The sequence below is a fragment of the Taudactylus pleione genome, unplaced genomic scaffold, assembly GCF_031769625.1.
Source record: "Taudactylus pleione unplaced genomic scaffold, aTauple2 ptg000828l, whole genome shotgun sequence".
NCBI classification, from domain to species: Eukaryota; Metazoa; Chordata; class Amphibia; order Anura; family Myobatrachidae; genus Taudactylus; species Taudactylus pleione.
The window spans coordinates 3,460,138-3,748,495 of NW_028285230.1; the positions used below are offsets into that span (position 1 = coordinate 3,460,138).

The 288,358-nt window shown below is 45.5% G+C and overlaps 2 protein-coding genes across 3 annotated transcripts; one reads left to right on the forward strand and one right to left on the reverse strand.

The window, feature by feature from the left end:
• Window positions 1-214: 214 nt before the first annotated feature.
• Window positions 215-44,111, forward strand: SLC38A8 (solute carrier family 38 member 8). 2 transcript variants are annotated; one of them, XM_088458360.1, is made up of 11 exons: window positions 215-678; window positions 6,164-6,362; window positions 6,452-6,608; window positions 20,814-20,912; window positions 27,737-27,797; window positions 28,157-28,258; window positions 31,317-31,431; window positions 32,516-32,663; window positions 40,035-40,225; window positions 42,016-42,067; window positions 43,927-44,111. In XM_088458360.1, the coding sequence occupies exons 1-11, from the start codon at window positions 496-498 to the stop codon at window positions 44,027-44,029; spliced, it is 1,410 nt and encodes a 469-aa protein (XP_088314486.1). In that variant the 5' UTR covers window positions 215-495; the 3' UTR covers window positions 44,030-44,111. The 2 variants fall into 2 exon arrangements, with proteins under 2 accessions (XP_088314486.1, XP_088314487.1); XM_088458361.1 differs by lacking the exon at window positions 28,157-28,258 and having other exon boundaries at window positions 218-678.
• Window positions 44,112-60,307: 16,196 nt separating this feature from the next.
• NECAB2 (N-terminal EF-hand calcium binding protein 2) lies at window positions 60,308-220,099 on the reverse strand. The gene is made up of 13 exons (XM_088458331.1): window positions 219,884-220,099; window positions 198,118-198,142; window positions 166,047-166,155; window positions 146,764-146,789; window positions 146,085-146,182; window positions 106,586-106,722; window positions 96,891-97,003; window positions 83,391-83,470; window positions 73,016-73,072; window positions 71,342-71,454; window positions 69,943-70,020; window positions 67,013-67,104; window positions 60,308-61,203 (listed from the first exon to the last, which is right to left on the reverse strand). The coding sequence occupies exons 1-13, from the start codon at window positions 220,097-220,099 to the stop codon at window positions 61,160-61,162; spliced, it is 1,188 nt and encodes a 395-aa protein (XP_088314457.1). The 3' UTR covers window positions 60,308-61,159.
• Window positions 220,100-288,358: the final 68,259 nt, after the last annotated feature.

The following is a 288,358-nucleotide window of genomic DNA, read 5'->3' on the forward strand; positions in this document are numbered from 1 at the left end:
CTAAAACTTATTACAGATCGCAACTGATGATTTCGCATGTTAAACCTTTAGGAGCATTTCATTTGCATTTTGCACGCACAAAAGCTAATATCTCTGTTTGCTGAGAGGTCAGGAGCTGCACCTGCTAATCACACACACTCCCTGTCAGTATCTGGCACAGTCCTGTGAAGTCACTCAGCTAAGGCTGGAATCTTGCTGAGTAATAAAATAAAACCAGCAGCATTGGGAAGTGTTGGTCAGACACCATCCTGATAGCGTGTGCTGACCAGTGATTGGAGGAAGGGCAGCCCCCCTGCCTCTTACCTCCTGGTTCTCTGGGTATTTAGGGAACGCTTTTGGAGGGCTTGTTGGTTTGTCCTGGGAGATCAGGGGTTAAATTTAACAGCCCTAAGAACACAAAGGCCCAGCTATTAAAGATTAAGGGAGGGTCCTCATGGTTGGGACTACACTTACATTTTTATTTTGTGTGAACATTTCTAGGTTAGGGCATTGAGCATGGAGGAACTGGCTAGAGAGAGCATCAGCTTGCTGGCCAAGCCTGGTGGGGAAAGTCCAAGTTTATCCTCCTTAGGAGCCATTTTTATCATGTTAAAGTCTGCGCTGGGAGCTGGCCTCCTGAACTTCCCCTGGGCATTCAACAAAGCAGGTGGGACCAATGCAGCTGTCATGGTGGAATTGGTAAGTACTATAGGTTATCCTGCACACCTGTCTATGGGTTTAGCGCAGGTTTTACCTTTTATGTGCTGGGCACCTGCACCATATGGGGTTATAGTATTGTCATAAAGGGACCGTGGAAACTTACAGTGTGACAGTCATCTTGTATTATCCACAATAACGTACAGAAAAGTTTCCATACCTTGAATGAATTAAACACATCTATATGATAGAATTGTGACCATCACTATATTCATTAAAAAATCCTTTCAATATTTGTTTTCCTCTAAACCAGTGGTTCTCAAACTCTGTCCTCAGGACCTCACGCAGGTCACTTTTTCCAGATCACCCAGCAGGTGCACAGGTGTACTCATTACTCACTGACACATTTTGAAAGATCCATACTTGAAACTAATTATTTCACTTGTGATTGTGAGGAGACCTGGAAAGCATGCACTGTGTTCAGTCCTGAGGACCGAGTTTGAGAACCTGTGCTCTAAACATTAGACGTCTGATAATTTTGGGGAGTCTGATGGTTTTGGAATTGGGAGAATCAAACTATTGATTAAGTGCAATTCGGATCAATGGTCAGCACTTTTTATGGAATGTAGATAGGAAGAGGTTGAGTTCAAATAACAAAATATTCAAAATCCATTAAATTCTTGCCTTTTTCACATGCAAAAACATATCGTTCAGACTGTCATAGGCAATCTTTATTTTCTATCCGGTCCTTCTGATCTTGGTGAACAACTAAAATAGATTTTCTGCAACCGTCCCAAGTTCTAAAGATTCATAATTTTCCACTATATCCGACAAAGTATCTGACTTTTAATATTACGGGAGAGCTGTATCAAGCTGTGGAGAGACAGAGAAACTGGAGAAGTTGCCAATAGTAACTTCTATAGCTGCATACACGAGTAAACATTTTCTGTCCAACTAGTTGGTTGGAATGAAAATCTGGTAAAGTATGGGAGTAAATGATGATCAGCAATTTGCTCCTAAATGCCAGAAAACAGATGAAAATGGTCATCAGACAAGTTTGATCTAAACAATTTGTTCAAACAGTTTTTGTCCATTTTCCGGTGTTTGGGAGCAAATTGCTGATTGTCATTTGCTTTCATACCTTACCAGATTTTCAGTCCAACCAATCAACTAGTTGGATGGTTGGATAGAAACTCTTTACGTGTGTAAGCAGCTTTACTTGTTTAGACTGTGCTAGATAAATTATAGATCGAAGGTTGATACCTCTCCCGCTATATGTTCATTAGCAATTCAGTTTCGGTCCTGAAATGTGGGTCTTTACTGTGTTCCAATAAAACGGTTCTATGATGCTGTCCAGCGCACAGTGTAGTGTTGCGTAGTTGCAAAAATGTCCGTGTTTTCCAGGGACAGGCCCAGGCCCAGGTTTTAAATATATTTATACCCAGGTAGGTGATTATCTCTCACAACTGACACTTTTTAGTCCAGTTTTCATTATTATATAAGCAAGATGCAGTTTCTCATCCATTCTTCTTGGTTTAGAATTTGCTCTTAAATATGCATTAACCGCTTGGATGCTTAGGCCAGTGGTTCCCAAACTGTGTGCCGCGTCACCCTGGGGTGCCTCGGGACACTTGCAGGGGTGCCTCAGGTTGGTGGCCCAGCACCAAACAAATTATTTATGGTCAATGTAATGTAAATATGTGGACAAACAGAAGCGCAAACCTGTCCACCACTGTATAAATGAACCTAAGGATGACAAGTAAGCACAATTTACTTCCCTTTACTACTTCATTAAAAAAAAAAATCTGAATTTCTCAGTAAAACTTGGCATAGGGGTGCTGTGAAAACAATTCTGTTGCACTAGGGCGCTGCGATTCAAAAAAGTTTGGGAACCACTGGCTTGGGCATTTTTTTTTTTTTAGCCATGAGCTGAGTCTATTTGTCACATTTGGGTTCCTTACATAAATGTTTCTGTGCAGTAACCACAGAACCCATGGTTTGGTACTTATGACATAAGTTTCTTCAGAAATTTCCATTGGCGACTTCATAACCCCGGCTAGGGCGCACTGTAGTCTTTTCAATGTAGTCCCTATAACATAAATTCACATTATTTTATCTATTTACTAAACGTGGCTGAGCAGTTGAAAAGAGGGATTGTCACAGCTGTCGGAATAGCTGCAGGTATCTCGATAAGAAAGATGCCACATTTGCGTGGGAATCGTATTACTGTGTATATACTGTATATATTACTTGCACCCCTTACATTAATATTTTTTGTCACTTCTTTGGTGTCTTTCACCCATACATGTATGTGATAAAGTAGCGGCTGGTCTGCTGACAGGACTGGGGTTGCATTGTATCTGTTAGCCAAGCATGAAGGGGTGTCAGGAGCACAAATCTGCAGCTAATACTTTTCTTTCCATGAACGTGTGGTTGCTGACCAGACTGTAAATAAGAATTGGCACCCTGGGGTTGGGAGAGCTGACGCCTCCTCATAAAATCGGGAGTTCCCTGCATACTTCAGGAATGGGGTATGAAGTTTTCATCACTTAAGCTGGGTACATACTTGTCAATATATTGTTTGTTTGGACGATGAACGATATATCGCTATGGCACTGGCAGCTGTGTACACCCAATATGTCTGGGAACGATGTTACTCACAGACCTATCAGGTCGTCCCTGCAGCACAGCTGATGCCGATATATCTGTAAGGGCGACCGCCTGCCCACAGGAAACGTCCAGTTGTGATGACATATCGAGTGGCCATTTGGTAAGTGTGTATATCTTACTAAGTCGGCTGCTTGTTCGGCACGACGGCCGGTCAGACGCTGAGCCGTCTAAGTGTGCACCCAGCTTTACACTTCTCCGTATTTATTTCTGATGAAATTCATTTATTTTATTTGTTTTCTATAATTCAGCTTGTTGATGTTGGGAGCTGATACAGTTCAACCCATATGTATTTCAATCTTCTTCATGCGCTTGCATATTTTTAATTTATTATATTAGATGATCACGGTTCTCAAACTCGGTCCTCGGGACCCCAAACAGTGCATGTTTTCCAGGTCTCCTAACAGAATCACAAGTGAAATAATTAGGTCCATCTGTGGATATTTTAAAATGTGTCAGTGAGTAATGACTACACCTGTGCTCTTGCTGGGTGACCTGGAAAACGTGACATGTGTGGGGTCATGAGGACCGAGTTTGACAACCATTGTGTATATGTGGAGTAGCAGATTTTCTACTTTTGAGAAAAATTGTTACACCTATGCTTTTCCAATTACATTTTGGGCAGCATGGTTGGTGTAGTGGTTAGCATTACTGCTTTACAGCCTAGAGGCTATGAGTTAAAAAGCTGACCAAGGCACTATCTGAGTTTAATTTGTATGTTTTGACAAAAAAGAAATATTAAACCTAGTATGTATGTGTGTCCATGTAATATGGAATTTAGGGGTCTATTTACTAAAGGACCCCATATATCAGCAATTTGCAATCGATTGTGGCAATTCTGCAATCGATTGAAAAAGGGAAAGATTATTATACACAATCGATTGCAAATTGCATGATTGCTGCAATCAATTACTGATGTATAGGGGCCTTTAGCAGTGTTAGGAGACAGAGTGATAAGGTGCCAGCCAATCAGCTCCCAACTGTCATTTTTCAAACACAGCTTGTGAGATGGCAGTTGGGAGCTGATTGGCTGGTACCTTATCACTTTTCACTCTGCCTCCTAACACTGCTTAGTGATACCCCTTTTCCACCTAAATTCCGGGTTTGACCCGGAGTTGGAACAAAGTTCCTATCCGGATCAGACCCGGAATTTTGCCGGCGCCGACTCTGGATATTCCCGAGTCAGCGCCGCTCACACCGCAGTCGGGTCTGCATAGACCCGGCTTTTGCGGAGTGAAAGTGGTCGCTTGGAGATGACGTCATCTCCAAGCGCCACTGAAGCCGGACCAATCGGCCTGCTAGCAGCGCACTCCAGGTCATCGTGACCCGGAGTGCGCTGTTCTCACAGAAGGGTTTCACAGGCTATGCCCGTGTTAAACCCTGCTATTTACCTGGGTTGGATTGCTGGGTCACTCGACCCAGCGATTCAACCTTCTCCCCTTTTACACCAGGAAGCTGCCCGGGTTAACCCTTCAAAAACCCAGGTTTTAGCTCCGGTGTAAAAGGGGTATTACTAGACCCCATAGATTGCAATCTCCACTAGGGCAAGGACTGATGTGAATGACTGACACATATTAAGAGTGACGTAATGTGTGTACTATAAATAGCGTTCCCGCTAGGCTGTTTTAGCGGGTGCGGCACCCTGCCCTCCTTCGGGAGGGCAAAAAGCACCCTGCCCTCCAAAAGGAGGGCAAAAAGTGCCCTGCCCTCACAGCCTGCGGGTGCCGTCTTCACCCGTGGGTTGCATCCCGCTAATCATCGCGTGCATAGCGGAGTTTAGTAACGCCATATGCATGTACATTTAAGCAAATGAGCGATGAGAGCTGTCCTTTGCGGTGTGGGGACTTCTGGGTTTGTGATCCGGGAGTCCTTCTGCGCATCCTCGAGTAGCTGGGGCGGATCCTCTTGGATCCCTTTCGGGGGAAAGCTATAGATGTCATTGCCTATCTGGTTCAAGCTCCAGAAAGTTTTGCTCTCCGGAGCTTGGCGCTTATGGAAAATGCGGTCAATCCTCTGAGAACAGCATTTTTGGAGGTTTGGCCGCATTGTTTTTTAATCGTTGATGCATCCCGCCCTTAGTCACACACACATTCTATATATACATCTTTACCTCATCACAAAGATGAGGAGTATACTTTGATCTACACGGCTGGACCACAGCAAAGTGACTTAAGACTAGAGTCAAGCTTCCACATACACTGCTACAGGTTGAGTCTCCCATATACAAAATGCTTTGGACCAAGGGTATTTTGGATATCGGAATATTCCGTATTTTGGAATAATTGCATACCATTTTGAAATGTCTTAGGAATAGGGCCCAAATCTAAACACAGAATGCATTTATGGTTCATATACACCTTATATACACATCCTGAAGGTTATTTTATACAATATTTTCAATAATTTTGTGGCTCAAACAAAGTTTGTGTAGATACATGAAATTCATTTATAGGTCATATACACCTTATACACACAGCCTATAGGTAATTTTTTACTTTATTTTTAATAATTTTGTGTCTTAAACAAAGTTTGTGTACATTGAACCATCAAAAGGTTCCACTATTTCAGTCATGCTAAAAATATTCCGTATTCCGGAATATTCCGTATTTCGGAATATTTGGATATGGGAGACTCAACCTGTATTACCTTGTTCCACTGGTCTGAGCAGACTCCAGAATTCATACATGAATCACAGAGGCCTGAAGCAGCCCAGGGCCAATATACCATACAGCCCTACTGCCGCCTCCTACAATGTTCTAGTCCATATAGCAATGGTAATGTACATATACTGTAGCTCCTTTTTATAGGTTCAAGCTCTCTGATCTTTTATTTTATTCTTCTCCTGTCTCCATGTGTCAAGGGTTCCTTAATCTTTCTCATCAGTGGACTGGTAATCCTGGGTTATGCCGCCTCCCTCAGTAACCATTGCACATACCAGGGTGTGGTTAAAGACATCTGTGGCCCAGCTATAGGCAAACTCTGTGGCATCTGCTTCATATTCAACCTTTTCATGATTTCCGTGGCCTTTCTCCGTGTGGTGGAGGACCAGTTAGAAAAATGTGAGTTGATGGCCATGGCATCTTCTATAAAGATAAAGGGTTTATCTTTTTGTCTTTCTCTGTGTAATGGGCATTCTGTTTTTATGCAGTGTGGGACTCGGTGAGCACAAACCTCACCATGGACGGCGTGGGTGAAAGCTACCAGCCATGGTATGTGGACCCCAGATTTATCATGAGTCTCCTGTGTCTGGCAGTCATCCTTCCCCTCTCCATACCCAAGGAAATCAGTTTTCAGAAATACACCAGGTAAAGTTCTGCCATGAATAAACTCTGTTGTTGACAAGCTGAACAGACACCTGTCTCTTGGGTATACCCGCCCTTCTCATGTATAGACTGCCACATTAGCGACTCATTAATATGTTGAGGTTGATATCAATGTACCATGTGTGTATGTGCGAGTCAGAGAAAATTGGGAACGATCAAATATTGAAATAACTTTAAGTGTGGCATGGAAGTAATCACCAGACCTGGGCATAAGTACAACACCTCTGCTATCGTGCATTCCGGTGCTACTGGTGTATAGAGGATGCGCCACCACTCCAATAATAACGTGCAGCAAATGGTGGTCTTGTGGTATAATTAAATTATTGACGAAGGGCTGGACAGCCGATACCATGACGTGTTAAGCAAAACAGCTCTCCTACAAGTGACTTCCTTTATCGGGGACAGGGACCCCACAGAGATCCACTTTACTGTAGGGCAAGATGTATTGGACTAAGGACGGCTGGAGGAAGATTATCGCCTGATCTGAAACCTAGTCCTTATTTTTAGTCTGATCAAATGACAAGGGTATGATGGAAACGAGATAGCTACATGAATCCGTTGTCCTTTTTCCTTGTGGTCCCGAAACCTTAGATGCCCCTTTTTCTGTCATTGACCTTTGTGTGCCTCTCTGATTTGTATAGGCACCATTCTAGATGCACCTCAAAATGGCACATGCCGGCTGTCATCCCATGCATTGCCTATTTAAACCACTTGACTCCTACAAGAGTGGGTGAGCAATAACTTGAGTCCTTTGGTTACACTTGTAGGTGGGAACCTTCTTTGGTATTGATAGCTGCCTGCCCTAACTTTTGAACTGTGCCTGACTATATCTTGGCGTCTCTACCTGTACTTTGTCCTCAGCCTCGTAGAGAGCTAGCCTTGCGGTTGTATCTTGTGGACAAACTGTGCAAAGTCCAATACTCCTTTAATTGCAGACAAGTTTGGGAACATATGCCTTTTCCTATAACATTTTTATGAAGAAAGAGACCCCCTTCTTTTATTCACTGTTGAGAGTGAGGTTCTATGTAACACATAAGAGCTGACTCTTGGGTATGTGTTTTGTGGCTGCATATTGATGTGTGTTTTAGGGCTCTATTTATTAACATTATTTTGACTAAAATAAAGTGAAAAAGGGTGTTTTCACACCCTTTTAGTTTCACCCATAGTTATTACAGGGCAATTGGAGTAGAATTCGTAAAATTCTACTCCAACCCCTAAGTATCACTTATTTTTAGTAATCAGATCGCATTTCCCATAATTGTAATGGGAAATGTGATCCGACCAGAGTTACTAAAAATAAAATGTGAAAAAATATCGGGGAAAACCCTGTGATGATAACGCCAGCTGGAGGTGGCGTTATCCAGGGTCTCCCCAAGTTACCGGCCTCCTGCCCTGCTCTAACGGGGAGAGCAGAGCCAGGAGCCGGTCCCAGTAATCAGCTGTGTGGTCTAAACAGACCGCAAGCTGATTACTGGAAAAAAAAAATAGTAAAAAAAAAAAATTTACTTACCTGACTCCAGGGACTGGTGATCGGGCCTTCGGTGATGACTCCCCTCCAGTCAGCTGGTCTCCCATAGTGCACTGCTGCCAGGTCATCAGGTGATCGGGCCCCAGTGCAGTATGGGAGATCACCTGACCGGAGGAATGGAGAAAATCACCCAAGGCCCGAAACATGCAGGTAAGTGTAATTAAGGGAGAGGGGGGTCGCGGGGGGGGGGTCCATGATCACGGGGGTGGGGCTTAACGCTGGAGGGCGGGGCTTAGCACCCGGGGGGTAGCAGCGGTCGGTCGGCGCATGCGCGGGCACTTAATCACGGTATTTTTTGCGAAAATACCGTGATAAGGCTCCGAAGGGGATTTGCAGGGACAGAGCTTTATCACAAGCACTGTCCCTGTAAGGGATTTGTAGTAAATCTCTGTGAAATTGCCTGAATTCGCAATGCGAATTCACTCGGTAATATCACACTACAATCTGCATTCAATATGTGGATTGTAGTAAATAGAGCCCTTAGTCTACTAATGTGACGTTGGTGCTGAAAATTTAAATGAATGACGGAAGGTAGCCTTAATTAAAAGGTCCAAAAACAGACACAGCGGGGAATTGGGTTCCTTCCTTCCTGCATATATCACAGTCCTCCCTAAGATATCAATATTTTGAGACAAGATTGCGGACCTGATTTGTAAAGTAGTAAACATCCCTTTTTGTTTCCTTTTGGCGCTACCACTTGATGCCCGGCCTCTGGATAACACCGCAGATACACTTGCGGTTCAGATTCTCAATGTTGCTAGAGGTCTTATTTCCTCCCATTGGAAGTATATGTAGTTACCTTGCCGAGGGACGGGATGCCAGCTGTTGAAATCCCGGCATCGGAATTCCGACATGGGACTAAACATAGGCTCCTAAATCCCAACGCCAGTCTAGATACCGACGCCGAACGTAAGTATAGCAGGGTCGGGTTAGGTGTTAGCCGCGGTGGGGGGGGGGATTTAGGTACCATGGGGGGGGTTAGGGTTAGGCACTAAAGGGGGAGGGAGTCAAGCAGGGCTCGTGCCCTGGGTGCCATCGGACTAGGGGCGCGGGGGTGTGTGTGCTGCCGGCCACGGTCCGGGACACTGGTCAGTGTAGTGCAGACTGTGCGGTCCTCACTACGAAGTAACAAACACCGTCGCAGGCTAGTGCCCTCGTACTACCCGGTGGCAGTGTGTTTGTTTTGGCAGCCAATGAGAGTCAGACAGACTCTCATTGGCTGTTGCGCCCACTGCAGGGCCGGTCCTAGCCCAAACTTTTTGGTAAGCGAGTATATTTTTTGGCACCCCCCTATGCAGTGCCCCTGGTAGTGGTGCCCCCAGTATTAAGCCCCTTTATATAGTGCCCCCAGTAGTGGTCCCCTTAAGCATTTCCCCCAGTAATGGTGCCCCCAGTAGTAGTCTCCTCCCCATGCAGTGCCCCCCAATAGTGGTACCCTTTAAACAGTGGCCCCAGTTGTAGTCCCCCCCCCCCCCCACGCAGTACCCCCAGTATTGCCCTTTATATAGTGCCCCAGTAGTAGTGCCCCTAGTAGTAGTCCCCCCAGTGGAGGTTCCCCCCCCCCTCCCCCCCTTGCAGTAGAGACACGCGTAATGAAATGTAAAAAAAACCAGTTACCTGAAACCCCGCTCCTGGTCCCGCTGCCGCTATCAGCTTCTCCGTCCGTCCTCCCAGGCCGATTTGCATTATGGGAGAGATGTCATGACGTCTCTCCCATTACCCACTGCGGGAGCCAGAAGTTTCCCGGCTCTGGCAGTGGGAGCAGCAGCCGATGAGTCTGTCTGAGTCTCATCAGCTGCTAAAGCAAACACACAGCTGCCGGCGCTGGCGGCTGTGTGTTTGTGCTGACCGAACTCTGTCCGGTCAGCGCTACACACGTGGTGCAGCTGTGTCACAGAGACACAGTCGGCCTGCATGGTACGCAGCTGAGGCGCCCTCCACTATGTGGTGCCCTACGCAGCTGCGTACCATGAGTAATGGAAGAACCGGCCCTGCTCATGAGCTCCATCTTCTGGCTCCTGCAGTGGGTGATGGGAGAGATGCACTGATGGAGGAGCGGACAGCGGCGGGCACAGGAGCGGGGATTCAGTTAAGTGTGTTTGGTTTTTTTTTTTTTTTTTTCATGTGTCTTTGTCTGGCACTGCTGGGGAGGGTGGACTACTACTGGGGGAACTATATAAGGGGCACTTTATCAGAGGAACCACTACTGGGGGCACTGTATAGGGGGAATTACTACTGGGGGCACTATATAGGGGGGACTGATACTGGGGCACTGCATCGGGGGGACCACTACTGGGGACACTGCATAGGGAGGACCAGTACTGGGGGCACTGCATGGGAGGGGACTACTTCTGGGTGCACTGCGTAGGTTTGACTACTACTAGCGGCACTGTATAAGGGTGTATTACTAGGGGCACTGTATAGGGGTACTATAGGGGGCACTGTAAAAGGGACACGGCTACTGGGGACATTGCGTAAGGGGCAATTACCGGCATTACAAACAGGGGGAGGGACTACGATGACAAGGTTTCACGTGTGGTTGCGGGAGGCCGGTGGACGATGCGGGAGACTTGCCTCCTCTTGCGGGGTGCCGGGAGCTGCACCCGATTTTTGTGAGGCTCCCGGGAGAGTAGGCAAGTATGACACACGGGTAAAATGCTCTAAATAGCATTACACCTGTGTGGTATGAAGTCTACATTCAGTATATCAACACCATAATCGGGACAGGTTCGGAAAGTCGACATTCTCAAATGTTGACATGTTTATAATATTGACATTAACATGTTGACACCAGAATGTCGACATACAGGCTTTTTTTTCTCCTCCATATTTTCGCCTAACCTTAAAAATAACACACACCGTTTACTATCGACTTTCTGGTCTATACTATCGACATTTTAACCATGCCGACATTTGTTAATGTTGACATTTTACTTGTCGGCCTCATGTCCATGTTGACGTTCTGTCGGCATTCTGACTGGACCCATCCCAATCAATGGGGCTACATTTCCACTAAGACTTTAATGTTAGAAATGCTATTTACTAAGACAGACTTGTTTTGTATGTATTCATCCGCCATAGATTATCCAACATGTATGATCTAACTATATATAACAAAAGATATTCCTATACTTGCCTTTGTAATAGTGTTTCTGATTAAAGGAGGCAAAAGCAATTCCTATTGGCAATAGTCTTAATATAAAGGCTAAATTTAGTAGATGAAATCTAGGTCACTTTGACCTTCTGCTTCTCCGAGCAACAAAATAGCCTGTTGGCAATGAAACGTGGGCAGCAGATACCTGCATGTAGGTTTATAGTCTGTTCCTCCTGTCATCTGCTTCACTAGATTTTAAATGGCAAAGTATATTGTGATCGTGGGATATTTTCTTTGTGTTTTATCTCTTCCTGTACAGCAAAGAAAAAAATAAATACAATTGAAAAAAATATGTATATATTCATTCATTTCTTTTTTTTTTTTTTTTCTTTAAGCCTAACCCCCCGCCCTAGGGGTGCCTAGCCCTAAGCAGCCCCCCCCCCCCAAAACCTGCCGCTAACCCTGCTGTGGTACCTAAACCTACCCCCCCCCCTCCCCCTTCCCAGCTAACGGCTGTTTTGGCTGGTGCCTGTCTGTGTTCCGGCATCGGAATTAAGATAGGTGCTGGTATTTCGACGCCTATCTTAAGTCCCGTGTCAGACTTCCAGCGTCGGGATTCAAACCGGCGGACGGCAACTACATCCCGTGTGGGGCTATTGCTGGGAATAGCATTGAACTGGGCTAGTTGTTGGGGCCACCATAACACATAAGTACCCCAGAAACTGTTAATACTATTTTTTTATTTTTTTTTTGTCTTGTTTGGAAAAGAACATGTGCAAAAATAGTAAGCACCATAAATAAAACCAGTGAAATTTGAAATCTAGATTTTGGTACTGGAGACAATATGATTTATCCAACTTGACAAGGTCTGAAAGAAGCAAGTGCCTGCATTACTGTACAGCTGAATTCCCCCTGCTGCCGATCTCCCCAATTTTCATACATTAAACTTTTTTTTTTTTTTTTTTACATTTTATTAAGGCTTTAAAAAAGCTAGCTGGGACCTCATAACTAAAGGGTCACCTGTTACCATATAGCAGAGCCGTAACTACACTTTTTGGTGCCGAGGCGAGAGAGAGCATTGTGGCGCACCCTCCCCCCAATTTTATATACAGACATAAGATAGGGCTTCTGAAAAAGGGCCAAGGGGAAGGGCCAGGGAGGAGACAGGGGAGGCCAGGAGATGCTGGGACTAAAAGAAGAGGAAGCTACAATTAAGAATGATAATAAAAAAGAAAAGTGACAGGCCCAAACCCCCTGCCCTACGGTGCCCTGTGCCACGGCACTGGTCGCACTACTCTAGTTATGGATCTGCCATATAGGTGTGATCTGCCACCAAATGGTGAAGTTACCAGGGCTATAGAGCTTTGCTTCCATAAAACCTGCCCTGTAAAACCCCTTACATCAAGCTGTCACGCCTACGGGGCTCTGGGAAGTAAAGCACTGCTTGGACCTTCCTAAGGATGCTCATGGCATCTCTGCAGTAGCGCTACTGACTGCAGGGTGCTGTTCCAGGCAATGGACCAGGCTCTGCACGGTACCTGGCAGAGGCTTGAACTTGGAGACGCGGAGCTCCACCCAGAACAGCCGGAGAACGGAATAGCAATTCTGTCGGTTGCAGGATTGAGATGCAATTGTAGTCAGGCAAGTTGTTTATTGCTCAAAATCTTGAAAAAGACTCTTCCTTCCGATTGAAGGGGTACATCAGCATACAAGTTACAGCAGTTCTTCTCCACAAAGGATATACAGGGTTGTACAATTTTTACCAGGCACGAAGCCTTCTTTTATGCCATTCCAATACACATTACCACAGGGGATAAGTCCGCCCTGTGGTTTGAAACCAATCGTCTTAAGTGCATGACCTGTGCATGTGCTGGCCACATGCACATTTAACATTGTCCCTTATGGACAGTGGGGAGTGGTCACTGCCCTGTGCCTCAGCCCACCTGGTGTTTTAGTTGCCACCTGGGAGTCGGCTCGTCTAGGGCCGGGGGAGTTTTCCCTCCAAAACAGTCTTCCAGGAATCTGCTAAGGGACCAAGCCTACCATCTCTGCCTGAATCTGAGCTCCAGAGATGGGCAAGCAGAGTCCCAAGGCAGGCTTTCCTGACCAAGGAAGGGAAGCTATGTTGGAGCTCCCTGAACCCAATTAGCTGGCTGCATTAGCCAGCTTCCTATGCACCTCCTTATACCACTTCCAGGCATGGGGCTGCATAGGAGGACATTTTATCTCTCTGAAAGGGGCTGGGGGATCCAGCAGGCCACTGAGGACTCTGGATCCCCTGGCCACCCAGAGTAATCAAGGTAAGTGCACTTTTCCTTAAATTATACATTTAAAATCATACATTGAATATATACATTTAAAATATATATTTTTTTGTTATATTTTATTTTAATGGGCCCAGCGCTCCACGTTGGGCTCCCTTATCCCTGCAGTCCTGGACTGCTGGGGCTTCTTCTGTGGTCTGCTCACATCGCTGGGCATCTAGGGAGCTGGCTCTCCCTGTCCCCCAGCGTACAGCCACTCTGCCATGCTGCTGGGGCATCAGAAGCTAGGCTCCCGGTCCCCAGTGCCAGTGCACCCTCTAGTGCTGCACAGGGAGCCGGCTAGCCCGGTCCCCCTGTGTACCAGCTACCCTTGTCAGCCCCGCTGCACTGGGAGCTGGTTTCTCCAGTCTCCCAGTGTGTGGCCTCTCCTCCGTCCTGGGGTATCGGGAGCTAGTGCTCCTGACCCTCAGCTTTGCTTTCGGCTCCAGGCAGTCAATGCACAGCACCACCTGGGGAGCTGGCCTGCCCGGTCCACCTGTACATCACTTAACCAGGGATGCTCCCGGTTTCCATCGATCGGCAGCCTGGGACACAGTCCCAGCTGCTATGGTGCTCTCCTCTTACTCCAGGTCCCCAGTAGCCGGAACACAGCCCCCATCTACCACGCTGCCGGAGTTCCCCTTGAGCAGCCGTGGCTTTTCAGCACAGCCCCCCGGTGCAGCGTACCAGGGGTTAAACCCCAGTGCTGCTGTGGCCACAGAGAGGTCTGGGCCGCGGCAGCTAACACACTTCCCCACACACTGCGCCTAGCACCGGTAATACATTTGAATATGGCGCCCATTGATCATTTAAAAATGGCGAGGCAGCACGGGAGGTTAACCCCTTCACCATCTAACACGTGGGACCAGACTCCGGCCACACATTCTTTAAACATTTATGAAGTAAGGCTATTTAATTAATCACCACTTCTGAGGTGGCGTGGAACTTTCTCTATTTGGAATAAAGAATATCTAAAAAGACAAGAAAACCACTTTTTTTTTCTTAAACACTAAAATTGGAAAAGATTCCTTGGGCAGAATTTACGAAGCAGCGGCTTCTGTAATCTGTTGCTTCCAGGGGGGTTGCAGGTACATATTTAAAATGGCACCCGGAGTCAGTGTAAAGCCCGGCGTGCTTTACACTGACTCCGAGCACTGCTTAAAATATTCCCCTGCAACCCGCCGGGAAGCAGCAGCTTACAGAAGCCGCTGCTTTGTAAATTCTCCCCTTGAATGTTTCCCAGAAAAATGGATCAAGTTTATAACTGTACAATGCCATATTTTTGTCAACATCCATCCCACATCACCAGTTAGTGACTATGCGGTATATGTGTGCGCTATATAAATAACTGGTAATAAATAAATACTATGACAGCCTGTAACCTCTCTGCACATGTCTGGTAATACAAATGCCATATCAAAGCTCCGTATATAGAGTACAAGTCCTAGAACTGATGTTGGCGTAAAATAGCCATTTATCACTGACGCACGAATGCATGGATTCTTCTTTACATAGTTATTTAAATTACATTTTTAAGGTTTAGTTCAACTTTAATAAATCACAGAGCAATTGATCTCCATTCGTCATTAACTATTTTTTTACAGGTTTTCTTAGAACAAGTTAATTTAAAATAAATAGATCAAAATAGACAAGGCGATCTCCTGAGCTGTCATGTTTAATTGCAAGCCGGTGCTCATCAACCTAGATTACTTGCCGTTCTCCTCAAGGCATGCAGCTGTTGTATTATTGTATCTGTATTTTGGTTTGTGAGCTATTAATCGGAGACTACAGTATGTGAATGAAACGTATTGTGTGTATGTATATGATAAGAGGATTTTTGGTACCTACCGTTGAATCCTTTTCTCTGAGTCAGGCTGGGGGACACTGGACCATGGGTATAGGTGGGAAGGTGTGGATTTGGCACTAAACACTGAAATCTATAACTCCTCCCCTCTGCAACCCCTGACTTCAGTACAACTTCAGAAGTGCCTGGTATGGAGAAGCAATACTCTGTGACACTGTCACACCGAAAAATAATGAAACTGACTGTCAATTAGGACCTAAAACATAACTCCTACTCAATACGACTGATAATGAGGGAGCGAACGCAGTGTCCCCCAGCCTGACACAGAGAAAAGGATTCAACGGTAAGTACCAAAAATCCTCTTTTGTCTTTCCTCAAGGCTGGGGGACATTGGACCATGGGACGTTCAAAAGCTGGGGAGGGAACACTCAGGTTGCCTGACCGGAGAACTGTACGTCCAAAGTGGACATCACCGGAGGCAAAAATATGAAACCTGTAGAACTGCGCAAAAGTGTGGACAGAGGACCAGGTAGCTGCGCGACAGACTTGTTCTGCTGAGGCCCCGTGACGTGCCGCCCAGGAGGCCGCCACAGTCCGAGTAGAATGAGCCGACACCTTAGCTGGTGCTGGGCGCCCCGCATCAGAATAAGCCTTTGATATCACGGAATGGAGCCATCTTACAATGGTCTGCTTCGTGGCTGGCCAGCCACGTTTGTGGGCGTCGTAGAGGACCAAATGAGAATCCGTCTGACGTAAGTCTGAAGTTCTGTCTAAGTAAATTTGCAGGGTCTGGACGACATCCAACAGTGACAGATCGTCCTGGTCCCCTGAAGACTGTGAAGGTGAAAAAAACAGGAAAAACAATTTCCTGGTTCAAGGGGAAAGATGAAACCACTTTCTGTTGAAAAGAAGGAACCGTTCTGAGAACAGCCCTGTCGTCATGGAAAACAAGAAAAGGTGGTTTGCAAGACAAAGCCCCCAACTCAGAGACCCTGGTTCTACCCCCTGACCGCAGGTCGTACCATTGGCTGGTGCCTCTGGCTAGTGCCTTCATGGTCAAGGGGTAGATATGGCCCTGATCCCTATAGGCCAATGCTGTGAGCCAGCAATGCTAGCCACTGTGCCACCTAATATACTGCATGTGTCTATAATTTGGTATCTAGATGCACAAGAAACTGTTACCTGCACTGCTTCTGTGAGTGTGTGTTTAAAATGAAGGGGGGTTACCATTAGGGCTAAAAGATCAAGGATTCCCTGATGCTTTATATTTGGTATATTTTTCTATTTGTATGTCCCCATCTTTGTTGATGCTGGGCATACACAGCCAGATAAAATGTCTGTCAGACCGACAGACATTTTATCTGGCCGGCTGCCAGCTGCAGATGTCGCCGGCATACACTGTGAGAGAAATCTCAGTGTATAGCCCGACATCCGCGCTCCGGCCCCGGGGGAGGAGACATTTCCCTGTTCCTTCCGTAGGAAGGAACACCGGAAATGTCTGTCTGTCGGCTGCGCTGGGCATACACTGCCCGATGCGGCCGACAGTTTACCGGGTAATATCGCATCGGACGGGCATGCTGGACAATCCAGCATGCCCGACCGAGCAATATTTAACCCTCGGTCGCCCCCCCCCCCACACGCTACAATTATCGCGGCGATCCGCCGATATCAGGCGGATCGTCCCGATAATTGTAGCGTGTATGGCCAGCATTCGTATGTGCCTAAATAAACTGGTAACAATTGCCAAAGCGATGCATAAATCATTAACCATTTATTTTATAAAAATCGTTCATAAGACATTCATTCTATTCTAAAATATGAAGCATTCTTTACATAAAAATGAAAGCATAAAAAGCTGTGCACAGCATGTAATGATACAAACACCAATCAAATTATTGTAACAAATGCAATATTTAATAAATGGCAGACTGTACAAGGACCATAGAACATACATCGCCTATAGTGTTTTAATAAGGAAATATATTGTTTTTATTTTATTTTGAAAATATACCATCCATGACAACTGTGTGACACTGCACGCTTCTAAGTGATTCAAGTCTGTAGCGAATATTAAAGAAGTGGCAGGTTACCAGGGTTACACAGTCTGCTATAAAAAAGCAAACAGAAGACACCATGACCCTGAAGAAGGCCCCGATAGGGTGAAACATGTAGGACGCCCACTTTACACCATTCCCGGCAAGCAGTTGATTACAGCTTGAAAAACCCGGTAGCATGCCCACCTCCCTTGTGAACAGACAGCTGCCAGCACCCGGCATCCGCAGCGCTGGGAGGAAGACCAGAGGCACAGCCAAGAGGATGATGGGACTTGCATAGCTGAAGCAGAAGGCGCAGGGGCTCATTTATCAAGAATCAAATACTCCATGGGATCTGGGTGTGATATTAGCGTTCATTATAGGCATCAGATCAGGGGGGGGGGGGGCAAGGGGGTGGTTCGTCCCCCCAAAACCTTTGAGTCACCAGTGGAGCAGCAGCCACGGACATTATTGCAATAGACTGCACAACCCCTGCACTGCATGGAGGAGGGGGTGGTGTAATGTGCAGTCTTTAAGTTAAGTCTGCACATTATACCTCATCCTTCGAGTAGTGCAGAGGCTGTGCAGCCTATTGCTATAACGCACAGCCCCTGCCTCCTGCTCCCTGGTGGTCCTTTCCTGCACACTGACTGTCCCCCTGCTGTATAAAGAACCCAGCATCTGCTGTGTGCGCTGTATCACTTATATCACTACTGAGCTCACCTCCCTCCCTACTGCGCTGTATCACTTATATCACTACTGAGCTCACCTCCCTCCCTACTGCACTGTATCACTTATATCACTACTGAGCTGTATCACTTATATCACTACTGAGCTCACCTCCCTCCCTGCTGTGCTGTATCACTACTGAGGGTATCAGTATGCCTTACCGCCAGACCCATGCCCAGCGGTTGGAATCCCGACAGAGGCATCCCGGCAGAGGAGGAAATCCCGATCGTCCAAGGTATTTATTGTCTAACCTAATTCTACACCCTAACCCTCCTTAGGGGTACATAACTTTAACCTCCCCTTCCCCGCCACCTAAACCTAAACTCCCAGCGGAGTGCCTAACCCTAAATCCCCCCGGGAACCCTAAACGTAACACCCCCCCCCCCTCGGCGGCTACCCGTGCTCTGCGCCCGGCGTCCCTACGATCGGGATGCCGGTCTCCCGGTGTCGGTAAAATGACAGGCGTCTAGACGCCTCTCATTTAATCCTCGCCGGGATTAAGTAGTCGGGAAGCCGGCTGTCGGGATTAGGTCCGCCGGCTTCCTGACTGCATACCCTACTGAGCTCACCTCCCTGCTGCACTATACACTGTGGTCATACAAATCAAGATTGGCAGCAAAGTGAGGGAACCCTTCTAGATTTTATTTTTACGAGTCTTGAACAACGGGTCCTTGCAGAAGTGTGCACACTTTTCTGCCATTCATTGTATATTGCATTTGCTACAATGTATTTCATTGGTTTTTGTATCATTACTTGCTGCGCGCAGCTTTTTATATACTAGACTGGGACAAAAGGTCAACGTGGTCAAAAGATTGACACATTTTTTTTTTTCTTTCCCCAATCTTCACCCTAACCCTCTCTCCTACTGTTTAACTCTGTCGGGGGTAAGTACCTAACCGTCCCGCCTAGTGCTTAACTCTAACTGACTGGGTAACTACCTAACCCTAACCGTCCCACCTAGTCCTAACTCTCTGGTATGTGCCTAACCCCAACCAACCCTCCTAGTTCCTAACCATTCCTCCTAGAGCTTAATCCTTAAAAAAAAACACATGGCAACTAATTTTATGTCGACCATTTCAATGTCGACCTTTTGACCCTGTCAACCTTTTGTACCTGTCTATCTCCATCCATGTCGACCTTTTGTCCCTGTTCACCTATTGACTGTTTACCATGTGGTGTCTATCTAGTTACAGTCAATCTTTTTAATGTAGATCTGTTGACTGGAACCCAATACATACAGGAGGTGGGCACTTTTGTGGCCCCACAAACGTCGCCCTTGGTCACTGAAGTCTGAAATTGTACTTTTATTCTTATTATCCAGTTAGCAGGTATTGACACATTAATTTTGGGCAGTTACAGTATACGTGCCCTAGGCCTGCCCCCAATGGGAATGGTATTATCTAAGTTAGAGAACTAGCACAACATGAAACAATAGGCTGTGAATGAAGGCACACGTTAAGATTGTGGACTCCTGTCTTCATTTGGTGCAATGTATATATGAATGGAAGCTCTAAGCTGACTCTCTGCAGTCGGAAACCTTTTCCAAACGGAATTTGCCATGTCAGCTGTTTAATCTCATAATATCGACAGAAGATAATTCAGTTTAATGTGAGTAAGCCTCTGAATGGATTCCTGTCCTCATGAAATGGATGTTTGTTCTAATTTAAAATTATTTTAACTGTCTCTTTGTGGGGCACTGAAAATGTGTAATTGGTTGGGAACCATTAGTCACAAAATTACAATATATGTTTTGGTCTATTAACTAGAAAGTCTGTATTAACTCCTAAATGACCAGTGCTGCATTGCACCTTTATAGCCAGACTTTTCATGGTTTTAAAGCTGGGTACACACTGGGCCGTCCCTACACTCTACACAATGTGTGTGTACTCAGCCGACGAGATGACACCATGTAACGGTACAGTACATTGCACCATTCCTACACTCTACACAATGTGTGTCTACTCAGCCGATTATATGTTCTAATGATACTGTACTGTACATTGCACCATCCCTATACACTACACAATGTGTGTACCCAGCCGATGAGATGACACCATGTAACGGTACTGTACATTGCGCCATCCCTATACACTAGACAATGTGTGTGTACCCAGCCGATTATACGTTCTAATGATACTGTACCGTACATTGCGCCATCCCTATATACTACAGGATGTGTGTACCCAGCTGACTAGATGACTCAATGTAATGATTGTGTACATTGCACCGTGGGTGCCAAAAGTTAAACCCTTTTGCTTCTGTGTTTATGGCTGAAATATAAAATGTAGGGATGTGCAGGCTCGGTTAGGTTCGAATTTTGCACACCGAGTTTGGATTTTTCCCTCCAGAAATCGGGTCTCAGACTGAGGCAAAACGTCATCTTTCATGGACAAACATCATCATTCCTGGACAAAAGTCCATGGAAGATGACGTTTTGCCTCTTTCTGGGACCAGATTTTTGGAGGGAAAAATCCGAACTCTGCATGCAAATTCGAACCTAACCGAGCCTACACATCCCTAATAAAATGGCAATACTATTACTAGCCGTGTTTTCCTAGTAATATCATTGCCCTTTTGAATTTCGGGCATAACTCGGATCGGACGCAATGGGTCTTAGAGCCCTACTCTTACATAAATCCTTATTAGTCTATGATGACCAGCAATGTATTTAATGTGTGTTTTTGTCTGCCCTTCAGTATACTTGGAACCTTGGCTGCCTGTTACCTGACAGTGATGATCATGGTGAAGTATTACCTGATGGAGAATAGAGTATTCCATAAGCGACAATATTCTAAGTGAGTATGTGGGACCTGCTGCTCCTGACGGGCCTCTATTCTGGCTGTATGAATGGTGGTTCATGTAACTGGTACACCAGAATACGTTATATTATCAACAACGCCAATACAGGATTCACGTCCAAACAGTCGTAGATGTTAGGTCATGGGAGATGTTTTAAAGCATTTATTTATCTTTCTTTGTTCTGACATGGTTGATATTGGTACATGAGGGTGTGTGTGTGTGTGTGTGTGTCTTGGTGCCCCCCCCCCCCCATAATAAATCACCTAGGGGGAGATTTATCATATGGAGAGAGAGAGAACGTGGAGAAGTTGTTCATAGAAACCAATCTACTTGTCACTGTCATTTTGGTGCACAAACCCCCCCCCACCCCCTTCTTCCCTTGTCTATGTTGTCTTGTTTGTCATTTATTCATGGTTTGTTGCACTTTATTTTCGTTCCATGTTTTTATTCTTTGATGTGTTTCAAATGTCCTCTTACACATCTTATGTATGTATGCCAAATCCTTATTTAAACTCGAAGTCTTCACTAATACAAAAACAGTTCACCCATCACTTACAAGAATGGTAGAAGTATGACTCCTTGTTTTTGTGATTATTACTGATGTATGGGCATTCCTGTTTGTTTATGGGGGGAATCAATTAGCCCCGATAACTTAGTGTGTGAAAAAGGGTAGTAGCCTCGGGCTGTAACACACAGGGCAATTCTGTTAGAGACCCTTTTTCTCACCTGGTTAATTTCCGGACCTATGTGTTAACATGGTTGCTGCACCCAAAAATGGGCTATTTATCTGGGATTTCTTTTCGAGCCATCTCGGACTCGAAAACAAAAATTCCTGTTAAGTGCAGCCTGCGGGCTGCCTATGGGGCTAATTGAATTCCTCCCTAAATGTTTTGTATGTCTCATTTGTCTGAGCGGCCATTGCTGTGGTGGGATCCCTGGTAATTTGTGTCATCTGCAGCCCTATGGCTATTGGAGCAACTCCAGAGCTTGGTAAATCTCGCAATATAGCAGCCCCCATAGAAACCTTAGGGGACTGCTTTGTAATCAAGGATATGTACATTTCCCCCATTTTCTGGTGATCACCCGACAATAACTACTAAAGGGGCACATTGTTTAAAAGAGAAGTCTCTCTTTCAATACAGGGTGCCCCAGTGTGTGTGGGCCAGTATGGGGGAGATGAGGCACAATGCTCCCTTCCCCCATCTATGGAAAACTTTTTTTTTTTTTTTGTCTGATTACCAGACAATAGCTGCTAAGGGGGCCACATTGTTTGAAAGAGGGGACTGCTAGGGTAGGAGCAGCTGTGGGGAAGGTAATGTTTTATTTTTTGGGCTGTCAGAGGAAACCCTAGATGCGGATGGCAAGTGGGACTCATCATGCGCAGTTTGTGTATACGCAGATGACTAGTTCCATTTGTCGTCTGCAGCAAAGGGGTTAACTATGTCGACACCAATATAATGTCAACGTTGTTGAGATGTCAACATTTACTGTTAGTCTAACGTTGACTGTAGTAGAAATGACATTATGACAATGTTGACATTCCCGATGTTGGCGTTTTGCAGGTGTCCGTGTTAATGATATCAACATTTCAGGGCTGGCTCCAGGGGGAGCTGCACGCGGCCAAAATGGCGGCATGGCCTTATTTTCATAGGACACACCCCCTAAATCCCGTTATTTGGGATGTGCCCGTATGGCACGCTTCCAGTTAACGTCAGGCTGGGGGCAAGGCCAGTACTACGTCAGTAGCTGGGCTGCCCCCAGCCCTTTTCCTGCACTGAATGGATGCCGCGCGCATCCATTCTCTTCTCCGGGGCCGTCACCGCCGCGGCGGTGGAGGTGCCCACGGGTTAAACAGCGGGACAGTGTCTGGAAAAAACGGGACAGTCCCACTGAAATCGGGACTGGTTGGGGGGGCGCCCTCTGTGCGGTGGTCGAATGTGCCTCGAGCCGGCCCTGCAACATTTTAACCACATTTTTATGATGCCGACATTGTTGACACCAAAATCTGAGACATTCTGACTGCATACCGTGATCAGAAAAAAGGGAACCCTTATACACCCTGGGCAAGATTAACTATTATAAAAGTACTTTCTGCAAGAAGCAGAGGAAAAGGACAAAAATGCCTTTGTAGGGGTACTCTTATGATAGATAATTGTTTTATATATGAATGATGATGGAATGATTAGTGTGAATAAAACTTAACGTTTAATATACACCTTTAAAAGGAAGTTCTCCCCAGAGAGTGATGTGTAGATATAACATAGAAATCTACTAAGGACAAAAAAGAACAATCTAAACGTTCTGTGAAGTGTAAATGAGTATTATTATTTATTATTGATAAAAATTCAATGAGTAATCAGCTCCTGTTAAGGGTAATGAATATTCTAATTAACCCTAATTCAATCTACAGGGAGGCACATATGATTACTTCATAGTCATACAGTACATATCTGGCGAACTATAGTCGTTTTTTATTAGGTCTCTGCTGTGATCGACATATACATAAATGATAGTCGGTCAGACACAATTATATATTGTAAGAAACCACACTATGATAACTAAGAAAGATGACTTATTAGGATAATCCAGCAGCTTTGAAATCTGTGTCCCCTGTAGATGAGTGAGGGATATATATTGTAATTAAATATCCGTACACATATATAGACATTGCTGATAGTGATAAAGTCTGTGTCCCCATATAACTAAGGATTGTGTTTGGGAGGATTTTTATCCCAAGTATGTTAACTCATATTGGTTTTAGCAGATATGCTGGGTAAAGAATAGTACACCTTGGAGTAGTGATAAATGTATATATTAAATTGCCATATAATAAGTGATATCTGAAAACAGAAAATATATATGAAAAAGAAAAGAATCCAAACAATAATGGTAAGTACACAATGCCAGTGTTACATGTACTGAATAATGACACTGTCTTCAGTGCAATAAAAAAAAAAATAGAAAAAAATTATACTTGTACTGAATATCAACCTAAACCATGGACATATGTAATAAGGATGTGTCCAGAAAGAAACAGGGTTATGTGTCACAACACAAGGGTAAGTCAATGCATAAGGTGAATTACAATATATAAAGAAGAAAACATTGATAATAATTCAAAAAATGTTCATGAACAAAGAGAAGCAATAGTATACATACTGAGTAGTGACACTCTCAATAGTATAAAAAAATAAAAAAATTTTGCACATATACTAAATGAAAACAGAATTTGACATTTATATAGCATAAATAGATATATATATATAAAAAGGTTTAAGCTGGAGTAAAGTAACGTGGAGTCACTTCTACTTTCCCCTGTCTACATCAAACAGGGGATGAGAGAGTGACTACAGCGTTTATTCCAGGTGAAACAACAGACAGCGCTTCTGCTGTCTGAGAATAGAACTAAGTCTCACCCCTGTTGCTCTCAGGCATTGCAGGGGGAGTCACAGACTAGGACTCAGATGAGAGAGCGCGGGAGCGCAATAGAAAGATACCTCACAGGGAAAGTCCCTGGGTCAGAGCTGCTGGTGTGGTTATTCAGAGATCAGCATGCTAAATGAGCATAGACTGAGACAGGACACGTGTTTCGCCGGGAGGCTTGTTCACCTGATAACTATTGAAGGTATCCCCAAAAACTTCAGCTTTCGGAGGGATTTCCCTCAAAATGAGTTTAATAAATATTCTCCTTTAGGAGAGGAATGACCCTTCCCATGATGACCCTGATGGAGGATTTACCTTGCTGTGTACTACTTCTGGGGGCTCGATTTACTGACTTTTGCAAGCCACCGACTGTACAGTCAAAACGGCAATAATATTAGATGCAGAATACGCCTGGTTTTGCATTCAATATTATTTGCGCTTTAAATTACATCATCAAAACTGCAGAGAGTCTTTTAGTTTGCAAAAGCTACTGCTTAGTAACCCCAGGTTTCTTTGAAATAATTGAATGGTATTTTATACCTATGGGGCAGTACCAGCAAAAAAGGACCACTTCTAAATACTTCATTAGATGTAAGAACTCCCTTGTGTAATGGGTACAATCTGTAATGTATCACGCTTTCTTTAACAATTGTCAGCAGTAGTGCAGACTGAACAGTTTGTACATACAGCCATTTACTCCAACAAGCATCCGTATGAGTTAACAAATGTCATTGCATAATACAGATTTAATACATATGATACATTTATGTAATAATGGATTATCTAAATCTTAAAACAACTGATTATCCAGATACATATGTCAACCAAAGTTATAAAGCACGAGATTTAAAATCCAAATACTTGATTTGTGTTTACAATCTACATGGATCTTAATGGCCTCTATTCTAATATGCTCTAGTATTAATATTGTACCAGGAGCACTTGTGGTAGACGAGCTGCAGGGAACTGTAATATATTAAAGCTACATGATATACGAATATTTGCATAGTGAAATAAGAATATCGCTGCTTATAACAGATTGCAGATCAAGCAACACAACATTGATATTTTTTACTTTTTTATTTTTTTATTTATTTACACCAAGATGTATCAAAGCTTCTAAAGAAAGCAAGTCTCATCGCAACCAATCAGCTTCTATGGGGGCCATATTACTTAGCCATTTAACTGACCTATTTTTTTTTACTAAAACCTGCTCCAAAATTTTCGTGTTTTTTTTTATTTATTTTTTTTATGAGTGAATTAGGTGAGGAACATCCATTTTAACTTTTTTTTTTTTTTTTGATTTGTAAAAAAAAAAAAAAATCGGGGTTTGAAACATCGGAACATCGAAAACATCATGACATTCAATTTGAGAGTGGATCTGGGCACCAGGTATGTGAGGGGGGAGGTTAATTTACTTTTTACCAGCGGCTACTAATCTTTGCAGCCGCTGGGTGGGGGGAGTCCTGCTTTGCTGACCGATCAGCAGTGATCGTCAGCATGGCAGACACAGGGGGAGAGGGTGCTGGCAAGCAGAGGGACCAGAAGGTTCCTCTGAGAGCAGTAGCTGCGGGAAGATTCTCTTCCTGCAGCCGCCCTCATGTTTATCTGACTGATAAAAATTTTACGACCAGAGCAGATCAAGAACTGCCCGGTGTGGTCAGAAAATTACCACCATGTCAGGCAAGTGGTTAATAATGGAAGCACCAATTATATTGCACACTTGTGACACAAGCTAGCAAACACGTGCAACAGTCATTAATTGCTTCAAATAACTTAAATAAATAATTAAATAAATATAAAACAAATATACAGTATATATATATTGGCCCCTTAATATCAAATACTGCGCCTGATTCAGACCCGCTCGCAAGCGGGTCGATGGTGCCCAAGTGTGCATGCGCACGACTGAGGCGGCTCCGACGTGCACATGCACGAGACCCGAATAACGACGGCCAAGCCGTCGTTAAGGGTCTCGCAACAAAGGGGGCGTGCTGTCGATGGTAATTGACAGCACGCCCCCTTTGGTGGGCGTGCCGGGGCGTGGCTGCCCAGACAGAGGCGTTCCCATGGGAACGCCTACCGTCTGGGTCCGGCCCCACTGACATCAATATGATGTCAGTGGGAGTGCTTTTGGCTCTGATGGAGCCAAAAGCACTCCTGGGCTTGCGGCAGCAAGACCCTACCGCAGGTGACCATCGCGACCATCATCATGGCCGCTCGCTATAGCTGTGGGTGGTCACCCACAGCTATGCGAGCGGCCAGGAGGCCGCTCCAAAATGAAGGAGGGACGGCCCTGATTCAGAGCGAGCGCTCTGTTAGAGCGTCCGGCTCTGAATCAGGGCCACTGTTCTTATACGTGCACTAAAAACCCACCTGTTCATCAAAGCATACCCTTCCACCACATAACCGAGTCACCAGGTCACTCTCCCTCCTGCCTCAGCCATCTCTACCTCACCTACTTCCTGCACTCAGGTCCCCCTCTACACACTCACGCCTCATGTCTTCTGTCTGTCTCCCCTATATTGTAAGCTCCTAGGAGCAGGGTCCTCCTCCCCACTGTCTCACAGCTTTCTTCTCTAGCACTTCTATGACAGCCTTCACCTTCCCAGCTGTATTGTGTATGGAGAATTGTGCTGCTAATTGTTACTTGTGTTCTGTTTATATTTTGGTTACTGTATTGTAATGTTCTGTGCACCCTGTACTGTATGCACGGTGCTGCGGACCACTTGTGGCAATCCGGTAGGTATAAAGGATGGATTCAGATGTGTCCTCTCATACACTGTTGCTCAAGTCGCGCCAAACAGCTTCATTCGGAGTGCCAGGTCCTGGGTGACTTGGCCACGCCCAGCGTCTCTCTCGCTGAACATTCGCAGCTTATTCGAATAAATTACACAACTGGGAGCGACAAACCTACTTTGCTAGATCATACTGATCAATTTCATGGGAGACCTTTGTATGAGTCTGAATCTGTATACGAAATGCTACGATGCAACAGGTGCGCCTTTCTCTCATGTCTGCTTCCATTGTGCTGCTTCTGTGACTTTGTACGTGTTCAAAACACCTGTGCAGTCAAAGAAGCGGCCCAGCGTCTCTAGTGCACTGTGAGTGGTGTTTTTGCTGCATCTGTGATGCGATTTAGATGCAAAACTCCAGCACGTTACACCTCTGGGAGTGTTTCAGTCGTGCCGGGCGTCTCGCGCTGTATGGCGTACATGCACTAGGTGTATGAGGACACATCTATATACATAATTGTAAACCCTGCCACGGTAAATGAACGTCTGCATTTTTATGTCTCTTGTTTCCTGTGATAGTCTGCCATCTTGTGGTGCTTGTCGCTCTGTAATGTAGGCCGCAGTACATGGCCGCCAGTTTCTCATGTTTCTCTCTCTTGCAGCGCTGCCTCTTCAGTGGCCTCAATGTTCAGCGTGATCCCCACAATCTGCTTCGGCTTTCAGGTAACTCGCACTGGTAGGGGATGACTGAGGGGCTGACGTGTACTAATTGGGTTTTAAAATGTTGGGTAAGGAGTGCTCAGAGCTGCCCAGGGGCTCCGAGAGAGGAAATGGGTACTAATTACCCGGCCGCGGGCTTGCTGGAGGGGCCTGGGCCCGGCGCTGCCGCCCCTTCCTCTTACGTCACAGCAGCCCAGCACACCCTGCACTAGGAGACTGCTCGAGGCTGTATTGCATCATCCGTAGCAGTCTCCTATGCCTGTGGGGGGAGCGATCACACTGACTGCGCCCCCCACTGTCTATGCATCGGGCTGAGGGGCTCACAGCGCCCCGCAAATTTTTTTCTCTTTTTTTTCCTTAAGGGGGCAAGGCAACGCATCCTGCGATTTGACCACACACCCCTTTACCCGGGCCCGACGCGGCTGTTGGCACGCCTGGGGCTGCCTGCTTCCATACACCGCAAGGTAACATGAGCCAACTATCTCTAGGACTCGCGTAGCGCAGCCGGAGGCTTGAACTCTGACATTGTCTACTGCACATGTGCTCCATGTTAGCGCATATTTCCACCCCGGAGTTCCCGCTATATGGATGTGCCCTCCAAGTCTCCCTCAGACAGAGTACCACCACTGTTTACATAAGTGGATATAGTGCCACTAAGATCCAGAGTGTATTTCATCTTACTGCCTGGCGTACTACAATGCCCGCACTCTCCAGGCTGCACCATATAGCTATTATACCTGGATATCCCTGAGGTCTTTCTGCTTCTTTTTCTACCTGGCTAATTAAAGACCTGATTAAGCTATACCACATGTGGCCAACCTCCTCCAGCACCAACATACTGCACAACGCGCTTAACGCCTTACACACACTGGCCAAGTGTATTGTCTTCCGCCTGGTTAAATACATCTTCACAGGCACATTCGTCTGTAAGTAGGTTGCGCGCCCCAACGTCCTACCCTGCGCAATACTCTGCTAATATAAAAGACGCAATGGGGGGTAAGTCTGTACCGTTCTAGCATTTGGAGTGTTCTTCATGCAGTAACACTGGGGATCTAATGCAGGGGATTACCTATTTATCTATACCATGCTTTTGCCACTAGCCAACAAGAAAGAGGACAGTTTTAGAAGGCCTTCATGAATCCGATATAATGACTTGGCCATCACATTTACTTAGTAATGTTGGAAAAAGACCCTGATCCTTACAGTTCTAATCCTCTTGATCCAGAGGAAGGCAGTTCCAGTTTACCCTCAGGAGGTGGAGGGTGACTCACCACCATACTTGCCTACTTTTGAAAAATACTTTCAGGGAGATTGCAGCAGAATGCGCCGCGCAAAGCGCGACGCGCCATTCAGGGGTGTGGCCTGCCGCAAAGGGCGTGTCTAGCTCAACCTATGGGTGTATATAGTCCCATAAACTGAGACCCTAGCTCCCCCACAGACATTAATATAGCTCTGCCCTACCACATTCATATTACTTGATGCCCTACACATATTCACATACACACATTCACACACATACATTCACACACACACACAGATACATTCACACAGATACATTCCAAACACACACACACACATACATTCACACACACACACATACATTCACACACATTCCAAACACACACACACACACACATACATTCACACACATACATTCCAAACACACAAACATTCACACACACACACACACATTCACACAAACACACTCACACACAGGTTAGTGTACTCACCTTGGGACCGGGCACTTCTCCAGCCTCTCCACCGAACAGCACAGCGATGTCTCCGCCAGACCAGAGCTCCTCTCTGCAGCTCCAACAGGACTCCTCCACCATGTCTCAGTCGCCGCGGCTCCCATGTGCAGGTAGGAGAGGGGGGAGGGATCCGCTGCTACTGCCGCTGGAGCCAGACACTGGTGTCTCCATGCGGCTACTCACAGAAGCCCGACACCTGCGCTGCTACCAGGCTCCGCCTGCCACCGCTGTCGCACCCAAGCACACTCTGTGTGCTCACTAGCGCCGGCCACCGCTACCCACAACCCCGCGGTGGCCGGCTTTTAAGTAAAATGACATGCCGTCATGATGTCCCCTCGCAGGCCCCGCCCACAAACCGGGAGTTGAAGTACACTTTGCGGGGGAGCGGGAGGCTTCATTAAAAACCAGGAGCCTCCCGCTAAAATCGGGAGGGTAGGCAACTATGCTCACCACACATCCCCGTTATAGGAGGGTGCAGTTCGCCTACAGAGCTACATGTGCAAGGGCGCCGAGAGGGATGTAGTTGTTGAAAGCTAGAGAGCACTACTGCACAGTCTCCATGATGCTCCTTTAGGGAAGCAGAATACAATTTACCAAGATGGCCGCCATTTGGTCTATTGCGCATGCATGGCACGATTGTGTCACTGTGAAGGAGTGCAACAGTGGGACACGGATGTGTTCCAATTAGCTTAGTGAGACCCTGCGATATCAATTTACTGCTGTCTGTTATGTGCGTAACAGTGACCACAGAACTTATTACCCTGCACTATGAAAAAATTATGTCTTGCATAGATGGCGTGCTCTAAATGTGCCCTATTTCCCCTATCCTGGTCATGCAGAGAGGGTGTGGTTAGCAATCTCAGTAAATGAGGACACCTGTATGCCGGCAAAAGGGGCATGGCCTCGCGGTAGGGGTGGGGGGTGTCCTGGAGGTGCGGACTGCCCCCGGGGACCAGTCTGTGTGCAGTATCTGCTCCCTCACTGTGTTAGGAGCTGAGTGCTGCTGGGGGCGGGATGATGACCTGCTGAGCCCCTGAAGTACATTATGATTGGTGCTCCAGGCGAGGGGCGGGTAGCGTGGCGCTCGCGCACTCTCCGCTCTCCCTGTCTGGAGGGACCAATCTGTCAGTGTGCTTCAGCAGGTGATCCCCCTCTGACGACACTGAGGAGGGGACATCTGTGTGGAGGGGCAGGAGATCTGTGTGGGGGGAGTGAGCTATGTGAGAGGGGAGGGAGTTCATCTAATGCGACCATGCCAGATAATGTCCAGATCTCTCTCTCCCCCCATCTTGTATCAAATAAAAAAAGGGGTACCCTCATTTAATGTGCGAAGTTTTTTACTTTTAAAAGCTCTGCCATATTCTTCCTATATATTGTAAGCTTTAAAATTAACGCGGCGAAAACTAAATAATTAAATAAATTTAAGTTATTTTCAAATGTTGTTTTGGAAAGGTGGCATAATACCAAAGCAAGTACTGGAGAGGTTGTCACGTCGTTTTTGCCCATTTTTGTGTGGGTATTGTATAAGCAATAACGACTATTGATAATGTAGTATGACCAATGCAACTATGGGAAAATATGCTCAGCACGGGGCGAGAAAACCCCTCAGCAGTGAAAGGGTTAAAATGGAGCTGCAGAAATGGGTCTATTGAGACTGTAAAAGCATTGCTCGAATATATAAATCTTATTTGTTGCTGCGTATTTAGGTCCATCCACGTCCTTAGGCAATGACATGCCAATCAGCCTGACCTGTACGCTTTCTGTCTCACAGTGCCATGAAGCTTGTATCACCATTTACAACAGCATGAAGAACAAGAGTCTCTCAAACTGGATTGCAGTGTCTGTGGTGTCCATGATTATCTGCCTGGTCATCTACTCCCTAACAGGTAGAGAAGAGTCGCTATGTCTTTTTTTTTTTTTTTCTTTTTTTTTTTAATCTTTATTGGTTTTTCAGAAAAAAACATGGGGGTACAGAAAAAAACAAAAGGGAAAAGGAAAACATAAGAGGGGGAGGTGGTACGAGTTGCTTTGTCTTTAATCATATTGGAATGATTTGTTGGCATTCCTTTATAATAATGCTTAAAAGGTCGTATTCCAATGTTTAATTTTCTCACGATCCAACTATATTTAATGGAATTTCTAGTTGCAGGATTAGTATTAAAATAGTGCGATTAATTTATTTAACGCCCATGCATCGCTTATTATTATTATTATTATTATTATTATTATTATTATTATTATTATTTTATCCTCTTGTTATTTATCCTCTATTTGAGGTACTGTTTTGCATTTGTTTGTTATGATTGTTATGTTGCATAGCTTTATTGAGACTGCTTCAGGCAGCACAGGGACGGGGCCTTGTTTGTCCTGACCGACAGGTTTGGGCTCTCAACTGAGCTCCATCCTGTAAACAACAATATCATTGGGCAGACTGGGGGAAGCCGGGGGTTGCCTGAGACGTGAAAAGTTTGTTTTCAAATTGGAAAACTGCACATGGCGAGGCAAAGCAAAAAATTGACAACAAAAAAACACCAAACAAAAAACATTGATTAGAGGCTTTCAGCGTATTAATGTTTCATAGGGGTCAATTTACTAAGCCTTGGATGGAGATAAAGTGGAAAGAGAGAGTCTAGGAAGTCTGCAAAATATGCTAGGAATTGCCTGGGGCAGAATTTAGGGGTCTAGTTACTAAGCAGTGTTATGAGACAGAGTGAAAAGTGATACGTCTGTGATAAGTGACAGCCAATCAGCTCCCAACTGTCATCTCACAGGCTGTGTTTGAAAAATGACAGTTGGGAGCTGATTGGCTGGCACCTTATCACAGACTTATCACTTTTAACTCTGTCTCCTAGCACTGCTTAGTAACTAGACCCCTTAGAGAGAGCAAGTGAAGCATTGCCATTGTCCCTTAGGGGCTCCATGTTTGATTGTGTGTTTGTTACAAATACTTGCTCTGTTCTCCCCTCCCAGGTGTCTATGGGTACCTCACATTTGGAGATAGTGTAGCTGCTGATATTCTAATGTCCTACCCAGGGAATGACGTGGTTGTGATAATAGCCAGGCTGCTGTTTGCCATTTCCATTGTCACCATCTATCCAATTATACTGCTGCTGGGGAGGTAAGACGTTTGCCTGCGGGATAGTCCTTACACAATGACTTGATTTTTCTGTATCATCCAAATTAGGGGTGTGCACCGGCCACTCTTCATGTTTTGGATCAGGATCTTTCTTCAGGTTTTGGGTCTGGATTGGTTTTGCCAAAATCACCCTTCCGTGTTTTTGTATTTTTTTTTTTGGGGGGGGGGGGGGGGAGCATAAAAACAGCTAAAATCACAGAATTTTTTTATTTTGTTTTGTTCCTACGCTACTATTAACCTCAATAACATTAATTTCCAGTCTATTCTGAACACCTCACAATATTGTTTTTAGGCCAAAAGGTTGCACCGAGGTAGCTGGATGACTATGCCAAGAGATACGAGTGGGCAGCACAAACACGTGGCCCATCTAGGAGTGATACTGCAGTGGCAGACAGGATGGCAGTTTGAAAAACTAGGCCCCAAACAGTACATAATGCAAAGAAAAAAAAGAGGTGCAAGATGGAATGGTCCTTGGGCCCTCCCATCCACCCTTGTGTTGAATAAACAGGACATGCACACTTAAACAAACCAATCATTTCAGCACCAGGGTCTGCCACACGACTGTGGCTGAAATGATTGGTTCGTTTGGGCCCCCACAAAACAAGCTGGCAATTAATGTGTCCCTGCACAAACTGGCTCTACGGAGGCAAGGTGTCATCCTCCTCCTTTGTTGATGCACGTGCGGCTAACGCGCACACAAGCACAGAAACACTTTTTAAATGTTTTAATTTTTGGGGGGCACTTTGGGGGTTATACCGCCCTTCAACAGACCAGCCGGCCCTTGACTTTTTGACACAGGCGCATGCTTGGCGCTGCTACTTTGTTGATACACGTGCAGCTAACGCGCACTAAAACACAGAAAAAAAATATTTTTTTGCACTTGGGGGGAGCACCCCTGATGGACAGAGCACCCCCTGGACAACACTACAGCACCCCTTTAGGACTACAATGACACAGGAGCCACTGAAGCCCACCCTCTTCTGTCTGCACACAGCTCCCATGGACAACACAGCCTTTATGGGACAACAGCACTGCACAACACAGCCCAGCCAGCCCCTATGGACTTTGGACACAGCCCCTATGGACAACAGCAGCACCAGCACAGCAACCCCCACCCTCCCTCTTCACTGTCCACAGCCAGAGTGAAAAATGGCACCGACGCAGGGAACCATTTATATAATCCAAAATCCGCGAGAATCAGACAGCGCGAGGATGACGTTTTGCCTCGTTCCGGGAACAGAGTCTGGTGGGAAAACCAGAGCTCTGATCGGGGGGGCTCGGGGGCGGATTTCTAAAATCTGAACCCGCTCATGCCTAATCCAAATAAGAGGACCCTTCCTACATGTACTAACAGAAGAGCGATCACCATAAACTAACAAGTCACCTATATATTACACCTACAGACCGTAATTGTTTGCGGTTTCTATCCCAAATCCCTTATTCATAATTGACCTAGTAGACAATATGTAGTGCAATTGTACAGTGCTACAGAATATGCTGGCACTATATAAGTAACCGTTAATAATAATATAATAGTGCTGTGCAGCACTGAACATAATGGTGATGTGTTGAACACACAGGAGGAGGTGTAGTATCAAGCCTTGGAGAGAGAAGTTGTCCATAGCAACCGATCTGCTTCCAGCTGTCATTTATCTAGCAGTCTATAAAATACCAGAAGCTGGTTGGTTGTTATGAGCATCTTCTCCACTTTATCTCCCTCTGAGGTTTGATACATCTCCCCACAACCTGTCATTCTCCCTCCAAAGTAAGGGGAGCTGATAAAGCCTACGACACATGAGTGCACCTGAGTTCCGCTGTTGCGCACGGAGGTGCTGGCATTAAAGGCAAAAACGTCAGTGTTCCTGGGGAATACTGGGAGGTGGCCTGAATGCGAAAAAAAAAATCCCGTCATATGAGCGTGTTATGGGAATACGGCCTCATTCCCAAACACAGAGCTGCAGCCACAGAGGTAATGATTAGAGCAGTTTCACAAGCAGACACTGTGCCAGCCATCCGCAGGGTTAGGGGGTAGTACCTGTCCTGTGCCTGGCAAGGTCCAGGGAAACGGTCTGCCATGCTAGGGAAGAGATGGAGGAGAAGAAGAGCGCTGCAGAAGGTGAGTAATTAAACTAATTAGAGACTTCCAACTGCTCAATTAGTCATTGGGGTGGGGGGCGAACATTCAAAGAGTTCCAGGGCTAATGGCAACAATTTTTCCATTTAAAATAAGGATTTTAGGAAAAATTGCACCTGCTCTGAAGGCGTTCAAAAAAAAAAAAAAAAAAAGTTTAAAAATCCACGCACCCTATTGAATACCAAAAATCTCACACCTGCAGGAAAACCCCCAGCAGGTGCAACATTTTTGGTAAATTCGCACCAAACTGGATATGCACCATTGTCTCTAAGCTGGGTGGCAGTTTTAAACATGTCAGTGCTCCAGTGGTAAACGTGTTAGATTTATAAATTGGATAAAAATTTCAGCTTTTATTTATTATTATTATTATTATTATTATTAATAATTAATTTTATTTTATGTAATTTGTACATCCAATTAATTATAAATGGGTTTTGTTTCTCTTGTTTTTAGATTCTTTATACATAAGAGATCAATGCTTAAAATCCTTAACACTTTTTTTATTTATGATTTTAGCTATAAAACACTATTGAATGGATCTGGGTAATTATATACATTACCTATGGACTAATAATAGTAATATATAGTGTACCATGTATATATACACTATACTGCAATACGATTATGACTTTGCAAGTGCTGGGCTTTTATTATGGCCCTCAAACACGGAGCGATATAGCGACCGATATGACTGATTGGAACGATATCGCCGCTATAGCGTTCCGTGTGTGGGTATGATATCGGCCAGTGCACGCTCCCGCACTCCTCCAGATCTTTCTGCTTGTTTAATTGATCAGGGGGATCGACGAACGATCCCATGCACCGCTATGCGGGGGGGAGGGGGGAGCCGGCATATCGGGCGGTCAGGCACCAGATTGCTCCATAATGTCGGCCGTCGCATCGCTAGGTGCATATCGCACCGCGTATGAGGGCCGCTACTGATCTTATTGCTTTGAAAACCATCAAAATAGATTTATTATTAAAAATACAAGAAACAACATTTAATACAATATTTTTAATGATGAGATTTTACATTTACTCTTAATATTAATTGCATGTACATTAAATTTTGATTTTTTGAAGTTTATATTTAAAAATTTATTTTATTATGAATGTAATTTTTCTATGTGTCTGCATAATATCGTTAACCTAATGCAGCAATTCACTATATTAAACGTAATTAGAGTGTATTCACTTTTAATCATAGAAAGGACATTTATTACTACTTTTTATTCATCTAATTTTTCATTCCAACTTATTTTCTGACAACATGCAATTACATTTTCAGCGCTACTCAGCATATTAATGTTGTAATTGATCCATTGAGAGTTTTATACCATATAAAACTTGAATAGGGTTCTAATATATTAAATTTTTTTTTTTTTTTGTGGGGACATAAGTGAACACTCAGGAAGCAGGTAATTCCATAACTGTTCACTATATGAGCTGTGATGTTTTTGATTAAATAATTCTGCCTCTAAAATTTATATAGCATTAACCATAAAAAGAAACCATACTATCTTATTTTAATATCCTTTAGGAAGTTATTTATAATAAATGATGCAGATATTTACATTGCTAGATTTTTAGCTTCATAAGTTTTATTACCTGTTTGATTCTCTCACCTGCAACACTCTTCTTGCGAAGTATTGTAAGTAATACAATTGTATTGTTATATGACAATTATAAACACCAAAGTAAAGGGGTTTTAGATATTTAATTGTCTAGAAAGGGACATATTTGGTGTCACTCCAAATGCATATATATATTTATATTCTCTATAGGAATAAAAACTACTTCAAATAAATACTTTCTATAATCCATGTTTGGGGAGACATCTGCATAATATGTAACCACCATAATATAAACAAAACTAGTTTCAATGACCTATAAAGCCTCTTTATGAACTTCTAGAATAAATATAATGTTTTTGTTTCATGTGCATATATGTAGAAAATTATACCATGTTTAGTGCTCTTACGGGCTGACTGTGAACTGCATGGATCTTCCTTAAAGGATGTAAATAGCAAGATCTCGCATGCGCGTATGTGAATTTACACCGAAGTGTCTTTGTCCTATTCTAAGTTGGACGCATTTTGCCCGGATCTGTCTTTCCGTGAAATAGGGCGTTTCAGGGGAGAAACTGGGTGGTGGCAAAGTGATCACACATAACCACCTGAACTTGGAGTGCCATAGGAGTATTGTGAGCATGTATGTAAAGCTCTGTGTGTTTTTTATGCGCGTCCCTGAAGAAGGCTGACAAGCCGTTACGCGTTGGACAGCCACATATACTTTCTTCCCCTATTAGCTCACCATCGTGCCTAGCATTCCAAAGCTAATCCAGGACAGCGTCCAAACTGTGCACAGCCCGAACTGCCAACTGACTACATCCCTCAAGTCTCCCCACTGGCCGGTGGGTCGAAACGGCCGGCCGCGTCATCTGTCAGCCAGGACCACGTGACCGCAAGGGAGCGTCAGCTCCGGCAGACAACTTCTCGGCTGGTGAACGAGGTGGACCATTAGTGAGTGTGTAACGAGGCACACACTCCAACAGGAGGCAGCGGGACTTAACATCAAGAGCAGAGGACCTCGGCACCTGCAAGACACCGGTAAGTTGATGGACCGGAGGGTACGGGACGCCGACCCTCCAGAGCGCAACTACCAAAGACTCTGGACAGCACCTTGTTTTCGAATTGTCAGTTTTTTTCTCTTTTTTTTTTTTTTTCTCCGAGATTATTGTTGCTTTTGCATGTACATAATTTTTAATATCCTGCTTTTTTTTATTCTATTCTATACTTCCTCCATAGTAACTTTATCAAGGCTATTATCAGTCTCTCCCCTCCCTTTTTTTGCCCTGCCCCACCCCAGCATTTTCCTTTAAAAACTGTTATTTATTGATTGCAGAGAGAAGTATTGTGACTCCACTTAATTCTCTAACACAGCAATAAATGAATGCTATAAAGAACATACAGTACTTCATCATCATTTACAATAAGATTCATTTATACATTTACTCATTTTCAAGCGCAGGCACATATTTTCTTGTCAATTATAATCTAGGGTTGTTGGCAGTGAGTGCTGCGGCAAGGAAATCCATTTTACAGAGCTGGATTAAACCGGAACCACCTTCTATGGGTCTTTTCAAAGCCAAACTTTTCTACCTCTTTAGAATGGAATGGGTGGGAGCTACTCTGGAAAGGGAGACACAGGTTTAACGTTTCTTCGCAGTTTGGGAGTTACATTGCGACCCTTACAACAGCTGTTAAAAAAACACAGATATGTAACTCATTCTCAAATACTATATGGTTCATGCAGCGTATGGTAGATAATGATCCTCCAATTGTTTTGTGAAGCTGGATTATAGATATTAGTTCATAGACAAAATTTTTGAGGGTATTGCTCGAGGAGGTAAAATGGGGACGGAAGTAGGCGAGCTAACAAGGACATCTTTTGTTATATTTCTTTTTTTGAAGTGTTTTTTTTTTTTTTTTTTTTTTTGTATCGCTGTATTGTCTTTTCAATATGTTTCCCTTTTCATGAAGGTAATCTGTAGAAAACAGTGTTAGTCATACAATATTTGATTTATTTAATGCATCCTTGAAAAGACACAATTTGCACTAACATTTATTGTCATTTTTCTTGACTATTTTGTATAATGTTTGACAATATGCATTGCTTTAATAAATAAATTGTTTAAAATTATAATCTAGGGGTCTGGATTACCCCCAGGTGCCCGCTGCTGATTTACTACTTAGAGAATATAGGAAAGATTCCTGGACTGCACACCCTGAATATATATATATTGGGAGGTGCTACCTGATCAGACTAATTGCAGGCACAGAAACAGACAGATCTCAGGTGCACAACTCCAAATTACTGATATTATATAAATGCAATAACATTTTGCAATCATTAGAGGTTTTTAGCATAATCATGGCCAAGGTTATGGGCCTACCCACCATATCCAGGTAACCTCTTTAGGGTCCAGGAATCTTTCCTATATACTCAATTTAATATGCTTTATTGCACACCTGAAGGAAAGGAGATGCCTTCAGTCTGGATGAGCACCCCTCTTATTGGTTTTAAAGCATGGAGTCCTTGTAGGTAAGTCCTACAAGGATCAACCAAAGCAATCCAGGGGACCCATGCCCCAAAAATCAACCCAAAATTGCACCACAGTACTGCTCGATGAGGTGACCTGGACTCTGGGCCGTATCATTGGCTACTCATATGCCAACAACCTCTGAAATTATATTTTAATTACAAAATATATTTAAATTGGATAAGTAATGATCGCATAGTGCATCAGCAATTTCCTTTTCTTTGTATAGTATTTCATAATCTTAGCTGATAGCACCTTTCTTTATTAGGGTGTGCAGTCTAGAGCCACTCCTCATAATTATAAAACCCATTACTAGACCTTTTTTTTTTTTTTAGATGAAAGTGTGATGCCGTAGTTGAACAGGATAGTGTAGCAGATCACCCCTTGCTGTGATGTCAGAGTGAGATTTGGGCTATGAAGAGCGTATTTAAAAGCAATAATATTAATGGTTTTTGGAACTGAGTTTTCATCTGATGAACTGTCCATGCCTTCCACCCAGGTTGCAGATTATGCGAAAGAATGAGCTATGAAAATGTTTTCTTTTTAGAAAAATGGTTTTACTGTTCATATTTCTGTGTCATTTTGTTTCAGCATTTGTGTTCCATAATAATTGTGACTTTGTTCGTACTACTTCTAATAATAATCTGTCTTTGTGTACTTTGAAGTATAATATGTCATGTTTTGGTTTTTAGATTATTGAATTTATGTAAAGAATTGTTTGGTTTACAGCTTCTGATTAACTTAGGTTGGGATTGTTTTCGAAGTGAGTAATTCAGATCTCAACTGAAGACCTCTTAAGAGTTTTTCCGCTTTGGAACAAAAATCTTGGTGTATAATTGCGAGTGGCCGATATATTTGTGGGGAATTCTCATCCTTTTTTAGATAAACTGAGTGGTTTTGATGAAAACTTGAACATCCACATGTCTTACAAGAGAGTCTGGTTGTGACATTGATTTATTAGCGTTCTTTTCAGCTGGATTTTACCCCACCCCCTCCCTTCTCCCCTCCTGTTTAATGATGATGATGATTTTATTGGTCTTTGTTGACTTTATTTGTTCTAATCCTGAATCTTTATTTCATTTATTTATTTTGTTTTTGTTTGCCAAATGCTTACCAGATCGGTCCTTCAGGAGCTGTGGTTGAATCACAAGCCGTATGTGAGTGCCTCCTATGAACTGTTTGTGAGGGTCCTACTGACTGTACTTTGGATCCTGGTCACGCTCATCATTGCCCTGTTTGTCCCAGACATCAGTGAGGTCATCTCCATTATAGGTGGAATCAGCGCTTTCTTCATCTTTATCTTCCCAGGTAACCTTCCTCATCCTACCACTTTTGTTTGAATGGCAACTAAACGCTGAAACAGAAGCTTTCATATTCTGAAGCCTGATGTTAAGTATACTATAAAATGAAATATATTTATACATACTCTAAGATCTGGCAATCTTACATTTTACTGCTGCTATGTTGGAAAATAAAGTATGATAGAATATTAGTTTCCCCCAGCCCTATTCAAAAACAGTTTAAAAAATAAAAATGCAGTTAGTGTCATTAAAATGTCTTTGTCTGAATGGAATCTGCTATAGATCAAAAAGTTGAGGCTGCAGTCGGTTGAGCTGCTGTGACATCCCTGCCCCTTCGTTTTGAATCAACGAGGGTGGTTCAGTAAATAAGGTAACAAGACCTCTTATTGCTTACATTTATTTAACTCGTACATACTGTATACGTATAATCAGTAGTATGGCCTTGGTACAGATAATTTTTCTACATAATCACCATACTTGTCTAAGCATTTATTCCAACGTAACACTAAGGCATCTATCCCAGCATAGAAGAAATCAGTGCCCAGTGCCTGAAGCTAGGACATGACGGCTTGCTTATCTTCACCGTTGGTTGCAAATCGCCTTCCACATAGGTGTTTTTTCAATGGCCCAAAGACATGGAAATCACTACAGCCCAGGTCGTTATTTTATTAATTGCCCTCTGTAACCGGCCAACAATGTGTCACAACAGCAGACAGCAGTATCTCCCTTGGTAAGGAAATCAACAAGCAGCACGTCCTTGTGGTTCCAAAACACTGTCGCCATGATCACCTTTTGCTGATGGAGTGGTTTTGAACTTTTTTGAAGATGGGGACAATGCGTGTTTCCATGGATGCTTGCTCCATCTCTGGTGTCACATGATGCACCCATGTTTCATTGCCTGTAATAATGCGCTGCAGGAACTGCGCTCCGTCCTCATGGTACTGCGTCAAGTGCACGAGACAATCCCATTCTGTTGGTTTCGTGAACTTCTGTGCGTTGCTTTGGTACCCAGTGTGAACACTTTTTCCTGTACCCCAGTTCAAAGTCAGTGCACCAAACCGGTTTCCACAACATGACGTTATCACCGTACACCTCCACAGGTTGGCAATGGATTTCAGCTGCTTATGTGCCCTTTTAGATACAGAAATCTGATCACATTACATACCTCAATGTTTGACCATGTTTCCGCCAGCCCTGCCGTCTTACATCTGATGTTGGAACAATATGACTGATATGAGGCCCAGTCTAATGGCCGTGAGGGGAAGCAATGGTCTACCTGCTCCTGCCTGGCAGGAAATTAGAATGGAATCGAGAACATTACACACGTGAATGTCTTGTTACCTTATTTATCAAACCCCCCCTTGTATTAATACACACGTTTGTTCAGATAGAGAAGCCTCTCCCCTATAATGATATTATACGTCAGAAAGATAAAAGAATAATGGACAAAGCTATTTAAAGTGTAATCAGTTCAGTAATAATACTTTAATCTTATTAAATTTAACTTGCTGGTAAAACCAAAGTTTGTCGACATGCTGGCTCGCTTGTGTTTATTAGGATTGTAGTTACTATTACAGTGGTATTATTACTTTTTCAAAATCTGCAATGTAGAACCTGAAGGGAATAGGCTTCTGCTCACCCTATTGTTCATGCAAACCATAGGGAGATCTCCATTTATCTCTCAATGTGTCTCTTGATTTAATTGTGCATGGTAACACTCTCTCTCTCTCTAATCTATCTATCTATCTATCTAATTTTTTTTTTTTTTTCTTTTTATTATCTTATCTTTTTTCTTAGGAATGTGTCTGATTTGTGCTATGCAGACTGAACCAGTGGAAAGGCGGAAAAAGTTAGTGATCTATTTTTATACATAACCTGAAAATAATACATAGCTGAGAAAGGTGACACTTGCGCTAGATGGACGCTTAAGGCCGATGTATCATAGATTGGTGGGAAGGGTTCGGAGGCAGTCGGACAATTAGAAGCAGCTGCGGATGGTAGTGATCATTGGTGCATATTTTGCACCAGGGCCTGAGCACATGTAACTGATGCTCCTCCTGACACACACATCTGTCGCATTTACGTGAACACTATATTACTGTACTCAGCCTATGGGGGGAATTCAGTTAGCCGAGATAACGTTAACTTTTCGCGTGTGTAAACTGTGTGCACTATTCGCCTGAATTTGTCACTTTTCGGTTCTATTGCTTATTTTGTGTCAAATGACTGTTTTATGCATTTTTCTCTAACCGTGAAAAAATTATGGGAAGCTATATTTTTGGTGAAAAATAAATAATGTAGTTAAATTGGGGGTGTATTTAAATGGGTAGAACTGTGTTTTTGTGTCCTAAAAGTGCATTGCACCTGCAATCATAAAAACACCTGTCCCATCTATACAACCCCTCCCCTAAAACAACAAATACCTACCCCACTACTTTAAACCCACTTTCCAACACTTTTTTCACCTTAAAAAATTACATGTTATTATTGGCCAAATGAAGCTAATTAAATATTATTTATTTATGCCTATTTGGTCATTAAGGGGGGTGGGGGGGTCCGAGGGGTCCTGAACCAAATCCCGACACTTTTAGACAAATAGGTTTGCACAACTTCTCACCTGCTCTGAGTTGGGGAAAACTTTTTGCGGCTTTTGCCTATGGAGATTTGACACCTTCGAAAACCTGCGGCCAATAGGATTACCCAATTCGCACGATAAGCCACATTTGTGCAAAAAGTTTTCACTTGTGCGTATTTTTCGCACAAACGCGGCTAATTGAATCCAGCTCTATGTATTTTATACAAAAAGATGCACACATTCAAATCTACATCCAAGTGTTCTGATTTATTTCACTTGTGATTCTATGAGGAGACCTGAAAATAAGCACCGCTAGTGTGTCCCAAGGACTGGATTAGAGCAGCACTGCTCTATATAATAGGGACTCTGGGCCTGATTAATTACGGATTGCAATAGCGATTACGCACGCAGTCACACTGTGATAGTATGCTAATGCACTGCGATCGCAGACTGCAAAACCATCGATAACATCGAATACCATCGCAGCCTCACGCACACTTGCACAAGTTCTGACCATACTAAGGAATTGCTAACCTCATCACATTCTATGAGTACTCGGGCTACGTATGGCAACACAGTGACTAATTTCTGCACACCCCTGCAACGGCATTCAAACGCACTGGCACACCTGCGTTTCGCCAACCCCCCCCCCCCCCAATCTTGTCACCCCCCACAAATGACACTTCCTGTCAATCTCTCTGCGATGGGTCTGCGTAGGCCCGATCGCAGTGCTCGTACGCACAAATGCACTGCAATGCATGCGCAGAACGCAACAATCGGTCGATTGTGTGCGTAATCGCAGATGCAATCGGTAATGAATCAGGCCCTCTGTCTCTCTCTTAGTGGGACATCTTCAGAGCACTTTGGTGCTCTTTGGTTTTCTCCATAGCAGGAAAGATGTAAATCTTTATATAAGAGCTGCTGCTAGCCTCATCTATTTTGCTACGGAGGGAGCCCAGCTGTGTTGACTCAGGTCGGCAGATATCTCCGTTGCTTCTTATATGGGGAGTGAGATTTCATATTTCAATGCTGGTCATGGTACAGGTTTATGATAGAATACAAAACTCCACTCAAGCAATGTCAGAACCAACCTAGATGTGGAGTAACGTATGTATCTCCTCATGTCTCCACAGATCATGCCTAGTTGCCTGGGGGATCATCTCTGTACTGTGCGGGGCCTTTATTTTTGGTCAGAGCACGACCATTGCTGTTATGGAACTTGTGCAGAAATTCTGAGACGTCACAACTCTTCCCTGGAGATGAGGAGCTGTGCAACTTATCATATATATATTTTTTTTTTTAACTGGATTTTTTAAAATATTTTATTTAAGTCTGTTTTTATCTTTGTAAAGATTAAATTGTTCGGAATCCTTACTGTGTTTGCTGCCCTCGTTGTGTAAATATACACTATACTTGCCCACCTTGAAACTTTGCACTCTGGGAGAAAGAAAAGAGGGAGGCATCCAGGTTGGAGGTATCTGGGGGTATGGTGTAATGATTGTTTTATATTGTGCCCCCCCCCCCCCAGCCCACAGTACATGTCGGGATTACCAGAATTGTACAGCCGGGGCCACAATGACTAGATTCAAACTGAATCGCATCTAACACCAAGGAGCCTGGACTCGGGGCCAGATTAGCAATGGGGCAGATGAAGCTGTGACTCCAGGCCTCACATAACAATTGTCTTCTCACAAAATGATGCATTGGTTCTAGTTTTATGTATTTAAGGAGACATTGGGCCAAATTCCTCTCAATGCGATGATGAACAGCCGCTGGAGGGAGATCCCGGAGCTATTAATACACTGCGCTGTTTGACTTGTCGGGAATAGGGTAAGTCAGAGAATGCCGGTTCCCGCGACTTAACCTGGGTGTTTAGTCGCGAGAACCGGCATTCTCTACTAAAGTTTCGGCCGTGCGGCTGTTAGCGCCGTCCTAAGCTGGCAAACAGCTGCGCGCCCGGCACCTTTGCGAGCCGGAGCCTGCGGTTGAGTTTCTCAACCGCAAGGCCCGGAGTGATTTTGGCTCTATCAGAGCCAAAATCACTCCCACTGACATCACTAGTGATGTCAGTGGGCCGGCTTCTGATGGTAGGCGTTTCCTTGGGAACGCCCCCGTCTGGGAGGCACGCCCACAAAAGGGGGCGTGCTGTCAATCAACATCGACAGCACGCCCCCTTTGATCAGACACAACGAGCGAAGGAAAGTCCTTCGCTCGTCGCGTCTGGCGCATGCACACGACGGAGCTCCCGCCGTCGTGCGCATGCGCAGTGCACACCATCGACCCACTTGCGAGCGGACAGCCGCTTGCGAGTGGGTCTGAATCAGGCCCTAAGACACTAGCTTGTACTGTCGGTAAGAATGGGATTTATGTCAGAAGTTGCTGGCTATCTGAGCTGTCCATATTCTTCAGAACCAGACAACGTCGTAGAGGAGATTCAATGTGCTGATGTGATCATTATAGTTTGTCATAGAGCTAGCACAAAACTGTCCATCACATTTGGAAGTATGCTAAACCGAATGGGGATTATATTAACCACTTAACTGGCTAATATTTTTCCCAAAAACTGCTTAGAAATTGTCAGGGTTTTTTATGATTGAATTAGGTCAAGACATCTATTTATAACTCATGCCACACAATTTTTTATTTTTACATTTTTTATTTTATTTTTAAATTCTAGATCAAAGAAATATCAGACCATCGATGATTGGAACATCACGACATGACTTTGCAGTTCCTCTCCGTCTGCTCCTCTCTGCAGCCACCGGGTGGGGTGTGCTGCTTGGCTGCTAAATCAGCAGTGATCGGTGGCATGGCAGACGCTGGGGGAGGTGCCTCTGTCATTGGCGGCTGCTGGAAGATTATCTTCTGGAAGCCACCCAGTGGTTGTTTCTGGTTTGGTTTCATTGTTCACGACAATGTTGGGTAACGCATAGCATGGTGTAGTTCTAAACATTGCGACCGCGCCAGGCAAGTGGTTTAAAAGAGGGCTCTGCTGTGCCATCCATTTTGTGGTCTGCGCAAAATATTTAGCCTATGAATTATTATGTAAGATTAGAGGGGCTTCGGCGATGTATAGAAACAAACTCTAAAAACATTATATGGGATAATGTGTCCCCTGTAAATTCTAAGGACATTTGGAGAGTGATTCAACGATCAGTGCCTCCAGAACAGCCATGAGGGCACTCCATATAGGGGCACAGGAAAATGAATGGAGATTTCTTGTTGTAATAAGTAGTAATGTGCGCAGCCAGATATCACATGATGTCTGGCAGCATCAGGGTCTGATAATCCAGAAGGCAACCTAAGCGACTATCTAAGGCACTGTGGGTCCTAGGAGGACAGCCAGCTGCCCAAATGACCACATTTTTGTCCCTTTTTAAGAAAAAGGCCCTGAGAGCTTGGAGTCAGGGGCTGGGGTACAGGGACCAATTAGAGAGTTTTGCCGGGGACCGCACCTCTCTGGTACTACTGGCAGGCTGCATACCGAATGACCTTACTCAAAATTGCAGTAGTAGGGGTGGAGCTTCTTGCGCACCACTATGTAATCTCAACCAATCACAGGGGTCATGGGAGCATGTCTCAACTCCTCCAATTAGAGCTTGGCGTGTTCTCCTCTGACTAGAGATGGCCATCGGTGAGTTAACTATCAATGGTACCATTGGTCCTTAACCTCGATGGTATGAAATTATTGACGGGGGTACCATCGATGGTTTCACCCACCGACAGTCACCCCTGCTTTTACCGGGCAGTGGGCCAATAAGAGGTGAGGGGGTGGGCTTTGTGGGTCATGTTGGGGTGGAGCTAGGCTTAGTGTTCTAGCTCCAAGTAGAAGGAAAAGAGAACCCATTGGGGAGCTCTGGCACCATCAATTGCAGTGAACCTCTGGATCGCCACTATCGATGGCCAAACAATCTACCATCGGTGGTTACCTTCGATGGTTGTTAACAATCAATGACCATCCCTACCTCTGACACCTCCTGCTCGGCAGCATGGGACTGAGGCAGAGCGATACTGAAAGAGAGCGGTTCAGGACGCCTCCGATTCCACAAGAACCTATTTCCTCAAGGAATGGAAAATGTAGTCCAAAAAGTCCACAATATGGATAGAGGTTGGCAGAGTTCAAAGGTCCCAATGAGTTTCATCCACAATGGGATTTCTTCAGGGGTGCATTGTGGATATACACTGTTGGCCTTTAAATATCTGACTCAATAAGGGATCTGAAATGACCGGCAAGTGTGTTCAGTGTCCAAACCGGAATCGGATGTTTCTAATAAATATGTCTGCATTTCTGGATACAGATAAGATATTTCCCGTATGTGTTTGTTTATTTTGTGTAGTATTCAATAATTAATAGGGGCTAATGGTCTGAGATTTGAATTTTAATATATTACACAAATAGGTGCTTGTTTTTATCCTTATCGTTTATAGATTTCCATACTGACCTACCGATCGGTTATCTGATGAACAAGCAGCCACCCATAAACAAGAGTTTTGAGTAGTGTGTTTTATTTTACTTGGGAACATTATTTATTGTCTTTGTCACCTGATTGTGCTTTAGTGTACTGTTACACTAAAAAAGTGATCTGTGTAGCGCTAATATATATATATATATAGATTTATATGTGTGTGTGTGTAAAATATATATGTGATACAGTACAAAACAACTTCACAAAATCGGGTTAAATGCATGGAACTACTTTAAACTAAACGCAATTAAATTTAAAAATCACATTGTATTTTTTAGGAGAAAATAATAATGTGTGTGAATAATTCTCCGTCATAGAAGTTTGCTATTCATTAGTCCTGACTATTTGCAGCCTTGTATGGTATAGGTGGGAATCAAACTGCCCCTTGAAGTGAACTGATAGAGTGGAAACCCTTTGGTGCAGATGTACCGGGATAAAGAAGACCGTTATATGGGGGCTGGTTCAGATTTGGGAGCAAAGCAAAAAGCACAGGGAACCATTTTGACCCTCTACAAACCATGGTGTTATGCAAGGGGTGCATATACATTTTATTTATTGTTGCACACAGGGTAAACAGTGGTGACACCTGATGCGGGTAGGCTTGTGGGTGCGTGGCCTTGCAGGTAGGGGGCGTGGCCTCACAGCCCAAACCCTGTATTTAGTCAATCTGGTGGTCCCCGGAGTTGCGGACTGTTCCCGGGGACCAGTGTTTGCAGTGCTAGTTCCCTCACTGTGCCAGGAGCGTAATGCTACAATGCAGCACCTGGCTCCTGTCACTGACACCCAGGTGCGGCCAGCAAACCCCTTGTGACGCCACTGAGGATAAATATTGGCTGCTTTTGTATGTCGGCCATAAATACATTGCAGTGTAAAAATAAGGCTGTCCAGTAAAGTTCTGCTGGGACACATACCCTCCCAACTCTAAACCTCTGCACATCTACTCTAACATGGTTATAACAAATTTGCAAATTTTTTTTTTTTTTTATTCTTTTTGTGCTTTGTACACTGCAGTGCTGAAGCAAAGTTTGATGCAATGTATAAAGCTTGCACTCTTTCTAAATAGGTAATTACTCACTTTATAGGTGCAGCCATGGCCAAAAGTTATGAGCATGACACAAGTATTGGTTTTCACAAAGTCTGCCGCTTCAGTGTTTTTAGACCTTTTTGTCAGATGTTACTATGGTATAGTGAAGTAACAGTACAAGCATTTCATAAGTGTCAGAGGCTTTTATTGACAATTACATTAAGTTTATGCAAAGAGTCAATATTTGCAGTGTTGACCCTTCTTTCAAGACCTCTGCAATTCGCCCTGGCGTGTAGTCAATCAACTTCTGGGCCACATAATGACTTATGGCCGCACATTCTTGCCTAATCAATGCATGGAGTTTGTCAGGATTTGTGGGTTTTTGTTTGTCCACCCGCCTCTTGAGGATTGAGCACAAATTCTAAATGGGATTAAGGTCTGGGTAGTTTCCTGGCCATGGACCCAAAAATTCGATATTTTGTTCCCCAAGCCACTTAGTTATCACTTTTGCCTTATGGCAAGGTGCTCCATCTTGCTGGAAAAGGCATTGTTCATCACCAAACTGTTCTTGGATGGTTGGGAGAAGTTGCTCTTGGAGGATATTTTGGTACCATTCTTTATTCATGGCTATGTTCTTAGGCATAATTGTGAGTGAGCCCACTCCCTTGGCTGAAACGCAACCCCACACATGAATGGTCTCAGGATGATTACTGTTGGCATGACACAGGACTGATGGTAGCACTCACCTTTCCTTCTCCGGACAAGTGTTTTTACAGATGCCCCAAACAGTCAGAAAATACTGTTACCCCAGTCCTCAGCAGTCCAATCCCTGTACCTTTTGCAGAATATCAGTCTGTCCCTGATGTTTTTCCTGGAAAAAAGTGGCTTCTTTGCTGTCCTTCTTGACAATAGGCAATCCTCCAAAAGTCTTCACCTCACTGTGCGTGAAGATGTACTGACACCTGCCTGCTGCCATTCCTGAGCAAGCTCTGCACTGGTGGTGCCCTGATCTGCAGCTGAATCAACTTTAGGAGATGGTCCTAGTGCTTGCTGGATGTTCTTGGGTGCCCTGAAACCTTCTTCACTACTATTGAACATCTCTCCTTGAAGTTCTTGATGATCTGATAAATGGTTGATTTTAGATGCACTTTTACTAGCAGCAATATCCTTGCCTTGGAAGCCCTTTTTGTGCAAACGTGTTTCCTTGCAGGTAACCATGGTTAGCAGAGGAAGAACAATGATTTCAAGCTCCACCCTCCTTTTAAACCTTCCAGTCTGCTGTTCTAATTCAACCAGAATGACAGAGTGATCTCCAGCCTTGTCCTCATCAACACTCACCTATGTTAACGAGAGAATCACAGAAATGATGTCAGCTGGTCCTTTTGTGGCAGGGCTGAAATGCAGTGGAAATGTTTTTGGGATTAAGTTCATTGTCATGGCAAAGAGAGACTTCACAATTAATTGCAATTCTTATGATCACTCTTCATGACGATCTGGAGTATATGCAAATTGCCATCATAAACACTGAAGCAGCAGACTTTGTGAAAACCAATACTTGTGTCATTCTCAAAACTTTTGACCATGGCTGTATACTAGCTTTGTGTGGGAGCAATTTTGAATTTACGGCGATAGTCTATTATCTGAGGTCTTATAAGGTTGCCTTGTAGATGGCCTCAACACGATAAGATTTTGTTTCGACGTGACACTCATAAGGTCCATGTAAAGTTGCCCATTAGCAAAACAGTCTCCACTTCGGTCAGCTCCAGCCATGTAAAGTGTCTGTCCCGGGGCTTTATTTATTGTCATGCCAAAGCAGACTCTCACCAGAATTGGTCTCGTGTGAGATTAAAGAATTGTTTTCCACATAAATGAAATAGGAACGGTAAAAAAAGTGAAAATCTTAAATTTTATATCAGTAATCAGGGCTTACATCAATTATTCTGGAGAAACTGGATAATACCTATCAATCTGTACATGGAATAAAATAAAGTCCATCGTTGTGATATATATCTTTAACAAGTTTAGGCAGCATAAGCCAAAGCACTCGGACGTCCCTTTTTTCATTGACTTGCGTCACTGCTCGATTCTTTTTTGTCATATATTAATGTGTCATACACATAAACCTTCCTTGGCAAATGCTCTATAGAATAGTGACAACTGCATCAACATCTGTCCAGTGGTGCTCGAGATTAGCTCGAACACCACTACCAGTGACTTTATTTTATACTATATATAGATTATTCACTTTATTGGTATATTACTATAGGTATAAGTATAATACTCACTTTATAGGTATATTACTTACTTTATAGGTATATTAATAGAGGTTGAGTCTCCCATATCCAAAATAATCTTGGTCCTAAGCATTTTGGATATCTGAATATTCCGTAGTTTGGAATATTTACATACCATGCGATATCTTGGGAATGGGACCCAAATCTAAAACACAGAATGCTTTTATGTTTTATATATACTTTATACACAGAGCCTGAAGGTAATTTTATACAATATTTTTAATAATTTGTGCTTTAAACAAAGTTTGTGTACACTAAACCATCAAAAAGCAAAGGTTTCACTATCACTCATGCTCAAAAAATTCCGTATTTTGGAATATTTGGATATGGGAGGCTCAACCTGGTAAGGTATATTACTCACTTAATAGGTATATTACTATAGGTATATTAAAGTGAGTAATATACCTATAGTAATATACATATACTCTATATGTATATTACTCACTTTACAGTAATATACCTATAAAGTGAGTATTATACCTATAGTAACATACATACACCTATAAGTATAGGTATAATACTCACTTTATATGTATATTACTCACTATAGGTAGATTATTTTATAGGTGTAGGTATATTACTATAAATCTCAGCACAGATCTTTTTGCCTCTCAATTTATGGCCCGTATTCAATTAGTTTCGCACCCACGATACTTTTTTGCATGCCGGACTTTTCACCTACATCGCGTATCACAATTGCCACCAATTTGCGTATTTGCACAAGTGAAAGAATAGCATAAAGTAGTATTTTTTGGAGAAAATAAGTAGTCCTGGAAATTTGGGGTATCTGAAAATGGGTGCAAGCATGTTTTAATGTCTATTTAAAAGTTCATTTTACAAAGTGAGTTTGTACCCCAAAAATGCACCTGCAATCTCCAAAACACTTGGCCCCTTCTCAGTGCACCCCCATGAACCTTATTTCACTAGTTTGCGAACTTGTCCCCCCACTTTGCACTTTCGCCCCCAAATTCAAAGTACTTTTATGGGGCGTTAAGGTTTTTTTTTTTTTTAAATTAGTTTTTTATGCTGTTGTCCTTTGGGGGGCTGTCCCAAGGGTTCTGAGAGGTTTCCCCTCCATTGCACCCCAAACAAAAAATATTGCCCTTTTCTCCTGCTATTCAGAGGCATATCTTTTTCGCCTATTACATTGCATTGCGTTTTCGCGTACGTTAAAGTGGATGCAATTGAACACGGCGATACTTTTCCGATAGGCGAAAAGTCGCAATTGGCGATACTTTAATTGCGGATTCTGACTTTTCGCTGCTAATTGAATACGGGCCTATGACTAAAAGAAAGCGAACTTAACAGTGTAATACTGGTGATGATGCATCATTTTCATACAAAGAATTGCAGCACATTGTCCCAGAGAAAACAGGTGTCTCATAGAAAAGTGTACATCCACCCAAATAGTCCCTGGTGCATTCTTTCTGGATTGAAAAAGAAGTCCCGGTAGAAAAGACACGTGTCACTGGCACGCTGCCCGCTTCTTTAGAAGAATAAATGTGATGTCACTTTATTCTTCTGTTATGCTGGTTTATCAGTGAAAGAAGGGTAGCATGATTCTATTGGAGAAATAATATCAGATTGGTAACCTGCACTTACTCTTTCTAAGCCCTTTGTTGTGCCAGCTTCCAGCCTCAGTGAATGTACCTGGCAATATCTACAAAGTAAAGCCTCATACACACTAGGCGATGTGTGTATGCGGCGATATCGTCATCAGCGGGGGGCAGCATCGGCAAGTGTATACACAGGTGGGGTGGGAGCCGGGCCAAGCTGCATTCAGCAGCATGGCATCTCTCACGATATCCCCAGATTGGGCTGCATGTACAGCCAACTGGGGATATCGACCAGCGGGCGAGCGCATCGTTGATCGTTTTTTGCATGCACACTGGCCGATATTGTGAACGATATAGTTATTCAATCGTTCAAAATATCCTAAAGTGTGTACGCGGCATAAGACTATCTGTCCAACCATCCAGCTAGTTGGAACGAAAATCTGGTAATTTATGGGAGCAAATGACAATCGACCGTTTGTTCCCAAATGTTAGAAAACTGACAAAAACGGTAATTCTGACACATTTAATCCATTTGATTTAACGAATTTGTCTGAAAGTCCGTTTTCTGGGATTTGGGGGCAAATGGCTGATTGTCATTTTGCTCCATACATATACCAGGTATTAGTTCCAACCAGCCAACTAGTTGTACAGTGTAGGCCGGGCTACACATGTTGTAGAATTTCTTATACATGGAATAGCATCTGGGGATAGATCTTCTATGCTGCGGTATTACTGCAAAACACGCCTGGTTCTTACATTGTGTTGCCATTTTACATTTTGCGGTCAAACCCCCAATCCCCCCCCCAAAAAAAAATAAAAAAAGCTGCCACTTATATATTCAGCAATGGCCTCAGACCAGGGGCTAGTATTAATAAGTCACTGGCTTTAGTCCGAACTGTTTTATATACCTGAAAATCTCACCTTTTAAGGTGTAATATCTCTATTTAGATTCTTTTTATAGTATACAGTTACATCTAGGTGAAGGGTTTTCTCTCTTTTGAAGCAATATTGTATGTAGTTTTTTTTCCTATTGTATTCATTGGTGCCCAGGACCACTCTTTTTTTTTTTTTTTCCTGGAAACAAGAAATTCTTTTACCACCGTTGCTGAAATTTACATTACCAGACTCCTCCGTCCCAGTTACTTTATAGGTCAGGGAGAAACATCTCATTACATGATCTTCAACACGCCAGAGAGGAGGTTAGGTGAGTGCCAGTACCTAATTTAGTAGGGATATACAGTAATTAGATACTCCAAAAGGTCGACACCAACTGGTAGACCGGTACAAAAGGTCGACCGGTACATAAAAATTGGCACACAAAAAGTCAACATGGATAAAGATAGACAGGTACGAATAGTCAACATGGTCAAAAGGTCGACATTGGAATGGTTGACATTTTTTTTTTCTGTTTTCTAATCGTAATCTTCACCCTAACCCTCCCCTTGGTACCTAACCCTAACCGTCCTTACTATGTGTTGACCATTCCAATGTCAACCTTTTCACCATGTCCACCTTTTGTACCTGTCGATCTGCTTCCCTGTCGACCTATTGCCTTTCTACCTAGACCCTGTCGACCTTTTATTGTAGATCTATTAATTGGAAGCCATTTTTTTTTTCTTAGGAAGAGAAACTGAATGATTGACATGAGCGTGAGATGGTTTTAAACCGGCAGACTGGGCGCTGGCTTGAAGGAACATCACATGTTGTCAGTGGTCCAGTTAGGTTTAGGGGTGTGGTTTTTTTTTTTATGCTGGTATTTAAGGCTGTGGCTTGTTGGACCAAAGTCTATTTTGGTTCTCTCCCTCCCTCCTGTTTTGCTTTGCTGGTTATCATTCGCTATCTCACGGTGGGAAAGAACTTTAGGACACCAGTCCTGGTGCAATTTGTTTAATGTTTGGGTGTGCTCACCCTTCTTGACTGGTCAGCTGGCTGTACCACACTGATGGGGGCCGACGTTACCACACTTCCGGGAGGATAGTCACGAAAGAAGGAGGAGCGGATGCATCGGTTTGTGTTTGTGATTGCATTTACACACCTTGGCATCTGTCTGCAGTACATACTGCTGGTAGTTATTTGTGCATTGTGCTGATGCTGGCTGTCCTGTCTTTGTCACCATACATTTTCCTTTAAATTAATATATTTATATAGCTTACATATTTTTCTGCCAAATCTATGTCTATATACACTGACTGTATATCTTCTTGCTGTGTCCTGGTTCTTGAAGGAACACTCCAACTTGCCTAACGCACAAGCTGTCTCTTTTTTTTGTTTTTTCTAATATTGGATACATACCATTCTATTCATAATGTTACACATAAAGACAGAATTTATTTCCAGCATCTTGGCATAGCAGCGGGGACAGCTGTGGGACCGGGGACAGCTGAGGGACTGAGTCTAGTCAATTTGTTAATGGGTTATTGGGAATACAATTTTATCTGGTCTAATAACCCTTGTATGCTTTGAAAAGCTGGCATCGCTATATAGAGGACCAGCTTTCTATACGGATGGGTGAGTTTGGGCAGTTAGAGGCGTTCATAATAATTTTTTTTTTTAAAAAGCTGTTCCAATGCTTAATGAAGTTGTTTATGTAGCGTATACCTATTACTCAGCGCTTTACAGAGACTATTTCAGTCAGTGCCCCATCTAAACACAGGGAGAACATACAAAGTCCAGAAGATGCCTTGGTCTGGAATTTATTTTTACATGTGCTCTACATGTAATGTTATCCACTATGTAATCTGTACAGCCCTGTGTTTTTATCATACACACAGTTCCAGCAGAATAATTTTTTTTGGACCTTAGGGGTAAATGTACTGTACTAAGTCTTGGAGACTGGAGAGAGATCAAGCACCAACCAATCAACTGTCATTTTTCAAACACAAGGCCCCATTTATCAACTATCCATAACCCCTTTAGCACTCACTAAAGGGGTTATGTCACCCTTTCAATATTTAATAAGATTACTGCTGTTTGTCATTGTATCGCTTTCGCCATGTTTTAGAAGCCCGGTGCTGGCAGCGTTAGACTGCCAGCAGCTGAGCAGACGATGCCGCCGGCTAGAGGGACGTCACTGGACCCCGCCAGCGAGGTCAGTAATGATGAATACCAGTGGTGTATTCATTTGTATCACTGCGATACTAAACCAAAGATGGCCCTGGTTTGTTGCTAAATGGGCCCATAGCCTGTAAAACATACTTGGCTACTTTTAAAAAAAGCATTTCAGGGAGATTGTGAAAGCAGCACCTATGAGCGCGTGTTACAGTGGGCGTGTACTGATAAATCTGAGAGGCGTGTCATATCTGTGATGGGCGTGTACTGATAAATCTGAGAGGCGTGTCCTAAACCTGACTTACATCCAAATGTAACCAGCCCAAAAGCAGTTAGTGTGTTTTCATCATCAAACAGATCTTACTGATACTTTTCAGAAATACATAGGGATCATTGTGCCTTATAATAACCAATGCAAGGAAATGACACTAATGATCCCATTTGAATGTATATATCTCTGTTTTTTAATATAACAGCTTCATAATGGGGGCAAGGGTGAAATGAGGGAGATTGCTGCTATTTCAGGGAGTCTCCCTGACAATGAGGGAGAGTTGGCAAGTATGCTGTAAAATGACAGTTCGACCCCAAAATACCAACCAATTAGCTCCTATGTACTGAGCCTTGGCGGAAGATAAAGCACCAACCAATCGGCTCCTGTCACTTTGCAGGCTGGCTTTGTAAAATGACAGTTAGGAGCTGATTGGTTGGTATTTTATGGACGTCCACTTTATCTCTCTCCAAAGATAAATAAATAGTAATAATAAATAAATAGTACATAGGGCCCTTATTGTTAAAGCTGACCCTGATTTCCTTCTTTCTTGATACATTGATTCAAACACGTAATTTGCTATTATGAGTCACAAGAAAAGTTGGATATATGGCATACTAATCCATATAAAGAGAGTAGTACATCTAAGGTATACCTTCGTAATGTTGATTATGATTTGACTTTAAAAAAAAATAATTTTAGGGCTAGACTGTGATTAGTGTTAAATTTAGGGTTAGGCATACTCACGTTGGCACCTTAAATCCACATCGCCGGCAATGACGACATTTAAAATTTTTTTTTTTTAACATAAGTACAGTAATGTGTATGAATGGAAATGTAACAGATGAATAATCTGACCTTGGTTTCCAAGAGAAACGTATGTTTATATCATTGAAAAAAAAATTAAAAAAAATTATAAATATATAATTTTCATAGTAGTCTCTACTATATAAAAATGAAAATGTGTCCCTCTGTCTTTCTATACAAATCCACAGTTTACAACAAGCCAAGATCGTGAAATTTTACATACGAGCGTATTAAAACGCGGCAGAGGAAACTAAACAAATTTGAAATCGAAATGAATTACTGTTAAATTTTAAATAATTAAAAAACACAATTTTTGCATAGCATTCGCCCTCTACAGGTCAGGTCTGGAATTACAAAAGGATTTAGCCCACAGTTTACAAGCCAAGATCTCTCATGGTTCTACACCTAAAACACCAAAGAAGAATAAAAGCATTGTCCTGTTTGGTTTATTGTTACATGCATATTTGGACACCATTCTTCTTGGGCCATCTGCAAGGTCAATAATAAAAATATTAAAATTTAATTTTTGTTTCATTTCATAATTTGATTTTATAACATGCATTTTGCTACATACTAAGGAATTATGGAATTTTATTCTGTAGCATATAATCTAATTCTCAGAACATCACACGCACTACCGACATTTCCGGCACCCTGCATTGAGAACACCCCTGCACTGCCGACACAGTCAGCAAACCTGCACTGAGGAACCACTATTGATATTAAGCCAGGCTTATTATGAGTCTGAATATGGTAAAAAATTGATATCTGCATCCATGAGGAGAGATCCATCTGATTTACAGTCAGGCCCATATAGACGGCAACTATACTGGGATGCAAAAAACGCAGCTCTGCAGCACAAATTTTTATTTATACTTGCTCATGCATCAGCTTACACAACTAGATGGTGTCGACCAAACTTTTTTGTCTACCACCTTATTTGCTGGACAGCACTACGGAACGCACAGAGGCTACTTCTGGTTCATTCCTTTGTCAGCCTCTGAAGGGTAAAACCGATTGCAGGAATCTCATACACCGTGGATACCCTGAATGCCGGAAACAGCTGCACAAGGAACTGGAAGTCGTTGCTGTGCATTTCATAGTGCGATCCAACAACCAGGAAGTACACAGTCATCCTGGTATCAGAGCAACAGAAGCTCTTGGCCGTGTTTACACTGTACATCCGACATATTTTGAATGCTTCTATCTCCGAAGTTTGATTTACACCGTTACAGGTCCTAATTCCTTCAAAAGCCTTAGGACTGTGGATTGGGAAGTTTGTCACACTTTTCGTGAGGCCTGTCTAAGGAGAGGTTTGTTGGAGGATGATGTGTAAACAACATTCTTAAAATCCCGGGCAACACCGGGTACTCCAGCTAGTTACTTATAAAGTGAGTATTATACTTATAGTAATATACCTACACCTATAAAAGTATAGGTATATTACTATAGGTATAATACTCACTTTATAGGTATAGGTAGATTACTTTAGGTATATTTCTTTATAGGTGTAGGTATAGTACTATAGGTATATTACTCACCTTATATGTATATTACTCACTTTATACGTATCGGTATAGGTATATTACTCACTTCATAGGTAAGATTTCCAAGCGTATCATTCTCTCTAATTCCAGTGATTGATGTATTCTACAATGGTAAATTACCTCAGACCAGATGTTCCATGTAGAAGAAAATCTTGAACATGTGTAGCCCTGTAAGGCTTTGATATGACACCTCACATAGAATCAGGTCCACCTCTTTTCAGCAATAAATCAACATGATAAAAATAAATCTCAGCACAGATTCTTTTTGCCTCTCAATTTTTGGCCCGTATTCAATTAGTTTCGCACCCACGATACTTTTTTGCATGACTGTCTTTTCGCCTACATTGCGTATTTTAGTTGCGGAAACTTATCGCGCGCACCCCCTCTATTCACAGTATTCAATTCCAAAAGACGCGAAAGCGGAGATACGCAAATTTAGAACAGGCAAAAAGTGGTGTCAGAATCAGGGAAATCAGCCTGTACTCCCCCCAAAAGATGAAGAAACTTTGCGGATCAATGTAGTAGTGCCCGATATCTGCATCCATGAGACCCATCTGATTTACAGTCAGGCCCATAAAGATGGCAACTATACTGGGAAAAACGCAGCTCTGCAGCACAAATTTTTATTTATACTTGCTCATGCATCAGCTTACACAACTAGATGGTGTCAACCAAACTTTTTTGTCTACCTCCTTGGTTGCTGGACTGCACTACGGAACGCACAGAGGCTACTTCCGGTTCCTTTGTCAGCCCCTGAAGGGTAAAACCGATTGGATAAATCTTATATACCGTGGAGACCCTGAATGCCAGAAACGGCTGCACAAGGAACTGGAAGTAGTTGCTGTGCATTTCATAGTGCAATCCAGTAACCAGGAAGTACACAGTCATCCTGGTATCAGAGCAACAGAAGTTCTTGGCCGTGTTTACACTGTACATCCGACACATTTTGAATCATTCTATCTCCGAAGTTTGCCTTACACCGTTACAGGTCCTACTTCCTTCAAAGACCTTATTACTGTGGATGGGGAAGTTTGTCACACTTTTCGTTAGGCCTGCCTAAGGAGAGGTTTGTTGGAGGATGATGTGTAAACAAACATTCTTAAAATCCTGGGCAACGCCGAGTACTCCAGCTAGTGTATGTGTGTGTGTGTGTGTGTGTGTGTGTATGTATATATGTGTATGTATGTATAAATATATATATAAATTTGTGTTCACCCTCAAGGAGGTTGGAGCACAGCACAGCACTACAGGGCTTGAATGAAGTAAACTTTATTTCCACGACTTTCGAGGTGCATAACCTCGTCCTCAGGTGAAATATACATACAGGCTTCCGTTCTTTTCATGCAAACGTATTGCTTTCTATTTAATAATACATTATTGCTATACTTGAATCATGTATTGAGTATGACATATTTGTATCCGGTCAACTTTCAGAAGGTCGACACATTCTGAATGGCAACAAAAAGTCGACCACCAATATGTAGACATGTATTTATGTCAACAGGGTTAAATGGTTGACACATCAAAAGGTCGACATTTAATGCGTCAACATGTTTTTATGATGGTTAGGTTTATGGTGTCAATGTTAAATGTTGACACATCGAGCCAACGATTTGGTAAGTGTGCATGCACTTACCCTATCGTCAGATAGGAAGGTGGCCCGGCCGTATGAAGATTTTGAAAAGTAACCATAGGCCACAATATGGTGCGGTGCCAATGGGGCAAGTAATCCCGCACTGCAGGGGAATGAGAACCCTTCAGTTATGACCGCTGTGGGGAAAAGGCTGGTGACTCATAATGTACTTATCAGGTGGCAGTAAGCGCTAAAATATGTGAATACTTTTTTTTTTTTTTTTTTTAATTAATCTCTCTAAATGTATAGGAAGATGATTTGCAAACACGTATGGCCATGTTTCTGCTGAACTGTGGTTGAAAAACAACCTGTATTTATCATCGCCTCTGCTACACTAAAGCCTGGGTGGCTACACTACAGAGAATACCGATGATTACGCAGCACTATCGCTAGCTAGTTTTGTTGGCTCTCTATAACTGATGGTTCTCTATTGCTATCGCTTGCGAATGTCAGACAAAGATGTACGATATTGGGATACTCCTTTGTTTAGCAGCTGCAAGGCAGATAGAGCTGGTCCCGCTGGAAGCCGCCAGCTGCAGAACGGGAAGATGAGCAGCCAACAATTGTGTTCTGCACAATATGAAAAATAAAGCAGGAGGGACTGTGAAAGCGCGGTCTGCTATCTACTGAAATAGAACTTCAAAACATGCAAGTGTATTAGTAACAAAACAACGTTAATGGATGTTTATTTGTCCTCTAGAAGGCTGAAAAAAAAAAAAAAGCCAGCACCAATAAATGAATGCGACTGTGTTGTTTATTTTTTATTCGCCGGGAGTTTCATGTCTAAGACATTTTAGCAGCAAGCGCAAACATTTTCCACTCAATGTGACGAACTATCCGATGTGTGGGTGAAATAACCAAGACTACAAAATCACTTTTATTTTATTTTATTAGGTATGAACTCGCCTGTACATATCCTATAATAAATAATTCCTTTGGAATGACATTTTCTAGCAATCTGCATTGCACTATTAAAACTCCTACGAATAGAGATCAATTAACATAGAGTTATAGAATATCAAACATTATATTGGGAAGAAAAAAAATAAAAATAATAATAATAATCAACATTCATAGAGGTTTCTGCATAATTTTTAATTCCCAGGATCAAAATAAAGACTATTAATAGAAGACGTGTCAGCTGGTAGGAGGGCTCTGCGAGGCTATCCATGCACTAAGGTGAGCGCGCAGAAAGCCTTGCCGCCCAACAGACGGTAAAAATCTGACCCGAAACTAGAAGCGAGAACAGATCTGACACAGTTTAGGATATAGAGGTCAATTATAGCAACAGAGCAAGTGCCTTAATATTGTTTTTATGCAGTACAAAATGTAAAACGGTAGAATAAGATTCCGTCTGACAAGCAGTACTGATATTACCATCTGGGACCATGTCAATGTACAATTTGCAAGATGTGGGTGTGATGATACATGCACAATACTGGTTTATTATTATTAATGGTCAGGTTTTACACAGGTCCCTTGTTATTGTCCAGAAGGTCTTTTATTTGTGTTAAATATAGGTTTTGAGGCATTTCATAAGTGGGAAATAGGACTGTTTCCCTGTTTTGTTTACAAGCAAATACATTCCCCCACTAAGTGGATTTAAAAGACAGCACTTGGAACAAAGTCATCAGAAGAAAACGGATCTCAGCCAAAAGGTTTCAAGACTCCCGGTGGGATGAAAACAGGGGGCTCGGGGGAGCCACGGACACTACGGCCAGCTTCAGATGGCGTGCGCTGTATCCCGGCTCAGGGTGCACCAAGCAGCTGAAAATTAGTGGGGCAAGAAAAAAAAAAAAAAGAAAAAAGTTATTTAACATTGTAATACAGTTCTATGCTATTTGTCACCCTTCCCAACAAGAAGCAGAGTTTGGCACTATTTAAGGTTCAAAGGTCTGAATGAGATTTTTCTTGAGCGTTTGGAGAAAAAGAAAAGACTTTTGTGTTTGTATAGCGCCATAATATTATGTAGCTCTGCACAGAGAATATTATACAATTCACAACAATCCCTGCCCCATTGGAGTTTAGGGGCCGTTTCGATTCTGCGCGATGGCGGTGGTGGGCCGTTACATTGCATCCGTCAACATCGTGTTTTCTCGCACCCCATAGATGCTCAGGAAACCTTGTGATGTATTGCCTCATGTAATAGGAGAATATATATATGCGCTGCAGAGCATTGCGTGATGCACGGTAGGGACCTCACGTGGAATTGAATCCATTTTTTTTACATCAGCCAGTTCTCCTATCTTTCAGTACTTTTTTTGAAACGTTGGATGAAACCTGAGCACCCAGATGAAACCCACCCAAACAGAGGGAAACATACAAACTCTACACAGATAGGGCCCTGGTTTGGTTCATGCAAATGGCAATGCAAACTATTGTGCCACTGTGCTTGATTTTGTTGCTGTAAATAATTGTGTGTGCTGGGATTAAAAACAATACAAAAAAACATCCAAACCATTCAAAAATAAATACAGTTTTCATGAGGCCATGGAGTAAATCTGTTCTCCGGTGAGCAGTCACCGGCTGACCGGCTCCAGCAGCAGCAACATGTTCTTCATTCCGCGGTTAGTGCCACAAAGAGCAATGAATTGTGCTGCTACAATGCACGGAATGAAAGGGTCTCTCCTTGAAAGTACTGAACCTTTCACCCTCGCTCAGCTATTATCTGACTCAGAAAACAAATGGAAACCCAGCACTGTCCTTAGCTGTACTTGTCTGCCTGTGTGCTCCATTTGCCTTCTGTGCCTAATTAAAGACACAGCATCCCAGAGACAGTGGCAGATTGCACCTACTTCCGAGTGGTTAAATATCTTTATGGTCCATAGAAAAATGCAGCACTGTCATACAAACAGTTAAAAGAGCTTAGGGTGCTCTCCACCATTTACAGCTCATCACGTGTAATGAAATCCGGTCTCGGCAAGTAAGGTACAGAACTCCGGGTGCACAAATGCGATTACACGGCTATTAGAAAGGAATATCCTAATTCACCAATCAGCTGCGGCGTAACAATGTGCCTTGGGAAAACACTCAAAGCCAGATCTGTCCATTTAGCCAACCTGCACATGTGACTATTGTGGCCACGGAACTTTTATTCAGTGGTCACGCCATGAGCTGTATTCAATTAGAGCGGATCCGCGATGCTCTTCCGCCTCCCAGACTTTTCGCCTACATCGCGTCTTTTGTAGGCGGAAAAGTATCGCAGCCGTGTCGGCTTTACCCCGTATTCAATATGGCAGTAGGCGAAAACGGGACCCGGTGAAACTGAACAGGTGGAAAGTACTGTCAGATTTGGTGTTTTTAAACGGGCTCAATAGCTGCTAAATAGCGTTTTTCTATACGTGTTGCAGAATAGTATTCAGGAGTATATTTTCCAGAAAATAAGTTATCCCAGCAAATTTGGGGTACTTGAAAATGGGGGCCAGCATATTTAAAAGTTAAGTTGAAAAAATTGTGAAAAATCCACCTGCCAAAAGCACCTGCAATCAAAAAAAAACACCTGGGGCATACTTGGGGACTCCCCCAGAGCCAAGTTCGCTAGTTTTTAACTTTGTCCCCCAACACTTTTTTTTTTTGCCCCCAAATTCAAAGACATTTTTTTTGGGGTGTCCTTAAGTGTTTTTTTTTTTATTTTTTGACACAGTTTACCTTTGGGGGGACTGTCTGAAGGCTGCAGGGGGTTCCCGCAATGTTGCACCCCAAAATCCCAATTCTGCACTTTTTTCCGCCTCCCATTAATAGGCGAAACTTTTCCACCTATTACATTGACCCTCCGCCTAGGTGGAAAGTCTTTCTAATTGAATACGGAGTAAAATCAAAACAGGCGAAAATTACGTCATCGGCGAAAAGTTTTCACCAAAAATGGATTTTCACTTCAGATTTAGGCCCTCATTCAGAACCACTCGCGAGCAGCTGTCCGCTCGCAAGTGGGTCGATGGTCCCCACTGCGCATGCGCACGACGGAGGGAGCTCCGTCGTGCGCATGCACGAGACCCGACGAGCGAAGGACTTTCCTTCGCTCGGAGTGTCTCATCAAAGGGGGCGTGCTGTCGATGGTGACTGACCCCTTTGGTGGGCGTGCCTGCCAGACGTAGGCGTTCCCAAGGGAACGCCTACCGTCTGAAGCCGGCCCCACTGACATCACTAGTGATGTCAGTGGGAGTGATTTTGGCTCTGATAAGAGCCAAAATCACTCCTGGCCTTGCGGTTGAAAAACCCAACCGCAGGCATTTGCTCGCAGTTTCGATGGTCAAGACCATCGCGACCATCATCCTGCACGCTCGTATATGCTGTAGGTGGTGACCCACAGCTATACGAGCGTCCAGGAGGACGCTCAATATTAATGGAGGTGGGCCCTGATTCAGAGCGAGCGCTCTGGTCAGAGCGTCCGGCTCTGAATCAGGGCCTTAATACGGCCCATATCACAATGTTGCAGGGAATCTACACAGAGAAAACTAATGGGAGAGACGTCTTCAAAGCCAAAACAGCCAGAGAAAATAAGAAGTGAATAGAATTTTAAAGGAATTGGGGCTGATTTAGATTTGGGAGCAAGGCAAAAAAAATAAATAAATAACTTTACACCTGCACAAACCATGTTGCACTGCAGGGGGTGTTTTTGCATGCAGGGTACATACTGGCTGTTTGTTTGCATGTTGCCCACAAATACTCAATAGCTTTTTTACACTGCAATTTAGAGTTCACCTAGGACACGCCCCTCTCATATCTACAGCTGGGTACAGTGTGTACCCAGCGATGCGACGGACGACTGCACCGGCGGCGATATCGGGCGGTCGGTACACATTACACGATCCGGTGCCCGACCGGCCGATGTGTGGGTACCAGCTGCATCCCGCTGCATGGGGTCGTCAGCTGGTATGACAGACTAAGCAGGATGTAGGGCTGATCTGACGATGCGACTGACAGCCAAACGGGAGCACGCTTGGTCGTTAGTAATACGTACACACTGGCTGGTCGACGATGTGTCAGCCCGATCCGCCATAACTTCTACAGATCGGCTAATGTATACCCGGCTTAAATCTCTGCACATTTAAATCTTCCCCATCTGCAGTGCAGCATGGTTTTTGCTCCTAAGGCCCTTATTCAATTTGAGGCGAAAAGTCCGGATCCGCGATACTTTTTCGCCGATGACGTCATTTTCGCCTGTCTTGGTTTTACTCCGTATTCAATTTGAAAGACTTTCTGCCTAGGCGGAAAGTCAATGCAATGTACTAGGCAAAAAAGTTTCGCCTATGAATAGCAAGCGGAAAAAATTGGGGTCTTGGGGTGCAACGTTGCGGGAACCCCTGTGCAGCCTTCAGACAGTCCCCCAAAGGTAATCTGTGTCAATTTAAAAAAAAAAATACTTAAGGACACCCCAAAAAATTACTTTGTACCCCAAGATTTATTTATTTTTTGCCCCCTTTTTCAAAGTTAAAAACTAGCGAACTTGACTCTGGGGGGTCCCCAAGTATGCCCCAACTGTTTTTTGGATTGCAGGGGCTTGCGGCAGGTGGATTTTTCACAATTTTTTCAACTTCACTTTAGCAACTTTTAAATATGCTGACCCCCATTTTCAAGTACCCCAAATTTATTGGGATAAGTTATTTTCACGAAAAAATACTATTCTGCACCACATATAGAAAAACGCTATTTAGCAGCTATTGAGCCCGTTTAAAAACACCAAATACCTTCAGCAAGCCAAATCGGGGGGTACCATAGTGAACTCCCATGTCAGAGCATCTTTTGGGGGGGGGGGGGTGTCAGGCTGATTTCCCCAAATCTGACATGACTTTCTGCCTTTTCAAGTTTCGCCGGGTCCCGTTTTTTGCGTACTTTCAAATTAAATACGGGGTAAAGCAGGGACACACGCGATAATTTTCCGCCTGTAAATCAGGCAAAAAGTCTGGGCCGCGAAAAAGTATCGCGGCTCGGCTCAAATTGAATACAGCACTAAATCTGAATCAGCAACCCCTCCTCCCCAAATACAAAGAAAAATGATCTTGGGCACAGTAGAAGGATACATCCGATATTTTATGATGTGAAATCCTATATCACTATGGGCCTGATTCAGAGCCGGACGCAATAAGCGCTCGCTCGTCCAGAAAATAGGGGTGGCTATTCAAATGAACCGTTCGCTCTTTGCGGTCTGTTCACGCCTCTAGGTCTGAATGAGCGAACAAAACTTGCGGTCGTTTTTTGAAAAAATACGCCCCCTGGCCGCTCGCATCATGTCCGCTATTTATTAGATTAATCGAGTACATCGACCAGGGTATGAACTGCTCGCTATTCTTGGGGTTGGTTTTTCCTACCACAATTTTGCGAGCAGTTCTGGCTATTAAATAACCCAGTGACGTGGTCAATGACGCTGCTGTTTTAATTATGCACACCCATAAAGCGCCCGTTTTGACCTTTAAGCACACCTGCGTTCGGATCTCCACTCCCCGTTTTCAAGCACCTTCCCCCGTTACCACCCACATACGCCTACTCCTGTCACTCAAATTATCAGGCATTCGCTATTTTGCGAGCACATGAATTTCGACCGCACTGACTGGTTCGCGCATGCGTATAACGATCCGTACGCATGCGCAGTTGGGAAAACATCGCTCGGAGCGAACGAGCGGCCGCTTACGAGCGGCTCTGAATCAGGCCCTATGAGCAGTGTCTAGCTCTTTCAGAAATCTATAAGTTGTGAACAGTGAAACGCGTCAGTGTCCTTCATCGACAGCAATTGGACCTAATTGAGAACTTTTTACTGTTCACTGAACACACCTCTCCTCTACCATCTACCCAGCAAGTATCTCCCTGCCAAAGGCACCTGACTGCAGTGCCAAGCAATTCATCGCAACTCCACGCTATAACCACGGGACTGGCAATATCCAGCATTTGCTGGACTAATTGTGACTTTTCTGGCCTAATACATTTTTTACCATCCTATTGAAAATAATACACACATATGGGGGGCAGATGCACTAAGCCTTGGAGAGTAATAAAGTGGAGAGTGATTAAGTACCAACCAATCAGCTCCTAACTGACATTTTTCAAAAACAGCCTGTAAACTGAGTTAGGAGCTGATTAGTTGGTACTTTATCACTCTTCAAGGCTTAGTGAATCTCCCCCATGGGGTGTACTGAGGAGAAGGGACAAATGTGATCTGTGCAGAATATATTCCTGCTGTCAATCGTTTATTCTTATGGTCCTTGGACCAAAGTTTTTAAAAATTATTATGAAATATTTTTAAATTTTATATAGGTGCTTAATAAATGTTTATCCTATAGCTCTAGCCGCACGGATTATAGATTATCTAATGAACAGATAGAACATACGTTTGCAATATTGTGCGCTGATTATATATCTAGCTCTCAGCTGAACCTTTCCTGGGTGGAGCTCCAGGAAGCTGAGGCCATTCCAGCACCTGAAGTATGACCATTACACTTGCATGCATACGGTTACTATCGATTTGTTTAACACCGTGACACACCTTTATACAACATAACAGAGGAATCCTCACTGCACATATCAAGACTACCGCAGTCCTGCTGCCATCTAATGTAACCCACACAGGTGTCTCAGGCCTTACCTGGCACAAACATAGTGGAGATAGATTCTGGTAGAGTTAGGGTATCCACTTTTACATGCTGGAACTGTTTACAGGGTCCACTCTGCAGGTGCCTGTGTGAATAGTCAGAAATTTGTACTACGCACCTTACAGGGAGAACATTTATCAACAAAACCACAAAAATATAACTACAACAACAAAACGTGCACAGTTTCTGCAATCTAACAGTACCATGTACAGTATACAGAACGCCATTATTTTTATATTGTAATGCTCCATGAATGTCTTGTCTATAAATCTGTTTATTGTAAGTCATTCAGTAGCTTTGCTGCCTTTTGTCTTGAGTTGTGCGTGCAGCAGTTCAGGTTCATGTAAAAGTTGCTGCCCCTAAAAGTGCCAGCTCCGCAAATGAATCAACTTGGTAGAACCATTTTATGAATTTGTCTGATGACCACGATGACGGAAGCTGAGCCTATCCTTGGCAGGATGCAGTTTACCCACTGGCTGGGAGCAAGACAGATCACTGAGATACATTGGCAAATTTATCCATAGGACCCTGATCGTAGCGATAGGTCTGATTTATGAAAAGATCTGTTATCGCTGCAATTTAACAAAAAGCTATATTACTATACAGTGACACTCAGCGGGTACCGTCATACTAGCCCAGCGTGGTAAGAGTTAAATTAATGCTTTGCCAGGCCAGTCTGCTTCAATTATTGCTGAACTAATTGCCGGTGACATCTCTGGAACTAACGAGACATCAGACGGGCCCGGTGTTAGAGAAGGGCATGACTAAACCTGCTATGCACACAGTGCCCTGTGAAGATTGGCACACACCATAGGGGGGGCTGTTTCTCTGCCTCCAAAGTTGACCGAGGCCCGTGCTGAGCCCCCCAAACAGTCCTCAGACCTGGGTAATCTATACCCGCACCACCCCCCTCTCGGCACTCCTCATTGCTGGTGCTATTCCTTTTTATGTAAAAATAAGCACTAATGCAAATGAGAACACCCATCTATAGGTAGCCAGTGTGAGGCTAAAATAGGTATATGAGAATTCTGCCTATTTACTAAAAGGTGAGATCCCTGATGGGTATGCTGCATTCATTCTCCCAGTGCATGCAGATGACAGGTCACTTGCATGGGAATATATGCTGTATTTATAGAGAAGGTTTATTTCTCACAGATGTTCAGCAAAGCATAGGGGACATGATTTGCACCCAGCATGTCGTTGCTCTGCATATTTACATTTAATAATAGGAATGGGAGCTGACAAACATTGCTCAGTAGCAATGATATAAGAAGCATTAGGCAGAGTCCCCTAGAGGTTAATTTCTTCTTCTTCTTTTATATATATTTCTGGCTGTAATGTTGCGTGTTTGGAATGGAGCATATTTCTATAGAACCGTTCAGCATGTATGTACTAAAGCTTTGCCGGCTTGCGCTGGTCACAGATTTTGTGGGAGCAGCATATTAGGAAGCCTCGGAGTCCTTTTGTACAATACAAATGTAAGCTTGGTTTAATCACATTTCCTCTGTCTCACTTGTTGAACTTATGAGTTATGAGAAAATAGGATTTTGTTTATTCTTTTGCATCATCACTCAAGACAAGACGTGGAATACAGGTGAAGGGACGATTTATCAAAATTGCGAAAAGCCCTTTTACTGCTGAAAACGGGATCCATTGCCACCATGGCGGATTATGAGAGAAGCCTATGCAACAAGTATTTGAAGATATCCAATTCATAGAAATATAGGAAAATATCCATACAGACCGTCATTCATTAGATTATCCTTACCAAATAAAATAATATGATCTTGATATTGTTAATAATACCTCTTCTATATTCACTAATTGGGGGGAGGTGCTCCCAGGAATAAAATCGGTCACAACAAAAAAGTGTAGAGAAGCAAAGTATTCCCTCTAGCGGGGCACTCACTGATTAATCATATACAGAACCATCTAGTGGCCCTACAGTGTTAAAACATACCTTTTATTCAATCCTTTAATATAAATTAAGCGAAATATATTAGAAATAATATGAAAATCAAAAAAAGAGAGAAAAAACTCAAATATATAATTATTATAATAAGTGATCTTCACAATAGACTATTAATCGTGGTGTAATGGTCCTTATATAGCTCTCTCCTACACAGAAAAGAAGTATGCCCGCGCTCGGTTTTACCCATATCATACATGGTACCAGCAGCATGGCAATATTAATGCCATATATGTATACAAAACAGAAAAACTTTTGCTATCGGCGCTAACAATAATATACTGCAAATTTATGTGTGTGCAGCAAATAAAACAATAAAACATCTAACAGCCAGCCCTGTATAGATGTGTCCCTCTGTATCTAGGAGGTGAGTACATTTAACTGCAATGTAATGATGTGCTAGGCATATATGCAGAAAAATGGGGTCCCTTGATGCTGGGCTGCAGGCTTAAATGCTTTGATCAAATCATGACAAAATCCCCTTTGTTTGATTTGCTGCACACATAAATTTGCAGTATATTATTGTTAGCGCCGATAGCAAAAGTTTTTCTCTCCTACACAGGATGGGTTTAGGCACTAGGGGGGAGATTATGGTTAGGCACCACTAAGGGAGCGTTAGAGATGGGGTTAATACTTGCCCTGTCAGGATCTCCATCTCCCGGCTTCGGTATTTCATCCGCCGGACTTAGGTCTGGCAGTATAACAAACCGATTCCGTACCAGTCAGGGTGAATTGGCTCTGGCTTAGTTGGGGGCCTGACATAACCCAAAAAGTTTAACAGGGACATATGTAAAGTGTCACACAACACTCATAAGTGAGAGTTAAGAAAATTCATATGACAGCAGGATGGCCGTCCTGCTCAGATTATCACACTGTGTTCTATTAACACCGTACCGCGCTTCTATGTTTTACAGCCAGGCAGAGACAATCCCATGAATGAAATGAGATACTCACCGCTTCCAGTCCTCCTCTGCGTCCCAAAATTCATAGACAATAAAAGTAACGGTGTCTTGTAGCCGCACAGCGGTTACACTAAAGAAAACACATAACACAGGTGAGAAACTGCTGTCAAATAGTATAAAAAAATATATTGAAATATTGTATTGATTTGCAGATATTCAAGTACCCTGACCAAATGTTCAATTGATTTGTGTGGGTATAATCAGGAGGTACTGCTCTGGGTATGGCCCTAAATCAGATTTGTAGCTGCTCATGGGTACACAATTTACCGGTGGCACTAATACAACAGGAATTTTCTGTTCAGTAAAGCCATAACCATAGATGACGTGCCTATTCTGTGACTCCACTACGCTGTGAATCGTGTTATCAGTCCCGCAATCTCCGCAATACGCGGTGGGAGGCAGGGCCAGGTTGGTGTGATTTACGGCAAAATGCGTCATCATGGTACCTGCCCACTTCACTGCAGAAGTGGACGGGATGTGGAAGGGTTTGGCTACTCTCACGGGATCCTGGGAGCGCTCTCCGTATTTCAGGAATCTCTAGGATATTCTGGGAGAGTACTGTAGACAAGTATGCATACAATATAACAAAGGGAAGCTATCCAATAATGGAGCATACACACGGTCAGATTTGTCAGATGAACGATTTGAATGGTTTTAACAAAGATTTGAACGATTTGAAAGAGTGAATGATTTTTGACTACATTAAAATTAATGGAATCGTCCAAGTCTGACTGCAAACACATCAGATGTCAGATATCGTTATCTGACCATCGGGAACGCGCATTGTTCATCGTTCAGGCATGTCAAATATGTTAGATATGTCAGATTTTCCTTCAGATATGAACGATTGAACGATTTTTTAAATCGTTATCGTTCAGATCTGAAGAAAAATCTGACCGTGTGTATGCACCATAAGTTGCCATAAATCAAACATACATAATAAAAATAAGATAAACATAAATAAAAATAAATAAATAAAAAAAAAGTAAAAACAGATTTTGGGCATTGTGCTTGAGAGAAATGGTTCCGGGTACCAGTTTAATTAATGCTCATTGTACAAGGAAACAAAGCAAATGATTCTGTTGGGTTTATGCAGTAACACGATATTATAGCAAATGTATTGGAATCAGTGAAATGGTTTTCCTTTGATACATAAATAAAAACATATGCTCATTAAATTTTTCAATACTCTTATTGATGCAATGAACAGATTAGTCATACTGTGAAATTTCATTACTAACAGGATAATGACATAGTAGCATAGACTGTATACAGTGCGAAGATACAAACTAACCCCGAAAAATCATTTCAATTATCAAACACATGCCCCAAACACCAATTTGTTCTCATTAGTACATAAGCTCAGTGGCAGCAATGTCTGTTATACTCACTGGAAGCATTCATCTCGTCCAGATACATTCTTTAAATACTGCTTCAGAGAGCTGCAAAAGTCACCCACAGACTTCTGGGAAACTTTCATTTCTTGCCGCACTAAGAAAAGGTACTGAGAACAGAAAGAGAGGGTTGTAAGCAATGGAGATATATACTGTATATATATATATATATATATATATATATATATACACACACACACAATTTATGTTGCATGTAGCTGCCCTGATGGTAGTTAATATATCACTTGGCTTATGTATGTGTGTGATACTAACAGTCACCATTATACACTTATTTTATTTATATATTTATACATGTGAAAGTTTCCAAACATTTAATATATCTGAAATGTAATGGAAGGGGATTTAGGGACACAAAATATAAAGCACCATTGTTTTTGCTTCCTTTTTTCAGACTGATTATTGTCTCCGATTTGTCCTAATGTAATGGTGCGTACACATGGTACGATATCTATGAACGATAATGATATCGTTCAACGATATATCGTTCAGCTTTATGCAGTGAACGACCAACGATGAGCGTTCCCGCATGAACGATAACGAGATCTATGATCGTCCGTACATGCAGGCCGACTTGCACAATATCGTAAACTTTGCCTGTTCAGAGATGTGGCCGGATGACTTCACTGAAAGATATCTATCAAGTTGTTGGTGGTACAGATCGAACAGTGTGTATGCAGCTTAACATTATCAAGTGAAGCATGGACATCTTTATGTCCAGCTGTGAGCATACCAGGAACTCATGTCTCCTGAGCAAAATTACCAACGCACTATGGGCCTTTGGCCGCAGCCACTGGGCGAAAATATGTAAAAGCAGCAGAAGGCACCTGTGGTAGAAAGGCGACCACTGACGGCTTTTGTGAGGCGCAGGTTACTTAGGACAGACGTGTATTTCACGCTTCCCAGGGCCAGTAATGCTGCACATCTAGAAAACTCCCCCTTTTATGTAAAATCTGGACTTCACCACCCCTTTCCCACCCCAAAAGGGCCACAGAATGTCAATCATGGAGCACTGCGATGGACGCCTCAGACACAGATCAGCGTAGTACAGAACCTGCGAATCGGGTTTGCATACAGCGCTGAATCAGGCCCTATGTCCTATTAACGGTTACTCTGCATTCTAGAGAAGACTGGTTCCCTTCTACAAACAAAATGGCTGCCTCCGTTGTGAGAAGGCTATTTGTGCACTTTAGGAGGATACAGACTCTAGAGACAAATGGGGTATAATTATAATGTAAAAAGGGACAATGTGGAGTGAAATGATGACTGTAATCCACTCTCTTCATGAATCATACACTTTGTAAACAGTTTAGTATATAACACAAATATCTGAATATCCGTGATGGAGCGAGCGAGATAGGAAGTTGGTAAAACGTCTCATATAATCCCTTGGCGGTGACAGATAATTGGACGCGTGCAGCAGGCAGAATATTTCTTCAGAAATAAATAGTGACACATACTAAACTGCTTGTGAGTGACATCTTCATCTCGCTAAAATGTCAGAGCAGGGCTGGCGCATTTGCAGACTAGGAGCCAGATACTACAAATTACAGCAGGGTGATTGCAATAAAATGTAGGCTGAGGTATAATTACACAAAGGAAATAGGATTAGCGATACATCAGAGGCTTTCTCCTGCCATAGCTCATACTCACCACAGAAGAGGTATTCTCATTGTCAGAAAGTCTCTGGTGCAAATCAAAGGACAGTGTCTGAAAGGAAAATACAATACAAAGTCTTCCTCTGCTACACAGCATATTACTAGCAGTAATTGTAGCTGGCTTACCTTTGGGGCTGGGTGCAAACTGTCATCAGACATAAGGAAAGTGTTTTCTTCTGTACAATACTCCGGGCCTGATTCATTAAGGGTCGCTATTGCTAAAGCGATTGTTGCGCCTTGTGCATTTGTATGCATCGCAATGCGCGTGTGCGAAGGCACCACTGCGAGCACGGAGAGCCATCGCAGAGTGATTGATAGGCAGTGAGCGTTTGGTGGTGGTCAGCGAAACGCAGGCGCGTCTGTTTGTACGCCGTTGCATGGGCGTGCATAAATTAGCCAGTGCGATTGCATATGCAGCCTGAGTACTTCCTGCGTGCAATGAGGTTAGCAGTTTCTAAGTAAGGTCAGGGCTGCTGTAATTCTGTGGTACTCGATGTTACCGATGTTTATGGAGGTTTGTGAAGGTATTATGGATGTGAGATAGCGGTAGTGGGAGGCAGTGGGCGTCTCTATGCTGGCGGTGTGACGGCATTGCGATAGCATTCATTAGCATATTTGCGTGCGATTGCAAAACTGCGATCGTAATAGCCATCCTTAATGACCCTCAGTACGTAAATGCAGGTTTAAACAGGTGGAGATGTTACGCATAGTAACCAATCAGATGCTAGCTATTATCTTCTAGATTAGGTGCTAGATAAATGTGATGTAGAATCTGATTGGCCGCTATGGGCAGCATCTCCACTTCTATATACCCGCACTTTAGTAAATATACCCCATTAATAGAGAGGTAACAAATGACAACCGTCAAAATAAATGGTATAAAAAAATATATGGAACATTACATAAGAAAAATAAAGGAAAGGCAACAAAAATGTGTAGCTAGGGCACAGAGGCAATGGCTGGGCTCCTTCCATTAGCTGTGACTCCATACGATTTCCATTCTGGGAGATAAACTGGTCCCACAGACAAAAGGTCATCGTTTAAAAGGCTTTTGTTCTCCAAAGCAAATTTCATGTTACAAAGGAGAAGTCTGGCTCATCTTATCAATGAGGGTATGTTCTACCAAGGACACATGGTAACAGTAATTATTATTTATTATTAATACTCATAATAATACTCATAATAATAATGCATTTTCTGGTTCTGCTGCTTATTTGCAACCTATATACGTAAAACATGAGAATGTCATCATATACTGTATAGTTAACAGAGGCAAGAAGACTTAGGTGAGCCATCCGCCAATTAATACATTGTTGTGGTTAAGTACCTGGTTCATAGCCATCGGACGTAGAGTGGGAGCACTGCGCTCATTTCAATAAAGATGTATCAGAGGAAATGGAGTGGGGATACATTTAGAGGTATATTTACTAAAGTGAGTGTTTTTAGAAGTGGAGATGTTGCCCATAGCAACCAATCAGATTCTAGCTATTATTTTCTAGAAAGGGGTTGGGGAACGGCCAGGCCCAAGGACTGTATAAGGTCCGCAAAATCATTTGGTCTGGCCCTGCCAAGGCAACCGCAGGCGGGACTTGAAATTCAATAAATCTAGGAGCTTTTTTAATAGCATCCATAACTGGCGGCTGGGTTGTGGCTCTTTCATCATAGCACAGAGACACTACTCCAGCGGTGGGATTGTCCCGCTCAGCAGGCTGTGGCTGTTACTATGGAAGCGCAGCGAGCATACAGGGCTGTCATCAGCGGGGCCAGGCTGGTTACATCAGTGCTGGTGAGAGGACCCCAGGGCTGCTCCCCCACCTTGCCTGTCACATGACCAGGAACCATCAGGACTGCCCCTCTACTCTGCCTGGCGACATACAGACACACAGCCTCCCCCTCCTCTTGACTGCCGAAGCCCAGCAAAGGAATAAGTGACCAAATAGATCAGGCTAATTTTTAAGTTGATAATTTTGTATGGCCCGCGAATGGAGTCATAAATATCCAAATGGCCCATGGCTAGAAAAAGGTTCCCCACCCCTGTTCTAGAACCGCTAGATAAATGTTAAGTAGAATCTGATTGGTTGCTATGGGCAACATCTCCACTTCTAAAAAATCCACATTTTAGTAAATATACCCCTTAGTCAGTTAGGGGGGATGCTCAGAACGAGATGCATCAAGGGTAAAAAATGCGGTCAAACCCCGAAAATGCAAGTTTGACGACATATTTCAAATGCTCCAAGCCCTGGAGTGCCATGCACTCCGGGACTTGGCTGCGGGGGGTAACCATATAAGCCTATGGGCTTCCTTTCGAGTGCTGATAGAGGGATCCAATCGGATCCCTCCCAGCACCCCCTGCGGCATGCGCAGAAGGACGCCGCAGGGGCTTCTGGGTCATAGAAGTCCCTCCACTGCAAAGGGACGCTCTTACCTACAGAGAGGTCCTTTGCGGGCATCATCATGCATCCCGCCCTCAGTCATTTTTTACTTTGTCAAAAGCTTATGTATAACTCTGAAACATTGCTCCAGATTCAGAGGTGGACGCAGTGGTTATACTGGACGAAAGCGTACAATGTTTTCAATGTTCTAAGTCGCACTGACGTTGATGCGGATCCAAGCAATTTTGTTGGGTGTTTCAGGGAGGTTTGTGGCGGTCAGTGATTGCGTCTATAGACGCCATTGGACTGACCCCGGCGTCCATGTTCAGACGGAGAAATTGCACAGTGGCGGATTAGCGCTGCAGCTGGTGGGCGTCTCAGTATGAAGTCCATCGGCTGCGGCATTAGCGTACAGAATCCATAGCGTTCACCTCGGTATTTGGCCAATTTACTCTTGTACGCTATCTTATCTATAATAAATATATATTGCTCTTGCTACACATTTCATGCATATGTGATTATTTGCATTAGTGGAAGTGGGATGCTGCGCGGCGGTGCGCCATACCGGCTCTTCTCCATATCCTCCAACCACCAAGCAAAGCCTCAGCTCACATACCGGGCTGTTTCTATCTACCCCACAAAGCACTAATGGGAGTTGCATACAGGTCCATCTTTTTCATAGTAGTTACTGCTATAAGTCTGGACCAAGCATCAGTCTTTGCTCCCAGTGACAGGATCTGTGTCCCTACAGGGAGAATACGGAGCACTGTCAGTCAGGCTCATTACTGATCTCGCTGGCACAGCTGCCCGGTGGCACGGCACAGGTCGTTCCTGTATTGGAAACGGACAGCCCAGTGTTGAAGCACGCTGCCACACAGGATAATGAGGGAAGTTAACCCTCACACTCACAAAGCGGGGATATAATTTTAGCCGATGAGAGTCTGGTTGCTGCTATTTCCAAGTTGGAGAAAGGACCTCTGTGACGTAGACACCACGTGACCGCTGCAGGAGGCTTGACCGCTCCTGCGTTACCATCCACTAGGGCATAGAGGGGGAATAAATATCTGTGGCGAGCGTAGCGAGCCCGCGAGGGGACAGTTTTGGTCCCCCGTTAGCATCCCCGCCCCTCCCCCTTTCAGGCCAAGTCACGTGGGTGTGACGTCACAGGACCATCAGCCCTGTATAGTATAGACCTAACCATGAGAGTCTGTCTGACTCTCATCAGCTGCTAAAGCAAACACACAGCTGCCGGCTCCGGTGGCTGTGTGTTCTGTGTAGCGCTGACCGAACTCCGTCCGGTCAGCGCTACACACGCGGTGCAGTCTGTGTCACAGTGACACAGACTGCCCGCGGCCCACATGACGCTGCGGCCCGGGGGGCACATGGCACCCTGCCCCCCGGCCCAGCCCGCCACTCACATCAGTCCCTGCCCCAGAGGAGCTTACAATCTAAGGGCCTGATATACAGTTGTACGCTATGCCGATATTTCTGCAGTTGGCCAATGGTTTCATTACAGCGCGTGCGTCCCGCTGCCACTGCGATGTTGCTGCAGACACAGAGTGATTTACATTTTTGGGCCGTTTGTGGGTGGTAACGGAGGGGTGGTTTGAAAAATGCGGGCGTGTCGCAACCGTTTTATAGGAGTGTCGGAGCCAGCGACTGCGTCATTGTTCTCGGCTTCACTGGTGCCGTTGTCCATTCTGCAGACAGATGATCTGATCTGCAACCAATGCCGCGGCGTTTTACGCAAATGTTGGGATTTGCAGAGCTGCAGGTGGGCGGCTCAACACGTCTCCCAGCGACATTTGCATATGTTCGTATAGCGGCTGCGTAAAATGTTGCAGGATAAGTGTACACCTCTGAGGGCCTTGTTTATCAACGAGTTCCATCACTCACGAGTGATAAAACTTTGCTGCGCATGATTATGGTGCTCCAGCCTATCAACTCCCAACTATCATCTGTTTGAAAAATGACAGCTGGGAGCTGATTGGCTGGAGCACCAGTTATCATACGCAACGAGTTTTATCACTCGTTGTGAATGATAAAACTCATTGATAAATGAGGCCCTGAATCAGGTCCATCCACACGGGGAGAACATAAGAATTCCACACAATTAGGGCCTTGCCGGAAACCACACCCTCACTGCTGTGAGTCAGTAATGCTAACCACTATGCCAACTGTGCTGCTCACAAATAAAAGTCTTTCATCGAACTCCGCTCAGCTGGTACCTGCACAGACTATCCTGCAATTGTGGGAGAATAACACTGTGCTGCGGGTCATGCTATAACGGCTTAGATAGCCCAGCAGTATTTGCCCAGAACATTCATTATATACACTGCGAGACTAACACTGTGCTGTGGGTCATGCTATAACGGATTAGATAGCCCAGCAGTGTTTGCCCAGAACATTCATTCTATACACTGGGAGAATAACACTGTGCTGCGGGTCATGCTATAACGGATTAGATAGCCCAGCAGTGTTTGCCCAGAACATTCATTCTATACACTGGGAGAATAACACTGTGCTGTGGGTCATGCTATAACGGATTAGATAGCCCAGCAGTGTTTGTCTGGAGAGCTCATTCTGCATACATTGGGAGAATAACACTGTGCTGTGGGTCATGCCATAAGGGATTAGATAGCCCAGCAGTGTTCGTCCAGAACATTCATTATATACACTGGGAGAATAACACTGTGCTGCGGGTCATGCTATAACGGATTAGATAGCCCAGCAGTGTTCGTCCAGAACATTCATTCTATACACTGGGAGAATAACACTGTGCTGCGGGTCATGCTATAACGGATTAGATAGCCCAGCAGTGTTTGCCCAGAACATTCATTCTATACACTGGGAGAATAACACTGTGCTGCGGGTCATGCTATAACGGATTAGATAGCCCAGCAGTGTTTGCCCAGAACATTCATTCTATACACTGGGAGAATAACACTGTGCTGCGGGTCATGCTATAACGGATTAGATAGCCCAGCAGTGTTTGCCCAGAACATTCATTCTATACACTGGGAGAATAACACTGTGCTGCGGGTCATGCTATAACGGATTAGATAGCCCAGCAGTGTTTGCCCAGAACATTCATTCTATACACTGGGAGACTTACACTGTGCTGTGGGTCATGCTATAATGGATTAGATAGCCCAGCAGTGTTCGTCCAGAACATTCATTCTATACACTGGGAGAATAACACTGTGCTGTGGGTCATGCCATAACGGATTAGATAGCCCAGCAGTGTTTGCCCAGAACATTCATTCTATACACTGGGAGAATAACACTGTGCTGCGGGTCATGCTATAACGGATTAGATAGCCCAGCAGTGTTCGTCCAGAACATTCATTCTATACACTGGGAGAATAACAGTGTGCTGCGGGTCATGCTATAACGGATTAGATAGCCCAGCAGTGTTTGTCTGGAGAGCTCATTCTGCATACATTGGGAGAATAACACTGTGCTGTGGGTCATGCCATAAGGGATTAGATAGCCCAGCAGTGTTCGTCCAGAACATTCATTCTATACACTGGGAGAATAACACTGTGCTGCGGGTCATGCTATAACGGATTAGATAGCCCAGCAGTGTTTGCCCAGAACATTCATTCTATACACTGGGAGAATAACACTGTGCTGCGGGTCATGCTATAACGGATTAGATAGCCCAGCAGTGTTTGCCCAGAACATTCATTCTATACACTGGGAGAATAACACTGTGCTGCGGGTCATGCTATAACGGATTAGATAGCCCAGCAGTGTTTGCCCAGAACATTCATTCTATACACTGGGAGAATAACACTGTGCTGCGGGTCATGCTATAACGGATTAGATAGCCCAGCAGTGTTTGCCCAGAACATTCATTCTATACACTGGGAGAATAACACTGTGCTGCGGGTCATGCTATAATGGATTAGATACCCCAGCAGTGTTTGTCTGGAGAGCTCATTCTGCATACAGGGAGCTTTAACATTATTTTAAGATAGCTAGAAAAATAAGGACTCTGGCCTCAGATTGCCGGTATGCAGGTGCTCTTCTTGATGTATCCTCAAAGTTTCTGTATGCAGTGAATGATGTAAGACATTAGAAGTGCTTTAAACAACAGCATTTACACTGATCAGCCCTATCATTACAGCCACTGACAGGTGGAGTGAATAACATTGATTATCCCATTACAATGGCACTTGTCAAGGGATGGGATACAATAATTTAATGTTTAACTTTATATATTGTTACTATTTTTGCGAAACGTGGTTAGGGGACTTTGTAGGACTGGATAATATCGGCGTAGAAGGTTCCAAAAGTTGTTGCAAAAACAAATGTTATCCGGTGGAGCACAGTATTGTGTTTCTTCTCCTCCTCCCCCACGCTATCTGACTTTTTCATTTTACAATGTAGGGCCTGATTCAGCGATGGACGCTAATGTGATATTTACGCAGATGGAGCGACTGTTTGCCATTGTGCATGCGCATAAGCCGCACTGAGCACGCGCTGTGATTGTCTCGCGATTCCGCACATACAGAGGATCCATTCGCAAAGTGGGTGAGACAGTCAGCGTTTGGGGAAGGTAATGGGGGGTGGTCAGAAGGGCGCTGGCGTAGCTGGCCGTTTAAACACCGTTACATGGGCGTGCAGAAATTAGCCCATGTGATCTCCTACGCAGCACGAGAGCTCCCTCTGCACATCAGCAGAGCTGCAGAGTCTTTGGCTGGTCAGACCTGGCGCAAGGGCAAGATGGCCGCTCGATGTGCGTCGATGTTACCGATATTTACACAGGTAGGTGACATTGTACGTACACGAGAAGGTGGCAGTGTGCGTCCTTATTCTCGGGTAAGCTTTGGAACTATTAACATATTTTCACAGCTGTGATCCGTCGGGAATCGTAGCTACGATCGCATTATGGTCCATCTCTGAATCAGGCCTTACGTTACAAAGTAAATAAGAATAACGGAGAGAAGAACAGGAAATAAATATAAGGGAGAAATGAAGCCAAAAAAGTTAAAAATATAACAGAGAGAATGCTGGAGTGTAACGGCCCCTTATAAAATGCACTCATTGCCACACACTTGTACCCCTTTTACACTGGTGCAAAAACCCAGGTAATTGCTGGTTCTACCCGGGTCGCAGCTCAGTGTAAAAGGGTCCCTGAAAAATAACCAGGGTCAAGTGATTTGGAAATCCAACCCAGGTAGCTACCAGAGTTGGACCCAGGATGGACCCGGGTAATGGTGCAGTGTAAACGGTACAACCCGGGTTATCCGACCTGGGTCATGCCTAAAATGAGCCGATTGGTGGTTGTGGAGCAGTCACCTCCCACTTTTTATGACCTCACAGGTTTAGCAGGGCAGGCCCGGGTTCAGTATGAACAGGGCTGACCTGGGAGTAACCCAGATCGAAGGTGCAGTGTAAATGGGGTCTGACCTGGGTTGGAACCATGTCCAAAAACCCAGGTCGGACCCGGGTTTTTGGTGGAAAAGAGGTATTACATAGGTCTCCACTCATGAATGGCCTGGACATGCACAAGCTTTGTCTTATTGTTTTGCTTTTTTAGTCACTTTTGCGCTTTTTCCTCTTTTTGTTTCTAAGTTTTGCCTTTTCCCCTTTAGATTCAAGTGAAAATAAATAGCAAAGGGGGAAAAAAAAAAATCACAAAACCCAGAAGTGAGGCATCATTTATGCAGAGTCACAGAAAGCTGCAGATTGATTCAGAGATGAGCAATGCCAAATGCTGTCATGCTGTCATGCTATATATAGCTATACTATAACTAAGCCTGTGAAATCTGCCCATGCTATAGTGGTATAACATATCATATATGAGACACAAATCAGTTAACCCATAGCAGAGGCAGCCTGAGAAAGCAGTGCATTCATTCACTAGAGGTAGCCATGGCATTAATACCTACATCCCTGGCTGCATTTTCTCCTGTATTTGTGCAGCAGAGGGCGTATTTGGAAATTTCGGGGCATCATAGCTAATTTTATTTTGCCACCAACTGTGTGCGTGTGATTTTCTGTTCTTGCTTCAAATCAGACAGATTACAAAGCCACGTCTCTCAATACGGATCTTGTAACGCCTACGATGCCTCTGCAGGAACTCAGTACCAAGTGGTGGGGAAAGAACTAGTATAGGGGTCTTCAACCTTGGACCTCCAGCTGCTGTGGTACTACACATCCCAGCATGCACTGCCATAGTTTTAGAATGCGGTTATATCAAAAAGGTGGCAGTGCATGCTGGGATGTGTAGTTCCACAGCAGCTGGAGGGCCAAGGTTGAAGACCCCTGAACTAGGGGACCCTGGCTAGCCTTGGAGACCCATGCACTGAAAAACATATTAGTGCCTAAATAAATCACATTATGATCGATTAAGTGACCCAAATGTGTGTCTGCATGTTATTAAGAAGTATAATGTGTAAATGCTCCCAGCACATGTGTTAAACACACTATAGTGCCCCAGTTCACATTATACCACAGACACCCCAGTTCACCTTATGTTACAGTGCCCCCCACACTGGTGGTAGTTATGTGTGGGGGCACCTGGGTGACCGCTCAGGCTGCCCTGTTAATCCGGCACTGTTCATCCATTTTTTTCTTTGCTTTAAGGAATCAGAATGAGGGCCTGATTCATTACCGATCGCCACTGTGAACACGCACGCAATCGTCCGATTGTTGCGTTCTGTGCAAACATCTCAGTGCGCGTGTGCGAACCAGTCACTGTGATCGCCGTGACTACGCAGACCCATCGCAGAGTGATTGACAGGTGGTCGGCGAAACGCAGGCGTTCCAGTGCGTTTCAACGCTGTTGCAGGGGCGTGCGTAAATTAGCCACTGCGATGCCGTACGCAGCCTGAGCTCTCATAGCGTGCGATGAAGTGAGCAATTCCTGAGTAAGGGTTGACCTTGTGCAAGTGTGTGTGAGGCTGCGATGGTACTAGATTGTACCGATGGTTTCACAGCCTTGCTAAACATTATGGATGTGTGTAACGTAAAGTGGGCGTCCTTATGTTATGCTGCGATGGCATAGCGATCGCAATGGATTAGCATACTATCGAAGTTGAACTGCGTGTGTAATCGCTATTGCATTCGGAGTTGTGATCCGTAATGCATCAGGCCCTGAGACTGAAGGGTAACAGGGAGGAAGTTGCAGACCCAGCTACACATTATCAGCTAGGGATAGATTTAGGCTCTATTATAATTCCAAACAGCGAGATTAAGGGGGCAGGGAGTGTTTTTAGTGCACATATGGGCAGCCAGATCAGACCTCCTGCCAAATCAGAGCACACAACGTGGGATGGACAGAACAGATGTGAGGGTGCAGAGTTTCAGAAATAAAATTGATTCATTTCTGTAGAAAAGGTTTAAAGGCAATATAATCCCAAAATTGCACTCTACATAGAGGGGAACTGACACAGCTCTTCTAACTTTTTTTATTACATCCACAGACCAGCTCCTGTACCCCCCTTTAATAATATAGATGGTGCACGGAGAGGGTGGAAAAAAAGCTTCATTTCAATTCACAAAAGTGGTTAAGAGTTAAACTGATCTGAACGATCAGCTGGAGAACCCAACAGCGATCACTGCCAGCGACCTGCTGCGGGCAGCTTAAGGCATGGATGTAAAGTGTCAGATTCAGGGCTACACGTAAGTGACCGTGGAAGGAAGAGACACACTTTATTCGCATACCTAATCATATGAACTACAGAATACTCTTAACATTAGCACGGGTAAGGAAATTTAATATATATTATTCCAGTATCATCTCCAATGGATAAAATAATTTTCATGGGCACTTTCTGCTGTACTAGTAGTGTAAATTGCCATCCGCGCTCCAGATCTGTTCTCCTAGCGTACGAGACAGGCAGATCACTACTACGGTGTCACGTCACGTCAGAGTTGTGCCGCAAAGGCTTACAGCTCCTGTGTGACCCCACGACACGCCTTAGCCCGCAGGACACAGCTCAGTCACTGCCGGGACCCCTCACATTCACATGCAGAATGAATCACCTTGTTTTCCAGTCTCCCGATCAGCTCGGCCAGTCGGTTAATCTGCGCCTCCAGACCTTCCTCCTTCACATCTGAGCAACCTGTCAGCATAAAAACACAATACACACAAAACGGAAGTTGTGGAAGACACCTACAGTACAGTAGTAGTGGTTGACTAAATTCAGCTCTCTGGGCATATAAAGCAGGATTATAAATACTGGTGTCAACTGGAACACCACAATGTATTATACAGATTAATTACAAATAATATCAACCATTATAATAACTTTATTTAATACACAGTTACCACATATCACTGGCATACAGTATCTTTCATGGGTGCAGGGAGGGCAGTGTACACGGACCCATGACATGCTCCTGGATTGATGACCCTCTCTTCCCTTGAAGCCAGACCGACACAGTTAGGTGGGTATTATACTGATGCTTTATAAAGATTCTCTCTCCGAGGGGGAGATGTACTAAGCCTTGAAAAGTGATAAAGTGGAGAGTGATAAACTAACAAACAATCAGCTCCTGTTATTTTTCAAACACAGCCTGTAAAGTGTCAGGAGCTGATTGGTTGGTACTTTATCACTCTCCACCTTATCACTTTTCAAGGCTTAGTACATCTCCCCGCGAGTGTCAGGTTCCAGGGGTCCCAGAATCTCTTTAGCAGATTGGTGTAGCTCAGCCGGGCCCTGCCCTTTAAAATAGAAAGCCACCCGGACCATTTGGGGGGGGGGAATGGGTGGTGCCCAAGCAAGACTGTTCCAACCAGACCCCCTGCCTTCATAAAACATGGCAATAGTAAATGAAATACTGTGCCCAATAGATGGGAACTTGCCTCTAATGCCAGTAGAATCAATAGACACGCCTACTCTTCCATTTGGCCGGGAGCGCCAACAGATTTTCGGAGTGCCCCGGCCGGTCCAAGAGGGTGGGTAAGGATACCTTTTATGGCCATATTCAATTGCTAGAGAAAAACCGAGATCAACGAAAAGTTCTCGCCAGTGACGTCATTTCGCCAGGCGAGAACTTTTCTCCGTATTCAATTGCAAAGACTTTCCGCTGGTGCGAAACATTTGCGCCTTGTAACCAGCATAAAAGATTCGCTTGTGAATGGAGGCAGAAAAAAGTGCAGAATTGGGGGCTTGGGGTGCAAAGTTGCGGGAACACCCCTGCTGCCTTGGGACAGTCCCCCAAAGGTAAACGGTGTAAAAAAAAAAGTTAATAAAATACTTTAGAACACCCCAAAAAAGTACTTTCGTTTTGGGGGCGAAAAAAACAAAGTTGGGGGACAAACTTAAAAAGTAGCGAAATCGACTCCAGAGGGTTCCCCAAGTATGCCCCAGGTGTTTTTTTGCTTGCAGGTGTTTGCTGAAGGTGCGTTTTTTAGGATTTTTTAAAACGCACTTTAGCGATTTTTAACCATGCTTACACCCATTTTCATGTACCTCAAATCTGTTGGGACCACTTATTTTGCAAAAAAAAAATGCTAAATGCTATTCTTCACCACTTGTGCAAACACGCTAAATACCAGCTATTGAAAGCATTAAAGCACCCCAAATACATTCAGCAGGGCTACTTAGTGGTATCCATAGTGATCCCCCATGTCAGTGCGTCTTTAGGGGTGTCAGGGTGATTTTCCCAAATCTTACAGTACTTTTCGCTGATCTCAGTTTCGCCAGGACGCGTTCTCGCCTCCTTTGCAATTGAATAGGGCGAATCGCGCTGACGAGCACGATACTTTTCCGGAGGCAAAACTGACGATGACTGATAAACACAAATGATCCACAAAAATGCACTGATCCTATAAGGAATTCTAACTTTCTATTATTGCACCTTTGTATTTGTCTGATGTAAATAGTAAGTGATACATGAATATAACTATTATTATTATTACAATTCTCAGTCAGTATAGATACAATTGTATCTCTTCTCTACCATAATATACTGTATTTTATCCTCTTCTGTCTATCCTTCCAATAGAGTAACTTGGGGGTATAGCGCACCGTGTTTTTCTTTACATTGTGTATCTTATTTGCATTAGAGACGCAGCAAAACACCACTCTCAGTATACAGTATACCCAGCAAAGCCTGACCACTCTCAGTATACAGTATACCCAGCAAAGCCTGGCCACTCTCAGTATACAGTATACCCAGCAGAGCCTGACCACTCACAGTATACCCAGCAGAGCCTGGCCACTCTCAGTATACAGTATACCCAGCAAAGCCTGGCCACTCTTAGTATACAGTATACCCAGCAAAGCCTGGCCACTCTCAGTATACAGTATACCCAGCAAAGCCTGGCCACTCTCAGTATACAGTATACCCAGCAAAGCCTGGCCACTCTCAGTATACAGTATACCCAGCAGAGCCTGACCACTCTCAGTATACAGTATAACCAGCAAAGCCTGACCACTCTCAGTATACAGTATAACCAGCAAAGCCTGACCACTCTCAGTATACAGTATACCCAGCAAAGCCTGGCCACTCTCAGTATACAGTATACCCAGCAGAGCCTGACCACTCTCAGTATACAGTATACCCAGCAGAGCCTGACCACTCTCAGTATACAGTATACCCAGCAGAGCCTGACCACTCTCAGTATACAGTATAACCAGCAAAGCCTGGCCACTCTCAGTATACAGTATACCCAGCAAAGCCTGGCCACTCTCAGTATACAGTATACCCAGCAGAGCCTGACCAGTCTCAGTATACAGTATACCCAGCAGAACCTGGCCACTCTCAGTATACCCAACAAAGCCTGACCACTCTCAGTATACAGTATACCCAGCAGAGCCTGACCACTCTCAGTATACAGTATACCCAGCAGAGCCTGACCACTCTCAGTATACAGTATACCCAGCAGAGCCTGACCACTCTCAGTATACAGTATACCCAGCAGAGCCTGACCACTCTCAGTATACAGTATACCCAGCAGAGCCTGACCACTCTCAGTATACAGTATAGCCAGCAAAGCCTGGCCACTCTCAGTATACACTATACAGTATACCCAGCAGAGCCTGACCACTCTCAGTATACAGTATACCCAGCAAAGCCTGGCCACTCTCAGTATACAGTATACCCAGCAGAGCCTGACCACTCACAGTATACCCAGCAAAGCCTGGCCACTCTCAGTATACAGTATACCCAGCAAAGCCTGGCCACTCTCAGTATACAGTATACCCAGCAAAGCCTGGCCACTCTCAGTATACAGTATACCCAGCAAAGCCTGGCCACTCTCAGTATACAGTATAACCAGCAAAGCCTGGCCACTCTCAGTATACAGTATACCCAGCAAAGCCTGGCCACTCTCAGTATACAGTATACCCAGCAAAGACTGACCACTCTCAGTATACAGTATACCCAGCAAAGCCTGGCCGCTCTCAGTATACAGTATACCCAGCAAAGCCTGGCCACTCTCAGTATACAGTATACCCAGCAGAGCCTGGCCACTCTCAGTATACAGTATACCCAGCAGAGCCTGGCCACTCAGTATACAGTATACCCAGCAGAGCCTGACCACTCTCAGTATACAGTATACCCAGCAAAGCCTGACCACTCTCAGTATACAGTATACCCAGCAAAGCCTGGCCACTCTCAGTATACAGTATACCCAGCAGAGCCTGACCACTCACAGTATACCCAGCAGAGCCTGGCCACTCTCAGTATACAGTATACCCAGCAAAGCCTGGCCACTCTTAGTATACAGTATACCCAGCAAAGCCTGGCCACTCTCAGTATACAGTATACCCAGCAAAGCCTGGCCACTCTCAGTATACAGTATACCCAGCAAAGCCTGGCCACTCTCAGTATACAGTATACCCAGCAGAGCCTGACCACTCTCAGTATACAGTATAACCAGCAAAGCCTGACCACTCTCAGTATACAGTATAACCAGCAAAGCCTGACCACTCTCAGTATACAGTATACCCAGCAAAGCCTGGCCACTCTCAGTATACAGTATACCCAGCAGAGCCTGACCACTCTCAGTATACAGTATACCCAGCAGAGCCTGACCACTCTCAGTATACAGTATACCCAGCAGAGCCTGACCACTCTCAGTATACAGTATAACCAGCAAAGCCTGGCCACTCTCAGTATACAGTATACCCAGCAAAGCGTGGCCACTCTCAGTATACAGTATACCCAGCAGAGCCTGACCAGTCTCAGTATACAGTATACCCAGCAGAACCTGGCCACTCTCAGTATACCCAACAAAGCCTGACCACTCTCAGTATACAGTATACCCAGCAGAGCCTGACCACTCTCAGTATACAGTATACCCAGCAGAGCCTGACCACTCTCAGTATACAGTATACCCAGCAGAGCCTGACCACTCTCAGTATACAGTATACCCAGCAGAGCCTGACCACTCTCAGTATACAGTATACCCAGCAGAGCCTGACCACTCTCAGTATACAGTATAGCCAGCAAAGCCTGGCCACTCTCAGTATACACTATACAGTATACCCAGCAGAGCCTGACCACTCTCAGTATACAGTATACCCAGCAAAGCCTGGCCACTCTCAGTATACAGTATACCCAGCAGAGCCTGACCACTCACAGTATACCCAGCAAAGCCTGGCCACTCTCAGTATACAGTATACCCAGCAAAGCCTGGCCACTCTCAGTATACAGTATACCCAGCAAAGCCTGGCCACTCTCAGTATACAGTATACCCAGCAAAGCCTGGCCACTCTCAGTATACAGTATAACCAGCAAAGCCTGACCACTCTCAGTATACAGTATACCCAGCAAAGCCTGGCCACTCTCAGTATACAGTATACCCAGCAAAGCCTGACCACTCTCAGTATACAGTATACCCAGCAAAGCCTGGCCGCTCTCAGTATACAGTATACCCAGCAAAGCCTGGCCACTCTCAGTATACAGTATACCCAGCAGAGCCTGGCCACTCTCAGTATACAGTATACCCAGCAGAGCCTGGCCACTCAGTATACAGTATACCCAGCAGAGCCTGACCACTCTCAGTATACAGTATACCCAGCAAAGCCTGACCACTCTCAGTATACAGTATAACCAGCAGAGCCTGACCACTCTCAGTATACAGTATACCCAGCAAAGCCTGACCACTCTCAGTATACAGTATACCCAGCAGAGCCTGGCCACTCTCAGTATACAGTATACCCAGCAGAGCCTGACCACTCTCAGTATACAGTATACCCAGCAAAGCCTGACCACTCTCAGTATACAGTATACCCAGCAGAGCCTGACCACTCTCAGTATACAGTATACCCAGCAGAGCCTGACCACTCTCAGTATACAGTATACCCAGCAGAGCCTGACCACTCTCAGTATACAGTATACCCAGCAGAGCCTGGCCACTCTCAGTATACAGTATACCCAGCAGAGCCTGACCACTCTCAGTATACAGTATACCCAGCAAAGCCTGACCACTCTCAGTATACAGTATACCCAGCAGAGCCTGGCCACTCTCAGTATACAGTATACCCAGCAAAGCCTGACCACTCTCAGTATACAGTATACCCAGCAGAGCCTGGCCACTCTCAGTATACAGTATACCCAGCAGAGCCTGGCCACTCTCAGTATACAGTATACCCAGCAAAGCCTGGCCACTCTCAGTATACAGTATACCCAGCAAAGCCTGACCACTCTCAGTATACAGTATACCCAGCAAAGCCTGACCACTCTCAGTATACAGTATACCCAGCAGAGCCTGACCACTCTCAGTATACAGTATACCCAGCAGAGCCTGACCACTCTCAGTATACAGTATACCCAGCAAAGCCTGACCACTCTCAGTATACAGTATACCCAGCAAAGCCTGACCACTCTCAGTATACAGTATACCCAGCAGAGCCTGACCACTCTCAGTATACAGTATACCCAGCAGAGCCTGGCCACTCTCAGTATACAGTATACCCAAAGCAAAGCCTGACCACTCTCAGTATACAGTATACCCAGCAAAGCCTGACCACTCTCAGTATACAGTATACCCAGCAGAGCCTGACCACTCTCAGTATACAGTATACCCAGCAGAGCCTGACCACTCTCAGTATACAGTATACCCAGCAGAGCCTGGCCACTCTCAGTATACAGTATACCCAGCAAAGCCTGACCACTCTCAGTATACAGTATGCCCAGCAGAGCCTGACCACTCTCAGTATACAGTATACCCAGCAGAGCCTGGCCACTCTCAGTATACAGTATACCCAGCAGAGCCTGGCCACTCTCAGTATACAGTATAGCCAGCAAAGCCTGACCACTCTCAGTATACAGTATACCCAGCAGAGCCTGGCCACTCTCAGTATACAGTATACCCAGCAGAGCCTGACCACTCTCAGTATACAGTATACCCAGCAGAGCCTGGCCACTCTCAGTATACAGTATACCCAGCAGAGCCTGACCACTCTCAGTATACAGTATACCCAGCAGAGCCTGACCACTCTCAGTATACAGTATACCCAGCAAAGCCTGGCCACTCTCAGTATACAGTATACCCAGCAGAGCCTGACCACTCTCAGTATACAGTATACCCAGCAGAGCCTGGCCACTCTCAGTATACAGTATAGCCAGCAAAGCCTGGCCACTCTCAGTATACAGTATACCCAGCAGAGCCTGACCACTCTCAGTATACAGTATACCCAGCAGAGCCTGACCACTCTCAGTATACAGTATACCCAGCAGAGCCTGACCACTCTCAGTATACAGTATACCCAGCAGAGCCTGACCACTCTCAGTATACAGTATACCCAGCAGAGCCTGGCCACTCTCAGTATACAGTATACCCAGCAGAGCCTGACCACTCTCAGTATACAGTATACCCAGCAGAGCCTGACCACTCTCAATATACAGTATACCCAGCAAAGCCTGACTACTCTCAGTATACAGTATACCCAAAGCAAAGCCTGACCACTCTCAGTATACAGTATACCCAGCAAAGCCTGACCACTCTCAGTATACAGTATACCCAGCAAAGCCTGACCACTCTCAGTATACAGTATACCCAGCAGAGCCTGACCACTCTCAGTATACAGTATACCCAGCAAAGCCTGACCACTCTCAGTATACAGTATGCCCAGCAGAGCCTGACCACTCTCAGTATACAGTATGCCCAGCAGAGCCTGACCACTCTCAGTATACAGTATACCCAGCAGAGCCTGACCACTCTCAGTATACAGTATACCCAGCAGAGCCTGACCACTCTCAGTATACAGTATACCCAGCAAAGCCTGGCCACTCTCAGTATACAGTATACCCAGCAGAGCCTGACCACTCTCAGTATACAGTATACCCAGCAGAGCCTGGCCACTCTCAGTATACAGTATACCCAGCAGAGCCTGACCACTCTCAGTATACAGTATACCCAGCAGAGCCTGACCACTCTCAGTATACAGTATACCCAGCAGAGCCTGACCACTCTCAGTATACAGTATACCCAGCAAAGCCTGACCACTCTCAGTATACAGTATACCCAGCAGAGCCTGACCACTCTCAGTATACAGTATACCCAGCAGAGCCTGACCACTCTCAGTATACAGTATACCCAGCAGAGCCTGACCACTCTCAGTATACAGTATACCCAGCAAAGCCTGACCACTCTCAGTATACAGTATACCCAGCAGAGCCTGGCCACTCTCAGTATACAGTATACCCAGCAGAGCCTGGCCACTCTCAGTATACAGTATACCCAGCAAAGCCTGACCACTCTCAGTATACAGTATACCCAGCAGAGCCTGGCCACTCTCAGTATACAGTATACCCAGCAGAGCCTGGCCACTCTCAGTATACAGTATACCCAGCAAAGCCTGGCCACTCTCAGTATACAGTATACCCAGCAAAGCCTGACCACTCTCAGTATACAGTATACCCAGCAAAGCCTGACCACTCTCAGTATACAGTATACCCAGCAGAGCCTGACCACTCTCAGTATACAGTATACCCAGCAGAGCCTGACCACTCTCAGTATACAGTATACCCAGCAAAGCCTGACCACTCTCAGTATACAGTATACCCAGCAAAGCCTGACCACTCTCAGTATACAGTATACCCAGCAGAGCCTGGCCACTCTCAGTATACAGTATACCCAGCAGAGCCTGACCACTCTCAGTATACAGTATACCCAGCAGAGCCTGACCACTCTCAGTATACAGTATACCCAGCAGAGCCTGACCACTCTCAGTATACAGTATACCCAGCAGAGCCTGGCCACTCTCAGTATACAGTATACCCAGCAAAGCCTGACCACTCTCAGTATACAGTATACCCAGCAGAGCCTGACCACTCTCAATATACAGTATACCCAGCAAAGCCTGACTACTCTCAGTATACAGTATACCCAAAGCAAAGCCTGACCACTCTCAGTATACAGTATACCCAGCAAAGCCTGACCACTCTCAGTATACAGTATACCCAGCAAAGCCTGACCACTCTCAGTATACAGTATACCCAGCAGAGCCTGACCACTCTCAGTATACAGTATACCCAGCAGAGCCTGACCACTCTCAGTATACAGTATACCCAGCAAAGCCTGACCACTCTCAGTATACAGTATACCCAGCAGAGCCTGACCACTCTCAGTATACAGTATACCCAGCAAAGCCTGACCACTCTCAGTATACAGTATACCCAGCAGAGCCTGGGCTTCTGGTGCGTGAACCCTGCCCAGTTAGACCTGAGCACAATGTAATAACAGTACAAAATACTGAAGTCTTTGTCTTTGTCCCCAGATTACACCTTATTGACTTCATTTGCGGAAATTAGCTTCAAAAGCGGAAGGACGGGGAAGCCGCTGAGTTTTAGGACTTATCTATTACTTTTGCAGATGATTGTATAGGAAATCTTTTTGGCTTGCAATGCTTTACTTACTTTTTAATTCTCCTGTCCGGGAGAAGCCTGGGCTCCTGGGGGAGACTTAGGGTTAAGCACCCCCCAGGACGGTTAGGGTTAGGCTAGGGGAAGGGGGGGTTAGGCACCCCCCCCAGGAGAATCAGGTTTATTCTGCGGGGACGGGGGGGAGGGGAATGGGGGTGTTAGGTTTAGGCACTTAGGGGGGTTAGGGTTAGGCACCCCTAAGGGAGCGTTAGGGTTAGGGGGGGACTGGGTTAGCTTTACTTACCTAAATCCCCTGTTGGGATCTTCACTGCTGCCGGTCTTCCGGCGTCGGGATTTGAACCGTGCGGCCGGAGGACATACATACTGATTCCGGTATGTAATGGTGTCCCTAGATATGTGCCCATAGCATACTAGTTTAGTGGTTGATGGAAGGAGTTGGTTAGGGCGCGTGTTCCTTGCTATATACGGAATAACCAGAGTGGTCAGCAGCAGAAGTGCAAGACTTGTACTTCTGTATGTGGAGGGCGGCTAGGCAGCACATGCAGTTATGGAAGGTGGATGTGCACTGCTGAAACACTTGCTATTTGCCCATATGCATACATACTGTATCACATCTCCAGGTGCAGCAGTGCCTTGTTTGCCATTAGTCATCAGCAGGAGCGCCCTGGCCTCTGCAAAGGATTAGCCTCTAATAAGGCGTATTTTCGCTCACATGCAAATCAGCATAGCCGTCACGTGTGTTAGAGCGTAGAACGCCCTGTTACACCCACTTCCGCTGTGTGTGCAGTTGCCATCGGTATGCACACGACTCTGCACTGCCCGTACATATGTGCGCCCATTGCTAGAGCATGACCAGGAGAGATGTTATTAATCCTGCACAGGACTTTTATTAAATCAAATAAATAGATCGATAACCAACAATTATAGAGATACTACTGTTAAGGATAAGATTCTAGAGCCAAGTGTTGCTGGTGCTCCCCTGGGTTAGTGAATATAGATTTATACCATGGGTATTTTGCATGAAAGAGAACACTTACATAAAACAACTGTACTGTCTAAAATAGAACTTTTAATAATTATCCATTAAAAAAATGTTGAGCAGCAAAAAACAGAAGATCATTATAGTGTTAAAGAGCAAGACTATGAATACAAGAGGTAGTGTGAACTCACACAAGATGCCACCCACGGATTGTGCAGCAGCTCGGAGTCTGCTCTACTCTTAATGGGAGATGTGCTAAAGCCTAGGAGAGTGATAAAGGGCCTGATGCAGCAAGGATAGCAACTGCTAAAGTGCACACATATGGCCGATTGTTGCATATTGCGTATGCGCGAACCAGCCACAGCGATCGTGATTGCGATCGCAGGGACTACGCAGACCCATCGCAAAGTGATTGACAGGAAGCGCCGTTTGTGGGGTGGCGACGGGGGGGTGGCAGGAGAAATGCAGTGCGTTTGAAGAACACAGTTTCCGGGGCGTGCATAAAGTAGTCACTGCGATGCCATACTAAGCGATCGCTGCGTGCAGGAAAGTTACCAATTTAGTGGTAGTGTCAGACCTGCCTTAAATGTGCGAGTGGCTCCGATGTTTTCGCTGGATTGCAAGATATTACGGATGTGCGAGAGGGGAAGTGGGCGTCTACTTGATGTCAGTGAGAGTGCTTTGCGATTACAATTATTAGCATACTTTCGCAGCAGAACTGCGCGTGCAATTGCTACCGTGATCGCAATAGCGATCCTTGTTGAATCAGGCCCACAGTACCAACCAATCAGCTACTAAGTGTCACTGTACAGGCGGTGTTTGAAATATGACAGTTAGGAGCTGATTGATTGGTACTTTATCCCCCCCTATGAGCTGCATTTTGCACCTTCCAGCTGTAATTCTGTAGAGAAGTGATTGTATAGGTGCACTTAGCCCACAGCAAAGAGACCACGGACGGGATGCACTAAACAGAAAATGCAATATAAACACTATTTCTGGGGTATTACTACATTTTCCATATGCACTATTGGGTGGCCGCGTGGCTCCGATGCGGAGGCTGGCGTTACCTTATAGAAGGCCTATGGGCTTCTACCGCATTGCGCTGGTATAAGGGATCCGATCAGATCCCTCCAAGCATGCCCCTCGGCCGCCGCGTCACTCTGCGCATGCACAGATGGGTTCCCGGAAACCCAGGGCGCAGAGCTGATTGCAAAGGACAGCTCTAATCGGAACAGCGATCCTTTGCTGTACTGATCGCATATGCAATCAGTACGAATGCGATGTCTGGCGTTATGTACAGCACTATGTTAGTGCATATGCGATCAGTACGGAGGCGATGTCTGGCGTTATGTACATCACTATGTTAGCGCATATGCGATCAGTACGAATGCGATGTCTGGCGTTATGTACAGCACTACAGCACTATGTTAGTGCATATGCGATCAGTACGAATGCGATGTCTGGCGTTATGTACAGCACTATGTTAGTGCATATGCGATCAGTACGAATGCAATGTCTGGCGTTATGTACAGCACTATGTTAGTGCATATGCGATCAGTACGAATGCGATGTCTGGCGTTATGTACAGCACTATGTTAGCGCATATGCGATCAGTACGAATGCGATGTCTAGTGTTATGTACAGCACTACAGCACTATGTTAGTGCATATGCGATCAGTACTAATGCGATGTCTGGCATTATGTACAGCAATATGTTAGTACATATGCGATCAGTACGAATGCAATGTCTGGCGTTATGTACAGTACTATGTTAGTGCATATTCGATCAGTACGAATGCGGTGTCTGGCGTTATGTACAGCACTATGTTAGCGCATATGCGATCAGTACGAATGCGATGTCTGGCGTTATGTACAGCACTATGTTAGTGCATATGCAATCAGTACTAATGCGATGTCTGGCGTTATGTAGAGCACTATGTTAGCGCATATGCGATCAGTACGAATGCGATGTCTGGCGTTATGTACAGCACTACAGCACTATGTTAGTGCATATGCGATCAGTACTAATGCGATGTCTGGCGTTATGTACAGCACTATGTTAGTGCATATGCGATCAGTACGAATGCAATGTCTGGCGTTATGTACAGTACTATGTTAGTGCATATTCGATCAGTACTAATGCGATGTCTGGCGTTATGTACAGCACTATGTTAGTGCATATGCGATCAGTACGAATGCAATGTCTGGCGTTATGTACAGCACTATGTTAGTGCATATGCGATCAGTACGAATGCGATGTCTGGCGTTATGTACAGCACTATGTTAGTGCATATGCGATCAGTACTAATGCGATGTCTGGCGTTATGTAGAGCACTATGTTAGTGCATATGCGATCAGTACTAATGCGATGTTTGGCGTTATGTACAGCACTATGTTAGTGCATATGCGATCAGTACTAATGCAATGTCTGGCGTTATGTACAACACTATGTTAATGCATATGCGATCAGTACGAATGCGATGTCTGGCGTTATGTGCAGCACTATGTTAGTGCATATGCGATCAGTATGAATGCGATGTCTGGCGTTATGTACAGCACTATGTTAGTGCATATGCGATCAGTACGAATGCGATGTCTGGCGTTATTTACAGCACTATGTTAGTGCATATGCGATCAGTACGAATGCGATGTCTGGCGTTATGTACAGCACTATGTTAGTGCATATGCGATCAGTACGAATGCGATGTCTGGCGTTATGTACAGCACTATATTAGCGCATATGCGATCAGTACTAATGCGATGTGTGGCATATTGTACCGCACTATGGGCCTGATTCAGAGCCGGACGCTCTTCAAGAGCGCTCGCTCTGAATCAGGGCGTTTTTTATTTTATTTTGTTGCGGCCTCCTGGCCGCTCGCTAAACTGTGGGTGACCACCCACAGCTTTTGCGAGCGGCCAGGTGATGGTCGTGACCATCGGGTCTTGCGACAAGACCCTTGTGGTAGGGTCTCGTCCGTCGCAAGCCCCAGAGAGCTTCCTGCTCTAACATCTGGTGATGTCAGTGGTGCCTCCCACAAACGGCAAGCGTTCCTTCAGGAACGCCTCCGTTTGTGTAGCCACCCCCCCTCCCTGCCTACAAAACGGGGCGAGCTGTCGATCAACATCGACATCCGCTCCTTTTGTAGTGAGTCCCGGAGCGAGAGAATTTCTCTTTCGCTCCGAGGCTTGCACATGTGCGCGGCACGCGTGCGCAGTACCCCACCATCGACCCGCTTGCAAGCGATATGCGCTCGCGAGAGGGTCTGAATCAGGCCCTATGTTAGTGTATCCCGCCCCACATAACACACATCATTTCCCATAGGTGATAAAACACCCCCGATATCCCCTCTGTCACCACTAAATTAAGACATAAATAAGCCTAAACCAAGTAGCATTATAAGAGAGAGAGTCAGAAATATAATGAAGGGAGAGGACTTGAACCAATAAGACAGTGATCTGAGGTTTCTATGCATTTTGCCATTTTAAAGTCTAGTTTTCTGTGACGACGCCAAAGATTGGAAAGTAGTAACACACCATGCAGTGTGTGTGTGTGTGTGTGTGTGTGTGTGTGTGTGTGTGTGTGTGTGTGTGTGTGTGTGTGTGTGTGTGTGTGTGTGTGTGTGTGTGTGTGTGTGGGGGTGCTGATGGAGGGGAGGGTATATGTTCTTACACATATAAGAGATATATTAATGTACATCATTAAATAGATATATTGTGCTCACTACTTTTGATGTTCTTCCTCAATTCCTTGGTGGTACTCCTACTTGCAGGATAAGTGGGTGTAGAATCTTCATACCAGCCATCCATCATTCCTGGTCCCTTATTATGGCACTGTCTACAACAGAAAGAATCGAGAAAGTCACGTTTATAGGCCTCGGAACTAGAAACCCAAATATATACTGTTTATATTTTTTAAATATTCTTTGTATTTGTGAGTCTCTCCCGATCCCGGCACCTTCCCAGTTGTTTGTTTTAGGATCAAACCAGAGAGAGCCTGGAGCAAACATGAAGAGAACATACAAACTCCACACAGATTAACACTAATCCCATGTCCCCAGTGCTGTGAGCCTCAATGCTAACCACTGTTCCACCCAATTTGTCAGCAAAGGAGACAATGGTTGATCTAGAGTTCTCCATGTGCCTGCTACAAGTACTAGTCTATTTTTGCCACACCTGCTACCAGTGCCAGGGATGTTGGCACGGGTCTGTGGCTGTGCCAGAGCAACTGTATCAGTTTGCGGAATAAATGGTTTAACAAGAAATCTTCTTAAAAGTCTATTACATTATGTAAAAATGTTTTTCGTAGCTTTGTACATTTAGGATTTGTCTTGACTTTTGGTTTGAACTCCACAATTAATAAACAAAGGTGGACAAGTAGCGGCAAGAATCCAGCTTTGCTAATAATTGACCTACAATATATCATTGCCACAGTATAAAGCTACTGTGCCCACTGGAACAGAAACTGGTTCCAGGCTCTTCCATAGTCTCACAGGTTGCCTAGGACAGTGTTTCTCAAACCTGGTTTTCTTTTTTTTTTTTATTGACTCAATAATACCTCTTTTCCACCAAATCCCAGGTCCAACCCGGGACACTAAACATGGGTTTCAGGCCGTGTCACAGTGGCTTGAACCCCGTTTTACTCCCTATGCTGTAAACGGGACCGTGGTCAGATTACCCGGGATATCCATTTCCACTGAGCCTTGCCCGGGTCTTAGCCATGTAAAACCCTGCTCAAGACCTAGGAAGAAATGCTGGCTCAGTCAATCCAGGATTTTTTCCTAGGAGCCATTTCCACTAATTCACGACCCGGGTTGACATGGCAATAACCCGGGGTTTTAGTGGCAGTGGAAAAGGGGTATTAGTTTTTATTGAAGAAAGGCATGGTACAATTGAGACAAATGCATCAATTACTAAAAAAAATAAAAAAATAAAAAAAGTTTAAAGAATACACAAACTAGGGAAAGGAAACAGGGAACAGTAGGAACAATTACAAATCCAGTCTTGCTGGAACCCTAAAGGTGGGTTTCCACTACCCGACAGTGAAAAGACTGAACGATAATGATATAGTTAACTACACTGCACAGTGCCCACACTGAACGATATATTGTTCAGTGTAGGCACCCTACCTCATCCCCGAGCATGGTCAACCTAGCGATATCGTCAGGTTGACCAGCATGTTCGGGCAATGAGTGATGCCGGCAACGACCAGCGAGAACACGCATCGCTGGTCGTTGCCGACATATTGCTGCCCGATTAACGAGCGATGTCGTTATCATTCAATCGCTCTGTGTAATCGGGTAGTGGATACGCACCTTTACAGTGCATGATTTGCAGATTATCTAGCTTGAACACAAGTCTTTTAATTGACTACAGGTGGTACTAATTATTCCTGAGGATACCTTCATAACATGCACTGTTAGGGTTCCATGAGGACCAAGTTTGGGAAACACTGGCCTATGGGAAAATCATCAACCTTATCATGTGATCATATCTTCAAGATCATCAGTGCCGGAAAGAATGCTGGGACTATCAATCATGACGATACTATGGTTAGATGTGTGATAGACTGTTTTGGATTGCAGAATCGCCTGTGTAAGAGCACAAGAGATCTAATGAAATGAAAAGAGCTTACGCTATATAGGTTAACCTTGACAATTACACGTCTATCAGATACCTAGGTTCTATTATATGCTTACGCTCCTACTGTGAGCATGTTGCTGACGGACAACAGGTTACGATAGAAGCGCGCAGCCCCAGAGCTCATCAGACATCGGACCAGCTAATTTGCGGGAGCACAGATAAATACAATACAGATTACACAGCTTCTATGGAATCCATTCATTCTTGCCAGCACGCATACTGTATTCATACTCTGATTGTAACAGCCGTTCATGAATAGACTTAATGTAACCTGCCCATTGTCAGCATTATGAAAATGAATGAAGCAGCATCACTAAAACCAAGTAACAATAGTAATAATAAAAGCATTACTGCCCATCACTGAGCCATGCTATGTGGCTTCTCTGTCCTGAGGAAACAATAACTGTGGACAGTATGAATCCCGGCCTAAGGACTACATCCCCTAGTATCACAGGATACAGTGTGCTTACCCAGCAACTGTCCCTGATTTTTAGGGACAGTCACAATTAAAGATTAAAGATTTGTCTCTAAAAGAAAAAAATATATTTTATTTTCAGTATTCATCAAATACACAAAAAAGTTAATATTTTTCATGTCAGGTTTAATATTTCATCATCTGATCTTCCTACTTATCACAGAGGAGCCGCATTATTATAATTAGGTTCTTTAAACACGACCTGATGGGCTGTATAGTGCTGCAAGGTCCTTTGAGATAGCATCGCATGTAGTAAGCTTAAATGTATGTACCCAGTAAATCTGTACCATACTGTCATGCAATTCCTCATCTTCTAACACTCAAAGTACCTAGTGTCCTATTCAACAAGCGTAGGGGCAGGTATAAATTCCTGAGTGTCTGGGTACCAGGAGAAGCCCTGTACATTTCTATGGGCTCAATATATGAACCTGTATATTGTACTGGGCACAAGATATGGACCTGTATATTATACTTCGCACAATAAATGGTTCTGGATATCATACTGGGCACAAGATAGCACAAGATATGGGTCTGCATATTATACTGTGCACAAGATATAGGTCTACATATTACACAAGATATAGGTCTACATAGCATACTGGGCATAAGATATGGGTCTGCATATTACACAAGATATAGGTCTACATAGCATACTGGGCATAAGATATGGGTCTGCATATTACACAAGATATAGGTCTACATAGCATACTGGGCATAAGATATGGGTCTGCATATTACACAAGATATAGGTTTACATAGCATACTGGGCACAAGATATGGGTCTGTATATTATACTGTGCACAAGATATGGGTCTGCATATTATACTGTGCACAAGATATGGGTCTGCATATTATACTGTGCACAAGATATGGGTCTGCATATTATACTGTACACAAGATATGGGTCTGCATATTACACAAGATATAGGTCTACATAGCATACTGGGCATAAGATATGGGTCTGCATATTACACAAGATATAGGCCTACATAGCATACTGGGCATAAGATATGGGTCTGCACATTACATAAGATATAGGTCTGCATAGCATACTGGGCATAAGATATAGGTCTGCATATTACACAAGATATGGGTCTGCATAGCATACTGGGCATAAGATATGGGTCTGCATATTACACAAGATATGGGTCTGCATAGCATACTGGGCATAAGATATGGGTCTGCATATTACACAAGATATAGGTCTACATAGCATACTGGGCATAAGATATGGGTCTGCATATTACATAAGATATAGGTTTACATAGCATACTGGGCACAAGATATGGGTCTGTATATTATACTGTGCACAAGATATGGGTCTGCATATTATACTGTGCACAAGATATGGGTCTGCATATTATACTGTGCACAAGATATGGGTCTGCATATTATACTGTGCACAAGATATGGGTCTGCATATTATACTGTACACAAGATATGGGTCTGCATATTACACAAGATATAGGTCTACATAGCATACTGGGCATAAGATATGGGTCTGCATATTACACAAGATATAGGCCTACATAGCATACTGGGCATAAGATATGGGTCTGCACATTACATAAGATATAGGTCTGCATAGCATACTGGGCATAAGATATAGGTCTGCATATTACACAAGATATGGGTCTGCATAGCATACTGGGCATAAGATATGGGTCTGCATATTACACAAGATATGGGTCTGCATAGCATACTGGGCATAAGATATGGGTCTGCATATTACACAAGATATAGGTCTACATAGCATACTGGGCATAAGATATGGGTCTGCATATTACACAAGATATAGGTTTACATAGCATACTGGGCACAAGATATGGGTCTGTATATTATACTGTGCACAAGATATGGGTCTGCATATTATACTGTGCACAAGATATGGGTCTGCATATTATACTGTGCACAAGATATGGGTCTGCATATTATACTGTGCACAAGATATGGGTCTGCATATTATACTGTGCACAAGATATGGGTCTGCATATTATACTGTGCACAAGATATGGGTCTGCATATTATACTGTACACAAGATATAGGTCTACATAGCATACTGGGCATAAGATATGGGTCTGCATATTACACAAGATATAGGTTTACATAGCATACTGGGCATAAGATATGGGTCTGCAATATTACACAAGATATGGGTCTGCATAGCATACTGGGCATAAGATATGGGTCTGCATATTACACGAGATATAGGTCTGCATAGCATACTGGGCATAAGATATGGGTCTGTATATTACACAAGATATAGGTCTGCATATTATACTGTACACAAGATATGGGTCTGCATAGCATACTGGGCATAAGATATGGGTCTGCATATTACACAAGATATAGGTTTACATAGCATACTGGGCACAAGATATGGGTCTGTATATTATACTGTGCACAAGATATGGGTCTGCATATTATACTGTGCACAAGATATGGGTCTGCATATTATACTGTGCACAAGATATGGGTCTGCATATTATACTGTACACAAGATATAGGTCTACATAGCATACTGGGCATAAGATATGGGTCTGCATATTACACAAGATATAGGTTTACATAGCATACTGGGCACAAGATATGGGTCTGTATATTATACTGTGCACAAGATATGGGTCTGCATATTATACTGTGCACAAGATATGGGTCTGCATATTATACTGTGCACAAGATATGGGTCTGCATATTATACTGTGCACAAGATATGGGTCTGCATATTATACTGTACACAAGATATAGGTCTACATAGCATACTGGGCATAAGATATGGGTCTGCATATTACACAAGATATGGGTCTGCATAGCATACTGGGCATAAGATATGGGTCTGCATATTACACAAGATATAGGTCTGCATAGCATACTGGGCATAAGATATGGGTCTGCATATTACACAAGATATGGGTCTGAATAGCATACTGGGCATAAGATATGGGTCTGCATATTACAAAAGATATAGGTCTGCATAGCATACTGGGCATAAGATATGGGTCTGCATATTACACAAGATATGGATCTGCATAGCATACTGGGCATAAGATATGGGTCTGCAATATTACACAAGATATGGGTCTGCATAGCATACTGGGCATAAGATATGGGTCTGCATATTACACGAGATATAGGTCTGCATAGCATACTGGGCATAAGATATGGGTCTGTATATTACACAAGATATAGGTCTGCATATTATACTGTACACAAGATATGGGTCTGCATAGCATACTGGGCATAAGATATGGGTCTGCACATTACATAAGATATAGGTCTGCATAGCATACTGGGCATAAGATATGGGTCTGTATACAGTTGTGTCCTCATACATCTAGCCTCCTGGCGCGTTAAATAGCCCTTCCACTCACACCATGCCAAGATGTGACTCGGCAGCGCTGAGCGTCTTTCTGTGCAACTTTTTACCTTCCAATACGTCTTATTCGCAGTGATGTGAACAGGACGCACAAACAGCTCCTGCTGAGTAGAATGATATGCAGCATGCCTATATTCTATGTGTGACTGTATCTGCATGCAAAATGCTACGTCACAGTCGCTGACACTGTAACGTAGCATTACACATGCCTATGCACCCGCAGTCGCACACAGAATATAGGCATGCCGCATATCATTTTACTCAGCAGAAGCTGACTGTGCCTCCAATTGTCATCGCTGTGCGAATAATACGCATTGGAAGAAAAAAAGCCGCATGGAAAGACGCTGGCCGCTACAAAGTCACAGGACGCTCACTCGTTATGTGTAACGCGACTTGTAGTGCGCGGAGGATAGCTGTATGTGGACATATCTGTACTGCATCAATCAGGCAGCCAGTGTTCCTTTATGTGCCTATAGCGCACTGTCTGCTGAGAGAATGTAGGGAGGACGGCTCCTATGAGAGAGCTGTATGCAGCCCAATATAAGCTATTAGAGCTTGCTATTTTACAGGCATTCTCCCTAGTGGCAGGAGACATAGAGATACAGTTTCCCCCCCCTTATATATACATAAAGCACAAAGCAATTAATAAACCACATCAGTCCCCTGTAGAGAGCAACTAATTCATTAGAAGATACAAAAAAAAAAAAAAAGCAAATGTACGAGCTGTGAGATACAGTATGGCTGCATATCCCGTATTACAGCACATTAATAAACGTACAGACTCTGATTATCAGAGGCCAGTACACAGACACGGAAGGTGTATTTTCCTCCAGTGCCCAAATTCATTGTTGGATTCAATAATCCTATATGCCATGTATATATCTGTATTCACTCCAAACAGGTAAGTGGTAACGTGGACGGGATTTTACCAGCCAGTTGTGAAAAAAGTTGGATGGATGAACTTGGTTTTATATCTTTTATAAGACATTTCTGACAACTTTGGTTGCTTTCGACATCACAATCTTCCTGCACCAGCTTAATGGAACCCCTACAATGCAACATCGCGGGCAATAGGGCTTTTCACCCTTTAATACATCGGCCCCTCAGATCCTAGTTAAACGCAAAATAGAAGTGTCACCCACAGCAGTTTTATACTGTATGCATCTCGTGGCCATGGGATGCTGTAACATCACACAGGACCAGCAAAGGAGGCGGCAGATATAGATCAAGCCAATGCAGGCTATTCATAGAGACCGAGCCAGGAGACAGTTTCTGTCCTGAATAGAAGTGGCATTCTTAATCTTCCTCTGCTTTTATGCTCCAACAGTTTCCATGGTTACACTGAGCGATTCTCATCTCCATGGAGAAGCCTGACCTAGACCAACATGAAACTCTGGTCCTGCACGCCGACACGACTGAGGCAATTCTGTGGTGATCTCGGTTTCTCCCACCTTGTGCCAAGCGGTGCCTCAGACACAGAGTTGGCCGCCAGATCAGCAGAATTTGCTCCCATAAAAAAAAGCGCCCCTAGCCGCACAGATCTTTACACCAGCCTACCGGCACACACAACAGATAAGCCGGCTGCAGGTCGGCAGGATTCTGAATTTGTGAGGACACTGAACACGGTCTTCGACAGGCCGCTCCCTACCACTGTTGTTTCTCCTCTCCAGGCGCAAGGAGGAGCAAGTGCCACGTGGACACTCTATAGTCATCTGCGGAGCGAATGCAGGCAAATTACACCATGTAAACTAGAACAGTCCTCTGCCTAAGCCCTGTCCGTGTCTTTATGCACTTCCAGAGGTTTGCAGGGTTTAACAAGGATTGGTATGGAAAATGTACCTCCCCAAAATACTCCTTAGATACTCTGAGAAAAAAAAATTGTATGTAAAGCTTTTTTCTAACCAGAATTAGAGGAATATACGAGGGCAATCCAGAAAATATAGACTGTTTGCATATTCCTGCCGCAAGGGTCATTCACCCTCCCAAATTTATGGTTGGGCGGTCTGCCTAACCTGGGTTCTAGTGCTCTGTGAGTAACATTCTGTTACGGTTGTCCTTGGTGATGTTGTGTGTTGTTAAAATGAACCTTTTCATACAGAATCCCTACGACTGTGACGTGTGAAGTCTTATTTTATTCTTGAATGCGCTGAAAGTGAGACCTGCTGAAAATGATTGTCAATTAAAGCAGGTGTATGGTGATGTGAGAAAATTGTGTGACATGTTCAGTAATAAACTAACAAAAGTGAATGACGAATATCGACCAAGACGCCCATCACTTGTCACAGATCTGGGAGAGAGGTTTTCGATCATCCACCCTATAGTCCGGACCTTACTCCAATCGATTTTCCCCTTTTCACGAAGTTCAAAGGGTTCCTGGACGGAAGACGTTTCGGAAGTAATGAGTCACCAACTGGTTCAATGGACTGGAGGCAGCTGAGTACAACAAGGGGAATGGAACGCTCGTGGACAGATTTGATAAATATTTAATTGAAGGAGGTGATTGTGTAAAAAATAGACAAAGGTGCTCTGTTTTAAAAAAAAAAAAAAAAAAAAAAAAAGAAAAAATTGTTTTCTTTTGTTTGTCAGTGTTTCTTTTTAACAGTCAAACGGTCTTTATTTTCTAGATTACCCTCGAAAATATTTTTACATATTTGTCAGTTTTCTGTACCGACAGCAATGTTCATTAGTCTTTGTGCTCTTTGCTACTTTCTCACTACTATGATGCTAATTTTCATTTAACATTTAAGCAAATGCTGTATTTGTGTGAATTTTGTGCAATTTAAAGTGTTAAGCTGCCCATCCACTAGAAGACAGGCAAAAGACTGCACGATTACGACATTGCAATCGTGCAGTCGTTTGTCAGTCTATGATGTGCCTGCACTGACCGAGCAGCCGTTCAGTGTAGGCACAATCAATCATCTGCTAACATGCTGAACCTGACGTTATCATCAGGTTGGCCAGCATGTTTGCCCGATGATAGATGGCTAAAAGACCAATTTTTTGAAACAATCTGCAAACGATTTTCAAACGATTATCGAACAATATCGATATTCAATCGCTCACTTTTATCATCTAGTGGTTAGGCATCTTAAGTACAGCAGTGACGGTAGTGCGGATATACTGTATACTCGCAAAACCTTAGTGCAAGATCCGGTGTCACTCTAGTGCAGGGGTGGGGAACCTTTTTTCTGCCGAGGGACATTTTGATATATAGAACATTATTTGCGGGCCTGGTTCAGGTCACGCCCCCTCCGCGTGATATCATACAGGGGCGGGGCCACAATCACCAGTGATTACAGCAATGCCCACTGCATCCTGAGGATGCTCCGGGGAGCTCTAAGGGCAGCAGTGTGACTGACTGAAGCATCCTAAGGACGCTCCAGGTGGCACTGCTGCATAGATTCTGCCTGCAGGGTGCCATTCTAGGTCCCCTGTTAGCCAAATGAGCCTATCGGAAAAAAGCCAAGAGGGCCAGACCAAATGATTCCGAGGGCCTTATAAGGCCCCCAGGCAGGAGGTTCCCCATCCCTGCTCTAGTGAATATGGGTCTTGCTGAGAGCAATGCTGAGTAAGGATAGATAGCTTAGATAGATAGATAGATATATATATATATATATATATATCTATCTATCTATCTAGGTGAAGAGACATATAGCTGTAACGTATAAGGTTACATAGGACATCTCATTTATTGATCAAAACCAGTGACTATAGATACACTGCACCATACTCGGAGGGGCAATGAATATAATTCACAAGACATTCAGGTGTCATAACTGAATAATGCTGACGGGTGCTTAGGAAAATGTAATGGCGACAAAGTACCGTGCAACACATTTCAAAGTAAAGTAAATATGTGATACCGTTATATGCTGAAAAGGCACATGAAGAAGTACAAGTAATTACATGATTTGATTTAACCCACCTAATCTGATTTGTCTGTTCATCTACGGCATCCACAGCACTTTCGACTGAACTAAGAAGCGACTGGATCTGATTGGCTGTCTCCTTCAGCAGGAACCGCGTAACAAACTGGTCAACATTGGTGCCCTTCTCATACACCTGAGGGCAGACACAGACATGTATTGTCAGTATAATAATCAGGGACATTATTTGCAGCAATGACCACTAAGCTGTTTCCAGTACATGGAATTCTGGGCAAATAATTAACCTTCACCCTTAAATTCCTGCCCTGAGGTAAATAACCAACAACAGAGCTCTGTGCCCCTTTTGGTACATGTAAGGATACAGGATGTGCAGTCTGGACTACTACTTGCTAATGGCAAATGCAAAACAACATACACTTGCCCACTTTTGAAAAAGCATTTCAGGGCGATTGTGAATGCAACACCGAAGTGCGAGGTTCTGAAGAGAGCGTGCACTGCTCTGCAGCTCATACATTTGACTTCTGTAAAAATAAATGTAGGGGTGGCGCCAGGCCCGCTGAGAGCCACGGTGGGCCCGGGTAATAGGGGGCGTGGCCTAATCGCGGGAGGCGTGGCCACGCCCCCTTCCCCCCCCCCCCCCCAAAAAAAAAGATTTGCAGTGCCGCGAAGCGGGGCACTTTGGGCCCCCTCAGCCCTGCTCAAAGCCAGGGGGTGCGCGATCAGTGTGATCGCTCCCCCCCACAGGCATAGGAGACTGCTGTCTCCACTGCAGCTCAGCACATGCAGTGTGCTGGGCTGCTGTGAGGGAGGGGGAGCGGCGCCGGACCAAGCCCCCGCCGGGCCCCTGTAATATGTACCCACTCCCCCCCCTTCTCGGCGCCCCTGGGTGGCGCCAATGGGTGCCCACTCTCTGCGACCTAAGGAGTAGTGGGTTTCCCAACTTAATCCAAGATAATTAGAATTGAAAACGGGAGAGTATCATCGCCGCTGAGAAGGAATCTTTATAGATTCCCCTCCTACCTCATCTGTGTCACTCCTGTTTGTCTGCCCCTCCCTTTTAGAATGTAAGCTCTTTCGAGCAGGGCCCTCTACCCTCTTGTGCTTCTCCCTACTGTATTTTCATTTCTCTCTTAATCCGCACTAGGGCAACTAACACTTAGCTGCTTATGTGGGTGTAAAGGTCGGTAATATATAGCTATGTTTATTATCCATGTCCTGCATTGTATTGTAAATCGCTGGTTACTTATTTGTTTATGTACTTTGTAAGGCGCTGCGGAACACTTGTGGCGCCATATAAATAAATAATAATAGATCAAAATGTCATTGTGACAATTCCGCTATGCAAAACTAGTCCCTAACTCTCCATAAATGGGCAATATAGGACTGTTATGTAGTGTCAGTATTTAGGAAAAGTGGTCAAACAGCCTCTTACCCAAACCTGAAATCTGGCCTGCAACTGGCAAATAAACGATGACCCAACAAACATTGATAATCAATAATCAAGTGATTTTATTAACTAGATTAATGGCATCATAATACATCTCACTACTGACATAGATCAATGAAATTGAAAAATAACAAAATAATTTTCACTAATGTAGACAAGTGGTTACAGGAATAATTAAAAATTTAAATAATTAAAAAAAAACACAATATCACAAGTTAAAAATCAGGCATAAAAGGAAAATTAAATTCTCACTTAAAATTGCAACGTGTTTCACAGCATCTGGCGGCTTCCTCAGTCCGTGTTTGACCACTTATATCTTAAGTACGGACACTACCTTTAACAGTCCTATATTGCTCGGCTCCCCACTATGGAGAGTAATAGGCTCATTTTGCATAGCGAAAGTGTCACAATGAAGCTTTGATCCATAAGCGGATATACTTTCCAATTTTCAATAAATTTGAGACATACTTCGGCACATATAAACTAAAGCGTTCCATGTCCGATTTTGGGAAGCTAAAAAGCGCCAAAACTGCTGTCCGGCTGCTAATCCCACCTGCGGGCTGCAGTGTCCGGCAGGTGGGAAAAGTTAAGGTGAAACGGTCAGTCGGCTGAATAGATGCCAAGCAGGGTCTTTTCATTCTGCAGGGAGAGCTCTGGGGTTGCAACCCCCCCCCCAGTGACGAAAAGGGGGTGCGCCTTAAAGACATGCCCCCTTTTCAAGCTGCCACGCCCCCTATAAAGGCACATGCTGCCGCCCTCCAACTCTGGCTTCAACACTAAACTATTATATACACAATACACAGCTCAGATGTTTCTTTATTTACAGGTGAAAATTATGATAGGGAGCTGCGCTTTGAACAAAGTATTTTTGAGTTTTGCAAACTATGCTCAGTTATCACAGTAAAAAGAAAATCTGCAATAGTTACAGAAGGTGCCTGCACAGATGGCCAATTTGTCTGCTCTTTAGCCCTTGAACCTCCTAACACGAAATGTTGTAATGACTCTGTATTAAAAATCTGCTGCACAATACTATTTTCTAGCATATTAAATTAACCCCTCAAACTCTCTCCCTCTTTCGCCAGATTCGTGCAATGCATCACACATCCCTTGTAATGCAGCACACATCTCCAGGAAATCAACGTAGTTCTTTGGGCACAAATCACCGTTATTCACCTTTACTTACCGACATTCTGGCAGCCGCCTGGCCAGGAGTGGCACTCGATTTTCAGGAGGCACCCGGCAGTCCTGGGAAAGTAGGCAAGTATGCCTTAGGCACACAGCCACTTGTGCAACCATCAGTGTGCTGGAAAGTGGCTGCCATTTTCTTGTAGCTCACTTCTTTCTTCCCCCCCAGTTTTTCCCCCATGGTAGACGGGGAGTGATGATGTCATTATTGTGTTGTGCCCGCCTGGCCCAGCCTCAGGGAGATTGCTAGACCTTTAAGGGAGTCAGGAAGATCATCACTATTTCGACCAATCTCCCTGACATTTAGGGAGAGTCGGCAAGTGTGAAACAACTTCACCATCCAATTCAATTTGGTAACACCTAACCTTCTCCTTTTCAACCCTTTAGCCACATCATTTAATGAACTTCATCTGGTCTCCAGCAGGCACATTTTTTGCGGTGTATTCCTCGAAAACACCAGTTTTCGGGGGATATCTGCAAATATTAAGTATCCCCCTAATGCATTATGGAGGGATCACGGGAGATCTCTGCTGCTGTCCGTCCATTTCAGCCAGCACCGCAACCTCCATAGGTTTCTATGGGGGATGCGATTCCCTTCAGATTTATCAAGTTCAGGTGCCGATCGCCAAATATTTCCAATCGCCCACCATCAATGTTCTGCGATCCATCGCCGGATCGCGGACATTTGACATGTTTAAATGTCCCCGATTTGACGATTGCGATTATTTTTTGATCACAATCGTCAAATCGCAGAAATCCAACATGTTGGATTTCTGCGATCCTGCGAAGCCGGGTTGCAGCATGGCGGGATCGCGGCAATCCATCTCTGATGTATGGGGCCCATACCGGAATGCAAAGCTGCTGTGGCCTATGGGTTACACACCGAAAAAATCTGCCCGGCAATGGCTGCAGCGCATGCGTGGTCTGTAGACCGCATATGCGCAGGATTCCCGGGACAGGAGTGAAGTGATCTCTGATGTGGTCACTTCACTCCCGACACATCGCAGGGACGCGCTCCTTTCAGAGCCCCTGTCCCTGCGTGTGCAAACCGATACATCCGGGCGGTATGATCGCATCCTGCAATGCGTTCAAGAGCACTAATATGGCGCCCAGATTGCATTGCAAATTAGATAATTGATAAATGGGCCCCCAGGTATTATATCAAACGTGTTCTGTTGAGGCTTAATAAATTAACAGTTCTAAAGGTAAAGTGTGAATATAACTCGCACCCCGAGGCATAGTAGCTGTAATTAATGAGCTTGCTTAGCTTCAGAATTAACCCAGTTTATAAATGGAACGTGAGGGCAGACTGCGATAAGAAGAACCAGGTGAGGATGCAATCTGCACTGGGGCTAAATATGTTTTCAGCTATTAAACTCCCCATCGCCAGTGCAGGGTAAATCATCAATCATAATCATAATGAAATAATAACACAGAGACTTGTACAAAGGGAAAGGAAGGTCAGCTTTATTTAATTTTAAACTAAACTATTTAATGTATAACTGAACTGACTAATAGAAGAAAGACAGACAAAGTATGGTGGAGCAGAAAGAACGGCCCCACAATGCAAGATCACCAACTGCATACTCACACCGATCTTCTAAATGGGAGGCGAACAGCCAGCCCATTACCACGCCCAAGGTATCCACCTCCCACCCCAATGACACGAAGTGAGGCCCACTTGGACCGGTGGTTGCCGCTGACCCCAGTAGGGTAGAATCAGCCTAAGCCATGTATTGGAAGGGAGAGCACCTCAAGCTCCAAAGACAGATGGCGACTGCTACCGTTCTTTCCCGCCACAAGAAAAGCCGACACCAAACAACTCATTGAATAAGGGAGGGAGGGCGGGAAACAGCCGACTAGAGACATTTCTATAAAATGGCTGCCAAGCAGCAACTCTGAAATAGCACTGACCCACCCCCTGCCAATCCTATAGGTTAACCAAACCTCACCCCACCCCACTCTCTCTCTAAACAACTAGACCCTTCTTGTCCAGAGGCTGCCCACCCACAGGCTCGGGTGTTTAATTAATTCCTTGCATATGAAATGCACTCCGTCCTACTTATTGCACAGACAAATAGAACATCCCGCTGTCTTCTTCCCACAGCCACGCACAGTCGCAAACAGCAGTGTGACAAACTAAAAAAAGAAATGAATTAATTCCTCATTATTTTGGGTTGCCCTTGTCTGCATCTCTCGAGAGATTAAGTTATTACGCACATACACTGAAAATCATCTCTCTCAACTGATTAATGTAGGAGTGGGAGGCAATTTAACAGAGATAAAACAGTAACAATCACTAATGAGACGACACACACAAACGATTTGTAGAACTTTAAGCAATTAACAATTTTAATAACAATACAAAACATGACCAAGAACAGCATTAATGCCCCCCCCCAGAGACAGTGGTGCCAGTGAATCGTGGTGCCATGCTCTTTAATGGCACCGAAAGTCATTGTTGGAATCTCTTAATTGTAATGGAAAGTTTCCCAATTATGTATTGTTGCCTGGCGAGGCAGAGAAAGAGTTACCTCAGCACGAGATAAATTCACTGCTTCCAATTTATAATTAAGAAGTAAAAATTTCTGTGCTCGTTATCTGGATAAAACAAACCCATCTCCTCGCTAATCATCTCCATAAAACAAGCACCCAGCTGAACCCTGCTCGGCGCAGTCTGCTCGCCTCTTGCTGCCAAAGCGAGATTCCTTTGTTCCTTTTTTCTAACATGAACATTTATTGCAGAAACAGGATATTGTTAGCAAGTTTATTCTGTCAGTATAGAGCAGGAAAGTAGGCGGTTTTTAGTGTCGCTGAATTTGTCACTTGCCGTGGCTGCTTCCCGAAACTTACATGAGTAAAAGAGTTGAACAAACTTTTAAAGGCTCATTTGTTTTGGGTTCTGTTTTACAGACTATGGGGAGACCCTACAGTACTTGCCTACTTTTAAATCCTCTCCTCCGGGAGATAGAGGGGGGAGGTGCGGGAGATGTGGTGCCGCAAATTGCATCATTGTGGCCCTGCCCAATGGTGCGATTTGTGGCACACTGGGGCTCAATGCCTCCATACGCTGAGATCTGTACTGCCGGCAACATTGTCACAACATCCTCACTCAAATGTCCTCCTGATTTGATAGGTCCACAAAGAAAGCAAAGGCTTTAAGATTTACACAAACTTGATCCTGGACCAGCCCAACGGACACTGCGTCTCCTAGTCAACCTGTCTGACAACAGAAGGTAGACGTGGGACCAGGATCCTTCTTTTAAACCCATTGTGTTTCCCATGCTGATGTTTCTTTGGGAAGACTGAACCTAGTTAACACTTCCCTGCTGGATTGGGCACCTGCTTAATGGTGGGCAGCTAATGGACTTTACTAAAGTTCTAGGATGGCAGTAGACACCCTGCATAAATGGGCTAAGGGAAGTTTGGCTAAAGTTGGGGAAGAACAAAGGGTATCCTTTTGCTTTTAATATAAAGTAAAATCAACTTAAAACCTTGTCTCAGCCCTTGAAGTTCCTTTTGGCCAAAAATGACTCCACAGATGACTGGCACTACCAGACCATCGCTGGCAACTATTTGAGGAGGAAGTTCTGGAAAAGCCTTTGGCCAGCAGCCAACGGGGAAGTGTGTCCTGATGAGCCCAGGTGACTCTAAGCACTTTTATGGGATTTGAAAGCGAATCTAGCGGGACCTACAGAACCGAACTGGCCAACTGCACATAAACACAACTTCATATGTATTACTGATATAGAGGGGATGCCAGGCTGGGTTATTATTAATATGCTCTCACCACAGCTATGCAAAAACTTTCTGCATAAGAAAGATGTGGCTGTCGGCACATCCTGTATACATTCTAAACCACAGTTTAATAGGCTCCATTTCTGAACATGTGAGAAAGTTAAGGCGCTTAGGCCCAGATTTATCAATTCTGGTTATCACTCGTTACTAATCTTAAATGGTGCTCCAACCAATCAGCTCCTAACGTTCATGTGTTTGAAAAATGACAGTTTGGAGCTGATTGGTTGGAGCACCATTTAAGATTAGAAACAAGTTATAACTAGAATATCACTCGTTGGTAAACCTTGGCCAAAACTTTAGTAAATAGTTTCCGACTTTGTGTTAGTTCTCTCTGGAACAGGAGAGCAAGTGAGAGCTGCGTTGAGCTGTGATCCGCATCATCACAGCTCCGCCTCCCCTGCAAAATGCTGTGATTCAGGGCAATTTGCAGGGGTAGGTGGGGTGGTTATTGTTGAATGTGTGTGTACTATTTCGCAATGGCATAAGCAGAGTAATAGTAAACATCAATGGATCTTCAAAATCACCAAACAGGCCAGGTGTTTAGCCAGTAGTGTGGTTTTGCGAGGGGTAGTAAGTTTATAGAGCCGTACTCACTGTTACATACACTCACAATCTGACGGAGCGACGCTTGAGTGGAATTATCTAGAGCACCAGCCAGTGTGATGTATGTGGGTAGCGGTGCATATACTAGCGGTGGCAGCAGGTATTCAGTGGATATATCTCAGGGTCTCAGTGGAGAGCAGTGGAACACATCTGTGTCCCACTGTGGCAATCCAAGACACTGGCAAGATGGTGCCACGAATTGACATTCTATGGTGTATGCACGGCCCCATCTTGCCCACTTTACTGTAGACGGGATGCGGGAATATTGTCTACTCTTCTGCTATCCCGGCAGAGCTGCCTGTAATTTGAGAGTCTCCCAGACAACCCTGGAGAGCAGGCAATTATGCTTCAGTAGACGGCATAAGACAAATAGCATGTAAGTCATTTATGCTTTGTTTGTCAGTAGAGATGGCTTCCACGCATACACAAAGAAAAGGCAGAATTATTTTTTAATTAAGAAATTAACAATAAATCTGAAAGGACATGTTGCTAAGGCAGCTCGTCATGATGAGGGAGAATTTCAGATGCATGTTTGTATTTTATGTTCCGGTTTGACAGCTTAAATCAAAAACATTTTAAAGAATGAAAAATATGAGATATGGTAAGAACTTACCCTTGTTATCTCTATTTCTACGAAGTCCATAGGGTTCCACAGGATACCTTGGGGGTATAGGTGTGACGTCAGTCGCTGGGCACCATAGAGTTAAGCTTTTCAGCCTCCCAGGATGCACTAGGGTCCCCCTCCTATACCCCGCCCCCGAGCCAAGGCACCTCAGTTAGTTATCAAGCCATAGGCCGGAGGAGGAGAAGGAAGAGAGAGAAAAAAGATCTGGACACATACAAGAATCACATTCTCACAGAGGGAGACGGAAAACCGGTGACCAGAGCAAAGCCCATCTGCAGCACAGGTGCGACAGGGCGGGAGTCCTGTGGAACCCTATGGACTTCGTAGAAATAGAGATAACAAGGGTAAGTTCTTACCATATCTCATATTTTCTACTTCAGGGTCCATAGGGTATCCACAGGATACCTTGGGGATGTCCCAAAGCAGTATCCTTTAAGGGTGGGGAAGCTCCTGTGCAGAAAGGAGAATCCGCCGCCCGAAGGAAGCATCCTGAGAGGCGAAGGTGTCAAACCTGTAATACCTCACGAAGGTATGGACAGAGGACCACGTAGCAGCCTTGCAGATCTGAACTGCCGAGGCACCACGTCGAGCTGCCCACGAAGGACCCACAGACCTAGTGGAATGAGCCTTCAGAGAAGGAGGGACCGGTAGGCCTTCATGAAGATAAGCTTCAGAAATAGCCATACGGATCCAGGCTGCCAAAGTTTGCTTTGAAGCAGGCCAACCCTTTTTACGGAAGCCATAGAGGACAAACAAAGCGTCCGACTTCCTAAACGAAGAAGTGCGGTCAACATAAGTCCTTAAGGCCCGCACAACATCCAAAGTGGCCTCACCCACGGAAAGACCCGGTGAGTTAAAGGCCGGAACAACTATTTCCTCGTTAACATGAAACTGGGAAACAACTTTGGGAAGAAACTCGGGCCGAGTGCGGAGCACTGCCCTGTTCCCATAAAAAACCAAGAAAGGGGGTCTACAAGAAAGAGCCCCTAACACGTCTGGCCGAAGCAATGGCCAGAAGGAAAACAGTCTTAGCTGTTAGCCATTTAAGATCCACTGAGCCCAGTGGTTCAAACGGCGGTCCTTGGAGAGCCCTCAGGACCACAGCCAAATCCCAAGGCGCCACAGGTGGAACAAAGGGCGGCTGAATGCGGAGAACACCCTGCATAAAGGTGCGCACATCCGGGATTGTAGCAATCCTACGGTGAAACCAGACAGATAGGGCCGAAACCTGTACCTTCAAAGAAGCAAGGCGAAGCCCATGATCTAGTCCCGCTTGCAGGAAGGCGAGAATCCGAGACAGACGAAACTCCCGCGGTGCATAACCTCTCGGTCGACACCACTGGAAGAACGTATGCCACACGCGATGGTATATCCTCGCGGAAGACGGTTTCCGAGCTCGTAACATGGTACGCACCACAGAGCTGGAAAACCCCCGGGACCTCAGCATGGCCGTCTCAACAGCCACGCCGTCAAAGACAGCCGAGTCAGGTCCGGGTGAAGGCAAGGACCCTGAGACAGAAGGTCCGGTCGTAGCGGCAACCGCAGAGGACTGTCCACGGACAGACCCTGAAGGTCTGAGAACCAGTGCCGTCTGGGCCATGCGGGAGCTATCAACAGGAGCGTCCCTCCTTCCTGTTTGAATTTCCGGATTACCCGTGGAAGAAGGGAGACCGGAGGGAACAGGTATGCGAACCGGAACGTCCACCGGACGGACAGAGCATCCACCAGAGACGCCCCTTCGTCTCTTGTGCGAGACCCGTACACCGGCAACTTGTTGTTGTGCCGGGACGCCATGAGGTCGATTTCTGGAAGACCCCACCTGTCCACCAGTAGTTGAAAAACGTCCGGGTGCAGGGACCATTCCCCCGGATGAACGTCCTGGCGACTTAGAAAGTCCGCCTCCCAATTTAGCACTCCCGGGATGAAGACCGCTGATATGGCCGGAATATTGCGCTCCGCCCAAACCAGGATCCGAGAGACCTCTACGAGAGCCGCCCGACTGCGAGTTCCTCCTTGCCTGTTTATGTAGGCCACGGTGGTAGCGTTGTCCGACTGGACCTGCACCGGGCGACCCTGGAGAAACCGCTGTGCCTGCTGGAGAGCATTGAAGACCGCACGGAGTTCCAAGATTTTTATTGGAAGCTCCGCTTCTGTCGGCGTCCACCTGCCCTGGAACAAGTGTGGACCCGAAACTGCTCCCCAGCCCCGAAGACTGGCGTCCGTTGTCAACAGGACCCAATTTGGAACCCAGAACGGACGTCCCTTGTTGAGGTGGGTCGTCTGTAACCACCACGCAAGGGACAGGCGAACCTCCTGGGTGAGCACAATCGTCTGGGACTTCAGAGACTGAGGCAGCCCGTTCCACTTGGACAGGATCAGGTGCTGCAGAGGTCTGGAGTGAAACTGGGCGTATTCCACCATGTCGAACACCGACACCATGGAGCCCAGTAACCTCATCGCCGAGTGTAAGGACACCCGGCGGCTGTGCAGGCAACTGCGCACCCTTGACTGTAAAGCAGAGATCTTGTCCTCCGTCACGAAGATCCTTTGCTGTCCCGAGTCCAATAAGGCTCCAAGATGCAGAATCCTCTGAGACGGGATTAGAGTGGACTTCTGCCAGTTGATTAGCCAGCCGTGCCGTTGCAGCAGTGCAATGGTCAGGTCCAAGTGGCGTAACAGGAGCTCTGGAGATCCTGCCACCAATAACAGGTCGTCCAAATACGGCAACATGCGGACTCCCTGCAGCCGCAGAGAAGCCGCCATGACCGCCATCACCTTGGTGAAAACACGTGGTGCTCTTGCCAGGCCAAAAGGTAACGCCCGAAACTGGAAGTGGTCGCTGCGGATTGCAAACCTGAGGAACTGTTGATGGCGCAAAAGAATAGGGACATGCAGGTAAGCGTCCTGTATGTCCAATGACACCATGTAGTCCCCAGGTTCCAGCGCCAGAATGATGGACCGTAGGGTCTCCATCCGACACTTCGGGACCCGCAAAGACTTGTTGAGTGCTTTGAGGTTGAGAATCGGACGATATGACCCATTGGGTTTCTGTACCAAAAATAGATTTGAATAGAAACCCTGGCCCCTCTGGGAGAATGGAACAGGCACTATAACTCCAGCCTGGAGCATAGTGTGCAATACCTTCCGCAGCTCCATAGCCTTGTTCCGGTCTGATGGAAGACCCGTGGTGAAGAAGCGAGCCGGGGGTCTGTGCCGGAAGGAGAGGGCGTATCCGTGGGAAACCACCTCCAGAACCCAAGTGTCTGTCGTAGTGGTCGACCAACACTGGGCGAACTGTAGCAGGCGGCCTCCCACCCTGGGATCCCCCAAAGGGAGGCCCGGACCGTCAGGCCGCAGGCTTGTCATCTGGCTTGGGGGCCGGACGTCTGGTACTCCATGCCTGCTTCCGGGGCTTGGCCGATTTCTTAGGTTCAGCCTGTCGAGGAAACGACTGTGGTTTGGGCCTGCCCTGGGCCCTAGATGACTGAAAGGACGATGGTCCCAAACCAGAAGGAGCAGCGGCCGACGGGAGACAAGCAGATTTGGCTGCCGCCAGCGTGGCCACAATCTTATCCAGATCCGGACCGAAGAGAACTTCTCCGGTAAACGGCAACGCTTCCAGACCTTTCTTGGAATCTGCGTCCGCCTTCCAGGATCGCAGCCACAAGGTGCGACGAGCAGCTACCGCTGCTGAAGAAATTCTAGACACCAGAGTACTAATGTCTAGAGCCGCCTCGTTGATGTAGGTGGCCGAATCACGGAGATTGCCAATCAACTCCGCCTGTTCGGCCGGACAGTCGGATTCAAAAGAAGCCTCTAATGAATCCGCCCAGCGCTCCATCGCTCTGGCAACCCAGCAAATGGCCATAGCCGGCCGTGCTGCCCCCCCTGCAAGGGAATAAGCGGACTTCAGGCAGATTTCTACCTTGCGGTCCGTAGCATCCTTAAGGGAGGACATGGATGGCATCGGCAATGTGGCACTACGGACAAGACGGGTCACGTGAGAATCCACCTGTGGATTATCCGCGAACGGATAAGCCACCGCCAGGCGTCTCTGCGGCTGGTATCTTTTGCCAGGTTGTTTCCACGCCTCCTCTAAATGGTCCACCAACTGACCCGAAAGAGGAAAGACTGTGGCATCGCCCTTCACATCTTTGAAAAAGGCATACTTAGATTTAGCCGCTGGGGGAACTTCGTCCTCAATCACCAAGGCTGTGCGGACCGCCCGAATAAGTCCAGGAATATATACTTTGGACTTAGCATCAGCGTCCTTAGTATGGAGAGGTTCCTGATCGTAAGGATCCAGAATCTCCCCATCATCAGACGTCCCGTCGTCATCCTCATAAGGAGCGGACAGAGACGCCACCGGCCTTTTATGAGGCCGCATCACAGACTCCCCTTGCAACACATCCGACAAGTGCTGTACAGAACTCGTCAGGGAGTTAACCCACGCTGGCTCCTGAGAACCCGGGAGCGGGGAAATAGTGAGACTGTGGGGTACCACCAATTGTCGTGGGAACCCCTGCATGGGTGACGACATCACAGACTGCTGGGACAAACCCATCGGAGTAAACGCAGGCTGCGGAGCTAACTGGCCCACTAAAGCTGTTAACGCCTGAGCGAAACAAGCCCAGGGCGGCTCCTGTACCGGTGCTGTAACCGTAATAGGCCGCGCCATGGACAAACACTGCCGGCAAAGGCCCTCCGCGCTACCCTCCCCCTCCGCTAACGGTACTTTGCACGTGGTACACTGTAGCCGGATGGGAAAATCACTTTCAGACATGATGGCACCACGTATGTGACCTCTCTCACCAATTAAGTATTAAATAGGCGAGAGACCACCCTGCAGCACCGCACCGCAAGGGCTTTAGCAGAAAGAACAGGGACAGTAATAAAGCTGACAGTTTAGAGAAGAAAAGTTACAGGCAGCGCTAGCACAGTCACATACAATGCAGAGAAATAACAATTCCTGCACTAACAGCGCTGATCACTCAACTACACAGACACAGGGCCTGGTAGGACACAGCGCTGCATACACAGACCTGAGCCACAGCGGAGGAGAGGTATGCGGGGGGACCCAGACCACGATGCTTCCGTCCAGCGCTTCCAGCAGCGTTCACCATGCGTTCTGGAGAAGATGGCCGCCGAGGAGGACCAGTCGGCAGCATGCAGAGAGGGCTGTGTGCAGCGGGGGAGGCGCCGGCTGTGAGACAGGGAAGGCGCGCTCCCCTGGCATGCATTTAACCCCTGGGACGCCGCAGCGCTACCGCTCTGCTGCGGTCCGCTGTCCCAGGGGGTAGTGGAAAGTGCAGGTTGGTCGCCTGGCTCCACGCTGCAGCCAGTCCCCAGGGAGCCCCCTGCCTGGGGACTTAGGACCATGTGACCAGCGGGGACCCACCGCGGAACCCCGCTGCTTACCTTTGTCCCCCTTGGATCCGGCCATGGTCCGGAACATTTGGGGTCACCGCTAGCTGTGACCCCAGATGCTCACCAGCATCCCCGGATCGGTACCGGCGTTCTGGTACCGGCGGGGGTGTAGGGAAGACAGCATGGACGTCAGGACTGACTGTCCATGCTGTACATCCAGATGTGCAGCCACAGCTGCACTGAAGAAAGCTTCAGGGGCTCTTCTAGCCCCCCACTCCGACAGGTGCACCCGACGCCGGCCGGGCACCAAACTAAACTGAGGTGCCTTGGCTCGGGGGCGGGGTATAGGAGGGGGACCCTAGTGCATCCTGGGAGGCTGAAAAGCTTAACTCTATGGTGCCCAGCGACTGACGTCACACCTATACCCCCAAGGTATCCTGTGGATACCCTATGGACCCTGAAGTAGAAAGATTTCTTTGTATGTATTGTGTAGTTAATGCGGTATTGGTGTCATACATGATTGCAATGCTGGGTACACACGTTGTAACTGTTAACAATGTCGATCAGGGCCATGCGGCATGGCTGATCCGATCTATCGTTTAGCTTTATCGAGCACATCTGCCTGTGTGTGAGAACGACCAGTGACCGACCCATATACTGGCCGCAGGAACTGTCGACAACGACGTCCACACTGGTTCCTCTGGCCAGACATATATCGGTCAGCCACTTGCCTGTATGCACAGGCACCTACTTACCAAATCGGTCGGTCAAGCGTGTATCTCACATTAGTGTGCAGTAATCACACTAAACAAAATAAGCAGTCAAAAAAAACCTGACTGCATTGTTAGTGACCACTTTTCACAAGAAAGTCTGTTTCGAGTTATTAGACATAATTTATGCAGTACTCAAACACTAGGGAGTAAATGTACTAGGATGCGGATTGCATCTGCGAGTCCCGTGCAAGACTGCCCAATGTTTGAAACTAGTTGTCATTTATAAAGCAAAACCAGGATGATGTTGCCTTTTAAATGACTGCTACTTTAAAACATCGGGCAGTCTCACCCGAGACTTGGCAATGCCTGCAGTCCACATCCTATTACATTTACCCCCTATATCTTCCCTTACCAATACCTTAACATGCCTTGTTCTCCAGCAAAAACTTGGCAGTTACCAGGGCACTCATACTAGCTTATCAGGACTTATTTGCCAGCTCATTTACCCCGGCTGGGTTTATTATCTTATCCTATAAATCATTTTCTTTAAGTCTGGCTCTGCACTGAACAGAATCATGCTATGCTTGCTTCAGGCTACAGTTGTGACAATTCCCGAACCTGGAAAGATCCTTAAGGTTGTCAAAATGACAGAACTATCTCCCTTATAAACATGGATTTGCAGGAACACAGTGATAGCTAATTGGCATCACATTCATTCTCAGATTGTAAACCTCATCTGTATCCTGCCCAGACAAGAATTGTGCATACTAGTCAGACATTTCCTCTGTGCTCACCTGTCTTTGGGAACCCCCTTACAATATTTTATTAAACTTAAAACTACTGAAGCTCTGCTTTTTATCTGATCATAATATGAATATCACATTTTGGTACAATTCCCACCTGATTTTACCATGGATAACTGGGACGGGGTTTGTTAGGTACAGGATGGATCCAGGCAGTCAGAATTCCGATAAAAGGATCCCGACAGGTTAGGATACCAACAGTTGTCGGTCAGTATCCTAACCCTCCCCCCCTCTCTCTACCCCTACCCCACCCTCCCCCTCCCTGCACCCTAAACCTCTCACTAGCGCCTAACTCTAACCCCAAACCTAACCCTCCTCCAAATGGCTCAAAGTATACAGTAGATCTGATCTAGATGCCAACCGGAATAATCTTGGCACAGTGCTGAAAATCCACCAGGAATCTGCTTTAGTAAAAATTTTAACATTAAAGGTTAAAGACCCATTTGACTCCTGGGATTACATGGTGGTGAAATTGGTAATACTTGTCCAGACGCTCCCATATCATTTAAAGCAGACTACATATATACATATATACTTCACTCCAGCAATTCCCACACCAGGGGCCAAATGTAATAGGGGGAGAGTTTAGAAAATGTAAGAGTTTACCAGTAAAGTCTCACATTGGTTGAGTTTTATCTTCAAAATGGAAAAACATCTGAATGAGAGTTTAAATCATGAGAGAGTCTAAAAACATGTGAGTTTGCCTGTTCTCGGACTCTATTACATTGGCCAAGTTTAAAAAGTGTGAGAAAACTCACTAGCGCAGGCAGGGGGGGTTTCTGAGTTCCCAGAAACCTCCCCCCAGGCCAACCAAATTTTAGAGAGATGAAGTCTTGTCTCCATCTCTCCACTATACCCGGGCCACCCATGATCGGAGTTGCCCAGCCGCTGTCTGTTCAGTTGTCAGCGTTTCTGTGTCAGGTGCCTTCATACCACCTGACGCGGAAGCGCTGACAGCTGAACCAGCAGTGGCCGGGCTGCGCACCGCTGTCACAGGGACTTAGAAAGAGGAAGTATGCTGTGTGTGTGTTTCCAGCCAGTTGTAAAAGTTCTGGTTACCATTCTACGCTGGGTGAATAGATACCGCGCGTATGTGCACGCATCTATCCACTGTGAGGAGAGCGCTTGGGGGTAATCCAAGCACCTCCGAAAGTACTGGGAACGCCTCCAAGTGTGATGATTGGGGACCTATCACGAGGACACACCCCACCCACAGTCGCTAAAAGCCAGAGGCCACACCCTTAGTGCCCTGCCCGAAGTCTAGTGGGAACACTATTGGGTCTATTTAACAAGCAGTGAAAAGTGTGGCGAAGTGGACCAGTGGAGACGTTGCCCATAGCAACCAATCAGCTTTGAAGTAGCATTTATCAAGTACAGTCTATAAAATAATAGGTAGGAGCTGATTGGTTGCTATGGGCAACTTCTCCACTGGTCCATTTCTCCACACTTCTCACTGCTTGATACATAGACCCCTATATTTGAAGAGGCCAGAGGATGACGAGGTTATGTTACGTTTAGAAGACACGGTAATCGGTACAGTTAAAGATAAATATGACATGAATTGGACATAGCGCTTTTATTTACAAAATATATCAGTAAATAGACTACCAACATTAAAAATAACATTGTTACTATGATCCCTAGATCATAACCATTAAAAAAAAAAAAAGTAATTTTTCTTGAACATAACAGCTTCATCCACTCACCTCTTCTATTGTATGATTGGCCTGATAATTGGCTTCTAACGCTCTTGGAACTGTCAGGTCGGGAGGCCAGGACCCGATGTGCTGCACACAGGGGCGGAACTAGCGGCGGTGCAGCCGGTGCCTTGCACCGGGGCCCGCTGTGGTGCAGGGGCCTATGGCAGCCTGCATCCAACAGCGCCGCTGCCCGCCGACCCAGTCCCCATTAAGTAAATGGTTGGAACCGGAGCGGGCCCACTTCGGCCGCTCCGGCTCCAACATGACAGTCTGACACTCACCACAGCCCGGCCCCTTGTAATGACGCGGCGTGCGTGACGTCACGCGCGCAGTGTCATAACAATGGGTCGGGCTGCTGGAGGGAGAGGATCAAGAGGAGCTGCGGATCGAGAGGAGCAGCGAGGAAGAGAAGCAGCCAAGGAAACAAGGTAAGTAAGCCGACTGCGGTGGTATGGGCTGGGGGAGCAAGGCTGAGACACGCTGGAGGGGAGCAAGGCTGAGACAGGCTGGGGGGGGGGAGGAAGGCTGAGACAGGCTGGGGGGGGGGGAAGGCTGAGACAGGCTGGGGGGGGGGGAGGAAGGCTGAGACAGGCTGGGGGGGGGAGGAAGGCTGAGACAGGCTGGGGGGGGGAGGAAGGCTGAGACACGCTGGGGGGGGGGGAAGGCTGAGACACGCTGGGGGGGGGGAGGAAGGCTGAGACAGGCTGGGGGGGGAGGAAGGCTGATACGCTGGGGGGGGAGGAAGGCTGAGACAGGCTGGGGGGAAGGCTGAGACACGCTGGGGGGGGGAGGAAGGCTGAGACACGCTGGGGGGGGGAGGAAGGCTGAGACACGCTGGGGGGGGGAGGAAGGCTGAGACACGCTGGGGGGGGGAGGAAGGCTGAGACACGCTGGGGGGGGGAGGAAGGCTGAGACACGCTGGGGGGGGAGGAAGGCTGAGACACGCTGGGGGGGGAGGAAGGCTGAGACACGCTGGGGGGGGGAGGAAGGCTGAGACACGCTGGGGGGGGAGGAAGGCTGAGACACGCTGGGGGGGGAGGAAGGCTGAGACACGCTGGGGGGGGAAGAGGATGACATGCTGGGGGGGGGAAGAGGATGACATGCTGGGGGGGGGGAAGAGGATGACATGCTGGGGGGGGGGAAAGAGGATGACATGCTGGGGGGGGGGGAAGAGGATGACATGCTGGGGGGGGGAAAGAGGATGACATGCTGGGGGGGGGGGGGGGGAGAGGATGACATGCTGGGGGGGGGGGAAGAGGATGACATGCTGGGGGGGGGGGAAGAGGATGACATGCTGGGGGGGGGGAGGGGGGGGTGCAGAGGATGACATGCGGGGGGGGAGGGGGGGAAAGAGGATGACATGCTGGGGGGGGAGGGGGGGGTGCAGAGGATTACATGCTGGGGGGGGGAGGGGGGGTGCAGAGGATGACATGCTGGGGGGGGGAAGAGGATGACATGCTGGGGGGGGAGAGGATGACATGCTGGGGGGGGGGGGAGAGGATGACATGCTGGGGGGGGAGGGGGGGATGAGGATGACATGCTGGTGGGGGGGGGGAAGAGGATGACATGCTGGGGGGGGGAAGAGGATGACATGCTGGGGGGGGAGAGGATGACATGCTGGGGGGGGGGGGAGAGGGCGACATGCTGGGGGGGGGGAAGAGGATGACATGCTGGGGGGGGGGAAGAGGATGACATGCTGGGGGGGGGGAAGAGGATGACATGCTGGGGGGGGGGGAAGAGGATGACATGCTGGGGGGGGGGGGAAGAGGATGACATGCTGGGGGGGGGAAGAGGATGACATGCTGGGGGGGAAGAGGATGACATGCTGGGGGGGGGAAGAGGATGACATGCTGGGGGGGGAAGAGGATGACATGCTGGGGGGGGGGGGAAGAGGATGACATGCTGGGGGGGGGAAGAGGATGACATGCTGGGGGGGGGGGGAAGAGGATGACATGCTGGGGGGGGGGGGGAAGAGGCTGACACGCTGGGGGGGGGGGAGAGGCTGACACGCTGGGGCTGGGGGAGAGAATGAGGCTGACACGCTGGGGGAGAGAATGAGGCTGACACGCTGGGGCTGGGAAGAGGCTGGCGCTGGAGGGGTGAGAATGTGAGAATGAGGCTGACACGCTGGGGCTGGGGGAGAGAATGAGGCTGGGGCTGCGGGGGGAGAATGAGGCTGACACACGGGCTGAACAGACAGGATTTAATGGCTGGGGGGGGCAGTGAGGGGTGGTGAAAAAATGTTGGGGCGCCAGGAATGGATGGGGGGGGGGGCCCAAAGCACATTCTTGCTCCTGGGCCCACCACTCTCTAGTTCCGCCACTGGCTGCACACACAATCTTCTTCCCAACCTCCCGAGCGAAGCACACTCTAAGCATGAAATTGCTCAGTGCGTATGGCTGCGCACCGATCCGATAAATGCTTCGTCGGATCGTAGCGTTTATCGGATCGGCAGAATTTATCTGCTAGTGTGTACTCAGCTTTAATCACAACGTCCTACATCATTATTATCCACTATTTTACCTGGCCTTGGCCACCCGCAAATAACACGGCTTTCACTGAAGTGCATAGGTCTGTGTCTCATCACCGCCTGGCTGCTGAGTGTCACTCAGGTGCTTTCACTAATTTTTTTTCAGAAATTGCAGCAGTAATAGATTTATTTTTTCTCTCGCTGCGTTAAGAGACAATAGAAAATCTGAGTTACCAACGCAACATAGTATATAGGCCCATATGTAACACAAATCTTTTCAAAGTAACAATGAGCTTCCTTCATCCTGGAACGATACCCAGGTATAGCAGGACAGTAGGAGTGATGTTCTCGGTGACGCGTTTCATTACTGACACTATCTTCATCAGTCATAGGGAACAGCAGGACTAAGAATAAATAAAAAGATGACAGGTGCAGGAAAAAAATGCCCATCTGCATATATCCTAAGGTGAGTGATAGATGTGTAGATGTCTAAAAATTGTCTGACATTTTCACTGTCCAAATCTGGCGACTACAGAAAGGATTCGATTTCACACGGGGGGTATGGGTGGAGGAAAGTGGCCACATTCGTTCCAGCATGAGCTGCCCACTTGCAACTGGTCCATGTGGTGAACAGTCCTGGCAGTGGGGATTGCAGGGCTGTGCCTAAGAATTGGCACCATCCCACCTAACACAAGACAGCTGGCAGGTATGAACAGGTATTTGTATCTCACTTACAGCCACGCTTCACTTTTTTTTTAAAAAGAATTTCCACCGTCTGCAATATCCACCTGGCATCCTGAGTATAAATAACTCCTCATTTGTTTTTACAAGTATAACTCTTTTCTTTCTTTCCTAGCTAATCTGAACTATAACAACCTCACGCGGCGCTCACTGCTAAGGCGACAGCGGCAACAAACCCAGGCGCGCTGCCATTTATATTAATGAGGAGCAGATCTCCGCACGTAGCTGGTGTAAGGAACAATTGCATGTCACGCAAAGATAAGCAAAACAAACTAACAAAAAATACCCCTATTCTCTTTCCTGTAATCCTCAGTGCAAACACACAGGGCTCTACGTGAAGTGTTATATGAGAATGGTAATCATCTCCACTAAACTAAAATCCTACACAAAATCAGTCACCAGGGAACTTGTCACAACTGGAATAGATAGGGCGACCAATGGAGTCTATCACAGCAATATTAGCTGACATCACTCAAGTACTGTACATAGAATCTTTGCACTAATTGGGATGTAGTCAATATGCCAATATACAGACGCCGGAATCTCGCTGCCAGGTAAAATGCCGACACTGATATCCCAAAGGGGATCAGGATACCGGCGTCGGCATCCCAACCGCCGGAATCCCGAACGAAGGATCCGGGTAAGTATGACACTTAGGGGTCTATTTACTAAGCAGTGTTAGGAGACAGAGTTAAAAGTGATAAGGTGCCAGCCAATCAGCTCCCAACTGTCATCTCACAGGCTGTGTTTTAAAAATGACAGTTGGGAGCTGATTGGCTGGCACCTTATCACAGACTTATCACTTTTCATTCTGTCTCCTAACACTGCTTAGTAAATAGACCCCTTAGCCTGTGGATGTGGGGTTAGGTTTAGAGATCCTCTGGGGGAAATTAGGGTTAGGCACCACCGGGGGAAGGTTATGATTAGGTACTCCCCTCCCCCAGGGAGGTTAGGGTTAGGCACCACAAAGGAAGGATAATAATGGGGGGGGGGGGGAGGAATGGGGTACTTATACCCAACTCCACGAAACAGTCACCCATAGCTTTGAGCTTTGTTTGTGCTGCAGGACAATTTCAATATAATAAAAGAAAACCATTCCTTGCCAGAACATCTGCGCTTTAAGTCACCCCAAGAGTGTCCAAACTCATTGTGCAATTACAAGGATTCTAGAAAACCTATTAACACAAACTGAACCCTTCTGAGATTCTCAGATGAGGGCTGAAAATAATACAGGTTTTTGTACTATGGCTGCCCTGGATCTCTGCAGACAGCAGGGCAGCCAAACAACAAAAATAAAATACAGTATTGTTATTTAAGAGCAGGAATCATGGTTTACACACGGATATCTCCAAACACTTGTCATTAACCCCTTCGCTGCTGAGGCCGAGTGGGGATTGTCATATATAGAGTCAGACTGCGGAGGACAAGACCAACTCTTTCATACTGTTCAGCCCCATAGAGATTATTGCCTGGAGACCAGTGGGACAACCAGACAAAATCCCCTGCACTAAGGAAAAATCATAGAGTCCTGGGATTGAGGAAGATTAAGGGGCACCCATTTTGGAAAGAGGCAGGGTCTGTGTCTCAGCAGTTTGCTGTATCAGCTGAGTGTGCTAGAAGCACCAGAGCAGAGAGCGACACCCCAGGCAGGAAAGAGGAACTGCACGGATTGTGACAGGTGTAGGGTGCTAGAATGAACACTATGATATATAGCGTACACAGAGCCGTAACTAGACTTTTTGGTGCACCTTTGCCAGAAAGAGCATTGTCGCCCCCCTCATTTTTCAAAGGGACATAATGCACCCAAAAAAGGGGAATGGCCTCATGGGGAAGGGCCAGGGAAGAGATAGGGGAGGCCAGGAGATGCTGGGGATGAAATAAGAGGAAGCTGCAAGCGAGAATGATAATAAACAGAAATTTGACAGGCCCAAACAGCGCCCCCTGACCTGTGGTGCCCTGTGCGATGGCACCGGCTGCACGACCCTAGCTACGGCCCGGAGCGTACACATATTACGCAGCACTTTACAGAGTATTTCAGTCATTCATATTGGCAGAGCATGCAGTGGTGTGTGATTGGATGTTAGTCCACACAGCAGACGACTCAACCAGGGTATAGGTTTATTAACCAGGTAGTGCAAGACACAGGGTAACACAGGTACAGGATGTAGATGGCAAGCCAGATGCAGCCTGGGGCATATATACCTACTCTCCCAGAACCTGCAGGAGACTCTTTTTCTGTGTAGTTCCAGGGCGAGTGGGTACTCCTCCAGCATCATGCCCACTACCTAGAAAAGGGGGCAGGATGGGGACAATAATACCTGGAATCGCGGTCTGTAAAGAGTGGGCACTACCTAGTGATGCCATTCTATGCTATTTGTATAATTTTGGACCCACCCCCTATTCATATGTGCATGATTCCCATGAGTCTGTTGCAATGGGGTGCAAATTAATAATGCAACTTGTCCCGCCTCGTCCCCATCACCGGCCACCTGTATGCATATAGGGTATGCTGGGCATTGTAGTGCGCTGGGTGTCACAAGCACACACCCCCTGTAGGTTGACAGCAGGATGTTCCATGTACTAAGCAGGAGTGATATAGGGTAATGGAATTTCCTTGGGGCCTTGTGTGTTCTCACTATAGAGGTGTAACTCAGGGGCACGTCTCATTGCATAGGATGCCACAGGAGAAAGACATGTGGTGTAGCCACATACCTGCCTCACCCGATACATTGCAGACTCACACCATTATCCGCATCCCCCACACTAGCATCCAACCTACAGCACCCCCCATACATTCCTGTAGATTGGGCTTTGACCCCCTAACCTGCACAGACACCAGACCTGAGCGCATGTGTTACCCCTTAATTCAGTTGATCTTCAGTAGGACAGGACACCCCTACTTTCACATTACTGCACTCATCGACTCATCCTCTCCAACACTCCCCCCACCCACTACCAATCATCCACCCATGTCCCAGTCTCAACACAACACAATTCACCACACCTATAAAGCGCAGCTCACCTTCCATTGCTCTGGTCTCTCTGTATAGTGCTGAAGGTATGCACAGTATCAGCCAGACTGAGCACTGTATATAGTAGCATAAGGTTAATCCATAACAATTAAGCAAATTCTACGGTGTTGAACCCAACTGGCTCATGTGCCGGGATCTTTGATTTACCTTCATGCATGTACGTAGGGTTATTGGTGTGTACTATCTGCCCATAGATTTCAATCCTCAAGTTCAACTAGACATAAAACAAAAGCGGTTTAGAAACCAGGTTTATTTAAAAGAGACAATAAAAGTATAAGATACCCATAATGGGGCTCACGTAGAGATGAACTTACGCGAAATATGCTGGGTACACATGAATAGCCAGTGAGTATGGGAGAAGACTGGAGACAATGGCCTGATTCAGTCATGGACAGTGCAGACGTTTTAGCGCAGCTGAATGATTATCGGTAATCTGCGCATGCGTCCGAGTCGCACAGCGCACGGATCATGTTTCATTTTTGTTGTTGCTCGCAGTGAGAATTTATTTGCAAAGTGTTTGAAAGGTAGGGATCATTTGTTGTCGGCAATGGGGAGGTGGCGACCGTTTTCGGGACAGGTCTCTGCCTGCGACCCTGTACGCAGTAAAAAAGGCTACGGTATCTCAGCTCCAGCGGCCATTCTTTGCGACCGTAGGGGTACTCGGTCATCTGATAAATGACTGATTTGTGACCGAGCTACGTCCTTGTTACACAGATGCTTGGATTTGCAAATGGGCGTCTAAATACAAATCCCAGCGGCTGAGACATTTACATATTTAGTGTTCACTCTAGGACCGGCAGCAGGCAGGGCACCGGACCTAGAGATAGGGCCCTTTTACGCACGCCCGACCGAAAAGGGGGCGTGGCCAAAGAAAAGGGGGCAAGTCTTTATGACGCGCCCCCTTTTCATCACTCCTGGGGGCGTGCTCGGCACTTACGACATGCGGGCATCCCCCAAGCGCTACGGTCGCTGTGAATGGATGTGATTGCCGCGCCGCCGTTTTCTCCACCCGTGGGACACTGCGACCCGCGGGTGGAGACAGCCTAGCGGGAACGCTAATACAAATTTGCCAGCTCGATGGCATTAGCGTCCATCTCTGCAACAGGCCCTCGGCCAACTGGACTTTGCATTAGTGAATTTCCGACTCGTCTGTCTGTGTTTTACCAACTTCCTTAGAGCCCAACAGTAATGTAATGTGCTAATAGCAGATAAATAGGAGTGATCATTGGCAACTAACACAATAAATGGGCATCCAATTAAGTTGAATGCAACAAAGAACCATTCAATTTTTCTCTAATCATAAGGAGGAATTGCTGTTCATATGGTCATCAAAGCAAGCTATGAAGGTGTACACAGTGACATGAAGGTAATATTGCCCCAATTGTAGAATTGCAGATAGGAATAGTTTGCACTAATAAATCAGTCTGGCATTAATTAATGCAAGGAAAATATAAGCAGCGCTATAGTGGTGTAAATTAATCAGATACATATAAGTAAAACACCCAATTTATTAAAAAATATATAAAATATTCAATCAACCTATAATCATAAGCATCCTGTACAAAAACTTATTTATAAACACAGAGTGTACATAAAAATTACATCAACCAGTGTGTATAACAATCTGTGTGCAAATATATAAAAAACCTATTCATAGTTCGCTCAATGATTGTTAAGTTCAGCCCTGAGCACCTATTTTCTTTGAAAATAATCTACTTATCAGAAGAAACTGGTCAGAAGGTGCGCATGGGAAATTCATTATTCCTACCTGCTGCTATTCATGACAGTGTACACACTGATGTGCTGTTGCACCGCTGAGGTTACGTCACATTCTGATCAATAGAGATCCAGTATTTATGAGACATGGGGGGGGGGTCCTAGTCGCATCGGAGCCACATTTGGCAGGTCGCAAGCCAACTCCCCTGCCCCCCTCATTATTACACATCTCAATATCTGGAGACCAGCAAGAGTGTCTGCCAGAGGCATCAGGGGATACAATCACATAGGAGCGTCATCTGGCAGACCGCAAGCCAGCTCCATATGCCCCTTTAATACACCACAGTGGTTGGATACCGGCGGTGAGTGACTGTGTTGGAGCACACGGCAGGTCGCAAGCCGGCTCCATCAATCATTTTGCTTACATATTTATTAGCAAAGACGGCTTTCTGCCTTTTTTCTTACATTGCTCTGGACTGAACTTAACAATCATTGAGCCAACTATGAATAGATTTTTTATATATTTGCACACAGATTGTTATATACACTGGTTGATGTAAATCTTATGTACACTGTATGTTTATAAATAAGTTTTTGTACAGGATGCTTACAATTATAGGTTGATTAATAAAATATTTTATATATTTTTTAATAAATAAGGTATTTTACTTATATGTATCTGTGATTAATTTACACCACTATAGCTCTGCTTATATTTTTCTTATTTTTTTATAATGGATTGGCTAAAAATTTGCAGCTGCTTTCGGTAGTGTACAGAGATATGACTACCCTACCCTCCAACATGACCCGTTCCATCAGGTACAGAATGCTCTGCTCCTGGACTTCCCACATAATATATGATTGCAGCCACCTGTGTTGAACTAGGTGATTGATGAGACAGTTGGTTCACCACAGGTGGCTGCAATCATCAATTAAGAGGGAAGTCTAGGAGCAGAGCAATTTGTACCTAATGGAACGGGTCATGTTGGAGGGTCTGCACTACATTCCAGCACCTAGTTTAATACTGTGCTGTACTTACATTAATTAATTCAAAACAATCATGAGAGATAGATAGGCACACTTAAAATGTATGAAAGACATGAGCTAAGGGGAACATAAAATTATAGCTAGTGCACAAGTGGGTGACAGATTCTGCACCTCTTTCAAAATTGTAAATCAAATACAATGGGAATACAGATGTGTCCTCATACATTATTGCTGTAGTCGCGCCAAACAGGCCTTCTCGGTACGCCAGGTCCCAAGCGTATTTTTCGACCGAAAATGCATCTTATACCCCTTTTCCACCTAAATTCCGGGTCTGACCCGGAGTTGGAACAAAGTTCCTATCCGGATCAGCCCCGGAATTTTGCCGCCACCGACTCGGAATATTCCCGAGTCGGCGCCGTTCACACCGGAGTCGGGTCTGCATAGACCCGGAGTTTGCGGCGTGAAAGTGGTCGCTTGGAGATGACGTCATCTCCAAGCGCCACTGAAGCCGGACCAATCGGCCGGCTAGCAGCGCACTCCAGGTCATCGTGACCCGGAGTGCGCTGTTCTCACAGCAGGGTTTCACGGGTTGCGCCTGTTAAACCCGGCTAGTTACCTGGGTTGGATTGCCGGGTCACTCGACCCGGCGATCCAACCCTCTCCCCTTTTACACCAGGGAGCTGCCAGAGTTAACCCTTCAAAAACCCGGGTTTTAGCTCCGGCTTAAAAGGGGTATTAATTGCAAACGGGTGCGACAAGCACTTCATGTGACTGCACTGCTAGTTTGAGAAGTGACACTTGTATAGCTGTTTGCGCTTGAGGTTGAATCTTTACACTATGTGCTAGGATGCAGCAGCCGCGGCTTTTCCTCACGCCAAGTTCCGTTGTGCAGACTCAGACGCACACAGATATACAAGTGGTGCATATCAAATTAATCAGCGCAGTCTCATAAAGCGGTTTGTCACACCTGTTTGCGACTTAAGGTGCGCCCACCTACTGGATGATTTTAGGCTCGATTAACACAAAAACGATGCATCAGGGCGATACATCGTTTGAAAACATGCAGCTTCCAGGAACGATAACGATCCAAAGCGTGGGCCCACGGGTCGTTTGTCATATCTTCAGCTTTTACCTACTGCAAGTAGGATCTGGCAATCTCCGTAACGATGCACTGGAAATTACGGACGCACGATAGGTGGTTAGTCACATGGCACACATTAGCAAGATATCGTCTGCCCAGGAGTGCCGGAGAGCTGCCCGGGGAGTTCAAGGTAAATTGTTGATATCGCATATTTTGCGAGTCGTCCAGTGTGTGGGCACCATAAGACACATTTTCGGAAGGTGTAACCACGCCCCCATGATGGCGTGGCCATTTCCCCTTCACTCTAGTGAGCAGTATCTGCGTAGGGGACCGGTATTCACAATGGGGCGTGGCCATGCACCAGCCTGGTCACGCCCCCTAATACCTGGGCCCTACAAATCTCTTGGTGGCCCTGGTAGTTTGTACTTGGCTAAACAGACATTTTCCATATGCACTATTGGGTGACCGTTGGGGCTTCGACACGTAGGGTAACGCCAGCTTTCACAGGAGTTACCCTATAGGAGCCTATGGGCTTCTACCGCATTGCGCTGGTATGAGGTTTCCGATCGGATCCCTCCCAGCATGCCCCGCATCACTCTGCACATGCGCTGATGGACTCTCGGGTCATAAACCCGGAAGTCCAGGGCGCAGCGCTGTTCGCAAAGGAACTGTCCTTTGCGGTACTGATCTCACATGTTAGTACACAGGGCTGGATTAAGGCCCACGTGGGCCTGGAGCTGAAAATGTTCAAGGGCCTATACTGAGAAGGGGGAAGAGCTGTGAACGGTGCTGTGTGGCTGTGGTCAGAGTCACCTTGGTGTGTACACCCCCTACACTATGACCACAATGTCTCCCTAACTACATAGAAATAGAAAAATTGCATAATTTTGGTTTTATTGGGGGGGACGGGGGACTAGAAAAACTATTTAAATACTTAAAATTTATGGCCAGTTAGGCAGCTGGTAATCATTCTGTCATGTTGATGGGCCTATTTTTATTTGGAGGCCTGGAGCTGTAGCTCCATCCGCCCCATTGTTAATCTGGCCCTGTTAGTACACATGTGATCAGTAAGGATGATGTTTGGCGGGATGTACCGCGCAATGTTAGTGTATCCCACCCTGGGTTTCTAGTAATTGAGTCCTTTGAGTATCTTTAATGGGTAAGTAATGAATTTCTATCTGTGCTATTCTTTCTTCAATTAAAATAGATTAGAGGATGTTTCTCCTGGGTCTCTTGAACCTGTCCGTACGGGCTATTGCTTCGCCAGCTGGGATAGTGTTTACCGACGTTTCTTATAGAAACACACAATGGGCCTCATTCAGAAGTGCACGCAATGCAGATGCCCACAAAGTGGAGCTATTGTTGGCTTTGGCGCATTATATACCGAAAACCACTCCGGAGCATGTGTTACCCCAAGTGTATGCACAAATGCGCTTTTGCATACGAGACAATGGTATTAGAAATGGCGAGGGAAAACCATGGGTGTTCCTGGTCAGCGACTTGGAGGCCTTATGGGAACGCGTGGGCGTGTCAGTGAAAGCAGCTACATTCTCAGATGCACAGCCGCCGCGGCCAAGTTTAGACGGAGACACTGCAACTGCCATAGTGCTGGTGCAAGTGTGGATGGTGCACGTGACGATGCACCGATGGTGGATTGTCCAGAACCGCCGGCGGTGTGGCAGCGTGCAGGGGCACTGAAGGTGGCCATCTCAGGGCGTGCACCTTCCAGTGCACGCTGGTACACAAGGGGAAGGCTGAAACTGGCATTTGAATTTTACCGCCATGGTGGCTCCGCAAAAGAAACTGCAGCCGCAACGGCAACTGCGCGCATCTCCGATTCAGACCTTATAGGCAATAATATTATTAGTGGCCTCTAAATGCCAAACTGCGATATGGGTTTATGCCTAACACAACACTGATTTCTGAAGCCACATAACATGTTACTGGTGTATTTTGTGAACGCCTGAAGTACAAAGCTTGCAAGCTAAATACCAATAAAATTAGCACCTTGGATGATTCCCCTGTAATTATACACACTGTTGGAGCATTAATGAGTTTTATTCTGATTAGTAATCAGCTAGTTCTCTAATTGTCACGCTAAGGGGTCTAAATATTTAGTGCCTAGGCTACATAATTACTGCGCTGCGATGAGCTGGGAGAGAACGCTAGTGTCGTGGAGCGTAAAGGCGTCCGCGCTGCGCAATTCTGACCGGTCAGATCAACCAAAACGGCTTGCATTGTAATGGAATTGTTCAGCAAAGCGACTGAACAGCCAGGTCAGTGCACATGAATATATATCAGCTGCGCCATGACAATGGTTTGGCATCTAAAAATGACAGCTAACGTCCCTCATAGAGAACGAGCATTTCATGCTGCTAGACTCCAGTGAGGGCAGATGGGGACCACAGCACTATCAATCTTTGTGCTTACTGCAGCTAAACCCAGCTAACATGAGAAAAAATAGCTTAGGCGACGTGACCTTTCGGAACAGACCCTTTAATGCCATCTGTTTTTGATAACAGGCGGCTTAAATAATATATATCGTTTAGGCCCTGTATTTTAAAACTCATTATGTACAAATTCAAGGCATTTCATAAGACACAATTAGGATAGGGGTTTGCAGAGGGACAACAGTTGATAAGGGTGTTGTGAAGCTCATGTGTAATTACATTATTACACAATACGTATTGTCTTATCCTGAAGAGGGTTCAATCCAGGGCCGGATTGAGGGCCACATGGGCCTGGAGCTGAAAATGACAAAGGGCCTATTATGAGAAGCAGAGGAGGCGTGACCAGTGCCGTGTGGGTGTGGCCAGTGCCATGTGGGTGTGTACACCCCTATACTCTCAGCCCAAATATCTCCCTAATATGTAAAAGAAAAAAAATGCTTAATTTTGTGAGGTAAATAGAAATACAATTTTACTACTTTATGATTTATGGCTGACCGTGTGGAGCGCAGATGACCAGTCAACATCATGTTGTCATGACAATGGGCCTATTTTTATGTGGAGGCCTGGAGCTGTAGCTCCATCCGCCCCATTGTTAATCTGGCCCTGGTTCAATCACTGCGCTTTATAAATACGGGTGACTGGGCCAACGTTCCGAGGGGAGTGGCCAATCAGGTGCCCTGTGGAGACGTAGCGTACCAGGGGAGTGTGGCCTTGCCATTTTGGGGGTGTGGTTATGCCTCTCCTGCACTTCCGGGGCCCCTGGAACCCTGACTGGGCCTAAAAAATGTATTTTAGGACATATGTGATATTTTTTTTTTTTCCCTTTTAATTCTGGTATGGTGACTGCCCAATTCTCACCTTTAAATTGATGCATCTCGACAAGACGAACATTTATATTGAAATAATTTACAGATGCACAGTACCTAAAAAAAGATTGTACGATTATTTACCTGTCATACCATATGTGCATATATTAAAAAACACATCTATTTATAAGATACACGTTTTATGCACGTGTGAAAGTCCTCATGAATATATAGCCTCCATCTCTTTACAATAATAAAAGTGGGTAATGCTGAGCTGGTATTCTGTTGTTGAATCAGCTCATACATATTGCAGTTCTGTCACCAGCTTATTCCTTTGATGCCAAATTGTGCCCTCGGTGAAATGATGAGATAGTGTAAAACCCCATAGAGAGGCCATGATGAAAATTGATTTTCTATAGGGCAGTGATGCTCAGAACTGTCCTGGATTCAGTATTAGGCTGTATCTTCATACTGACTAAGCCGACAGTACAAGCGAAAACTTACTACAAGTCAAAGTTTTCTTATTGTCCATAAACTACACAAATACAGCAACATGTAGCAGGCATCGCTGTCAGGATTTAAACGCTACAACTTTTACTATTTACATATTGCAAAAGTGAATATACAGTAAGCAATAGTTGGGTTAATACTTTACGATGTGTGTACCCAGCGTCGCGACGGACGTCCGCATCGCCGACAAGCCAGCAAATCAGGCGGGCGGTACACATTACACGATCCAGTGCCTGATCGCCCGATCTGTCGGCACTAGCCGCATACCGCTACATGGGGCCGTCAGCCGGATTGTCAGATTGAGCTGCACGTAATGCCGATCTGACGATGCGATTGACGAACAAATGGAAGCGCGCTTGGTCGTTAGTAGTGAGTACACACTGGCCAATATCGACGATGTGCTCGATCCGCCGGATCGGATGACATATCGTCTACATGTCGGCTAATGTGTACCCAGCTTAAATTCAGGTTCACGGTTTTCTGAAACGGTCAGAAAATTATTTTCTACAGCCGGCAACCATGGACAGAAGGTACTTCATACGTCCAACCTCAGGAAGAGGGTAATCTGGGCGATACTGAGGGTGGAAGTCACAGACATGACAGTTACATTTTATAGTCCTGTTTTGTGGCGTCTGTGATGATCGGATGTTTAGTTGATAACTAGAGAATATATGGCATAATGTACACTGCAAATAAGGATATTATGTGTCAATGAAGACATCGGTGATCCTGCAAAACATGTAATGACAAATATTTAATACAGATATGGGATATAATATCTGAATTGCTTGGAACTTAGGGATTTCTAAATAAGGATTTTTTTAGGGCATCATCATTCATATATTCTAAAGTACATTTAAAAATGACCTAACTTTTCTACATGTGGAAAAGATGGGTCATTTAAATGGGTCACGTGACTGTGGAAGGAGACTCTACAGCTCATTTAGCCACGGAGATGGCATTGTCTGTTACCTCCCAAGCAGGACCAGCTATAGGGGTGTTCGACCAGTGCCGTTGCACAGGGGCGCCACCCCTCCCAGCATCCCGATTTGTGGCCCGCGGGTGGTCAAATCAGGAGGCTGGGGACCCCCACTGCCGCAGCTGTGCGGTGGTGCCAGACCCCCAGAGAGTGAATGGCGCGGCGACCATTCACTGACGGGAGAGGGCTGGGGGAAGCCCAGCCAGTGACGGAGTGCTGGGCTCTACCCCCAGCCTGACGTTATTTGGAGGCGTGCCATGCAGGCACGCCTCCAAATAACGTCACATGGGCGTGGCCTATGGTAATTAGGCCACACCCCCAAATCCACCCGCTCATGGCGAAGCCGCGCGCGAGATTAGGGCGCTCTCTCAAGAGCTGGCACAGGGTGCTCAGAACCCTGGAGCCGGCCCTGCCTCCCACTATCTGATTAATCTGCGGCCATAAAGGGCTGATAAGCGTGGCCAGGGACCTTAAACAACATGGTTAATATGGAGACTGCCAGATAAGTACTTTGGGGGAGATGTATCAAAGCTTGGAAAAAGATAAAGTACCAACCAATGAGCTCCTGTCATTTTTCAAATACAGCCTTTGACAAATCTTCCCCTTTTATTTATTCCTTATCTTATCTCAGTGGCAGATCGGAAGAAAAGTAGAAAGGGGAGGGAGGGGAGGCGCAAATAGGGCAATTGCCCCCCCTGTAACACACACGTGCTCCGGCTTCCGTTCTCTCAGAGGGGGAGATGTACTAAATCTTGGAAAGAGAGAAAGCGGAGGGAGATAAAGCACCAACGAATCAGCTCCTAACGGTCACTTTACAGGCTGTGTTTGAAAATAGACAAGCTAGGAGCTGCTTTCTCTCTATCTACGTTTTGATAAATCTCCCCCATTGTCACCTTCATAGTCAATAACACCGCAATATCCTCAGTCTTCCTGCCTTGGTGTCACACACGACGACTCCTCCCACTTTATTTCGCTCATCCAATCTCTGTAGCCTTTGCCTTAGAAATATTACCACATTACACCTTTTATTTTTACATTTTTTACCCAAGATGATACCAAAACTCTTATCAGCTCCCGCCTTGGCTACTGCAACTTCCTCCTAACTGGCATACCCCTTACCCCATCTACACCTGTCCAAACAAGTCAGATTTTTATTATAGCTATATACAGTATATGTGTACAGCAGCCTTATATTAATAAAAAAAGATCCCTATATTGAAATCAAACACGTTTTTTTTTTTTTTTTACAAGTGCCCTGTGTATAGCAAAGCTGTGATTTTTCAACCATTGTTTTATTATTTCCTACTCGTAAAGGAAAGTTTAAGAGAAAGCAGATTAGCGAAAGAAATCTTGCAAGATATTCATGCGTGGATAACCAAGTTAGGTAAAAAGGACTATTTAAAGGGACATGACTTTAATGCATAACAGAAAATGATTTTAAGTGGAATAATGCATCTCTGCTGATTGGGCCCTCGCTGTGTGAGTGACAGGCAGGCCCCCTCTGAATAGCCTCGATTCCATTACATAAATTGCTCTCGACTTGCAGCGAGCGCACCTTGGCCAGCACGCGAGCTGTATCTCTTGCTGCTATTTTTATCGCTGCTTCACTGCAGGCAGTAATAACAAGTGAACCGATGACAGGAAAATTTGCGCTGTAATTTAATTGGCTGCCTAACAGGGACACTGTGGGGGGCAGAGACTAGGAGGAGGGGGGCATACAGTAGCAGGATGATCAAAAATATTATTTGTCAGTGCAGATAATCAACTCCCATTTCTTGTAATTAACAAATGGAATTGGTCATTTTCCAAAAGCTGGCCCTTTCCGTAGAGGGTTTTTGTATTAGAAAATAAAACCTAGTAATACAGATAGGTATATACTCCAAAGGACGGTTATTAGGAGGGGATAACCCTCCCTGCCGGCTCTACTCTCCACAATGTTCCTTACAAATGCCACCTGTTATGTGTCGTATTATCATACAGGGGCATAGAAGTGGCAGCAGGAGGTCAGCATCAATTTGATTGGCTGGGGCTCCCACAAGTCTTAACCCGGCACTGACGCCAAGAGGGGCTGCTTAGAGCGACTGCAGCAAAGACGAGTGAGGACACATCTTAGGGGTCTATACAGGGCCAGATTAACAATGGGGTGGATGGAGCTACAGCTCCAGGCCTCCAAATAAAAATAGGCCCATCAACATGACAGAATGATTACCAGCTGCCTAACTAGCCATAAATTTCAAGTAGTTAAATAGTTTTTCTAGTCCCCCGTCCCCCCCCAAAAAACAAAATTATGCAATTTTTCTATTTCTATGTAGTTAGGGAGACATTGTGGTCATAGTTTAGGGGGTGTATACACCAAGGTGACTCTGACCACACCCACACAGCACCGGTCACAGCTCTTCCCCTTCTCAGTATAGGCCCTTGAACATTTTCAGCTCCAGGCCCATGTGAGCCTTAATCCGGCCCTGGGTCTATATATTAATAATACTTAGCGATAACTAACAATCTGTATCACCACTTATCACAGATACAGATGTTAGCAGTGACACAATTTAACAATAGGGAACCCCAGCGAAAAGCTCTTTTTGGCTTTGCAGGTCCCCATTGCAGGGTATAAGGTAAAGCCTAGGGATCAATGAGGACAGAGCTAAATGGTGTTACATAGGTACCCAGAAATCATAGATTTCTTTATGATAAATTGAGAAAAGCCCTTTCCAGTGCAAATGCCAGCAATATTGCTTTTGTCACTTTAATACATACGACCCCTTAGTTATAAACCCGTACTTTATTGTGCCCAGTAATAACAGTCTTGGATATAATTACGAAGTGAAATGCTTTCTTCATCTGCTCTTTACGTTAAAATATAGGAAGCGTGAGGGACATTTATTGCTCCATAAATTAGGATAAACAGAGATAGCTTGGCACCCTAGCAGGGAGAACGGATTTTCGATAATAAACCCAAGGCACTAAAGCTTGTAACTCACCACAACACGCAATATCGCCTGACATTTTGTGAGGCTCCTAAATATATTGTTTCCAAGGATAATTCACTGCCAGGCAAGAGCAGAGCATCGAAAGTTTATTACATTTATATTAAAGCTAGTGGCACTCGTGTGCTTTAGAGTACCATTTACACGGCCTATTTGCCTGCGTATAGCAGGCACGGAAAACCCCGAGTTCCTGGCATGCTAATGCAACAAGCACAGCACTCACAACTTCCCAATGGCAATACACTATTATTATTATCCTTTATTTATATGGCACCACAAGGGGTCTGTGGCATCTTACAAGGTACACAGGCAGAAACAGTATGAACAAAACAAGAACAAAGTCACTTACAGTACAGAACACTGCAGCACATGGATATGGGACCTCATTCAGACCCGCAGCGGGTCGATGGTGGGAAATTGCGCACGCACCACGCGTGCACAATCCCCGTAGCGAGTGAGAAATTCACTCACTCCAGGGCTCACTACAAACGGGGCGGCTGTCGCCCAGTTTTGTAGGCGGGGTGGCTAGACAAACGGAGGCGTTCCTGAAGGAACGCCTGCCATTTGTGGGCGGCCCTACTGACATCACTCGTGATATCAGTAATGAGCTTCCTGCTCTATTTGAGCAGGAAGTTCACTGGGGCTTGCGGCAGACAAGACCCTACCACAAGGCTCTCGTCGCAAGCCTGATATCACCTGGCCGCTCGCAAAAGCTGCGGGTGGTCACCCACAGCTTAGCGAGCGGCCAGGAGGCCGGGTTAAAAAAAAAAAGCGGCCGCCCTGATTCAGAGCGAGCGCCTCTGAATGAGGGCCATGGTGTATAAACATTGCTGAAGGGAGAGGGCCCTGCTCGTTAGTCTACACTAGGGACAAAGCACTTACTCTGCCTGCTGTATGCAGTGTAAACCCACAGGACAACTCCATCAGTTTGCTGAATCAGTTTCCCCTGGTAGCCTGCCTTTAGACTTTGACATTTACATTTATCTAGACACTGTGGCCTGGAGAATATTGTGCCCGGAAGAATACATAAGTGACATGAAATGTCAGGGCTCCTGTGATTGGTAGGTTAATAGGCGGTTGAGTCCCATTGAATATACAACATACAAGCAAACATTCCACCAATGCCATTTGCCATTTCTGACTTTAGGCCTTACACCTAAGTTTATGTGTCGTATTTCATTATGATTATGGTTGATGGTTTACCCTGCACTGTTAGGAGGGTGCACTAATCGGGCGATGGGGAGTTTAATCACATCCTGCCAATTTCCCTACAGAAGTGGACGGGATGCAGGAGGTTGCACTGCTCTTCTGGAAGTACCGAAACTCTGAAGACTCCCGGTGTTCCAGGAGAGTAGTCAGGGGTGCCAATTTGCATAACTTATTTGTAACTTCCATTTGGCCTACTGCAGGAAGAATGCCCAGGTGTCCAATTCTAATGACATCACAAAGGCAAGTAGAAACACTGGTTAACAAACCTATCTCAGACAAATTTGTATTTCACAAGAGGTTCCACTTTTGTTTTTCAACGCAACTGAAATGCTAGTAGGTACCTGGCCCTAAGGTAGGCACACACTTATAAATATATTGTTCGTGCGAACGATATATCAGTAGCACATCGGAGGGTGACTACACCCGATATATATCTATGAATGACTTGCAGATATATCGGTGCATCTGCATGTGTGTACAGGCAACCCATCGACCCCCGCTTACACTCGCTGCAGGGACTGCCGACACTGACATCATAACTGGGCGGGCATCAGTTGTGATGTCTGGTCAGGCATATCGATCAGACGATTGGCAAGTGTGTATAGTTTACCAAATTGGCCGATGGGTCGGTGTAGTGTGTACCCCCTAGTCTTAAAAACAAAGAAAATCCCTTTCCTTGCTGTAATACCATTACTTCCTATAACGTCAATACTAAGCAGCTGCTGGAAAATGTGAAACCATATTTCTAGATTTTATTAGAATAGTTAGCCTTGCGGCACTGCCCATCAGATGATATAGTGCATGATCTGGTGCAGTTCAATAAAGGATGGAACGAGATATGGTTCCGTTCGTAGGAATGCGCAGTGTGTGAGGGCAATCTCGCTTGGCCAGGGATGAAGTGAATTCACCCAGACCATCATGCCGTTTGCCCGTCGCCCTAGTGTGTACCTGGATCAACAGTGGGACTGATTCTGTGTCACATGAAAAGCGCACGCAGTTGCGGTCGCCTGTCTGCGAGTATATGCACCTGCTGCTACAAGCTCCTTACCTTGTGTACATACATACGTGCGGATGGATGTGCAAGGACTGAGATGCCCACTTTTAGCACCGCGGCATGCTGTAATACTGGTTGGTGCGTACTTATACGCACCCATCGGTTGCACCATTGAAACGTGCACCAACCACGTGCAGCTTCACCGTCTGGCCATGGCCTCCTATGTTTGCATCTGAGGAAGCAGCTGCTTGGAGTGACACGCCCCCGACACTCCCATAACACCCCCACTGAACGGTCCACCTTTGCGTGCACTACCGCCCACTTCCCAGTCACCGCCCAGGAAAGCCTATCACTTTTAAGCCACACATTCTGATACTGTCTGTTTGGAATGAAACAACATCTTTGTGCGCATATTCTGTGTAACGCATACACCAAAAGAGTTTTCATAAATATGTCGCGCAAATAATGGCATAACTGCGTGAACATCAGAACAGCGTGCAGATTGTGTGCAGCGCTAAATCAGGCCCAGTGTGCTTTAAAGTGTGGGAGAAAACCTTCATACCTGGAGGAAAGAAACACAAACAGAGAGAACATACAAACTCCACACTACTCATATTGCTAAATAATAAATATGTACTATTAAGACATGCAAAAATGCATTTTTAGTACATGCCAGTATACACACATATGTATATACACATTTATCTAGAGAAAACTGACAGGATGATTTTATGCGGGTCAAGAGGATTTAAGGATAGAAAAGACCAGGATGGACTTGAGATAACTCTAATGGATTAGGGAAAAATAGTTTAAACATTCTGGTTTGACAAGTACTCAACCAACTGGCACATCATCTGCTAAATAATGTACAGCACATGGGGGCTTGCTGTCAGGCCAGTATTACTGCAGAAAGCTGTGTACTCAGTCCTCATTAATCCCACACTATGACCTGCTTACGCTGCAGACCTTAAAGTGTTTTCTTCCAGGAGAACCTCACAGAGGAAAACCTATGGCAGAAAGCACACTGCTTGCATATCCTGTACATTGCAGAATCCTGACACTGTGATTCCGTCAGGAGATGCACAGATACAATCTGTAAGGGATACCAATGATAAAGGAATAAGCGCGTTGTGATGACAGGAAACGCCAGCCTTGATGAGCAGCACAGCAGGATTGCTACTGTGTAATCAGTTTGTGCTAACACACAAAGGTATAAGGGAGCCACAGTGTGCAGACTTCAGCTGCTATTTTCTGTTCTGTTCAGATACGCTGGACACATGATCAAATACGGTAACTCCGATGTGATCACCAATCCTATGCCGTCTTCCCATGCCCATAGGTAAATAAAGGCCTAGAGCACCTATTAAAGCTTAACGTTTGTTTAGAATTCCTATAATTGTTCTTTATGTACGGACGCAGCATTAGGCGTGCTGGAAGGTCTCACATGTATTTCTGGGAAAAAGCGTATGAAAGGATTTAAAGTGGCTCTCTGGAACCCATGGTGGAAATAACCCCTCCAAGTAATTTCGTGGAACTATAAGTCCCAGCATGCACATTTTTGTTAGTAATTTCAGTAGATAGGAGTATTAAAAAAAAATATATATAAATGTCAAATCCTTACTTACATTATTCTGGTTTCTGCCAATACCAGTTATTGTGGGGGCGCATTCTATTCTTAACTACAGGCCTGCCAACAGATCAATGGGCATCTATCTTGGGAAGGGGATTAGGAGGTTGGGCTCAGCAAGGGAGGAGCAGCTACGCCCGTTTGGGCACCGCATGTTTTCCAAACAAAATTTGGCCACCTTCTATTAGTGATCTATTCTTATTTCAAAGTTTCGACAAGTAATAACATGAAATTGTTTAAATGGCAGCCAGTGTGCGATTGTTCTCTATCTTCCCCAGCCGTCTACTTACGGTCTCACTCATTCATATTAAATTCATGTTTGTACCATTTTAGTCTTAATTTATCTAATTTCCCATCTCGGTACTTAATTCCGTTTATACCGTTCTTCACTTTTTCTTACCCTTTCCATATTTTCATTGTCTCTCTCCATTCCAGCTACTCCCAATCAGAGCCGCTGAGACTTTGTGAGGGCCCCGGTACGGGTGGTGGGTGTGCATACTCTGTTGAGTTATGAGGGGGCGTGGTCACTGCATCTTGGTGGGTGTGCACCCCCGCTAAAGAGGTCTGGGCCCAGGTACATTTTACTCCTTCCTCCTCAGCATTCGTACTCTTCGTGTATAGCACCTAATGGAATATTTACCCCATTCTACTGTATATGTGCTGATATTTTGGAAATTTTTGTTTTTGGTGGGTTTGGCTAAAAGCATTGTATAAAAATTCCTTGTTTCTTACATGTCCATGTGTCACAAGCTCAACAGAGTAACTTGTGGCACATAATATTTCAGATACATTAAAAAGAAACAAAAGGAAAAAGCTGGATCTATTGGTGGAAGGTGTCCGTCCTGCTTATGTGGTCACATGACTGAGGACAGGGCTGTATGTCACCAGGCAGTGGCATGGTATACGGAGAGAAAATGAAGCAAGCGATAGGCCGCAGACAAAAGCTGGGGACACACCGGAACAATCCGTCAATCTTGCGTTGGGCCGATACGATGTAACAATATATCGTACCGGTGTACAGACTGCACAACCCGGTGTACACACTGCACGATATATCTTTACAGTATTGATGTTAGCAAACTGTATATCAAATGCATCTCTGTAAGGAACAAAGGGCCTGATTCAGTACAGATCGCAATTGCAATAGCGATTATGCACGCAGGCTCATTGCGAAGATCTGCTAATCCTCTGCGATCGCTTTGCCATCGCAGCACAGCATAAGAACGCCCACTTTACCTTACACACACCCATAGTCCAACATCGAGCACCATCGCAGCCTCACGCACACTTGCACAATTCTGACTCAGGAATTGCCAACCTCATCACACACTGAGTACACAAGCTGCATACAGCATCGTAGTGGATGACTTATGCACGCCCCTGCAACGGCATTCAAACACACTGGCACGCCTGCGTTAAGCCCGACCCCCCCCCCCACCTCCAATTAGTCCCGATGGCAGTGGTGTATTGCTGATTCAGGCCCAAAGTTCACACTGCCGCCTTTCTCCCTCCTCTATATACCTATATATAGGAACATGACAGCACCACAAAGAGCTTACTCTCTATGTATATAAGTACAAGAGAAGACAGTAATGATGGGTAGAAAGGCAATAAGTGGAAGAAACAATTAATAATTGCTGAAATTGGTCACAGATTATGAGAGCCCACCTCCCCTTTCACTTGTGAACTTTGTGGACTCCAGCTCACCTTTTTGGTGTAGTCCATGGCCTTGAGGATGGACAGATTGAGGGTCTCCAGTGATGAGAGGACATCTTCATAGTCCCCCATGTGATTCGCAAAATAATCTGCAATGACAGAAAGCCAGACAGTAGAGATTATAGAGTATATTATAATAAACGTCTGTCGGAGTGTCAAATGATTCTGTAACTAAGTATTATTTTGTCCATAAATGTCTCCGTGGCCTATAGTACAGATGCACAGTGTAAAGCTGGCCACACATCTAAAGATTATCTGTCCAACCAGCCAACTAGTTGATTGGTTGGAATGAAAATCTGGTAACGTATGTTCGTAAATGATGATCAGCAATTTGCTCATAAATGCCAGAAAACAGATGAAAATGGTCGGTCAGACAAGTTTGTTTAATGTTTGATCTAAACAATTTGTTCCAACTACAGTCTCTGTCCATTTTCCGGTGTTTGGGAGCAAATTGCTGATTGTCATTTGCTTTCATACAGTACCTTACCAGATTTTCATCCCAACCAATCAACCAGTTGGCTGGTTGGACAGATAATCTTTAGATGTGTGGACAGCTTAAGAGGCTGACCAGCTGGCCATGCAGATATAATATTTATCTTCTCACTGCCACAGCAGCAAAGGGTTAAACATTATTCCCCGCCCTCAATTTAGGTCATATGGGGAATCTTACCACAGAGCTCTCTGGTGTCCACATTACTGCAGCAGGAAGGAAGAGAAAAGAGTGAAATTAGTAATATTACAGAACTCGCTATTCAGCCATTAGCATCTACCCTCTTGTTTAACTCACATTGGTGCCATTAACTGTCAATTAATCAGATACTAATTGATGGCTGGATTCTGATTTCTCATCAATCTATAAAGAGCTCGCGGCTCGGGATGTAAAACTCTGATCACTCCTGGCAGGCTGTCAGCAAAGTGTTATGGGATGATGTAGGATGTAACTATGAAAGTATTCAGCATTTATGGCCGTAACAGATGGCTGTGAGATCATTAAAGCCTGGACATTGGTGTGCCACTGCTTAACTATATAGATCACCAGTGCAACAGCAAATTTAACCCATGGGAACCACACAGTGCCAAAAATGCAGCCGGCTCTGACAGCGACGGGCACAGAGCGACTTGTTAAACAGGCACCTCGACAACAGAGGAAAAAACAAAAACAAAAAATAAAAACCCTGTCTGTGGATCACAAGCATGTTACAGAAACAATTACAGTAAGAGCAATGCAAGGATTGAAAAGATAATTGGATTTCTGCCTAGGGACCTCAATTATAGCAGACCCACAGACATATTACCTGGGCCCGTTCACCTGTCCTCTCCAGCTCTGGAAAATCTAATTATACTACACCAGTTGAAGTAGGAAGTACACACAGAAGTGTCTGTATGAGATAGATGCAGATTCCCTCTGGAAGAGATGGGATTAATGGTGTACCGCTGCTGGCTCAAACACATCCCTCCGGCACGGGAAGCGTTAACAGGTTAATTCAACCTGAAATAAAAGCCTTATCCCGGAAGGACGGTGTTGTCTGATAACTGTGCCTGGAAATTAAATTAAAATCTTTGATGCGAAGGGATGTTAATTACTTCCCAAATGAGCATAACGAAAGTAGAAGAGGGGAGAGTGAATGATTTACTACAGGCGTAGCCAACTGGAGGCTCTTCAGATGTTATTCAACCACAACTCCGGCGGCCGCCTGTCTAGATGTTCTGGGATTTGTAGTCCATCAACCTCCAAAGGGGCATGCTTCGGCTTAGTTCCCTTCTGTACGTTACGGATCTCATATCGTACCGGCGACCAAGATTTCTTTATTGGAAGGTCTAATGCGATAGGCTGGGCGAGCATGATGGTGAAAATAATAGTTTAACAATGGGTGAAATGGTGGTCCTCTCCACTCAACAAGGGAGACTCTCGGTTTAAATCAGAACACTATGTGCACCACTGGTACATTTATGATGCTGGAATGGCATTTTACTGCCCCTCAACAGGCTACAAATGTAAAAATTTACCCCACGCTGAGTGTCTGCCACTTGTCCTGTCTATCTTTGGTGACACGCTGTACTGACAATGAGTTATCTCTATGCAAATAAAGGATTTTCAAACCAGCAGGCAAACACTAATTTCACCCTCCATATCCCAAAATCGCTGGGATACATGAGAAGTTAAATTATACGAGAAAATATGCTGGAAATATTACTCAATATCTTAGACGGTTGCTATAATTAAATCATATAGTGATAACAAGGGTATCTTTCTTGTCCTATGGTCAGGGCAAAGGCAATAGTTCACAAGGAAAATATCTGTTTTGGCTGCTAGTTGTACGGGACCTTTAGAGAAACAGTGTAGATAATTAATGGGATGAAGTGTAGCATGCATGAAGTTACAGACATTGTGGGCCAGCAAGAATCATATCATCCAGCGCTTGACCATATTCATTAGCATTCCTTAGCGGCGACTGCTATATAGGCCCATTTGATCAGTTTGCAATGCAACGCCTGCTGAATTCCAGGCACTAAAAGGGAGGCTTAGGCTGCAGGAGGGTTAGGCTCCTGGGGAAGGTTAGAGTTAGGCTGCAGGAGGGTTAGGCTCCTGGGGAAGGTTAGAGTTAGGCTGCAGAAGGGTTAGACTGCTGGGGGAGGTTAGGGTCTGGCTGCGGGAGGGTTAGGCTGTGAATATCAGGGTTAGACTGCTGGGGGAGGTTAGGGTTAAGCTGCTGGGGGAGGTTAGGGTCACGCTGCGAGAGGGCTAGACTGCGGGCGGGATGGTTAGACTGCTGGGGGAGGTTAGTTAGGTTGAGGGAGGGTTAGGCTGCTGGTGGAGGTTAGGATTAGGCTGCGGGAGGGTTAGGCTGTGGACAGGAGGGTTAGGCTGCTGGGGGAGGTTAGGGTTAGGATGCAGGAAAGTTAAGCTGCTGGGGGAGGTTAGGGTTAGGCTGTGGAAGGCTTAGGGTGCAGGGGGAGGTTAGGGTTAGGCTATGGGAGGGTTAGGCTGCTAGCCAACAGATGCAGTGAAGTGGGCAGAGAGAAAGAGGTAAGGACAGGCAACAGGTGGGACAGTGCTGAGGGTGGGGTCAGGTGGTAGCTTTGGCGGTGCTGGGACCAGATAGCATTTGGGGTAGAGGGGGTTAAGGGCAGGCAGCAGTTGGGGTAGAGCTGGGGGATAGAGACAGGCAGCAGTTGGGGCAGGAAGGGGGGGGTTAGGGCAGGCAGTAGTTGGGGCAGTACTGTGGTGAGGCAGCAGTTTGGACAGGGAGGGGGTAAGGGTATATAGAAGTTGGAGCACTTCTGGGGGCAAAGAGGGTGTTGGGGCAGGCAGTACAGGGGCAGTGCTAGGAGTAGGGAGAGGGTAAGGGTAGTTGGGACAGTACTGGGGCAAAGTTTGAGTTTGCCATGAGCTATCTAAGACAGCAGATTATACATGACACCCAAGCCCTGTACAATGCACAGTATAACAGACAGCCTTAGGATGAGACATTATACTACGTATCACATTATGCCAATGAACCGGGTAAGATACATTGTATAATTGATCAGCCCTGACCTTTGCCACACTGCAGTCTCAGCCCTTCCCTAGTGCTGGGTTATCCCAGACACTCTGTTACTGAACCACACACCACAATATTGTCCAGGAAAGAAGTATCCCAAAAGTGCCAGACCAGAGCGCAGGTGATAGGTACTCCAATATTATCACATGATGACCCCATGGTGTGGGCATCCCGGGCTGTCGTGGTTCACTCCTCTCTGTGGCACATATAGGCAGGCACAGCATAAACTGCCAGACAGGGGCAGCAGCTCCTACAAAACCAGCAGTTGGGGGACCCCCCATCCTGCCTTCCTTGTCAAATCCCCATGTATATATGTGCGCCACCATTGGCTGGTAGATGGGGGGGCATTGCAAAATATCAGTATGGGGACCACAAATGTCTAGATGTGCACCAGCCGCCAGCCATTAAAGAGGATGTAAGTCTACATCCACAGGCTTCGCGCATTTGCCACAAATTAACAGGAAATGGAAAGTTTATAGTTGTGTGATGATTTCAATATGAAAAGTTCAAGGATTGAAAACAAAAAGTACAAATAGTTCTGTTTTATGTACCTTCTTGTGCCACTCCGGCAGGACTGAAGGATCATCATACAAAGAGTTGTGTGTTGAATGCAATTATAAAACATCTTAATCTGAGAGTAAAAAAAATGAGAGACGGGAAGAGCTGCACGACAGATTGAGACGGCTTCCCTGGAGTACAATCCTTCCTGTGAGTATATAGGGCGTCTATGCAGATAAAATTAATGGGATTCCGAGTTAAGAGCTCTCTATACGGAGCGGATAATAGGTTCCTGGCAGTAAGACTGGAAACTGGGACGGTGAGAGCACAGCTCTGACCGCTGATCTGCATATCCACCGCACGGCATATTTCTGGCTGAGAGGATACTGAGCGAGATTCATTCCTCTACCCACCTTAAGTTACCCTATGAGGTGCGCGAGAAGCTTTGTTCAATGGTTATTATTATTTGATAGTGCCATTGAGTCTTTTTGTCTTTTGTTATGACGCTTTAGCCACATACAGTTCGAATTTGATTAGATTACCACATTTTCTTTCCTACATAGGCCTAGTTGCATAAAAACATTCATGATCATTTAAACTGCTAGTAGAATAAGTTTATTTCTTCTATATGAATGGCACATGGCAGACGTTGGGGCACTACGGCATTGCAGGGATGGGCAGGAGGAAAGGGAAAAACTTTCAGCAAGTGTCAAAACGGTGTTCCTCTGCCAGTGAGCCGTGCATTATCCGATTACATGCATTAAAGAGGAATGATGCAGAGCAGAATATACATAGCTTTTGTTCTAAAAAAAATGAGCACATCCAAATATGAGCGTACATAGTCAAACGCACGCTACGCTTTCAATCAGATAGGCGGAACGTAGGCTTGGTTCAGTTAGAGCGTGTTCACGCATTCTGAGCCATGCAGCCAGCATAATATATTCAAAAAGTTTCTCCACAGTGACTGTGTGCTAAGTGTGTGACAGACAGTGGCGGCTCCAGAGGTGGGGCCAAAATTCAAATAGGAGAGTCACACCAACTGCCACCCCAAACGCTGCCAAAACTTGCCGGCTGGGACTCACTGGCAGTTGGTGTAACTCCTCAATTTGAATTTTGGACTGTCACACACTTGGCACACAGGGCCTGATTCAGACCCGCTCGCGAGCGATCGATGTTGCCCAAGTGCGCATGATGGAGGCGGCTCCGTCGTGCGCATGCGTTAGACCCGAATAACGATGGCCAAGCTGTCGTTATGGGTCTCGCACCAAAGGGGGCGTGCTGTCGATGGTGATTGACAGCACGCCCCCTTTGGTGGTTGTGCCGGGGGTGTGGCTGCCCAGACGGAGGCGTTCCCAGAAGGCCGCTCCAATATTAGGAAGGAGGGCCCTGATTCAGAGCGAGCGCTCTTCTCAGAGCGTCCGGCTCTGAATCAGGCCCTGAGTGCGTATTCACCTCTGAAGTTGATTTATTCCTTCTGTATGTGTCACATGATATTGTGGGCTTATTTTACAACAATACATTTTTTATTACATTTATTCGTACACCATAAGAACGATGGTACCTGCTGTACAATTTCATTTAATTTAAATGAAACCTTATAATGAATTTGTTTTTCGTTACCAAAACAAATCACTGAAACTGAGAGGCTGTGAGCGTTACACAAGCTATTAAGCTTTCAAGGCTGAGCACACTCTGATAGAGCCAAAAGCACTCCTGGGCTTGCGGAAGCGAGACCCTACCGCAGGGTCTTGTCGCAAGTCCGATGGTCGCGATGGTCTTGACCATCGTGACCATCATTTTGGCCGCTCGCTATAGCTGTCGGTGGTCACCCACAGCTATGCGAGCGGCCAGGAGGCCACTCCAAAAAGGAGAAGGGACCGCCCTGATTCAGTGCGAACGCTCTGTCAGAGCGTCCGGCTCTGAATCAGGGCCACAGGGCCTGATTCAGAAGCCGCTCGTAAGCGGGCGCTCGTTCGCTCCGAGCGATGTGGAGACATCTGCGCATGCGTATGGGTCGTAATGCGCATGCGCCAACCAGTCAGTGCGGTCGGAAATCGTGCGCTCGCAAAACAGTGAGTGCCTGATAATTTGAGTGACAGGATGAGGCGTTTGTGGGTGGTAACAGGGGAAGATGCTTGAAAACGGGGAGTGGAGATCCGAACGCAGGCGTGCCAAACGGTCAAAACGGGCGTTTTAAGGGTGTGCATAATTAACAAAGCAGCGTCATCAGCCACGTCACTTGGTGGTCTCTTAGCCTGAACTGTTCGCATGATTGCGGTAGGAAAATCCAACCACAAGCACTGTGAGCAGTTCAGATGCCTTTCGATGTACTCGATTAATCTAATAAATAGCGGAGATGACGTATGATGCGAACGGCCAGGGGGCGTCTTTACAAAATAGCGCATGTTTCATTTGCTCGCTCAGACAGAGGCGTCAACCGACCGCAAAGAGCGAGCACTCAATTTAAATAGCCGGCCCCTTTTTCTGAACGAGCGAGCGCAAATAGCGTCCGGCTCTGAATCAGGCCCACAGTCCATTCCGAACTCACTCACACTCTCTATATATTATACTATATACCTCAGGGCCGGCTCAAGGCATGTTCGACCAGTGAGGTCAAACAGGGGCGCCACCCCTTAGAGGGTGCACCCCTTCTAGCCATTCCCGATTTCAGCGGGACAGTCCCGTTTTTCGGACACTGCCCCGCAGTTCCACCCGCGGGACGAAGCACATCCACCACCGCTCCAGCAGGAAGAGAGCTGGGGGCAACCCAGCTACTGACGTAGTGCTGGGCTCGCCCCCAGTCGGACGTTAAATGTGAGGCGTGCCATACGGGCACGCCCCCAAATAGTCATTTAAAAGGTGCGGTCTATGGTAATTAGGCCACACCGCTTTTCGGTCACGCAATGTTTTGGGGCCTCCGTGTCCCTACCTGCACAGGGCTCGGCTCCTGCTGGAGCCGGCCCTGACATACCTGTAAGGAGGAGTTGGGGATGGGATCCCAGATGCCGGCGTTCAGAATACCGACAGCGGCATCCCGACAATCAGAATCCAGACAGAATTTTGTAAGTATCCTAACCCTAACTCAACTTTCCCGCACCCTAACCCTCCAACCCCTCCCCTCCTGCAGCCTAACCCTCCACCATGCCCCCCCCCGCCCCCCCACACCATTCCCCTAGTGCCTATCCCTTAACCTTACACTTACCGTCTGATTTCTGGAGCTGGGATTCCAGCGCGGGGATTCTGTCTGCCGACATCCAACCGCCGGAATGCCGACTACATCCCGTTAGGAGATGTAGCTTTTGCACCCAGTATAACCATGTACAGAAGGGGCCTTATTACCAGTCATGGTCTATGAAGGAGATGATGACTAGGCGAGCCCTGCCTGTGAGCCTGCATCTCCAGCTTACACAAATTCAACAGCATTCAAATAAATAGTCAACTGCCAGCAAATGACATATTCTAGGATACAGCTACTCTCATGGAACAGAAATGATATCACACAGACTCCACTCTAACAATCTGTCCATAATATGAAAGCCGGTTTGTTTAATTAACAGGAGTGTTCCAATTGGCGAGAATACTGGGAAGCATAATGATTTGTTAATATATACATTTATGCTGTATTCCCGCAGGAATTCCTCCTCCTCTGCTTATTTCAGTTGTGGTTACAGTGCTCTATTGTACAATTCCTAGCGTCTCATGCTTTGATACCCATCCCTCCAGACGCGGCAGTGAATTGTAGAGATCGCTGGCTGCAGACCTCTCAGGGTTAAAGGTACGCTTTACTAATGCCGGCCGGAACACATGCTCCTGAACATTTGCTACTGCTGGAACAATGCAGGATCTCTCTCCTATAGCAGCAGCGGATGACTAAATAAAGGAACCTGGTGCAATCTACTCTTATGGAAGTCTGAGGTGACCTTATTCTTTTATAACAGAAGAGTGATAAATACTCTGTCCCTCCCAACTATGGGATAAAATGTAACGTTACTGTAGACTAGTATATCAGACCCGGGTCACCTCAGATCACCTGCTGCTCTGTTCCATGCCTCCCGCTGCTGGATACTTACCCCATTCCCGGCGGGTATACTTTCTCCATTCTCTGCAGCTAAGGTCTGTCCCGTCGGTCGCTGCAATGGGAGCCTTTGGAGGGGGGATGCGATGCCAACAAGGGAACAGCCTTTAACGGATTATTATATAGAGAAGGAGCAGCAACTTAACGGTCCATAATAATTATCATTTTGATTAGCGGTTTCGTTCAATAAGACTAGCGATGTGCACAGCATGACACATTGCAGGGCTATGCTCGGAGCGAAGGCATGCAGGAAGTTACTTATAGAATACAATGTATGCCCAGTCGTGATTACCTCCACAAACTTCAATAAAGTTCATCTCTTCAGCTACAGCCTGTAATGAGGAGGTACTGTCCATCCTTATTTCACACACATCTACTGTACACCTAGGGCCAACATCCTGAATGGTGGATGTATTAAGGGTTCCTCCTCTTACCAGAAACTTAGGTCTTAGGCTGCTGGCATTGGAGTCCATAAGTGGGGAGGGGGAACCATAGAGTATATGGGCCAATTGTCCTCCTGGGTCCTGCAGTCTGGTACGCATCGTGCTGTAGTAGTGAAATGTGGCCGGAGGAGGGGGGCGGTCTTCAATTAATTTCAAGGGTGCAGCTGATGCGTACATGTATAAGAGAACGAGATGGACACTTTGTGAGCTCTTAATTGAGTTTATTTATTATAGCCACTGGCTTAGGAGAAAGACTGTATCATTTGCTGTATTACAATCGTGCAGCCAAGGGCTTCAACACACAAGCCATGAAAACTCATGGGAACGCATTCCTTGGCTTTAATTTTCTTTGTTTGTTTTTGGGTGGTGGGAAGGGGGCTGTTTTCAGAGCTTCAAGTTATTAAATGTCTCACATGGATTCATACTGCGCCGTTTCTATGGAAACCAATATATCAACATATCCACACTCTACCCATTGTATTCTCATCAAGGGAGCTTGGAGGGGGATAGGCTGAGCAGCAACTATATTGGAGACAGCCACATAGAAGATGCAGGTAACGTTACCTTTATAAATATATATATCCTAGGTGCTATAACATTGTAAAACAGTACATCTTACTTTGCGTAGAAATACTGCATTCTCCCTCATAAGAGGAAACACCAGAACACACAATAGAGGGGTGTGGTATAAAAGAGCGACAGTGTATAGATAGTCATTCAATTGGTCAACACCATTTGGTCGACAGAGTCAAAAGGTCGACTGACAAATGGTCAACAGTGCAAAAGGTCGGCAGAGACAAATTGTCGACACAATGGAGGCCTTTTTTGTCATTTAAGCCCAAGTCTAAAGCTCCCCTTGGTGTCTAACCCTAAATCTCCCCCTTCCCCTATTGCCTCACCCTCACCCTGGTATATAACCTTAACCCTCCCCCAATTGTCTAACCCTAGCCTAACCCTCCCCTCTGGCTAACCCTCTCCCTAGTGCCTAACCGTAACCGCCCCACTCCAGCAGCCTAATGCTCCCCCAAGTGCCTAAACCTAACCCTAGCTTAACCCTCCCTAGTGCCTAACCCTATCTGTCCCCTCCGGCAGCCTAACCCTAACACTTCCCCAAGTGCCTAAACCTAACCCTAACTGTCCCCTCCGGCAGCCTAACCATAACAGTCCCCTCTGGCAGCCTAACCGTAATCCTCCCCCGTGCCTAGACCTAATCCTAGCCTAACCCTCCCCCAACTGCCTATACCTAACCCTCCCTTAGTGCCTATCCTCACCCTGGTATATAACCTTAACCCTTCCCCAATTGTCCAGCTCTAGCCTAACCCTCCCCCTAGTGCATAACCCTCCCCTCTGGCAGCTTAACCCTTCCCCAAGTTCCTAAACCTAACCCTCTCCCTAGGGCCTAACCGTAACCATCCCCTCAGGCAGCCTAACCCAAACGCTCCCCCAAGTGCCTAAACCTAACCCTAGCTTAACCCCCCCTAGTGCCTAACCCTATCTGTCCCCTCCGGCAGCCTAACCCTAACACTTCCCCAAGTACCTAAACTAACCCTAACTGTCCCCTCCGGCAGCCTAACCATAACCGTGCCCTCTGGCAGCCTAACCCTAATCCTCTCCCCAAGTGCCTAGACCTAACCCTAGCCTAACCCTACCCCCAAATGCCTAGACCTAACCCTAGCCTAACCATCCCTTAGTGCCTAACCCTAACCATCCCCTCCGGCAGCCTTACCCTAACTGTCCCCCAAGTGCCTAAACTGAACCATAGCCTAGCCCTCTCCTAGTGCCTAATCCTAACCCTCTCCCCAAGTGCCTAAACCATCCCTAACAGTCCCCTCCGGCAGCTTAACACTAACACTCCACCAAGTGCCTAACCCTAACCGTAAAAATTGTGAAAACATGTTGACCATTTTTGTGCCGACCATTTGTTCCTGTCGACCTATGGAATGTCTTTCTAGACACCGTTGGATCTTTTATCCGGATACCCAATAGAGGATCTTGGCTAAAGAGCCTGCAATCTAATGAAAGAAATGTATTTAACTGTAAGCAAACACTGGAGCTCTTTCCTCCCATCTCACTGCCCTTCTGTGGACAGCTGTTGCAGAATTTGCAGCTCATCAGTTTAATTGCATCAAATGAGTAATCACAATCCTGCACCACAGTCCAAATTACTCAGTGTGATTAAACAAGACTCCCACATGGACTAGTACCAGTGTGGATGGGACCAGTTATTAGTTACCCTGGGTAACCGACAGATTGGGGAAATCAGGTCACTTCACCTCCCACTTCATCTGTAATCCTATTTTTACCCAAAATGCAGCAGCTGTTAGACATAGACATATGCAGGCTATGAAATATACATCAGAGATATATACGCTGCTCCTCTCTGGGATTCTGTCAGGTGGGTCCGGTGTGAGAGGCTACACCAGCATTTTCTCTTCTAGAAGAGGTGAATAATGCATTCATTATATTTAAAATATAAAATAAATAAATGTAACACTATAAATAAGGCTGACTATCCATTCCATTTCAGTGACAAAGAAAACAGGGGACTATTTATCAAGACCGTTTTCTGCATTATTTAAATATTAGGGCTATTTAATAATAGCTTATTGCAAGAGATGTCTCATTGGGGACTGTGATCTGGCAGCAACCTTGGCACCAGTAGGTAAGTCACCCCGCTCCTATGGAGGTATTATTACCTGAGAGGAATCTTCTGGTCCCGACTCGGCCGCCTCCATTTTCCTCGCCAGTCAGGTTTTCACAAAATGATACTGCACACGCACAAAATTATTTCTTATTGGCACGATATGCGGCCACAGGAAATTATGGTTTAAGGAGCACATTTTGCAAGCCATGTCCAAATCAAATAGTAAAGGTGCATACACACGTAACGATTTTGTAACCAATGATTTTCTGGCAGATTTTCTGGCCGATTTTCCCTTGAAAAAGTGAACGATTTTTTGAACGATGAATGAAAAAAGTTCCTTCCCTTAATGAAAATCGTCGTCATGTTGGACAGTCTGAAATGGACGATGAACAGTAACTACAAACGGGAGTGCACAATTGTGGTTATCGTTCATCGTTCTAACTCATAAACTGAACGATTTTTTTGAACGCTTTAGCGATAACGACGTCGTTATCGACAAATCGTTCAAAAAATCGTTACGTGTGTATGCACTTTAAATTTCTATGCTGGGCTTGTAAAAACAATTAATAAACGAAAAACTGCTCCTTCCACCAAACAGGTTGAATTAGTTTTCATATTTTTCTGTAATTAATAACTGTAATTAGCCATTTTTGCCCCCTCTGCTGTGTTTCGGCAGCTCCCCAGCTGTCCAGTGGCAAACGCAGAATTTCTAGAGGGGGGTTTCCAAATGCTTGATTTTAGAGTGAGTGTGGACAGTCCATGAAGAGGGTATAATTAGCACTTATCCAGCTTTAATATGTTACATACAAAGTGTAGTGCGTGTCATAATTCCAGCATATACAGGACCAGCAACCACAGTAAGCCATTAGATGCGGCAGTAGGGCCATCCTGCCTGAGCTGTATGTTTATATGTCAGATGTGGGCACAATTCCTGAGCATTGGAGCAAGTTTGGGAGTCTGGGAGAGCGGCAGAAGAACCGAACACTGCTCTGGATATACATGTACATATCAGTCTCCTTATCTACTGGATAGTGTATTATTATACAGTATTAATAGTTACCCCTATTGATGGTTATAGCAGTGTACCCTTAACAGTGCATGTTTTCCACATCTCCTAGTTGGTGCACAGGTATATTTATTACTGGCTGACACATTTTAAAAGAGCCACAGGTGGTGCTAATTATTTCATATGTGATACTGAGAACAACATGCAGCACTAGTAACATTCTATTATATTACTATTTCTATTGTGGTCATGGTGTTGGCTGGGGAGGGGGGTTTCCAGGCAGACGGAAACCCCCCCTGCGTTTGCCTATGCTGTCAGATCTCTACATCTCTCAGATTACTGCATGAAAAAGAAAAAAAACAAAACTTTAAAGGGGGTATAGAATAATTACATTTTTGGGTGAAGGTATAATCAGTGAGGTGTGAGGCTCTCATGGCACACTGGACGAGGACCGGGATTAGAGAGTGGGGGCTCGGTTTGAAGTGACATTTTTATAATTACTGTATTGTTCTGGTGCACAGTGTCTGCCAGACAGAGGTAAATCTCATTAAAGGAGAAAGAAGGAGGGAGGGTGTAGAAAGCTGACGTTAAAAGAATGGAGAGCAATTGAAAGAATGACCTTAAGCCTCAGATAAATAATAACCGTTATTAAATGGCTGCAAATTCGGTTTAAGGTTCATGCATCGCTGTGCTTAATCTGCGACATTATACCAACTCCTCTGCAATGAAAAAGCGAATGCTAAATGCCTGGGGCACTATAAGCGCCTTTGCATGCGGCTATGATGCGAATCAGATGTTAAATTCAGAAAGTCAGGAAATCACTACCCATCTAAGTGGCGTATTCAATTAGCGGCGGAAACGGCCATCTTTTTCGCCATTGGCGAAAACACGTTAGTTTTCGCAAAAAAAAGCAGGCGAAAACGGCAACAGGCGAAAAAAACTGGAGAAAAAAAAAGTTTTCTCCATCCCAGACCAGGCTAAAAAAAAAAAATAAAAAATGCAAACTCCCTATTTTTGGCAAAAAATTTGGCGATTTCTTTCAGAACCCTTTGGACACCCCCCCTAATGATAAATTACCGGAAACATTATTTGCAAGTTGAGTACTTTGGCGAAAGACGACCACGCAAATTTTGGGGGTTAAAAAAAAAAAAAAATAGTTGAAAATGGTTTTAATGTATTGGGTTTGATATTTTGATGGGCGGTATGGAAGCGTCAAGTGTATTAAATATTGCACACGGTCGAAGCAGGGTTTTTTTAACGGTTTGTAAGATCGTGTTTTTATGACACGAAAATATACTTGCACCCATTTAACTTACCCCCAATTTAAATGGAACAGTAATTTCCTGGAACAAAATAGCTTTCTATCTTTTTTCAACGATTTTTTTTTCCGCCCAAAATTTGCGCGGCCGTTTTTCGCCAAAGTATGCAACTCCGAATTTTTTTTTTTTTTTTTTCGCCTGGTCTGGAATGGAGAAAACTTTTTTTCTCCAGTTTTTTTTTGCCTGTTGCCGTTTTCGCCTGATTTTTGGCAAAAATGTGGCCGTTTTTTTGTTGAAAACTACCGTCTTTGCTGCTAAATGAATACGGCCCTAAGTCGTGACACTTCACGTGCAAAAAGGGACACATCTGTACAAGCAGTTTCAGTTATAGAATACACATTGCAATTGTATTTTAAAAAGCAAAAAAAAAAAATGTCTTTGCTAATTAGCAAATCATTAGTGCTTTGTAGCAGAATTATAATACACATTCCTGAAATTATCCTCAACTCCTTCTTCCTACTTCCTATTATTTCAGCCATCTACCTCGTATGTAGACTACTGTCGCCCTCAATCAGCAACAACCAGATCCTAGCGCGTATGGCGCAGGGATGTCCCTGTCTAAGCCACTGATGATCCACAATCTCCCCATCAAGACATTTCATGTCTGAATACGGCAGCGGTAGCAAACCCATCAAAAGAGCAAAGATTTATTTAAGAATAAAAAAAAAATTACGGTGAAAACCTTCAGGGCTAATGAGAGCTTTAACACATGAAAGTGTTAATCAAGTCGCTTTACAGTAGAAATAAATGTTTAATCAAAATGATTAGAGGAATTAAGCAGCATTCATTGTGGGAGAAGAGAAGACGTGTGAGGCTGGCATCCCTTTTGTTTAATTTAATTCTGCGTTTGACAATAAACCAAGGCAATGTATTTGGCAGAATTAGATTTTTTTTTTTTTACCCTAATAAACCTTCTATTTCCAGCTGCTGTTGCTAAAGTGGAGATGACAGATAGTCATACTGTACTGTAACAGACACAACGGGGCAGGCACCGGCAGGGAGGGTGCAATAGCTGGAAGGAGCGGAGATGGAACTTCATGTATAGGATACAGGACAGGAAAAGCAATAGAGCAAGTTAGATGACAGACAGGAACAGAAATCATTTGCAGAAACAGCGATTCCATACATAAATACATATGTTCACGATCCATGATAAAAAAACATATCCTATTTAAATGGCTATCCCCGGCTGTCCGACATAAACTAATCTCTAACATATATACATCAAAGGAAGATAGAGTTTTGCAACAGAGCAGGTATAAACTGATCAGAATATGGTATAAGTCAATGCGTTTAACACTTGTAGGTCCATCTTGCTTGAACCCCCTCAATTTGACAAATACTTCCCCCCTTCCCCAGTAGTGTGCAATTTTGCCATTCTAGCCACCACTTGTAAGCATTGTATAGTTCTCAATACTGCTGACTGACCCGAGGACCTGCACTGACAAACGTAGAATGCATCTAGGTAGAGGCACACAATCACCCGTCTTCGGGCCTGAGAGGTGCATTGGGTTCCGGGCCGCTGAGAAGATACAGAGGTCTTGTGTAGGCAGTGTTACTAGATGGAGTGAGCCTTCCATTGCTTTTATTAAACACTAAGGGCCTGATTCAGATTTAAGAGCAAATGAATAAAAATAGGGAGCTAAACGCATCTATTTTACTTCAAACAGGGAAAACACTGGTTGCCTTCTTCTTACACTGAAATTCAGAATGAAGATTGGACACATCCTTTCCCAACAGAGGCGTACTGACGTCTGGTGCGCCCCTCACCCCTGGCGTTACATTGTGCCATTATCAACAATTTCTTGTTATATTTTCGGAAGAAGCCACAGGCGCCAAAGATAGAAAAGGCCTTGGCACAGTGACTTTACCATCGCCAGCGCCAACTTTCCGTGTATATCACACAAAAGATGGCACTGCCGGAGAGAAAGGTAATGCGGGGATCTGCTGCAGACATACAGTTCTGGGTGTAGGGTGTGCACCCATTATAGATATACCAGTGCTTCCCAAATATAAATCTCTCAGCACATGTTAAATCTGCCCCACCTGCAGTGCAGCATGGTCTTACCAAAGGTGCAAATTGCTACTTTTTAAAAAAAAAATTGCTCCTAACTCTAAATCAGACCTTAAAACAGGGGTGGGGAACCTTTTTTCTTCCGAGGGCAATTTTGATATATATAACATTATTCGCGGGCCCGGTGCAGGCCACGCCTCCTCCATGTGATGTCACACGGGGTGGGACCACAATCGACTGTGATTACAGCAATGCCCAGAGCATCCTGAGGATGCTCCGGGGAGCTGTAAGGGCAGCGGTATGTCGTCTGAAGCGACCTATGGACGCTCCAGATGACACTGCTACATAGATTTTGGCTGCAGGGTGCCATTATAGGTACCCTGCTAACCAGAAGAGAAAAGCTCAGAGGGCCAGACCAAATAACTTCGGGGGCTTTATACGGCCCCCGGGCCTGAGGTCCCCCATCCCTGCATTAAAACGTCAGATAACACATCATAATCTATCCTTTGAACAAGAATAATTATCTCCTGCCTCACCTTTTCCTTAGCACAAAGATAAACACAGGGGCAGATATAAGGTTACTATATAGACACTACACCACAAGCAGACACGGAAGCAGTGCGAGCACAGAAGGAACACAGGGCAGATAGAAGGTTACTATATAGACACACCACAAGCAGACACGGAAGCAGTGCGAGCACAGAAGGAACACAGGGCAGATAGAAGGTTACTATATAGACACTACACAAGCAGACACGGAAGCAGTGCGAGCACAGAAGGAACACAGGGGCAGATATAAGGTTACTATAGACACTACACAAGCAGACACGGAAGCAGTGCGAGCACAGAAGGAACACAGGGGCAGATATAAGGTTACTATAGACCCTACACAAGCAGACACGGAAGCAGTGTGAGCACAGAAGGAACACAGGGGCAGATATAAGGTTACTATATAGACACTACACAAGCAGACACGGAAGCAGCGTGAGCACAGGGACAGATATAAGGTTACTATATAGACACTACACAAGCAGCCACGGAAGCAGTGCGAGCACAGGGACAGATATAAGGTTACTATATAGACACTACACAAGCAGACACGGAAGCAGTGTGAGCACAGAAGGAACACAGGGGCAGATATAAGGTTACTATAGACACTACACAAGCAGACACGGAAGCAATGTGAGCACAGAAGGAACACAGGGGCAGATATAAGGTTACTATATAGACACTACACAAGCAGACACGGAAGCAGTGTGAGCACAGAAGGAACACAGGGGCAGATATAAGGTTACTATAGACCCTACACAAGCAGACACGGAAGCAGTGTGAGCACAGAAGGAACACAGGGGCAGATATAAGGTTACTATATAGACACTACACAAGCAGCCACGGAAGCAGTGCGAGCACAGGGACAGATATAAGGTTACTATATAGACACTACACAAGCAGACACGGAAGCAATGTGAGCACAGAAGGAACGCAAAGGCTGATATAAGGTTACTATATAGACACTACACAAGCAGACACGGAAGCAGTGTGAGCACAGAAGGAACACAGGGGCAGATATAAGGTTACTATAGACACTACACAAGCAGACACGGAAGCAATGTGAGCACAGAAGGAACACAGGGGCAGATATAAGGTTACTATATAGACACTACACAAGCAGACACGGAAGCAGTGTGAGCACAGAAGGAACACAAAGGCAGATATAAGGTTACTATATAGACACTAGACAAGCAGACACGGAAGCAATGTGAGCACAGAAGGAACACAGGGGCAGATATAAGGTTACTATAGACACTACACAAGCAGACACGGAAGCAGTGTGAGCACAGAAGGAACACAGGGGCAGATATAAGGTTACTATAGACACTACACAAGCAGACACGGAAGCAGTGTGAGCACAGAAGGAACACAGGGGCAGATATAAGGTTACTATAGACACTACACAAGCAGACACGGAAGCAGTGTGAGCACAGAAGGAACACAGGGGCAGATATAAGGTTACTATAGACACTACACAAGCAGACACGGAAGCAGTGTGAGCACAGAAGGAACACAGGGGCAGATAGAAGGTTATTACAGATACTACACAAGCAGACGCGGAAGCAGTGTGGGCACAGAAGGAACACAGGGGCAGATAGAAGGTTACTATATAGACACTACACAAGCAGACACGGAAGCAGTGCGAGCACAGAAGGAACACAGGGGCAGATATAAGGTTACTATAGACACTACACAAGCAGACACGGAAGCAGTGCGAGCACAGAAGGAACACAGGGGCAGATATAAGGTTACTATAGACACTACACAAGCAGACACGGAAGCAGTGCGAGCACAGAAGGAACACAGGGGCAGATATAAGGTTACTATAGACATTACACAAGCAGACACGGAAGCAGTGCGAGCACAGAAGGAACACAGGGGCAGATATAAGGTTACTATAGACACTACACAAGCAGACATGGAAGCAGTGCGAGCACAGAAGGAACTCGGGCAGATATAAGGTTACTATATAGACACTACACAAGCAGACACGGAAGCAGTGTGAGCACAGAAGGAACACAGGGGCAGATAGAAGGTTACTATAGACACTACACAAGCAGACATGGAAGCAGTGCGAGCACAGAAGGAACACAGGGGCAGATATAAGGTTACTATATAGACACTACACAAGCAGACACGGAAGCAGTGCAAGCACAGAAGGAACACAGGGGCAGATAGAAGGTTACTATATAGACACTACACAAGCAGACATGGAAGCAGTGTGAGCACAGAAGGAACACAGGGGCAGATAGAAGGTTACTATAGACACTAAACAAGCAGACACGGAAGCAGTGCGAGCACAGAAGGAACACAGGGGCAGATAGAAGGTTATTACAGATACTACACAAGCAGACGCGGAAGCAGTGTGGGCACAGAAGGAACACAGGGGCAGATAGAAGGTTACTATATAGACACTACACAAGCAGACACGGAAGCAGTGCGAGCACAGAAGGAACACAGGGGCAGATATAAGGTTACTATAGACACTACACAAGCAGACACGGAGCACAGAAGGAGTAACACAGGGGCAGATAGAAGGTTACTATTAACACTACACAAGCAGCCACGAAGCAGCGCGAGCACAGAAGGAACACAGGGGCAGATAGAAGGTTACTATATAAACACTACACAAGCAGACATGGAAGCTGTGCAAGCACAGAAGGAACACAGGGGCAGATAGAAGGTTACTATATAGACACTACACAACCAGACACGGAAGCTGTGTGAGCACAGAAGGAACACAGGGGCAGATAGAAGGTTACTATATAGACACTACACAAGCAGACACGGAAGCAGTGCAAGCACAGAAGGAACACAGGGGCAGATATAAGGTTACTATATAGACACTATATAAGCAGACACGGAAGCAGTGCAAGCACAGAAGGAACACAGGGGCAGATATAAGGTTACTATATAGACACTACACAAGCAGACACGGAGCACAGAAGGAGTAACACAGGGGCAGATAGAAGGTTACTATAAACACTACACAAGCAGCCACGGAAGCAGCGCGAGCACAGAAGGAACACAGGGGCAGATAGAAGGTTACTATATAGACACTACACAAGCAGACACGGAAGCTGTGCAAGCACAGAAGGAACACAGGGGCAGATAGAAGGTTACTATATAGACACTACACAAGCAGACATGGAAGCAGTGTGAGCACAGAAGGAACACAGGGGCAGATAGAAGGTTACTATATAGACACTACACAAGCAGACACGGAAGCAGTGCAAGCACAGAAGGAACACAGGGGCAGATATAAGGTTACTATATAGACACTACACAAGCAGACACGGAGCACAGAAGGAGTAACACAGGGGCAGATAGAAGGTTACTATAAACACTACACAAGCAGCCACGGAAGCAGCGCGAGCACAGAAGGAACACAGGGGCAGATATAAGGTTACTATATAGACACTACACAACCAGACACGGAAGCTGTGTGAGCACAGAAGGAACACAGGGACAGATATAAGGTTACTATAGACACTGCACAAGCAGACACGGAAGCAGTGCGAGCACAGAAGGAACACAGGGGTAGATAGAAGGTTACTATAGACACTAAACAAGCAGACACGGAAGCAGTGCGAGCACAGAAGGAACACAGGGGCAGATAGAAGGTTACTATATAGACACGGAAGCAGTGTGGGCACAGAAGGAACACAGGGGCAGATATAAGGTTACTATAGACACTACACAAGCAGACACGGAAGCAGTGTGAGCACAGAAGGAACACAGGGGCAGATATAAGGTTACTATATAGACACTACACAAGCAGACACGGAAGCAGTGTGAGCACAGAAGGAACACAGGGATAAGCTCTAATAAGCAGGGGGAGACATGTGTCACTTTCTTACTTGGTGCCATCAGAGTCGATTGTGTGAAACAGCCGCTCAAGTTCCTCCTCGTTGAGGGTCCCATCTGAGAAAAATGTCTGGAACTCCTCTAGGGACAACTTCCCATCATCTGGAAGAGAATCGTGGGTTAAGATCAGGTATCCAGCAGGGGGCTGCTTCCGATTCCTCTAATGCCATGACATCAGCCACTAAACCAATTCATCTAACTACACTTGCGTCATCTTGTGGGCAAAATGCTGGATTTTCCAGATTGCCCAATTAGACTGCGTAGACACTGCCATTACATATTATTAGAAGTATACCTTTAACATAGATTTTAAAATGTGATTAAATACATTACGATGTGAAACTAAATAAATTTTTAAAAAAAGTTATTGTACCATGTTACAGAGGCAGATCAAGATATTTATTTTAGTGTTTGCAGTTTAATAATGATATCATTATTCTATTGTCATGGTCTAGTAGCTCCAAATGCCACCCATACCTCCACTTGCCACAAATTGCCTCCACATGCTTTCAGACCCTCAGAAGCCCTCGGATCCTACCTTAGACTACAAAGCCCCCCCCCCCTTACAATGCACCCAGACCACTCCAGATGCCCCCACTCATTAGGCTAATGTACAGTCTGTAAATACTAGTGCACCCCCCCAATACAGAAAAAGGGCTGCCAGACCTCCCCGCAGTGTGCAGAGGTCACGTGATATGGAACCTGTCCACTTTTCTTTGGAAATTGTGTTGATAGATTTGCTATTGTAGCGATAACACTGCACAACAATGAAAATGTTTCCGATGTGAAAATAGTTACTTCTAATTGATCTCAGCATGCAAAGAATGAATATGACATTTAAGCTCTCTGTTAGCTCTGAGTTCCGAGATATAGCCCATTAATGACGATGTAGGGGTATTCCTAGTGAAGTGGGCAGAATGCAGAGAATTTTACCAGCAATCTGCGTTCCGCACAGAGGGGGCAGGGCCTAATGACCCAATTAAATGAATCTGTTATTTGTCCCCTCCCCTATTCAAATATATGCGATTCACAGGATTACCCACACAAGATAACTGTGGTGCACTGAGTGACAATCATAGTGAGCGATTCCACCAAGAAATTTCAGCAATGGAACAAAGATATCAGGGAAGGTGATCACTACTGTAGGACAGTGACAAGAGATGCCCCAGAAGAGGAGTACAAGCGACAAGCAAAGAGAAAGCACCCCCATGCATAGGTCACTATATTAGATAGTACTTTCCTATGCTGTATGTTTGTTTCGTATGCTGTATGTTTGTTTCCTATGCTGTATGTTTGTTTCGTATGCTGTATGTTTGTTTTGTTTTGTGTTCTTATTTGTGATTGATTGAATTAAAACTGTTATTTATTTTCTATCAAGAAAATATCAGATTATTTTAAAATAGCTTTTCACTATGATTATATCACTAATGTACATACAGTATAGTGCAAGTAGTGTAGCTCAAAGAATAGAGCTAGTAAAAACTTTCTGAAATCAGTTTAGTTTTTCTTGACCTCAAATTAGTAATGTATGACTATTTTTACAAAGGAAACAAATGAAAAGTATTAATTTGTTGTACAGGCTGAGTCTCCCATATTCAAAATGCTTGGGACCAGGGGTATTTTGGATATCGGAATATTCCGTATTTTGGAATAATTGCATACCATATTGAAATGTCTTAGGAACAGGGCCCCCAATATACACACAGAATGCATTTATGTGTTATATATACCTTATACACACAGCCTGCAGGTCATTTTATACAATATTTTCAATAATTTTGTGGCTCAAACTAAGTTTGTGTACATGAAATTCATTTGTGTTTCATATACACCTTATACACACAGCCTATAGATCATTTTATACTTTATATTTAATAATTTTGTGCCTTAAACAAAGTTTGTGTACATTGAACCATCAAAAAATCAAAGGTTTCACTATATCAGTCAAGCTAAAAATATTCCGTATTTCGGAATATTTGGATATGAGAGACTCAACCTGTACAGTGTAAGTGGTGATAAAAAAAATCTTTACTAATGCTGAAAATGAAGGAGATATTTATTCTGTGCTTTATACTAAGCACCAGAGTACAGCACAGATCTGGAGACTGCAGACGAGGGCTCGCTGGGTCACTGGTGGCCCCGTCAGCCACTTGGTATCCACCACTGAGTTAGATTGTAGATTGTCACCACCTCTGCATCCGCCTCTGATAAGTGAGACCATACACATTTGTGTATTTAACCTGCGTTACATCTTTTTGTTTACCCTACTTCACAGGTTCTCAAACACGGTCCTCAGGACCCCAAACAGTGCATGTTTTCCAGGTCTCCTCACAGAATCACAAGTGAAATCATTAGCTCCACCTGTGGATCTTTTAAAAATGTGTCAGTGAGTAATGAATACACCTGTGCACCTGCCTGGTGACCTGTGTGGACAGAGTTTTAGAACCTCTGCCCTACTTGCACCTGAAGGCAATTGAAACTAAAAACAAGTTAATGTATATCGCAAGCACATGAAACACATACATTTAGAACACCTGTAGGTAAGCAGCCTTACAGAGATGGAGCCAGCTGGCAGTAGCACTGAAGGCTGGATGGGGAAGTGCATTGCCAGCTTACCGCCTCCCGAGTTCTACACTGGTTTGTCTACCCCAGTCTTATCTCATCACAGCACTGGCACTGATCCAGTACATTGCACATGATAACTTATTGCCTGCCTGTATCTCTCGGTTTCCTATATGCTGTATTAGCACTGCTATTTTTGTGGGGGTACTGAGGAGTACACGCAGCACTCGTACCTTATTGTTTGGTCAAATTTTAAATTCTTATAACTAGTTTCAGAAATAGAAAGAAATGCATTGAGCTGTTTCAGAAAGGAGTGAAATAAGCATCTGCACACTTATCCATGGATTAGAAAGTATTAGATATTATTTACTGAAAGCACTTAGTAAAATTGTATGTTACATATAATATATTAGAAGTACTATACAGTACATATAGCTGACGGTTGCCCTGACCATCTCACTCAATAGGTCTTTTCTTCCTGGGAGACAGAAGGCAAAGTGACATGTCCAAGTATATAATGAGCAGACACTGGGAATAAAGCTGGTGCTCCCATCACATCTGTCTGTCATTGTTACACAGGCTGTGCTTCTACCATATATTATCAATAAGACAGAACACTATTATAATCCCGTCCCATGGTCAGGTCATGTTATTCCTATCCAATGAAAATGACTTACATAGATCCACCTGTCAGCAACAAAGGGTCCTTCCTTGGAAATTATATTACATTATTATCATGGTTTTCACGTAAAGGAATACTGCTGGAAGTTAGCACTGGTGATAAAATCCCATGCAAACATGGCGATACGTCTGCATTCAGCATCCAATCTTCTAATGATGTTATTATTATTATTATTATTATTATTATTAATAATTCAAAAGCCATTGGAGGGACTATTCATAAAAACACTAACTGGTCTGCTACTATCATTCTTAAATGATGAGACCACTACGTATAATAAATATATACATAGGCACACCTAGGATCAATCATTTGGATACACTATCAGTTCCAGATCTGTAAGCAGGACAATACCTATAAGGACCATCTTATAATGGACTAGAGCAAAACAATATAGACCTCTTACTAAAAAAAAAAAAAAAAAAAAAAAATTATATATCTCTCTCTCTCTATCTATCTATCTATCTATCTCTCTATATCTATCTATCTATCTATCTATATAATGTCACATTTTGATACATATATTTTATACACAATTACTTTGTACTAATAACACTTAGGTAACGACACTAATAGGCACCTACTGCTTTCTTCTCTCCAGGTTTCCAGATTAATTGCACCAGGAGGAACACAACAGGTATTACAGAAACAGCAGCATCCTGCATACAAGGGAATGGTTTTTTTTTAGGTATTTATTGAACATTCTGTAACTTGGACATAGAACGGACTCTACAGCATCAGAGTTTATCACCTGAACGGATAGCAATATAAGCCATATACCAAAATAACCCAAGGCCAGCAATAAGCGGTGAACACAAACAAAAACATCTGCACTGCGCACAAGTGTAAATAATCTATATTACCTGTATTATCCTTTATCTATAAAGCGCTAACAGCCAAGGGGATGCAGGCAGTTTTACTCCACCTGTGCTGCCTTCCATATTCCCTCCATCATGCTGGAGAGAGGTCGCTGTACTAGGCGGGCATCACTGAGAAGGTGTATGCACATGTGGATGACATGTTTTGATTCAGGTCAGTCCTGATTTATGTGAAGAAAAGCATGTGCCTAAGTGACACTTCTTATAGGGATCAATGATCCCTGGTTAACTTGAATCCCTTTTACACCCTTCAGTGTCTCTCCTCCAAAGAAAGACGGAAAACAGCACAAATTACTAGTAAAATAAGTAATCGCCCATCTTCATTTAAATTGATCATGCTAAGAACAGTACCCAAAGTTATCTATTGCATCGACTTTCCAAAATAGATTACGGAAACCACTGTTCTCAAAAAAAATCCTTAGGAAGAAGCCATTTTACTAGCGCTAGCATGCTACCTTTCTGAGATGGCTGTCAACAATGCTTTATACAACTCCCAAAACAATAATGTGACAGGAAACTAACGACAAAGCAGACCCCCGAACCTTTTATAGATCCCGCCCCAAAAAGTTTCCCGCAACAATCATACACAATTTAAAAAAAAACATCTCTTGATCCTAAATGCAAACCCAAGTGATTATAAGATCTCATACCTGCCTTCAGCTGGGACACAAAAACTCGGAGCAGCCTTTCAGCCATTTTAGACAGCAAAAAAAGGCACACATTTTTCAGTGTCATTAAATAGAGGGATGGAAAACGCCCTTCCCCGGTAGAAGAGAAAACACACAGAGCCACTTGTTCGATTTAAATAATTTAGGACTCTCATTTCGGAATCTGCTTGAAGATTAGGAGCCCCGCGGAGGGTAATTAGCAATGTACATAGAAAGAGTGGCCTGTTTTATTTAATTAGATACACCAGGCTCTGTTTAATCTGCTATGAAAGGTCAGGATGCACTGTAATAATAAGGAGACCTATGATGGTTTACCTTTAATGCTCTGAAAAGCGAGGTTACAAAGACACCATTGTAAAATAAAATAATGTCAAGTGGTAAACAATTCAGATTATTAGTTAATGAACATATGCCGCCTATGTGGGAGTCACTATTGTGCTCCTTTCATTTACATACAACAGTTATTTTTCCCAAACAAGAAAAACCTTTATAGAATATTAATATAATAAATTATAATATACTATTCTAATATCTGTAAGCCAACTGAGGCAAGAAAAACCGCAGTATTATTACCTAAGGGAAAGGCAAATACTAACTACTTTACTCAGCAAAACCCTTCTAATAAAAAAAAAAAAAAGGCCAGCCGTAATTACACCCGCAATGCGGATATTCGCCTGTATCCTGAGTTGCACACACTCTATCTGACCGCACCCAACCTATGCATACGCTTGGTGTCACAGCTGTTATCACTATCGGTGTGCACTTGCTCCCGTCCTATACTTGGGACATGAGATCAAAGGCATATTTCCGCTTATATGTAGCTCGCCGTTTAGCCGACAGGCCCTGAAGCCACTGTCATTAGCCTACCTGTGAAAGTCCCATTGAAAACCCAAATTAAGCCCCTTCAGCCATAAGTGGAGATGCTAGTGAGCGGCGTATGACTCCGCATTGGCCTTTGATGGGTCCCCTCGGCTCAGGAACATGCACCCTGCAAAAAACTGACTTGCACTCAGCTCCGCATTGGCCCCTTAATGTTGCAGCTTTCGACTATGTTTCGAGATTGTAGCAGTGGTATTATTGTGGTAGGGCTGGGTACGGGAGGCCAGCCCGGCATCCCAACAGGGTTAGGATAACGACAGCTGTGCGTCATTAACCCCATCCTCCCCGCTGCCTAAACCACCCCCCCCCCAGTGCCTAAACCTAACCTCCCCAAACCCACAGCCTAAACCTAATCCTCCACCCTTAGTGCCTAAACCTGACCTCCCCAAACCCACAGCCTAAACCTAACCCTCCCCCCTAGTGCCTAAACCTAACCTCCCCAAACCCACAGCCTAAACCTAACCCTCCACAGTGCCTAAACCTGACCCTCCACCCTTAGTGCCTAAACCTGACCTCCCCAAACCCACAGCCTAACACTACCCTCCCCCCTTAGTGCCTAAACCTAGCCTCCCCAAACCCACAGCCTAAACCTAACCCTCCCCTCTTAGTGCCTAAACCTAACCCCACTACATACCATCAGGATGCCAGCACCAGGATTCTGACAGTTGTCATGATTCCGGCACCGGCATTCTAAGCGCCGGCCCCTGACTGTCGGTATTAGAACTCATCCCTTGTGGTACTATGGTGAAGGACCCTGGTGTGATCACGCCCATTTACAACAACAAAGACATAGAGTAGACTATTATGCAGACTTCAAGAATAGTGGACACTTAGGACAGATTAAAACTAGAATAAGGGGGAACTTTCGTTCGGAAAAAAAAAAAAGTCTGATCACTACGAGAATTATTCATTGTCTGCTTAGGTCACTGGAGACTGGAAGTGTGTGATCTGGATAGTGATGCTGACAGTAGCAGACTGATTATTACTATATTGGTTTAGACTCCGACACCTCTGCTGTCACTCTTTTACAGGAACTTACAAAGGCTCCGTCACAGCTGCGGAGAAGCCGCTGGACCCCAGAGGGGCCTAGGAATAAGCCTGCTGGCGCAGTTTGGGTCTAATCGTCCGGCGATTATTTTTCATTCTTCAGCTTTAGTCAGCAATTTATCTGATTCACGTTTACTGCATAATGAATTAATCAGGCTGAAGGAATTAAAGCATGTTTTATAATTTATGGCTGCTCTGCATGTTCCTCTCGTTCCCACTTTCTTTTTTGTTTATTGCTATTTTGCGCAGGAACAAATGTTTTTTAAAACCAAATTTATTTTATCAGTTCATAGGTAACAATCATCAGTATGGTTCCAGCACATCAGAGCCAAAAGTAACCGGGGGACTCTTTATTCATTGCTCTCTGTTCCCCTCTGTAGCGACTTCTCAAAGCAACTGGTCGTCATCGGGGCGATGCAGAATTGGACACAAGTCATCCATAAGGTTTTTCGTGTTGTGTGCACGGAAATGAATGTGCATTGTCACCCATTAGCCGAGAGGTACGCACCCCCCTTATCCATTCACTTGGTTTCCTCATCATTAGTGCCATTTGCACCAGCCCTGTTCTTGGCGCAAAAGATATATCTGAAAATAGGCGCATTTACGCGGGTGCGCAAACGCTACATATCCTGCAATCCTGTAGATATGCCCTAACTTAACTTAACCTACGGGAGAACGTCCCCATTGCAATTCATATACACCTGCTAAATCGCAGATAGAATTGTGTGTACAACTCTGCAGTAGTTACTTACACTTGGTTCCGGTGTGTGCGCAGTGTAAAAGCACACGAGATATGTTACGCAAATGGATTTGCGTGCAACTTTGTATCAGTTCCCATGTTATGTTCCTTAAAGCCACATTTTTCCTCTGCGGAAAATCAGTTCAATCACGGACTAGTTTTTTTGTTAAATGATGGTGAGTAAAAAAAAATAATATTTATTAGATATATATATATATATATATATATATATATCTATATATCTATATCTATATATGCCTAAGTTGGCCAAATGCGTTATTATACCATCACACTGCAACCCAAACAGATCTGTGACATACCAGTGGGCCAAATTACACTGATCCTTTTTAGATGACAGTGTTCTGTTATGAGTGAAGGTAACAGAAATTAACTGTAAGTGCTACTGTACTATTAGTGTTGACAATGATCTCCCACACACACGGCTAGGAGCCGAGACCGAGCTTCCAGGCAGCTGGGTTTGTGTGATGATTGGATCCCTGGCTCCAGCTGCTGCAATCCCTCCCCTGGCTGGCGAGGAGATGGTGATGAATGGAGTAAGGGTATTTCTTCGTATTTCATCCATAACGCTACATTTATATTCTGGACCTGAGGAGTAAGGCAGCAGATTATGCAGCATGCGCAGGTGGGGGACCTGTCACTCGCACTTATTCATATTCCAAAAGGTTTTTACTCTGTAGATACCAAGGTTTCCATTACTGATGTAACAAAACTAATTTCCCGAGTTGATACATTACAATTTCAGGGTGATTGGGTATAATATTTTCTTTCACTGTATCTACTATAAGACTATAATGGGCATTCATGTCAAGTATTTAATTTGCATTGTGTAACGTTTAGCAACTATACAAGTTGGAGCAGTGTATATGCATACGTAACGCCCTAATCAATCAGGCGGCACTTTGAATGCATGTGGGGGAGTTTGATTCTTGGCGATGCCCGCGGAGTATTGTCAGAACGCTGGCAACTTGTGCACACCAACAATTTTCCCTCTTGTACCATTGAGGTACCGGCCTCATCCTCATTTATATTTCTTTAAGGGGAAGACTTATCAAATACTGGAGAGAGATAAAATACCAACCAATCAGCACCTGTCATTTGCTGTGCTAGAAAAATGACAGTTATATCCCTTTTACACCAGAGCTAAAACCCGGGTAACTCCTTGGTGTAAAAGGGAATAGGGTTGGATTCCTGGGTGGAGTGACCCAGCAATCCAACCTAGGTAACTTGCAGGGTTTAACACGAGAATGACCCATGAAACCCTGCAGTGTAAACGGCGTGATCCGGGTCACGAAGACCTGGAGCGCGCCGCGTGCCTGCCAATTGGCAGAGTTCAGTGGCGTTCGGAGATGACGTCATCTCCAAGCGTCCACTTTCACGGCAGAAGAGCCGGGTCACTGCAGACCCGGCTCCGGTGAGAACGGCGCCGACTCGGGAATATCATGGGTCGGCGCCGGCTAAATTCCGGGTCTGATCCGGTTTGGAACCCTGTTCCAACCTTCGGGTCAGAGCCGGAATTTAGGTATAAAAGCTGTATTAGAAGCTGATTGGTTGCTTGCTATGAGCAACTTTTGCACTTTATCTGGCTCTCCAAGCTTTGATAAAGCTCCTTCTAAGTTCGACTTATTCTTTAGAAAGCAGGTTGGCCTCCAGTCTAACCCTGTGTATCCCAGCCGACCCGAAGCCCGGTGGAATGATATATAATCAGTCAGATGTACACACTGCACGATCCAGTGTATGACTGCACAATATAGCCTTCCATCCTCCACTTACCTGTATGCCGTCATCAGCGATGTCGTCCCATCTGACGTGCAGTACAGCCGACGGGACGATATACAGGCACGCGCGATTGTGCGTACACATTAGACGATATGTCACGGGGGGCGATGTCCCCATTTTGTAGGCGTTCCGAGACGTGGGTCAGACGGGCAATGGTTGCGGCCATCGCGACCAATGCTGCATTCTGATACGTTAGCATTGCTGCTTTGTGCAAAGATGCTAACAGTGTCCATCTTTGAATAAGTCCCTAACAGCCTCATTTATCAACGAGTTTATCACTAAAAACTAGTGATAAATATCACTTTTTATGATAAATGGTGCTCCAGCCAATCAGCTCCCAACTGTCATTTTTCTAACAGTTGACAGTTGGGAGCTGATTGGCTGGAGCATCATTTATCATAAAAAGTGATATTTATCAGTAGTTGAGTAATAAACTCGTTGATAAATGAGGCCCTTAAGTCCTTAATATTACTCATCCAGCTACTACCCAATTATCGCAGTCTACCACTGTCCCTCCATCGTTGCAATGTGACATGAGACCGGAGTAGAGACTGATAGCTGTACTGTATGGAGATCACTGACACAAATGTACAGCTACGGATGTGAGAATAGAGTACAGAGGAAAGTACAATATGTTTCAACCCCCACCCCCGCCATTTCCGCCCGGTCACCTGTCCCTCTAAAACAGGGGTGGGCAATAAGCAGCCCTCCTGCTGCTGTTGAGCTACACATCCCAGCATGCCCTGCAACAATTTTAGCATGGCCAGATAGCAAAACGGTGACAGGGCATGCTGGGATGTGTAGTTCTAAAACAGATTATTGTCCACCCCTGCTCTAACGGGACTCAGAGACCAATAAGCTGCATGCCGGTATCAGTCTCTCCGCTGTTCTCAGGTCATAAACTGGGAAGGAGGAATGACGGAAATCACACCATGTGCACATAACCTAATCCTACAATGCAACCATAGCAGTAAGCAGTCTCCCCTCTTTGTGCTGACACACGGTTGTGATTATGCAAAATACTCACAGATCTGAGGAAGGATTCATTGTAGTGTGAGAGGAGCCTGTGAGCATGTGCGAAAACCATACATGTCTTGGCAGCAATCAGCAAAGTCTCATGTCCCCCAATGCTTACAGGTGTGCTTGGACAATGCCAGTGTCTGAGGAAGGTTTGCAAATATTTCCAGCTAATACACAAATCTCATTGCTCCTATTTGCAGCAATGAGATGTAATATGAAAATATTAACATTATTCTCCAGCTGTCCCAGCGAATAGTATAAACTCCTCCTCCTCCGCGACCGATCACCGCAGCGAAAGATGACACTTACGAGTTCTCTCACAGCTGTGTACGACCATAGGACCAGTTTCAGAGATTTACGTAATGCCGATATTTTCGCAGATCGAGCGATTTTTAGCCATTGCGCTTGAGTCAAAGCCACACTGGGAACGGGCAGCGGTTGTTTCCTCGCACAGAGGATTCACTCGCAAAGTCAGTGACAGGTGGTCAAGCGTTTGGGGAAGATTGCAGGGGGTGGCTAGACAAATGCAGGCGTGTCTGAAAGTTTAAACGCCGTTTCAGGGACGTATGCGTACATTAGCCATTGCGATCTCCTTAGCAGCAGGAGAGCTCCCTGCGCGTCAGGAGAGACGCAGTGTGAGAGACTGGTCAGACTTACTCAGAAGCCGCGTGGCTGCCAGATCCTCGTCAATGACCCCAATGTTTGCGGTGTTGCCGGTCGGACGGATATGAGAAGGCAGCAGTGGGCGTCCCTATGATCTTGTGGGCTTTGGAAGACATTAGCGCGTTTTTGCAATTGCGAACCATAAAAATGCATTAGCATAAATCTCGGAATCAGGCCCATAGTTAGACACACGCCCGCCCAGTTTAGGAAGGAGAGGAGGCAGATGAAGAGATGCGATGTGTAGTTAAAGCTCCAAAAAGCTAATCTTTCGGAGCTTGTTAAATTGGTCGAGACCGCCATTCCCATTAGGGATGTGCAGGCTCGGATTAGTTCGGATTTTCCCGCCAAATTCGGATTTTTCCTGCAAAAATTCGGGTCTCAGAAAGAGGCAAAAAGTCATCTTTCATGGACTTGTCCAGGAATGATGATGTTTGTCCATGAAAGATGACGTTTTGCCTCTGAGACCTGATTTTTTGGGTAAAATTCAAACTAATCAGAGCCTGCACATCCCTAATTCCCATACAGGTCTATGGGGACGGAGGTTTTCAGCAATATATATGTTATGGGTGTAATATGGTATCTCTGGTGTTATGCCTCGCATCCACTACACGATATAATGAACGATTAAATAACGATATCGTTCATTATATTGTGCAGTGGACATTGAACCCACACTGAGCGATATATCGTTCAGTGCCAGCACCCTCCCTCATCCCCGAACCTGCACAACCCGACAATATCGTAAGGTTGGACAGCAGATTCGGTCGTAAATAACCAGCGGGAGCGCGCGTCGCTGGTGGCATATCCACTGCACGATATAATGAACGATTACGATATCGTTATCGTTCATTATATCGTGTAGTGCATACGCGCCATTACATAGCTCTGTTTCTGTAAATGTTTTCTGCATGAGTTTTTTTTTTATGAATAATAGTGTAATAAAGGAGTTCTGTGCATGCTAATATTTGAATAGGGAGGGAACGAGTCTTTTATATTTATCGCTATACAATTTCATCCACATTAAGGGCCTCATTCAGAGGCGGTCGGAGGATGCAAGCGGTCGCTCAGAAACTGGGCGGCCACTTGCATCCTGACCGCCTGCCTCTGTTGCGGTCGTTAGGCTGTGGGTTAACACCCACAGCTCTAACGACCAATCGGGGCTTACGACGAGACCCTAGGGTAGGGTCTCACTTGTCGTAAGCCCCGGAGAGCTTCTGGCTCTGTCAGAGCCGGAAGCTCTCCACTGACATCACTAGTGATGTCAGTGGGGCCTCCCCCAAACGGCAGGCGTTCCCTAGGGAACGCCTCCGTTTGGGCTGCCACCCCCCCGGCCCGCCTTCCAAACGGGGCGAGCTGTCAATCAACATCGACAGCTCGCCCCCTTTGGATCGAGACCCGCTATGACCAGCGCTGTCGGTCGTAGCGGGTCTCACGCATGCGCACGAGGGAGCCGGCTCCCTCGTGCGCATGCGCACTGGCAAAACGTCGAGGCGGCCGTGCGGTTGTAGACCGTACGGCCGCCTCTGAATAAGGTCCTAAGTTCTGTCTTACTGTATATGGGAAACTTTTACATGTGCAGTTTTGGGTATTACACATTTTCAAATGAGATGAACTTGTATTTTAGGGTTAGTAGCTCTTTAGTGTTATGTAAAGACACAAGAAACAACAGAGTGCATCAGGTCTGCTCCATGAATGGGCAGGCGTTCTGTAAGTAATCAATTTCCTTTATCTTTGAGTAATGAGGACATTAGAGGCAGAGCAAGCCTGGCAGCTGAGAGCACCGCATCACAGCAAATCATTTTAGCTGAGTGTTCTCCAAGGAGTGGTATTTTCAGGAACTTGGAAGATCCATTAACTGAAGCAAAAAGTATTATGAGGTGTATTATGAGGTTACTGAAAAACAGGCACTCTCAGTCCTAGCGGGATGTAGTTGTAATACCGACGTGCGGCATCCCGGCCGAAGAAATCCTGGCGCCGGAATGCCACTACCCTGCTAGGAGACCAGCAGCCAGGATGTTGAACGCAAGTATAGCGGGGCTGGTTAGGACTTCGGGATGTTAGGGTTAGGCTAGGGGAAAGGGAGGTTACGGTTAGGCACCCCCGGGAATGGGTTAGGCACCACTGGGGGGGAGGGGGGGGGGTTAGGTTTAGGCACTAACGGGGAAGGTTTGGATTAGGATAGGGTGGGGGGAGGGTTAGTGTTCGGATGTACAAACAGAGGGTTAGGGTAAGGGGGAGGGTAAATATTCTTACCCGACCCTTGTCGGGATCCTCACCATCGGGATGCCGCTGTCTGTATACTAACAGCAGGCATCCCGACTGCCCGGATTACATGCCCATTCCGTCCTAGCTACAGCATAATCCTCATCCTCCCCAAACTGGTTTTAGGCACTAATCAGCAAGTTAGTGAAAGATAGGTCAACAACTTTAAGAGAAACGGTTACTGTAAACTAAAAGTAAGTACCTGATGTAGGGTGAAGCCTATAGCCGGCAAAAAACGTGTGTTTTCCACCAGAACACGAATATACCCCTGGGTCTCTTGGGAGTAACTGTGAGAATACCGTGAGGTAATGCTTAGCGCTTTTCATCCTGCCAGCCTAGCGGTCTGCCATAACACAATCCCCATTCCTCACTCTCTACCCATGTGGTAGGGACTTGGTCCTCCTGTTTTTAGCAGGTCTACAATGAAAGTAAAGTCTGCAGAGGCCTCGATAACTACAGTACACTACACAATCTTGGACTCCTAGTCAGCACTATACTGAAGTCACCCAGTCTGCCCCCTGTATGTGTCTTTTTTAAACCCCTTCTTATGTTCTCACATACTAGAGACTGTCATTGGCCCTCTCCTAGTCAGTTCATTTGCAGCTACCCTGCAGTGTACGCGTCTCCAGCTAAAGCAGAATGTGGCAATCCAAGTGCCATTCTGTTGAATCAGGTCTCTTCTCACGGATCCTGTAGGTGGCATTTCTGGGGCCTCAATTCCAGTTTAACTGCATCTCTTGGGGACTGCAGGCAATAACCCATTTGTTGACCTTGGTAGCAATAATCAGCAGTAACTACTCCATCCATCATTTGCACGCCACTCAAAACTGGCTAGTAAACTTGACATGTGACTTGTCCCCGCACAATTCCCCAAGCTGTTCAGCCCTCGACCGGACTCCATATTGCCTCTCTCTGTGCTAACTGCTTGAGACACTGGCCCTGATTCAGAGCAGGACGCTCTGACAGAGTGCTCGCTCTGAATCAGGGCCGTCCCTGCTCCTTTTTGGAGCGGCCTCCCGGCCGCTCGCATAGCTGTGGGTAACCACCCACAGCTATAGCGAGCAGCCAAAATGATGGTCAAGACCATCGGGCTTGCGACGAGACCCTGCGGTAGGGTCTGGTTGCCGCAAGCCCTGGAGTGCTTTTGGCTCTATCAGAGCCAAAAGCACTCCCACTGACATCACTAGTGATGTCAGTGGGGCCGGCCCCAGACGGTAGGCGTTCCCATGGGAACGCCTCCATCTGGGCAGCCACGCCCCCGACAATCCCACCAAAGGGGGCGTGCTGACACTCACCATCGACAGCACACCCCCTTTGGTGCGAGACCCATAACGACGGCTTGGCCATCGTTATTCGGGTCTCGCGCATGCGCACGACGGAGCCGCCTCCGTCGTGCACATGCGCACTTGGGCAACATCGACCCGCTTGCGAGCGGGTCTGAATCAGGCCCACTATGCGCAATTGAGGCTTTGATATACACAAATGTAGGATTCTGGAGCAGTCCAACAGGAGTAGTGACTTAAGTCTGCATGGACCTGAAGTCATCCGCTCTGCCCTGCTGTATCCATGTCATTTTATACCCCATTCACATTCTCACTTACCAGGGACTGGACATGGACCTGATAAGAACAGTAGATGACTGCATTGTTCTTAGAACATTCAGGCCATCTGCAGTTATTCATGATCTATTGTAGTATTGTTATTTTGCATGGATGCTTACAGTATATGCTCTCTATTAAACTGGAGGCTGTTCTCATAGTGCGTGCCGATTGGTTCTTTGTGTTTTACACAGCAGCTTCAGCTGGAGATCAATGCAGGTAAAGACGTTTCACTATAGTATTCCTATGCTCATTGTGTCTATTGTTGTGCCTGTGTATCTGACCATTGCTGTACAACTAATCTTCTACTTGTTTGACATCTCCTATTTATTGCCGCCTGGACAGACTAACAACTGTAACCTCAACTCTAATTGCATCCCACCCGTTCCTGCCTCTGCTGGTGTACCACGATCTGTTTTAGTCTTGCTGTCTGGATTATCTATTGCCACTAATCACTTGAGTCTCTGGGCCCGATTCTGCAAGGAACGCAGTTGCTAATACGCACGCAAATCGGCCAATTGTTGCGTACAACATATGCATCGCAGCACACGAACTAGCCATTGCGATCCGGACGGCGATTGCAGAGGTTACGCAGACCGATGGCAGAGTGATTGACAGAAAGTGCCTTTTGTGGGTGGTAACGGGGGTGTCGACCAAACGCAGGTGGACCAGTGCATTTGAACGCCATTGCGGGGCCGTGCATAAATTATCCACTGCAATGCCCTATGCAGCCTGAGGCCTGATAGCCTGCGTGGAAGTTAGCAATTTCTGAGTAAAGTCAGGGCTTGTGCAAGTGTACATGAGGCTGCGATGGTAGTCGATTGTACAGATATTTTCACAGTCTTGCTAAACATTACGGATGTGTGTAAGGTAAAGTGGGCGTCCTTATGTTGTGCTGAGATTGCATTGCAATCGCAATGGATTAGCATACCATCGCAGTGAGACTGCGTGCGTAATCGCTATTGCATTCGCAGTTGCATTCCTTGCTGAATCAGGCCCTCTGTCACTGCTGATCTCTAGTGATCAACTGTCTCTTGCCTATAGTGAAATGGCACTTAATAAGCCATTACTATTTTCAATCTAAGTCCTGGGGTCAACCAAGTACTGGCGAACGGGATGTAGTTATAATACCTACCATCGGGATGCAGGCTGCCGAAATCCCATACCCAACCCCTGATGAACACTAACTGTTGCATGAGAACATAGGTTACTATAGTGAAGGCATAACCAATATCAGTTCTGATAAGTGCAGGAGTTTCTTGAAAGGACCTCCCCCAGCCCCATTGCAAGATAGGGAGGTCATCTGCGTGGCTCCAGAATGCCTGCTAAAGCAGCAAGCGACTCAGTGGGACGCCTGTGGCAGCAGTGGATGTAACCCCACTTGGCAATGTTTAAGAATTGTACAATGGACATGCATACATCCATGATTAATAAAATATAATACAGGCAATGTTAGACAAAGTCTGGGCAAGAAGGAATATCCAGAAGGCTAAAGCCTATTCTTTCTCAAGGCCCTAACATCACCATATTGCCACAATAATGTCGAATTATTCTAGGACGCCAGAGATATATGCACCAATAGTCATCAATAGAACAGATTCTGAAAAGTTAAACCCCAGCAGTAATATTTTAGGTTCACTGGATGCCTGGTACTTGGTAGTTGTTCGGTCTTGATTTAAGCTTCCCCCCCCTGTTTGATCCCCTAAATAGGTTTACTTGTAGGAAGTTGATGTGCATAGGAAAAAATACCTTCCCCGTGGCCAGAGCCTATGCTATAGAGATCCAGGCACTTTTACATGTAGTTCTGTTTAAGCATGAAAAACATTTTCGGTTTAGTCCTCCTTTAATCCCGCAGGGGATACAAGACTGAGAAAGGAGCAGTTTGTCTGATTTTATCTGCAGCATTTGGCTGATGACAGTACAAGCTCACGGATAGCTTAACTAGCTCATTAATTTGGCTGTTGTTTAACTTTCCCTTCATTTTAATTACCGCGCTGGGAATCATTCCAAAATGTTCTTGACTGTATCACCACTGAAAGTGGAAAACGCTGCGGATTTTGAGCTTAGTACCCAGGCGGTAAAGGGGGATGTGAGATGCAAAATACGGGAGGTGACATCTTTACCAGGACCCGAGATGATCTGCAATCTGCTTTATAAAAAGACACGTTGTGCAATCCAGATGACAGAGAGCAGGAGGGACAGATTCCATCAGATCGTCCACAGCTGTGGTCCCAGCAACAGGGTATAGACTGCTTTGAACATCAAACGATAGAGAAACACATTTATGGAATTGCTTTAATGTAAAATATAAAAGCCTGCAGTGACGTACCGTGTGTAGATTTTCAATGCCTATATTTCAGATATTATAAAGGGAAGTAGGGAACGGGGGGGGGCACAGCTTCCAAATAAAGTACTTGGCATTCACCATTTTTTTTCTCTTTTAAAATATACCTTCAGATCCGCTCCGCTAATGATCGCCCTCCCTAAAATACAGACGAGACGCACATCAGGCCTTTTAGAAAAGCGCCCATTAAAAGTCTGTCTGTCCCACCTCTGACACCTCCCCCTCATTAGAGTCTCTCCAGGCCTATTCAGCAGGATCCATCAAACAGGGAGCGGGGTGAGAGCGCTGCATTTTATCATGCTTTTCATTACCAGCTGTAATTGGTGCCCTTCAAAGTTTGAGGACCGCTGCCTGTTTTTGTGGGACCAGCTTTGAATTACAAGGAATAACCTATGACCTTTCTGTGCCGATGCGATAAAGATCAAAGAGGATTCTCCCCCACCCTTTTTTTTTTCTGCTGCAAATGCCAGGGAAATAAGTCTGAGGCATATTTAATCTCTGTACTAGTCTACACGGAAAATCTTACATCTCATCGGCAGTGTTGTAGCCAACATACTGAAACTTAAAAGCTTACGGCATTTTATGGTGCGGTGACAACACTGATATGGTTACGTCTCCTTCACACAAACCTGTCGGCTCGCAGTCCTGCTTGGTACAGTGAACGTGACACTTCTCACTTGGAATGATCAGGGGTCAAATGGCATAAACTAATCTGGAGACATTCTACACTGTGATTGGCTGCAGAGCTATGCTTGTATCGCCTATACGGGATGAGAGACAATGTGAGTTACCCCACAGCCGTAGTGCTGTAACCATTACCGGGTGGCTTAAAGCTGGAATGGCCAGAATGGGAGATGTATCAAGTCTTTACTACAGTGCGGATTTTTAGAAGTGGAGATGTGTTGCCCATTGCAACCCATCACATTCTAGCGGTTATCACTGTCCCACGATGGGGGGGGAGGGGGAGTTATGGGGAAAAGAAACCTGCTGGTAAGCAGAGGTAGAAGAGATGTTCATCAGTGTAGTAGGGAGATCCTGGGGCCTGCCCAGCATCTCGGAGAGTGCTGGGCACGCCCCCACAGTGACGTAAACAGGAGGGGGGGTTAGGTTCTGCCCTTTTTGCATGAAGCCCCGTTCAATTTTAGACCTGTCCCTCTTTGGGAAACTGAAATGTTGGGAGGTATGGAATCTGATTGGTTGTTAGGAGCAACATCTCTACTTCTAAAAACTCGCACTTTAGTAAATATACCCCTAGGAGAGAGAAAACGGAAAAGTTGCCCAAAACGTTGTCTCACCAATGCTGGATACATCTCCTATGTCTAACAGGCAAGTACTGTACTCTGGGCAGGGCAGTGAAGTTGCAAAATGCAGGCGATCGCAGTCATTTGCATAATTTTGCAGCAGAATTACATACACACTTGCTGCCGCAATCGCATCAGCAATCCTTGCATAATCAGGCCCTGTGTGTGGTTTGTACCCACCTCTGAATCAGGCAATATTACAGATACCAAAAGCTAGTAAGGTTTGTGAGAGGGTACAGAGAAGATAAATGTAAGCTGTTGTCCATAGAATGTAGACAGCTGATGGGTGTGTCATCTGGGGGATGGGAAGGGGCGGCAACAGCCAGAATCTCAGACAAGGGTGTGTCGCCCAGTTTTCTGGGTGTGCCGAGGCAGCAGCGGATCACAGAAGACAGCTGAAGGCGTCTATTTATTCAAGACGTCTCCTGCAGCATTAGTATAATTTCGCGTTGGTGCTGCATGCAAAGATGCAGCAGTGATGAAATTAGACCCGTAATCGGACATAACCCTGGCCACACACAAGACGGTCATGCTGGCACATACTCAGAAATAACCTAGGCCACACACAAAATGGCTATGCTAGCACGTACTCGGAAATAATGCTGGCAACATACTAGGTGCTCATGTAGTTCCACATGTGCATGATCTTGATGATGCAATTCACAATGACAGACACAGGCAACAGGGTGTACAAGGGCACCACTTGTACCGAGCACCAAGATTTCCCAGGAATCTCAGTACACCCTCTTCAGTATTAAGCAGGGCACAAGCAAAATGAGGGATCACGGTGGTCGGATAAATAAAGTTTAGGCTGGAGAGACATGGGTCAGGGGGTTTGGGGGGTGGGGGGCAAGGGAGCTGGAGATAAAAGGGGTCTATTAACTAAGCCTTAGATGGAAATAAAGTCGACGGAGATAAGGTACCAACCAACCAGCTCCTAACTGTCATTTTTCAAACACAGCCTATGACATGGCAGATAGGAGCTGATTGGCGGGTACTTTATCTCCGTCCATTTTATCTCCATCCAAGGCTTAGTAAATAGACCCCAAAATAACACGGCGGATAAAATGACACAGGGGAGATGGAGCTGATGACACAGGGCTGCTGGGGCGTATCTATAATGGGTGCAGGGTGTGCAGGCCTCCTTGGACCCGGGTGCCCATGTGCACCGCATCACCCTGCACCTATATTATGTAAAACTTACCTCTCCGAGGTCCCGCGCTGCTCAAAATGCATTTTTCCAGCGTTTTTTCGCATGTGCTGTGAGGAAATCGACGGGAAAATGGCGGCCACTCTAGTGCCCAGAGTCTATGGATTCAGCGTTGGCCGGTCAGCCGCGTCAGTCGGCTGACGTGGTGAGAGGAGTAGGCCCATGATGGGGGATGCACATGAGCCCCCTCCTCTCTAACGACGCCCCTGCTGGAGAGACAGGATGAAGGGGCTGAGAGATGAGGGGGGGGATGATGCTGAGAGACATGGGGTGTAAGATTGGGATACGACACGGGGGGGTGAGATTGGGATACGACAGGGGGGGGGGGGGGAGAGGTTGGGAGACGACACAGGGGGGGGGGGGAGAGATTGGGAGACGACACGGGGGGGGAGAGATTGGGAGACGACACAGGGGGGGGGGGGGAGAGATTGGGAGACGACACAGGGGGGGGGGGGAGAGATTGGGAGACGACACAGGGGGGGGGGGGGGGGAGAGATTGGGAGACGACACAGGGGGGGGGGGGGAAGAGATTGGGAGACGACACAGGGGGGGGGGAGAGATTGGGAGACGACACGGGGGGGGGGATTGGGAGACGACACAGGGGGGAGGGGATGAGGCTGAGAGACACTGGGGGAAGGGATGAGGCTGAAGCTGGGTACACACTAGACAATATATTGGTCAATTTGTCGTTTTGGGACTAATTGGAACCACAAATCGTCCATATAAGGGGCGGCAGGGTGATGGGCGTGACTGGGAGGTGACCTGTAGTAAACAAAAATAAATAAATACATCTCAAGGGAGTGTAGCGGGCGTGTCAGCGGCAGCAGTAGCTGAGGTTATGTTCAGACACAGAAACAGCACCTGCCATAGGACTGGTGCAAGTGGCGATGGCGCGCCGATGATAACGCTTCAAGAATCACTGGCGGTGTTACAGGGTGCAGAGACGAGAGTGGCCATCTCAGGACTTGCTTATTCAGGCACAGGCTACAGGGGTTGGCTGACACTAGTATTTGCATATTATAGCAGCCGCAACTCCGGCAACAGATTCACGAGCGTTCACCTCTGAATCCGGCCCAGCATGCTCTACCATTCATTTCTTACACACTGCAATCATTGCCTGGCTCTACACAACTGGGAAGTCTGAACATTCCTATAGACGGCACACTTTATCCATTCTAACGTTTCTCTCTTCACTCTCTCCCTGTGTTCTATGGGCCCAATTCAGGTTGGTTTGCACGCAGCCAGCCAGTTTGCATTCAGCCAGCCAGTTTGCATTCTGCGCATAAGACGCAGTGCGTGAACCGGCCACAGCGATCAGGAAGCGATGGCAGTGAGCACGCAGAGTCTTCACACAGTGATTGACAGGAAGTGGCCGTTTGAGGGTGGTGACAGGGGGTGTTCAGAGAAACGCAGGCGTGCCTGGCCGTTTAAACGCCGCTACAGGGGTGTGCATAATTAAGCCCCTGCGATAGCATACGCTGGCAGAAGTCTAGATAGTGACAGGAAGTTTAGCAGTTTGTGCGGTAGGGTCAGGTCAATCACAACTGTGCGGATGGTTCCGATGTTACCAATGTTTTCGCTGACTTGCGGATGCATGTCATGGGAAGTGGGCGGCTTTATACAGTGATGGGTGTCTTGGTATAGTGCTGCGGTTGCCGTGCGTTTGCATTCATTAGCATATTTTCGCAGTGAGCGGGGTCCGTGCGAACGCAGCCTTGCAAACCAACCTGAATCAGGCCCTATAGCCCCCCAGTCACTAACCTTTCCCGTTCCCCCTCCCGTCACTTATGTTGTTTCCTTCTCCTGGAAAGATCACCCCCATATGGTGATGTATAAAGTCCACTGACCTGAATCGTTTCCTCTAATCAGTGCTGCAAAGAGCAAAACAGGAGACAAACAATTCAATGCTTTCTAACTAGCAAATGGTGCAAGGAAGGGGAAGGGGAGGAACGCAGCATTACTAACGAGAGAAGACAAGTCCTACAAGCGCTCAGTCGCTAGATCAGAATATCTCCTAATATGGAATAATGATATTTCAGCATCTGCCTTACACTCATTACACAGAAAACATGTTGTTTACATTTCTAGGAATATACTGAAAATGCCGGCGGGGACGGAGACGGGAGCTTGAAAATGTTGCCGGACAGCTCTGATGTGGCATTAGGGCCTGATTCAGGTTGGATCGCAAGGCTGCAGACGCACGCAACCGGTCGATGTTTGCGTTCTGCGCATGCATCGCAGTGCGCAAGCCGGCCACTGCGATCGGGTATGCCAACGCAGTGGCACAAAGAAATGATTGACTGGAAGCACCATTTGGGGGTGGAGGGGGGGGCGGTCAAAGGTACACAGGCGTGTCTGTGCGTTTGAACACCGTTACTGTGGCGTGCAAAATTAAGCTCCTGCGATGGCTTACGTAGCCAGAGGTCTAGATGGCGACAGGAAGTTTCGCAGTTTGTGAGTCAGAGTCAGCTCAACCACAACTGTGCGTTAGGGTCAGATGTTACTCGATGTTACCGATGTTTTCACTGACTTGCGGATGTATGTAATGGGAAGTGGGTGGCTTTATACAGTGGTGGGTGTCCTGGTATAGTGCTGCAATTGCACTGCGATCGCACTCATTTGCATATTTTTCACAACAAGTGGGTGCGTGCGATTGCAGACTTGCGATCCGTGCAGAATACATCAATAACAGAAAAAAAAAACATGGTTCAGCGATTCTGCGTATCTTTTCCCCCGATTTCCCGATTGTCCAATCCAATTTGCGCCCTTACATTAGTGATTCGCAGATCATTTTCAGCAAATAACAGATCTGCCCATCGTGAAAGGCTCATCATTTTACTAGTAACGGTCGGCAAATCGGCTGATCGTTACCATACACTAGCACACTACAGCCCTGAATGATTGGTGAAATTCAACATATTGAACAACCTGATTTACCGATTCCGATCACTTTTTGGTCAGAATCGGGGGACCCCATACATTGCTACATTTTTTGGGACAATCATCTGCAAAATGGCCGCAAATGATTGCTGATATAAGTGCCCCAATTATTTGATATAAATCCACCTTCAGATCACTTTAATTATCCAACTTTACCAACTCTACTAATACGTGGTTTAGCTTTCTTGCTACAGCTATGTCCTCATACACTTTTGCCGCAGACGCGCCAAACAGCCTTCTCAGCGCACCGGGTCCTGTGTGACTCGCCTTTTTCTCTCAATTAGCGTTTTAGTTGCAGAAATTAAACAATAGGATGCGGAAAAAGACGCTTAACGAGTTTGCACTGATTAATTTGTTGTGCAACACTTTTATATGTTCCGCCGTGCTTCATCTGCAATTTTGCACATATTTAAAGTCGCAGCCCGGCGTCAGATTGAGTGGCGTTTAACTGCATCTGTGGTGCGAGTAAGACGCAAACTTAATCGCAAAGTCACTACGGTCCACAGGGCCAGATTCAGCAGTTCACACAAGTACACTGCTGATCGCAGATTCCCAGGCAGGGGCATTTAATGGGCGGTGTGGGGGTGGGGTCATACGGCATTCCCAGAAACGGTATTGAATCCGCCCCATTTTCCGGAAGTGGCAAGCCCAGTGTCCTGGGCTCGCGAATCGGCTAGCCAGAGTAAGCGACGGCTTACTCAGCTGGCTGGTGGCCCGGCGCTGTCCACCATCGCGACCATCAACCTACGATGGTCGCGATGGTGATCCCAGCCTGCTTGGATGGTGATCCAAAACCATCGTGACCATCAGGCTTGCGACAAGACCCTTGTGATAGGGTCTCGTTGCCGCAAGACCCAGAGAGATTTCGGCTCCAACAAAGCCGAAACCTCTCCCACTGACATCACGAGTCACATGGGAACGCCTCCGTCTGGGCAGCCACCCCCCCGGCCCGCTCACCAAAGGGGGCGTGCCGTCACTCAACATCGACAGCACGCCCCCTTTGGTACGAGACTCAGAGCGACGGATTGCCCGTCGCTATCGGGGTCTCGCGCATCCGCACGACAGAGCATGCGCTCTGGGCCACCATCGACCCGGTTGCGAACGCTCAGCGCTTGCGACCGGGTCTGAATCAGGCCCAGAAGCTGCAAAGAAAATCAATGTCTATACAGTAGCAAATGTTGAGAGGACAATAAATTAAAGTAACCTGAATAGAGAAAGACTTGAAGTAACAGCTTACTGGTCCATTAATGCCTTACCCTGTATTTTAGCAGTACACACCGTAAGGAGCACTAAAAGGTTTTCTCATATACGAAATAACAAAAACACATTTGTGTTTATGATACAGCACTGGGACTCCAATCCCTGGTGAGAGAGGTTTTAATTTACTGGGTACCTGGGGAAAAAACCTTCAGGAGGAATTTTACCCACAAGGCCCCAGGCACAAGAGACCATGTGACACCATTGGTTTAAATGAGTCCCCAGATGCCTCACAAGATTCACAAACACCATTAAATAACAGCAGACGGGCCAGATCACAGCATCCAGCATATGGTGCAATGGTGCCTGTGTAAAGCAGATTACTTGTCTGGTAAAAAAAACAGAAAGTATTTATAAATACCTTTCTATTCCGCTCGCAGACTCAGGGACAATTTGTTTTTCAAACTACTTGAACACCTGCGGTATCTCCTTCACTTTCAATTGCAATTCCTCTTTCCAGCAGAGCAAATAGCAGATGCATTGACTAGCTATAGAACATAACAATTACTGGATCACCACCAAACAAGGGCCTGATTCATTGCGGATCACAACTGCTAATACGCACGCAATTGGCTGATTGTTGCGTTCTGCGCATGTATCGCAGAGCGTGAACCAACCACTGTGATCGGGACTGCGATCTCAGTGACTACGCAGACCGATCACAGAGTGATTGACAGAAAGTGCCGTTTGTGGGATGTGACGGGGGGGGGGGGGTGGGGGCCGGAGAACCGCAGGCGTGCCAGTGCGTTTGAAACACCGTTGCAGGGGCTTGCATAAATTATCCACTGCCATGCCATACGCAGCTCGAGAACTCATACCGTGCGATGGAGCTCGATTGTACCGATGTTTTCACTATGTAGTGCTGCTATGTCATAGCGATCGCAATGGATTGCGTGCGTAATCGCTCTTGCAATCGCAGTTACGATTCTTAAAGTGGGAACGGTTGGAATGGCCGGCGTTATCGATAAACCTGTGTTAGAGAAGGACAGGACCTACAACAACCGATAGCAAAATACACAATAAGAAACATATACTAACACTAGTATCCTGGACCTGTCATTCGCCCGATTGCTAGCTCTTGTGGCCGGCATTGGTGGGTCTTCCTCCCTTCTCCTCTCCCCCTCACTGTCTTTACCCCTCTTTTCATGTGTGTATGCATATCTCTGGCTCCTCCCCTTATATCTCTGTCCCATATATTTCTCACTCCCCCCATTCCCCATATCTTCACCCCTCCTTTGCCCTGCTCTCCCTGTCTCACCATTCCCTGACTGCCCGGAACATATCTGACGTTGCCGCAGTGCGTTCCAGCTCCCTCCGTATACTGTTTCCACCTTTTTTCCTGTAGTTAGTTTTTTCAGCTCTCCTGCTATGTAATTATCACAGCATTTTAATCAAAAAAAAAATGTGGCAATTAATTTTTCCTGGAAAACCAGCACAGAAACTGGTAGAGACCAGGAGGAAATCAGAACATTTGACAGTGGAAACACTGATGTAGAGGCTCCCAGCATTGGTCTCCAAGGACGGCTACAATATCACCAGTGCTTGATAAATAGACCCCTTAGTGCTTTATATTCCACAGCTGAAGAGGACTGACAGAAGTGGAATGGTGCATGGCTGAAATGTATTCTATTGAATAAGGTTCGCTGACAACTAAAGCCTGATTATAAATGAGCCTCTTCCAATTCCATGAACACAGCCATACCCCAGATGAGGAATAAAAAAATCAGTCATCTGTTATAACAAGCACTGGGTTATATGCTGATTGTTAAAGTAATCACTTTCTTGGTAATAGGCAGTCATTTTTAGCCAAGCATAAACCACTGACAACTCTCTCCGCATGGAATTGATAAAAGGCCATCACTTCCTTTTGCAGAGAAAGCTGGGCGAATCTTGCCATTGCACAGCTTAGTAGACAACATCCGGAACTATACATCCCAGCATGCCCTGAGACAGTTTTGCTGTTAGGGCATGCTAAAACTGTAGCAGGGCATGCTGGAACATGTAATTCCACAGCAGTAGGCGTACCGAACATTGCCTATACCTGACATAGCTCATGCGGTGTGATTTCTCCATGTGTAATGTTATACACCAAGGGGGGGGGGGAGATGTACTAAGCACATCCCAAATCTCATAGGGTACACACTGTGGTTGATTGCCGCGTTATGTACTTAGAAATGCAAGTTACATTGCAAAGGACAGCTCCCCCAATAAGATCTGTCCTTTGCGATGTCCCCGGATGGAGGGACTTCTGTGTTAAACACCCAGAAATCCCTCTGGCGTCCATCTGCTAATGCGCAGGACGACGCTCACACAGCAGGGGGAAGATGGGAGGGATCAGATCACTCTCAGGGGGCGTCCTGGTAAGAAGCCCATAGGCTTCTATTGGGTCATTTCATCTGAAGATGGCGATAAACACCTGGACGGAGCTTAGTACATTGAGAAATGCGGTAAAACTGAGACATCCATCTGCAATCAGACAGATACTATCTCTATAATAATAATCCAAAAATAGGACATGATATAATGGGGCTTACTTAATTACAAGGTACAAAAGTAACCATGGTTCAATCAATCAGATATCGTCTTTTAGCAGTGCAGTGCAGCCAAGCTAAGGAAAGTTAATATCGGATTGCTGGTTATGAGACACAACATAAGTCTTCTGGAAAAAAAAGCTGTAAAATAAGTCAGATTTATAGAAATGATTTCATTGGAATTCTCACCCTTTATGTTCCCACCAAGTACAAATCTTAAAACAATAAAAAAAACAAAACCTGGCAAGGATAAGAAACTACTATACACTATAGATTGTAACCACAGGTGAAGCTTTTTATGCGCACTAGGACCTTCTCAGAACTTGCAATCAATAGTGTTTTAAGAAAAATACAATTATTTTTAATCAGAAGCTAAAAAGAATGGCTGTAAGTGTTAGGAATCCGCCAATTGTGTGTACCGGGTGCTCAGTGTGTAGTGTATATCCCCGGCGTAGCTGGGTATTAGCCAACTATTAATAGCGGTCTCCCTTTATTCTGTGCATGGAACACACATAATACAACGTTACAGCAGCACTGCAATGCACAGCTGGGTGTGCAGCACAAATAGTCAGCAGCAATCAGCACAATCCACCAAATGAGACTTAGAAAGTATACAAATCACTGCTTTATAAGGGTAAAAGCATTGCAGCATAATAGAATTTCTGGCCACTAATTACCGGCCTATTGGTGGCCACACAGTCAATATTTTCCAAAACTTTAATGTAATTTGGGATATAACATTTATACACTGCAGGGTTCAACGGAATATACAAATCACGGGGGAAAATGTGGAAGTAAATCAGGCATACTGTGCATAAAACAAACTTGCAGGGAATAAATGCGTATATATTAGTGTTCATTCTGGCACCCTGCACCTGTCACAACCTGTGCAGTTCCTCTTTCTGCCTGGGGTGTCGCTCTCTGCTCTGCTGGTACTAGCACACTCTGGTCTGTATCTCAGCAGTTTGTTGCATCCGCTGAGTGTGCTAGAAGCACCAGAGCAGAGAGCGACACACCAGGCAGGAAAGAGGAACTGCACGGGGTGCGACAGGTGCAGAGTGCTAGAATGAACACTAATATATATGCATTTATTACCTGTACGCTTGTTTTGCACACAGTATGCCTGATTTACTTCCACATCTTCCACGTGATTTGTATATTATATTAAATATATTTTGCATTTCCTGATGTGACCGCATCGGTGATTGACTACGAGTTATTACCATTATCAGTGTGGACCTACATATTAAGTGCAAAAGATACTACCCCCTAATAAGCATATTATTCCCTTCGTCCAGCATTGCAAAGCCTGCATTTGCGTGGACGCCCCTTCACTGGGCTTTGCCTACATCAGAACGCCCCATTGCAACCCAGTTCCAGACCTTCAGCTGGAAGGGTACATGTGTGTGTTCATTCATTGGCTGCTTGCACAACATGGGGTCACCTGTGATCCGGCTGTTCCAAGTTGGATATGGGACTTTGATCAACAAAATGTCAACAAGGTAGAACGGGGTTAATGTGAGGTTTCACCAGTGTCAGCTCTACAACAATATGATGGTAAAGCATTGTATTTGAAGTTGTAAAGCCGATACTGTCAAAACGCTTTAAAATCACATTAATAACAAGTCGGCATCACAATGTCCATATTTTTTTAGTCGGCATTTTGATTGTCGAACTGACTGCTACACCCCGGCTGTTCCGCCTATTACAAATAGACCATGGGGCCCATTTATCATTAGGGATGTGCGCCGGACCATTTTTGCCAGATTTGGTTCTAATTCGTCTTCCGGCTTGTTGCATATGGATTTGCCAAACTGCGGTAACTGGCTTTGGATTTGCCAAACTGCGGTGACTGGCTTTGGATTTGGATTTTTTTACAAAAAAAAGCTAAAAATCACATAAATTGGTCTTTGTTTCTTCCTAGAGTATTATTAACCTCAATAACATTAATTTCCAGTCAATTTAGAACACCTCACAGCTTATAATATTGTTTTTAACATTATTGGCCAAAGGTTGCAGTGAGCTGACTAGTTACTAAGCGACAAAGCAGCGGCACAACGACACACACACACCACAGTATAAAGCACATCTATGACACATTGCCACACAGCAGTGACAGAAATGAAAAGTAGTGCACCCACCCAGTGGGGTACGGCCAGCAGAATCACAGTACTTGTTTACATAGTGGGCTACGGGCCAAAGAGTCACAGTGCACAATCTTATTTACATTACACCGCACATAGTGCCCCTGATTCACATTACACCATAAAGTAGTGTCTCTTATTCATGTTACGACACACAGTAGTGCCCCTTTTACACAATGCCCACAGTAGTGCCCCTTTTACACAATGCCCACAGTAGTAATTCCCCTTATACAATGCCCACAGTAGTAATGCCCCTTATACAATGCCCACAGTAGTAATTCCCCTTATACAATGCCCACAGTAGTAATGCCCCTTATACAATGCCCACAGCAATAGTGTCCCTTACAAAATGCCCCCAGCAGTGGTGCCCCCTATGCAGTCCCCTTCGTAGTAGGGCCCCCTATGCAGTCCCCTTCGTAGTAGGGCCCCCTATGCAGTCCCCTTCGTAGTAGGGCCCCCTATGCAGTCCCCTTCGTAGTAGGGCCCCCTATGCAGTCCCCTTCGTAGTAGGGCCCCCTATGCAGTCCCCTTCGTAGTAGGGCCCCCTATGCAGTCCCCTTAGTAGTAGGGCCCCCTATGCAGTCCCCTTAGTAGTAGGGCCCCCTATGCAGTCCCCTTCGTAGTAGGGCCCCCTATGCAGTCCCCTTCGTAGTAGGGCCCCCTATGCAGTCCCCTTAGTAGTAGGGCCCCCTATGCAGTCCCCTTAGTAGTAGGGCCCCCTATGCAGTCCCCTTAGTAGTAGGGCCCCCTATGCAGTCCCCTTAGTAGTAGGGCCCCCTATGCAGTCCCCTTAGTAGTAGGGCCCCCTATGCAGTCCCCTTAGTAGTAGGGCCCCCTATGCAGTCCCCTTAGTAGTAGGGCCCCCTATGCAGTCCCCTTAGTAATAGGGCCCCCTATGCAGTCCCCTTAGTAATAGGGCCCCCTATGCAGTCCCCTTAGTAATAGGGCCCCCTATGCAGTCCCCTTAGTAATAGGGCCCCCTATGCAGTCCCCTTAGTAATAGGGCCCCCTATGCAGTCCCCTTAGTAATAGGGCCCCCTATGCAGTCCCCTTAGTAGCAGGGCCCCCAGTAGCAGGGCCCCCAGTAGCAGGGCCCCCAGTAGCAGGGCCCCCAGTAGCAGGGCCCCCTATGCAGTGACCCCAGTAGTAGTATGCCCCCCCAGTAGTATGCCCCCATAAGCAGGCCCCCAGTAGTATGCCCCCCATTAGCAGACCCCCTCAGTAGCATGCCCCCCATTAGCAGGCCCCCTCAGTAGTATGCCCCCCATTAGCAGGCCCCCAGAAGTATGCCCCCCCCAGTAGTAGGCCCCTCCATTAGCAGTTCACCATACACACACAAAAAAAAAAAAAAAACCTGTAACCCCGCTCCAGCCGCCGTCCGCTCTGCTGCCATGCGACGAGGAGGGAGCCGGAAGACGGAGCTCCTGAGTGAGCTCCAGCCGGCTCCCTCCGTGCAGCAGCCAATGAGAGTCTGTGTGACTCTCATTGGCTGCTGTAACAAACACACAGCTGCCGCTGGCGGCTGTGTGTTTGTGTCTGTGTAGGGCAGACCGCTATCACAGCGGTCTGCCCTACACTCGAGGAGACCTGATGTCGGATTCTCTAGCGAGAATCCGACATCAGGTCGCCGCCGTTCGGACCCAAACGGGGATCCGAGTCAGGTGGGGAACACCCGAACAGGGTTCGGGTGGACTCGGAACCCCTATGTTCGGAGCGCTTCGGATTCCACAGAATCCGAACCGCTCATCTCTATTTATCATTGAATATTTGAGGTAAAAATCAATGAAAAAACCCGGAGGTTTACCTCAAGTATTAAGTTTCCCCCAGATGTATCAAGAAGGGACCACAGCAGGTATCTCCGATACCTGCGGTGATCCCTCCATTACTGCTGGCAGCCGCCTCCCCCATAGGTTTCTATGGGGGATGTGATGCTGCCAGGTTTACCAATATCCGGAATGTGATGCATTCCCAATATATTGGCCCCCTCAGCTAACGCCATCTGAAGATGGTGTTAGCCTCTGTAGCCTATGGGCTACCACCACATAATTAGCCAGCGGAGGGTTCCTCAGGAGCCCGTATCCCTGCATGTCCCAAATGATACATCCGGCCGTTATGATCGCAATTTGCAATGCGATCATGGGCGGTACTGACATGCCCTGATCGCATTGCAAATGGGTGGGATACAGCAAGCCGAGAAATGCGGTAAAACCCCGAAAATGCCGGTTTGACCGTATTTCTCATATGCACCAAGTCCCGGAATTCGATGCACTCCAGGACTTGCTGCGGTGGGTAACGCCATCTTCCTGATGGCGTTATCCTACAGAACCCTATGGGCTTCTCTCCGCAGAGTGCTGTGAGAGGGATCCAATCAGTTCCCTCCCAACACGTCCGTGGCGCATGCACAGATGGACGTCAGAGGGGCTTCTGGGTCATAGTCCCGGAAGCCCCTTCACCGCAAGGCTTAATACGTCTCCCAACAATTCACTAAGCACGGCTAGTGCCCAACAATACAACATCAATTATTGCAGAGCAACCTCCAATTTGCCAACTGATTATTTTATTTTCTAACTAAAGGCTAATTTACAAGTGACGTTTTCACTGGAAATTCATTCTACAAAGCGTTTCCTGGCAAAAATAGGAACCGCCTAATACATTTGCTATGTGTCAATAGCCTTAGAAAAATTGTAACACTTGATACAATTAGGAGAACAATGGGGAGAATTCAGTTCAGTGCGATGTTGAATAGAGCCGGGGAAAAGTTCCTGGAGCTATTCAACTGGCCGCACTGTTAACCCGGAAGACCCTGAGGTGTGAGCAGAAATCCAACTAAACTAGTGTCGCGGTGCTGGTTTCGGGCTTAACGCGTGCGCTAAGAAAGTCATGGCCAGGACTTAAGTCGAAGAATGCTGGCTACAGCAACTAAACAGGCGGCTTAGGGTGCGGTAACCTGCATCTCCCGACTTAAGTGCAGGGCGCGATAGGGACAATTGAATAGCTCCGGCAAATCATTCCCGGCACTCATCGCTCTGGATTGAATCGCCCCCTTTAAGACATGACTGCAAACATTTACAGCAAGATCATCACACAGTGTAATTAAAACACATATCCGTTCATCTGCCACTGCAGAAATAGGGCCTGATTCATAGTTGTACAGAGACCTGCGAATGCCCAAGGTCAGTACGGCACATGTGCAGGTCTCTATCTGTGAGTACGCTGTCAGTGCCCGTAAGCTGCAGCATGATTGACAGGCAGCAGCAGTTTAGGAGTGGGCGGAGCCAGCCAGCGTTTTTGAAAAGGGGAGCACGTCACCCCCAATTCCTGGGAGTGGCGAAGCCAGGATCCACATCTTGTGACGCAGATTTCCTGGCCCCGGCTGAGCAGTTCCGGCGGTCATTCTGAGTAAGCTTATAGGATCACTGATCATCGCATGAGATCCTAAACCATAGGAACTATACACCTTTCTATCCTTCAGTGTTTCCGCAATCTAGAAGTCAATAATCAGATCTTTTCTGAACCACGAAAATGAACAAGCGTCTACTCACCATTCTTATCAGCTCGGCGGAAGATCTGGAAGAGAGCAGACAAAAAAGAATGTATGTTACAGTCACATATAATATTTCCTGAAACAAGCTGTTTGCTGTACAGATGTGTCCACAGACCCCTATCCCAAATCTGCCATGAAAAGGCCTGTTTGGTGCGCCACAAGCTGTGCGACTAGGCCACGCAATGCCACACACTTTCCCTCAAAACAGGAGTCTTATTTGCATCACTAATGCTATAGGCGTACAATGCACTGGTAGCCTGGGCAATGCTGCTGGCACTGCATGCAGCAGATGTGGGCGACTCGGACTCTATATTGGATAAAAGGCCAAAAGAAGGAGGACCAGTACAAGTGACCTGCTGCCATGTCTCGCGCCTCGTCCTTAATCTGCAACTTCAATTACTCTGTAACAAAAATAGTAATCCCATAAGTGTCTAGGGCAAGGGAAGTGACGCATTATATGGCTAAGAAGTGAAAAGATGCTATTATATATATATAAATATAAAAGTCCTGGCATGTTACCAGTGGGGGAGCGTCTAAGTCTCACCAGGCATCTCATGCCATGTGGCACGAAAAGGATCAGTGTATGAGGGCATGTCTGTATTTATTGTCCTTGACACTAACGTGTTTATTTGTAGGGAGCCACCAATATTCTGCACACTAGGGAAAACTGTATATGTATAAATGTGACACAAGAATGTACAAGGTAGACAAGTGGGACTGGACCGTAGAAAGGGAGGGTCACATCTGTGTGACCTTACAATCTAATGGGGATGTACAGAAAAATTATTATTCCTAATAATTGCAGTGATGAGAAATACAGCCTTACTGCTTGGGTGCATGTTTGGGACACTGGGGCCGATGCCAGTTTGCATATTGCTCAGAAGAGAGACCGCACGCATATGCGGCAATGCAAATGTGCATAAATCTGACAGTCATACATTAGAGGTGGGACTGGGGAGGGAAGGGGAGTACAATAAGGGCGTGATTGCGCAATTGCAAGCAGATGGCGATTGGCCTATTTACTGCTGGGTACACACTAGGTTGACACCTATACACTTACCAATCATCCACCCGATGTGTCGGGCGCGACGTCACAATTGGGTGAGCATTTAAATTTGCCTGCCCAGTTGAGCTGACACTCACTGCCTGGTCCCTGCAGCATGCATACGGCCGATATATATCGCCCAGTGTGCACCCAACTTAAGCCGTATCATTTGCAGGTGGCCCAGGGGCAGATGTAATAACATAATAATGGCAGTCGCCAGCAATAGTCACTTCTTTTTTTGTCTGACTGCCAATTGTGCATGAGGCAGGAGCTGGACGTGTACCAGCTGTTTTAGAGAGGTCCTTTTGAAACACCTACTTTGCAAGTGAACAAATGGTTAAAAATGTGAGTCTAAGTGTACTTGATCTAAGCCTAAAGTAACATGACACAAACCTGGAACATATGCCAACTGTGCCGACACACGCATCTTGTGCATGCATTTTTTTTTTTTTTTCCCTGAATTTACGGCCAATATGTTCCAACCCAGCATCTGGCCCGCTATGTGCAAACTAACGCTATATTAAGAGGTCGGTCTGAAAGAGAAAGGAAATGTGTGTGCTGCGTAAAGGCAGGCAATCTGCCTGGTGTATTAATTAAGGTTTTAATTAGAGCATGAAAACTACAGTCTTTCTAGCAAGCAAATTAACTGGCTGGGAGGAACATGATCTTTACACTGATTAATGCTGTTGATGCTTTTATAGTGCAATGTGATTGTTTAGCAGGTTTTATTTGCACAATGTGCTCTGTATTTTGTATTCTGGGTAGTGCTGCGATACGTTGTTAACGATAAGTTGTGATCATTTCCTTTTATAATGTAGGGGGGTTGCTGGCCTTGTATTGTACAATTCAAAGGCACTGTATATTCTATTCCTATTTTTGGATATATATATTTTTTACATTAATAGGCAATTTATATCGGTATCCAACATTATGGTACTGAATTGGTTAACTGTATTTTTCATTTATCCATATCGAATTAAGCACACAAATTGGGTGATCTTCTATGGAATCAAAGAAGAAAACAGAACATATTATTTAATCATAGAAGACTGCTTGGAGATGGTCACAGGCAATTTGTAGATACATGCAATTTTGTAGGGTGTTTCTGTGTAGTAACTGGGGCTGGGGGCTACCAGATGTGGGTGCGTCTGTTGCTCGGACACCGGCGGCCATGTTCAGACTTTCTGCGCCTACCATAGGGCAGGTGCAATGTCCGATGGCGTGGCCAATTGGAACACCAATTACTTTGTACGCGCATCGATGGATTAGTGCCGTAGCCGGTGGACGTCTCAATAGGACGTCCATCAGCTGCGGCGTAAGAATAAAGTTACATTAGTGGCTGCGACAAGAAGCTACTGCAATAGCGTGCAACTCTGCAATCGCCCCGGGTTTATTTAATAGGGAGGGAACTGGGAAGCAGCGCAATTTCTGCAGCCACAATCCACAAAATCTCACCGCTTTACAACTCGCACCCTATTACATAAACCCCCATGGGCTTACAAAATCGGTTCCAGAAACACTTAGGGATGCCTAAACGCATTATTATCATCATCATCATCCTCCTTTATTTATATGGCGCCACAAGGGTTCCGCAGCTCCTAACAAGTACAAAAACAAAGTACAGAAACAGTTGAACAGAACTAGAAAACACTGACATACAGTATAAGACATTGCAGGACAAGTACATGGTATATAAACATTACTGCAACAGTAGCAGGACGGCAAAAGTCTAGGGTTAGGTGCTGTTATAAGGAGTGTAGAGTAGATAATATAAGTAAAGGAAGGAAAAACACATGAGGGAAGAGGGCCCTGCTTGTGACAGCTTACATTCTAAAAGGAGAAGGGCATACAGACAGGGGTGACACAGATGGGGTAGACAGTGAGCTGGAACAGAGGGTTCGAATGACAGATGGGTGGATTCCCGTTTTACATTATGTGAGCAAGATGGTAAGTAGTGCTGGTACCGCTACCTGGTGGATACCAAAGTTGGAAAAAAAACTCCCCTGCAATGGCAACTGCACATGAATGGTCGGTAGACCGAACATGCGTAGTAGAGCTGTGGGGTCCTTAGGAGAAGTGAAGTGATTGCATTAGCGTTTGCTTCACTGCTAACACATCGCAGGGACATGTTCCTTACGGAGAACCTATCCCTAGATGGGATTTTTGATACCTTTGGGCAGTACATCATTTTTTCTTGACGCAAATAGTGGCAATAAGAAATTATATATAAAATTATCTTTTATTGTCAGAAGAAGAAGAAACACATCTTAAGTGGTAATCTGAGCCTGACTGAGGTTTGGCAGCTCTCCAGAGGAACGCCAATTCCTCCTAGGGATGGCCAAAGACCATTGATGGTCAGCAACCATCGATCATCTGATACCGGTAACAAATAGTTTTGCCGTCCATGGATATTCACCAATGGTAATCAGCGGTGTAGGTCTGATGGTGGAAGCATTCTCAAATGAGGACCATCGATGGTTCCCTGATGTTTTAAAAACCATCGACCATCAATGGTTAGCTCATCGATGGCCACCCCTAATTAATCCTGGCAAAACATTTCAGACTGGGCTGTCATTTTGTATAAATGTATACACAACCCCGCCTATCAGAGCTGTCCATGTCGCAGATTTCCCTCTGTCCAAGCACATCTACTGGCTCCTACATCTGCTTTAACAAGTGGCTGACAGTACAGGCAGCATGGCTCCAAAATCGTATGGTCCAAGGCTCACTGTGAGGGAGATGTATCAAGCCGTGGAGAGGGATAAGGTGGAGAAGTTGCCAAAAGCAACCAATCAGCTTCAGTCATTTATCTAACACAGTCTTCAAAATGTCAGTTAGAAGCAGATTGGTGGATTTGGGCAACAATTCACTTTCTCCATCTCCAAGGCTTGATACATCTCACATTCAGTCTGTCACTCTTCTTGACCGATAAGCGGCTGGTCTCACAAGTCACAGCAAGTGGCCTTGATGTGTGTGGGGGCTGGAGTGCAACAGGGACCTGCGAGCAGCACAGTTTCCTGAGAAGTGGTCGCGCATGTCCCTGTCTCGGGCCTGTCTTGCTGTATCACCTCTCCAGTGTCTACATCGCATGCATAACATCAACATAAAGCTTGCGTTTCATCATTTGTGGCAACAGTGAAAAGCCTAATTTTAAAATTGCCCACAGTCCGCGACCTCTGTAGCTTCCGACAATGACGCGGTCGCTACGGATAGGACATACATTAGAAATCAATTATTTCTTTGCAAAATAGCTTTTAATAAATTGACTAAACAATTGATATCCCCTATTTCAGCAGGCAAAGTGGTGATCATTGCTATGTAAATATACCCCATAGTGTCTGAAATTCAGGAATATTAGGCTAAGCCGTAGTTAAAATGCTCCAGTGTTTTATAATGCCTGTTAAACTCAAGCAATTCACAGAATAGCAAATGGCTGTGCCATATACATGCTTGTAGTATGTACCGTCAAAATCACGCAGACCAATAATGAATTAAATCAGCCCAGCTAAACCCACACCATGGTTTTGAGGAAAGGTACAAGAGGCAGATATGAAATCCTTTTGAAGAATAGACTTATATAGCACTCCATCCTCAGCTCCACAAGACGGGGATACTCCGTAAGTGGTGTTTGACAAGAATTATCAGCTGTCGTCTTGCAGGAGTCTATAAGAGCTGGCAGTACCAGATTAAAGGTCCATATGGGCCTGGAGCTGAAATTTATAAAGGGCCTATTGTAAGCTGCCGCAGGAGGTGTGCCCAGCACAATGGGGGTGTGGCTACTGATATAAGGGGTGTGGTCTGCACAAGGGGTTTGGTCTGTGACGTTCCAGGCACCCTACTAGCCAGATGCAGGAGCTATGGGGCTGTGACCACCCACACACCGATTGCGAGCAGCCAGGTGATGGTCGCGATGGTCTCGACCTTCGCGGCTTGCAACAAGACCCTTGCGGTATGGTCTCGTTCCCGCAAGCCCCAGTGAGCTTCTGGCTCTTAATAGAGCAGGGAAGCTCACCACTGACATCACTCGTGATGTCAGTGGGGCCGCCCCCAAATGGCAGGCGTTCTGTTTTGCCAGTCACCCCCACTGCCCGTCTCCAAATCGGGGCGAGCTGTCGATCAACATCGACAGCCGCTCCTTTTTGGTGCGAGACCCGGAGCGACGGAGCACCCATCGCTAGCCGGGTCTCGCGCATGCGCACGTCGGAGCCGGCTCCAGCGTGCGCATGCGCAGTGGCCAAACATCGACCCACTCGTGAGCGGGTCTGAATCAGGCCCACACTTCCATCCTCAAAAAGTGTGACCGCCGTCCTGGGTCACAATCTAAAAACTACAAAAAAGGACAATGTGCCAAATAGTGCAGTAAGTAGCTGACAATGCGTGTAACCCCTTACATACTAGTCTCCTTTTGTTATTTGTATATAATACAACAAACAGAAGAGGAAAGCACATAGTGGCCGATTTAGAGGTAGTCACGGCTGCATATCTTGGCAATTGCGCACCTCCGACTTTATGCAAATGCCGCTACAAAGCCCTTCCTTTGCGTCCAAATGTGCAAGGACTGGGACGCACACTCTCAGCATGAGACAGACACAACGGCGATTTTTATTCAGATCTAGCGATTGCGCATGCGTATATATAAGCCGCATTGCACAGGCGGCTGAGATTATCTTGCAATTCCATATGCACAGCAGAACCATACGCAAAGTGAGTGACAGGTAGTCAGTGTCCGGAAGAAGTGGTCATAAACACACAGGTGCGTCTTGCCATCTCATATACAGCATGAGACCCTCGGCGTGTCATGAGAACTGCAGAGTCTGTGGCTGGCCAGACCTGCCGAAAGGGCAAGATGGCTGCTCGATGTGCGTCTGTTACAGATATTTACGCAGCAATGCGATGTCGTACGCAGGTAAGAAGGCAGCAGTGGGCGTCCCTATGCTCGAGTGATCTTTGGAACGATTAGCATATTTTGTAGCTGTGATCGCATTAGCGTCCATCTCTGAATAAGCCCCACAGCCATTAGACGCCATTATCTGTCGCACCATCAAAACTTGAATCAGCCCTATGGCAGGTGCAGATTTTCTATTACACAGGAGTATTGTCTCCTATGTGACTGACATTGTGTCTGTGTACGCAAATACTTCAGCCAAACTCCCATAACACGCCCTTGAGACGGAGCACTTTGGAGCTCATCCAGACCTGCTTGCAATATGCGGCCGCACATTGGCAAAAAGGGGCCTGATATTTAAATTAAACTCTCGAGCTGCGTGGCTCGCTAGTGTATAAAGACTTCCCCTCGCAACATACATGTCATCTCCTGGATTTGTTTGATTAACCGGTAACATCGAGAGCCATCGGAGCTGCTCGCAGACCTTGAGGTTGCGTTTCCCCGCCGCAAGCACTGCGATCAGTGCTGGCTGAAATACAAGCAGGTGACGTGTACAATGAGGCTACTTTGCTAATTATGCACGCCCATTAAACTGAGTTTTGGCGGCCTGACACGCCTGCGTCCGCAACACCACTCCCCCATTTACAAGCAGCACCTTCCCCTGTTACCACCCACGAACGGCACTATCTGTCACTCAAACTAGCCGGCAGTCTGTGTACTACAAGAGCACGATTCCCCATCTCCCCATCGCTGAGACAGGCTTGGGCACGCGCACTGTGAATTATATGCATTCAAACTAAGCAGCAATCGCCCGGCAGCGAGCGATTGCGCCTTAGCGACCGGGTCTGAATCAAGTCCTTTTGTGCACATTAATAGCCCCCCCAGTCACTGCCCAGGAAAACCCAGCACTTCTCCAGGACATCAGAGACACACACACACACACACACACACACACTTCAGCGGCACTCGAGGTCTTTGTTAATCAAGTAGTTTATTGCTCCACCAACGTTTCAGGGCTACAGTGCCCTTTTGTCAAGGTATCAGATACCTTGAAAAAAGGGCACTGTAGCCCTGAAACGTTGGTGGACCAATAAACTACTTGATTATTAAAGACCTCGAGTGCCACTGAATATTGGGACCATGCACAAACTTTTGCAGAGGGCACGGAGGCAGTGAGTCATTGATTAAGAGTAGTGCCGGACCATTTGGGATCTGTATGTATGTATGAATGAGGAACAGACAGTTAGGCAAAACAGTGTCACTCTCTGGGCTTAAGGCCCCCATACATCAGCAATCTGAAAACCACAATTGAACAATTTGAAGATTTATTGCCCGATCTTAGGATTTCCCAATCGAGCAATCTGCGCCCATACACTACAGATCTTTATCAGTGATTTGCAGATCGATTGCAGCAAACACAGATCTGGCAATCTTGAAAGGCCCATAATTTTCATGGTAACGGTCTGCAAATCTGCTGATCATGTTCATACACTAGCAATCTACAGCCCCAATCGATCTGTGAAATCCAACATGTTGGACAATCTGATTAAACAATTCCAATCACTTTTTATCTGCAATCTGCAATCTGTGAAGCCCATACATTGCAGATTTTTATACACAATCGATTGCAAATTGCACGATTGCTGCAATCCATCTCTGATGTATGGGGGCCTTTAGTCAGATTGTCCAACCAAATTGTTCAATTGTGGTTTTCAGATTGCTGATGTATGGGGGCCTTTAGTCTGGAGGATCAGACAACCTGCTGGGCTGCCTACAAGGAGCTCTCTGTGATCACTGTGTGCTGGGCCAGGAAAGTTAGAACAGCTGCTTGAGTGCTGTCAGGGGGCAACTTCATACGGCGCGCGGGAGCCTCCGCGTCACTGTGTATGCAGCGCAAGGTCAGCTAGAGAAGCCGCCCACTGCTGCTGCCATAATATACTCGCTTTTGATCCACCGTGGCCGGAAGAGGGGGAGGTGGGGAAGCGGACCGCGGCCGAGACACGGGGGAGGTCGGAAGAGGAGGGAAGCATATAGCAGCCTGAGGCTATTCGGAGGGACGGGCTGCTGCCTCGGAAGGCCCTTGCCAGGCCACTGTAGCAGGACATTTTTTTCCTGTATACAGCAGCACTGCACAGCAGCTGGTGTGGGCCTGTTTTCATGGGTGGACTTGGAGCTGTAGCTCCATCCGCCCCATTGCTAATCCGGCCCTGAGAGCTGGTCTTTATCATTTTGAAGTGGGTGGGAATAGAAAAGCCTCTCTGCTTTGAATAATCAAAGCAGCACAGAATATTTCAGGAAAGGAGTCTGCTGATCTTGTGGGAGACAGTAATCTTGCCACTCATGATTACGTTAGGAAGGGCTTATGGAGCAGATTCCTCCACCCACGCAGATTAGAGATGTTCCATACAAAAGGTTGACAATGATTTTGTGGTGTCAACATGTACATGGTGGACACTTTAAAAAAAAAAAAAAGTTTTTAAGGTTAGGGTTAGGCACCAGGAGGGACAGTGAGGGTTAGGCACCAGGAGGGACAGTGAGGGTTAGGCACCAGGAGGGACAGTGAGGGTTAGGCACCAGGAGGGACAGTGAGGGTTAGGCACCAGGAGGGACAGTGAGGGTTAGGCACCAGGAGGGACAGTGAGGGTTAGGCACCAAGGGGAGGGTTAGAGTGAAGATTAGGGTTAGGAAAAAAAATTTTGTTGACCATTTCCATACTGACCTTTTGAACATGTCAACCTTTTGTACCTGTTGACCTTCTGTACCGTCTAACTTTTGTCATGTCGACCTTTTGGTGTTGACCAAATTATTGTCAACATTTTATATCACACCCGATTAGTGATGTGAGGTTCCTGCCAATCTGATAAAAGACGACTGTTGTGTCGTACACGCCTCCATATGAGCAAGTTCACACTTTCAACTCAGAGTGCTCCAGCCTATTTAATTTAACAAGCGGTAGACAATCTTTTAAACCTTTTGTTTAATGTAAATGTAATATACTTCCTATTAATATTTAAATATTAACTAAATTTCCAGCAATATCATTACTTCTACAAGGACACTAAATTTCACCAACCTTATATCTCAGGGTCCCAACAACTTACAAATGTGGGGCAACCCTGAAAACCAAAATTCCTGATCAACGCATATTGCGGCAATAAGGAAAAAATCTCTCAGCGGTATTTAACACGGGGCCATTGTCGGGATACAGCCCGTAAAGTGAGGAGATGACTTTACTTTGGGTTCGGACCTGGCTGCACTACTGGAAAGTAGTTGCTATGGGCCCCTATATCAGGACATAAAGCCCATAAAATAAAAGTTGTATAAAAGAAAAACGGTAAAAATAGAAAAGACAATATATTTATGAGCGGATTCAGCATATGGGTTATCACTCATCTGTGACCCATTAGGTGCAGTTAAGGGATTAGTTGGGAAGGATCGGAACATTTGCACTTGTGGAAATTAAATGAATAATCCGCCCCCAAAATAATGTTAGCACACAACTTATTTATTTGCACAGTGAAGGAACCTTACAACTTATTAGCACACACACACATTATATATATTACACATACACACACACATATACATACACACACACACACACACATTATATATATTACACATACACACACATTATATATATTACACATACACACACACATATACATACACATTATATATATTACACATACACACACACATATACATACACACACACACACACACACACACACTATATATATTACACATACACACACACATATACATACACACACACACACACACATTATATATATTACACATACACACACACATATACATACACACAGCATATAGGGCTGGAATCAGTATGAATTCCGGCAGGTTCAAATACAGATGCCGGCTGACCGACAGCAGTGAAAATCTTGACAGGGGACCCCCCCAAACCCTAATCCTCCCTTAGGGGTGCCTAACCCTAACCTCCCCCACTAGTGCCTAACCCCCCCTAAGTGCCTAAGCCTAACCCTCCCCGTCCCCGCAGCCTAAACCTAAATCTCCCGGGAGGGGGGGTGCCCAATCCTAACCTCCCCCCCGGGGGTGCCTAACACTAACCCCCCCTTCCCCTAGCCTAACCCTCCCGTGGGGGTGCCTAACCCTGAGTCTCCCCCCCCCCGGGAGCCCCTAACCTAACCCTCCCCCCCCCCTTACCTTCGTTCGGTTTGCCTGATGTCTGGGCTCTCGGCATAGGTATAATTATAATGACAGGGGTCGGGATTTCGATGCCTGTCATTAGTACCCTGCCGGGATTTGACAGTCGGGAAGCCGGCGGTCAGTATTTCGACAGTCGTCTTCCTGACTGCATCCCATAGGGCCTTCTAGCCGAATGCATACTGTAAATGTAGCTGCAGTAGCCTTTGTAGATTAGAAAAAAAATAATAATTTAACCTTACATATGCACATTCTTATATGGAGTAACAACTATCTATATCAGGATGCGAAAATTAGCAGCCTTGCAGATCTTGGGAAAACGATCTGAGACAAGAATATAATTAGACAACATAGATTAAAAAAAAAAAAACTACTATAAATTTTAATAAACCAGCTTCAGTTCAGCAGAATAAATCTCATGTCGTTTCTGGAAGCGGAACTGACATTTAGAGAATTTATTAGCTGCCTAAGAGTTGAATAGAGACGGCTTTTGCGAAAGGAAAGCATGAGGACACTTAAGTGTGATGGAACCATATGGTTTGAATAATGATATTATAAAGCAAGTCAAAGCACTATTTCACATTGGTATTTAATATTAAAGGCTGTACATTACTTTGCTGACTAACATTCATGAAAATAGAGAGCTTATGCTTAACTAAATATGGGAGAGATGTATCAAAGCTTGCTGACAGATCAGTACCAACCAATCAGCTTCTGTCATTTTACAGGCTGTATTTAAAAAATGACAGCTGGGAGCTGTTTGGATGCTACTTTCTCTCTCTCCATGGGGTCTATTTACTAAGCAGTGTTAGGAGAAGTGATAAGTGATAAGGTGCCAGCCAATCAGCTCCCAACTGTCGTTTTTCAAACACAGCCTGTGAGATGGCAGTTAGGAGCTGATTGGCTGGCACCTTATCACTTCTCCTAACACTGCTTAGTAAATAGACCCCCATGTTCACTATCCCTATGGTCTATCACTAGCGTTCCCGCTAGGCTGTTTTAGCGGGGCGCAGCGCCCTGCCCTCCTTCTGGAGGGCAAAAAGCACCCTGCCCTCCAGGAGGAGGGCAAAAAGCGCCCTGCCCTAACAGCCTGCGGGAGCCGTTCTCACCCGCGGGACACTGCGTCACGCGGATGGGCAAACATGCGGTGATCCGGTCACCGCCGGAGAATAGACGCCGGGCGCATGCGCCTGGCATCTATTCTCCCTTTCTGCAGCGCTTGGGGGCTGCCCGGCATGTCCGTAAGCGCCGGGCACGCCCCCAAGTATGATGAAATGGGGATGCGTCTTATAGACACGCCCCCTTTTCATAACCACGCCCCTTTTTTGGGCGCGCGCCTTAGGCGCGCGCACAAGATTGCCCTCTCTAGCTCTGGCACCCTGCCTGCTGCCGAAGCTAGAGGGAACACTATATCACTCCACTAAAGCATGTTGCCATGTTAGAGGGAGGAGCTTCTTTGACAGCATACAGATTCGTCCTCATACATCTAGCCTCATTATGCCACACAGCGCGAATGGCCTGGCGTGAGCAAACCACTAGGTCCCGTGAAACTCTGTTAGCGTTGGGCGTCTTTTTTCATCCAAAATGTGCGTAAGTAGCATTGTGATGTGACTGGGACACACTAATAGACTGTACTGATTAATCTGATGTGTGACACTTGTGCACCTGAGTCTGTATATGAAGCACAAAAGAACTTGGAATAAAAAAAACTGCAGCCGCTACATTGTAGCACTTCGTATATAGATTCAGAGACTGAGTCACACACAGATATACAAGTGTCAAATTAATCAGCAGAGTCTGCTGGTGCGTCCTAGTCACATGACAGTGCGACTTAGGCACATTTTTTGGGGAAAAAAAAAAAAGACGCTCGGCACTAGCAGAGTCTCACGGGGCCTGGTGCGCCGAGAGGGTTTTTTTTGCGCGACTGCAGCAAACATGACATCTGTATTGCACTTTAGCATGGCCGCAAAGCATTCACTCTGAATGGGGTGTGTAGTGCGGAGGGTGGCATGGAAAGCCCCTTTATCAGCCTCTCTGACCTTTTCCTCATTCCCCCAACAAAATATCTCCCTTATCTACAATCTACATATGTCAAGTTGCCGCCGGATGAGCATACTTTATCTAAATATGATGTTAGGTTTATTGATTGTGAGTCAGACTATGGTTGGATTTTGCTTGATGCTGCGTATATATGATTATCTAATGCAGTGATTCCCAACCTCGGTCCTCAAGGCACACTGATACCCCTTTTACACCGGAGCTAAAACCCGGGTTACTGAAGGGTTAACCCGGGCAGCTCCCTGGTGTAAAAGGGGAGATGGTTGGTTCGCCAGATCGTTGACCCGGCAATCCAACCCTGCTGTGTGTATGGCGCACTCCGGGTCATGATGACCTGGAGTGCGCTGCAAGCGGCCGATTGGTCCGGCTTCAGTGGCGCTTGGAGATGACGTCATCTCCAAGCGCCCACTTACACGGCGGAAAAGCCGGGTCTATGCAGACCCGACTCCGGTGTGAGCGGCGCCGACTCGGGAATATTCCGAGTCGGCGCCGGCAAAATTCCGGGTCTGATCCGGATAGGAACCCTGTTCCAACTCCGGGTCAGACCCTGAATTTTGGTGGAAAAGGGGGTATAACAGTCCTGGTTTTAGTGATATCCATGCTAAAGCACAGATGATTAAATCAAAATAACTGAGGTACTAATTAAGTCACTTGTGCTCAAGTATGGCTATCCTTAAAATCTGGACTGTTAGTGTGCCTTGAGGACCGTGGTTGGGAACCCCTGATCTAATGCATATTGGGAATTGAGGTTTCTACATTCTGTGCCCTAGCATTTATGTGTTAATGCTCTAGCGTGATATATATTGTATATTCTGTACTAGATGATTTTGCTACTTTTCTGCACTGAGGCCCTGATTCAGAGCCGGACGCTCTGACAGAGCGCTCGCTCTGAATCAGGGCCATCCTTATCTTTTTTAAGAGTGATCTCCTGGCCGGTCGCATAGCTGTGGGTTACCACCCACAGCTATAGCGAACGGCCAAAATGATCGGGCTTGCGATGAGACCCTTGTGGTAGGGTCTCGTCTGCCGCAAGCCCTGGAGTGCTTTTGGCTGCGTTTCCCCGACCACCCCGCCCATCACCATCCACAAACAGTGAGAGGGGTCTGTGTAGCCTCAGCGATTGCAGTCCCGATCGCAATAGCTAGTTTGCGCACTGCGATGCATACTCAGAACGCAACAATCAATCGATTGCGTGTGTTTCTTGCTGAATCAGGCCCATAGTCACCTAGAAAGAAACTGAGGTATGTATTATCTCAATGTGACATCAGAGAGACGAGCAATAAAGGAAAAACCAGACGCTAGACACTTGGCGTGTGCAGTGTGCAGGCTCCTCAAGCCAAAAATGGACTAGAGGTGGGTACTGTAGATATAATTTTTTGGGGACAAACATGAACTATGGGAGACAAAAAATGTTTTAACTGAATTTACACAGGCACCTCAAGTCAGCCTGTGTAACTCAGGGGAGGGTTTAAGGGGGGTCGGTCAGGAGTTCTCCCACGTCTCTAGGACCACTTTAAGTACTGAAAGAAACAAAGTGCAGCTTATCGCTAGGAGTTTCCACTTCACAATAAAAATCACTTTAGTAGTTTTTGTGCCAACTTGGAACAAACAGACAAGACAGAAGGTTCTTATTATATTAGTATAGATAATAAATCATTTTCCCTTTTCTTTTTGTCTGTCTCTCAGCTAAATGGTGTGATTTCAGATCTGAGCACTGCTCTACCACGGATTATACTGTTTGTAAGAGGAACTGAGACATAAAAGAATGTTGATATGTTTATTTGTAATAAGTCTCAGGGTAACACATGGACGATAAAATCTCCCAATAGTTCTATTAAACCACCACCCATGCGTATATTACATACATAAAGCCCTGATTAACCCATCTTGGATAAAAAGCACAGACATGGCCCATTATTGTGATAGCAGGCTGAGCGGGGACTATTGGCTTCTCCTGTACTAGGCCGTGACTAAAACCTGAGAATGCTGAGACTACAGAACTCATATATGCAGGTAAATATGGAGGATTTTGTGGCTCACTGGCCGTGGGAATTCATGTTGTGCAGTAGGGGTTGGAGAGAAGAGCGTCTTGTGGGATCATTTCTGCAGCGATTGTTCTTGGTGGTTAAATAACCTCATACTGGGCCTGAATCAGGGGTGCACCATGAGGCGGCCTTTTTCTACGATCAGTTCAAGCCGCCTCCCAGGCACCTCCAGGGACCGCCCATGGCTGTCCACCGCCAGCTCCTACAGGAGCGATCCCATACACAACAGCGGTCTCTGGGTACCGTAGGGGTTTCCCGGATGCAAATAAATCAATTAAAAACAACAGACCGGCTATATACAGATCCTTACATGTTCCTCTGTATTTTCCTACAGCAACCTTCTCCTCTGTGCATACTAACCTGTGTCTCTTCAACTCTGTTTCCTTTCTGCAAATTATGCTTAAATCTGCCAGACACTGAAAGCATTGCTTTATGAAAATTAATCCCATTGCCATTTCCTATCTACGTATTGCTGCCAATCACTGACAATCACCTGTGCGGCCTACGCAACTGAGTTTTATTAATCCTTAAAAATCAGGATTATTAACTTGTGCCTTCAGCTCTGTGTGTACTTCAGACCTGGCCAAAACGGGGATCGCGATCTACTGGTAGCTCGCGGATCTCCCGTCGGCAGATCGCGTGCAACTTGCCTGTATTTAACCTCTGATCATTTCAAAGGCCAGTATTCCCAGTGATGCAGTGCGTGGATGACTTCAAGACGTCAACCACGCACTGTATCACTAGGAACACTGGCCTCTGAAATGATCAGAGGAGCCTGTGTGCCTGGTGGATCCAGTCAGCAGCAGCGGGAGTGACAGCGTGGAGCGGTGCAGCCTGCCCAACGTGAAGACAGGTAAGTTCTGCACAGGGGTGTGAAGGCAATTCTGCACTGGGAGAGGGGTCTACTACTGGGGGCACTGCATAAGGGGCAGTACTACAGGAGGTACTGCATAAGGGGCTCTACTACTGGGGGCATTGCATAAGGGGCACTATTACTGTGGGCATTTTGTATAAGGGGCACTACTGTGTCGTAACATGAATAAGGGACACTACTACTGGGGGCACTGCATAAGGAGCAGTACTAAAGGAGGTCTGCATAAGTGGCTCTACTACTGGGGGCATTTTGTATAAGGGGCACTACTGTGTGTCATAACATGAATAATGGACACTACTATATGGAGTAATGTGAATCAGTGGCACTATGGCACTGATTCAGAGCAGCTCGTAAGCGGCCGCTCGTTCGCGCCGAGCAATGTTTGCCCAACTGCGCATGCATACGGATTTTAAAAAGCATGCGTGAACCAGTCATTGCGACCGAAAATCGTTTGTTCGCTAAATAGCGAATGCATGCTATTTTGAGTGACAGAATGAGGCGTATGTGGGTGGTAACAGGGGAAGGTGCTTGAAAACGGGGAGTGGAGATCCGAACGCAGGCGTGCTTAAAGGTCAAAACGGGCGTTTTAAGGGTGTGCATAATTAATACAGCAGCGTCATTGACCACGTCACTGGGTTATTTTATAGCCAGAACTGCTCGCAAAATTGTGGTAGCAAAAACCAACCACAAGAATAGCGAGCAGTTCATACCCTGGTCGATGTACTCGATTGATCTAATAAATAGCGGACATGACGTAGGATGCGAGCGGCCAGGGGGCGTATTTTTTCAAAAAACGACCGCAAGTTTTGTTCGCTTGTTCAGACATAGAGGTGTGAACAGACCGCAAAGAGCGAACGGTTCATTTGAATAGCCACCCCTATTTTCTGAACGAGCGAGCGCAAATAGCGTCCGGCTCTGAATCAGGCCCTATGTTCGGTGTAATGTGAATAAGATTGTGCTACTGCTGGGTGTAATTTGAATTGGGGATACTATATGTGATTTCAACAGGATAGACCCCATGCCCCTTGCTGCGAGGTCAAGCCCCCTTTTTGCATGCCACACCCCCTTTTTCGGGCTTGGTAGGTCACTGAAGGTTTTTATCTTTAAAAGTAGTTCACAGAGTCCAAAAGTCTGGCAACCCCTGGTGTACGTAGCCTGAGCTCCATATGTTACAGACATGCGTTTCACAGTAGCTTGATTGTGAATCAGACGGTGCAGGGTCCATGTGTGTGTCTGGTGCCGGTGTGGCTTCTGTGACTATATGCAAACACCGCTACAAGCCCCTCCCCAGGTGTGCAAGCGTGCGTCTGACTGTGCAAGGGCTGAGATGTCCACTTTGTGCCTCTTTAGACGTAACCATAGATCGCACCACTGAAACTTGCACCAGCCATAGGCTAGGTGCAGATTCTCAGTCAGGGTATGGCCTCTGATGTTAGCGATTAGGCATCAGAGTTTCCCCAACCACTTCAGTGACCCGCATGTGGCAATCCCATAACACCCCCATATGACGGACAATCTCTGGCCCTGATTCAGAGCCGGACGCCCACAGCTATAGCGAGCGGCCAGGAAGATGGTCGCGATGGTCAACACCATCGGGCTTGTGGTAGGGTCTCGTTGCCGCAAGCCCTGGAGTGTTTTTGGCTCTATCAGAGTCAAAAGCACTCCCACTGACATCATTTGTGATGTCAGAGGGGCCGGCCCCAGACGGTAGGCGTCTGGCAAGCCACGCCCCCGGCACGCCCACCAAAGGGGGCGTGCTGTCACTCACCATTGACAGCACGCCCCCTTTGTAGCGAGACCCATAGCGACGGCTTGCCCGTTGCTATCCGGGTCGTGTGAATGTGCACTGGGCCAACATCGACCCGCTTGCGAGCGCTCACGAGCGGGTCTGAATCAGGCCCACTGTGCGTCCCCAAAGCCACCTCCCTGTCACCGTTCAATACAATTCAAGTCATTCACATGTTCCTGGAAGCACTATAATGAAATCTACTTAGAATTTAAAACCACTGTATGTGGAATGCACAAATATAGCAAGTAGTGCACATTCATGTTACGTAATTGTATAGGAACAAACCCAGGCACATGATCCGTATCGGCGCTAACTGCACCGGAATGTCTACTTAAGGAGCGTACACACTAGGCGATCTGCAACCTGAACGATATCGCTGATCTTTCAAGATCAATCTTTGATCTTTTTCAACCAAGTACACCTTTTTTCAAACGATTTTGTAAACAATCAAAATGTACAAACTGAACGATAACGATAACATTATCGTCCACATCGGGCAGCATGTACCAAAGATGAACAATGTCGAAAATGACCAGCGGGAGCGTGCATCGCTGGTCGTTTTTGACATCGAACAGAACGATTGCTGAGCCATTAATGAATGATTAAGATATCGTAATCGTTTAATCTTTCATTTTAAATCGCCCAGTGCGTACGCACCTTTAATGTTTATGTTTTTAGTTTGACCGAGCCACTGTAATCTCTGTATAGCTAGAGATATACTATTGGTAACAACTACTGAACCATAATGGTGTCCGTACAAGAGAAATCTTTTTTTTCATGTCAGCATCCATTAACATGCTGAGCTTTCCCGGTAACTACTTCTAATATTAATGGTTACACCTAAGGGTGATTTCTTTAGTACTGAAAGTAGTCTAGCATTTTTAAAAGGTGCCATCTGTCGGACTATCAGGTGTTTGACAGGCATCGCTCATACCCCTTTCATATCAGAATGCTGGGTCGCACCCGGGATTTTGCTCACGAGCCCACCCAGGGTGCGGTATGGCTGAGACCCCTTTCACGAATGCAGGGTCGATAACATCGGCATCACGTCATGAGCCGGCACTTGGAGATGAGCTCAACTCCAAGCACCAGCTCTTCCTATGCGGTGAACGGGACCCGGTTGGCACCTTTTAAAAATGCTAGACTACTTTCAGTACTAAAGAAATCACCCTTAGGTGTACCACCCCTTACAGTTCCCAAATAGCGATGGGCTAAACTGCCACACTACAGATACCACATGGCAGAGGTTCCTAAACTCTGCCATTACAGTCTAGGTTTTAAGGATATCCATGCTTGAGCCCAGATGGTTAAATCAAATTGACTAACGTACTAATTAAGTCACCTGTGCTCAAGCATGGATAGCCTTAAAACAGGACACTGTAATGGCAGAGTTTGGGAACCTCGGCCATATGGGTTTCAATAGAGGGATTTTATTTTTAATTAATTTTATTTTTTTATTAATTTGATCCCTGCCACAGGAAACCAAGACAAAACATATAAAATAATAATATTCCTGATATCTTTAAAACAAAGTGTTTTTTTTTCCATGGCAAGGCTTCTCCAGTAATTATATAAAGGGTTGACAGTTCAAGTCCCACATAACAGATTTTTTTTTCCCCTTAAAGCTACCAGATAAGTGCATGCCATATTTTGCCAAAACCGCATCTCGCAGCGCTACTGACAGGTAAGTACATCATTAACTTCACTGTACTGGAGAGATAACGAGCTCCAATCTACGTCTGACAGTAACATCCCAGCTGACAGAGAGGACAATACGACACTGCCACGAGGCTGTGCTCATGGGTTCCAATTACCTATAGCACTTTAAAAGAGAGTAATTCATTTATTAATACAAGCAAAACACTAAAACGTTTTTTGCTCCACTCATTATGTAGCAATATCCTACGCCAGGCTACTTACTTAGAAAGCAGAAGCAAAAAAAATGGAGAGGCCATTATACAGATATCCCTGTATAAATAGGCATGTCAATCAAGTGATTTATGCAGCTACGGAAATGCTAATTAAGCATAAATAAAAAAATTAAACAAGACCATAAATAAAATGCACAAAATTATCAATGCATGGATCGCAGACCTCTGGCTGCCTTCCCAGACCGACGTGATCAATCGGGGAGCTGATCTATGGGATACTCAGATAATAATTAGGTTGGTCAAATCTGCAACCTGAACTTGGAGATTGCTCGTACACAATCATATATCACTCAGTTATTCCACACTCTAATTGCAGCTGTTGTTTCCAAGTGACTAAATCCGATTTTATGCCCTCCCCACCAATCTGATTTTATTTTGTGAGAGAACCTTGTATATAAGAGCATTATACCCTGTCCAGTACGCAATAAAACAGAAAGAGCCAACAACGGTGGCAAGTAAGAAACAGATGTAAGTAAGGTTGTGGAACTTTGACTTAAAGGCAAATACTTTATTGCAGGCTTGAACAAAGAAATGTAGATTTTAGCAGCCTGTCAGTCAGATACAGGAGCCAGCAGAATCTATGAAGGAGCCAGGGATCATGTGTGTTCATTGACATCAATACAAGTGACTCCCAAAAGATCAGCCCCAGCAGCCAATGTACATAGCAGCTTTGGCTTCCTGACTTCAGGGATTTCTACGGCCATGTTTTAATAGTGCAGCTTTGTGTCATATTGAAGACGTTAAGTCTATATCCAGATGGCAGCCCTAGTTTAGCATTTATGCACAAGTAATACAAATATATAAACTGTCTTGTATAATATATCCATATATTGGAGAATAGTGATGGTAGACTTTTGCTGTCACTAAAACAGAACATAAAGCAGAATTTATTATGCCTCCACAACGGTCGGATGATTGCACTATGTGGCCAGTAACATTGATCATTGTCCCTTGTAGGTGATGGGCTGCTGTATATTAAGCGGCCCTGTTCGCAGATGAATGTCGCAGCGGCACATTGCGCTGAATTCAATGCCACCCATAAAGCAAGTCACGTCCTATGACTCAAGTGTTCCATTGGGGGATTGTGTAACCGGCAGGTAAGGTAAAACGCAGGTGGCTTTGAGGAATATCTTCCAAAAAGTAACTTCCTTTATTTTAAAATGAAACTTGCACGTTACAAGGGATAATTAACCCCCAGTCTGTAGTATAAAATGCATACTGGACACCCCTTGCAGCTGTGTGACCGGTATGAAAACCCTCAAGAGGCGATGTATCGAGCCTTGGAGAGAGATAAAGTGGAGCAGTTGCCTAGAGCAACCAATCAGCTTCTGCAACTGTCATTTCATATAGTGCGTTAGATAAATGACGGTTCAAAGCTGATTAGTTGCTTTCCTCTCTCCAAGGATTGCTACATCTCCCCCATACTGGTGCTGCTAGGTTATGTCATATACACAGCTCCCACTGCAGTCACTGTGAAGAGCACTGCTAAACAATGCAAGAAATAAGGCACGTCAGGGGTAAGGTTGTGGGGATAAAACTGGATATAAAAAAGTAAAAATTATTTTTAATATTGTGGGAAAAATCGCTTATAGAGGTCTCGTCTACACTGTATTGTCTAAGGAGATTTCGTCCTGCACAGCTATTATAGAATAAAAGATCACACATTGGTCAACTGAGGCTGATTAGGAGCACATATCAAGCTAACGATTCAGCGTCCAGCACGCAGCCTGGGGCGAGTTATTGGCCCTTTAGGACTGATTATTTGGAAGTAGCAGGACTCTAGTTATATGGACATTTAACCCCCTTCATTCCCAATTAAACACAATAGGGCGTTCCATTTGAGATTGTAGATGATATAGTTACAACATTCTTTTTCCGGAATAAAATGAACATGATCATCCCAGTCCCTATGATTTCCATGGTGATATAAATATTAAGCTATATGACATATATAATGCAGAGTCGCCATACTGTGACAGTCTATATTTAGTCAGCCGTACTGCTCGTGTCAAGAGTGTAGCTAGGAAGAGGGTTATAAATATGTATATATCATAGTATAAAAGGAGGATTTCACTTTACGAGCATCAGTACAACATTCAGGTAAATAAGTGCTCGCTTTCAAAGTGACAAAATAAATTCTACCACAGTTTCATTGCCCAGAGATATTCTACTGTGCGACCTGCTCCAATACCCAGGATCTACGGCACCTGCTCCAATACACTAGTACAGGATCTACGACACCTGCTCCAATACACTAGTACAGAATCTATGGTACCTCCCAGTTGCCTGTCATGTAAAGTAATCTGCATCTTGGGAGCCTTAAATCCAAGTAGACCCAAACAAGTGGGACTGTATAATGCTCGGAGAGCTGTATTTATTCACCCACATTACAATAAATAAAATACTTTCAGGAATGCTGAGGATGGGTCTTTCACTTCCTTAGGGGAGAATAAATTGTAAGTGATTTTTTTTAAAGTGTCAAAAAAATAAAAAATGTACTTCTGTAGTAATAATATCCTTAATATTATTTATTATTACTTTAGCGAGGTTTTATACTGTGTATACTGTCCCTTTAGGACTTTATTCATGGTGCATTCTACAGCTGCACTATAGGAAACAGTTTACAATATTAGCATCAGATAACAGTAATGAACTATAACAATTTAATGACTAATAGTCCTATAGAGACTACTGTCTCCTTTTGTGCAGTATATACTTTAAACCCCTCACCATGGTATGTCTATATTATAATATATATATATATCGCTCTATCTCACACACATCTGTCAAATAAATGCTTTTAAATCTCTAACGTGCATATGACTTTACATTGGTGTCAGCCTATAACTACATAGAGAGGACAGAGCATGCACATATGTGTATTGTACATGTACAGGCTCACGGTGCAGGTGTGTGTGCCTCGTATCTGTGCCCGGCTCCGTTACTCACATCCAGGATGACAGAGATGCCCCTCCTGGTGCCCGGGTTGGGCATGTCCTGCGCCCCTGTCACCGCCTCCTCCACCTGCATCTCCCGCTGACTCTTGTCGCTCATCTTGGTGACGATCCAGCGGAGTAGCCCGTCCAGTCCCCGGAGCTGAGACTGCTGCTGCTGCAGGAGCTTGTGGACGCTAGTCCTGCAGTACCGGGCTGCCTGCTCACACATGTCTGAGACTGGGAGGGGGAGAGCAGCCCGCCCCCGGCATGTAACTCCGCCCCGGCAGCGGCAATCCACGCCCTCGCCACGCCTTCTGCTGTCAGACTGCTGGTGGGATGGGGGGCCGGCCACGCCTTCTGATTATGCAAATCCTGCCTCCGCAGGATTTCGGGCGGGGACGCGCAGATCGATGTTTTACATTAGGAGCATGTGGTGGAGGTGGGACTACATTACAATTGCTGTGTTACCACACAAGTTCTATTATCATGCTCCACTAGCTAAACTCATCAGGTTTTAGAGATATCCATGCTTGACCACAGGTGAGTTAATTAGTGCCTCTGTTAGATATCCATGGTGGAGCACAGGTGGTTAAATCAAATTAACAGAGGCACTAATTAACTCACCTGTGGTCAAGCATGGATATCTCTAAAACCTGAACTGTTAGGGAGCCTTGAGGACCACGTAGGGACATATCTATAATGGGTGCCGAGTGTGCGGGGCCCCCGGCCCCAGGGGGCCCCCGCGTCACACACCCTGCACTGATATAATTTAAAACTCACCTGTCCGTGGTCCCGAGTCGGGTGTCAGCGCTGCACAGAACACTGGAAAATGGCCGCTGCGGACATTTTTCCGGCGTTCTGCGCATGCGCAGTAGACTCCAGGCACACTCTAGTGCCCAGAGTGTACTGCTTCTGCGGTAGCCAGCCAGTCGCGTCAGTCGGCCGCCGGGGAGAGAGGAGGGGGCCCTGTATGGAGAATGCACATGGGCACATGAGGTATTAAGTAAGTTACTTGTGCTCAAACATGGATATCCTTAAAATGTGGACTGTAATGGCGGATTTTGGGAACCTCTGGTTTATGTGTTGGGTCCTTAGTCTTCCATTTAGAGGAAACTACTCTAATCTGTCCAGCACAGTTGTTGCTTTAAACCTTTGGGCAAAAGGGCATCAAGTGAGTGGTGTGTGACCTGCATATGTGCTGGAACAGGGCGGGCAAGCGGGCGACTTGCCCCCTCGTGCCTTTGAGAGAGGCACCAGGGGCATGGGATGGACATCGACGGTCGATGTTTGCCTACCATCAATGTGTTTCATGCTATGATAGTGTTTTTACCATTCGATGGCAGAATTCCGATGTTTGTCGACATCAAATGGTAACGATTCGATGGTGTGATTTTTTTTTTTTAATATTGAGAGCTGCACTGTCCTTGCCTGCAGCTCTCAGCATCGGGCATCTTGCTCCACGAGCAATCCCACCCATCTCACCCCCAGCGCCATCCCCTAGCAGCCCTGAAATAGGGCTATTGCACATGCGAATATCATTTTTTTTCATCCAATACTTTTGATGCAATGGTTACCTACCATCGCATTAAAGTTTTGATGTTGGAAGCCCAGCCGTCATTTGATGGTGGGTTTCTGATGTCCATCCCTAACACTGAGTGCCCTGCACAAGTGCAGTGCATATCTCGGAGCTGAGTAAGACCCATGAGACACCACAAAAGGTCAGAGAGCCATGTGCTGAGCTCTGATTGATGGAGCTCATCACATGCTTCTCTGACCCGTGGATGAGATCATCAGTAGCAGCCTCATGGAAAGGATACATCAGAGCCAGGCAGCAATTCCTGCTGGGCATCTACGAATGGCCATTGGTGGGTAGTCCATTGATGGTCACCTAAATATGGTTCTATTGGTGAACCATCAATGGCTTGCACCACTCGATGGCCACCACTGCTGGCAGGTATTTCAGAATCAGGGTGCAGGGTTTAGCGGCCCACCGAGGGTGGGGCACTCAGCAGGTCCTAGTCTGCCATTGATGGCAGAGAACCATTGGAACTCTGCCATCGATGGCAAAACCATCAATCACCAGTAGTTAACATCAATGATTGCTAACTATCGATGGTCCATGGTCATCCCTCAGGGCATCTGGTCATGTGTTTGCTTAATGCTGAGGAGGAATGGAGACCCACGTAATGAATAGTAGCAGTGAGGTAGTTACTATGTTGGATATACATATACAACTGTATGTAACATGTCTGACTTATTAGAGGATAAAGTTTATAGAAGCTGAGTCTGCATATTTGTTTATTTTAGACCATATTTGCCAAGTCACAGAACATACTAATGACACCTCCTATAGTATCAGAATTTTTTGTTGTTGGTTTTTGGTCATTATAAGGTGAAGTCTAATGGTGCATAGACACGGTCAGATATGTCAGATGACCGATTGAACGATTTTACCAACGATTTGAACGATTGAACGATTTCAGACAGTATTAAAATGAATGGAATCATCCAAATCTGACTGCAAACAAATCAGATGTCAGATATCGTTATCTGACCAGCGGGAATGCGCATCGTTCATCGTTGCAGTCACACATGTCAGATTTTTGTTCAGATATGAACGATTGAATGATTTTTACAATCGTTATCGTTCAGATCTGACAGAAAATCTGACCGTGTGTATGCACCATAAGCATGTCTTCCTCCTCTAGGTGTAACCAGCCCAGCGTAGTGGTGTCTGATAATAATTCCCATGTGTGGTATGGATGCAATGTGTACTGCACCTAGGACCTGATTCAGACCCGGTCGCTAAGGTGCGCTCGCTCGCTGTGAGCGATTTTTGCCTGTCTGCGCATGCGTATAATTCGCAGTGCGTGTGCGCAATCTAGTCTTTGCAATCTGATTTTGGTTGCTCGTAAGCCACTATCAGGTCACTACTTTGAGTAACAGATAGTGCCGTTTGTGGGTGGTAACAGGGGGTGGTGTTGCGGACGCAGGCGTGTCAAGCCGCCAAAACGCAGTTTAAAGGGCGTGCATAATTAGGGTGGTGTTGCGGACGCAGGCATGTCAAGCCGCCAAAACGCAGTTTAAGGGGCGTGCATAACTAGGGTGGTGTTGCGGACGCAGGTGTGTCAGGCTGCCAAAACGCATTTTAAAGGGTATGCATAATTAGCAAAGTAGCCTCATTGTACACGTCACCTGCATGTATTTCAGGCCACACTGATCGCAGTGCTTGCGGCGGGGAAAGGCAACCTCAAGCAAGTCAGCAATTTGCTCCCAAACGCTGGAAAATGGACAAAAACTGTTGTTTGAACAAATTGTTTAGATAAAACATGTAAAAAACTTGTCTGTCCGACCATTTTCATCTGTTTTCTGGCATTTAGGAGCAAATTGCTGATCATCAGTTACTCCCATACATTACCAGATTTTCATTCCAACCAATCAACTAGTTGGCTGGTTGGATGCAAGTTGGTCTAGTGTGTGGCCAGCTTTAGGACTAGAGATGTGCGGTTCTGGTCTCCAGAAATCCAAATCCATACGAATTTTGTGAATCCGGGTAAATCCGAGTTGCGGTTCTGATCTTTTTGCGGTTCAGAATTCGGATTTTAAATTGCAAAAATGACATGATTTTAGCTGTTTTTAAAACTTTTTAACTGTTTATATATATATATATTTTTTAAATCCAGATCCAAAACCAAAACATTTGAGGGTGGTTTTGCAAAACCAAATCCAGATCCAAAACCTTGAAGGAGATACAGATCCAACCAAAACACGGGGGTCGGCGCAAATCCCTACTTAGGACGCACCCAACAGCCACATCATATCTCCATTGCGTGGGGCTGGACCGGCAGTAGCCCAGCTACCGAGCGCACAGTCACCCAGCTACGACACTACCTAATGCCCATTTGATTATCATTTTACACCGTGCAACTAATTTATACATTATTAACTGTATTTTAAACAGGAATGTTACTATGAAACCAGGATCAACACTGAGCTCCAAATTTTACTGGTCAATAAATTTTTGACAATGGAGACATTCCATGGTTTCCCAACTCCAGTCCTCAGGGAACTCTTAACAGTGCATGTTATCCAGTTCTCCTCACATATGAGTACATTTTTTAATACGATTTGACCAAGAAAGTTAACATTTCACATAGCCACCGATTGCAGCGCATTGGAGTATTTATTGCCTGCGGTTTACCAATCCAGTAGTCCTCTTGGAGCCCAGCCAGAAACTCAGCTCGTACGCAGAAGTTGTCTTCCCCTCCGCGGCATCATAGCGCTGCCAGCGAGGAGCCCAAGCAAAGGGCAGTGGTGGCAGCACATGTACAGTGAGACATGACCTGGAGGGGATCCTGCGTACTGCTAGTCGTTATGGATGTTATAAGAAGAATACATTTTGTAGAAATGTGCACTGAAACGTGACCATAATGTCAGACTGTGCATGGTACCATCTACTGTATTTTGGTAGAATATCTTCAGTCATTTTGAGGTGTGAGGAAAAATGAGCAAAAATACTCGTGGCAAAGTAACTTCTATCTTCCGTTCCAGAGGCACACAGGCCCTGATTCAGAGCCGGACGCTCTGACCAGAGCGCTCGCTCTGAATCAGGGCCCACCTCCATTAAAATGGAGCGTCCTCCTGGACGCTCGTATAGCTGTGGGTCACCACCCACAGCATATACGAGCGTGCAGGATGATGGTCGCGATGGTCTTGACCATCGCGACCATCGCCACTGCGAGCAGAAGCCTGCGGTTGAGTTTCTCAACCGCAAGGCCAGGAGTGATTTTGGCTCTATCAGAGCCAAAATCACTCCCACTGACATCACTAGTGATGTCAGTGGGGCCGACTTCTGACGGTAGGCGTTCCCTTGGGAACGCCTCCGTCTGGCAGGCACGCCCACCAAAGGGGGCGTGCTGTCAATCAACATCGACAGCACGCCCCCTTTGATCAGACACTACGAGCGAAGGAAAGTCCTTCGCTCGTCGCGTCTCGCGCATGCGCACGATGGAGCTCCCTCCGTCGTGCGCATGCGCAGTGCAGACCATCGACCCACTTGCGAGCGGACAGCCGCTCGCGAGTGGGTCTGAATCAGGGCCATAGTGTCAAATATTTTGCATGTAGGGAAAAGACAGGCTGCCTTTCTTAAGTAGCACCCTAATACTGGAAAGTTTTATTTTATGCTGCAGCTTAGAAGTGAACTAAGACATACAGTGGCCCCCTCAGTCACCCCACCCACATTCACCAATTTTTGTTTACTGTCTCTAACTACACTGGCCTGGATCGGAGCTTCCGCACGTGTGGCAGCTCCTCACACAGAGAGTTCTGATCAGCAGAGCTCTCTGCACTCTGGGCCTGATTCAGACCCGGTCGCTGAGCGTACACTCACTCAATGCGTATGCAAATATTTGAAAGTGACGCGGCAGGGAGCGATCGCTTGCCAAGGCATAAGCATGCCCATCTTACCTGTGCGAGCGTTCGCTTTGTGTATGCAGACTCCCTTTAGCGAATGCAGAGACGCCCACTGCCCCACGTCATCTCCTGGAAGATTGTGAAAACATTGGTACATCGACCACTATCGGATGTGAACGCAGTGCTTGTGGTAGCTTTTTTTCTACCGCAAGCATTACGAGGAAAACAGAGTAAAAAATGGCTGGTGACGTGTACTATGACGCTGCCTGTTAATTATGCACACTTTTAAACGGCGTTGAAACACTCGGGCACGCCTGCGTTCGCAACTCCACTCCCTCGTTTGCCCCTGTTACCACTCACAAACGGCCACTCCTGTCACTCACTCTGCTGGGCTGGCTTTGCTGTGCGAGCGAGGGATCTGCGAACGCACTGTGCACTGTGATGCATACGCATGCGCAGATTAGCAACCATCGGCAATAGCGAGCGCACTGCGGATAGCGTCCGGGTCTGAATCCGGCCCTGTATTCAAGGTAGGGATAACCATCGACCAGCGATGATTCAAAATTATCAATGGTTTATGGCTGATATTGATTACTTTTGCCATCGGTGGCGGAAATACTGTACAGATGGCTTTCCACCATTGATGGTGTGTGTGGGGGCAATGTTTTTTTTTTATTGTGCCAAGAATCAGGTGTGGCTGGATGGCCAGGCGGACCTTACCTATCAACAATACTCTGCCGCTGTGTGCTGATAGACAGTGAGGTGAGTTCCGAACCACACAGGCAGCAAACATCCTCAGCATCGTCAATCAGCACTCAGCAGCCCCGCCCCACCCCACCTCTCCCCGCCCACTGTATCTATATCTACATAGACAGGGAAGGTGACTACTTGCGTCTTGCCCAGCCTATGTGCGAGCGTGTGTCCAGCCTTTTAGGGAGGAGTCAATGACTGTCTCCTTCCTCAGCTGCTCAGTGACTGACACTGTCTGAGACTGAGGACCTGATTCAGAGCCGCTCGCTAGATGCGATCGCTCGCCCCCAGCGTATGCAAATTCGGCAAAGTGACAGCATGGCAGGCGCTCGCTCGGAAAGGCATAAGCACGCCCACTTTGTCTGGACGAGCGATCACTTTGTGTATGCAGATACCCATTAGCGTATGTAGAGACACCCAGTAGTGTACGTCATCTCCAGGAAGTGTATTAAAACATTGGTACATCAAGGACTATCAGAAGAGCTCGCTTGGGGTGGCCTTACCTTATTGCAAGCACTGCGAGGATTTCTGTGTAAAAAAAAAGGCATGTGACGTGGACTATGACGCTGTTTGTTAATTATGCATGCCTTAGAAATGGCGTCGCCACACTCAGGCACGCCTGCGTTCGCACTTACACTCCCCCGTTGTTAGTGTCCTGCCCCTGTTACCACCCACAAAGGGCCTCTCCTGTCACTCATTACACTGGGCTGTCCTTGCTTGGCGAGCGATTGGATTCAGTTCGTTCTGAGTAGTTTGCGCACGCGCAGTACAAAACGTGCGCATGCGCGGTCGCTTAACATTGGTCGTGTACGAGCGAGCGGCCTCTTGCGACCGGGTCTGATTGAGCTCCTGAGCAGTCAGTGGCGTTATGCAGACATGTTCTTCTGCCTCTGCTCTGCTCATCTGCAGTGGCTGTGCAGTGCACTGCAAAGTCAGTGTGTGCCTTGTGCTCTGCTGTACGATCCGCGGACAAGTGAGCTGAGCTAGCTAGCCTGAGGCGCATGCGCAGTCCAAGCAAAGAAAAACCAAATACAGCTGCTTCATGTGAGCCAAAGTCCACCCCGTCCTCCTCAGCAGTGCACAGTCAGCAACAACAGCCAACCGCGCATACGCAGAGGAATCTTCTGCCTGCCGACTCTTTCTCTGGGGGTTTCTATTCTACATATATCTATCTAAAGTGTCTCACTCTCTGGGGGTTTTCCAAATCTATATATCTACAGTGTCCCTCTCTCAGGTAGGTTTCTACATCTATCTATCTATCTATCTATCTATCTATCTATCTACAGTTTCTCATTCTCCTGGGTGTTTCTACATCTACCTACCTACAGTCTCTCATTCTCTGGGGGGTTTCTACATCTATCTATTTATCTATCTACAGTGTCTCACTCTCTGGGGGTTTCTACATCTATTTATATATATCTCTCTACAGTTTCTCACTTTCTGGGGGGTTTCTACATCTATCTATCTACAGTGTCTCACTCTCTGGGGTGTTTCTACATCTATGTACAGTGTCTCTCTCTGGTGGGTTTCTACATCTATCTATCTATCTACAGTGTCCCACTCACTGGGGGGTTTCTAAATCTATCTACAGTCTCTTACTCTCTGGGGGATTTCTACAGTGTCCCACTCTCTGTGGGATTTCTACATCTATCTACAGTGTCTCACTCTCTGGGGAATTTCTACATCTATCTATCTACAGTCTCTTACTCTCTGGGGGGTTTCTACATCTATCTATCTACAGTGTCTCACTCTCTGGGGGATTTCTACAGCTATCTATCTACAGTGTCTCACTCTCTGGGGCGTTTCTACATCTATCTATCTACAGTCTCTCACTCTCTGGGGGGTTTCTACATCTATCTATTTATCTATCTACAGTTTCTCACTTTCTGGGGGGTTTCTTCATCTATCTACAGTGACTCACTCTCTGGGGGGTTCTACATCTATTTATATATCTCTCGATCTACAGTTTCTCACTCTCTGGGAGGTTTCTACATCTTTCTATATCTATAGTGTCCCACTCTCTGGGAGGTTTCTACATCTATCTACAGTGTACCTCTCTCTGGTGGGTTTCTACATCTATCTATCTACAGTGTCCCACTCACTGAGGGTTTCTATATCTATCTATCTATCTATCTATCTATCTATCTACAGTCTCTTACTCTCTGGGGGGGGGGGGTTCCCTCATCAATCTATCTATCTATCTATCTATCTATCTATCTATCTATCTATCTATCTATCGTGTTTCACTCTCTGGGGGTTTCTACATCTATCTACAGTGTCTCACTCTCTGTGGGTTTTCTACATCTATCTACAGTGTCTCACTCTCTGGGGGATTTCTACATCTATCTATCTGCAGTGTCTCACTCTCTGGGGCATTTCTACATCTATCTACAGTCTCTCACTCTCTGGGGGGTTTCTACATCTATCTATTTATCTATCTGCAGTGTCTCACTCTCTGGGGCATTTCTACATCTCTCTACAGTGACTCACTCTCTGGGGGGTTTCTACATCTATCTATCTACAGTGTCTCACTCTCTGGGGGGTTTCTACATCTATTTTTATATATCTCTATCTACCATCTCTCACTCTCTGGGGGGTTTCTACATCTATCTAGCTGCAAGGGCAGCAAGGTCCTTTGGACCTTGTTGGATGTTGCCCTATTGTTGCTGGTTGCAAAGGGGCCCCCATAACGATTCAAGCTTCAGGGCTCCAAAAATGTAGATCCGCCACTGCCAAAACTTGGTAGATAATGCGATGTAAATATATATATGTAACCACAGACAGTACACTGGGAGTACAGGATGTTAAGTGAGTTGCATAGCAGAGGTGCTGGTGGCGGTTAACCACACATGGTACAGCTTAACCAGGTCTTAGGTTTAACAGGTAGAACAGCAAGATGGCATAGAGACACAAGGATGAACAGGCACAATAACAATGCTGGAGCGTAAGGGTATTGCTGGGTGTTGTAGTGTGCCAGGCGGCAAGCTGGTGTATACCCTGGTGATTAGTGGTGCTATAACCCCTTAACAAGGGGTGGTGGCACAGGGTACCACCATCGTCCTGTCTCCTAAAAAGCTGAGGAGGAAGATGCGCCAACAGGGCACGCATGCGCATGTGGGAGGTTAGACTTCCTGCTGAGCTACGGCAGGTCCTAGAGACCGCCAACTTTGCTGCTATATGGGTATGAGGCAGCGCACAGCATTCCTCATCCAAAAAGGATTACGAGATAGGATAGATACAGTATATAGTATAAGAAACTAAACATATATACTGTAGTACTAAATCTTATGTTTTCTTCTGAATCATAGACAGGCTCGGACTGGGGTGCTAGGGATTCAGGTAATTACCCGGTGGGCCCCAGTACATTGTGGCCAGTTAGGGGGCGGGGCTTAGCAACGAACAGGGGGGAGGGGACTCTGCCATAAGGGCCTAACAATGGGAGAGTGAAACTTCAGACCCTTGCCCATGCAGCCCCCGGCCGTCCGAAGCCCCGCCCATGGCCAATGAAGCCATTGGCCATGGGCGGCTGAAGCTTTGCCCACTTCTCGGGTAAACTAGGTTCCGACCATTACCCCCACAATGGCACGCACAGCCAGTGGGGGGAGGACCGGAGGCTGCTGCAGGCGCTCATCAGTCTCTGCACACAAACAAAGAGCAGAGGAGCCAGGTCCATCCAATACTGAGAGACATATCCTCTTTCTGGGCAGGTAAGTGTGACTGCTGGAGTGAAAAATGTTTTAGTGTTATCTAAGTTGGTTGGTATATGGGTGGGAGAGGGGCGGATTTGTTTTTTCTTCTTCTGGGGGATGCTGTATTTTAATATTGTTTATGGTGGTGTATTAATGCTGTATGTGTGTGTCTGGGTTCGGTGTACTAATTGTGTGTGTGCGTGTGTAAAGAGTGTATTCATATTCGTGTAAAATGTGGGTCACTGATGGACTCTGTATTATATCACGGCAACTACGACACTCTGTATTATATAGTGAGCACTGCGACACTGCATTATATGGTAGGCACTGCGGCACTCTACTATATGGCGGTAACTGCGGCACTCTCTGTATTAAATGGCGGTCACTGCGGCACTCTGTAAATATATGGCGGTCACTATGGCACTCTCTGTATTATATGACGGTGGCTGCAGCACTCCATATTACATGGCAGTCATGCAGCACGCTTTATTACATGGCGGTCACTGCGACACTCTGCATTATATGGTGGGCACTGCGACACTCTGCATTATATGGTGGGCACTGAGACACTCTGCATTATTTGGCGGGCACTGCAACACTCTGAATTATATGGCGGGCACTGCAACACTCTGCATTATATGACGGGCACTGCGACACTCTCTGTATTATATGGCAGTCAACGTGAATCTCTGTATTATATGGTGAGCACTGCGACACTGGGTCTCATTCAGACCCGCTCGCGAGTGCAGGACGCTCGCAAGCGGGTCGATGGTACCCAAATGCGCATGCGCACGACGGAGGGAGCTCCGTCGTGCGCATGCGCGAGACCCGGGGAGCGACGGGGTAGCCGTCGCTCGGGGTCTCGCACCAAAGGGGGCGTGCTGTCGATGGTGAGTGACAGCACGCCCCCTTTGGTGGGCGTGCCGGGGGCGTGGCTGCCAGACGGAGGCGTTCCCATGGGAACACCTACCGTCTGGGTCCGGCCCCACTGACATCACTAGTGATGTCAGTGGGAGTGATTTTGGCTCTGATAGAGCCAAAATCACTCCAGGGCTTGCGGTAATGAGACCCTACCGCAGGGTCTCGTCGCAAGCCTGATGGTCGCGATGGTCTTGGTGGGCACTGGGGCACTATATTGCATATATGGTGGGCACTGCGATACTCTGCATTACATATATGGTGGGCACTGCGACACTCTGCATTATATGGTGAGCACAGCGATACTGTATTACATATATGTATTACATATATGGTGGGCACTGCAATAGTCTGCATTATATGGTGAGCACTGTAACACTCTATATTACATATATGGTGGGCACTGCAACACTTTATATTACGTATATGGCAGGCACTGCGACACTGCATTATATGCTGGGCACTGCAACACTCTCTGTATTATATGGCAGTCAGTGCGTCTCTCTGTATTATATGGTGTGCACTGCGACACTGTATTATATGGTGAGCACTGCGACACTGTATTATATGGTGAGCACTGCGACACTGCATTGCATATGGTGGGCACTGCGACACTATATTGCATATATGGTGGGCACTGCGATACTCTGCATTACATATATGGTGGGCACTGCGACACTCTGTATTACATATATGGTGGGCACTGCAACACTCTGTATTACATATATGGTGGGCACTGCAATAGTCTGCATTATATGGTGAGCACTGTGACACTCTGTATTACATATATTGTGGGCACTGCAACACCTTATATTATGTATATGGCGGGCACTGCGACACTGCATTATATGCTGGGTACTGCAGCACTCTCTGAATTATATAGTGAGCAATGTGGCAACTCTCTGCACTATATGGTGGGCACTGCAGCACTCTCTGTATTATATGGCAGTCAGTGCGACTCTCTGTATTATGTGGTGAGCACTGCGACACTCTGTATTATATGGTGAGCACTGTGACACTTTGCATTATATGGTGAGCACTGCAACACTCTGCATTATATGGCGGGCACTGAGACACTCTGCATTATATGGTGAGCGCTGCAACACTCTGCATTACATATGGTGGGCACTGCAACATTATATTGCATATATGGTGGGCACTGTGATACTCTGCATTACATATATGGTGGGCACTGCGACACTCTGCATTATATGGTGAGCACTGCGACACTCTGTATTACATATACTGTATGGTGGGCACTGCAACACTCTGTATTACATATATGGTGGGCACTGCAACACTCTGTATTACATATATGGTGGGCACTGCAACACTCTGCATTATATGCTGGGCACTGCAGCACTCTCAGAATTATATAGTGAGCAATGTGACAACTCTCTGCACTATATGGTGGGCACTGCGGCACTCTCTGTATCATATGGCAGTCAGTGCGACTCTGTATTATATGGTTTGCACTGTGACACTCTGTATTACATATATGATGGGCACTGTGACACTCTGCATTATATGGTGGACACTGACACTCTATACGAATATGGCGGGCACTGTGACACTCTGCATTATATAGTGAGTAATGCGACAACTCTCTGCATTATATGGTGGGCACTGTGACACTCTATATTACGTATATGGCGGGCACTGCGACACTCTGCATTATATAGTGAGTAATGCGACAACTCTCTGCATTATATGGTGGGCACTGTGACACTCTATATTACGTATATGGCGGGCACTGCGACACCCTGCATTGTATAATAAGTAATGCGACAACTCTGCATTATATGGTGGGCACTGTGACACTCTATATCAGAGCCACTAGACTTTTTGGTGCCCTGTGCCAAAGAGAGCACTGGTGCCCCCCCTTCCATTTTTTAAATAGGGTAATAAGAGAGTGCACCTGAAAAAGGGCCATGGCCTCATGGGGAAGGGCCAGGGAAGAGATAGATAGGGGAGGCCAGGCAGGGTCGGACTGGCCCACAAGGGTACAGGGGAAATCCCCGGTGGACCCCACCCCCTCCTCTAGGGGTCATGTTTCAGACTGTGCACTGAATTGCACACTGTTACTCTATTGGAGGGTCAGTTACCTCAAGGAGCAGTCAAACTGAAAAACATTGGTTCTTGATATTCTTCTAAAGAAACGACACCAATGTTTGCCTAATGGTTAGCCAAGCAACTGTGGTGACTGGCCACACCCCCTCTAGTGGATAATCACACCTCTTAAGCATGGGCACCTACTACTACATTCCACCGGTGGGCCATTTATGCCCCAGTCCGACACTGAGGCCAGGAGATGCTGGGGATAAAAGAAGAGGAAGCTACAAGTGAGAATGATAATAAACAGGAAAATTGACAGGTCCAAACAGCGACCCCTGCCCTGTGGTGCCCTGTGCCATGGCACTGGTCGCATTACCCTATGCCTTCTGGAGACTGGACATAAAAATTATTACTTACCTGGTTTTAAACCATCACTAGAATACCAGATTCAGTGTTATTGTTGTTACTTTTTATTATTTTTGGCTCTGGATCTGTGCATGTTTTTTAAATTTTACTTATGCTCCTTTGCTAGCTGGCCACACCCCTTTAGCTTTGCACCGCCTCCTTCAGTGGGCCCCTACCATTGCATTCCCCCTGTGAGCCCTTCATGTTCCAGGCTGACACTGACCATAGATGTGAAATTATTTTGGCTCTGCAGCACAAAATTACTTTGTCATGGTGCAAAATTGCAGCTTCTAGCTCTGTTTACTACGATCTCTGAGCAGCCACATATTTTAGGTACATCGACCTAATAACAATTTGATTTCCCAGTTGCCCTAAGAATAGCCTGAATCAGTCAGGCAGGGATTCCACAAGATAAGAAAAGTGCTGCATGGGCATGTTAGTTGAAGTTGACCTCAAAATTTGTTGCGTATTAATTTTTGGCATTTTGCAAAGCTCGTACCATCTCATAACACAGATGCTCAGTTGGGTTCAGAACTGGTGCCTGGCGAGGCCACTGCATAAACTTAATTCACGGAGAGGGTGACAGGCAGTGTGTGACAGGGAGAGGGTGATAGTAAGAGCTGACAGGCAGTGGGTGACGGAGAGGGTGACAGGGAGAGGGTGATAGTAAGAGGTGACAGGCAGTGGGTGACAGGAAGATGCAGTGGGTGCCCGACACATTCTGCCACACTGTAGTGCCCCCCACATTACGCCACACTATAGTGCCCCACACATTACGCCACACTATAGTGCCCACACATTATGCTACACTGTAGTGCCCCCACATTATGCTACACTGTAGTGCCCCCACATTATATCACATTGTAGTGCCTACACATTATGTCACATCTAGTGACCACACATTATACTATACTAGTTCCCACACATTATGCCACCTGTAGGGCCCACACATTATGCCACCTGTAGTGCCCACACATTATGCTACACTGTACTCCCCACACATTATGCCACCTATAGTGTACTCACCAGCAGCATCCTCAGGCAGCTGGCAGAGCAGCAGTCACAGCCTCACAATGAGTCACACCCATGAGGCTGCGCTGCTGCTGCTAAACTCCAGGTCAGAGGAGCATGTGATGGGCCCCTCCAATAAGAACTCCTCTGACCCCACTACAGAGACTACTGGGATTTTTACCCAGTAGTCCACTGCAGTGCTGAGCCTGACTGCACTGTGTCCTGGTCCTCTCTGCTTGTAGCTGCCGGCCGGCTCAGTCACAGCCTTGATGACTGCCCGGCCATCAGCTGCACTGCAGCCTGCCATACAATTCTAAACGGCGCCGGGAAATGTGGACCCCTTTATTGCGGCGGGCCCCGGTGCAGTGCACGAGCTGCACCGCCGGTAGTTCCGCCCCTGAGGAGAGTTCATTTGTCTCTGTGCAGGGCAGTGTATGATGATTAGGGATGGCCAACAACCATCGATAGTTAGATGGTTAACCGTCAATGGTTTTGCTATCGATGGTAGTGAGCCATTGGTTTTCCACCATCGATGGACAACTGGGAGACGATATATTTTTTTTTTTTTACGGGACGGAGCTTAGCCCCAGCAGCCGCTAAGCACCGCCCCCATATTTAATTGGTCCGCGTCCCTCTGTTCCGCCAGCAGAGGTGGCCATCGAGAGGTGCAAACCATTGCTGGTTCACCATTGATGCTTTTTGTGCCATCAATGGTGATCACAGATGGACCCATTGATGATAACCATCGATGGACACCTCTAATGATGATGTAAAGGAGTGATGTAGTGAGGTGCAGCCACTTCCGAATCATAAGCAGTGTCACCGTTCGACCATGACAGAAGGACAGTAGAGCACGTGTCCAGTACTGTGTCTGCAGGGATGCAGCTAATGAGGGGGAGCATCTAAAGTGATCCCAAAAGTTCTGTGGCAGAGAGACATACTGTAAGGTGGTAGAGATGCTCCTCTCTCCAGTGACAACCGTACTGGGTACTGCTACCACCATGTCCTTTCTGCAGATCGCAGAGAAGCCCTCCTCGGGCCAGTGCTGGGACTTTGTACTGGACTTCAGGGCCATGCAGGAGTCTGTCCCACGTGCCAGTGAAAGCTGTAAGTGGGGTGGTGGGTAGGTGGTCAGACGTTCTAGCCTATTATATAATATTATACTGTTTGTGGCCTGTTGTCAAGCATATGAGAGAGAATTTACACCAAACTGCCCTTGCTGTAGGGCCCGACTGGATTAAAATGACGCATGGTATTGCTAAAAGGGTTTTGTACTCCAGGGGCATATCTATAATGGGTGCAGGGAGTGAGGTGCACACATACCCCTAAGTCAGCGGGGGTCCATACTGCTTATCCTGCACCCATTGACCATACTAACCTTTCCATCACTGATACAGAAATCAGCAGGAAAATCACCAGCGCCATTTTCCAGGAGTTATGCACAGTAGAGAAAATTCCTATACAGTGGCCCAGATTTATCAGTGAGTGATATTCTTGTTATCACCCGTTACTAATCTTAAATGGTGCTCCAACCAATCAGCTCCTGTCATTTTTCAAACACATGGTAGTTAGGAGCTGATTGTTTGAAGCGCCATTTAAGATTAGCAACCAGTGATAACAAGATAATCACTCATTAATAAACCTGAGTCAGTGTCTTCTTTCTTCTGTATTTTATTTGTATTTCCTCCCCAATCTTCCTGTTTTGACAGTGCTAGATCACAACTCTTTAGTTGTAATACTGTAAAGGGTATATTTACTTAAGGTCGATTGTTGTGTTTCTGAAGCTAAATCACACATTTACTAATACTTAAAAAAACTAAATAAAAAATTCTCTGTTAGTAAATGTGTGATTAAGCCCCAGAAACCCAACATCGATTTTAAATCGATTAAAATCGACCTTTAGTAAATATGGACCTCATTCAGAGTCGGTCGTAAGCGGCCACTCGGTCGTACGCATCTGATGTTTCCAAACCACGCATGCGTACGGTTAGTTGTGCACATGTGCGTACGAGACCTTGCGATCCAAAATGCCGTCGATCGTACGGCTTATGAGCAGGAAGTGGCTTCCGAGAGTTGATTGACATGAAAGGGCGTTTGTGGGTGGTGACGGGGGTGGTGGTCTGAAAACGCAGGCGTTCCTCACCGTTTTCAGGGCGTTTTAGGGGCGTAAATAAATTACCTGCTACGACCGACATAGAAGGCCGGAAGTAGTAAAACGTCACTCTGCGAGCAGGTTAGAGGCCTGGCTGATCGTACAGCTTGAGGTTGGTATGTGCTCTCGCAAGCCCAAGAGTACAATCGATACTATCGAATGTTACTGATGTTCGGAGTGATGTTTCTATTTTGAGCCACACAATGCAAGCAGCTAATAATCGTTTGTTGTAGCTAATAACACTGCTAATTGGCATGTAATTGATTCAGCTGCGTTTGCATTAGCGAATAATAAGAATAAATATATTTCATGGGGATGGCTTATTCTATGCGGTTTTTTGGTAATTTTTGGAGTAATTTGCACACAACACAAGCGGCCGCAACCATCATGAGAAAATTAACATACAGCGACTGACAACGACTGACTCGATCGCTAGCTGCTATCACTCGTTAGCTAGAGGAGGTGCATTGTTCACGTATGGGCGCCACTTTGGTTACGACCGACCGCCCGTGCGATCGCTTCCTTTTTCAGTTTTGCGGTCGTTAGGCGTACGACCGAGCGGCCGCTTACGACCGACTCTGAATGAGGTCCTATATCCCCTAGGGGGCCCTAGGTCTCACAAGCATTAGCCATTTCAGTTATGAATAGAGTAATTTTAATACTTTCCTTCAATTTACAACCACTGTAAAATCCTGCCATGGCAAAGTGACCCTTGTATTACTTTTTTTTAGCTAAATGCCTTTTTGCCGATTTTTTCTTGCAGTTTTGAAGAAGTTCTGCTTTTATAGAAAGTGCTTCAATATACTAATCTTACCCCATCAAAATGAGCTCTTGAATATGCTAAAGTAATTAATATCAAATAATTCTCTGCTCTGATGACTGCAGTGAGGCAAATGAAATGTCTTATTACTTATTCGACCACTACAGCTCCCGAGGGGATTAGCAAAATATTTCATTTTCTGCATTTTTTTTAAAATGCTGTGCTGACTATTGTATTCCTCCTAAGGGGTATATTTACTAAAGTGAATGATTTTAGAAGTGGAGATGATGCCCATAGCATCCAGTCAGATTCTACTTAACATTTAACTAGCACCTTCTAGAAAATAATAGCTAGAATCTGATTGGTTGCTATGGGCAACATCTCCACTTCTAAAAACTCTCCCTTTAGTAAATTTAACCCTCAGGGGTCTATGTACTAAGTAAACAGAGATAAAGTACCAACCAATCAGCTCCTGTCACCGTACAGGCTGTGTGTGATAAATGACAATTAGGAGCTGATTAGTTGGTACTTTATATCAGTCCACTTTATCTCTCTCCAAGGCTTAGGGCCTGATTCAGAGGTGCTCGCTGTTTGCGAGTGCTCGCTCTGAATCAGGGCGTTTTTTTTTTTTTTTTTGGTTTCGGCCTCCAGGCCACTCGCAAAGCTGTGGGTGACCACCCACAGCTAGTGCGAGCGGCCTGGCGATAGTCGCGACCATCGGGCTTCAATCAACATCGACAGCCGCCCCATCCTGTAGTGAGCCCCGTAGCGATGGAGCTGCTGGGGCTCGCGTATGCGCACGCTGGAGGCAGCGCATGCGCAGTGGGGGAACATCGACCCGCTTGCGAGTGCTGTACGCTAGCGAGCGGGTCTGAATCAGGCCCTTAGTACATAGACCCCCTAGCTCGGGTGACTGGTGAGAGTCCTTAACAAGTATTTTGAGAGGAATCTCAGTTACACTGTGATGTAAAGGTGCAGAATTAGTATTTTGTTTGTAGAGATTTTCACCTTGACAACATTACCACTTTCAACATGTTGACCTAATAATTGTCTAGATTTTCATTGTCGACATTATGACTCTACAACGCATTTGTGATAGCACGCTCCTGGAACAGCATGCACATCTACCGTAGCTTTAATATTAATAGTAAATGACAGTAATTCCTTTTGGCCGTAAAATGTGTACGTTCAGCTGGCCACGCCTGGCCTCATGAGCTAAAAGTGCTACCCCAACCGCACCAGCCAGGGAATGAATTGGCTATTTTTATCCCAGTTATATTCATACAAGATCAGTTTAAAGGAAGGTGTACTTATAAGTACAGTTTGGAATTTACAAATGCTACCTCGCCATCGCCATCTGTGACACTCTATGTTGCTTTGCATGTATAATATAGACATAACAGTGGTGTATTAACAATGGTTGCAGGCTGTGCAGTGTACACTGGTCCCTAGACAGGAGAGGCCCATACTGCCCAGTAACATGTACCCACCATTTATCACTGCTGTTACTGGTTGTCAGGGCTGTAGCTAGGGTAGTGCGACCGGTGCCATCGCACAGGGCACCGCAGGGCAAGGGGCCTGTCAATTTTCTGTTTATTATCATTCTCACTTGTAGCTTCCTATTATTTCATCCCCAGCATCTCCTGGCCTCTCCTATCTCTTCCCTGGCCCTTCCCCATAAGGCTATTCCCCTTTTTTGGGTGCATTATGTCCGTTAGAAAAATGAGGGGGGGCGCCAATGCTCTTTCTGGCACAGGGCACCAAAAAGTCTAGTTACGGCCCTGTTGGTTGTACTGGCTGAGCTAAGGAGACTAAAGAAACAGAGAATGGGGAGAGGAAACTACCCTGTTCCCAGTTAGAAGGTAACAATTACCGCCACATTGGTGCATCTTTCTGCCTCCGCCTACCAAGCTGCAACTCCTCCAGGCTCCGCTTCTTGGAAGGTTTGGCTATAACATTGAATCATGTCCTGGCCTTACGTGGTGAAGGAAGGTGAGCAGTGCCTATTAGCTGTACTGTGAGAACACAAAGGGGTGAGTTATACAGTATTATTATGAGACACAAGGCAGACATGACATAGAACCTTATAATCCATAATGTGATCTCATGTTACTCTTCTGCACAATAACGCTGCTAGCTACCCTGTCCTGTTTTACTGTAGTACGTAGTATCCATGTTGCAGCCAGTACATAGGGAGGACAGTTTTGCTGTATGTTTATCTGTATCTTGCAGTGGTCAGCAGAGAAGGAAAACCCCAGGGTCCTTAACCTAAAAGAAACCAGTAGGAGCAAGGCCAGGAGATCCCAGTACCTTGTCACAGTAGGTTGATGACTTTGGGCAAAATTACCAAATAGGATGGAATGCACCTGCCTGACCACAATCCTTCCAACAATTTGTGGAGATAGAGGTAACATAGCAGCTAGCTTGGCAGGGGTAAGACACTACCTATATTAAACCTTATAAGCATTTTCTTAGATCAGTGTTGCAAATGAGCTAGCCACTGTTCTATTCCTAATTATTTCCCAGATATCTTCATCAGGGGCCCAGTCTTTTTCCCTCTCCTTCTAGTGTTTGAGCAGTGAGTAAGTACCATGAGAGACCAGGGCCGTAACTAGGGTAGTGCGACCTGTGCCATGGCACAGGGCACCGCAGGGCAGGGGGTGCTGTTGGGTCCTATCACTTTTCCTGTTTATTATCATTCTCACTTGTAGCTTCCTTTTCTTTTATCCCCAGCATCTCCTGGCTGCCCAGGGAGTACCCCTATCTCTTCCCTGGCCCTTCCCCATGAGACCATGGCCCTTTTTCAGGTGCACTATATTATGTCCCTATTTAAAAAACGGGTGGGGGCGCCAGTGCTCTCTCCGGCACAGGGCACCAAAAAGTCTAGTTACGGCTCTGTGAGAGACAAAGTAGAAAGTCAGGATTATCTCATAATGGGAGAAGTACTGTAAATATATAGAGTGCACGTTTAGTCAACTTAGGCACACGTGCCATTAAGAAATGTGGTTAGGAACAGGCCTTTGGGGAGCCACTATAAGGTAGATGCAGAGCCATGACTGAGGTAACCTCTATATCCACCCAAGACCAAATGGCGGGCGGGGCAAATGAAGATGTGATTTCACTTAGGTGGGCTACCCAATACACATAGACATTAACATCAGGGAAGTCTCTACCACCTGTAATTGTTAACATAGGTTGCTGGCTAGTTAATAGAAGATCTTCATCAAATGTGATATCTTGCTTTCTTTCCTCCAGCCCGCCCCACCTCCACACCTTGAATATTCAGGGAGACTTACAAAATGGCCGCTAGGGGTTCTATAACTAAGACACAGTCAAAAGGTGATGTTGGGCAGCGTTACCTAGATCCATTCCTGATAGTGATAGGGCCTGAGAGGGTGATTTTGGTGGAGATATACCAAAATGTTGCAAAGATTGGATCATAAATTGCAAGCGTATATTATCAAAGGCTTTCTCAGCATCAAGAGACGAGAGTATAGCTGACATTCTGGTATCTAAGGGCTCTATTTGCTACAATCCACATTGGGAATGCAGATTGTAGTGTGATATTACCGACTGAATTCGCATTGCCAATTCAGGTAATGTCACAGGGATTTGCAGTGTGATGTCTGTTCTTCTACAGCCTCCATAGCTTATTGCTTTCCAATTGGTGGCTAAGTAGTAACATAAATAAGTATAGAAGTCCTCTCCCCTCGTATACATTAGTGGATGCTGTTAGAGTGATGTGTACTGAATACGTAATGTACAGCTAAGTGAGACATTGACTAGTGCAAAAGACCCTAAATTATTTACTGGTATCACAGGAAGGGTATTGAGGTTGTCTGTGTTATAGATAGGGGCTTCTAGGAAGGGCCAAAACCATCACATCATTAACTACTGTACATGCTTTAAAGGGAAATTTATGTGAAAAGATACAAAAACAAAAAATCTATTTTGATACTAGATGCAACTCCTAACATTATATACAGTAAATATGGATAATGTATATGTATTTATGTAGATATGAATTCATGTTTAGTGATGTCCAGTGATTTGTTCTTTCTCTTTTATTAACCCCTGTAGCATTGTATAGAAGAACTAATTTACTAACATTGCGCCTAATGCAGAGATGTACAAATTTCTACAGCCGGATCGCCCCTATCCGTGCCCTTGGTGTCATAGCCGTCACCTTTATCAGTGCCAACTTACACCAGCCCTATACTAGGTGCATTAGTTCCATCTAACAAGAGGTGACCTTATCTGTGCTCTATACATAATGAAAGCTAAATCACCTAAATTGTAAAAGACTAAAATACAACACTGACACATAAAAGAATTTGTTCCCAAACAAATTCATTTAACTAATCATGTTTTATAGTACTTGTGAATGTTTGAAATTGGGGGGAAAAAAGAAAATGACTTACATGAATAACAGATTAAGGGCCGTATTCAATTAGTTTCACATCCGCGAGAAAGTTTCGCCTGCCTGACTTTTCGCCGCCTTCGCGTGTTTTGGATGCGAAAACTTTTCATGCGTGCTCCCGATTTACTCCGTATTCAATTGCCAAATAGGTGAAAACGGGACCTGGTGAATGTGTTGTGAACCAGGCGTAAAGTGCTGGATGAACTGGGGGAATCACTCTGTACCCCTGAAAAAGATGGTCTGACTTCAGATATCATTATGGTAGCTTAGTATTAGCCCTATTTGAACTAGTTAGGGTACTTACGTGGTAATTGCTTGCTATTAGCATCTAGGTAAAAGTGGTGAAGAATGGCATAAAGCAGTGTTTTCTGGTGGAAATAAGTAGTCCCATATAATTTGGGGGTACTTGTAAATGGGTACTACAATATTTTAATGTCTCTAAAGTGAAGTTTTAGAAAAGTGAAATTCCTCCGTCATACGAGCACCTGCAATCCCAAAAACACTTGTCCCCTTCTTAGAGCATCCCCAGAAGCTTATTTAGCTAGTTTTTGAAGTTGTCCCCCCACTCTTTTCATTTTCGTTCCAAATTTCAAAGGCGTTTTTGGGGTGTTCCTGGAATTTTTCTATTCTTTTTTTGGGGTGAATTGTCCATTGGGGGGGGGTGTACCAAGGGTTCTGGGTGGTTTCCCAACATCTGCACCCCAAAATATAGATTTTACACTTTTTTTCATGCTATTCTGTGGAGAAAAAGTATCACCTATTTCAGCGCCTCGACTTTTCACATAGGCGAAAACGGAATGGAATTGAATACGGAGAAAAGAAAAACAGGCAAAATTTTAGCAAAAAACACGTGAAAACGGCTTTTTGCACCAAATTGAATACGGCCCTAACGGTGAGCTGCATCAAGGAGAAAAATGCGGTCAAATACCGAAAATGCGTCTTTGACCGCATTTGTCATATGCACCAAGCCCCAGAGTGCATGGTTTGGTTGTGGTGGGTAACGCCATCTTCCTGATGGCGTTACTCATAGCAGCCTATGGGCTTCTGTTGGGAGTGAGCTAAGAGGGATCCGTCCCAGCACCCCCGTGGCATGCACAGAAGGGCCACTCTTACCGACAGAGCGGTCCTTTGCGAGGATAGTCATGAATTACCATCCCGCCCTAACACACATAGGGACTGATTCCGACACGCACGATGCTGCAACTGCTTTGGCGCCATTTGGCGTAGTCCCATCTGCCAATATGTGCTAATGCTAGTAAAAGCCCTTCCCCTGGTGTACATCCAAATTTGCTGGTACAGAGACACTTTCAGCTTCCTTATATGCTCAAATAACGCTTGGTGCATTTTTTTGGCGCCACCATTGAAAGCACGAAAGTAAAAAAAAAATCGCTCTACTGTATCCGACATCAGCAGTGAGTCCAAGTCATAATCAGCCCCTTAGTGCGCACTGTTGCCTGGGAATATTTTACTTAAAGACTATCTTTTTTAAAAAAAATATGAGAGCGCCCCCTTCTGTGAAATAGAGAATCTCAAAAATTACCTCTCCCACCTGGTTTAAATTATCTGCACCTGAGGTTCCCACTTTAATTACTGTCGCAGTTGGCTGTACTGTAATACTTAGTTCAGCGCAAGTAATTTTTAGTAGTATTTTGCTGGTTGTAAAGTCAAGTTGCAGGGTCTGTAGCAAGAGATGTCGCCACTCAGAGTGCTATGCCAAGTGGGTAACGCCATCAGTGCCTGGTAACACCCCATATATCTCTCGCTCCGGGGCTTGCTACAAAAGGGGCGGCTGTCGATGTTGATCGACAGCTTGCCCCGTTTTGTAGGCGGGGTGGGGGGGTGGCTGGACAAACGGAGGCATTCTTGAAGGAACGCCTGCCATTTGTGGGCGGCCCTAGTGACATCATCAGTGATGTCAGTAGTGAGCTCCGGTTCTATTAGAGCCGGAAGCTCACTGGGGCTTGCGGCAGATGAGACCCAATCACAAGGGTCTCGTCGCAAGCCCGATGGTCGCGCTGGTCGAGACCATCACCTGGCCGCTCGCTAAAGCTGTGAGTGGTCACCCACAGCTTAGCGAGCGGCCAGGAGGCCGTTTTTTTTTAAAACAAAGCGGCCTCCCTGATCAGAGCGAGCGCTCGCTTTTTGCGAGGACACTGCCAGCACTGCAGCACTGCTATTCCATGTACTGAGGGCCTGATTCAGAGCCGGACACAAGTGGCCGTTCGCTCGTCCGCCATACGAGCGAAAAAATTTAAATTCAAGCGCTCGCTCGTATTTTCGGTCGCAGCTAATCTTCCGCCCCATAGTCTCCCAACCCCTCCTCTAGCTAGCGAACGTTCAAAATAGCGACCGTCCGTCTCCTCTTTGGTTGCAGGGAACGCTCGCACAAGTCAATTCCGGAAGTGGCCCTGTCAGTTTTCGATTGCCTGCTATTTCATTCAGCAAACATACTTGAATCGATTAATGGCAATCACTATATTAATTAGCTTAATTGTTATTCACATGTTTGCAATCCGTTTTTTTTTTTCAATGTCAATAAACTTTATTATTGTTAGTGTGTGTCATTGCTTCCGCAGAATACGTATGGTTGGACCAAGGGGATGGTTGCTCAAAATTAAAAGTTTGTTTGAATGCTACTATTGTTTTGCGTTTTTTTTATAGGCCGATTTTTCAACTTTTTTTTAAATATTTAAATTAGCTTACGCATGTCACTGCATCAAGCCTATCATAACTCACATTATATTTGTGACGGTGTAGGTCACATGACTCATACAATAACCAATAGAATGGTTTCTGTTCATTTACAAAGTACATTATCCAATCAAAATTTTTCTAGGACCTTTATTAAAACTGTTTTGTGTAAAAAAAATCATTGCCATCATGAGAGCCGCAGCTTTTTTTAGGCGTGAGCTCCTGGTCCTCACTGAGGTGATGGACCGGAGAATCACCGAGCAGCCGCCCCCCATCACCAAGCTCCGCAAGCGTATGGCCTACGCGGAGGTGCACCGCCGCCTGCGTTCCATCGGCTATCGCAGAAATATCGGCCAACTGGAACGCAGGTGGTCGGATCTGAGGCGCAAATCCCCATGCCTATTGGCCAATTTGCGACAGCAGATCCATGAAAGTAAGTGATTTTTTGAGGGGATTTTTAAATGTAAGCATACCTGCGTGTGCATGTTTACCGTATAGCCCTGTTTCTTTATTTTGGACATACCTGCGTGTGCATGTTTACCATATAGCCCTGTTTCTTTATTTTGGACATACCTGCGTGTGCATGTTTACCGTATAGCCCTGTTTCTTTATTTTGGACATACCTGCGTGTGCATGTTTACCGTATAGCCCTGTTTCTTTATTTTGGACATACCTGCGTGTGCATGTTTACCGTATAGCCCTGTTTTTTTATCTTTATTTTTGGTGTGTACATTTTTTGGCAAAAAAATGAAATATGTAATAATAAAATGTATCAACATCATTTAGGGGCTGAGCGCAGACTCCAACGCCACCGACGTTGGGCTCATCCCCTATCCCCCACTCCCACCCAAACATCCTCTGCCCACTCTTCCCCAAATTCCCCCTCCACCCCAGACCTGGCCGACCGTGAGGCCCCTCCCTCTCCTCACATTCCCATCCCACCAACTTCACCCTCCCCTCTCCCCCCCCTCTCTTTTCTTCACCCTCCCCTCCACCCCCCCTCTCTTTTCCTCACCCTCAACTTCCTCCCAAATAACCCCTCCTCCATCCGGGCTGCACTGGCCCACCTCTGATGAGGACGATTTCGGGGCTCCAGGCCCAGTCAGCATTATGACCGGTATGTTTCCCTTTTAAACTATGGTTGTTTTTCGTTATTTTGTTTTGGTTGATGTTGTCCTTTTGCCTGTGCAGTTCAAAATTGTAAAGTATTTCTAATGTTTTTGATATATGTCTTTGTGAAACAATATCTAGGATGTTTTCTCCTTACACATATGACACATGTCCAAACACTCATACTTGTGTCTTTCTTGTTTACGGTACCAACAAATGTCGTATTTTTGCGTAGTTGTAACTATTTTGTGGAATTTTTTCAAAATTTTTGTTGACCATTTTTTTTATACAATCTTTTCATTTGGCATTCCTTTTGTTTTGGAGATGTTTTTTTTCACTTTTTTTTGGATAGTCTGATTTTTTAGTTGTTTTTTAACATATAAATTAAGGTGTCATTTTATTAATCCAAACATTTTTTAAACCCACAGAGGACCAGAGGCGTAACGCTGAAATTTATGCTGGCTTGCAGATCTTGAGGGGCCATGTCGTTGCCATGCTTGAGGCCTTGGATCATATTTTGGCGCTCCGGCGCCACTAATTTGTTATAAAATAAAATTTATTTTGATTAATTTAAGTCTCATTCCTTGTCTGTAAATCTTAGATTGTTGAACCTTACATAAGTCTACTCTTTTACCCTGAGTTTTTTAGAAATGTAAATTTGATTGTAGAAAGCTCAAGTAAGTATGTAAGCTGGCACATTAAACACCTAACAATACCAATAGGTTTGTATACTTAACGAAAAAATACTTTTTTCTGTTTTGGGGGTAATGTAAAAACTAAAAAAAACCTGCTTAGGCCTAGATTAGAAAACATACTGATTCACCATAATACCTTTGGTGTTTGTTTTTAGGCACAAAGCAGGGTAAAAACGTTTACAATTTAAGAAATTACTGGATTAGCCATTAATCAAGTTTGCATTTTTTGAAACAGGTTACACTTGGTTGTAATTTACGATGGAAATGGTTGGTTAACGTAAAAAAAAACTTTAATGCATACAAATAATAAACACCAAGTGAATTGACACAATAAATACAAACATTGAAAACACACACACAAGTCAAAACAACACCAAAACCCACAAAAAAACAAAATCAGGAACTGTTTGAAGAAGTAGCATGCCAACATGAATCCACAAATGAGGAGAAGAAATCATTGTTCCTGAAGTTATATCCAATGTGTCCACATAAAGTCATTTGTGTTGATCAGGTAGTAGGCATTGATTTTTATGGTCATTTTAGGGATTAGAAAAAAAAAAAGTTAAAAGTGAACAATAAAATATTACATGTCTACATTGTGGCAATTAAATAAATTGGTGGAAATAATTACCTAAAAAATCTGGCCACCACTTCATCGCATATGGCCCCCCCACATACTGACCTCCGACCAACCTCGGGGGGGCCGTCCTCAGGCAAGGCATCCTCTGGCTGCATTGGGACACCACTCCTTATGGCGATGTTGTGAAATATCCCACACAGGACCACAATTTTCGAAACCATAGCCGGCAAATACATAAGGTCGCCACCAGAGCGGTGGAGGCATCTGAATCGGCCTTTTAAAAGGCCGATACAGCGCTCCACCACCTGCCTGGTGGCTGTAAGTGCGGAATTATACTGACTTTGTGGCCCTGGTGTGGGAACCAAATAAGGAGTGAGCAGCCAGGGCGTGCAAGGGTAACCACTGTCTCCTGTGAAAATATAAAAAACAACATCAGGACCATTGTGTAACAAGCTTTGCATTGGTTTCAACAGAAGGTGTCAACTTACACAGAAGCCACGCATCACCAGCTTGTAGGTTGTTTAATTTGTGCCAAATCCCTGATTGCCAGATGACGAAGGAATCATGTGCACTGCCGGGGAATTTGGCATTCAGGGACAGGATCTGGAGGGAGGCATCACATACCACCATTACATTCATCGAGTGAAAGTGCTTTCGGTTCCTAAATATAGCCTCCAGCCTTGCTGGAGGCTGAAGTGGCATGTGAGTGCCATCCACAACCCCTATGATGTGTGGGAAGCCAGCAATTTGGTAAAAATTAGCCTTCGCCACATTAAGGGAACCCATATCCAATGGCATTTTAATAAAATGATGGAGGTGTTTAAAAAGGGCCTCCATCACTGCCCTCAGGATCCTTGAAAAGGAGGATTGGTATATTCCAGCGACTATTCCCACAGTGGTTTGAAAGGATCCTGAGGCACAAAAATGTAACATTAATTGCGTAAGTGGTGGTATTGCTGTAGGACTGTCAATTTGCCGTTCAAGATCACTCTCTATTAATGAGAGAGTGTCTATGATGATTTGTGGCAGAATACGGTATCACCTTAGCACCTCATCATCTGGCATTCCAAAAAGGGTGACATGTGTTCTATATATCTGGGGCCTTGCACGCCTACGAGGCCTACGCCTGGGACGAAGTTGAGGTTGGTTGGGTTCTGGAACCATGGCCAATATAATACGACCAACATCAACCTGAAATGTTAAGCCAGGTAGTTATTGTTTTAGACACTTATCTTTTCAAAGCAAACCAAAGATGCTTACAGGCCTGGGACATGTCATGTGCAAACCAACCTACATTTCAAAAGTAGAAAATATTTTTAAGATTAATTTAATAAACTATGAATGAAAACAAATATAGGTTTCAAAAAAATAGAGAAGGGAGCACACATTAGTTCTCAAAATAGTACGCTACTTTTACAGTTAAATAAGGACACATTAGTTCGCTAAATAGTACGCTACTTTTACAGTTAAATAAGGACACATTAGTTCGCTAAATAGTACGCTACTTTTACAGTTAAATAAGGACACATTACTTCACTAAATAGTACGCTACTTTTACAGTTAAATAAGGACACATTAGTTCGCTAAATAGTACGCTACTTTTACAGTTACATAAGGACACATTAGTTCTCAAAATAGTACGCTACTTTTACAGTTACATAAGGACACATTAGTTCGCTAAATAGTACGCTACATTTAGTGGTAAGACATGATTTTTCACAGAAAAAAAAAACATTACTTAGCGAAACATATGCTAAGACCAACACATCGAAATTTGTAAATTCATAAAACCAAAAACACTTACCAAAAACAGACAAATATCCCAAAGTTATAAAACGTCACTGGGGCAATGCCAAAATAACTGCAAAAAAAATAAAAAATAAATAAATATTGGAAACTATTTACTATTAATTTTTTAGGTTGATTTTTGAAATACTTACTGAAAAATTAAAAAAAATAAATCCAAAATAAATGCAAAAATGCTAACGGAAAAAAAACAAGTAAGAAAAAAACCAGAAATATAACAAAAAACAACTACTCCTTCGAAACAACCACCAAGTACCAACAATCCACTACACCGCAAAACCTCCAACAATCCAATAATGCCACCTCGAATGGAGTCACACCAAGCCATAAATAGTCTTTATTTTCCCGCTCAAATTAAGGACGGACAATAGGAGCGCACAATCAATGATGTGGCTGAATAATGCTGACGCATGTATAAAAACGTCACTGAAAACCCAAATCGGTCTGCTGTAGGGAGAACTGAAGTTCAAAAATGACTACAGAGCAGCAAAGCACTGGCCAAGAGGCGCCAGGTAAGTATTTGTCTTTTTTGGGCTAAATGATTATGTTTAACAATAATTTTGGGAACATTTTACATTATAAATTTTATTTTAATTTTAAAAAAAGGTGTTGAGGATGCCATGGAAGAGGCTGCTGGGCCTAGTAGGCCAACTAAGCAAAAAAAAAAAAAGGCAGCCACAATTCACAAGAAAGGAGATGGAGGTTTTGGTGCAAATGTGCAATGACAACCTGCCACAGGCACCAAGGAATATAGGTGCAAGCCAGAAATGGAAAATGTGGGATGACATAGCCAGTGCTGTCAATAGGGTGGGTGAGTTTGAACGTTCAACCCGGGAGGTCAAACGCCGGTACGTAACAACTACATTTTAGTAAAAAGTGTTTACAGGTCAAAATAATGCAGGAATAATGCCAAATTTTTAACCCACAGATAGAGCGACTTCAAATATCAGCTTAAGCAGAAACTGGCTGATAGAGCTAAGCATGCAGGGGGGACAGGTGGGGGTCCCACCCCTGTGTCACTGGAGCTCACAGATTTGGAGGAGATGGCCCAGGGGTGTGTGCAGGATGAGGAGGTGTTTGGTGTGTCGAACATGGATACCGACATGCCAGACTTTGCGGCTCCTCATGTTGCCCCAGGTAAATGTTGTAATGTTAACAACTCAGAAATGTTTTTTTGACAATATCTAGATTATAATTTTACTCTTTTCTCTTTTTTCTCACAGAGACACAGGCGGATGAGTCTGCTCCAGAGGTGAGCTTTGGCCGCAGAATTTCTGCTAGCTCTGCAGAGAAGGAAGCAGTAGATCTGGCTGGGGACCCTGTGGCAGACATTCCAGGGCATTCCCCCTCGCAGGCAGTGGCCCTCCTCACTGATCTCAATGTTAAAATGGATCAGCACACCGAGATTCTGCTGAGGATGGATGCCAATCTGCTACGGGTGGCGGACGCCCTGGAGCAAAGTGCTGCGGCCAACGTGACCATTGCTAAGGCTCTGGCGGAAAATACTGGGGCCAACGTGCGAATAGCAAATGCCCTGGAGCAGCTCGTTCGCCAGCACATGTTGGAGCCGGCCTCCCTTCCTGCCGGAACATCAGGACCCTCCACCTCTGGCACAACAACAGCCATCCCTCCAAATGTGCCTAGCCCTATGCCTAGTCCAGAGGCCACAACATCTGCCTCTGGCTAGGCCAGCCGAAGGACATCCCGGACCCGTTCAGGCTCCCTCCCTACCCCGGCCAAACGGACTAAAAGGCGATGACAGCACTGGCTAATTTTCCCACAATCCATCTCTGTGTTTGCCCCATATTCCTTAATGCCCAAAACCTCCCTCTCCTTTCTTGTGAATTGTTTTTTAATTGTGTTTGTTTGTGGATTTCAAATGCCACTTATTTTGTTTGTGTGTTGCTAAAAACCATTGTTATTTGTTTTTACGTTATAAAATTTTTTTTATGGAAAAAACAAAAAAAAACAAAAAATAAGATTTAATAAAATTCTGTGGAAAATCTGCAAAATTCTATTGTTAATTGATTCCAAAACTGGTTAAAAGGTAATCCCTCAATCAAAATTGCAAACAATCCAACGGAAATATAAACATTAATTTTGAGTAAAAAGAAAACAAGGGTTAAAAACAATTTAGGAGTTTTAATTAACACTTAGCAAAAACAAAAGGACAATTGTTTTCTGGGCCCCCAAAAAATGAAGAAAAATAACAAACATGCGTACAATATTGTTTCCCTAAAAAAAAAAAATCCAAATATTGCAAAATTAAATTACATTTGTTAGCTAGTTGCAGCTGAGTAGTTCACCTGCATTTGGTTTTTAGCTACTAAAAAATGTCTATTTGCTAAACACCTTACAAGCATTTTTGCAATTCAAAGATGATTGTTTTTGTGGCCTCAATTGATAAATCGCAAGACCATCGATGAGCCCTGGGAAGTACGAAGAGACCATCATCATTGTGGTAGACTATACCAGACCACAAGCTGAACGAGCAGTCTTAATGGAAAGTGGATCAGACAGTGACGTATCACTTGTTCCGTTCACATTGGCCGCTCGCATCAGATAATTTATGTACGGCCAAAAAATGCCTGCGTTTTCCCATCTCCACCCCCTCACATTTGACATGTCACTTCCTGTTCGCTGTTCGACGACCGACTGAAAAAATGATCGCAATCAGCCGTACGCACATGCGCACTGTTACACCGACGCATGCGTGGTTGTACAACATCGGCTGACTACGAACGAGCGGCCGCTTACGAGCGGCTCTGAATGAGGGCCTGAGGACACTGTCAGCGACCCCACACTGATGAAACTGCCGGCACTCCCACACTGAGGATACCACCGGCATCCCTGCACTGCCGACACTGTCAGCACATATGCACTGAGGACACCGCTGGCACCCCTGCATTGCTGACACCACAGGCACCCTGCACTAAGGACACTGCCAGCACCCCCACACTCCTGCTCCACGTATTGAGGACTCCGTCAGCAACCCCGCACTGCCGCTACTCCCACACCGAGGGCATCCCTGCACAGCCAACACTGTCAGCACACATGCACTGAGGACACCGCTGGCACCCCTGCTTTGCTGACACCACTGGCACCCTGCACTAAGGACACTGCCAGCACCCCCGCACTACTGCCCCACGTATTGAGGACTCCGTCAGCGACCCCACACTGCCGCTACTCCCACAACGAGGGCATCCCTGCACAGCCAACACTGTCAGCACTCCTGCACTCACTGAGGACAATGCTGGCACCCCCGCTCTGCCAACACTGCTGGCACTATACTCTCGGAACACTGCCAGGGCCCCCACTCTGCCAACAGCGCCACACTGACGGCACTTCCGCATTGAGGACACCACTGGCACTCTCGCATTGAGAACACCGCCAGCACCCCACACTGCTGTCACAGTAAGTGCACTATTGGTGTATCCAACCCACACTGTATAACACACTGTATAACACACTGTATCCGTGTTGGAACTTGGAAGCTGAACTGCCACCCACTGTGTCGCTTAGCTTAGTCAGCCAGCTAGCTGGTTGCAACCTTTTGGCCTTAACTAGATGAAAAAAATAATATTGTGAGGTGGTCAAAATTGATTGGAAATGACTGGAAATAAATGTTATTGAGGTTAATAATACTGTAGGAACAAAAACAGGCCCAAGGGAGGATGGGGGGCGCCAATGCTCTCTCTGACACAGGGCACCAAAAAGTTTAGTTACTGCTCTGCTACACAGAGATGGTCCGTTTTATGTGTGCGCTAAGGCAGTCGCGGGTGCTTTTCGCTGAAGTGTTCGTGCATACGGACACTTAATCATTCACATTGCAATACTCAGCCCCGTATTCAATTAGTTTCACGTACGTGATAAAGTTTCGCATGCTGGCCTTTTCGCCTACATTGCGTATTTTAGCCAAGGAAACTTATCATGCGCGTACCCCCTATTCATTTCCGAAAGACATGAAAATGGTGACACACAGTCAGAACAGGTGAAAAGTGGTGTCTGAATCGGGGAAATCAGCCTGAATACCCCCAAAAAGATGCGGAAACATTGGGGATCAATGTAGTAGTGCATGATTAGCCCTAATGATACTGTTTGGGGCACTTAAGTTGGTACAATTGCCTCTAATTAGCGTCTTTACACAAGTGGTGAAGAATGGCATAAAGTCCTGTCAAATTTGGGGTACTTGAAAATGGGTGCAAGCATGGTTTAAAGTTGCTTTTAAAAAATGCATCTGAAGCAAGCACCTGCAATCAAAAAAACACTTCACCCATACTTGCAGACCCCCCAATAGTCTATTTCGATAGTCTTTAAGTTTGTACCCCCACTTTGCACTTTTTCGCTCCCATTTTCAAAGTGCTTTTTTGGGGTGTTCCTCTTTTGACAAAGTTATCCTTTTGGGGGGCTGTCCCAAGGGTGCTGAGTGGTTTCCCCATGTTTTCACTCCAAAATAGTGAATTTGCACTTTTTTTATCCACCTATTCAGAGGCAAATCTTTTTCGCCTATTGCATCGCGTTTTCGCGTACGCGAAAAGTGTTTGCAATTGAATATGGAGATAAGTTTCCAGCTGGTGAAAAGTTGCAATCGGCGATACTTTTTCACGGATCTCGGCTTTTCGCTTCTAATTGAATACAGACCTCAGACAGAAAACCTGCACATGTCATCGGTAGTATAAGTTTAAACATGATGGTAAAACATCATGTTTAACTTATGCTGCCGACACAGTTAAAAATACTTTAACATTGTACCATGTCGACATCACGCTGCCAACATACTGATTGTCAACATTGAATATGTCGTCAAATTAGCTCCCACCCTAACACAATTATAATTGTGATCTAAAACATTTACTTTGCATTGTTTTTGTTTGATTTTTATCATTGTTAACGTGAGAATTAAAATTGTTAGATCTAAAGCCGATTACAGGCTTCTAATTGTACACAGCAAAACTAACGAGCAGAACCTTTTGCTTCAGGGCTGAGGGTGCCATTTTGTAGTTTGAGTTTTTCTAAAAAAAAAATTATTATGCTGGTAGAAGATATTTTCAAGTTCATTGAAATGAGCTAAAGTTTTATTAATCTCTTTCCCACTTTAGATTGGTGAAATCTGTTAATAAAGGATATAAAACTCATATATAAAATTCATATAAAACCCAGTGTTATGGGTTTTATATGAATTCTTTCAATTACTGGAGCACCCAGATTAATATTTTGCACATCATTACAGCAGAATTCTAAGGGGTATATTTACTGAAGCGAGAGTTTTTAGAAGTGGAGATGTTGCCCATAGCAACCAATCAGATTCTACTTAACATTTAACTAGCACCTTCTAAAAGATAATAGCTAGAATGATTGGTTGCTTTAGTAAATATACCCCTAAGTGTTTTCTATCATAACGGCTGTCTAGAGATTGAACAATTCTGTACTCTAGGTCTAAAAAACAAAGTCCACTCTTACATGTGGGATTGGATTGAGTTGACAAAAAAAAAAAAAAAAAAAGACCACACAAAAAAACTCATTATCTATGTACCATTGTCATAGGACATGTTCACTGTTGCAGCGGCAGGGCTGGATTAAGGCCCACATGGGCCTGGTGCTGAAAATAATCGAGGGCCTATTGTGAGAAGCTGAGGAGGTGTGGCTAGTGCTGTGTGGGTGTGGCCAGTGCTGTGTGGGTGTGGCCACCCACTGTTCTATCAGCCCCAATGTCTCCCTAAATATGTAAAAATAGAAGAATTGCATAATTTTGTGAGAAAACTAGAAAACATTTTTAATACTTATGATTTATGTCCGACCGTGTGGCCATCTAGGCAGCTGGCATGATGATGGGCCTATGCAATGATGATGGGCCTATTTCTTTGTGGAGGCCATCTGCTCATTGTAAATCTTGACCTGAGCAGAGGACACACAGAGATTGGATTCACCTTGTCTTAGCCCTTAAAATCCTCCAGCCTTAGGCTGCTCAGCACGGATTTAAATTGCCTAGGAAAAACTTTTTGTTTAGCCTTGAAAAAGCTATTACCAAAGAAACGCGCGTCGGCATTAGTCCCTGGCATGTTATTTATTTCACTAAATAATATGTAGCAATTGTATAACCTCAAATGTGTATGATATGCTAAGGACCAATGACAATATAAGTGTTGGAATGCATGTATAAAGAAGCCCTTCCGCATATGGAATGTGCTTAAGGACACGCTTTGCTGGCTTACCGTGATAATAAGAGACGGGGATAATAGTGCACGGAGTGAACTGATAGAGTTCCACGTGCTGAGCCAGATTATATTTTGATTGTGAGGAAAAAACTAATACACTGGTATAATCAAGCATTAAGGTGCTATAATCATAGTGTCGGGGGAACCTGATACCTAATATCTCAATGTGAGAGGAATATGTGCATACCCGCCTCGTGGAGGAGGATAGCGTGCTTTACTTTACATTGATTGATCATTGAAGAAGGGATAAGACATAATAGCACAATTAAACATAACAGTGCTATAACTATATTGTCAGAAAAACCATGTATCACATAGTGCTGGTATATCTATACGACAACAGCCAATTTAATATACCATACTACTGTACGGAGGTATAGCTGCATACCGCTGATGCTATACAAGCATTTTATATGTAAGCCTAATATCCCTTATCTGCTTGCTATATAACTATACCCCCCCTCATTTTGTTAAGGGTACAGACCAATAAACAGATACACTAGACCAGTGATTCCCAACCTTGTTCCTCAAGACACGCTAACAGTCCTGGTTTTAGTGATATCCATGCTTAAGCACAGATGGTTAAATCAAAATAACTGAGGTACTAATTAAGTCACCTGTGCTCAAGTATGGCTATCCCTAAAACCTGGACTGTTAGTGTGCCTTGAGGACCGTGGTTGGGAACCCCTGCACTAGACAGTCAGGCTGAATCTTTAAACTTGAAACAGACACAGACAGCCCATGTATCATTTTGGTTAGGATACTTATGTTATTAGGATAGTTTGCAACATTGTGTTCAATACAAGTTGCATTCCTATGACTGAATCTAAGTGTACCCACACACATACCTATTTGCTCACGATCCGATTTCTTGTCCAATTTCCTCATGAACTTTCACGGGAGCTCCCTTGCCGTCGTGATCAAGATTTTGCAAAAAAAATCACCCAATCTGTTTTACGATCTCACGATCTATCGGATGGTACGTAACGTGAAATTGCCCATAACAAATCGTGAGTTAAAAAAAAACAACAACAGGCTATTGACTATTGGTGGGAAATTTAAATAGTCATAACAATGGGAGGGGCTATCTAGGGAGTATAAACAGCAGGAACCCTTTAAACTCTGTGTACATTCCGCTCTGCTACTAGATGAGGCTAGGTGTATTCCTGCTGAATCCTGTACATTGCTACTGTGCTCTTTGTATTTGGCTTGCCTTATACAAAGTTTATTCTACCTGCAAGTGTGTGCTACCTACCTGCATTCTATCCTGTTCCTGAATTCTGTGCTGATGGATCCCTATCGGTATAGAGTGTTGGTCGCTGAACCCGGTGTCCAGGAGATTAGGAAGAGGGCCCAGCGAAGAAGGATGAGAGCATGCTGGACTAAAGAGTGGCTGCATATAAGGGATACCCGCTCTCACATGTCCCTGCTGATGGAGATCAAGTAGAACAACCCAGAGGATTATCGCAACTACCTGTGCATGGATGATGCCACCTTCCAGGAATTGCTGCATCTGGTGACCCTCCTACATCCAGAGACAGGACACAAGGTGGTGGAGGGCAATCCCTGCTGAAGAGAGACTGGTGGCTACCCTGAGATACCTGGCTACAGGAAGGTCACTGGAAGACCTGAAGTTTGGGACACTCATCTCACCTCAGTCCTTGGGCGTCATCATTCTGGAGACCTGCAAAGCCATCGTAAAAGTGCTACAGTACCAGTATTGCAAAGTAAAGAAGAAAAAAGACACCACAATTTTTTCTTGTTTAAAGAAAAATATTTTGTTTTTATTTGTTGTTAAATATTGTTTTAAATTTACATTTTTAGGCTTCCGGTGGGCGGACCAAACGACCTGGCCGCACTTTTAATGGGCTCCCAAGCCGGCTCCATATAGCCGAGACATAGCGCCGCCGGAGAGACTCACTGCCTCACCTAAAGCCACCCTGAGGTCTCTAGGATAACGCGGGTAAGAGCGGCGCATGCCCCGGCCCCCCGCACTGCCCCACAACACCGGAGTACAGCCGCATTGGAAAAGCGGCACTGCCCCCGGCCGCCATCTTGGATCGCGGCCGGGCATAATTTCTCCCCTCCCCACCTCCAGCAACAGCCACCGGGGCTACCATTAGACCCGAGGAACAAGCGGGACGCCTGGACACCGTTTCAGGGACGTTCCTCAGTTATAAGCTCCCCGCTGGCCACACATCACCCGCGGCCGCCATTTTGAGACCTGAACAAGTTGCTGCAGCCAGCGCTTACCTCCTTTCACAATCCTCTCTATTTGCTGCTCATACCAGGGAGCAGGGTGGTGTTGCTGGGTCCTCATACTGTGATCTTGTCTTGTCTGGTCCAAAGATAGTGCTCACAAGCCATACTATAGGTTCTAATTTACAGACCCAGTGTCATATATATCCTGAACACCTGGGGCTCCCCCTAGTGGCTCCTGATTAAATCGCACGTCACATCCCTATACCATGGAGAAGTTTGTGGCCAGACCACAGCGTGCACCTAAAGGTCAAACTACTAAAGGGAAAGACAAAAATGTAGCTCCATCATCATCTCCTGACTCTCCTACTTCACCTCCAGCTGACAATATCCTGGACGGAGCCTCTAACTCGACTCAATTTAGTACCGCCTCAATAGCTAAAGCCCAAGAAATATCCGAGCTTCTTTCTCCCTTGCTTGACAAAAAACTGGCCGGCCTCAAAGAAGCTATAGAATCAGCAGTTTCGCAACTTAAGGAACATGGTCGACGCTTTACGGAAGCAGAACAACGTATCTCCAATGTTGAAGATGAGCTAACAGAGGCACAAAGCGTAATACGTACACAGGAATCAGCGATCTCTGCTATGCAGGAAAAATTGGAAGACTTAGAGAATAGGAATCGCCGCAACAATTTAAGGTTAATAGGCCTACCGGAATCTGTTAAGCAAAGAGATCTCATGGATTTCGTCTCTACATGGTTACCCTCTGAGCTCAATTGCTCGGCTTCTTCCAGTACACTCATCATAGAACGAGTTCACCGCATAGTCCCTGACCGTGCTTCTGACCAGAGAAGACCTAGGCCTGTCATAATGAAAATGTTGAACTACCTAGACAAAACTCGCATACTGGACGCCTACCGCAAATCAGAAGGCCTCACCTACCAGGGGCACAAATTGTTGTTGTTTCAGGACTTCTCGTATCAAGTAGCAATGAAAAGAAGGGAATACTCTACTATTTGTAAAGCATTATTTGATCTGGGACTGAGATTTGCATTAATGTACCCTGCGAAGCTGAAAGTCCTACATAACGGCAAACAACACTTTTTCGATTCTCCATCGTCTGCAAAGACTTTTCTGGACTCTCTAACTGACCAAATTACTCCTCAAAATGATATCGTGACTTAAGAAGATACATTTAATTGTACAAATCCGTCTCCTATCGCAAACATGGAGAGTTTGTTATTGGAAATATATATCTTATGCTTGTTTTCAAGATTTCTGGTTATTTCAACAACTGCTAAACGTCAACGGCAGAATTGTCAAGATAATCTCTGGTTTGTTGTTTTTTCCCCTTCCTTTTGCACATTTACCATTCCTCCTCTTTCATATCCCCTTTTTTATTTTCTTTTATTTCTTTTTTTCAATTATCGATACTTTTATACCTCACTGGGTTTAAATAGGCCCGTAGAGCCTTATTTTTTGGTTCTTAAAATTTTCAAAAATTGTAAGACTGCATTATGTTTGTTATATTCCATATATTATGGCAGGTCATGTTTTTGTTTTTGTGTTATGTGTATTTCTGTAATGGCACTTTCAAGGTTTTACTGCAGGCGCTCTCTGCGTGCTGGGACTGAGAGCGTGATGGTCTCTTTACGATGGTTCACTTTTTTGATCTACAGGACAGGTATAGGATAACACAATGTCTCACTCTATTGCTGATCTCACTAAAACACAAAAAAACATAAGATTTTTAACTTGGAATGTAGAGGGTTTAAACACCCCGATTAAACGGCGTAAAATACTACAACAACTTAAAAAATTTAAACCTGACATAGCAGTGCTACAGGAGACCCATTGGAGACAGGGTGACCCCAATACTCTTAGAGACTCATGGATAAAAGATTATACAGCTGCATCTTTCACATCTAAAAAAAGAGGGGTGCTGGTGATTTTCCATAAATCTTTAAAATACACAGTTGTAGACTCGATCCTGGACACCGAGGGCAGATTTCTCTTTCTTAAACTGAATTTAGAAGGTGAATTAATCACGCTTGTCACTTTGTACGCTCCCACAGGTCACAACAATGCATTCTTCTCCGATCTCTACGCCCGACTCCAGAATTGGGCAGAAGGCGCCCTTGTCATAGGAGGAGACTTCAACACTACTCTTTCTCCTAGTCTGGACAGAACGGGAGCATCCGGTGAGTGGCGGGGCAGCACATCTCCAACGCTACAACTTCGAATTGAATCCCTCGCCCTAGTAGACCCATGGAGACACTTCCACCCCTTAGCACGTGATTACACGTTTTACTCCCACCCCCATCACTCCTCAGCTAGATTGGACTTCTGGCTGGTCTCAAGCTCATTAATTAATAGGATTCAAACATCTCATATAGAAAACATAGTCATCTCCGATCATGCGCCTACATGGTTCACGTTACAACTATCTACCCCCAAAACATCTTCCTTCAATTGGAGATTCCCCTCATACTTATTCACTTCTCCAGACTTCAAAAAATACTTAGAACAACAATTTCTTAATTATAATAATGATAATGCTTCTCATATTGGCGACATATCATTGTTTTGGGCCGCATCTAAACCAGTAGTGAGAAGGCATATTATGGGATATGTTTCCCATAAACGCCGTAAACTTAACACACGTTTCACGGAATTGAGTAAAGCCCTATCACAATCGTATGCCATTATGCTGCAAAATAACAACACAGAGACACGGCGGAATTATTTGAATAACAAAAATTTATATGACACATTGTGCACTGAAAGAGCCCAATATTATCTAGATTTCCAGAAACATCGCTATTTCCGTTGGGGAAATAAAGCGGGCAAACTGCTAGCTAATATAGTGAGAAGTCAGAAAACATCCTCTCCCATTCTTTCTCTTAAAGGTCCCCTAGGATCATTACATACCAACGAGGACATTGCGGCCTCTTTCTTACAATATTACACAGACTTATACTCCGCACAGGATGATAACCCTGTTCTGGGGATGAACTTTTTGAAAGAGGCTAATCTACCTTCCCTCTCTGAAGAGGCCCGCGACTCCCTAACAACTCCTGTTTCGGAGTTGGAGGTTGCTCTAACTATCAAATCCCTGGCCAACGGAAAGACACCCGGCCCAGATGGCCTTAGTGCAAAATATTAAATCCACTTGTAACCCCTCATTTAGTTTCCTTATTTAATTCAATATTGAAGGGAGCCTCAACACCACCAGACTTTAACCAGGCCCGAATTATCCTTCTCTTGAAACCTGAGAAAGACCCTACGCTGACCCAATCATATAGGCCAATATCTCTGCTCAACCAGGATTTTAAAATCCTCACTGGTATTATCGCTCAACGTTTACAATTAGTATTGCCACATCTCATACACACCGCACAAACTGGGTTTATGAAAGGACGACACTCAGTGATCAACGTCCGACATTTGATTGCAGGATTAACTAAATCTCACCAAATGAGAAATAACCAAACGCTCCTTGTCAGCTGCGACGCTGACAAGGCCTTTGATAGGGTGTCGTGGAACCATCTACTGCGCATCTTCCAGCTACAAAATTTTGGTCCCGAATTTATTACATTATTCAAAACAATATACCACACCCCTATAGCATTCCTAACAGTTAACGGCCTGAATACTCCATCCCTTAGACTACATAGGGGCACCCGACAGGGTTGTCCCCTATCCCCTTTATTATTTAACCTGGCTATAGATCCTCTTATCCGCACCTTTTTGCTATGTCAACAATGGCAGGGAATAAATATCGGAAATAACACTTTGAAAGTCTCCGCGTATGCGGATGACTTATTACTGTATTTTGAGAACCCACATTCTGCCATACCTAAACGCCTTCATATCCTGAAAGACTTCCATATTATCTCTGTTTTTTTGATAAATTATAACAAAACAGAGGCCTTGGCCCTACACTCGGACGTCACAAAAAACTGGAAAAATTCTTTCCCATTTAAATGGGCCAAAACAACTCTAAAATACCTAGGCCTTAATATCCCGGCACATCCCTCCGCCCTATACTCAGTCAATTTCCCTGCTTTAATACAACGTACACTTTTAGATTTTAAAAAATGGAAACATCTCCCACTCTCATATCTCGGTAGATGTCAATTAATTAAAATGATATCTTTTCCTAGGATTTTATATTTTTTTCAGATGCTCCCCTTGCTTCCTTTAGAATCTGATTTAAAATTGATTAACAAAGCGATCAGCAAGTTCATTTGGGCGAACAAAAAACCCAGGATTTCATTATTCAAACTCAGCCAACCACCTGCTTTAGGCGGAATTAATCTCCCTTGCTTAAAATCTTATGCTATTGCGTCAAATTACCGATACGCAATTGACTGGATTAGAGGAACAAATGGATTTGCTGACACGCTAATAGAGCAATCTTTTAGTGTTGAAATGCCATTAGCTAGTTTGCTACACACACGACCCTTGTCTTTTCCACCTCACGTAGCACAAAATCTACTACTGCATACTACATGCTTGGCTTGGCGACGAGCCAGAACTCAAATGAGAGTCCCTCCCAATGTCTCCTTGTTCCTTCCTATCGGCCATAACCCAGGGTTTGATGCTGGTTTTCTAACACAGACTTTCAAAACCTGGAACACACAGGGATTGCGTTACATATATCAGTTATTGGATCTCTCCACAATGACTATTTACTCTCATAACCAAATACAGGAAAAATTTCCCTGTATCCAAATCCCTTTATTTATATATTTCCAAATACGTAGTTATGTCAATACTTTACTCCCTAAAATTCCCATTATACCTGGGAAAAATGGTTTGGATGATGTGCTGTCTCGCTGCCTCTCTATGTCATTTTCCACTTCTATGCTATACACCTATATACGCCGGGAAATAAATTTGGAAGTGGAGACGGTGGGATTTGCCAAGTGGCATTCCACATTCCCTACCATACCCCTATCCACCATTTTAAAATCTTTTGTTAGACTTAATAAGCAATTAATTTCGGCTTCATACGCGGAAATGCAGTATAAATTATTGCATCGTGCCTATTTCACCCCCAAATTAAGACTCATCACAGGTACTTCCACAGACTCAAATTGTTTTAAATGTGGTCAACCTGATGCGGATCTAATGCATTGTATGTGGCACTGTGCGGAGGTACAGAGGTTCTGGTCCTTGGTACACACCTATATATCCACCAAGTTGGGAATTGCTTTTGAACTAACACCCGAGTGGGCTATGTGGGATATTGTACCATCATCTGGGTCATCCTGTGCCCCTGGAGGTGCCCGTCTATTACTAGCAAAGATTGCAGCAGCTGCGAAAAAAACAATATTATCTCAATGGATATCCACTGACACTTTAACGCTCAGTCTTTTACAACCTAGAATTACGCACCTATTTAATATGGATTGGCTAGAACTATCCCTTAATAAAGACAAGGAAGCAGAGAAGTTCTTTAATATTTGGCTTCCATATGTTCACACATTAACACCTCAGGTTAAAGACACGATCCGTGCCGCAGTCCAACTCACAGCCTGGTATAATGAAGAAACCTTGTCTTCAGGTGAACCACCATTTTAATTCCTGTATTGTTACGTTCCTCATGGATCCATTGTATTGCACATTACTGTTGTGGTCCTGTTGATGTCTTGTCATTTTCTGATCAACATGTTATATTGTTTATTGCGGTTTTACAATAAAAATATGTTTTAAAAAAAATTTACATTTTTAACTGTGCCAATAAGGCAGAAAACTGTGCTGCATAGCAGCCATCTTGTGTACACAACACTACATCAACATTGTAAGCTTGCGAGCAGGGCCTTCCTACCTATATATCTGTCTGTTATTACCCAGTTTTGTTCTATTAATGCTTACAATTGTAAAGCACAACGGAACATGCTGCGCGTATAAGAAACTGTTAATAAATAAATAAATAAACATTTGAACAATACAGAGCCACTGTGGCCAAAAAACACTTGCACACTATGGCCCTCATCCAGAGGCGGTTGCAAGAAGTGATCGCTCTCTCTGAATGAGGGCGGCCGCTTCCTTTTTTTTAGTGCAGCCTCCTGGTCGCTAGCTAAGCTGTGGGTTACCACCCACAGCTTAGCGACCGACCAAGTTGATGGTCGCGATGGTGAACACCATCGCAACCATCGGGGCTTGCGACGAGACCCTAAGGTTGGGTCTCGGCAACCGCAATCCCCAGGGAGCTTCCTGCTCTGATCGAGCAGGAAACTCCCCACTGACATCACTGATGTCAGTGCGGCCGCCCACAAAACGGTAGGCATTCCTTAAGGAACGCCTCTGTTTTGGAAACCCCCCCCCCCCGGCCTGCCTTCAAAACGGGGCGAGCTGTCGATCAACATCGACAGCCACCCCTTTTGTAGAGAGCTCCGGAGCGAGAGATTCTCTCTCGCTCCGGGGCTTGTGCATGCGCATGCGCAGGGCTAACCATCAACCTGGTTGCGAGCGCATCGGCGCTTGAGACCGGGTCTGAATGAGACCCTATGTCCTCACAAATTTTTTTTTGTTTGTTTTTAGTACTAAAGACAGCAAATAATAGGCTGCATTAACGACAATGTGCACTGACCTGTAGGCAATATAGATTGCAATAACATTTTTACAAAACAGCATTATCACCAAATTTTATGACTCCCAATAGGTAGCGTGCTGTATGTTATAGGGTGGGTCAGACGCCAGTTTGAACAGGCCAATACACACATGGCACAAGTATACATTGTGGTCCCGGCTTCCAGCAATGTGTACTTGTGCCATGTGCATAGTGACCTTGTCCAAACAGCGTCATCACCACCCTATCCCATGCAGCCAGCACCTATTGGGAGTCATAAAATTTGGTGATATTAAAAGCAAGAACAAAAAAACCCCCCAAAAATTAGATATCTGTATAACTGGGCGATTCATCCGCCTCATCCAGCAGAGCATTAAACGCTGTAGTGCTTGTGCTTGGGGTGCTGGGAGGGGGAGTAATCTCTAACTGGGCTTAGGGGGGGGCCTGACATAGGTGTTTGGGGCAGGGAAAAATAGCATCGGGTCAGCTATATACATTGAATTGTGGATGTTTTTGCTCATACACCTACTCAAACGGTCATAATTTAGCCTTAGGAATTTTTTTTTTTTGTCTCTTCATCCATATTCTGCATAGTGCTGTTTACATGTGCCGTAAAGTCATCGATTGCGTCTGGAGGTTTTTGAAGCAGGCGTTCTGCATTCGTGAGAAATAAGTCCTCCCGTTCCGTATGGTTCTCCTTTCTACTTACCAAGACTTCAGCAGACGGTCCAGGTACTACTGCAACCTCCTGTTCTCCCTCTCGCTCAGCCATCAACACGATAGATTCCCTTTGTTTGTCTTGATCACTGATGAAGGACATCATATGGTAGTACCAGAGCGTGGGCTCATATATATATAATCTGTGCCTGCTCCTGATTTTTTTGAGTCATCCACCTTCTTTTTTTCTTTTATGTACACTGTCCTGAGGGTTTTAATTTTCTGCCGGACAGTTCTCAGGTCAGCATCATACCGTTTCGTATACTCCAAGAGCAGCTGTAATACGGCCAACTTGTGCGACTTGTTGTGGTATTTGCGCATTACCATCATGTTATCTTCCTCATTACGGCAGGCAGTGGCTGGGTCATACATTTATTACCTGGGGGGCACACATTGGTGGGTAGTGGAAGCTTAATGCATGACCCAGCCACCGCCCACCTCATTACGGCGGGCGGTGGCTGGGTCATGCATTTATTACCTGGGGGACACACATTGGTGGGTAGTGGAAGCTTAATGCATGACCCAGCCACCGCCCACCTCATTACGGCGGGCGGTGGCTGGGTCATGCATTTATTACCTGGGGGACACACATTGGTGGGTAGTGGGGGGCACACATTGGTGGTCAGTGTGGTTGCATTTGTACAGTACAAATACTCACCAAACTTCAACAAAATAAACTTCAGTGTGCAGGATCCCGACTGTGCTTCTTCTCTCTCATACACGATGCTGTACAAGATGGCGGAGGGGCATGTCCAGGCTCCTGTCAGTCAAATTCCACGTTGTGCGATGAATCGTACGATTCGTTATTAGTAAAAAACAAAACCCTCATGATCGGCTGCCATCGTGTTCCAGTTTGGCTAATCTGCCCTACAGCATGGCAGATCAGAGGATGTGAGGTACGACGAGCGTGGACACGCATCGGCATCATGCTCGTGAGTATAAACTCACGATTTGGACTTATTTTAACCTATTCGTCATCGCGATTCGTCAAAATCGGCCTAATTGGATGAAAAATCACTGTGTGTGTGGGCACCTTAAGAACCTTAAGCACTTTATTTATGGGAAAGATTCCTGGACTGCACAACCTGAATATATATAATGGGAGGAGCTACCTGATGAGACTAATTGCAAGTACAGAAACAGACAAATCTCAGGTGCACAACTCCAAATTACTGATAATATATAAATGCAATAAAATGTTGCAATCAGTAGAGGTTTTTAGCATAATCATGGCCAAGGCTATGGGCCTACCCACCATATCCAGGTAACCTCTGTAGGGTAGGTCCCTAACATACTAGGGTTCAAATTGAGAGCGCAGGACCCCCCCAAACTTGCCCAGCTAAGCTGCCCCAGGGCACCGCCATAGTAAGAAAAGTGCAGTGTAAAGAGATAGTTAAGAGCAACTACAGCTGCATATAAAGAATGAAAATTAAAAAGTGAAGTACATATATATTAAACACACAGTGAAGGGTTAAAATGTGTTATAAAGGAAAATGTGTTATAATGCAGTGCCCTGAAACAGATCAACCAAAGCAATCCAGGGGGACCAACGCCCCAAAAATGAACAGATTGCACTATAGTATATAACTTGTAGGACTTACCTAGAATTGTGCCTAATACATTACCAGACTCCATGCTTTTAAACCAATAAGGAAGGGTGCTCATTAAATGGAGTATATGGGAAAGATTTCTGGACTGCACACCCTGAATATATATATAATGGGAGGTGCTACCTGATGAGACTAATTGCAGGCACAGAAACAGACAAATCTCAGGTACACAACTCCAAATTATTAATAATATATAAATGCAATAAAGTTTTGCAATCAATAAAGGTTTTTTGGGGGGTCCTGCGCTCTGGATTTGAACCATAGTATGTTAGGGACCTACCCTAAAGAGGTTACCTGGATATGGTGGGTAGGCCCATAACCTTGGCCATGATTATGCTAAAAACCTCTATTGATTGCTAAATTTTATTGCATTTATATATTATCAATAATTTGGAGTTGTGCACCTGAGATTTGTCTGTTTCACCACTTTTATTATGTATGATTAAAATCAGATAACTAAACATAATTACTTGATACTTCTTTCTCCCTCTTGGATTTATACATTACTATGTGAAATACACATGGATATATGAACAAAGCACACTTTTAGTTTTAAAACACACTTTATATTTGTTTATGTTATGTCAACAAAATGTATATGTTTGTATGTTTAGGTACGTGTTTCTTTTAATCATTTCGCTGTTGCCAATATACATATACAATTTTATATATTGAAGAATAAAAGTTAGGGTTTTATTTTTTTAAAATATATCTAGTGTGCCACAACAAATGACAACTCTGTTCTAACTCTTCAATCTAGGAAAAACTGTCTCTTTAAAAAATGTGGATTCCCCACTTAGAAAAGCAATCTCTGACTGTCCTCCCGGCACTGGGTTTCCCATGTAGCATGTGCATGTGATGTAATACAAACTGGATTTTTTACTAGTGAACTACAGGTCCCAGCAACTCTTTCATGCCTAAAGTGTATATAAGGATTTGGTATCCAGGACCGGCTGGGACATGTTATCCACCTGTAAAAAAAAAAAAAAAAAACACACCATGACTTTTTTTATTTTAATGAGGATACCCCAATACAATCCCGGTTATGGTATAAGAGTGCCAACCATTTAACTGTCTGTCTAGATAGGTACCAGATGTTAGACAGGCAATAGGTCGACAGGGACAGCAGGTTGACACACTAAAGGTCAAAATGGAATAATGTTGACAGGTACAAAGAGTCAACACAAAAATGGTTGACACACGAATGGTCAACACATTTTTTTTAACTCTAATCTTCACCATAATCCTAACCCACCCTTTGTGTCTAACCCTAACCCTCCCTCCTGGTGCCTAACCATAACTATCGGGGTAAGTGCCTAACCCTAACCCTCCCTCCTGGTGCCTAACCCTGAAAAAAAAGTGTCGACCATTTGTCTTTTGATGATTTTTGTGTCAGCCTTTTGACCCTATCATCATTCTTGCACATCGACTTTTAGTGTGTCGACATTGTGTCCCTGTCAACCTTTTGTCCAGGTTGACCTATTGCCTGTCTAACATCTGGAGCCAAATGTAATGGGGTGAGAGTTTAGCAGTAACCTCTGACACTATTAATGGGAAACATCTGGATGAGAGAATAAATCGTGAGTTTGTTGAGTCTGAAAAAGTTTGTCTGTTCTCGGACTCTATTACATTTGGCCCCTGGTGTCTATCTAGACCAGGGGTTCCCAACCACGGTCCTCAAGGCACACTAACAGTCCAGGTTTTAAGGATAGCTATACTTGAGCACAGGTGGATTAATTAATGCCTCTTAGTTATTTTGATTTAACCATCTGTGTTTAAGCATGGGTATCACTAAAAGCAGGACTGTTAGCGTGCCTTGAGGACCGAGGTTGGGAATCACTGATCTAGACATTATCAACCTTTTTAACTTTCTATCTACAGTATATTCCGGATACCCACAGTCCCATCCCCATCTTCATTACTGACTTACAGTAGCTTCATTTGGCTTCCTTTTCTTTCTTACAGATTTGCAGTCCACTTGGCAAAAAATGCTACTGCTGGTTAGACTAGGACATGGATTTAGCTAATCAATCATAGTGGATTTTCCCCAATTTGACCTAGGGTGACGCTACAACGCTGGGGCAGCCACGCAGAGACATGGGAGACATGGGCTATGTAGCCTATTACTGCAAAGCATGGGCCCTGGGAGGATCACCAAGTACTGACCACCCTCGGCTCCCTACCTCATCACCCTGCACCCAGGGATTGCGGCTGCAACTACTGCTCCCCTGTAGGCATCCATTTGCCTGTCACTAAGGGCCCTACATGCAACACCACACCACCCCGGCTGCATCCCTTAACTGACCAATCAGAGCGATGTCAGCCTACTTGAATAGGGAGACAGGCTTTGACGCTGTCATTCCGCAGTGAGGCTCCTTCAGAGACCAGTTTTGCATTGTTCATGTGGGTGCATTTAGCCCCATGTTGGACAGGCTAGGCTGGAGAACATAATGGCAGAGTGACCCAACACAGTGTGTTCCCTGGCTGTTAAGTGCTGAGCACAGCCTGTTATAGCATATTTCTGGTACTTGCTTTTTATGGGAGGACCCAATTCTGGATGCCCCCTGAGTTTGCCACTAGCAACCTAGTTATTCAGTGAGTTGGTTGCACTTTGGAGAGGGGAGTACGCACCCTTTTTTATATTTATTTTGTTTTTTTCATACCAAAGGTGAAAAACCAAAATAATGTTGTCCTATCAATGCATGATGCGGCCAACTCAACATCAGCCCAATATTTTTTCAGCTAACATGACTATTTTATGGCTAGAGGCACCACTAATATTTAGCAAGGTTTTTTTTTGTGTTTTTAGCAATTTTACAATGATCAGTCTATTACATTCAATGTTTTGTATTCTGAACAGAGGAAAGAAAACCAGAGCTGCAAATTGTGGAGGCTTGTGTTTGAAAATAGCTGTCTCCTGGCATTTGTTTTTGTGATATAGAGTTTTTAGTAGTGGAGATGTTGCCCATAGCAACCAATCAGATTCTACTTAACATTTATCTAGCACCTTCTAGAAGATAATAGCTAGAATCTGATTGGTTGCTATGGGCAACATCTCCACTTCTAAAAACTCTCACTTTAATAAAGTTACCATTTGCCTCTGTTACACACTGAGATTTACAATTTGACAGAAAATCTGTATTTACAAAATTGGAGGATATTACATTATACACAAATGTATTATCCATGTACAGTAAGTTCTGAACAAATCAGTATTGGTTGGAGCATACAGTAGCATAATGATTTGCTTAATAATTTGAGGTGGAACTGCAAATCTATGAAAGTATATAAAACCTTATTACACTCGAAAGCATGAAAAGAATGACATTGTTGGGTGTCCTTTGGCTGGATAGGTATATCAGACTTGCACATAGGCAACAGAGTCAAGAAATTAGGATGACAGAGTGTCAGAAACTAGATACACAGGTAGCAGAGTGTCAGGATCTCAGGATAACACATTGGTAGCAGTGTGTTAAGAACTCATGGTAGCACACTAATAGCCAGGTGTCAAGGACCTAAGAAACTGCATTGGTAGCAGAGTGTTTGGATCTCAGAAAAGCACACAGATAGCAGAGCGCCAGGAACTGAGGAAAATCGCATGATATTAGAGTGTTTTGAATTCAGGATTGCACTCATGTAGCAGTGTCAGGACCTCACAGATAGCATGACCAGGAACAAGATCACAACTAAATTACAGGAACTGTAGCCATGTGACAGCATAGATCCAACAATAATCTAGCCCTTATTGTTCGGAGAAACAGAGTTTTAAAGACTAGGCAATATATGCAGCCAGTTAACTCCTTAAACAAGAGAAATAAAGAATGCAGCAGCACTTTTTGTTGGGGCGCAATATTACATCAACAAAGTTCACAGTCAGCAGGGACCAGAAATTCAATCCCTAACAATATTGTTTATTTAGAGAAAACTTAGGTTGAAATGTGCTGATTAGAAATGACTTAGACCTTCTCACAGCGCGCCAGACACCTGCACGCACTTACCGGATCTGGCAGTGCTGGTCAGCAGCAGGACAGCATGCGGGGAGTCCCCGGCGCCCGCTGCTGTGTAATTTTCCATCTCCTTTTGGAGTCTGGTGGCATATGCGGCAGCCACAGCTCCCCTGGGTGCGCACGCTCTGACTGAAGTAAAATTTAAAGTGCCAGACCCTCCCATTGTGAGCCGCATAATTCAAACCACCGCTCTCTGTAAGGAAGTCCCTGGGAGCACTCCTGTGCCAGAGTATATGCTCTCAAACAATACTCCAGTGCTCCCAGTGATACCTTCTGCTCGTTCCTTGTTTGTGACCTGTTTCTGTCTCCTCCCCTGGTACTTTGCTTGGTATTCCATTGTTGACCTTGGCTACCCTCTGTGACCTGCATACATCTACTCCCTGGTACCGTCTTGTCCATTTGGTTGAAACCCAGCTTGTCGACTTTGCTGTACGTCTTCATTGTACTCCGCTCCATCCAGAGTACACCAGCCAGGGCCGCCATCAGGGGGGGACTGCTGAGCCTGAACACTCTAGGGGCCCGTCTGCTCCTACCCCCGCTGCTGCCGCCGTACAAGCGCAGGGACACCCTCCCACTCCACGTCCTAACAAAGCAACGGCCAGGTACTCGGTGGGCCTGCCCGCGCCTAGTACCACCGCTGCTACAATTATCTTGTGAATGACAGGCCCAGCCTGTTACCCACTCCTACCTGTATGATGCCCACTACTACCCTCGCTGCCACACAATAGAAGTCACTCCTGGGTCACTTCACACACAGCCGCCCTCCTGCTCCGCCCGTACAATAAAGGTTTCTTTGTTAGCCGGTGTGACATGACGTCATAATGTCATGCTGCGCCACTGAATGAAAGAGGAGCCGCGGTGTGTGTGGACTGAGGAGCAGCCAGAACAGGAAAAGACTGAGGAAACTAAGGTAAGTGTTTGGGGCCTATTCTGGCAGTCCCAGGCCCCATCATTTCTGATGGCAGCCCTGACACCAGCACCTGTATTAGAGAACCTAATCTGAGGGCCGCGACCTGCATCTTAGACGCAGCTAAGACCAAACCTCCATGCTGGGGTCCCTAATAAATACCGCCTGCATGTTAGACTACGTGCCTCAGTTATAGGTCTTGCCAATCCCAAAATTTTGCCTATTAGAATGTATTTTCTATTCCCATGACATAAAGATTGTGTAGGGGAATTAGTGGAATCACTCTCTGAATGCATTTTTAGACATAGGAGATATAGATGGATAATATCCTCATTGTGTTCTTAATCCTTTATCTCTCACAAATGCATTTCTCTAGACTTTCTTTCCAGCTTATCAACTTTATTTTTTTTCTATTGAATTTAAAATAGACAATAAAAAATAAAGTATGATAAGATAATAAGTCTCCAGATTTGTTTGTAGCCGGTGCCATAGGGGAGACAGGCTGTCCTGTAGGTCTATACCTGGGAAGTGACATGATCCTACTTGTGTAATTAGCTGTAAAGAGCAGAGGTATAGAGGTATGTTTGTAAAAAAACACTGATATGAATAGGCAAACCCATGGTCTACAGACAGAAACGTTCATTCTCTACTGAATGATTGTCACATCCTCTGGGATATGTCTTATCCTATATTATAGGGCAAAGGTCAGATCCCCAGGACAGACCAAAAGAAGAAGCAAGACTGAAGTTGAATGTTAGTCAGTTTTAATAGATGAGTGAGGCCAAAGTGACTGATATCTGTGCTCATGAATATAATCCATTAATATCTTGACCTGCTTAGAACAGAGGAGTGTCAGCAGTGCAAAGTATGTACTTTGTATAAGGAAAATATACCACAGGGTATTAGACAGACGAGGCGCTCACATCAGACACACTAATATGGTATAGTACTGTACTTTTACTATGGTATGGGTACGGGATCCCGTACACTTGTCGGTCAGTATTCTCCCTACCCTAAATCTTCCTCCCCGGTGCCTGACCTCCCCCGCTAGTTCCTAAACCTAACCTCCCCCTCCCTGCCCTCTTAAATCTAACCCTCCCCCTAGTTAGTGCCTAACCGTAACCCTCCTCCTAACCCCACTACTTACCAATGGGATGCCAGCGCCAAAATTGTAACAGGTGTCAGAATTCCGGCATTCTAAGCTCCGCCAACCACGACTTTCGAGATTTTCACCGCTTCCCATTTAGTCTATGTAACCATCTGGAGAAGTCAGGATACAGAGGAATACCATTCATCTCTTAAAGTAGATAATGTTATGGTGCAGTTCCTGAAGTTATGGTTGTCAGGATTGGCTCTGCTTTATGTGATAGCTCCTAGCAGGACATAACTAGAGGTGGGCAAGCAGTGTTGCTGCACAGTACGTTGCTACCCTGTGGAACCTGTATTTGGCATGTAGGTTGCCTAAAATTATACCCTACATCCTAGAAAGCCGCTACTTGGCACATCCTTAGGATAGTCTGGGCACTGAACTTGTCCCTAGTTCTGCGGCCTCCACCTTATTGTGAAGTCACAACATCACATGTTCAGGGGGTGGAGCCGGCACAGAGCTATGTTCTGCTAAGGCATTGGCTCCTCGGAAGGTTACCACAAGGCTTCAAGCCCGGGCTGTACTGTGAAAGTGCTGTGCGTTGCTGCAGAGAGTTTTCCATGGTACAGGAGCCCTAAGCTTTCACAAACTTCCAATTGGTTAGATACAAGATACTGATGATTGTGAGACATCAATAGTTCATTGAAAGGGAATGGGAATTGTGGAGCTGAGGGCCTGATTCATAGGAGGACGCCGTGTGTATATATTGGTTGCAAGCGGCCTACATTTTCAGTCTGCACGGGCGTCTCACCACCGTTTCCGGGAAGGCATGCCGACGTGATCCTCTCCCCGCCCCTAAACGGCCACAGCGTGTGAATCAGGCTGCTGTCGAGCACTGCGAGCGTGATCGCAGGACTCGTTCTGTACAGAATGTGCCCTGCACATGAGCAGTTTACCCACCATCAGGTTAGTACGTATACATCAGGTTTACATACTAACTTGAATCGGACCCTAAATCTTTTAAAAACGTACAAATGCACAAAAACAATGACACATGCGTGTTACCGGCCAAAATTAACGTAATCTGAGCACCATCATTCCTGAATAGGTTTTGCATAACCTGCTCTACCTGAAGCCGCAAACAGCCTCACCTGACCCAGGGAACACCTAGCCTGTGTGTTTCGACCCAGAGGTTTCTTTCCCGTTTATAGGAAATGTGACCGTAACTCTGGTATAGTGTTTCCAAGTTTGTTATGATTTTTTTCCTCCTGGTCAGAGGGCAAATTGATTCTTGAAATCGGCTAAAATTACCATTTCTAGAAATCTAGAACATCGGAACAACAAACCATTTCAATATTGTCTAGTGTGTATGCGGTGCACACTCCCGGGTGGCCGGTACACACTAGAAAATCTGGTGCCTGCCCGATATGTCGGACCCTGCCACATCCCGCTGCATGGGGTCGTCAGCCACATAGTCAGGTTGCCCTGGATGTAGGACCGACCTGACGATGCGGCTGATGACACCATGCAGCGGGATACGGCAGAGGCCAACATATCGGGCAGGCGGGCACTGGATTGTCTATTGTGTACCAGCTGCCCGATATGTGGGCCCGTTGGTGATGGGGGGTCGTCGGTCACATTGGTGGGTATACACATTGTCTAGCGTGTATACACCTTATAGGTGTGCATGCTGTATTGGCCTAATCTCAGTCTGCCACCAACATGGCCGTTGCCACCTTCCATCCTGACAAAGAGCTGTGCTCTTCACGGCTTGATTTTAAAAAGTAACAATTAGTTTTGTCTCAGAGTAAGGCCAGCCATACATCAGCAATTAATTGGGGCAATTCCCTTTTCTGCCAATGACTAGGTCGGGTGGCTGGCCAAGTCCAACATGTTGAACAATCTCCTATTTTGACCCAAAACAATTTTGGAATCGTCGAGTAGTGGATTTTTAACATATAACATTGTACCAATCCCGAAAGAAATCACAGATCATCAGAGTCCATCGATCGGTGAATCGGATCACCAGTCGGCGGATTGGTTCAGTATCGGGGTATTCTGAATTTGCCCGATAGATGTATGGCCGCACAGCACTATGAGGCGATAATGAACTAGTCTGCAAAATGGTGATACAGAAAGATCTAGTCTGTGTCAAAGCAAGGTGGTTGTTGGTGGTCTCACAAGGTAAATTTGGCGACACACGCAATGTGCCTCCTATATAGTTGCCAATACTAGATGCACATGAGAAAGTGGCTGAGAATCCCTGAGAACTAATCTTGTGGGCATAGGGAGCAAAATGAAGGAGGATGAGAATAGATGGTGGCAGCGCTATTTCAGTGATATATCACGGTCTCCAAGACTCAATGACCGTATTATTACAGGACAGAGCCCAGTATCTCTTTTTGTGAGATTTGAAATGGATCAAATTAATTGCACCTTGGGGATTAGAAGACCTCGAACACTGTGGTCAGGATGCATTTCTGTTATGTAGAAGCTGCCAGGACTGCAGCACTGAACTTTTATATCAAACCTTGCTTCGTTCCATGTTGCCCGGCGGTTGCCTTTGGCTTACTCAGATGGCCTGACCGATGATCGTGATGGTGATCCAATGCTAAGTCTTTGGGCGCAGCAATCTGATCACAGATGCTGGCTGGAGAGACCTACAGTGTCAGACTGGGGCATGAAGGGCCCACCAGGGAATACAGGGGTGTGGCCAGCCACCAGAAGGGGGTGCTGCCAGCCATAACAGAGGGACTTGGCCAACCATTAGAGAAGACATGCAAAGAACAGGGCTCCTTCATAAAGGAGGGGACAGGGGTGAGTCAGGACCACCCACTTTGATTTGCAGGAGGGCTAATCTTGGTGTAGTTTCCATCAAAACAAATAAAGCACCCAAGTTCATCCATGATCCTTCTCCACCCCTAGAGGATTGGGCGGGGCCCTCAGCAGTGGGACCTACCAGGGATTTCCCCTGTACCCCTGTGAGCCAGTCCAACCCTGGATGCCTATTTTCTTTAGAGGCCTCCTGCATTATTCAAATATTTAAAGATCGCTGCTGTGTCCATGGACGCAGAATTGACATGTACTGCATCCACGTCTAAATCAGGCCCTTAATTAACGTAACGGAAGTGTAAAAGAAATACAGCAGCAAGTCTATCTCCTCACAGTAGGCATGCAGATGACGTCATTGCATGTCATGTTTAGGTATATAAACAAGAGTAATGGTGCATCTTATGTTTTTTGTTTTTGTGCTCTGCAAACATTCTCTCTCCCACTTGCCCATTACAATAAGAACCGATGACTTCCCCATGATGGATCTAGCAGCCTTGGTTCTAATGAAATAACCCAGATGCACAATGAGAGTCCTACCCTGCGTTTTTCAAGCAATAAATATATTAGGGCCGTGTGATACCAAAAAAATTACATTAAACAAGAATGGCCGGCACAGCCTCATTTGTTATCTGAGAACACTTGCTTCATATCTAACTGTTGTATAATGCATCGCACTTAGAGCTTCTACAAACATACAAATCATTGCCGCATTAAAGTCAGATTTGAGCATATTCATTTTAGTTAATGTTTATCTGTAATTTGAATTTCATGTCCTCTTGTTCAGTTTCTGGAGCAGTGGCACAAAGCAATTAAAAAAGGACAAATTGCCCCAGCTTCTATATCTTTGTTATAAGAGTGTTCTTCACCTCGCAGCCCGCTATCTAATATGCAGGGAAATTAGTTTTGGAGGCTGTGACTTGTTTTGTGAGATTAATGGACATGTTGGGTAGATACTTAACCTCTTAGCTGCTGCGGCGGTGGCTCCATCGCAAACAGTTATTGCCACGGTGTAGTTGTGTATACATAGAGGACGGCGATGTGTTCACATAAAAGCTGCAAGGTCTCGAGGTCCCTGAAAAAGGCATCTTATGGGTCTGGGAACGTTGCTACTGTGCTGCTGTTTCCTGGCGTGCCATCTGATATGGCAGTGAAAGTACACGTCAAATGCAAATGTGTTTGGCATGCGGTTGTTTACTTACAGTCGGGAGGTCATTGGAATCTCTCTGTAGACCTCCATGACTTCACTGCTTTTAACATGTTTTAATTGCATTGAATGGAGTGGTCAGCACTTGGACAAGCCACATCGGCTTTGGACATCGTAGCAGTACAGCAACCACATTGGAAATTGTTGTCCATTGGAAACAACTTTCAGATCCTTTTTCTTTAAATGATCAGTTGCGATAACTCCCGGATTCGGGTTGGACCCAGGGACCCTAAACTAGCTCTGTATGCCCTTGAGTAGCTGGAAAAGCCTCTTTATATCTTGTAGACCACATAAACGCCATCAAATTAAATTCTTTCCCAGAATTCACTACTAATTCCAGACCCTTCCAATTCATGTTCCGTTGTCGTTCCTAACTAATCTCTAACATTGGGTTTCAAAATTCATCTGATCTAGTAGCAGCCGTGGGGAACGCTTTTGGAATCTGTGTAAACGTGTCCGAGATAGAGGCTTGGTTTCACCTAATTTTCAGAAGTACTATCAAGCCACCCATTGTACTAGAGCAATCCCAGCCATCTTCGAATGTTAATCTATAAGCAGACTCATTTGTCTCACTGTGTATTCCTAAAAACAGGCCTCCATCAATTCATCTCCTCGCCTCCTTCAAATTAACACATTTGATATTAATCTGCCAGAGAGTATAACCTAGTCCAAAACTCTAAATTATTGATCACTTTATGGAATAACAGAGCCTCTATCCTGGTTTAAACCCAACATACTTTCTCTCACCATAAAGTTTCTGCATGACCGTGCCCTAATCATACTCTATATACCCTGAATTTTCGGCACTCTGGGATCGCATTCCTCCCAAGCATTTCTTTAAGTTTTGACAATTGACATTTCCACTCCTCCCTTGTGAGCACTCATTGAAGATCTCAGTACACCAAGCTAGAGAGCATTCTTTTACTGAGAATGAATTGGAGAGGCCTCACCTCATTGCTGTACAGCCTCCTAATCTCACAACCAACCTCTGAAAGATCTGCATCAACTGGCCTGGGAAAGAGTCATAGGGGAGACCCTGGAACCAGAGCAGTCGGCATAAATTTGTGAGAAGTCTGGTAAGTCATCGATTCAGTAACTGCGATTGCAATCTCACTGTGACAGTAAGCTAATCCATTGCGATCGCTGTCACAGGCCTCCGGCCGATCTCTCCAGATACGCCAATCTGAGAATTGCCGCCCGTGACTTTTACAAGTTAACTCAGCACGTGTGATTAAATAAACCTGATAGCTGCCACCACAATGGGGAACTGTAGTATTAAATACAGGGTAAGCCTTTGCTCTTACCTGCTAAACAATTATGTACACTAGTAAAAATAGGTAACATGGGCCAGATGAGGCCTTGGGTCATAAAAGCACAGTTCCAGAACTAGAATTAATGTTTTAATTCAAGAATACCTTCAAAGCTTAGTTACAAAAGTTACAAGATTATAATATTAAATAAAAGGTTGCACACAAATTACTTACAATTTCAGAAATAAAATAAAAGGGAATAAACAAACCACATCGTAGTCTTAAGTGATTTGGGGGACGAGGCAGTCCATAATGACGAACTCCGATTCAATCTGTACCTCACTATAGCCCCTCAGAAATGAACAACAAACTATAATTGCATCACATTTTTATGCCTGTCTTCCAGGCACAATCCGTTCCCCCTCCCTGAGGTGATATTAACCATTGTCACCTCAGAGAGCATTGTCCAGCTGGCTAAAGCCTCTGGGTTTCCCTGTAATTTGTGCAGGGGTTCTTAATTATCTTTCAGCCCTTTCTGAAGTTTGAGAAGTGGGCTTAGGTCAATAAATGTACACACGGATTAAGTAATTAAACATACACCTCTGGAGCCTGACTGTAACACAGGGTTTCTTGGTCACCAGAGCAGGGATTAGGTCACTGCTAACTCCCTAGCTTGTTTGAAGCTCATAGGTTAGACGAGAGATTCGACACCTTGCTGGTCGGTCTGTCTCTCGTTGGCCGGTAAGCCTGACCCCCTGTGGGGTTATAACCAACCCCTGTCTTTGATCTCTAGCCATACACAGAACACAGATCTCTTACAGACTGGCTATCAAGGATCTGGCCAGCTGTCTTGTCATTTCCCTGGACATCCTTCTTATGGGCTATATACAAGTTGACATAATTATGGCTGGCAGGGAAACAAACTTCCTATAACCTCTAGTTAAACCTTTCTGTCCATCTTCAAAGGTGTGTCATTTCCTTTACACAAGTAACATTACATATACATTTACAAGGGAAAGTTACGGGTTGCTGACACAAACATGTGCAGTTATGCCCATGCGGACGCAAAATCTTATTCTTCGCTACAATCGCTATGCCATCACAGCACTACATAAAGATGCCAACTTTACCTTTCACACATCCCAAATTTTTGGCAAGACTGCACAACCATCGGTAACATTGAGTACCATCACAGCCTCACGCACACTTGCACAAGCTCTGACATTACTCAGAAATTTCTAACCTCACATGCTATGAGACCTCAAGCTGCATAGGGCATCGCAGTGGATAATTTATGCACGCCCTTGCAACGGCGTTCAAATGCTCTGACAGGCCTACATTTCGCCAACCACCCCCCCACCCGTCACCACCCACAAATTACACTTCCTGTCAATCACTCTGCAATGGGTCTGCGTAGTCACTGCGATCACAGGCCCTGATTCAGAGCCGGACGCTCTGAAAGAGTGCTCACTCTGAAACAGGACGTTTTTGTTTTTTTTTGCGGCCTCCTGGCCGCTCGCATAGCTGTGGGTGACCACCCACAGCTATAGCGAGCGGCCAGGTTGATGATCGCGATGGTCAAGACCATTGGGCTTGCGACGAGACCCTTGTGGTAGGGTCTCGTGGCCGCAAACCCCAGAGAGCTTCAGAGAGCTTTCGGCTCTAACAGAGCTGGAAGCTCTCCACTGACATCACTTCTCATGGGAACGCCTCCATTTGGGCAGACACCCCCCGGCCCGCCCACCAAAGGGGGCGAGCTGTCACTCAACATAGACAGCTCGCCCCCTTTGTTGCGAGACCCGGAACGACTGAGTGCCCGTCACTATCCGGGTCTCGCGCATGACGGTACTGGCTCCGTTGTGCGCATGCGCTCTGGGCCACCATCGACCCGTTTGCGAGCGCTCAGCGCTTGCGACCGGGTCTGAATCAGGCCCACAGTCCCAACTGCAGTGGTTGGTTCGAGCACGCACACTGCGAAGCATGCAACACTCGGCAGATTGCGTGCGTTATCACAGTTGCGATCGTTAGTGAATCAGGCCCCATGTCAAGTAAAATATCTAGAAATGGCTATACAGGTGATAACTGGTACTTGTTCATCATTACTTTATCTATCCACAGACTTCCAATAGGGGAGGCACCACAGAGCCGTAATTAGACTTTTTGGTGCCCCCCCTCCCCACACCAATTTTTAATTAGGGACATAAGATAGTGCACCTGAAAAAGGGGAATGGCCTCATGTGGAAGGGCCAGGGAAGAGATAGGAGAGGCCAGGAGATGCTGGGGATAAAATAAGAGGAAGCTACAAGTGAGAATGATAATAAACAGGAAAACTGACAGGCCCAAACAGTGCCCCCTGCCCTGGGGTGCCCTGTGCCATGGCACTGGTCACACTACCCTAGCTACAGCCCTGAGGCACCATAGTGGTTCTGCCTGAAAATTCAGGATTTTTGGTAGCTACCGTAGTCCACTAATTAACCCTCTCTGCCAACTTACCACCATGTTACCTTTCGTACTTCCTCTTACCGAGATCAATTCAGGAAAATAAATTTTTCAGCTTTTGGATCAGGCACATGTTAAACTCTTCTCTTCTGCAATATTGTACTCTCTACAACTCTATGTGGCTTATTACCAGTGTTCTCCTAAAGGACTTCTCCACAAATGCGCCCAGAAGTGTAATTGTGTATGGTCCTCGGAGGGCTCGCATAAGAGTCCTCACGTTAACATTGTAAGACAGTGAGACAGTAAGATCAGCCTTTTGGCCTTTCCTGCTTCCAGCAGAACCCCCCCCCCCCGCCCCTCCATCTCTCTCCTGTTCTGTACTAACATCCCTTCCCTTAATATCTGTTCTCCCATAAGTGCAGCTTCAAATGTATCATTCATCCTTGGTGAGTCTTATCTATTGGTTTCTCATTGCACTAGGTACCAGATGCCCACTCATTCTTTTACTATTTCTTAACCATGGGTGTAGCTATAATGTTTGCATGGGGTACCACTGCTATGGAGGCTTAGGGGACCTCGGACCCAAGTCATATAGTTGTCTACCAAGACATAGTTGTCTACTAATCAAATGGACAACGGCCTGGAAAGGGTTACTCATCAGCGTTCCTATAGGCGGGGGTGGCGGTCTCTGTCTCTCAGAAAAGCTCTACACTGACATCCATCTCCCGTGCACCCATTTCATCCGCATAGGCACAGATGAGCTAATCATTGAACCCGGCACTGTTGGAGAGTGGGCATCTCCTTGTTTGCAGGGCTTGAGATTAGGACTGTCCCAATGCACTTGTTTGGGGCATAAAATTAACAACCGTTACAACTAAATGGATTTGAATGTATAAAAATCAATAAATGACAATAAAAAGTAATTTCAGCTTGATCTCATGTATGGTGTAAACTAATGCTGGGCACGTCCGACCTCGGCAGGAACGGTACCCAGCTTCCACAAGTGCACAGACACTTGCGTGTACAGTAGGGTTGACGGAGGATGTCGCTGACGACCCACGGCAGTGGGCATCATCAGCAACATAGTGGGTACACACTGATGATGTGAACGATATGTTGCTCTGATCCGCACACAGCATCGGATAACCTTCATGACCATCGCAGCCACCAGTCGCAATGGTCATAGCCCTCGGCCAATCTGCTTAAGCGATACTCAGACTGGCCGATCGCAACTGGCCAGGTGGGTCCAGGAAGTCTACATCCAACGACGCAGACCCTGTGCTCAGCACGCCTAGTGTCGCCCCTGTCTTGTGCAACGGTCCTGGTCTCCCAAACACAAGCACCGCAGCATGTCACTCATACTGTGGCTAAGGGAGGACTGCGAGCGATCACGCAGGACCCGTTCTGCACATGCTCAGACTGGGTATTGTGCTTGCGCAGATCCCAAAACATTAGATTTGTGCGTAAACCATCGAGTTTATAATACAAATACAAATCAGGCCCATTATCCCTTATATAATCACATAATGAAGAAGCACACAACAACTAGGAAAAGACTGCGCTGGGCCTGACTTTGCTTCCACCAGCACATTGCCTGTGGCATTGTGACAATACAGGGGTTCTCAGCACAATACTTGCTTTTCTAAAAAATACCGTCGGTTATGCCATGTAGTGCCACAAGGTGGCGCTGTTCTTTCTATATTGCATGTGTCCACATTCTCAACTATTAATGTTGTAGAACAAACAAATATGTGTCAGCATTTGAAAACCAGATAATATACTGCTGTAGTTCTGATTTTTAAATGACATTATTAAAACATAAGCATGGAAGCAGTCTCTGTCCTGTATGAATTGTAAGCACGCATGAGATAGAAATATGCAAACTTTTCATTTTGCACTTTAGGAAACACTAAAGTATAATTTATGTTTCAGAAGCCAAGACAACCTCCAGTAATGTGATTAAAAATGCTATCAGCAACCGCATGCCAAACACGCCTGCCAAATATGCCGTCTCACTGGCTTTCAAAATATCGTACAACAAACGCCAGTGGGTATAAACTAAAGCTTTACATGATACAATTGAATACAAGAGCAATAAGCCTAGAAGACGGAGTGTTGGGCATTTTATCTTGATGCACCTGATGAGTCTGGTCAGCCAATGACTCTATGGTTTCTTCTATGGGGAAAGTGTTTCCTCAGGTAGGTTAGTCATTGATAAACAACAGTGGCCGGGGCAACAACTGCTGAATATTATCAAATAGAGTTATGGTGCCCTGTGCTGACTTTGTACCTAGAATAGCTATGGGTACAAATGAAAGGATGTGTTCGGCATCCCGGCGGTAAGTATTAGGGTTAGGTTTAGGCACTAGGAGGAGGGTTAAGGTTAGGCTGTGGGGGGACGGGGGAGGGTTAGGCCGCGGGGGGGGGGAGAGTTAGGCTGTGGGGGAAGGGTTAGGCTGCAGGGGGGCTGTGGGGGGACGGGGGAGGGTTAGGCTGCAGGGGGAGGGAGAGTTAGGCTGCCGGAGAACAGGGGGGGGTTAGGCTGCAAAGGGGATGGGGAAGGTTAGGTTTAGGCTGGTGTGGAAGGTTAGGGTTAGGCTGCATTTTGCAAAGAGGACGGGGGAGAGTTAGGGTTAGGCTGCGAGGGGGAGGGTTAGGCTGCAGGGGGGGAAGGGTTGGGTTAGGCTACGAGTGGGAGGGTTAGGCTGCAGGGGGGGAAGGGTTGGGTTAGGCTACGAGGGGTAGGGTTAGGCTGTGGGAAAGGTAGGATAGGGTTAGGGGAAGGGTTAGGCACCAGGGGGAGAGTTAGGGTTAGGCTGTGGGAGGGGAGGGTTAGGTTGTGGGAAAGGTAAGTTAGGGTTTGGGGGAGGGTTAGGCACAGGCACCAGGGGGACGGTTAAGGTTAGGCACAGGCACCAGTGGGAGGGTTAGGCACCAGGGGGAGGGTTAGGGTTAGGCACCAGGGGGAGGGTTAGGGTTTAGGCTCCAGGGTTAGGCACCAAGGGGAGGGTATTGTTAAAATCTGCAGGAGGGGATGGATAGGCTGCGGGAAAGGTGGGTTAGGGTACTTACAAAATTCTGTCAGGATTCTGACTATCGTGATGCCCCTGTTAGTATATATTCTGCCCGTGGGATTCTCGCCCCCAACCCCACATAGGTGTCCATGGCTGGTTGTCACTAAAAGGACCAAACTAGTTACATAAAATCATAATGTAGTTTAAAACAAGTGCTGCCATCTCTTGAGGAACATAATACCTTTATCCCAAACGTTTGCACTCACAGTGGGGCTCATAAACCTCCCATCGTCTGAGGATTGACCAGTGCGTGAATCATTGACAATAAAACATATGCAATTGAAATAAAGACACAGAGACTTGTATTTGGCAGAATTGTTAGCTATTTTATTTAATTAACAGATAATGAATTAATTACTAAAATTAATTAAATTAATTTAAATATGGTGGCAAAGAAAGAACGGCTAACAACAGCCCAAGCCTAACACTATAAACACTCTAACCACAACACAATACGCTCAAGCCTTCTACCTTGACTACCCACCCGGAAAGGTGATGGTGCTGCCCCCGGCGGGGTGGTCCAGCAGACTTTAACAGTCAACGAAGGTGAGCGAAACAAAAAGTAAACCAATATTCACAGTGCTAATAGATAACCTGCCGTTCTTTCCCGCCTAAAATAGCCAACAAAGAAATCACCAAACCCAAATCAAAGAGAGCCCATAACATAAAATTTAGGGAGGGAGGGTGGGAAGACAGGAACAAAAGAGGCTGACTCCGCCTCCAACAAACTCTAATATTCCTGCTAAAACCTACAATCCTAAGAACCCATAGGCCCTAATTATCACATGATTCCCCACACTGGTCTGCCCCCAGCCTAGGAGGTTTAACCCTCTCCACTCCTATACAGTCATTTCATTTATCTAAACCTCCCATCGTCTGAGGATTGACCAGTGCGTGAATCATTGACAATAAAACATATGCAATTGAAATAAAGACACAGAGACTTGTATTTGGCAGAATTGTTAGCTATTTTATTTAAATAACAGATAATGAATTAATTACTAAAATTTATTAAATTAATTTAAATATGGTGGCAAAGAAAGAACGGCTAACAACAGCCCAAGCCTAACACTATAAACACTCTAACCACAACACAATAGGCTCAAGCCTTCTACCTTGACTACCCACCCGGAAAGGTGATGATGCTGCCCCCGGCGGGGTGGTCCAGCAGACTTTAACAGTCAACGAAGGTGAGCGAAACAAAAAGTAAACCAATATTCACAGTGCTAATAGGTAACCTGCCGTTCTTTCCCGCCAAAAGCAAGGTTCTGCTAACAGAAACCTTGCACCGCCACCATAGAACTAATGCACAGAAACCACAACCTCAAACAGATCCTCAAGAAAAAGAACCAAACCTTCCTTAGCTAAGTGTACACCGAAAAAGGTAAGTATACCTAAATTTAATACTAGGATGTCTGACCACCGCCCCGCCATTTCTCAACACATATTTTGAAACAGCCAAGTTCTCTTTTTTCTGAGCTTTGTCAATGGCTCTGCCGTCAACCACACCACGCCAACAATCTAGGGACATGAAAGCCCGGACTATTATGCAAGATGGCCAAGCCATCATAATCTGACCCAAATCATCCACCACCGCATCCACCACTGCATGCCTTAACTCCAGAGATGTCCCTTGCCCTGAACATTCCCACCTAGATGTATCACCAAGACTCTCGGCAAGCCATACCGCTAAAGCTGCTGCAATAGTTTAGGCTTAAGGCTCTCCCTCAACATACCTCTGATCCCTAGCCATCTAACTCCACTAGATCCCGGAAACAATGGCGCCTCCTGCGCGGTCATGAACTGAGCTGCCCAAAAACAAATGAATGGCCAACTATCCATACAGTACAATCATCACTAGCCAGTCCTATAAATGAGGGAAAAACAATGAAAATATTAAAGTTATTGTAAAAATCTTAGCATATTTAATAATGTATATCTAACGGGGAACATATTAGTGAGGATCTGCCAAAAAGAAAAATTTTGTTCTGAATCTTTAAAGATCAACAAGCTTCTGTGCCAATCTGAAGCGACATGAAGACACAAGAGGATAAGTTAAAACAATAAAATGGCAGGGGGGGGGGGGTTAGGTATAACACAAATGAACTCGACCGGAGAGAAAACGTAAAACCTGCTGAGGGACATATAATTATCATAGTGAATTAAGGCCCTCATTCAGAGCCGTTCGCTATTTGCGGTCGTTCGTTTAAAAACAAGGGGTGGCTATTCAAATGATCCGTACGCACATTGTAGTCTGTTCACACCTCTAAGTCTGAACGAGCGAGCAAAACATACGCTCGTTTATTTGTTAAAAACGCCCCCTGGCCGCTCGCATCCTACGTCATGTCCGCTATTTATTAGATTAATCGAGTACATCGACCAGCGTATGAACTGCTCGCTATTCTTGTGGTTGGTGTTTGCTACCACAAATTTGCGAGCAGTTCTGGCTATAAAATAACCCAGTGACGTGAACAATGACGCTGCTGTTTTAAATATACACACCCATAAAACGCCCGTTTTGACCTTTAAGCACGCCTGCGTTCGGATCTCCACTCCCCGTTTTCAAGCACCTTCCCCTGTTACCACCCACATACGCCTCATTCTGTCATTCAAAATAGCAGGCACTCGCTATATTGCGTACCAACGATTTTTGGCCGCACTGACTGGTTCGCGCATGCGTACTAAAAACCGTACGCATGCGCAGATGTGCAAACATCGCTCGGAACGAGCGTACTGCCGCTAACGAGCGGCTCTGAATGAGGGCCTAAGTCCGTCAGATCAGGTAAAAAAAATCGTCAAAACTCTCCAGACTCCCACTGAAATCAATGGTGAGTAGCTAATCCTCGAGTAGGAAAGACAAGGGAAGAACAGACAAGACCAGGACCAATTACATTTCGTAAACACATAACAAACCATAAGTAACATGCATGCCCGACATTAAACCTCAACGATTTGGCCGAATGTAACGCTTATCACTGGCTGATTTCCACCTGCCCAAAGCCTGAATCTCTGACTCGGGAAATCCCGCAGCGGCGGCGGAAGCGGCAGCACCGATTTGAAATGACTTTATGCCGAATTCCCCTGGTGAGAGGCCCATGCTGCAAAGACATCACCGCAGCATCCAGCTAAACTGAAATTCTGTCAGTGGAAGCCCATCGCAATGCATCAGCCATGAGCCCTCCGCTGAGGGTCTAACAGATGCATAACGAGTGGCCAAGCCTGCCGGACAAATTCGACCATCCGCCGCCGCCCCGCATTTATCGCACCACGCCCAGATTGTCACATCTGAACAAAATGCTGCGATTGCAGATGCGCTCGCCCCAGACCTCCAAGGCCACCATTATTGGGAACAACTCTAAGAGCAGCATATCCCTTGTCAAACCTGTACAAACCCACTCCTCCGGCCAAGTTGCGATGCACCAGGATCCCTTCAGGTAGCAACCGAACCCCGAAGATCCTGCTGCGTCAGTAAAAAGCTGCAAATCCACATTGTCCACAAGAGGGGATACCAGACCCTGACCCCATTAAAATCCGCCAGAAAGGAAACCCAAACTTTCAGGTCTCTTTTTATTTTTGATGATAAACCGATCAAATGGTGCGGTCCCCGCCGTGGCCCTCTCTAGCTTTCGGCAAAATGCCATACCCATTGGTATAACTCTACAGGCTAAGTTCATACAACCCAAAAGCTATTGGGCCTGCCGAAGACAAATTTTACGCGCAAAAAAACACTCTGAAATGGATTTTCGCAATTTGTCAAGTTTATCGCGCAGAAGACGACAGGAGCCGGACAAGATATCAATCCTGATACCTAAAAAACGACAAACACGAGAGGAGACCCTCTGTCTTCTCGTCTGCCATTGGTACAAGAAAAAAGAAAAAACAGCGCTCTCATGGAACCAAGTAGCTCGTTACAACGCTCTGAACCAGCGGGCCCCACGCAGAGGAAGTCATCGCTATCCCATGATCCCCACAAGAAAAATCCATGCACCAATGAAGGAAGGTGCTAAATTTTCAAAAAATGCGCAGGAAATCGAACACCCCATAGGCAAGCACTTGTCTATAAAGTATTCCCCCCCTTTGCGAAAACCCCTGAACCTAAACGATTCAGGTCGCAAAGGGAGCAAACGAAAAGGCTGATTCAACATCCATCTCAGCCATGAGGGCCCCGCATCCATATGCCCTAACGGTACTGAAAGCATCATCAAAAGACTGATACCTCACTGAACAGTATTCAGGAGGTATAGCGTCATTAACTGAGGACCCCGATGGATAAGACAGATGCCGGATCAGCCAAAATTTTCCTGGAGTATTCTTGGGCACTACCCCCACCGGGGAAAGAATCAGGCTCCCCACTGGAGGATGTGCAAAGGGACCCGCCATCCGTCCTAACTGAACTTCTTTCTCGATCTTTGCCTGAAGGACTTCAGGAAAAACTTGAGCGGATTGTAAATTCCTAGGGGAACAGACTCGAACTTTGCCTATAACGGGTAAACTAAAACCCAACTCGAACCCGAAAAACGAAAATTCAGCGTCCTGTCTATTAGGGTACCACCCTAGCCACCTGGACATAGCATCCAAACAGATAGGTGTTGGGGCCCTATTTAGCGCAAGCGCTACCTCCGGCTTTGGGAATAGCTCCTCCTCCCGACTTGGATGCCTGTTGGGCCGACAACCGGAAGCAATTAGAGGCGGGGTGCAATCCATTACAACGCAAGCAAAGGTGTCGAAAACGACACCATTGGCCCTGGGGACAGGTGGCATTATTAAAAGCAAAACATTTACCCTTAACAGGCGTCTGCCCGGAAAGCCGCCCGGGGCCCGTCTGCCGGCGCCCAGGGAAGGGATCAGAATTTGGGTGCCACGCACCAGACCCCCCCCTTATTAGTATACCCGCCTGCCCGAGACTCCTCCGCTCCACCTTTAAGTGGTTGAGTGACGTCAAGCCACACTTCCACATCCTTGCACCCAAAATCTAAGTGTTTGGATCCGTCCTGCTTGCGCCTAAACTCCCCATCAAAGGTCCTCCAGGCGTTGCCCCTGGATTTATGCTGCATCCCGTGAATCAGGTGGATATACCGTATTACCTTCAGGTGCTCCCCTGGGCGGTCTTTCAGGTAGCATGCTGCGAATATGCAAAAACCCAGCCAGCCAGTTATCATAAGAGCGAAAAGCTTCCACCCCCACACCACCTTTAAGCTTAGCTGCTTTAAAATCTTTTTGGCTTGCTCAGTTAAGATAAACATGTCCACGTAATCGCCCTTCCTAATTTTCTTATTGCAATAAGCACGCAAACCCCGCAAAACCGCTGTATTGTCGCAATACACCACACCTGGCTGACCCTGGGGCTACACGGACTTACGCAAACTATTCCCCTTACGCCACCATTTTGCCCTCTTATCGCGCCTTGCCGCCTCTCGTCGTGCATATCTAGCAGCCCTCTTCCGTGCCTTCATCGCGCTGCTGGCTGAAGAAGCCAAGGAGGAAAAGGACGACGACAAGTCCGAAACAGAGGAGAAAGAGGAGGCAGAATCAGAAATATCATCATCAAAAACCTCTGAGGTCACAACTGACGACCCAGCCTTGTCACCCCCGGAAGCTGCTGATGATGACGCCTCCTCGACGCTGTAATCCTGCTCCATAGTCCCGCCATCAACAGCATCTGAAAAATACAGTAAAGCTGGCCCCAGGGCCGAAACCCCGGACCCAGCCAACACGGCTAGAGAAGACACAGCAGTAGCCACCACAGACATCTCTGGACCAGCTGCCAACTAAGCCGCAGAGGCACCCATAGCCCTGCAATCCTGCATGAACTGATTTACAGCAGGCCCCAGATTAGCAGGAACGGAACGCTGCCCTTGATCTACCCCCGCACTAGCTGCATAGTTAGGACCCAATGCCGCCACCATGGGAGCAA

What these genes read in the sequence shown, in the direction of transcription:
- SLC38A8 (XM_088458360.1), top strand. Translation starts at nt 496, where the DNA reads ATGGAGGAACTGGCTAGAGAGAGCATCAGCTTGCTGGCCAAGCCTGGT. An exon ending in CAGCTGTCATGGTGGAATTG is followed by an intron (nt 679 to 6,163) that starts GTAAGTACTATA and finishes CCATGTGTCAAG; the next exon opens with GGTTCCTTAATCTTTCTCAT. An exon ending in CAATCTGCTTCGGCTTTCAG is followed by an intron (nt 27,798 to 28,156) that starts GTAACTCGCACT and finishes TTTTTCCTTAAG; the next exon opens with GGGGCAAGGCAACGCATCCT.
- NECAB2 (XM_088458331.1), bottom strand. Translation starts at nt 220,099, where the DNA reads ATGTGTGAGCAGGCAGCCCGGTACTGCAGGACTAGCGTCCACAAGCTC. An exon ending in GCATCTCTGTCATCCTGGAT is followed by an intron (nt 198,143 to 219,883) that starts GTGAGTAACGGA and finishes GCTCTCTTCCAG; the next exon opens with ATCTTCCGCCGAGCTGATAA. An exon ending in GAGGAAGAACATCAAAAGTA is followed by an intron (nt 83,471 to 96,890) that starts GTGAGCACAATA and finishes TTATGCTGACAG; the next exon opens with GTTGCTCAGATGTGAAGGAG.